Below are 288358 nucleotides of genomic sequence, written 5' to 3' on the forward strand. Positions count from 1 at the left end.
TTGTGAATATTATCATTTTATAGGTTCTTTGATTTTTTCCCCTTTTTATATAGTAAATATTATCTCCTAAAATCAATTATCTGGCTGAATGATTAAAACAAGGGAGAAGGAAAAAGAAAAAAAGTTCCTAAAGTAATCTCTCTTGGCAACTGAGGAGGATATGTTTATCTAGACACAAACTTCTGACAATATAATCTTGTTGAATATGATTGCTGAGAATTTCAGTGAAATATATCTCATCAGTGAGTTGTTTTCTCTGAAATTAGGGGCATTTTGGTTAAGGAGTGCCCCAACCCCCTATGAGCTCATTGTAGTTTCCTGTTTCTGACACAATATATATTAATGACACTCTGGGCACTAAAGTAGAAGTACCTGGCCCAGCCGGTGGACCTCAGTGGTTGAGCGTTGACCTATGAACCAGGAGGTCACAGTTTGATTCCTGGTCCGAGCACATGCCTGGGTTTCGGCCTCGATCCCTAAGGAGGGTCATGCAGGAAGCAGCCAATCAATGTTTCTACCTCTCCCTCTCCCTTCTTCTCTGAAATCAATGAAAATATTTTTTTATAAAAGAATTACTTGAAGATTTACCAAGGAGTATTGATGACTTTTTGAAAATATATAATCAGGAAAATACATTATTACAATTTCCAGCAACTTCAAAAACATTACCAGTTTGAAAAAGTGAAAAATCAGAAGAGAAACGGATTTTGAAGAGATTTTTGCAATAGCAAAAATGTAGTTAAATTTAGTTATAACTGATTTGGGGCATGAAGAGACAAAATATACACTTTTCTCCTATAGATTTTCCCTAAAACTAGAAGAAGAAAAAGACACCAATGTCGCTGTTTACACAGACTTTGTGGAGACTCAGAAACAAGACTAGAGATCAAGATAAAGGCAGGAAATGGAGCCACTGCAATTAGCAATGTGGTCACTTTCAAGTCCCTTCTCAAAACCATGTGCTCAAAAAAAAAAAAAAAAAAAAACACCAAAAACATGTGATCTTTCAATAAGGAGTTCTTCTGTCAAATTTTTAAAGCAACAATATAATTCTAGTACTAACTGTCACTGTGTAGGGAGTGTTTAGTGTATGTCAGACATTGTGCTAAGCACTTATAAGTATTCTATCAGTTCAAATAATCTCGGGAAGTAGGTGCCATTATTATCCCTATTTTAGAGAAAAGAGATTAAGTAATTAACAGAGAAGAGATTAAGTCTTTTGCCTAGTTACACAGTGAAGTAAAACCAGGATTCAAATTCAAGCCAAATGGCTCCAAAGTCCATACTCATAACCCTATTTTATATCCGGAAAAAAGAATGATGTATTCCAGAGCTGATGTGTGACAAATAATATGAAGAATACTTCACAATGTTACAAGTTACAATAATTATAGTTCATAAATGATGAACTATAGAACATAATGATGGTCACATATACAATGGTGGTCCCATCCTATCTAGTAAAAGAGAAACATGCAAATTGACTGTACCTCTGCTATGCCCACAAGCCATGCCCACCAGCCAATCAGGATCAAGTATGCAAATTAACCCAATCAAGATGGTGGTTAATTTGCATATCCAGGCACAGAGCGAAGACTGAAGACAGGGTAGAAGGAAGCCAAGCGCTGCAGAAGGGAGCGAAGCTGCAGAGAAGCAAGCAGGGAGGCGGCGAAGAAAGGGAAGCAGGCAGGGCTGCGGAGAAGGGAGGGAAGCAGGAGGGGCGGCAGAGAAGGCCACAGGAAGCCCTATTCTTGCAGGAATCTTCCTGCAACGGGCCTCTAGTAAAATTATAATGACCTGAAAAATTAGTGATGCTGTAATGTCATAACACAACGCATTACTCACATGTTTGTGGTGATGCTGGTGTAAGCAAACCCACTGTGCTGCCAGTTGTATAAAAGTGTAGGACATACAATTATGTTCAGTACATAATACTTGATAATAAATTATTATGTTACTATGTATTTACTATAATATACCTTCTATCATTATTTTAGAGTATACTCTTTCCACTTACATTAAAAAGTTTGCTGTAAAGCAGCATACCATGTTATAGCGGCAGCAACCTCATACATCCCGTGTTTCCAATATCTCCTGATTGCATCATTTTCTCTTGTGCTTGATTTCATCTCGTGTTGTTTTGCATAGTGACATGCTATCCAGGTTGTAGTCTAGGAGCAATAGGCTCCGTATAGCCTAGGTGTGTAGGAGACTGCACCATCTAGGTTTGTGTAAATCTACTCTATGATGTTTGCATGATGAAATAGCCTAATGACATATTTCTCAGAATGTATCCTCATCATAAAGAGGCACATGGCTGTAATTATATTAAAACTCTGCTTAGAATAATTATTTTCCCCTTTGATATTTCTGATAATACATTTTCTAGCAGATTGGTAAATAGGGCAGTAAAGGGATGTCCAGATCTGAGAGTTCTAGTTTTTCTTCTCCATATGTACCTGTTTCTTCCATGAATTTAAGAAATCTGGCTTCTGGCATCTAGGTTTAAAATATCAAGCTTACTGTTTCAGACTGGCTATTTTTAAAATCGTGTCTAAACACGGAAAACCAAGGTGCTGCCTTTCCAAATTTCCTGTCTTGTTTTTGTTCATTATAAGTTTCTATTAAATAAGAAAACTATAAAATTGGAAGGTTGTGGTAGGCAGACTAAGGCCTACCCACCCCACCACCACCCCCCAAAGATGTTCTTGTCCTGATGATATCCAGAGCAGTGAGCCTAGGGTTTTTTTTTCCCCAGGTCGTGTCTCCGGACGCCAAAGAATGAGCTACGCGGACCAGAAGATTTAAGTGAAGAGTGAAAAATGTATTACAAGCAGATTCAGACTCCCCTCACGGTGAGGGGGCTGCACAATAATGGGCTGCCCCCCACCCCTCAAGCCTTGTAGTCCAGGGGTATATATTTACTACAAGCCTGCTTCTATATCTATCCGCGCCGTCACCTGATTGATTCCCTCAATTATTCTTGCCCAGCAACGAACTTGAACTTTGCCTGTTTCTATGTGCTCCTACACATTTTGACTGCAGGCCCTCCCCTGTTTTCCCATGCCTCCTGCTTTGAGTCCAGAAACATTTTATAATTTCTGCGGTTGGTTCCTGTGGTTAGGCTGGCTCAAACTGCCTTGTCTGCCCCCTGCCTATGTTCCACCTGCCTTTGTTTTCCCCTGGACCCCTGCCCTATCTGCCTGCTTTTCAAGTTAACCCTCTCACTAATCTTCAGAACCCATGATTATGTGACCTTACATGGTAAAAGGTACTTTGCAGCCCTAGATGGTTAGGCTCAGTGGATAGAGCATCGGTCTGCAGACTGAAGGGTCCCGAGTTTGATTCCAGTCAAGGGCACATGCCAGGGTTGTGGGCTCAATCTCCAGTAGTGGGAGAGCAGGAGGAAGCCAATTAATGATTCTCATCATTGATGTTTCTATCTCCCTCTCCATTCCTCTCTGAAATCAATAAAACATTTTTTTTAAAGGTACTTTACCCCTCATTCACTGCTGGTGGGAATGTAGACTGGTACAGCCACTATAGAAAACAGTGTGGTTACTCCTCAAAAAATTAAGAATAGAGCTACCATATGACCCAGCAATCCCTCTCTTGGGTATATACCCAAAAACTAGAAAACATGAATAAGCTCTCAGGTACAAATACATGAGTAAATTGAGTCACCAGCAAAATGAGCTTGTTATACTTTACTGGCTCCATAATAAGGTTTTCTCTTAAATGTCACCTAGCATCCTATCTAATAAAAGGGTAATATGCAAATTAACCATCACTCTGTCACAAAGATGGCGGCGCCCAGTCTTCTAAGCCCTGCTGGAGTACCCCAGTCCCGGTGGGGGGCGGCCCCTGAGAGCGGGCAGTGTGAGCAGCCTGGCGGAATGCTTGCTTCGTCGCCACGGTGATGAGGCAAGCATTCCACCCAGGTCATGGATGGGCCTCTGGCCAGGCCGGGGCGCGGAACGCTTGTGTCATTGCCCCAGCAACAAGGCAAGAGTTCCACACCCGGCCGCAGATGGGCCTCTGGGCAGCAGGCACAGAGCAGCCAGGCCCCGCAGAGAGCTACTGGTGCACGGATTCGTGTGCAGGGCTACTAGTTATAAAATAAACATGATGCTGTGTATCTACTTAAAATAGTACACACTGACTTTGGTGTGAGATTAATTTCACTCAGAATTTCAACAATGAATGTAGTAAGCACAAGGGTAGAATGGAATTTTTAATAATCTATATGCATACTAGTAAGAGGCTAAGTGACCGACTGTACGTCCAATCGGCTGGCCGGTACATATGATGGGCACTGGTAATCCTTCCTATATATAAAAAGGTAATATGCAAATCAACCAAACGGCAGAATGACCAGTTGCTATGATGCACACTGACCACCAGGGGGTCAACGCAGCTCTTGCTCAACGCAGGAGCTGTCCCCTGGTAGTCAGTGCACTCCCATAGGGGGAGCGCTGCTCAGCCACAAGTCAGGCTAACGGCTGGTGAGCGCAGCGGCCCGCCTCTGCAGCGGCAGCACTAAGGGTCTGACTGTGGCCTAAGCTGTCAGTTGGACATCTCTCAAGGGCTCCCGGACTGCGAAAGAGCACAGGCCAGGCTGAGGGATCTCCCTCCCCCTCCCCAATGTACAAATGTTGTGCACCTGGCCTCTAGTTTAAAAATAAACACTTATTTATCAATCATTGTTGTTGTTTTTTTCAATATATTTTATTGATTTTTTAAAGAGAGGGAGGGAGAGGGATAGAGAGTTAGAAACATTGATGAGAGAGAAACATCTACTGGGGATGTGCCCACAACCGAGGTACATGCCCTTAACCGGAATCAAACCTGGGACCCTTCAGTCCACCGGCTGACATTCTATCCACTGAGCTAAACCGGATAGGGCCAGTCACTGTTCTTATCAATGTTTTTATATCATGTTTTTGTTGTTTTTATATCATGTCTTTGTTGTTGTTATGTTGTCATTTATTAATCAATTTAGCAATCATTGTTTTCATCAATGTTGTTTTTATATCATGTTTTTGTTATTTTTATATCATTTCTTTGTTGTTTTTATATCATCTTGTTATTGTTTATTTATTAATCAATTTATATATTTTCATATACCTTTTACTAATTTTCTTTCATCTGACACTTCCATTATAGAGAAAGAGCAATAGCAATATTAAAATATTTTGTATTTCAACTTTATAATACTATATTATATATACTATTTTGACATGTAATTTTTTGCAGTAACGTAATTAACGCATGAATCTTTCTTCTAATTAATTTCCTTTCAATGTGCACAAATCTGTGTACCGGGCCACTAGTGTGTTATATAAAGCAACTCAGTAAAAGTAGTATCCTGGAAGCCTGACCTCATTTAACATGACCAGAGCATGGCTGTCCAATTATATTCCCCTCTACAAAGGCAGATGTTCTATAAACGGGGCAGGGGTGGGTGGTACAGTGTTTAACCACTGAATCATCATCCTGGTGTAAACTATGCTAATGGAGAGAGATATTGCCTGAACATAACCAAAAGCTACAGATAAACTTCCTAAGTCCTAATAAACATAATGGTGCCTTCTCAGGCAGTAATGAACAGTGCCTATAACAGGATGGTTAATTTTATGTGTCAGCTTGGCTAGGTTATGGTACCCTAGCAATTTGGTCAAACGCCCGTCTAGATGTTGCTGTGAAGGCATTTTTTTAGATGTGATTAACATTTAAATCAGTAAACTTTGAGTAAAGGAGATTAATCTCTAGATTGTGGGTTGGCCTCATCTAATCAATTGAAGACTTTAAGAGCAAAGCCTAAGGTTTCCCAAAGGAAAAACAATTCTGCCTTCAGATTGCAAAACTCTTATGTGAATTTCCAGCCTCCACCTACCCCCCCCACCGCCCCCGATAAATTTCAGACTTACCAACTCCTACAGTCATGAGCCAATTTCTTAAAATCAATCTCTCTCCATATGCACATATATGTATATGTATACACACATACACACACATCCTATTGGTTTTGTTTCTCTGGAGAACCCTAACAGAATGGTAGCTACTTACTTATGAGACTGAATGTACAAATAGACAATGGATAGACAATTTATATAGAACTTTGACCCACAATCTACAGCAACTTCCCCAGAAAACTAACTCCCACATCTGATAGGGGACCTATAATCTGATAAGATAGAGCACCTGAATTAATCTGAAAAATAATCACATTATTTTAAATCTTAGAACACATATACGTATGTGAATAGGAGGTTAAGTTTTTAAGTTTCTTTTACAAGGGCTGTGCGAAGAGATTAGGGAGGTGACTCAGCTGTGAATCCAGCAAGCAGAACCGATAAGCATGGTTAGACCAACCCACCAGGAGTCAGTCAAAATATCTCATCGCCTGATGATTAAGGACAATAGCTGATGTCTGGGGACCTCCAGGACTGCATGTAGCTAGCTGCATTCTGTTCCCAGCCTCACCCTACCCCTTCCCCTTTATAATCCTGTCCCCTGCACCATGCTGTAAGACAGGATTTGAATGTGTGTAAGCACCCTGTCTTCTTAGTTGCCTGGCCTTCTCGACAAATGCCTTATGTGATTCAACCCTGCCTTCGTTATTGGACAGTGACAGGCAGCCCGAGCCCAACCAGGGGTTTCCCGGAAACACATCTACAAACAACAACCCAGGAAGCCAGCCTTGCTGAAAATCTATTTCTATCTCTAGTGACAATCCAGGAAGCTAAACAATCACTTCTATAACAATCAGCCCCAAATGGCCAGGGCTTGATTAATAATTGACAGCTTCCCTAATTTTTGCCCCTGCTTTTGAATAAGGATAAACTCGAGAAAGCCAAATGTGTACCCCTGCCCAATCACGTAGGATGTTCCACTTCAAATTAGCTCGCCAACAGCTTCCCAAACGCCAGCAGAACTCCGGATCAGGGCATAACTGAAGCCTTCCCTTTTGTACACTCTAAAGCCTTTCCACTCCTGTCTGCTTTGGTGTTTTTAGTCTTTTATTTTTTTTTTATTTCTAACAGTGAGTTAATGTTATCTATCTGACAATTTTAAATATGGAAGTTAGTTTCTCATCCATCCATATCAATATTAAAAATTTCTACAATTCCTCATGTTCTGCTTGCCTTTGAGTCTCTGACAAAACAAAAGTAACAGTAGCTGACTCCCTTGCAAACTCAGAATAAATAAACAGTCTTTGCTTTTCTTATTTGGCTGAGTCTTTGTTTATTTCCGCAGCCCTAAGGTCCCGAGAAGGCAAGAAATCAGGCCTGCCGGAAACCATAGTGAGATATGAATGGCCTCAAATGCTGCTGCCTATAGACCGAATTTCCAGACTATACAGAATGTGGGCAATACATAAGAATGTGTATTACTATGAATTCCCCTCCTATGCAGCACTATTATTAATCAAGTTCAATACTGTACGCTTTTTTTTAACACTAAAACAAATGGCGGTAGCAAATAAATGACTGAAAGCTTTTAGCATAAAAATAATTTTAAAAATCTAATTATTTGACTTATGACTTATTGACAATAACTTGTTATGCATTTCAACTATAAAAGATTCTGTTTTACACATTTCTTCCTTTAGCCTCACAAACCTACTGTTTCAGATAAAAATCTAAAAAAGTATTATTTCTGTCTATAAAAATGGCTTTTGGGGGAAAAACCAAGATGGCGGCATAAGGTAAACACCTAACTGTTGCCTACCACAACAATTTTGAAACTACAACTGGAAAACAGAGCGCACACCGTCCAGAACCACCGGAAAGCTGGCAGAGTGGAAAACCTACAACTAGAGAAAAAAAGAGAGGGGGACGCTGAGCCTCAGGAGCTGTGGAGGTGCGGAGATCCGTGAGCGCGGAAAGGGCGGGCGGCTGAATACGCGGCAGGCTTGCTCACAGCGCACGGAGAGGGAGGGCAGCAGACGCTGCGTGGCTAGCTTTCTCATTTGGGAGAAAAACAAAACCTCCCGACTGCACTGAAATCCAGCTGCGGTCGGGGAGAAACTGGTCTGTTTGGCAGCGGGCGAGGCTCGAAAGCTGCCTTCTCTCAGAGGCGCACAGCCATTGATTAGGGCACGGAGAAACCGACCTTCTTAGGGCAGCGCGGACGGAAACCAAGTTTGTCTGCGCCATTCTGAGACTCCGCCCCATCCAAGCTGAGCACAGCCCTCCCAGTGACTGGATTTCTCCTTCGGGAGAAAAACAAAACCTCCGGTCTGCACTGAAATCCAGCCCCAGCTGGGGAGAAACTGGTCTGTTAGGCAGTGGGAGAGGCTCGAAAGCTGCCTTCTCTCAGAGGCGCGCAGCCATTAATTCGGGCACGGAGAAACCGCCCCTCTTAGGGCGGAGCAGATGGGAAACCAAAGCTTGTCTGCGCCACCCTGAGACGCAGCCCCATCCAAGCTGAGCACAGAAGCTCTCCCAGCGGAGACACTGCTGATCCTCACAGCCAACTGGCTTGGAGATCAATTCCCGCCAGTGATACCAACAATCCCAACCATTCTGAACTCGTTTATGGGGACACGCCGGGGACCCAGACGCCTACGGGACTCTCGGCCATCGGTCGGAGAGTGAGAGTGACTTTTCTGTCGGTGTGGACGACACCAGATTTCAACCACTCTCATAAGGGACACATTCAAGAGGCAGACTCAGTGAGCACCAAAGCCCTACTGTGTCTCCAGCACAGCAATTCTTCCGTTATAGACACAGCAGGCCCTCACAACCAATTGGACCGGAGGTCAATTCCTCCCAGTGTACCAACAGCAATCAGGGCTTTTAACTACACCAAGACTTTCCACTCAGCCCACAAAGGGGAGTACCAAGAGCGACCACCTAGGGTGATTGGGGAAGCTGAGCTACCGGCCCCTATAGGTCACCGACCACACAAAGCCACTCCATCAACACAGGGAGGCAGCAAAATGTGGAGACATCGAAGTATGTCACAAGTAGGAGAGATAGATGAAAGCAAACTAATGGACGACACAGTGTTTAGAACCATATTTATAAGGTTACTCAAGAATCTTCTAAAAACCGCTGAGAAACTTGAAGAGACCTTCAAGGACCTAAATGAGAATACCAAAAAAATGGAAAAGGACCAGTCAGAAATTATGCATACACTGTCTGAAATAAAGAATATACAGAGTAGACCACCACACCCGAAGAGTCAAACCAAAGATCTGGAATATGAGGAAGAAAAAAACACCCAACCAGAGAGGCAGAAAGAAAGAAGAATCCAAAAGTGTGAGGATAGCATAAGGAGCCTCCGGGATGGCTTTAAGCGTACCAATATCCTAATTTTTGGGGTGCCAGAAGAGAGAGAGCAAGATACTGAAAGCCTATTTGAAGAAATAATGACAGAAAACTTTCCCCACCTGGTGAAAGAAATAGACTTACAAGTTCAGGAAGCACACAGAACCCCAAACAAGAGGAATCCAAAGAGGACCACACCAAGACACATCATAATTAAAATTCCAAGGGCAAAAGACAAAGAGAGAATCTTACAAGCAGCAAGAGAAAAACAGTTAGTTACCTACAAGGGAGCACCCATACGACTGTCAGCTGATTTCTCAACAGAAACTATGCAGGCCAGATGGGAATGGCAAGAAATATTCAAAGTGATGAATAGCAAGAACCTACAACCAAGACTACTCTACCCAGCAAAGTTATCATTCAGAATTGAAGGGCAGATAAAGAGCTTCACAAATAAAAAAAAGCTAAAGGAGTTCATCACCACCAAACCAGTATTATATGAAATGCTGAAAGGTATTCTTTAAAAAGAGGAAAAAGAAGAAAAAAGTAAAGATAAAAATTATGAACAACAAATACATATCTATCAACAAGTGATTCTAAAAATCAAGTGAATTCAAAATCTAAGGAACAGAATAAACTGGTGAACATAATAGAATCAGAGGCATAGAATGGGAGTGGATTGATAATTCTCAGGGGAAAAGGGGTGTCTGTGTCGGGGGTATGGGAAGAGACTGGACAAAAATCATACACCTATGGATAAGGACAACGGGGGGGAGGGAACTGGGTGATGGGGAGATATGGGGGGAAAAAAGGAGAAACAATTGTAATAATCTGAACAATAAAGATTTATTTAAAAAAATGGCTTTTGACCTTCTATGGATAGAATTTGTAACTAATCTGCAAACACTACAATTTGGGTATGATAGTTCTGCAATTGAATTGGTAAAAATTAACATAAGAGCTAAGAACTCATAGGGCTCAGGAATCCAAGTTAATTCCACATAATACAGAAACATCACAATGGAATGGATTTGATAATTAGATTTATTTTTTAAAAAATAGTAAACACCATCTTAAATCAGTAGACTTTCACAGTAGACTTTACAGGCATGTGATTTTTGGCTTATGGTAATTAAGTGTAAACCATTGTTTTAAGTGCTGTTTTCAACGATATGAAAAATCACACTTGATTTAAAAACATTCATTTAATAATTTAAGTTCTTCAGAAAACATCAAAAGTGAATTATCACTATATTGTAAACATGATCAATATAATTCTTAAGCTATGAAAAAAAAGAGAATAATCCCAAAAAGCAACACAAATTTCACCTCCTTCAAAGGCAAATGTATGCCAAAATTAACAAAAAGATATTAACAGAATTGACCTGTCAATGACAATAAGGGAAAGAGGAAACTGTGGAAAACAGGGATGATCCCTGGAAGATTACAGTTGTGTGAAAGATAATGAGGTGCCTTAAAATTTTCACTTGAAAATCTATGAAAGTTCATTAATGGTCCATTTGATCATTCAGAATATTTGATTTCTCAGGAAGCAACTTCTAATAGCAGTTCTGGTATGCTAGGTTCAACGTGCATTTGGACGGTGCTGTAAAAACAGTGCACAAGAAAAACAGGTTATTAAATATGCTGGCAATGACTTCACATCCCCTAAGGACTCTTTTCTGAATACTACCATCTTTTAAATCTGCACTTTGACTACGTTCTATGCACATTTATACACCCTGTTTATTGTAGGAAGAGAAAAACCTTTAAGCATTCATAGCAAGGCCTCTCTTTATAAACCTGAGCCCCAGCCCCAAGGTTAAGCACCACTTTCATGCACACACCCCCACAAACACTAAAGTAATAAAACTTACTGCTTCCTTCAAAGCTTGATCTAAATCTCCCAGTAGGTCTTCTTTATCCTCTAAGCCCACAGAGAGTCGAATCAGCGTGTCACTAATTCCAAGGGCATCTCTGTGGTCCTTAGGCACTGATGCATGGGTCATAATTGCCCTGGAAGGAAGAATGAGCAAATTTTTAAAAAATGTATATTTTTATTGATTTCAGAGAGGAAGGGAGAAAGAGATAGAAACATCAATGAGAGAGAAACATTCATCAGCTGCCTCCTAGCATCCCCCGGCCCCCTACTGGGGATCGAGCCTGCAACCCAGGCATGTGCCTGGACTGGGAATTGAACCATAACACCCCTGGTTCGTAGGTCAATGCTCAACCACTAAGCCACAATGGCCGGGCCCAGAGTGAGCATATTTTTTACTACTATATTATATCAATGGAGGCATATTCTGAATCATAAATTGCAATTATCTTCTAATTTCTTCTACTCTAAATATCAAATTCTTCACACGCTTATAATTTTTTATAGGCAAAAAAAAAAAATGGAATTGTTAATATTATCTTTTCTAGTCACTTAAGTGAAATCCAAACTCTTTTTTATCAATTTATAGCATCAGTAAGGTACACTCAATCCAGACACTGAAGGTGCCAGTCAAGCACCCCATACAGTAGGGAAAGACACAGCCTCTACCTTGCCTGAATGAGACCTTGGCCAGAAATCATATGCCATGACCAACCAGCTGAACTTACAAGAGGCCTCTGGGACCAAGAGCCAATCAGAATTAATTTCTTCTGGATCAATGAATCAATCCAGAATTGGACCTTCTGAGACAGATCTGGAAAAGGCAACCCAGGATCACTAGGAACAGCCAGTGTGCATTAGGAATTCTGGCACATAACCCAGTGTAAAGGCAAAGCACCTACTATGGGTTAGGCATTATAGTCAGAGTTAGGAAACTAAGAAGAATGAGATATTTTCTTTACCCTAGATAACAAAGCAGGAGCTAAAGACTATGACAATTCACAAAACGGAATAGTCAACACGAATCCGTATGAAAACAAGGACTGCCAGAGCTCAGAGGAGGGAGATCTCTGTGGGCTGAGGCATCACAGAGGGGCTTATAGTCTTTCTGAACTCTAACACTCACATTGCCACCAACACTCGGCCTTTCCCCGAACACTGCCAGTAAAATCAATGCCTAAGCTGCTTTCTCCTACCTCACTTCAGGCCCATGGAAAGAAAATCTCAGTCATGGTCAAAGTAAATGGATATCTTCTTTCACTACTCTAAGTTTTACATGTAAACATCCTCCTTAAGATGTTCTGCCTTTTCAGGCTCTTAATTCCTTAACAGAGCGTGCACAGGTAGAAATAAGAACTTAGACCTCTGAGACCAATAGACGTGGGTATGAATCTCAGCCCCTCCACATACTGGCTGTGTGGGCTTGTAAAACTTACCTGTCCTCAGAGTCCATTTCCTTATCTGAAATAATAGTAGCTATCACTTATTGTATGCTCCTCATAAAACAGGTACTCTAGGTCATTTATGTGCATTAATTTAATTTTAATGGATAAAAATTGGATATAACATCCATCTCAAAAGTGTGTCACAGTCCTTAGTGGAAGGAACATATAAAAGCACTTACATGTACCTGGGATGTATTTGCAATATAGTAATGTAGTAAAAGCCTGATAAAAAAATAATCTGTAAGAGTAGTTAGCATTTACTGAGCACTTAATATGAACCAAGGCATTAGCTGAGGCATTATTTCCCCCCATGTTCTCACAACAACCCTAAGAGCGGGGCACAGTATTATCCACATTTTACAATGGAGAAAACTGTGGTTGAGAGAGGATAAGCAATTTTTTTAAGGTCACAAAATTAATACATGTTTTCAGGCTGGGAGACCAACCCAGTGCACACTGGCTCTGCTTCCTCTCTCCCCTCCCTCCCTTATTGCAATGCTGCACTAGTTGCAGCCAAGTTGGGAGACACCGAAGGAGGATGATAGAACAGGCAAGCTCTGACCTAAATTCACTCCTCTACAGGCAGCAGGGTTATGGCCTAGCAGGAGCGTCTGAGGGCCAAGCAACTTTAAACCAAGTCCCTAAACAAATCAGGAGAGGTTTAAGACTCGCCTTAAAGTAATACACATTTCATTACTATGAAAAATAACCCAATTTCATATGCTGAGTGTGCCCTCTTGTGCATCCAGACTTAACAGGCACTTCCTTGAAAGACTAACAAAACCTCTAAGTGTTATCTTAATTATTTGAATCATTTTGGGGGACATCATTTCTTCTTTTTAACTTTGTGAAATTGCCTAACTCTACTCAGAAACTGTAAACTATGATGAGAGAGCAGAAAATGTGCCCAAATTTCGGTAATCTCTAATACCCCCTCAGTACAATGCTTCCAGAACATAGTTATTCCAGAAATGTTTATGGAAATTAAAACACACAAGCAGTTGAAAATTATTAGGTAATGTTGTTGATTGACCACCGCAATAATTACAACATATGGTCATAGTAACATACAATGAAGTCAGGATATAATTCAGGAATGCTTGGTGGGACGGGTAATCAATAAATGATAATCATTATTTCAAATATTAAGCCCATTATATGGATAAAAATATTGAACCTTAAAGGTTAAGTAATTGGTAGAATTGGCATCAACTCCAGATCCAGGCTGCTTTTACCTCCCCTCATTGCAAAGCCTTAAGAGTTAAGTTCCTGCCAAAACTGGTTTGGCTTAATGGATAGAGCGTCGGCCTGCGGACTGAAAGGTCCCAGGTTCGATTCCGGTCAAGGGCATGTAACTTGGTTGCGGGCACATCCCCAGTAGGGGGCGTGCAGGAGGCAGCTGATCGATGTTTCTCTCTCATCGATGTTTCTAGCTCTCTATCCCTCTCCCTTCCTCTCTGTAAAAAATCAATAAAATATATTAAAAAAAAAAAAAAGAGTTAAGTTCCTAACATATTCCCATGTGACATCTGAGGGATCAGCAAAACTTCCTGAATCTTTGTTTCCTTGTCTGTAAAATAAGGTGCTACATTCCCTCCCCGCCCCACACAGGCACCTATCTCCTAAACTCCAAGGGGCCCCAAGAGACTTGTAACCAGGAGAGCAATGGGCAGTAGCAGCTCGTCCCAGGCTAACCCCCTGTCCCTGTCCCCAGGGCCCCTTTTCTCTGACTTCCCAGGGAGCCAAAGAAGCCCAACCTAGGCTCTCCTGTTGCTTCTCCTATGCCCTTCCTTGTTTCACTGTCCTACGTGTTTTTGCTGCAGTCAATAAATTCTTGCTTGCTTTTCTACAATGTCCTTGATTGAAATCTTTTCTTAGATATTCGATGGTAGCTAGCTGGGCCCTCTCCTGACAATCAGGGCGTTGGAGGTGTTTCATCAGAGACACATTCCCCATTTCCCAAGGAGCCTTGAAATCAGCCCTTCTAGGACAAAATCTCCATCTCCCTTCCAGGGCGGAGTGGGATGGAACAAGTCCTGGGCCAAAGGCGGAAAGCCCAACATACAATCTCTGCTGGAATGTCCTTCAGACAGAACAGGCGTGGAGATAAATTCCAGAGAACACTGATAAGTAGCCTCCATGAGATTTCATCAGTCTCCATTCTATTGAGTTAGAATCCATTCTGATTAAATAGTACCATGCTCTTCTGATCATTAAATATCTTGAATTATTTCTGGTTTCATCATATTTCTTTATCAAATGATCATTAAAACTGACATCAAAGTTAAAATACTATGAAAGAGAAAAACATACTTACGGAAGCTCAGCAAGACTCTCATATCCTCCCAAGCTCTCAGCCAGAGTAAATAACTATAGCAAAGAAAATATTAATTTAGAGCTTCCACCAAAATAAAAATACGAATATCTACAAGTAAATGTTTTTAATTAAATGGCCCTGGGACAGAGGATGGGAAATAGTGATTATGAATAAACGATAATTGGCCAAGAAAGTCAGAGAAAAAAATGAGAATAGGATCCATAACAATGATTTCATTAATGAGACATATTATGTATAAACTTTTGCAACATTAAAAGTTGATAAATCTCCTATACCTCCCTAATTAATCTGAGCTCTAAAACCTCAGAATTACTACATTTGAGACCTAGCTCTGTGGTTATGTTAGGGGCACAAAGAATATTGGAGACTAGTTGTGGTTATGGGAAATATTAATCATGCTCTGTTAACCATGATTGCCTTGTTCTGGTTAAAGAAAGGACAGTCTACTCTGGCTGGGAGCTGTATGCCCCCTGGGACCTGGGAGTCAACCTTGGACCTGGCAGTCAACCTTGGAATGCAGTCCATTCTCATTCAAGACCTGCCTATTATCATGGAAGGATTAACAACCTTGTTGCCCAAACAATGGAGTCCCATCCCTCATTGCCTACTTTCCCATTCCTGTAATCCCTACTTCCCCATGTAATCCTGGTCCTACCCTATATAAGCAGTTGGTTTATGGGGGGCTGCAGAGCAGATTTTTGTGTATAATTCAACCCTTTCTCTGCTTAATTGGCTCAAGTAGTGACAGGCAGTGTGGACCCATTGATTGTCTGGTTACAGTTATCCATTAAAGAAAAATATCTAAATGTTTAAGCACTTATTTGTTAGTATGTATCATTTATTAAATTAATACATCCATTAAACTGCCCCCTGTAATAGAAGAAAAAGTAAATCAGTTTTGGTATTTAGTGTTATAGTAGCAAAGAACTTTATAAATATTTTAAAAATTACTCTCACAGCCATATTAAATTAAATACACACTACTATTTTTCTGATTTCAGAGATGGACCAGTAGGGCTTTGACGAATCTGGTAGCACCCTACTCTTTATACCGATAGTATTTAAAACTCAGTCTACTGCGTGAGGTTGACCAACGAAAGCTTAGTGTGTGGTTATGTAGGACTCTCCGTGGGCCCCTGAGAACTTCCTGCCACTGTGCAATTAGACAAAGGCCTCCCTTCCCTCACTCCAGGCAGATGCAGCCTGGGAGGCCACAGGTTTGGAAAGCCATTCTTGGGCTGGGTTCCAGCATAGGCTCGGGCATTGTACTAACAGCACCTTACTTTGAGGTCTCAACATAATATTTCATTTGGAAAAGGGGTTTACTTTTAAATAAACTTGAAAACCTATGCGCTAGACCATCCTGTCTCTCTCAAACTGATGGCAGTCTCTGGAGAGCTAAATAAATACACATATTCAGATATCTGCTACCACACCAAAGCCATTTTCTAACCCGATGCATTTCATGATAAAGAGGTTTGTAGGTGTGATCTGCAGGTACAAAACATTCATCTGAGTTGAATGGAAGTGAGAGATAATAAACTGCCGTAAGAAGGCCTTACCTCTAGAATTTAATAACCTGTTTTGAAAGCTTACCTTCAGGTTCTTGAGGAAAGCCTCAGCGTGCTGAAGAACGCCCTTAATATAAAAGGTGATCATCCCCGGGCAACCTGTGCACTGACGCTTTGCCAGCTCATGCTGAGGATGAGAGGGCAGCCCTGTAATAAAGTCTTATTTTAGAGTCAAACAAATAATTTCAAAACAAAACAAAAAAAATCAGTTTGCTCAAGTAAACTACAAATAAGCCTAATCATGAGCTGTACCCGATGGTCTCAGCTGGCTGCTTGTTCTGGCCCCTGTCTTTCTCTCTCTGGCTTCCTTTCTATCTCTTTTCTTTGCTCTCGCCACACCAGCTTTCTTTACACCAGAAGTACCACACTCTATTTTCATCTCAGTGAGAGGGTTCATTTGAAACACAGACAGATAGGACAGGGGTCCAGTGGAAAGCAAAGGCAGGTGGAACATAGGCAGTGGTAGACACGGCAGTTTGAGCCAGCCTCACCACAAGAACCAACCAAGCAGAAATTATAAAATGTTTCTGGACTCAAAGCGGGAGGCATGGGAAAACAGGGGAGGGCCTATAACAATAAGGTGAACTGACGTATAGAAACAGAGCAAGTTCAGCATAGGGACAGAGAAAGAACACGTAGAAACAGGGAAAGTTCAGGTCCGTTGCTGGGCAAGAACAACTGAGGAAATCAATCAGGTGACGACTCGGATAGATATAGAAGCAGGCTTGTAGCAAATATATACCCCCGGACTACAAGGCTTGAGGGGGGGCAGCCCATTATTGGGCACCCCACTCCCCGTGAGGGGAGTCTGAATCTGCTTGTAATACATTTTCCACACTTTTGCTTAAATCACTCACCGTTCTGGTTATCATTAGAACCTTTGCCTGGAACATTCTCTACACTGACTGCCCTACCCCTTGTTAATTACGTCCTTCTGTATTGTCCTGCTTAATATTTGTCTTATTCACCAACCTAGTTCTGTCATAGACAGTTAGACAAACATGAGCAGAGCAAGGACGATGGGCCAGGTACACAAGGTCACCAGGGCGGAAAGCCCGGGGTGGGTGCAAAAATTAATTGCAGGGTGGGTCATCATCCCAGGATGACCTTTCCTCCCTAGCATATCGCTGGTCAAGCGGTTTGGATCCCCTGACCTTTAGTCCCTGCAGATAACATCTAGGCCTCAGCTGTATGTCAGCTCCCGGCCCAGAAAAACAGCAAAACCAGACAAGCAACACCAAGGCTGACCTCACGGCCGGCTGCATTGGATAATGACCCCCTGCCCTGGCGCTGACCAGCCAATCAGTGGAGAACCTGACCCTGAAAGGACACACCTGCAGAGCTGCTGAATATTCTATTGAGATCTTCCCCTAAAATCTCCATCCTTAACACCCTGAAGACAGAGGACCCAGCTCGCTCTCCTACCGGGAGCATGCCCAGGCCTTTTCCCTTCCCCTCCCAACTCGCGTCACCTTTAACTTCCTCACCCCCAAGCTCCAAGGGCCCTCCCTTCCTTTGCCTCTATAACTTGTTTCTTCAGCCCATTTCTTCTATGAATTACTTCTACCTCTGTAATCTTCTAAATAAATGTTCTCTTATAGTTTGAGTCTTGGCTCCGAATTCTTTCCTAGCCTGAACTCAAGTACCAAGGTTGCTGAACCCAGGTCCAGTCTGACCCACCAGTCTCACATGGTGCCTGTCTCCGGGCTTCCAAACAGTTCCATAAGAAATCCTTTTCTTTTGTTGATAATTGGATTCCAGTTGCTAGTACAAAGCTTGGTCCTTAGTTGGCAATTAATATTTATTGAATGAACCTGAAATGCCTTGTCCAAGCCTTTTTAACAAATGCTACCCATCCTTCAGTTCACAGCCCCAAACATTTCTCCCTTCCTTCATTCAAAATGTACACCTCTTGCCGAAACCGGTTTGGCTCAGTGGATAGAGCGTCGGCCTGCAGACTCAAGGGTCCCAGGTTCGATTCCGGTCAAGGGCATGTACCTTGGTTGCGGGCACATCCCCAGTAGTGGGTGTGCAAGAGGCAGCTGATCGATGTTTCTCTCTCATCAATGTTTCTAACTCTCTATCCCTCTCTCTTCCTCTCTGTAAAAAATCAATAAAATATATATTTTTAAAAATGTACACCTCTTTATGTAGGGTACATATAGGGCATTTACTAGCATAGATACAGGATGAGGCAAAAGTAGGTTTACAGTGACTCTACGAAAAATAATATAATAATTAATAAATAATAATATAAGAATAAATTCTGTGTTTCATGTACTCATGACTATAAACCTACTTTTGCCCACCTTGTATTTTTGCCTTGGCTTATTAAAGTTCTTTGAGGGTAGAAATCAGACTTAATTCTCCTGTACACCTAAGAATACATGGCTAGATACCTCTAAGAGTTTAAAATAGTTATTTACTTAAGACCACCACAATTCAAACCATTGGCAAAATAGATTCAAACAGTAACATGTATGTCTGCTAACTCCACATGAGCATTTCTTCAGGTTGTTAGATGTGAAGGAATTAAAAAAGGAAGAGAACTTTAGGGGGTTTTGATGGGTGTAAGTAATAGAGATGTATCAAGTTCCAACCTAAATCTGAAAAAAGTTAGAGCTAATGGCCCAGCCAGTGTGGCTCAGTGACCAGCATCGACCCATGACCCAGGAGGTCACAGTTTGATTCCCAGTCAGGACACTTGATCCCCAGTAGAGGGCTTGCAGGAGGTAACTAGTCAATGATTCTCTCTCATCATTGATGTTTCTCCTTCTCCCTTCCTCTCTGAAATCAATAAAAATATATTAAATTTAAAAAATAATAACAACAACAATAGCTGTCCGGTATAAATGAATCAAAATTGTACCTTTTTTTTTTTTTTTTTTTTTTTGTCAGATTGGCAAAAAGTAGAATATTTTTTTTTGGGTGCTCTGCAGAATTTTAGTAATTAGTTTATATGTGCCATGAGATTTAAAAGGTTGAAAATTGCTGCTCTAATGCATATGATTAATTTCTTTTTTTAATGTTTTTATTTTTTATTTCAGAGAGGAAGGGAGAGGAAGAGATAGATAGAAACATCAATGATGAGAGACAATCATTGATCATCAGCTGCCTCCTACATGCCCCACACTGGAGATTGAGTGTGCCCTGACTGGGATGTGCCCTGACCCGGAAATCGAACCATGACCTCCTGGTTCATAGGTCGTCGCTCAACTACTGAGCCACCCGGCTGGGCAAGACTAATTTCTTAACATCCAAGCATCCACTAGGCAACACAAGGCCATAGATCATGTCTATCTTCTTTACCACCAGAACCACCACAGAGCTGACACCCAGCAGCATTTAATAATTAATGAACAACATGAAAATATATGAAAGCACCTAACTTACAAATAAATGTTACATACACAGGATGCTTAGGATAAGCCTTACAATCCCAAGAATATGTGCTTAGAAATCAGACTAACCTACCAGGATAAATAACCTTTTCCACCAAAGGATGTGATTCCAGAAACTGAGCAACTGCCATTCCATTTTCAAAATGCTTCTGCATTCGGACTTGTAGTGTCTTCAGACCTCGATTGCAGAGGTAACAGTCAAAAGGAGAGGGGACTGCCCCAATTGCTGCAAAACAAACATATCCTGGGTTAGTGTTGAAGGTTGGTAGGAACGCCCAACATTTTCTGACCCCTCTTTCTCATGATAAGTGTCTCTGAGAAGCTAGTTACAAAACCCATTGCTTGAGTTTTAGGGGGTGAGAGGAAGGGGAATTAATATCTCAAATCAGAAGCGTGAGAATGGAGCATAATTTATGCTTAGAGGAATGGGCTTTAAAATGAGAGGGAAAAGGAATATCCTGAAAATTATGTACAAACACAGCAACTTTTCGAATATGAACATAAACAGTCCTTTCTATGATCTTAATAAAATGGCATACTGCACAGAGCTGAGCCTTTTATTTCTTTGAAAAAGTATTACAACATATAGAGAAAAAAGCAGTTCAGCTCCTGTTATTACTGAATGTTCTACGGTTAGTCGATTTAGCTTTTGTCTAAAGCAGCCTATGACTTTACATGCCTCCAGGATAAGGACCACACTCTGACTTTTTACAAATGAAACTTATCAAGCAATAAGTTTTAGTTCCCTCCTCAGAGCCCCCTTTTGTTATTTCAATATGTACTTCCTAGAAGGGCATTTGTAACCCTAATTATGTTTGTATCTTATGTGTTTGTCAAACTGTAATAATTAATCAATGTCTCTTAAAAATAACTCCTATCTATCCTGGGATAACTAAACAATCTAACCAGGAAGTGATATGTAGACAGACATCTGATGAAAATTATGTTTATATCTTATGTGCTATTTAATATTCACCACCATTTCAGATATAAAAAGTATAAGAAAGCCATCATACCAAATGTTGGTGTGAAAAGAAAAAATATCCATTAAGTCTTAAAAACTAAAAATCCACTTGAGCTTTAACCACATTTGATCAAAATTAACATGGATTTGAAAAATAACACAACTCATCCTGTGTGTCATGCTGTAAAGCCCCATTATGCTATAACTAAATCTTTATAACCCCATTTTTCTACTTTCCTCTAAATACCCAATTTTTTTTCTGATTTCTTTCTAAATTAATAGAATGCTATCACTTTACGACATTTAGTGGAAATACAAAGATTAAATGTAGCCTCTCTGAGACCATAAAATAATCCAGATATTTTTAATACTCACAATTCTGCAGGAATCGGAGCTTATCATGGAGGCTCTCAGAATTAACAGACACTAAGCCCATTACAACATCGCTGTGGCCTAAGACAAAACAAACACTGTTAAGTTAAAAACAACATGTTTTTACTTCAATTTATAATTTCTAAAATGTGACTTTCACTTGAGAGAAATCTGGAAAAAAGCCTTCTAGAATAAGTTTAAATAAACTTTATTTTATAATAGCAAAAGTCATACTCAAAATAATGAAATAAAAATCATATAGAAAGTAAATGTTTCTTTTAAAGCTGTAAGCAGGATGAAAGTATAATCTTTTATAGTAAATTTTAATCCTCTGCTCATAAATCATGAGCATAGTTAGGTCTGTTATAAATGAAATCTTATACTTAAAGTGTAATTTTTTTACTTGCTACATGAGTCATAGAGAAAACCTAAATAACAGCGGAAGAAAAGGGATCAAAAGTGTCAAAAATAGCCCTACACTATTTTCATCAATTCATGGAAAAGAACTTTCAAAGTGTAGATTCTGCATGTCTTACCATTCATATATTTTGTTGCTGAATACATACAAATATCAGCTCCCAGAGCCAAAGGTCGCTGAAAAGAAAAAAGGTTTTTATTTTAAATAAGAGATCACTTGAAAATATGTTTCACTACTTGACTATTTGTTATTGTAACAACCATTCCTATTCTAACTTTTCAAAAATATATACATCTTAAAATTTTCCAGGATCCCTGATATTGTTCCCTTTCTTACCCCCCCCCCCCCCCCCGCAAATAAAAATACAAAGAATTGGACCCAATAGTCAATCCAAAGGCACATTTTTTTATTTTTTATTTTTTAGAAATAGCAGGTAAACTCAGGCCCACAGGTCTCTGAACCTGTTTCTCTAGGGCAGTTGCTGACTGGCTCCTAAATTTATGACTTACAGCAGAAATGCTGGCATTCTTATGATTCAGTAAACACAAAAGATAACTAACAAACATCCAGCAAGTAATCTCTTGGATTTTTAATCATTAAAACCTGACAATATATGCTGTGCTTATTCACTTGGTTTGCCACGATCTTGACTCTTAATTACTCTTTTATTATACTAGTTTTGCCAAGTTTAAATCACTTATAAAGAAACTTGTTTGCACCCAGCAGCGTGGCTCAGCAGTTGAGCATCGACCTATGAACCAGGAGGTCATGGTTCAATTCCCAGCCTGGACACATGCCTGGGTTGCAGGCTCGATCCCCCAATGTGGGGGGTGCAGGAGGCAGCCGATCAATGATTCTCTCTCAGCATTGATGTTTCTATCTCTCTCCCTCTTCTTTCCTCTCTGAAGTCAATAAAAATATATTTTAAAAATAATAAATAAATAAACAAATTAATAAATGTCACTTCCTCAGAGGTTTGCTTTCCATGACAAGGCAATCTAAAGTTGCACCCAGTCACCTTTAAAAAAGAAAAAAACATTTGTTTGGATTGTTTCCCTCACCTGTCCTGCAAGTTAATTCTCTAGTCTTAAGATGTCTTTGATATAATCAACATATTCATTAAACAATATACTATCAACATCTTTCCATTTATGTTTTCTTTAAAACGAAGAGAGTGTGTGTGTGTGTGTGTGTGTTTCAACCTCACTAGCTGTTTAGACTTTGGAAGGTATTAATGTTGGGGGCTATATATGTTTCATAAACAGGTTTTGTGTGTGTTTTTTAATCCTCACCCGAAGATATGTTTTTACTAATTTTTTTTTTTTTTAAGAGAGAGAGAAACATCAATATGTGAGAGAAACATTGATGGGCTGCCTCCCATGTGGGCCTCGGCCGGGAATTGAACCCACAACACCTAGGTGTAAGGGGACAATGCTCAAACCTACTTGCCTACCCAGCCAGGCCTCATAATCAGGTTTTAAGTAAGATACCGCTCTAAGCACTGTCTGCATAGCTGCTTGCTCATCTCTCAAACTAGGTGATGTCTAAGGTCTCCTCCAGGACTAACATTCTGTAAACTCTATGGTCAACAGAAAAATCCAGTAACTAACATCTGTTGATTGCATCATGTGCCAAGAATCATGTTAAACATTTTATGTAACCCAGTGAAACACTGTGCAAAATATTTCACCTAACTCAGTAAAATAAGGACTGTAAGACTCTAATTGTACCAATGAGGAAAAAGGACTAAGAAATACTAGTAAAATAGATCACTCAGAATAAAAAACTGGTAGAGCCAGGACTCCCACCCGGCCTACCTGAATCAAAGGGCTCTACTCTGAAACTTTATGCCGGTAAATCTGTCATTGTGCCTTTTCTGAGACTTACAGAAGATCCAGAAGACAAAAGGCAGGCAAGAAAGAGAATGTATTCAGTTTTCATGAGGATAAACAGTGAGAGGACCTTTTCAGAGGATTTGCTTTGTGGAATCAATACATGTGGTTGCCTAGGAACACTGTGATTGATTAATTCAACTGGAATGCATCCAGATTGAAATGAAGCATTTCATCCCTGTCATGAGCAATGTGATATGGGCTTCAGGAAGGTAGAAAAACTGGACTATATTAGTGACGGTAATAGGAGAAAGAGGGCGAAGCCTGATGAGTAACCTGGACAGGCCCAGGCTAAAACAATATGCAGGACTCACTGTGACTCAGCCAGATCACTCCTAGGCTGTATTAACTGGACTAGTGTAAGTGGTAGATGAGTAAGGAATTGGGATAAAGAATCTAAGAATGAAATCACCTGGGATGCCCTAGCCTGTTTTTCTCAGTGGTTAGAGCGTCGGCCTGTGGACTCAAGGGTCCGGGTTCGATTACTGGTCAAGGGCACATGCCCAGGGTTGCGGGCTCGATCCCCAGTAGGGGGCGTACAGGAGGCAGCCGATCCATGATTCTCATCATTGATGTTTCTATCTCTCCCTCTCCCTTCTTCTCTCCGAATTCAATAAAAATATATATTAAAAAAAAAAAAAAAGGAAAGAAAATCACCTGTGACAAATAGATAATGCCAGGAGATTTTCACTTAGAAACAGACTGCCTTAGTAGGTTTTCTGTTACGAGATGTTAAAGGAAACAACTAAAGATACAGTCAACCCTCTATATCCGTCGTCTGTATCCATGGATTCAACCAACCATGGATGGAAAACATTTGAAAAATAAAGTTATACCATTGCTGACTCTGGTACTATGTAGTTAGGCCTAAAATGGTTGTGTCTGGACTGAACATGCACAGCCTTTTTTTCCTTGTCATTATTCACTAAGCAAAACAGTAGTAACAACTACTTATATAGCATTTACAGCAAGCATGTCAAACTCGCGGCCGGCAGGCCACATGCCTCGTTGATTTACAGAGTATTATTAGGTATTTTAAATGACCCAGAGATGAATTGAAGTACACAAGAGGAAATGCATGGGTTATATACAACTACTATGCCATTTTATATAAGGAGCTTGAGCATCTGTGGATTTTGGTATCTACAGGGGTTCTTAGGACCAATCCTTTGGGTACTGAGGGACCATCATATATCATGAAGGTAAGTGGCCCATGAAGCTATCTGAATGCATTTAGCCGGGAAGAGTGTTTCAGGAAAGGAAAATAAAAGCATAGTAATGCTTTCTGAATAAAACGAAGGATAGTGGAGAACAGGCTTATGCAAATTTCCAGGGAGTCAGCCAGTCACATGAAGGCAGAAGCTTGGCCCAACTTCAGGGACCCAGAATAGAAGGGGGGAAACGGGAACAATTGAGCTTGTAAACACGTGCCTAATTGAAGAGCTGAAGAAAAGGAGCTGGGGTTTCTGGAACTCTGCATAATAAAGAAGCACTACAGAAGTGTAATAAGAATGGACTACAGGGTGCAGGCAGGAAAGATAGAGCAGGGAGAAGGTAACTCCTAATAAGGAAAGGAAACAAAGTTAGGTTACTTAGAGAAAAGAGAGGGAGAAAGGAGTGAGGGTGGGGGGCAGACAACTACTCAACTACAGAGATCCCAAGATGATCTACCAAAAGGAGCCAAACGGAACAGAAAAAAAGAATCTGGAAAAAAAAAAAAGAGAGAGAGAGAGAAAAAGGAAAGAAATGAAGGATAAATGGGAAAGTTTTGGGGTGGAGATGTATGTAGAGGGGTGGGTAGGTAGGAAAAAAAAAAAGATGGTTTAAAAGGAGCACTCTAAATATTTACAGCTACAATGTGAAACAAAGTAGAAATTCATAATACAAATAAGGTTAAGATATAAAGGGTTATGCATAATCTATGGGTGCTAAGGGAAGAGAAGCTAGGAGGAAGGAAGAGAAATGAAGAACTAATACGTGACATACATCGAGATGTCACCGAGTACAGCTTTTCTTTTCTTTTTATTTGGAAGGATGGTCAAATAAAAACGTATTAGGGACGACTGAAAAATAATGTTACTAACTTGTAAGCAGCACATAAATATGCAAGTCCCTACTATGTGCAAGGCCCTGACAGATACAATCATAAAATAAGGTTACATCTTTGGAGAGTTTACACATCCTATAAAAACCTAAAAGCTAATTAAGACAACATTTAAAACACACAAAGTCCCATATACAAGATATTAACCTGAGGAAAGAAAAGGCCTTGTTTACATTAAAATAATTTTCAAACTCATAGTTATTGATTAGACAAATTATTATAGTTGGGCCTTTTCTACCATTAGTTAGTATCTTTTCAACCCAATTACAGGTGTCCCTCTAGTCCACTAATCAAACCAAAACATTTATTTGCATTTACCTGGAAATACGCCGACATAAAAGTGTTATCCACGACCAAAATAATGTCTCCATGTTTATGGACAGTATGTGCACAGGCTTCAATGTCAATCATCTTCAAGCGAGGGTTTGTGGGAGTTTCAATCCAAACAAGCTAAAACAATTCAGTAAATGACAATAGTTTATCAAAAACACTGTACAGACATACATCCCATATATTTTAACCATCTGGGAGGCTATATCAGAAGAGCCTGGATGATGAAGTTGAAAGGTTCAAATCTGAATCCTAGCCCTCATAAATTTCTGAGAGGTCATAGCTAAGTAACTTGCTCCTTGTACCCCTCAAATTCTTCATCTGTATCATGGGCCTGGTAATAATTACCTAATAAGAGTTGTTGTAAAAATCAAATGAGATAATATACATATAAGCAGAAAAGTACTCAAGGTAATTATTGTAATTATTTAAAAAAGAGGATGTATTCCAAAGACATAATTCAGTGTCTGGAAATTTTGTTCTTAAGGATAACATAGATTGTCTAAAGTTACATCCTAGAATTTTCATTAAAGAGAACTATCTCTATGATAAAAAAAATAAAAATCCTTAATGTCAATAATTCCAGATGCACTAGAAATTATAAATTAAGAACCCAGGACTTGAAGAGCATGGGTTTTAGAGTGAGAAGAAAGCAACACACACACACACACGCACGCACACAACAGAAAACTGGGCTACAGCTCTGTGGGGACCACACAGCTCTGACAAGTTCACTTAAGAAAGAGACCATATCATATACATATCTGTATATTCCAAAATCTAGTACAATTCAGGTACACAGTTGATGCCTGATAGTTATTTAAGACCAAAGAAAAAAATTCTATTTGTTAAACAAGGTGCCGCTGTATTGAATGACATTATCTACTGATTTCTTTTTAAGAGTTAACATTTCTTTTTTTATTACTTATATAAATGGATAAAAACTCTTGAGTTTTATCATAAGAAAGATAAGGTAATTAAGTAATATATATGCTATGAGAATTGATTTTAAAGAATCTATAAAAATTATTCCCTAGTTAGAATTTATTATTCCACTCATTATAAAAATGAAAGTAAAAATAAGTAAACAAATACAAAGTAGGTTTACCTGCAAACAAATTTACTTCAAATGATGAGGCAAATATTTCAGGGGCAGAGGGGGAAATGTATTGATTCAAGTCAGTAAAGAGACAGTACATAAATTCTGTTGACAAGAATTAATATACTCACAATTTGCTTTCTTTCCTTAAAAAGACTCAGACTAGCTATTTTAATAACTATCTTTTCTCCCAAGCAAGATTTTAAAAAAAATTTCCTTTGAAAATAAACCTTAATCACTCAAAGTTCACGCTGGTGTTATCTTCAAAGTATTTGTGTGAGAAAATAGTTTCATTTTTTAGCATTCACTGCAACATAACCTTGGGTACAATTCAAACCTTTTAATCAGTAACAAAAAGTTGGAAGGGGTTGACTTATAAAAGACACTGGTCCTTCTTTTACCCATGCAGAATTTAAATGAGGTCCCAAGAAAGAACAGCACATATGCCATTCACTTCGGCACAAAACACCTTCCGGTGGCGTACAAGCTTCCCAGGATGGAGGCTAAAGATTGCTAGTGGCCCATTCTCTACTTCTATTATTCCGCCGAAGTATCCCTTGGAACCCTTAAAAAGCCACTTTGCTTAGAATTTGGGGGGCCTGACAAGCTTCCTTTTCTGTAACCCAATTTCTGTGATGACTTCTGTTACCAATACTAGCTTGGTAATGCAGTTAGTAATTGTGTGCTTTTGCTAACAAATTTTTTAATACTTATCATGTTCTGGGAATTGTGCTAAGCGTTTCATAAGCCTTATCTCATTTAATTCACACAACAAACTTTCTATAAAGCAGGTACAATTATCCCCATTTTGCAAATGAAGACATTGAGACTTTAGTTAAATAATATAACAACTATGATACAGAATTAGAATTTGGATCCCACTTCATAATTTATGTACCTAATCATTATGCTGTAATACAGGCGTCCTCAAACTACGGCCCACAGGCCACATGCGGGTGTCTTTGCCGTTTTGTTTTTTTACTTCAAAATAAGATATGTGCAGTGTGCATAGGAATTTGTTCATAGTTTTTTTTAAACTATAGTCCGGCCCTCCAACGGTGTGAGGGACAGTGAACTGGCACCTTGTTTAAAAAGTTTGAGGACCCCTGCTGTAATACCTAGGAGACACCAGACCTATCTTATTCTTGTTGATGGCTTCCAATGGCTTCTAATAAAATTTGTAATTCAGATTTATGTCCCCTCGTAAACAAAAATGATGAAAACAAAACATCACAGGGAAAAAAGCCAAACAAAACTGAATTACCTTGGTTTCTGGTGTAATGGCCTCCTCTAGTAATTTAATTTTGGAACAATCAACAAAAGAAATCTTTAATCCAAATTCAGATGCTACCCGCCTGAAGTACCTGTTTGTACCTGAAGCAGAAGAGAATCAGATAAAATGGAAAGGACACTGTATTAAGAAATGTTCATTCCTTATCTGTATAATCACTTTAAAAACATAAGGAAGCATCAATTGCCAAGAAAAATACAACTAAGAGCAATTCTACTTTGGTTAAACAATTTGGCTATTGTGTATTGTAAAGAATATAAGGCTTGGATTTTTTTTTTTTTTTTAAGCTAGAGAGTCAAATAAAACATACTTGGTATCCACACCAAGTGGCATGTAGAAAATGTTTCTCAAAACACACAATCTCTATTCTTCAAACATTAAGGAGCATGCTCTCCAAAACATCAGTGTCTTTTTAGACAATTTCTTCCTAGTACTCAAATCTAAAGTAAGTGAACCAATCTTGGCAACATTGTTAATATAATTCAGGACCCACTTTATTATCTTTAAATACCAGTTGACACAACACGAATGCAAGAGATCACCTACCTCCATATACATCATCCATACAAATAATTTGGTCTCCTGATTTTAAGAGATGGGTGATAGTCATAGTGGCTGCTAAACCTGAAGCAAAGGCCAAACCTAAAATAAAAACCAAGTTAGAGTAAACCAAAAAGTCAGACTAATAGGTTAAAAACACCTACAGTATTAACGTCATGTCCCTCTATGCTGATAGGACGGTCATCACCAATGAGTCTCGAGAAGTCCCATGATGAGTATCATTACAGAATACCCCTTTTCATTTCAAAGATAAAATATCTATGTAATTAAAAATATATAAATCTGCTTTAAGTAGGTAACATTTCTCTGAAACACTTCAAGGAAATAATTCCTTTTATAGAATTCTGAGATAAAAGGCCAATTGCCAATTAAATTACAGTTTGAAAATATCACGCTCTAAAGAAATTTCAAACTTGAGGAATAGAGCGAAGCTATGATTCATTAACTATAGGGATATACACAGTGGTCAGCAAACTCATTAGTCAACAGAGCCAAATATCCACAGTACAACGATTGAAATTTCTTTTGAGAGCCAAATTTTTTAAACTTAAACTTCTAACGCCACTTCTTCAAAATAGACTCGCCCAGGCCGTGGTATTTTGTGGAAGAGCCACACTCAAGGGGCCAAAGAGCCACATGTGGCTCATGAGCCGCCGTTTGCCGACCACGGTACTAGTATAACTGAGCAAATTTAACAAAACTCAAAATCACACCTGAGACCTGTCTGATAAATTTAATAAATTTTACTTTAATTTTTGTAATGTAAATCTCTCTTAGACAAATATGATCTTATGTTGAACAAACATAGTAAAATAAAAAACAACTGGCATTGTGCACATTCAACACTATAAAAGAAAATATCCTGACAAAATATCAATAGATCATCTTGATGATTAAAAAAAAAAAAAAATCACTGTGACTGGTAGAAGGGACAATCCAATTAACTTTTCAAAAAAAAAAAATCTCCTCACAAAAGTGTAGGTTAGGATTACAGTTTTCTACTGCAAAAATTCATATAGATGGCTAAACTTCAAAGTGCAATTAAAAACAATCATGTGCCGAAACCGGTTTGGCTCAGTGGATAGAGCGTCGGCCTGCGGACTGAAAGGTCCCAGGTTCGATTCCGGTCAAGGGCATGTACCTTGGTTGCGGGCACATCCCCAGTAGGGGATGTGCAAGAGGCAGCTGATCGATGTTTCTCTCTCATCGATGTTTCTAACTCTCTATCCCTCTCTCTTCCTCTCTGTAAAAAATCAATAAAATATATTAAAAAAACAAAAACAAAAAAAAAACAACCATGTTTTCTGGATCCCACTTGAAAAGTGTTTGACAAAAACTCATTTATTTCCTGCAGAAAATAATGCTCCCCACATAGTACTAAATTTCAGCAGTTTTGTGTTTAATTTCATCCAAAATAAAACCAACCCCCTCCCCAAAATCCCAAACAAATCCAATAATTCACATTATTCTTTCTCATTCCCACACTCTTGCTGTGAGAAAACTCCTAAGACTTTTGTATTGATTCACTATTTTCCCCTCATTTAGCATCATTTGCATAAATAATACAAAGATACTTAGTAGCAATCCACTCCCTTATGAAAATAAACACAGGATTCAAGAGCTAATTTCTAATCTCTGAGAGCACATTATCAGTGGTGCCTGCTAGTGCAAATGCTGCTATTCGCAGGCACAAGTAATCAGGTGAATGAACCAGAATATAAGAAAGCTTATATTCTCTTAGGTAGTCTTATAAAACTTAGTTAATTTTTATCTATTTATATTGACAGCTTCAGATAAAGAGTATCTACATGAATACCAAACGGAAAATTCTGCCATTTTGTCTCGATTCATGTTTATGCTTACCTAATAATCATATATATGCACAGTCTACCAGCTGTGGGACCTTGGGTAAAAAATTCAATGTTTCAGTAAAATAACAGTGTTGAACTAGCTAATCCTTATTTCATCCCAGTTCTACACTCTGTGCTTCTGTGATCTTCTCTGTGCATGTAAGAATAGACTCCAGACCTCACAAACTTGGGATTGGAAATCACTTACTGTACTTGGCTCCATCCAATGCCGCCACTGCCTTCTCCAAGCAATTCCTGGTTGGGTTTCCAGAACGGCTATATTCAAAACCCTGAAGAAAAGAAGTCAGAAATCTAAGTTCATGACCACAGTCATAACTAGACAACTCCACAACTGTGAGTTCCTCCTACTGTAATAAAGTTTTATTTATTTATGGCATGTCTTGCCATAGAAAGGGTAACAGGGTAGTGGTACGAAGAGGCTCTGAAGTCAGCCAAACTGGATTAGAATTCTGTACCTACCACTTATGAGCTACATGCCAACAGGCAAATTACTTATCATTCCCCACAGTCGATCTCAATATCCATAAATGGGAATAAACTACAGGCATCTAGTTCATGAAATTGTTGTGATGATAAAATGAGGTAATATATAAGTCCTCTCCATACCAACTACTAGAAAACTGATTGTATTATTAGCATTATTATGATGTTAGACTTATCTTTGCCCATTAACCTGGGGACATCAAGAAAAGGGAATCACCTAAGCTAAGAGTAAACCTAATTCTAACATGTATTTCATTTCCTAAGAAGAGAATGATGCAAGTTCTGTTTAGCTTCCAACAGGAAGCTATGAACAGATTCTACAAATGTTCAAGGATCAGATCCTAGCTCTACAAAAGTGATTCAAAAAAGGGAGAGTAATTCTTGGCAAAGCAGCTCCACACAATACGTTTTAAAATTTTGTATTATTTTATGTGTATGGCACCATACTAAATGCGTTCATCCAGTCATTTTATTTAATCCTTGTGCTCTGCTTTGAGGAAAGTAAAGCCAAGTATTATAGGGAGTGTCACAACCAGAATTCAAACCCGGGATTTAAATGAAAGTCCCTATAATTTCCTACCCGCCCCTCCCCCCAAAACCCTCCTCCTATAGCACATAAAGACAGCCACTCTTTACACCTTTGCTTCTGATTCAGGAGCTCCCAGTATTAGTTATAAGTATATATTTTAATTTGTTTTGTTGCTTTGTTTCCTTGTTTTTGACAAACGGTATAGACATATTTTATAGGACTCCAGCTACTCTCATCTCTTCCCAGCATCACCTAATTGATGTGACCTGCAGCTGTACTTACCAGACAGAAAAAAACTGTTTGTGTTCATGTGGCAATTGCCACAGGAAGGTACCCCATGTTTCCATATTCACTGCAGAGATTTAACTTTGGGGGGGTGGGGAGAAGCCTATTTTCGAAGCATTTCCTACCCCCTGACCCATTCAATAGCTTTCCAAATGGAACTGAAGAATTAGATGCTTCTCATTCAGCCCCTCAAATTCTCTTTAGGCCCTTAACTGATTTTTTAAACGTATAAAGTGGAGTTTGTGGGTTTTACCATCCCTGCTGGCTCTCTGAAAACATTTAATTATTAATATCATAGCTACATGGTTAACTTTTGTGAAGAAGCTCTGGCAGCCACACGTTCACAAAAACTCTGCATCAGGCACAAACCACATGCTGGAAGACAGGTTGTGTGTACACATACTGATTCCAAAATACAGCAGCTAGAAGTATCCTAAGCCAATTGTAGAAATGTCCTTAGAATTCTACCTGACAAAACAAAGGGTTAAATCTAAAAGAATTTTCTTCAACTTACTATAGCATAACACAGTAAAGAGGTTTTTGAAGTTTAACCAAGGTTTAGGACCTACCAAGTCCATTTAACTAACTTTTTTCTGAACCTCAGAAACTTTTAAGTACTCCAAGATCCATCAAGTATTCTACCAAAAGGGAAAAGGCTACGTGGTTAGCAAAGAGGCCGCTCTCATAAACCTTACATGTCACTTATCAATGACTCTGGGTCAGTTCCTTTTCTCTAAAAAGTGTATAATATCTGTCCTGCCCCCTGATCTGATTGTTTTGAGGATCCAATGAAAAAAGTGTAAATGTGAGCATCATGAAATACCAAACTACTGAGCAATTATAATGTACCATATAGCTTAACCTACATATCAACAACGTATGTGGTAGGTACTATTAACCCACTTACGCAGAATCAACCTGAGGCTTGAATATGTTAAGTAACTTTGCTCAAGGTCACCCAGATCAGAAGAGGTGGTGTCAGAATCCAAACCTAGGTCCTCTGACAACATGATTTATGCTTTTAATCACTAAACCACACTGCTTAAATGATGCAATGAGTTACATTATTGCTAGCATTATTGGAGTAGAGCACAATGTAGCCGAATGCCTAAAAGTGGGGTTCCAGAACAGGGCTGGAATTCCAGCTCCAAACTTATTAGCCCTGTGGCCTTGGACTAGTCATTTGTCCCTAAATCTCAGGTTGTGGTTGTTGTTTTTAATGAGAAAAGTGAGAACTTAGTTCAGGCTACGGCAGTTGTCAGAATTACCTGAAACAATACATGTAATACACATAACACATGTAATTATGTATCTAGCATATAGTAAGTTACTCAATAACTATTAACAATTGAATACAGCTACTGGAAATGATCTTGATTCTGAGTTATAAAACCCTTAAATTTTTTTTTAGTCGACTCATTATATCTTTATAATTGTTGCTGCTAAAAGTAATTCAAGGAAGTTACGATCCTCAGTATTGAACTGCACGTTTACCAGAATCACATGAATTTAAGGCCAAATCTAGATGGCAAGTTGGACAAACTGTTCCTTCTAGTCTTGCTTATCAAAAGAAATGTGATCACTGGACCATCCAATACAAACCTTTATTGCAAGGAGGATTACAGGTGTAGCAAACATCCTTCCCGGCTGCCTTCCAGATGTATAAGTCATTGTATAAATCACTTGGGTGCCTTTTAAACTTGCAAGCCACCTCTCTTTTCCCGCCCAACCCTGGACCGCCCCAGCCAGACCCAGCTCACCGAGTGCTTGCCGGGAGCCCCCTGCTTGAACGTGGTGGACAAGGAGATGGGGGTCACTACAGCCCGAGAGCTCCATTGCTCCGGTTCCTGGCCCACATGGATGGCCTGCGTGGCGAAGTGCTGGAAGTGAGGCAGGAAACCGTGTGGGGAGACGTCTTTTTTCTGCATGTTGAGCTGCGAAGGAAGGAGAGAGGAAAAGGGCGAGGAAGATAAAACTAGGAAGCTGGTGCGGGAGGGCTTGAGAGAGCCCTAGAAGAACCAGGCACAAGGGAGCTACTAGGAAGCCAGCGACCAGCAGCCCGCACACAAAAGCCCGACTCGGCAACCCTGGGCTGGCGGAGACTTAAGTAGCCTGGGAGGGTTTGCACTGCCCGGGGGGCGGAGCCAGCACCACCCAATGAGCGAAAACCCCGACGCGGTCCCCGCTCCTCATTGGTTGGCAGTGGAGGCGTTGCCTGGAGCGTCGCCGGGCCCGGCCTTCCCGGTTCAGGCGGTGGTTTGCAGAGTCTGAGTTTCCACGTGGTGCTTGGCCCCGCGGGCGCAATTTCCGAGTCCGGGCTCCGGAGGAAGCGGCCTTGCTAGTTCCTGCGAGATGCCCGGGCGGTTTGTATGACCTCGGGCCAGAGGTACGCGGGAGACTTGGAAAAAGACTGGTTTGGTGTTGAAACCAAGTAACCTGTAAACAGGCCACTTAAATAGCCTCCTCTCACTGCAGCCCTTTGCCCTCGACCTTCCGCACTCCCTCCTCCCCGCCCCCTGCACCCTTTGTCCTGAGGGTGGTGCTGACAGACGCAAGCGACCAAGTGGAGATTCCTTACAAAAAACGCGGTCCAAGCTGCCACATGTGTAGCTTGGATTCTCATTATCCGAAGGCAGCTGCCCTTTAAGGTACTCTAAATAAATTCCGTAATGACCCAGTACTTGCCATGATTGAAACAGGAGTGAAGGTCATATCTTTTTTTTTTTTTTAATATATTTTATTGATTTTTTACAGAGAGGAAGGGAGAGGGATAGAGAGTTAGAAACATCGATGGGAGAGAAACATCGACCAGCTGCCTCCTGCAAACCCCCTACTGGGGATGTGCCCGCAACCAAGGTACATGCCCTTGACCGGAATCGAGCCTGGGACCCTTGAGTCTGCAGGCCTTCGCTCTAAGAAGGTCATATCTTTCTTAAGTGATAGCAAGCGATTGTAGTGAGGGTCTCCAAGCAGAACTCTGGCAGCCACCTAACAGCTATTGAAGTACCCAGAAAAACTCTTCCGAGTGAAAAAAGATAAGTCTGGCTTTAAACAACTTATTGGAGCCTCAAATCCTTAGCAAAAAAAAAATGCTTTCATTATCCCATAATTGACAGCAACATTCTCGTAGGAAAAAGGCAACAGTCCCATGGCATTGTTTACCACTCACCCGCACCCAGGGACCTACTCTCTCACAAGGATCACTCCTTTAAAACAAACTACAAAAATCTTCTTGTTCCCTAAAATCTTCCTGTTTTAAGTAGACTTGTCCTGTTTACTACTGTGACTATTTTCTAGGACTAGGGAACTTAGGAATATTTCTGATCCTGCAAAGTCTTAGCTACAGATTTGGAACTTTCTTAAGCCAATTAAGAAAGAGGAGAATCCAAAATAAACAGCTCTCAACTTATCTCAAGAGTTATGTATAACTGTACACGGGCATGTTTATCTGGTGTGATGCTTAGGTACCAGGAAGGTCTAAAACACTCCTAATGAGTTTACCTCCTAATATTTGTGGACAAACTGAGTTGCATAAATATGGATGTTTTATTTAGTGTTATTGTAATCAAGGATTCTTTAAAATATGGCACCAATATAAATACTCTACATTAAGCCTGTTTTACTCTCATAAATTGAGGAACCTTTATTAGATGGTAGCTTAATATTATGTATCTAGGATTTCTAGGACTCAGCCATTTTACTTGTAGGGATTTATCCTTCAGATGTATTCCTACATGTAAGTAAAGGTGAGCAAGGATGTTCTTTATACCTATTTTTGCCGTATTTTTTTTAATAGCAAGAGAATGGAAAATAGCTTAAGTATACCCATCTATAGGAGACAGGTCAGTCAGTCTGCAGAATGACCGAGAAGCAGGAAGAGATTTATCTGAGCTAGTATGTTGTGATCTCTAATTTCTGAGACTTCAAAGCAATTGGAAGCAATGTATATGTTATTCATCCACTTTTTTGAGAATAGATACAGTACCATGTTGCATTCATTTCAGACAGATATATGTGGATTAATATGCATAAAAATTCCTGTGATAGTAGAGACCATGAACCTACAGTAGAAAAGTAATTTTGTTTATGTTTCATTTGCTTTCATGTTCAAGTCGTATACCATGGGCATATATTACTAGAAACAGGAACTTTTATAAAAAATTTGACAGAGTAATTTTTTGTGTTTTGACTCTAATATAATTTTATGATGGTTAAAATTTTCATTTTTCTAGCTATTTGTTTTTGTTGTATTATACAAAAGTATCAGATTGTAAATAAAACAAAGCTGCTTCTTTACCACAGATTGAGATGTACAGTCAGAGATTCACTATGGAGATGGAAGTAAAGGGTCTAGTATAATGTCTGTTGTGTAGCAAGCAACTGATAAATGGTTATTGTTATGAACACCAGTCTTGTAATTTCTCAGTTCCTATGATAATAGAAGTAATTCCTCCTTTGGATTGCTTAAAATATAACCCCATTGGTTATATTGACCTGGTAATTGGTTAACCGTGTCCAGGCCTATAAATCCCTGTTTCTTTGAATAGCCAGTCTTAAGGCACAATAAATTAGAATCACTGACTTAATAGCAATATATTTCACTTTTCTGATTGATTACACTTTGAATTGAAGAATATGTTGTTGATAATGTATGTGTCGTTAAGTGGTTAGAACATCAGCTTGTGCACCAGAGTCATGGGTTCGATTCCCGGTCAAAGGCACATACCTGAGTTGCAGGTCCAATCCCTGCCCCCATTTTTGGTGAGTGTGGGAGGCAACCAATTGATGTTTTTCTGTCACGCCTATGTTAGTGAGGATTGCAAAATAAATAAGTAATTAAAAATATGTGTGTAAGAAATACATTTTGTTACTCTTCAGTGCTTAATGAACAGTATGTATTTGAGTAAAAAGAGTATTATAATTGAAGTAGAACAAAGAAAAATTTTAGGGCAGTGAAAATAGTCTGTATGGTGCTATAATAATGGGTAGATGTCATACATTTGTACAAACCCATAGAATGTAAAACAGCAAGAGTAAACCTAATGTAAACTGTGAGATTTGGGTAAATGTAATATGTCAATGCAGGTTCACCAGTTGTAGCAGATGAATGATGTTGATCGTGGGGGAGGCTATGCCTGTGTGGGGTCAGGAGAAATAAGGGAAATCTCTGTACCTTCCTCTTAATTTTGTGGTGAACTTAAAACTTCTCTTTAAAAAGTCTTTAAATAAAAAGTGACATAAGCCCTGACTGGTTTGGCTCAGTGGATAGAGTGTTGGGCCTCGGACTGAAGGGTCTCGGGTTTGATTCTGGTCAAGGGCATGTACCTTGTTTTCAGGCTCGACCCCCAATTGGGAGCATGCAGGAGGCAGCTCATCAATGTTTCTCTCTCACAGATGTTTCTGACTCTCTGTCCCTTCCCCTTCCTCTCTGTAAAATATCAATAAAAAATATCTTTAAAAAAAGTGACGTAAAATGTCTTAAATGAGAAAAAATATTGTTAACTTTTGCTGCATTTGAGATTTATATGGTTATTTGATAATATTGTTTAAGAACTACTAGGTGTTAAGGCAATCCTGTATATTGCATCCTATATAATAGAGCTAATATGCAAATGGTCATCACACCCTCATGACATCATACCATAACAATGGCTCAGACACTCAACACTGGGGAGAGAGGAATGGGGACCAGCCAGGCACAAATGAGCTCGTGAGAGAGGAATGGGGACCAGCCAGGCTGCAGCCCGGGAGAAGGACAAGCTGCCTGCCCCGCAGTCCCAGGTGCCTGTGGCTGCGCCTGTACCTACAGCCCAGGAAAGGGACAAGCCGCCTGCCCCATGGTCCTGGGCACCAGCACCTGCGGCTGCGGCCTGGGCGAAGCCGCAGCCCATGGTCCCCTGCAGCTGCGGCTGGCCCGGACGAAGCCAGCCCGGGTCCTGGGTGCCTATGGCCAGCCAGAGGGAGGGAAGCCCGGGTCCCAGGTGCCTGCGACTGGTTGGAGGAGGGTATCCTGGGTCCTGGGTGTAGGGCAAGACAGAGGCAGTTAGGGGCGATTAGGCAGGCAGGCAGAGGTGGTTAGGGGCGATCAGGCAGGCAGGCAGAGGGGTTAGGGGCGATCAGGCAGGCAAGCAGGCTAGTGGTTAGGAGCCAGTGGTCCCAGATTGCGAGAGGCAGTCGGACATCCCCCAAGTGGTCCCGGATTGGAGAGGGTACAGGCTGGACTGAGGAAACCGCCCCCCCCCCGCCCCGCCCATGCATGAATTTCGTGCACCAGACCTCTACTAAGAATATAATTTATACTATGATTTTTAAAAAGGCAGGATTTATTACTAGAAATGACAAAGACCAATTATTACTTTTTGAATTGTGTTTTATTATTAGATAAACTAGAGGCCTGGTGCATGAGATTCGTGCATGGGTGGAGTCCCTAGGCCTGGCCAGCGATCAAAGCGCAAGCATCTAGCATGGAAGGGCTGGTCCCAGCTGACTTCTGGGCCCTGGCAGCATCTGGGCTCCTGGGCCCCCACACTCCCCCCTCTGCCTGAGTCACGGAGCCTGAGTCCCCACGCAGAGATGGGGTGAGTGCGACCAGATACCGCAGGCCGGGGCTCAGCGTGGGCCTCTGGGCCGCCCAGTGGTGCCACATGGAAGCCAGGGGGGTAGCGCACTCTTTTCTGGCCGGCCTTGCACGAACCCATGGGGAGCCTGACTAGTCCCTGCGGTACTGGCGGCTGCGGCCTGGCTCACCCGGAAGAGGCTGAGCTGGTGTGGGGCGGGCTCCTCGCGGGCACCTGGTACCTGAGCGTGGGGGCTTCCCTGGCACACAAGCCCTGGCATCCCAGGGGAGGGTAGCAGGGGGAGTGAGAGTGAGCTCAGTGGACACCCTGCATTCTCACCGCTCCTCTGTTCCCGTCACCCCCGCCCCCAGGTAGCTGGCAAGAGGTTGTAGCCCCCCACCCGGGTGCCGCATCACTGGCGGCACCTGCCATGTTCTACATCGCCCTCTGGTGGTCAGCGTACGTCATAGCAAGCGGTCAAACAACCCCCTGAGGGGACAATTTGCATATTAGGCTTTTATTATATAGAATGTGTGCAACTATTTTCTTATGTTGAAGACTTTAAAAGTTTAAAACATCAGAGCAAGTAATCAATATTAAAAAAAATTTTTCAGCCCTGGCTGGGTGGGTCCGTTGGTTGGAGCTGATGTCATCCTGTACACCCAAAGCTTGGGGGTTCGATTCCTGGTCAGGTCACGCGGGTTCGATCCCTGTGCATGTGCGTGGGCACACATGCAGAAGGATGGTTTAAAAAATATAACAAATATTTAACTGGTAGATTTTATTCATTAGTAATAGTCCTAATTCCTACTTCCTGAGATGAAACATTGCTTTTTATATTACGATACCAGTATATAGATACCACAGAATACTGCCCAACATGTTAAAATAAGGGAAATAAGAAGTTATTTGAAAGTTAAAATTTGAAATGATCACATAATGAATCTGAGTAGATTTGTGCAAAGTCATAAAGAAGCATAATAACTTCTTGGTTCAGACATCACAATAACATGGATTGTTTTAATATATCTGAAGAAAAAAGTAACAAGTAAATGCATATAAAATTGGGGATGGAGGGGTGTGAATCATCCAGGAACGCAAAGAAAAAGGCGTCACAGAGGCGTAAGTTGGCCCTGGCCATCTGAGCATGGTGTGTTGGTGAGGAGGGGCTGGTGCTCCTCAGGTCTTATGAGTCTCCATCTGCCTCACAGACAGAAATTGTGCTCCTGTGGAACAGGGCACATCAGGCTCTCAAAACACAACGTCACTAAACATTAGAATCAAATAACTGACTGGTCTCATTCTGATTCCATGCTCACCAGGCAGCCTTCTGCTTATTTGGCTTTTATGCAATTTGTCTGCAGGGAGGTGGGCTGATGACTAATTCTAGTCCACTTGATCATTCATTTCAGATTGGAATTCTGATATATTAGTCTTTTATCCTTGGCTTTCTTAAATCCATCCCTGGAAAATGGACTCACTCTCAGAGAGCTGACAAAATTAGATTTATTTGTCAGACTGAGGACCAGCTTACAGACTACAGTAAATCCATTATAGTGAGTGACAGTATAGAAGGATCTTGACTGTCTGCCAACTTGCTTCAAACAATAGCTGTTTTGCTTTCTCTGAGCCAAATGTTCGTAACAGTCTTGGAACCACAGTGGTTTAGATTTCAGCAACAGGGGGCCCTCAATAATCATATGATCGCTTGACTTATTTTCCTAATCTTGATACTGCCTCAGAATGACCCAGGTAATAGTATTTTGGAAATTACAAAAGTAGAATGTGAAGATAAGAATTACCTGAGAGCTGGAAATGGAAAATTTGAGAAGTGGAAATAAATAGAGAGAGTGCAATTGGAGTAAAGATGGCATCCTCATGATACGTGTTCCACATACTGTTTTTCCCTGTGCCAACTGCTCCAGCCTCAACTATTTCCCAGTGTCTTCATTTTCTTCTATTAATGAGAGTAAGAAAATGCTAAGAAGCAAGGACATTTGATTTTATACTTTAGCTATATTAATTCTAAATAACACAAATGATTGTAGGATAAATAAGGCTGCCAGATAAAATACAAGATTACCAATTAAATATAAATTTCAGATAACAAACACAATATTTTTTTTAGTATAATTATGTCACAAGTATTGAATGGATATTTGCAATACTTGCAATATTGTCTCATATAATATTTGGGACATACTTATATGAAAAACTGTTTAATCTGCTGAGGGTTGCCAAATGGGAGAGGGTTTGAGGGCTGAGTGAAAAAGGTGAAGGGATTAAGAAGTACAAATTGAGCCTGGCGAGTGTGGCTCAGTGGTTGAGCATCGACATATGAACTGCATGCATGAATGGGAAATGGGAGACAGAGACACAATAGTTTGAAGACTCTTCCAAGCGATAGTAGCCTGAACTCAAATATGGCCAATGCAAAATAGAGAGATAATCTTAGAGCTATATCAGAGTTAGAAAGGTCAAGATTTGGCAACTGAATGTGAGGCCAAGGGACAGGAAGGAGTTAAGAATAATGAAAGTGATGCCGAAACCGGTTTGGCTCAGTGGATAGAGCGTTGGCCTGCGGACTCAAGGGTCCCAGGTTCGATTCCGGTCAAGGGCATGTACCATGGTTGTGGGCACATCCCCAGTAGGGGATGTGCAAGAGGCGGCTGATCGATGTTTCTAACTCTCTATCCCTCTCTCTTCCTCTCTGTAAAAAATCAATAAAATATATTAAAAAAAAAAAAAGAATAATGAAAGTGATATACAAGTTTGGCCACTGGGGTTGCTGATGGAGATTAAGTTCCATATTGCACATGTTGAGTACTGACCCTTATCCATCCATTCCATTTAATCTCTTACATATCTACCTATTGTGATTTAACCTCTTCTTTCACTGAAAAACCCATTCATCTCTGTGTTGTATATTTTGTCCCGAGCCTCTGTTGGTGATCTAAAAATAATTTCTTCTGTAAATGTTGCACTTTATTTTTTCCCTTTCATCCCATATTGACATGTGCTCTCACTCCGCTCCTGGCACCTTCCCTCCCTCCTTCTCTCGCCCTAAGTCTGTGTTTCTTCTGTCTCAGAGGAATTGCTTCCTTCTGGTACTTCCACTGCTATTGGTTCTGGGTTTCCTAGGCAACCTCTGTCTCTCTGATTTTCTCTGCTTGCTTATTAGAAATCTGACTAAATCTATAATAACCACTGATCAAAAATAGTAGAAGGAAAGTGACCAGCATTGACTCTGAGAAAAGAAGTGTGCAGATTTAGGGGAAACAGAAAAACATGGAGACGAAGGGAGAAGGATGTAAAAGGTGTAAAGAAGGTATTGATTTACATGATTTGTTATTTTCATTTGTCAGTGTACTGGTAGTAGTGTTGTCAGTGGATGCTCAAGGTGATAATTTCATTAGGCAGGCAGCTGAATCATCTATCCTCCTTCTATTCTCCAAGGCCTGGCTCAACCAATATGGAGGGTAGGAAATCATATTCTAGATTATTGTGAAAATATGAAATACAAACCTTCAGGGAAGAAGAAAAAAATATGGAGACTAAACTTGCTCTAATGTTTACATTAGGAATATATCAGAATACAATTTAGGAGGAGTAAGATTAGTAACTACCAATCTTAATTTTAGGTCCAGTGACACATTTATAAAATGTAATCAGTGAGATTTTATTATTTTGTATAGTACATTCTATATTTTATACTGTGATACTATCACGTTTATTACATGAAGACACTAGGGTGGAGAATAGGTGCTTTGCTTCTTTAAAGCTAATTAGATACAAATATTTCTGCTAAAATTCAGAAATATTCATTGTTAAAACCAGGCTTAACCCTCTAGTTGTTATTGGGTATTAGTGAATAGTAAGGCATTTAACAAAATCCTCATTAGAAAAAGTTGAAAGACACACTTATCTGAAGGGACTTCTTTTGGCTATTCAAGGCAAATAGATCATTATTTGGATTCTTACTCCAGGAGGGAAGTTAATAAGCACAGTCTATAGGACCAGTAAATTCAATAATTGAGTTACATAGTTGAGTTGTTGGATTGAATTCTATATTGGTAACATTTGGGTAAAAAGTAAATATATTGCTTGACAGTGAAGTTATTTATTCATTACACATTAATATAATTGAAAATACAACATATTTAATCATGTTGAGTCTAAGACACTGTGATAATGTGTTTTTGTTTGTTTTTTACCAAGTAAAATTTCATTTTAGGTCTCTGGGTGCAGTACTTTTCCTGACTTTTCTTGTGTTTGTTTCCCTATCACCCTCATTCTCATCATGAAATCATTTTGCAGTTTGGATGGCTTGGCCCCATACCACCCCACTCAGAAATGGGTGCTCACTGGGCAAAGCTGATCAAGGTAAACTCTGTCACAGGAATTTGTTTAGACATCCTAGGCCTGAGCCAATCAACACTGTCCTGGACACAAGGTTTGGAGAGGGTCCTCTTATCCATGTCAAGCACCTGACTTGTGTGGTCACTGGTCCTCCTTCCAGATCTGAGGGAGGACGCACGTGGCCCCTGTTCCTGCTGGCGGCCGTCTGTGTCCCTGAGGGAAGATGGCCTTCAGGGGACACTCGAAACGGGGAGGCTCCCTGAGAGTCACGGAGACACATGTGGTTTGGAGGCGGTCACCCTTGAAAACATATCTCTTCACGTTTCTGTTATAGAAGTCAATAAATCCCCTTAATTTAGGCCAGTTTCAAATGAATTTACTGTTGTTGGTAAATGAAAAAAATCCAAAATTATATACCTCCTCTTGGGCCTTACACAAGCATCCAAGAGAGTAGTAGTCAACTTCAGTGTAGTCAGATTGGGATTACCTAAATTTATTTAGGATTTTGTGTCTTAGTTCATAGTTAAGGCTAGTTTGAATATAAAAGTCTAGACAATATAGACCCAAAGTATCTTTGTATATTGCAGATACTTTGGGGTTTTATGTTCTAACTAGAGGCCCAGTGCATGATTTAATCATGCACCTGGTGCACCAGCGGGCTGGCTGTCCGCCGGTGCACCAGGCCTTCCGAAAGCCTCTGGCGCAGCCATGACATAGACGCTGAGCTCGCAGCGCCAGTGGCGCCGGGAGCTCAGCGTCCTGCTGGCCCAATCAGCTACCCCGGCCACCCTGAGTCCTGCCCCCTGCGCCTCCTGCTGGCCCAATCGTGGGCGTAGCGGAGTGATGGTAATTTACATATTACCATTTTATTATGTAGGATGTTTGATTAATTCTATGACTTTATTATTACTATTAAGCACTATGTCACTATCTGCAAGGTACTGAGCATACAGCAGTGATAAACATAGTTCCAATACTTAAAGAGCTCAAAGGACTAGTTAGGGAAGCAGACAAGAATATCAAAGAGGGATGCAAAAGTTAAATGGGAAATGAGAAAGAAGGCAAAGGAGGGGCACCTTACTCAGAATGATGGGGTGTTGGATAGGAGAGAAGGGCAGGGAAGGGCAGGGAAGGGCAGGTGTCATTCAGGACTCCTAAGAAGGAGTTACCAACTTTTGTTTGGATCTCTCTGGCAGTATGGTGAAGCCTAGGGACCCATTTTCAGAACAATGTTTTTAAATGCATACAATACTTTGGATTAACAAAGGAAACAGTGTATTTAAAAGCTATTGAAATATTTTTTAAAAAACAAATTTGTGACTTAGTAATATATGTGCTTCTTGATTAACTCATTGAACAACAAGATCTAGTGGTGGGCATAATTATTAACATAATTTTGAGGTAGCAATGAATGTGAATGATATTTTGGGTTACCTGCAGCAACTGTAATGTGATACGGAAATACCTGTGGTTTCTTCTGGTTGCAAAAGCATAGGTATTGCTAATACTATGTGGTTTGTGGCCTACATTTATAATAGGATGTGCTGAATTATTATTTAGAGGTTTAGTTTGATGTAATTTCCTGGATCCCTGAATTCTATACCAAGTTTTAAAAAATACCTGGTGTTAAGGAGAGATAAAATTTGAACACGTTTTAGACAGACTGAAGGAGGTATCTGGGTGAATGAAATAGAAGTGAGTTTGGGACATATGGAACAGCATGTACAAAGGTATGGAGGAGGCATGAGAAAAGGTCAGGGACTGTCAGCAGATTGCATTGGTTAGGATAAAGAATGAATTTCACATTGTGGTAGGAGGTGAAGCTGAAAAGACTGGCAAAATCTCATATCTTTACGATATGGGTTGATTGTACATTATGGTGATTAAATGTGCTCCTGTGTTTACTATGTTTAAAATCCTTTGAAAACTCTATATTGCCTAGGGTGGGGGGTCCAGAATGAGTCAGGTGAAGATGTGCCTCTGTGGTAAGCAGAATGTCTTGAGCTAAAGGCAACTTTAACTTCAGGCTCAAGAGAAACTTCTGCCCATCTCCCTTAATTACATAGGAGAATTTAAATTAGAGACCTTGCCCATTAGAGACAACTTTTTTTTGATCTATCTATAGGGCAAGGCAAACGTCTTTTTACTAGAAGTCAAATTTTCTTACCATCCTGCAATGATCCTTTGAAGCCTCAAGGAACCTTACTTCATCCCTAGCTCAGGATGTCTTTTGTACTTTAATCACCCTTTCTGTCTCTGAAACTCTCATGGCTGTGGGGTCTCTGACTCTTGTATGCGAAGTTCCCATACATATGTAGGTATTACGTATGGTTATTTTCTCTTGCTAATCTGTCTCATGTCTATTTAGGGCAGCCAGAAGAACCTTGAAGGGAGAGGAAAGTTTGTTCCTCCTCCCACTAACATACATGGTTGCTATTTGTAATCTAGCCCAGCTTTTCTTTTTTGTCTTATTTACCATCACTTTTCCTGCCACCACATACTGTACTCCAATGATTCTTAATATCATGCTATATTTATATACCCTATTCTCTTTACCTCTACTCATCAGCTGAATGGTCACTTTCTGTGCCTCAGCTGTAAAATGGGGACAATAAGTACCCCAAAGACTTGTTGTGGGGATTAAATCAAATAGTTACTGAAACTTGCTTGGCACAATGCCTGACACATGGAGAGCTCTCCATAAGTGATAGCTATTATTACCTATAATATCTTTTCCCCTTGCCCAATTAGCCAGCTCCTATATATTCTTTAAAACATAGCCTGAACATTATCTTCTGAAAGATTTCCTGATCACTTGACTTTCATTTCCTCCAGATATAATGAATAATTCTCTCTTCGCCTAACCGGTTTGGCTCAGTGGATAGAGCATCAGCCTGCAGACTGAGGGATCCCAGGTTCGATTCCAGTCAAGGGCATCATGTACCTTTGTTGCGGGCACATCCCCGGTAGGAGGTGTGCAGGAGGCAGCTGATTGATGTTTCTCTCTCATCGATGTTTCTAACTCTCTATCCTTCTTCCTTCCTCTCTGTAAAAAAAATCAATAAAATATATTAAAAAAAATAATTCTCTCTTCTATATTGTATCAGGATCTCATATAGTTTAATTTCAATTTTTGTATTTTTCACAATGTATTACAATCTTACATTTCTATATTATTTTCCCTTTTATATTGTGGAACTCTTAAAAGGGCTGAATATATTTATGATGTCTATAGTGTTTAATTTTATTGGGAGGCCCCTTAGTAGTTTCCACACCTGTCCATGAGGGGCAGCCACTAATAAGGTACTTTTAAATTCTGGATTCAGTGATACTTTATGGAAATAATGGTAGATAGACAACTTGGTTCATGCTCTCAAAATCTCTCATTACCTGAATTACTTCATGCTTCTTCAAAATTTTATTATATTTATAATTAATAAAATGTAATACTTTCTCTTTATAAAAAGAAATTCAAGCAATGCAGGGAATACGTGATTTAACAATTCCATCTTCCAGAAATACTCACTGTTCACCCTGTGTGATGTATATATTGTCTAGACTTTTATATTCAAACTAGAGGCCCAATGCATGAAATTCATGCAAGAGTAGGCCTTCCTTTCCCTGGCTGCCAGCACCGGCTTCCCTCTGGCATCCGGGACCCGGACTGGCTTCCTTCCGGCCCCGGCTTTGTCCAGAAGGACATCCAGTCTAACTAGCATATTACCCCTTTATTATTATAGGTATTAACGCATTATTATTTTTTATTTATGCATTCTTCTGTTTCCCTCTTTCTAGAGAAGCCCCTTGTAATCTATTCTGAATACATACTTTTCTAAAGTATGAGTGAGTGGCTTTTCTAAAAGGCAAAACTCATCATGCTACTCCCCTGTTTAACATCCCTAAAAGCTATCCATTTCTTTTAGGATAAAGTCTAAACATTTAAGATGACATAGGGAGACCTACATGATCTGACCCTTTCTTATTTCTCTAGCTCTGGAATCATACTTGACTGTGTTGCATTCTAGCACTGAGACACTGGACAAGTTTTTTCAACTGTCAAATGAAGATTAAAAATGATACTTATCACAAGGAGATAATACATAAAGTGCCAAACATACTGCCTGGTTTAGAGTTAACAATAAGTATTGGCTATTGTGGAAGAACCAAATGTTCTTGTATATATGAATGTGTTCAATCTCTCTTGCTTTCTGAGTAGGGTTCTTTGAAGTGCTGATTGGGTAATGCTTAAACATAATTGGAACAACATCCATTCCCCCCACCAAAATTTAAAAAAAATAAAAAAAGGAAGAAGGGAAGAAAGAGATTGATTTGAATAGATATGAAAGAAGATGGGAGGTGTAAACCTGAGTGTTGGGGGAGGAGGAAGAGAGGCTAGTTCCCACAGAGGTTTATTTTAGTTTTTTTTTTTTTTTTGGGGGGGGGGGTGTCCGGGGTGAGAGGGGGGAGGGGTAGTAGGGAGGAGGTGGTGATAAAAATTAAGGGAAGAGATTTGAGAGAAGCAGTTGTCAGAGTGAGTGAGACTTTGGAGAGATAAACAGGTAAGGTCTTTAGGGCATTTTGCTAACTTCCCTCCACTCCAGTGCCCATAGATTTAGTCATTTTGTCAGGCTTTATGGATGTCAGACTTAAAAGTTCTTTTAGAATTTTACGCTGGGCCGAGATTGGTCCTGAACTAGTCCAGTGATTCCAGTTACACAATTATGTTTGCCAATCTCCAGCCTCCACTATCCACACTTAGACTCTGACGCCTGCCCGAAATTGATTCATCAACAAATATTTGAGTGACCTACCTCTCCCCTTCTGCTGAATGGCCTGTTTTCCAAGGTCAGCCCCTAACCTCTTCAATAGTGACTTTTCTGACACTCCAACTCTACAATGTGCTGCTTCTTTGGGCGTGTGTGTGTGTGTGTGTGTGTGTGTGTGTCCAACCTAACTCCCCGCATCCGCTTCATTCCTCGTGCAGTTCAAGACAGAACCCAATGTGCTCGACTCTCTTTCTTCCTCTACCGAGCTCCTTCCCGCCAGGGGTGGCATTTTAGAAATGTACCAGCTCAGTGCACGGCACGCAGTAGATGCTTAGTAAATGTTTAGTGAATGAGTGTCCTGTGCATCTCCATGACATCACATCCTGTGTGCAGGGGCGTCAGCCTGCGCTCCGCGGGAAGCCTGGAGGTCGGAGGGTTTACGTCCTGGTTGACAAGATGCATCAGAACCTCCGCGAGAAGTGCGGCCACCGGGAGCGACGGGTCTTCTAATTCAGCAAGTCCAGCTCGAGGCAGAAGCGCGGCGCCCAGCAGGTGCCGCCGCCCCGCCGCCCTCTCCGGCCACAGACAGCGCGGGGGCGGGAGCGCGCCGCTCACCTGTCGCGGTGTTTCCTTTCTCTCCCCCCGCCCCCCTCCCCCCACCCCTTCCCGGGGGAGCTCTCGCGAGAGAAGCCAGAGGAAGATGGCCGTGCCCTGTTTTTCGGGCTGAGACCGCGGTGGCATTGGCCGCGACGGGGGCCGGGATCGTGGTGTCGTGGGTCCCTGAGCACTAGCTCCCCCCAGCGAGCGCGCGCCCTCTCGTACCCAGCCGAGGGCCGGCTCCTCTTCCCGCGGGAGATGCGTCCGTCCGGGGCGCGGGGGCTCTCGGCGAGTTCCTGCTGCGCTGGCGGCTCCCGGCCGCCGCTCTGAGCGCCTCGTGCCGCCGCAGCGCCGACTCCGCCGCCGGCGGTGAGGCCCCCGGACCTCCTCTCCGCCCCTGGCGGCGATGACCGGAGAGAAGATCCGCTCTCTGCGGAGGGACCACAAGCCGAGCAAAGAAGAGGGGGACCTGCTGGAGCCTGGGGATGAGGAAGCGGCGGCTGCCCTCGGCGGCACCTTCACCGGAGGCAGGGTCGGCGGCGGCGGCGGCGGCGGCAAGGGCGGCAGAGCCTGTCACAAGATCTTCAGTAACCATCACCACCGGCTCCCGCTGAAGACAGCCCCGGCCGCCTCCACGGCTCCCGGCGCGCCGGCTCTGCCGCTGCACAATTCCTCCGGCACCGCCGCCTCCCCGTCCCAGACTCTTCTAACGGGCACCCACCCCGTGGCTGTCGCCGCCGACGGAGGCATCTCCCCCGCACACTACCCCGTGCACGAGTGCGTCTTCAAGGGGGACGTGAGGAGGCTGTCCTCTCTCATCCGCACGCACAATATCGGGCAGAAAGATAATCACGGTGAGGAGTGCTCGCCCCTCCACCTTCTCCCTCCCCGAGCCCAGGGTGTGCCTCCCCGGGCCTCTGCCACCCTAGGCTCTCCTCCCGCAGACCCTTCTGGCCTTGGCTCGCCACCCGGGCCAGATGCCCGTAGATCGTGACGGGTTCAGTGATAGCCTGCCCAGTGGTCCGGGGATTGGTTCTTGTGGGTGCAAAGGAATGTTTTCCTCCTCTGCCCACTTCAAAGTTTCCTGCCAGGAGCCGTTTTGTTTGTCTTTTGAGACCGGCCTTCAGTGTGTGTTGATGCTTGATGCTAAGACATTTTTGGGTGCCTCTCATCCATCCTGGCTTTCTTCCCTCGTTTATGGAATTATGTTTTCTTTTCTTTCCTCTCCCACCTTGGGGGTCTTGATGTTGGATTCAGATATTGCCCACCTACCTTCATCACCTAGGTACAGATGCCAACTTGATTGCAACTGGTTGTGATTGGTACCTGCCAGGTGGTGGCTTCTCTGTTGTTGTTGTTTTTAATGCTTTTAGGAAAATTTGATACAAAGTGTCTTGATTTTTGCATTTAAGATGGAATATAAAGTGCTTTGATTTTTGAAAGCCACACAGTTTAAATTTGTTGACATCTGATACCGAGAGTAAGTAAAGTGACTTCTGAGTAGGTAACATTTTGCTGGAGTGGAGTTTTGAATTTTTTGCTTGTTTTAGATAGGCAATTGCTCATATTAATATTTCATCTTGATGACTGTGACTAAAAATAGTACTGTGGTTTTTCATAGTAACTTCATCACAGCCTATATGACAGAATGTAGAATCATTTGTTATTCAAGGACTTTATTTCTACTTTTTGCCTTACCTTAACTCATCAGCTGATTTTTTTATTCTTTTTTCTTTAGTTCTAAAAACAATGGGATTGAGTTGACCTCTAGTCAACAGTAAATTAATGAAAACGAATGTAAACATTGATGTTTTCAACATTTCATAGGCCATTTAAACTGGGTAGTTGGCAAATAATGTTGATAGCTTTGTTTTTAACTGACCATGACTATTGCATACATTCAGTTAGAACACACTGAACTCTGTGCTCAAAATAATATAACACATTGATGAAATACTTGCCTGTGGAATAAGCTCCCTTAATTCCATTGGACTCTAAGGCTTCTTATCTAAAATTAGGGCAGAAATTGAGGTGAAGTAAGATTTCTGTTGGTTGTATAATTTTCTAACAATTGCTCTTCTATTCTGAATTTAGTGATGTTATAATAATACCACTACTTGTCATTTATCATAAATCAAATCCCCCCAAAAGTTCCTGAAAACTGCACCCAGTTTTTCATTCCTACATTTATTTATTTTATTATTGTTGCAACAAGTATAATTTTGTTTGTTGATGGTAATTATATTTTAACTTTTTGGGAAAGAATGTTTAGTGGGAAAAATGTTGTAGTTATTAGTTCTGGTTATTGGTCAATTACTAAGAGGTTTCTCATATTTGGTCTTCATAGTAGCTACGTTTTACTTTATGGTCATTGTCATTGAAAGAAAGATCCCTGAAAACATAAAAGATTCCTTCTGAGAGTTAATTCCTTTTCAAATAAGAGCTAGATGAATATGGCTAGGTAGGACAGTATGGTATGTTAGAACTGATTTTCTTGATTGATCACAAATAGTACTGAATTGCAGGATTATTAGGCTTCCATATTCTATAATGCAACCTTTAGAAGTTGGTTTGTTAAAATATAACTTCTGTTCAAAGTAATGGGAATCCTAAATACTCCTAAGTTCTTGTCCTTAGCCCACTGAAATTCACTTTTTAAATTGCCTTGATATACCAAAGGTTTGCGTTGTATTTAGCTACCATTATTTTGTTGATATTTCTGATGAATGTAACCAGTGGCTCACATACCTGTGGAAAGTGTAATTGTTTTTTCCCCTTCAATATGTATTCTCATGTCTTGCAGTAGAGTTTCCTAGGAAGACTAGTTTGTATTTAATGTGCTACTTGTTTAATCCTTTTTTTCTCTGTAGCTGCATTATTTCCCCATTATATTTTGTTATTTATACGCTTCGTTTTTAGTAACCTGGATACTTTATTTAGATTTTTAGAATATTTTTCCTTTCACATTACAAAAGATAAATGCTTTTTATGTCACCCAAACAGAAACAAGCTATGTATTATATTTGGATTGTTGTAACATGATAAGTGCATAGCAGAATCATATACTCATACCAGTGCATAGCAGAGCCATACAATCATACCACACCATATCACATAGTTTTATATTCACTGTAGAGATTCCTTCCACAACATTATGATAGTGGTCATCATCATAGATACAATTTATTGAGTGTTTCAGCACTGTACTGAGTGTTTATACACATTACCAGATTTAATTCTCACAATTACTTTGCAAAGCAGATAGTTTTATCCTTATTTTAAAGGAAGGTTTTCTAAAGTTGCATACTTAGGATAAGTTGCAAAAATGAGAAGTGAACTCCAAAGCTCATGATCAACCTCTTTGTAAATATTTCTGTTGATCAGGACCCACTATATTGCAAAGAAGTTAATTCTAATGTGTATGTGGCAGTTTATAGCCAAGTGCTTTAATATATATTTTCCCATTTAGTGGTTATAGTAGACTTGTAGAGAGATTTTGCCACTGGAGAGCTCTCATAGTTTTTCACAGAGCCCAAATCTCTTGCTTGTTCTGTATCTTTTTTATTTAAATGGGCTACCTGGTTCACTTGATAGTCATTTAGATATTTGACAAGAGCTATCATGTTCTCCTTATCTTCAGGTAAACATTCCTAACTTCTGTATCCATTCTTCATATAACATCATTTATAAAGTTCTTAGAATGGTCCCTGAAACATAGTACATACTAAGTGTGTGTTAATAAGTGAAAATCTTAAACATCTTCTTTCAGTGAAACTCTGGTTTTTAAATTCTTCCTTCTTTATTGTTGAATTGAATAGGAACAAGGAAAAATAGAGCTTTTTCTTTTGTGGTAAAATGTTGGTTGAATATGAATTGCTTTTTTTGAGCCATCAATTATTATTATTATTATTATTATTTTAATATATTTTATTGATTTTTTTACAGAGAGGAAGGGAGAGGGATAGAGAGCTAGAAACATCAATGAGAGAGAAACATCGATCAGCTGCATCTTGCACACCTCCTACTGGGGATGTGCCCGCAACCAAGGTACATGCCCTTTACTGGAATCGACCCTGGGACCTTTCAGTCCGCAGGCCGATGCTCTATCCACTGAGCCAAACCAGTTAGGGTGCCATCACTTATTTTGAAGTCTACTGTATTTGGATCCAAACAAATCTCTTGAAATTTAAGTTAAATCATGTATATACCATGTTCAAATATACCAAGCGATTGTGACTCATTGTATGTTTAGTAACAACTGTTTTTGGAGTGGATAAAAAGATCCATTACATTACATGTACACAGATTTATTAAACTTTATATCCTTGTTCTATCTTTTCTCTTTAGCATAGAATTAAAGTTTAAGTATAAATAAGCTTTTTTTTTTACATTTACTATTAAGATTTTCCTGAATCACTTTTAGCTAATGGTAGTTAAACAAACCATCATGTTTTTACCTCTTCACCTTTAGAATTGAGAATGTTTGTGAAGCATATCGAAGACTTTTTTTTTTTTACACCAAGCAACCTATATGGCTGCTGCTTTTTGGATCTCGAAGACTTTCTTGATTTTGAGTGCACTTCCTATTTGTTAAACATGTAATTTTATTTATTTTTCTTAATTTACTTACATATCCTTAGAAGTTAAGCACCTTCTCTTGGCCATTAGTCAGAAGCTTTTAGGTGTCAGAAAGATGAAAGTCATTGATATGTAAATTGCTCACACCAGTCTTTTCTAGATTGTGAACAATTTCTGATCTATTCTGAGAGATTTGGCAGTTTCTACTGCCTTTAATTACATTGCCTGGCATGTGACAAGCCATCCTCTCTATATACAGTTAATTTTTATTTTTACTGAGTTGTAGTGTAATCTTGAAGTGATTGTAGATTTCAAATTTAAGTTAAAATTCAATTTAGAGTTTCTAAATGCAGGTAACTCATTGAAATGATAAGGAAATAATTAACATGTGTTATATCTCTGCCTGGTAGCCGACAGATGTCTTCAATAAGGGATTTTGAAACATTTTAATTTTGAAAGATTAAAAATATATGTTTGAGAATTGAGGCAATAGGATAATCTGTTTGGTGTTTGTAAGTTTTTTTCAATTCTATTATTTATTCTCTAGAAATCTTTAAATTCCCTTTTGATATTATTTTGCCACTAAAATCTTTATGATAGGTGATGCAAGAGAATAATGCATAATATGTCTATATGAGAAGAAATGACTATAAAGTTAAACTGCATGGCAAAAAAAAAAATAAAAGTCTTGAACTAAGCCTCAAGTGAACAATTTTAGCCAGGAGGATTATAATGATGGCACATCTTTAAAAAAGAACACTGGTAGTTGTATATCTGTTCTCGTGTTTTTGTTGTTTTTTAAATATTTTTATTGATTTCAGAGAGGAAGGGAGAGGGAGAGAGAGAGAGAAACATCAATGATGAGAGAGAATCATTGATCAGCTACTTCCTGCACGCCCCCTACTGGAGATCGAGCCTGCAACCCAGGCATTTGCCAATGATTTTTGGATCTAATGCTCTATCCACTGAGCCAAACCAGCTAGGGCTCTCCTCGCATTTTGTAGTCTTTTCTGAACTTTGTTTTTGAAAGGCAGACCTTGTTTTCCCTTAGAATGGTTCTGGAGGCCCAAGATAATCCATTCAAGTGTTATATACTGTTGCTGGGGACAAGGGTGATAAGGTGGTGAAACCTGTAACTCTGCTGATCTATTGGGTTGATTCAGTTGATCATTTTTTTGTTTGTTTGTTAATCCTCACTTGAGGCTATTTTTCCATTGATTTCTAGAGAGAGTGGAAGGGAGGGGGAAAGACAGAGAGAGAGAAACATTAATGGGAGAGAGGAACATAGATTAGTTGCCTCCTGCACACACCCGACCAGGGCTGGGGATTGAGCCTGCAACTGAGGAATGTGCCCTTGAACCCTTCAGTCCATAGGCCGACACTTTAACTTAACCACTGAGCTAAACCAGCTAGGGCCAGTTGATCTTAATGACTATGTGAATATGACTTTCCATCTTTCACCTCTTCCCCCATGTGCATCTCCAACAGAGTAGGACTGTCCATGGGTTAAATTTTTTATTTTTATTTTAAATAAATCTTTATTTTTCAGATTATTACAGGTGTTCCTCTCCCCACCCCCCCATAGCTCCCCTCCACCTGATTCCCCACCCCACCCCATGCCCTTACCCCCCGCCACTGTCTTCATTCATAGGTGTAAGATTTTTGTCCAATCTCTTCCCGAACCCCTCACACCCCTTTTCCTCTGAGAATTGTCAGTCCACTCCCTTTCTATGCCCCTGATTCTATTATATTCATCAGTCCATTCTGTTCATCAGATTTTTTATTCACTTGATTTTTAGATTCACTTGTTGGTAGGTATGCATTTGTTGTCATTTTGTTGTTCATAATTTTTATCTTTACCTTTTTCTTCTTCTTTCTCTTCTTAAAGAATACCCTTCAGCATTTCATATAATCCTGGTTTGGTGGTGATGAACTCCTTTAGCTTTTTCTTGTCTGTGAAGCTCTTTATATAACCCTCAATTCTGAATGATAGCCTAGCTGGGTAGAGTAATCTTGGGACCTTTCAGTCCTCTGTTCATCACTTTGAATATTTCTTGCCACTCCCTTCTGGCCTGCATAGTTTCTGTTGAGAAATCAGCTGACAGTCGTATGGGTGCTCCCTTGTAGATAACTAACTGTCTTTCTCTTGCTGCTTTCAAGATTCTCTCTTTGTCTTTTGCCCTTGGCATTTTAATTATGATGTGTCTTGGTGTGGTCCTCATTGGATTCCGCTTGTTTGGGGTTCTCTGCGCTTCCTGGACTTGTAAGTCTATTTCTTTCACCAGGTAGGGAAAGTTTTCTGTCATTATTTCTTCCAATAGGTTTTCAATATTTTGCTCTCTCTCTTCTTCTGGCACCCCAACAATTCGGATGTTGGTATGCTTAAAGTTGTCCCAGAGGCTCCTTACACTATCTTCATATTTTTGGATTCTTTTTTCTTTTTGTTTTTCTGTTTGGGTGTTTTTTGTTTCCTCATATTTCAGATCTTTGGTTTGATTCTTGGGGTCTTGTGATCTACAGTTGAATTTCTGTATATTCTTTATTTCAGACAGTGTATGCTTAATTTCTGACTGGTCCTTTTCCATTTTTTTTGGCATTCTCATTAAGGTCCTTGAAGGTCTCACTAAGCTCCTCGGAAGTCTCATCAAGTTTCTCGGCGGTTTTTAGAAGATTCTTGAGTAACCTTATAAATGTGGTTTTGAACTCTATGTCCAGTAGTTTGCTTTCCTCCATTTCTTTCATTTGTGACATGTTTCTTTGTCTCCATATTTTGGCTGCTTCCCTGTGTTGATGGAGTGGCTTTGTGTGGTAGGTGATCTATAGGGGCCAGTGGCTCAGCCTCCCCAATCACCTGAGGTGGATGCTCTTGGTGTACCCCTTTGTAGGCTGAGTGCACAGTCTTGGTGTAGTTAAGCCTTGATTGCTGTTGGTACACTGGGAGGAATTGACCTCCAGGCCAATTGGCTGTGAGGACCCGCTGTGTCTATAATGGAAGAACTGCTGCACTGGAGACACCCTTATGGGGCAGGACTTGTTTCAGTGGGTCTTTGGTGCTCACTGAGTCTGCCTCTTGAATGTGTCACTTATGGATGTGAGGAGTTGAAATCTGGTGTCATCTCACACTGACCCCTAGGTACACTGGCTCCTGGATCTCCAATGGGGTGCAGGTCCGCTACTATCTGAGGCCACCCAGCAGGAGCTACAGCGAGAACTACAGTTTTCTCCTCTTTGCTTGGGGTTTGGAGGTTTGGAGGTGTCTGACCAGAGCTGCAGTTTGTTAGGTTAAGCTGCGATAGGGCAGGCCATTCATATGCAAAAGCTGCTGCTTGGAGCTTGAGTAGGTTTGTAGATTGTGTGGGGCGGGGTCTCAGTGAGTCACTAGGCTAGGGCGTGGCAAACAGCGATGGCTGCCAGTTAGCCGTCTCTGCGGCTCTGAGTTTCCAAGTCCCCGCATCTCGCGTCCCAGCGCAGTAAACAATGATTCCTGCACGCAGCTCTCCAAGCAAGCCAGCCACACTTTCTGACCCGATGGCAGACAGTCCAGCTTCTGCCCGTAGGAGTTTGGGTCCCCAGCGTCTCCCCAGAAACTGGAGTTCAGAGTAATTGGGAGCTTATCTCCCTTTGGGTTGAAAGAAGCAGCGCACCCAGACACCTGCTGCCAGCCCGATTTGCGTGCCTCCGTACCTCAGCTTTTCAGCGCTTAGGCACGTCTCAATGCTCTTTCTCTTTCCTTCTAGTGTAGAACTTCCACTCAACCAGCTTTCCCGTGGTTCTGGGTGATAAGACGTTTTGTTTTTTAGTTGTAGTTTTGAAATTGTTGTGCGAGGCAGCAGTTTAGGTGTTTACCTATGCTGCCATCTTGGTTGCTCCCCCCTGGGTTAAGTTTTTGAGATTTAGACTTCACTTGATATTTTATCTGATACTTGGATTTATACTGCCTGTCAGTCTGCTATGAGGTTAGATTCATTTGACTCCTGTAAGTCATCTGTAGTTTGCTACTGGTGCATTTAGATTCTTGGTGGTAGATATCTATCAGGCATGTTAATGCATGCTTTCTCTTACTCACCACTGTACTGAATTTTATAAAAGCATATGTGCAATCTTGCATATCCTCTCATGTTTATATAATGTTGGGTTGGCTTTCTTGTGGAGACCTGCTTTGTCCGGGGGCGAAATGTTTTTTGGAGAGTAAAAACCGATTTTAACACTATGCTAATGGTTCTTGATCATTTTTTTTCTTCTCTTTGTTCATTTATTACTTCGTGTAACATGTATACTGAGCTCACAATGTGTGATAAACAATGTTTTAGGTCTGGTTTACAGCAGTGAACTAAACAAAGTCCTGGTCTCCTGCTTACATTTTAAAAGGGGAAAGGTAAATAATTAACTGACAAACCAATACATATATGGTAACTAGAAGCCCGGTGCACGAAATTCGTGCACGGCGGGGGTTGTCCCTCAGCCCAGCCTGTACCCTCTCCAATCTGGGACTCCTGGAGGGATGTCCGACTGCCCGTTTAGGCCCGATACTGGTGGGATCGGGCCTAAACGGGCAGTCGGACATCCCTCTCACAATCCAGGACTGCTGGCTCCCAACTGCTTGCCTGCCTGCCTTCCTGATTGCCCCTAACCGCTTCTGCCTGCCAGCCTGATCACCCCCTAACCACTCCGCTGCCAGCCTGGTTGATGCTTAACTGCTCCCCTGCCAGCCTGTTTGCCCCCAACTTCCCTCCTCTGCCGGCCTGGTCACCCCTAACTGCCCTCTCCTGCAGGGTTGATCACCTCCAACTGCCCTCCCTTGCAAGCCTGGTCCCTCTCAACTGCCCTCCCTTGCAAGCCTGGTCCCTCTCAACTGCCCTCCCTTGCAGACCGGGTGCCTCCCAACTGCCCTCTCCTGCTGGCCATCTTGTAGTGGCCATCTTGTGTCCACATGGGGGCAGGATCTTTGACCACATGGGGGCAGCTATATTGTGTGTTGCAGTGATGATCAATCTGTATATTACTCTTTTATTAGACAAGATAGAGGCCTGGTGCACGGGTGGGGGCCAGCTGGTTTGCCCTGAAGGGTGTCCCGGATCAGGGTGGGGTTCCCTTGGGGCGTGGGGCGGCCTGAGAGAGGGGCCTGTGGTGGTTTGCAGGTCGGCCACACCCCCTGGCAACCCAAGCAGAGGCCCTGGTATCTGGGATTTATTTTCCTTCTACAATTGAAACTTTGTAGCCTGGAGCGGAGCCAAGCCTGCTGCTCCATCCGGGGCGGCAGCCATTTCTGTGGCAGTTAATTCACCTTCTACAATTGAAACTTTGTAGCCTTAAGCGGGTGAGCCCGGCCAGGGTGTGCGGAAAGCTTTGCTTCCCCTGTTGCCGGGGGCAACCCTGGCCTGCTCTCTCTAGCTCGATTCTGCCGCCATTTGTTTGAATTTGTTTACCTTCTATAATTGAAACTTTGTAGCTTGAGTGGAGGCTTAGGCCTGCAACGGCTATGGAAAGCTTGGCTTGCTGTTACCTGGGAAACCTAGCTCTCTGTGGCTGTAGCCATCTTGGTTTGGGTTAATTTGCATACTCGCCCTGATTGGCTGGTGGGCGTGGCTTGGATTGTGGGTGTGGCTTATGTAGCGGAGTGATGGTTAATTTGCATATTACCATTTTATTAGAGAGGATGATAAATATAGAGTAAAATAAAGCAGGATGAAGTGTGTAGAGAGGATGAGGGGAGGTAGTAATTATTTCATTGAAGTCAGGTTCCTAGAAGACATAAATGATAAAATAAATTTAGGCAGTTAGCTAAAGAAAGTTAGAGAGCACATATCTGGCAGAACAGAGTTTCAGGCAGATGCAAAGAAAGTACCCTGTTTAAGGAATAGGAAGGCCAGTGTGGTTGGGACAAGGGGTAGAGTGGTAAAGAGAGGACATTTGAGAGGTGACAGGGAGGAACTTTTGTAGACCATTGTTAAAGATTTGGGCTTTTATCTGAGCAACATAGGAAGCAATTCGAGGATTTTGAACAGAGGAGTAACATTGATTTTAAAAGGCTCACTCTGGCTGCTCTCTGAAGCAAAAACTAGGGGACACAAGGGTCAATTTATCATGCTATTTTAATAAGGAAGGGTAGCTATGGAAATATTGAGAAGGGAGGAGTTGAAGATGGGTTGGATATATGCTCATCTATGAGTATATAGTATAATACCATTTATGAGAGAAAATACAAAAATTCTCCCTTATTGCTTGCTTGGATGGGACTTGAAGGTGTCTGTAGAAGCTAGAGCTATGTTGGTTCTAGTACTTGCAATTTCCTGCTTTGCTTCCTAGATAGGGAGCACATCAAGTCAAAACAATTTTTGTAATAATACACAGTCATAGCTTGCCTTTCTCACTGTGCTGACATTTTTGCTCATGGTATAAAAGCAGTGGTGAATAAATATTTGCAACCTTAACATGAATCAAGGCACCAAAACTGCCAATAGACATTGTATTATTCACTGCCATGTACTTGCAGTTTTAATTTAAAAAGCCATTTTTCTTAATGTCTTTGATGAAGTAGAAATGATTCATTTTATTGTCTTAATATCAAGTACATATCTTTTTTATATATTTTTGACATAATATGGATTATGCATGATGTTGTTCTGCATACTGAAGAGAAAATAGGAGAAAACAGTTCTGCAGTTTTTTGAGTTGTAAGCCACTAACTTTTGTCATGGAACCCCATTTTTACTTGGAAAAAAAAAAGCCAGTTTACAAATTATGGTTATTCCAATTTGGATATTTGGCATACATATTCTGGAAATTGAATGAAGTGAGCCTGTGACTTCAAGGAAAACAATTGACAGTATTGCCAATGGAAAAAAAATCAAACTTTGAAATGAAAATTAGTATTTGGAAAAAGTTTCATTCTAAGTTTGATAGTTTCCCGATATTTAAAGACTGTACTACTCAGATTGGTGATATTACCAAATGTGATTTTTTTTGATTTTGTATAGTGAAATGAGTTAACATTTAGAAGATCTGTGTAACTCGGTCAACAATATTTTTCAGATGATCAAAAATCATGTATCAGTAAAAGATCTATTCGTTCATTTTTTGTTTGTTTTGAAAAATTTGATTATTTTTTCAGAAAAAAATTATATAAACATGGGTTTATTGTCCTTTTAAAATTAATAAGTAAAAATGTAAAACATTAAATTTAATTTCTAATATGGTAAAAGTTGATAGATTTCTAAAAGACTTTTGGCATCTTCAATAATTCTTAACCTTTTGCACTCGGATGTCGAGTGTGACTTGACATGGTTAGCATCAGTAGCAGCTTGAGAAAAAAGCAAGCGAGTGCAAAGGGTTAAGAGTATAAAAGGGTCTAGAAAAAAAAGGGTCTAGCGACCAAAATCTTTTAAAACTGTTAGTGTAGTAAAAGGAATAAGGATCTTAGTGTCATGACTCCCACAATTTCTAGATACGTAATTTTAGAAAATTGCTTAACTGTTATTAGCTTTATTTTTCTTACCTGTGAAGTAATATTTGTCTCACAGGGTATGGAGCAAATTAAATAAGATAATGTTTAAAGTATATAACATTGCATATAAAGTATATAGCATTGCATTGGGCAAATATAATAGATGAGCCAGAAATGCTAGCCATCCTATCTAATAAAGAGGTAATATGCAAATTGACCATCACTCCAACACACAAGATGGCCGCCCCCATGTGGACACAAGATGGCTGCCACAGGATGGCTGGCAGTTGTGGGTGATTAGGCCAGCAGGGGAGGGCAGTTGGGAGGGACCAGGCCTGCAGGGGAGGGCAGTTGGGAGGGACCAGGCCTGCAAGGAAGGGCAGTTGGGGGCGACCAGGCCTACAGGGGAGGGCAGTTGGGGGGAACCAGGCCTGCAGGGGAGGGCAGTTGGGGGCAACCAGGCAGGCAGGGGAGGGCAGTTAGGGGTGACCAGGCTGGCAAGGGAGGGCAGTTGGGAGCGACCAGACCTGCAGGGGAGGACAGTTAGGGGCGACCAGGCCAGCAGGGGAGGGCAGTTAGGGGCGACCAGGTTGGCAGGGGAGGACAGTTAGGGGCGACCAGGCCGGCAGGGGAGGGCAGTTAGGCATCAATCAGGCTGGCAGGAGAGTGGTTAGGGGGTGATCAGGCTGGCAGGCAGGCAGGCAGGCAAGTGGTTGGGAGCCAGCAGTTCTGGATTGATCCCTCGAGGGGTCCCAGATTGGAGGGGGTGCAGGCTGGGCTGTAGGACACCCCCCCCCCCCCGCAACCTGGTGCACGAATTTTGTGCACCGGGCCTCTAGTTTAGTTAATAATTTGCATACTTTCATACTATAATAGTCTTAATGTTACTGGAGTGTTTTACTCATTTGATAAAACAGTTCAATTTTGTTTACCAAGTTAGAACCAAGGCATCCAATTTCAGATTTAAAAATTTCATTGTGCCAAAACCGGTTTGGCTCAGTGGATAGAGCGTCAGCCTGCGGACTGAAAGGTCCCAGGTTCGATTCCGGTCAAGGGCATGTACCTTGGTTGCGGGCACATCCCCAGTAGGGGGTGTGCAGGAGGCAGCTGATCAATGTTTCTCTCTCATCGATGTTTCTAACTCTATCTCTCTCCCTTCCTCTCTGTAAAAAATCAATAAAATATATATTTAAAAAAATAATAAAAAATAAAATAAAAATCAATAAAAACATTTAAAAAAATTTCATTGTGAAAACTTCACAGAGAAGGTTATTTTAAGTTTGATTTTCTTTGTGTAACAAGCTTAAGCAGCAGATAGAGGACTTAAAAGCGGAATAATAAATGAAGGTGACTAGAACATTTGAGCCCTTATTTCATGATACATTTGGTCAGTAAAGTAAATGGCGGTGTTGGTTGGCTAGGTGAAGATGATGTTGATGATCATTTGCATTTAAAATATTGAAATCACAGCGTGATATTTGGCATCCTTAATTGTAGTATGTATTTCTGATTATGTTCTTAACTGTAAATTGAGAGAGATTGGATTATTGAACTCCGTCATTTCTGGTTCATGAATATTTTGGAAATGTGATTGATTTGGATTTGAAATGAGAAGTTTCATTTGTAACTTCAGTAGATATTTAAATTTTTAACTTTATATCTAGATGTTCTTGGGTGGTTTAAGGAAACAGAGTAATTATCTAGGTACATCTTTCTTTAGCTACCCAGTTACCCTCCTGGTCAGTAACTGGTGTTATTTTCTTTTCCAGTTACCATTTAGAGCATGTTATTTATTTATTTTTCCTTTAAGATAGAGAAATGAAGAAAGGTAACTGTTACTGCCTTTTCTACAAGTAGGACAAAAATGAATATTCATAAATTTGTATATTTGACCTCTAGACTTCTTGGAGTTCCAGGTTTTGTAATTTTTCAACTTGGGAATCTCATGGATATATTAAAATATACTTGTCCAAAATGGAGTTATCATTTTCACCTCACACCTGGCCATGCAGTCTTTTAGTAAATCACATTAACTATCCAGTTGCTTAAACTTCAGTCATTGGGATTATTCTTTTTCTCACCCCATTCTCCTACCCATACACATCAATCAACGAGTTATTTCATTTATTTATTTTTTAATATATTTCTTTATTGATTTCAGAGAGGAAGGGAGGAGAGAGAGATATAGAAACATCAATGATGAGAGAGAATCATTGATTACCTCCCACACGCCCCCTACTGGGGATCGAGCCCGAAACCCAGGCATGTGCCCTTGGCCGGAATTGAACCCAGGACCCTTCAGTTCGCAGGCCGACGCTCTATCCACTGAGCCAAGCCAGCTAGGGCAACAAGTTATTTTAAATCAGTCTATTTTCTGTCTCCATTGCCACCACTTGAGACCAACCAATTTTTATTATCTTTTCCCTGGAATACTGCACCAGACTTATAACTAGTTTCCCTATGCCTCTCCTCTGTTCTATCCTCTATATGGTAACAAATATAATCTTAAAATTTATTTGTATCAGGTCATGTCCCTGCTCAAGATCCTTTAATGTCTTCTCCACTTAAAAGTATGTTCGTATTTCTTATCATAGTTACAGAGCTCTGCGTGGATTTGGCTGTTGCCTACTTCTCTTATATTATCTTGTACAAAAATCTTTTTTTCTATGTTCTGGCCTTGTTTTCTTTCAGTTCCTTGAGTATTCCAGGTTACTCTGGCCTCTGGAATGCTTTTCTTTTCATTCTTTGATTTCTTAGTTTCTACTTATCTTTTAGATCTCATTTAATTGATTTTTAGATAGGAAAGGAGAGAGAAACATTGATGAGAGAGTAAAACATCAGTTAGCTGCCTCCTGCACGCCCCTTACTAGGGATCAAGCCTGAAACCCGAGCATGTGGCCTGTCCTGGGCCACAGAATACTTTTTCATTGGACTTGTTTTTATTCTTACTCATATAAATATTTCTAACATTATGACATAGCATTTTGAAAAGATAGCTAGCTCACCCTAAAGGGTATCATGTCACATCTTGGAGGGATTGAAGTTTGTCTTTGGAAAATAGCTTATACCAGTGACTTTTGGTAGTCATGTCTTTTCTGGGTCATGCTTCAATGTTTGCTTATTAACAGTTATATCATAGTGGTTTCTCTATTCAACTAGGTTAAGTTCTGAGGTGTGAAAACTGGGGATTATATTGCCTAATCACTTTTATGTGCTTGTTTATGTTTTTAATTAAGAAAACAACGTGTAGACAAGGTGATTTAAAAGATCTGCTTTATAAGGCTATTCCTAGATGCCATAAAAGTTTGTACTTTGTAAGGCTATTCCTAGAAAACCATAATGTGAATTGTATTCCAAAGTCTGCCATTAAAAATAAATTTTTTTTGTTTCTAATGACTAAGATGAAGATATTTACTATAACCCAGCTTGTTTTTTGGTAAAATTTCTTTTTTTAAAAAAAAATATTTTATTGATTTTTTACAGAGAGGAAGAGAGAGGGATAGAGAGTTAGAAACATCGATGAGAGAGAAACACCGATCAGCTGCCTCTTGCACAACCCCTACTGGGGATGTGCACGCAACCAAGGTACATGCCCTTGACTGGAATCGAACCTGGGACCCTCCAGTCCGCAGACCGATGCTCTATCCACCCAGCCAAACCGGTTTTGGCGGTAAAATTTCTTATAGATACAATTTAAATTTAGTGAATTTATTTGTGCCTTGTAAATTTTACATGAAATACAATCTTGCTCTCTTTGACATTTTCTTCTGGCTTTATTCAGCAAGAGGTGTGTGTGTGTGTGTGTGTGTGTATTTTAATTATCTTGGCACGTTTTGTTTAGCTATGAGATTAGGGTAGATCATATGCAGATTTCTTAGAAAATGTAATCAAGTTTTTTTTATCCTGTATATGATTTCTTCAATCATATGTAGTTTTATTAGAAAAAAATTGTTCATGTAGCAACTTCTATAAAAATGCTAATATCTGAAAATTAATACACATAAACTTTAATTAGTAACTTTATTTTAAAACGTTACTATAGTTTTGATTTCTTCTATAATCAAGAAGTTTTTAGGCTGTATGATTTGGGAAATCATTTTGAAATTAAATTAGTCATTCTATAACATCAACTCTAGGATATAGTCCGAACTCTATAGCATAGCCTACAGGTTCTCATTGATTTGTCTTTTGCTATTATTTCCCATTTCATTATTTGCTATTCTCCTACAAGCTCTTTACTCACACTAATTATAAACTTTTTTGTGTATTTCCCAAAACTGTTCTTGCATTTGAATGGAAGACTAGTCAGTGTTGCTTTCTTTTCCTACAAATTTCTAATCCCTTCTTCAAGACTTTTTTCACTGTGGTCTATCTTGAATATTTAAGTCTCTCTGCACAGGCAAAATTAGGTGCTCTGCCCTGTGTTCCATTATCATGCTACACTCCCTTCTATTCTACTAAATAATATAACAATGATTTACTTTCATATTAGTTTCTAATAGAATTTTGACAACTTGAGGATGGGATTGGATCTTATTGATATTTATCTCCAAGAATGAGTTTATAGTAAGTATTTAAGTTGTTTGCTGAATGAGCAAAGAATAATATGACAGATAAATTAGCAGCAAAGGAAGCTCTTACTCTGTTTAGAGAAGAAATCCCTAAAGCAAAATGGGTATTTTTTGGAGAGAGGTGGGGGTGGGTTGGCAAATGGAAGAGGAGTTGGCTGTATTATGTTTGGAAACCTTAGCATCTTCTGACTTTGAATTTGCCATATAAACAAGATCATTTGCAATCACATTTACTTTGCTTAAAATCTGTCAGGAAATTTGTGAAGGAGATGAAACTACTTTTAAATACACACTTTCTTATGTTTTTATACTAATTTAACTTTTTATTTTATTTTAGGAAACACTCCTTTACATCTTGCTGTGATGTTAGGAAATAAAGGTTAGTAAATATTTTCTTTTTTTTATGTTTAACTTCACTAATGTATAGTCAGTTTTAAATTTTCCATGTGAATTTTGTCTTTTTAGATTTAAAAAATTAACCTGATTATTTTATTTGCTAATTGAGCTTAGGATTCAGTATATGAAAAATAAATATTTTCCCATAGTGAAAATCTTATATTAACCTTTATGCCTTGTGAAATTATGTGTTTTTGTTCTTACTCGGTTATTTTGTCAAGCAAGTATTTATAATTTCAGGAGACTCTTACTTTCATATATTAAGGTTTATTCATTATTGTAATACCTTTAATATTCAAAGAGTTTTATAATCTTTAATGTGGACTTTTATATTAAAAACTCCTAAGTCTAACCTTTTGTATATGATTGTAAAAATTTAATGCTTGTTTATTTTTTAATTAAGAAAACAACGTGTAGACAAGGTGATTTAAAAGATCTGCTTTAAATATACTCATTCTTTTTTTTAAACAGACTTATTAATTTTTAAGATTTTTTTCTGATCTAGATGTATCATTATGAATAACTGTTATTATTATACTAGAGGCCCAGTACATGAATTCATGCATGGGTGGGGTCCGGCCGGGCCTGTCGGGAGGAGGAGATGGCAGGAGGTTGGCCTGCCGGCCTGCCCCAATTGGGGCCTGATCAGGGCTGGGCTGGCAGGGGGGGGAGGGGTCATGGGAGATTGGCTGGCAGGCCCTGCCCCCAAATGGGGTGGGGGGCTGATCGAGGGCGGAACTGGCTGGAGGGGAGGGGCCATAGGCCGATTGGTTGGGGGGCCATTCGGGGGTCAGTGGCCTGGAGGAGGGGCCATGGATGGTTGGCCAGCTGGCCCTGCCCCTGATCGGAGTGGAGGGGCCAATCGGGGGCAGAGCTGGCTCGGGGGAGAGGCCATGGGAATGGGGTGGGGGGGGACCATTGGGGGGTGGCCAGGGGGAGGGGTTGCAGGCAGTTGGCTGGCCAGCCCTTTCCCTGATTGTGGTGGGGGGTGCCGATCTGGGGTGGGGAAGGGTGGGGAGGGGCTGCAGGAGGTTGGTTGGCCGGCCCCACCCCTGATCGGGCTGGTTCACTGGTCACAGTGGGTGTCATAGCGACTGGTTGATATGGTCATTATGGTCGTTGTGGCGTTCTGGTCACTGGCTCTTTATATATATACTAGAGGCCCAGTGCACGAAATTCGTGCACGGGGAGGGGGGTGTGTCCCTTGGCCCAGCCTGCACCCTCTCCAATCTGGGACCCCTCGAGGGATGTCCAACTGCCCGTTTAGGCCTGATCCCGGTAGAACATCCCTCTCACAATCCAGGACTGCTGGCTCCCAACTGCTCGCCTGCCTGCCTTCCTTGATTGCCCCTAACCGCTTCTGCCTGCCAGCCTGATCACCCCCTAACCACTCCCTTGCCAGCCTGATTGATGCCTAACTGCTCCTCTGCCAGCCTGATTGCCTCTAACTGGCCTCCCCTGCAGGCCTGGTCCCCCCCAACTGCCCTCCCTTGCAGGTATGTGTTTCCCCCAACTGTCTTTCCCTGCAGGCCCGGTCGCCCCCAACTTCCCTCCTCTGCCGGCCTGGTCACCCCTAACTGCCCTCCCCTGCAGGCTTGATCGCCCCCAACTGCTCTCGCTTGCAGGCCTGGTCCCTCCCAACTACCCTCCCCTGCTGGCCTGATCACGCACAACTGCCCTCCCTTGCAGGCCTGGTCCCCCCCCAACTGCCCTCCCCTGCAGGCCTGGTCCCCCCCAACTGCCCTCCCCTGCAGGCCTGGGTCCCCCCCCCCCCCCAACTGCTCTTCTCTGCAGGCCTGGTCGCCCCCAACTTCCCTTCTCTGCCATCCTGGTCACCCCTAACTGCCCTCCCCTGCAGGCTTGATCACCCCCAACTGCCCTCCCTTGCAGGCCTGGTCCCTCCCAACTGCCCTCCCCTACTGGTCTGATTGCCCACAACTGACTTCCCTTGCAGGTCTGGTCCCTCCCAACTGCCCTCCCCTGCTGGCCATCTTGTGTCCACATGGGGGCAGCCATCTTTGACCACATGGGGGCCGCCATCTTGTGTGTTGGAGTGACGGTCAATTTGCATATTACTCTTTTATTACGTAGGATAGTGTAATGTAGTTGGTATAAACATTTGATCTCAATAGGTGCTGATCCCAGGGGTGTTACTAGAACTTGCTTTGTTGAAAAAAAAACACACACAATTCTTTTGCTAGTTTGGTTTTTAAGTTCATATGCTTCAATGAAGCATATGATATGCAGGGTAACTTAATTTTGATTTTAAATTGGTATAAATTGGTGACTCAAATCTTTATTTTTTTTATTTAGTTACGCTGCTTTTTTTTTCTTCCTGGAAGTAACAGAATAACTTGAATAACTTCTAAGTAAAAAGATTCATGAAGAGGCTACATATTTTAGAAACTCAAATATGGGGACTGGCTACATCTCAGGAAAAGCATTACCAAGACAGTTTGAGGGATCATTCATTCTCCTTCCTTCCTTCTTACCTTCCTTCCTTTCTCCCTCCCTCCTTACCTCTCTTCCTTCATCCATCCATCTATTTGTCATCGGCTTATTTCTTGTGGTATACCTAGTATATGCTGATATATACATATACTTAGAGGCCTGTTGCACAAAGAGATTTGTGCAATAGGCCTTCCTTCCCTTGGCTTCCAGCACCGGTTTTCCTCTGGCACCTGGGACCCAGTCTGCCATCTTCGTCTTCGGTGCAGACTCCGGGCAGAGTCTGCAGTCTTCGTCTTCACTGTGGCCAGAGTGCCGCTCCTGTAGTTGCCTTCGCCCTCCGTCCTCCCTCTCATAGCAGGCGTCCTGCCCCACCCGGCCACTCCGCACCTTGAGCAGCTGCCATCTTTCTCCTAATTTGCATATTCCCTCCTGATTGGCTGGTGGGTGTAGCGGAGTGATGGTTAATTTGCATGTTTCTCTTTTATTAGTGTAGATGTGTATGTGTATGTATATATAAGTGTGTGTGTGTATGTATATAATAATCTGTTTTCCTGATTTATTTTTCAATGTTTACGGAAATTGAACATGACCTAAAATAACTGTTCTAGAATACAAAATAATCATGACTTTCTGGTTTCAGTGTTCACCACTAAATAGTTTAGTTTCTTTCTTTTTTTTTTTTTTCAGTTTAGTTTCTTAGGTACCTGAATTTGTGAGCAAAATATTTGATGGGTTTTGTTCATCTCAAGCCAAGCCACGGTGATGAATGACTGGCATGCTCATCCTATCTAATAAAGAGGGATTATGCTAACTGACCGCCATGCCCTCAAAGATGGTGGTGCCCACAGCCAATAAGGAATGAATATGCTAATTGACTGCCATGCCCTCAAAGATGGCAGTGCCCACAGCCACAAGATGGCGGCACCCAGTCCCCTCAGCCCCACCTGGGTGCCTGCCTCTGGAGTCTCCCAGTCCCCTCAGCCCCCCAGCCTCCCAGGGCCGGCCCGAGGTACAGGCAAGCCTCGGATGGCAGCTGCCCAGGGCCAGCCTGAGGCATAGGCAAGCCTCGGCTGCCGGCTGCCCAGCCGCCCAGGGCCGGCCCGAGCTGCAGGCAAGCCTCAGATGGCAGCTGCCCAGTCGACACCCGAGGCGCAGGCAAGCCTTGGATGGCAGCTGCCCAGGGCCAGCCCGAGGCACAGGCAAGCCTCAGATGGTGGCTGTCCAGCCACCCAGGGCCACCCGAGGCTCAGGTAACCATGGCCAGCTGAGGCTTGTGCTGCCGGCAGTGACAACAGCAGAGGTGTGATGGGGGCGTCGCCTTCTCCTGATCGCCGGATCACCTCCTGCCCCTGAGGGCTCCCAGACTGTGAGAGGGGGCAGGCCAGGCTGAGGGACCCCCCCTCCAGTGCATGAATTTTCATATACTGGGCCTCTAGTGACTTATAATTGGGATACGTATTTACTTTTGTGAAATCAGCTCCATCTACCTAGATTGGGATGAGAGTTGGGGGTGGGAGAGGGAATCAGAAATACAAGGAAGAATGTTTAGCAGGTATGTGGGTAGGGAAGGCCATGAGAGTCATCTCTAGTATAGCAACATTGGTAAACATGTATCAGATGTAGTTGGCTAAATTTGACCAATAAACACTTGCACTTTTTTCCAAAGGGTATTGGAACAGAACTTTAAAAAATAACAAATATGTTCACCATTTACAATATGCTAGATGCTCTTTTTTAGTGCTTTACACATATTTACTTGTTTAACATAAGAACCATATGAGGAAGATACTATTATTATCCCCATTTTACAGATTAAAAAAAACTTAGCTCTGAGAAGTTAAGCAACTTTTCCAGAGTAAAGTTGCAGAATTTTATTGAATATGGAGTATCAGGCTCTAGAGCTTAGATTCCTATTATGCTGAACTGCCTTGATCTCTTTTTACTGAGAACCATTAAAAAAACATATGATCTATATCAAAGTTAGCTAATATCATGTCTTCCTCCAGTTTTCATGGCAGACATAGTTAATTAGATGCCAAGACTGATTACTGTTCTAAATTTCGTACTTTAATACTAAGTATGGATTTACCAGAATTGGAATGTGAGATGAAGCATATTTACCATCCCAGATCTAAGTGTTCTAATGTTAGGTGGAGGTATTGTTATGCTTCATCATCCTCTCTAATAAAATGGTAATATGCAAATTAACCAGCACTCCGCTACATAAGCCACGCCCACCAGCCAAGTCACGCCCACCAGCCAATCAGGGCGAGTATGCAAATTAACCCCAATCCAAGATGGCTACAGCCACAGAGAGCAAGGTTTCCCAGGTAACAGAGCAAGCCAAGCTTTCCATAGCTGTTGCAGGCCTAAGCCTCCACTCAAGCTACAAAGTTTCAATTATAGAAGGTAAACAAATTCAAACAAATGGCGGCAGAATGGAGCTCGAGAGAGCAGGCCAGGGTTGCTGCCGGCAACAGGGGAAGCAAAGCTTTCCGCACACCCTGGCCGGGCCCACCCGCTTAAGGCTACAAAGTTTCAATTGTAGAAGGTGAATTAACTGCCACAGAAATGGCTGCCGGAGCCCCAGGCTTGGCTCCTCTCCAGGCTACAAAGTTTCAATTGTAGAAGGAAAATAAATTCCAGATACCAGGGCCTCCACTTGGGTTGCCAGGGGGCGTGGCTGGCCTGCAAACCACCACAGGCCCCTCTCTCAGGCCGCCCCACGCCCCAAGGGAACCCCCACCCTTATCTGTGATACCCTTCAGGGCAAACCAGCTGGCCGCCACCCGTGCACCAGGACTCTATCCTATCTAATAAAAGAATAATATACAGATTGATCATCACTGCAACACACAATATAGCTGCCCCCATGTGGTCAAAGATCCTGCCCCCATGTGGACACAAGATGGCCACTACAAGATGGCCAGCAGGAGAGGGCAGTTGGGAGGCACCCGGCCTGCAAGGGAGGGCAGTTGTGAGGGACCAGGCCTGCAAGGGAGGGCAGTTGAGAGGGACCAGGCTTGCAAGGGAGGGCAGTTGGAGGTGATCAACCCTGCAGGAGAGGGCAGTTAGGGGTGACCAGGCTGGCAGAGGAGGGAAGTTGGGGGCAAACAGGCTGGCAGGGGAGCAGTTAAGCATCAACCAGGCTGGCAGCGGAGTGGTTAGGGGGTGATCAGGCTGGCAGGCAGGAGCGGTTAGGGGCAATCAGGAAGGCAGGCAGGCAAGCAGTTGGGAGCCAGCAGTCCTGGATTGTGAGAGGGATGTCCGACTGCCCGTTTAGGCCCGATCCTAATGGGATCGGGCCTAAACGGGCAGTCGGACATCCCTCCAGGAGTCCCAGATTGGAGAGGGTACAAGCTGGGCTGAAGGAGAACCCCCTGCCGTGCACGAATTTCGTGCACCGGGCTTCTAGTAGGTTTCTATCAGCCTGTACAAACTGTATTTCAGAGAACATTGGTTTACTGGGATATTGCTAAGTATTTTGAGGAAAATAGTGTCTCCAGGTCTTATCAGTTTGGAAGATAGTGGATTAATAAGTATTAAGCAGTTTTCTTTATTATGGACCTTCTTAGAACTTTGATATGCATTGTGACTCTCTGGGTTGTTGGGGAAAGTGTTGGTTTGGAGTCATTGTTCCTTATAGTTATTTGATGTTTGCTCTTTTTCCTAAGTATCTTGAGACACTAGAATTCTGTGAAAGGTATTTTGGGAAACTGATGAGTCAAGATCTGCAAATAATGTTGGTATTTGCTCTTTCTGAGTCCTTTTCAGTAATATACTGATGAATTTACATTTGTCCATTTATATTTTTCCACCCTTTGTTTTTAATCCTCACCCAAGGATATTTTTTCCATCCATTTTTAGAGAGAGTAAAAGGGAGAGGGAGAGATAGAGAGAAATACTGATGTGAAAGAGACACATCGATAGGTTGCCTCCCGCATGCCCCCAACCTAGGGTTGGGAGCCTGCAACCGAGGTACATACCCTTGACCAGAATTGAGTCCAAATCGAGCCTGGGACCCTTCATTCTGCAGGCTGACACTCTATCCATTGAGCCAAACTGGCTAGGGCTATTTTTCCACTTTTATACTCTTTTTTTTTTTTTTTTTTTTACTTTTTAAAAAAATTATGGCCTTTAATATTTTTTGATATTTGGTTGCACAAGAGTCAAATAAAAATGTGTAATAGAAGTTAAAACATCTACCTTGTACTTAATTCTGTTCTCTTTATCTTCTTCTTTGGAGATAGACTGTACCTTTTGTGATTTCTTTGTTGAGGGGCACTTTCTGTTTGTATACTTCTTTGTAAGCACAGTATAAATTCCTAGTTCATTCAAATTATATTTATTGATTGAGTTAAAGAGAGGACGATCATATGACTTTTACACTTTTATTTATTTCTCTCGCTCATCTTAACGTACTGAATAACCTTATTTTTTCACCGTTGAAGTCTGATTTTTCTGAATTTCTGGGTCCATTGATCATGTTGGCCATGTTGGCAGGAAAGATTTTGAACTATGGATTTTAATTAAAATGGATTATACTTAAGGAAGATTTAAGGAATCTTCAGGAGATGAAATAGAAAACTAATCTTTAATTCTTATACTTTTTGTTAGATATCAGAGATGTATTCTTCAGGCCCGTTGCTGCAACTTTTAATTCATTCTCAGTCTTTTTTGGATATGCAATTTAAAAATTTCCCCCGAGATAATTCTAGGATTATTCTAACTTTCATAAGGGTCTCTCTGGATGTTTGTTTTGTTTCCAACTGTCCTACTTATCCCATCTACTCTTTTTATATTTTATCACCTTTATAGTTTTTGCTTATTTATATGTGATTACTGTTTCTCATGATTTCATTTTGTCCACATTACTTAAGTTTTAACTTCTTTGTGCCACATTCATGTACTCTTTAAGCCTTTGTGCCTGGTTGATAACTATCTTGTTTTCTTATTATCATTTTTAAAATACAGAGAGAAGACTGATTCTTTTTTTTTTTTAATGTATGAGAATTTCATAGATCATTGGCATATCTATGGTTATATGACTTTTCCTTAGTTGCTCATTTCTATGTCAGTTGAGTTATGCTTGGTGAGTAAAGGGCACCAATTCAGCAGTTCTGTGGTATATTAGAAAACATAGTTGATATAGGTATATAACATATAAATCATACTAATCCTATACCTTAGTTTACACAATTGGGATATTTGCTTTAGACACTGTTGTGCATCTTGCTTATTATTATTTTTAAATTAAAAATTTTTTCTTTAATGATTTTTAAGTTATTAATACATGCTTATTGAAACAATTGAAATAATACAGAACAAAGATGTACAGGGGTGGGCAAAAGTAGATTTATAACCTAATGTATGTCCTTACACACCTTCCTACTTATAACACAGAGGCATAGTTTACTTTTTCTGAAGTTAAATCACTACATACAGTACTTTGCCATGCTTTTCTTTTCACTCAAATGTTTATCATGAAATACTTTTACTAGTCTGTAGATATCTATTCATGTTTGTGTTTCCCTAACTGCTTTGTATGTGCACAAATATATACACATTTATATAAAACCCTATGTTAGGTTTCTTGAGGAGAGGGTCCATTTTATTTATTTAATAGTGGCCTGGTGCATGAAATTTATGCACATTAAAAGGGAATTAATTAACCCTTTGCACTCGCTTGCTTTTTTCTCGATTCCTTTATTCTACTCGGGATTTAATTTTTTAAATACCCCAGATTTTACAAAGCGCGGCAGTAGAATAAAAAACTGGAGTTTCTTTTCATACAAACTTATTTATTTGGATTTTTTTATATTTCAAATTATTGATACATTCAAAGAGTATAAAAAGAGCTGCTACCGATGCTAACTGTGTCGAGTCATCCTAGTGCAAAAGGTTAAAGGAAATATTTTAATATTGCTATTTGCCCCTTCTCTATAATAGAAGTGTCAGAGATGAAAGAAAATTAGTAAAATGTATATGAAAATCTCCCTTCTGTCAGAGTCTGGGGCACACTGCGGGACCCAGAGTCAAGTCCTCGCCCACCCGCACGCGCCTCAAAATCGCGCGAGACCCAGACCCGGCCAGCCCCACCCCCATTAAACCCCGCCAAGCAGGGGGTGCAGCCTCAGGTCGCCTGTCAAGCCCTGCCGGGTGGGGGTCGTGGCCTCAGGTACCCCATTGCAGCCTCAGGTCCCGTGGACTCCAGTCCCTTGGCCCAGCACCGGGGCGGGGGGGGGGCGCGGCCTCAGGTCCCCCATCAAGCCCTGCCAGGCGGGGGGTGGGGGTGTGTGTAGCCTCAGGTCCCTAGTAAAGCCCTGCCGGGCGGGGAGCACAGCCTCAGGTCCCATGGCCCTGGGGCGGGGTGTGTGGCCTCAGGTCCCCCAGCCCTGGCGCCAGGACATGAGGGCGTGACAACCATTTGCATATTAGTTCTTTATTATATAGGATTTATTTTTAAAAATTCTTTTTATCTAGTCTATCATTTTCTCTCTTTACTAACCCCCTCCTCCCAATTAACATGGTGAGCCATGTTAACCTGCTGGATATTATTCTATACTTTTTTCCATGCTTACTATTATATACAAATTATATAAAAACTAGAGGCCCAGTGCATGAAATTTGTGCACGGGTGTGTGTGTCCCTCAGCCCAGCTTGCACCCTCTCCAATCTGGGACCCCTCTCACAATCCAGGACTACTGGCTCCCAACTGCTCACCTGCCTGCCTTCCTGTTTGCCCCTAACTGCTTCTGTCTGCCAGCCTGATCACCCCCTAACCACTCACCTACCAGCCTGATTGATGCCTAACTGCTCCCCTGCCAGCCTGATTGCCCCTAACTGCCCTCCCCTGCAGGCCTGGGTCCCCCCCATCTGCCCTTTCCTGCAGGCCCGGTTGTCCTCAACTTCCCTCCTCTCCCGGCCTGGTCACCCCTAACTTTCCTCTCCTGCAGGCTTGATTGCCCCCAACTGCCCTCCCTTGCAGGCCTGGTCCCTCCCAACTGCCCTCCCCTGCTGGCCATCTTGTGGCGGCCATCTTGTGTCCACATGGGGGCAGTCATCTTTTGTGATAGAGTGATGGTCAATTTGCATATTATTCTTTTATTAGATATGATTAGATAGGATAGAGGCCTGGTACATGGGTGGGGGCTGGCTGGTTTGCCCTGAAGGGTGTCCTGGATCAGTGTGGGGGTTCCCTTGGGGCATGGGGCGGCCTGGGTGAGGAGCCTGTGGTGGTTTGCAGGCCGGCCATGCCCCTTGGCGACCCAAGTGGAGGCCCTGGTATCTGGGATTTATTTATCTTCTATAATTGAAACTTTGTAGCCTTGAGCGGAGGCCAGGGCAAGCCACGGCTACGGGAAGCTTGGCTTCCTTCATCACCGGGGGCAACTCAAGCCTCCTGCTCTCTCTAGCTCCGTGGCTGCCGCCATTTTTGTTGGGATTTATTTATCTTCTATAATTGAAACTTTGTAGCCTTCAGTGGAGGCCAGGGCCAGCCAGAGCGGGTTGGAAGCTTGGCTTCCTCCGTTGCTGGGGAAACCCAAGCCTCCTGCTCACTCCGTGGCCGCAGCCATCTTGATTGAGTTAATTTGCATACTCGCTCTTGATTGGCTTGTGGGCATAGTGGAGGTACAGTCAATTTGCATGTTTCTCTTTTATTAGTGTAGATATGTGTGTATGTGTCTAAACACACATTCATGTATGTAATTTTTTAGTTATTCCTTTTTAAAAATTGGGATCATAATATAGTTCTGCATTTTCATTTAGCAGTACAATGGATATTCCACATTGAGATAGCTTAAATTTATTCCTTTAAAATCATTTTTACATTCCTTTTTTTAACAGTTTATTATGAAAACTTTCAAATATATGTGAAAGATTATCACAATGAACATTGAAATAATCTCCATCTAGGTTCAGTAATTGTTAATATTTTATCATATTTACATTATCTTTATCTTTATCTTAGCAGTTTATATGTATTACTGTTGCTATACCATTTAAAAATTAGATGTAGACATAATAACATTTTACCACCAACTACTTTAGCATGCATCTCTAAGTCATTTTCCTTCATAGCCATGATATTGTTATCACACCTAAGAAAATTAATATTATTGTAATATCTGATATCTAATTTAGATTTGATTTTTTTTCAGTTGAAAATGTTTTTTATAGATGTTTTATATCAAACCAAGACACATTCAAGGCTTACTCATTGCATTTGGTTGATAGGTCTCTTTATCTTAATCTAGAAAACTTTGCCCAGCTTTTTCTTGCTCCCATGTACCTGTTAGAAGTCTTGCCCAAGCTAATTTGTAGAATGTCCCCCCATCTCAGATTTACCTGACTATTTTCTCATGATATTATTTAACTTTTTCTTTGTTTTCAGTCTCTCCTGTAAATTGAAAATGAACTATAGAGGCTTAATTAGATTCAGGTTAAACATTTCTGGGAAGCATGCTGCATAGGTGATGATGAACTTTTTTTTTTTTTTTCTTTTCTTTTTTCTTTTGGGTCAGGAGAGGGGCCTGGGAAGTGGAGCGGGTTTGGGCAGATGAGGGGAAGGAGCCAGGAGAAGGGGCACTGGGGCTCTGGGAAGGGGCCCAGGGAGCTCTATGAACTTTATTATATAGTATCACTTTGGGATACACATAATGTCTAGTATCTTACTATTAATGCCACTAAGTTTGTTCACTTGTTTAAGAGTTGAAATAAATAATGAGCTTTTCATTTGATATTACAATCTTTTTTGTTTGATGTAAATTACTCTTGAGGTTCTTGGGTTATCTTTCAGAGTAGAAAACATTTTCAAAATACTCTTGAGAACAATTATTAAGAAACATAATTCTTCCATTGTAGAGAGATCCAATTTATTTTTAGAATGGATACTTCGTGAATCTGAAATAACCTGGTTAAGATACATAGAAATTATTATTATTTAAAAAATTTTTTTTATTGATTTCAAAGAGGAAATGAGAGGGAGAGAGAGATAGAAATATCAATGATGAGAGAATCATTGAATGGCTGCCTCCTGCACTCTCCCCACTAGGGATTGAACCCACAACCTGGCCATGTACCCTGACCAGAAATGGAACTGTGACCTCCTGGTTCACAGGTTGATGCTCAACCACTGAGGCACACTGACTGGGTGATACATAGGAATTAAATATTTAATTATCCATTGTGCAGTATATATTTTATAGATTTGTTTTCTATTAATTTGGTTTCTTGAATTTTTACATGAGTTTTATATTGAGCTTCTAAAAATTACATGATGTTTGATATTATTACCACTTTATGTTTCAGAATGTGCCCATTTACTTTTGGCTCACAATGCTCCAGTAAAAGTGAAAAATGCTCAGGGATGGAGCCCACTGGCGGAAGCCATCAGCTATGGAGATAGACAGATGAGTAAGCAATATAAATTACTGTTGTTATATAGTCTAAAAATATGAAGTGATGCATTTGAAATATTTTTCATTTAGCATAACATTCCATGCTCTGAAAAGTGTGTAGTTATTTATAAGCTTATATATGGATTATTAGGAACTTGAACATTGGATGATACATAAAAATAATTGAGGAATTATGTTTAAAAGTATGTTTTTTTTCTCTTTTTACAGCATTCTGCCCTATTCTTTGTTGTTGTTTCTTTATGTCATTTTTTTATTTTTTAATCTTCACCTGATGATATTTTTTTCCATTGGTTTTCAGAGAGTAGAAGGGAAGGGGAAGAGAGAGAGAAATAGAGGAGGGAGAGGAACATCGATGGGAGAGAGACACATCAATTGGTTGCCTCCTGCACACACCCCAACCAGGGCAAGGATTTTACCTGCAAGTGAGGTATGTGCTCTTGACCGGGAATTGAACCCAAGACCCTTCAATGCATGGGCTGATGTTCTAACCATTGGGAAACTCCGGCCACAGCTTTATATAATTTAGATTGAAGGACTTTTTAAAAACATTGAGAAAAAATAAAAATAAAAACATTGAGACTTGATTGTCCTTTCTGACAACTGCTTAATTTTTTGAAGATTGAAAATAATCGGTGTATTAATATCAGTTATTTATCTGCTTTAATTACTAAAATCAAGTAACAAGTGTGTCTGTTTTAGTCTTTAGAGAATTTCCAAAAAATGACAGATATATTTTTCACAATTTATATACTGTTCAGTTATACCACTCTCCCTCCTCCTACGCCTATTTTTTTTTTTTTCTTTTGAGTTTCATATACAGGTCTTATTTTTGTCAAACACATCTCAATAGTTGAAAATTTTATAAAATTTTGAATGGTAATATTGAATGGTGATACTATCTTTTATACTTTGAGGCTGAAAATAATCACTTCAGTCTAGCTTTGTAGAAGGAACTATAAAAAAATTAGTAGTTTTACTTAAAAAAAAAGCATAACATTGGACACTCCTGAGTTGTTACTTGGTTTTAATTTTATTTTTGATGGTAAGTTTTGGTCTCTTATGGGTTTTATCTTATGTTTTAGCTTTACAAGTAATCCATATATTATATTTGTGGAGTTTCTGAACACCTTGGAAAACTTTTAATGATGAAGTTAGATTTGGGCTTAAGATTTAATGTGAGATAAAATTGTGATATTTTAACAACTATACTAGTATGTATATGTATATGTATATGTATATGTATATGTATATGTATATGTAAGTTATTCATTGAGAGTTGTCCTTTCTGGACAAACATCAGGAGACCCTTATGAGAGCAAGAAACTGTACTAACCCTAGAATTATTTTAGGGAAAAGATAAAAATATACAGCTCTAAGAAAGTGAGAATAAATTAAAAGTTGTAGCAGTTGGTCTGAATAAACTTTCTCCAATATATTTAAAAAATTTTTTATTGATTTTTTTTTTTTAGAGAGAGGGGAAGGGAGAAAGAGAGAAAGAAATATCGATTTGTTGTTCTACTTATTTATGCATTAATTGATTGATTCTTGTATGTGCCTTGACTGGGGATCAAACCCACACCTTGGTGTATCAGGATGACACTCTAACCAACTGAGTTACCCAGAAAGGGTTCTGATATTTCTAAATGATTAGCAGAGTGGAAAGGAAACCAGGTGGGCTCCTGGATTTCTGACCCACCTTGAGACTTAAGTGACTTTCAAGGATTCTCTTATTTAGCATTAGTGAATATTTATTGAGTCCTTACTATAAAGCATGTGTATATAGTAAGATGTAGAGAATCAAGACATGGTTTCTACTCTTTAGTAATTCATAATCTATGGGGAAGGCCAGTAAACAGAGTTTTCTAAGAAAATAAATTATTGAACCTAACCAGTTTGGCTCATTGGATAGAGCGTCGGCCTGCGGACTGAAAGGTCCCAGGTTTGATTCCGGTCAAGGGCATGTACCTTGGTTGCGGGCACATCCCCAGTAGGAGGTGTGCAGGAGGAGGCAGCTGATTGATGTTTCTCTCTCATCAGTGTTTCTAACTCTCTATCCTTCTCCCTTCTTCTCTGTAAAAAAATTAATAAAATATATTTTTTAAAAAAGAAAATAAGGCCGAGACCGGTTTGGCTCAGTGGATAGAGCGTCGGCCTGCGGACTCAAAGGTCCCGGGTTCGATTCCGGTCAAGAGCATGTACCTTGGTTGCGGGCACATCCCCAGTGGGGGGTGTGCAGGAGGCAGCTGATCGATGTTTCTCTCTCATTGATGTTTCTAGCTCTCTATCCCTCTCTCTTCCTCTCTGTAAAAAATCAATAAAATATATTTAAAAAAAAGAAAAAAAAAGAAAAAAAAAAGAAAATAAGTTATTGGATATATAGTAATAAATTTTAATGTAAAAATTGAGGCACATTGTAGTTAAGAATGTTATAAAATTGATTTCTGTACAGTGATATTTTAAAAAATATTTTTATTGATTTCAGAGAGGAAGGCAGGGGGAGAGAGAGATCAATGATGAGAGAATCATTTATTGGCTGCCTCCTGCATGCCCCCAACTGGGGATGGAGCCAGCAAGGAGCCCAAGAAGACTTCAAAGCAGGGTTTGAGATTATTAGATAAAACCTAAGACTTTTTAATTGAGTGGGAGACAATAGATTTTTAGAAAAATAATCTTTAGATCAAATGTGGCAATCTTGTCTTAAAGAAGAGATACTGTGTTTAGAGAAGTTAGGGATAGATTAGAAAGATAATTAAATGAAAGAATTGACAATGGTTGATTATATCCTGGGTAGTGATAGAAGGATTATGAGTAATTCCAAGATGTCTATCATGTATTAATGGTGATCTCATTGATTAATTAATGTATAGAATATAGAAGGAAGAGCAATATGAGATTTAAATAATTAGGTGTTAAGCTTGGTGAATTTGAGTTATGTGTGGCATACCCAGGGAGAACTCTCCAAGTAAGAAGTGGGAAATAATTAGACTGGAGTGTAGAAGGAAGTGGAAGGCAGAAGGTACAGATTTAAGAAATACTTGGAGCAATAGAGCATAGTTCTAGAAGCTGTAGGAACAATAAATGGAAAACTTGAAAAATACTGGGAGAAGAAGGCAAGAGAAAGTTAAATTGTAGTTTATTGGAGTATGAATTCATTTGAGTATGAATTCTATCTATTACCATTTGAGTATGACTTTTAAAATACGGAAGTGCAAATACTGAAACCCCAAAAACATAGTGGTAATTTTGTATAATTACATCCTGAATGTTTCTGCTTCCATAAGAAAGTTTGAGTTGATGTGATTTTCTTTTTAATGTGAAGTCTCATAGAACAAGAATCTCTTTTTGCATATATTACTGTGCTATATAGTATTGTTACTACCTTTTTAATAATGTTTGGTAATTTTTACATCATTTTGTATTATTTATTGAATGCCTTCAGTCAGTTGCAATATGTTCAGTTGATGAAAATATATGGCTTCCACTTTATATTAAGAAGATACCTTTTCAGGCTAGGAATTGAATTCTTTTTATTTTTTACATTCAACAGAGGCCCATTTCAATTTGAAGGCAAGAGTGGTTGAATAAAGATTTATTAAAATATTTGAGCTTATAGTGAGGAAGAAAAGCTACTACATTTGGGTAATGCATCTCTGATATTAGAGTTAAATTATAACAAACATGAAGGTTAACCAGATTCATACAAATTTGAATCTGTAAGGAATCTTAATGATTATCTAGGTCCGTGGTCAGCAAACTGTGGCTCGCGAGTCACATGCGGCTCTTTGGCCCCTTGAGTGTGGCTCTTCCACAAAATACCAAGGCCTGGGTGATTCTGTTTTGAAGAAGTGGCATTAGAAGAAGTTTAAAAAGTTTGGCTCTCAAAAGAAATTTCAATCGTTGTCCTGTTGATATTTGACTCTGTTGACTAATGAGTTTGCTGACCACTGATCTAGGTCATTGGTTCCCAATTATTTGGATTTCACAGACCAGAAAAAATTTATTTGAGGATTGATGCAGAATAGCTAACATTTTTATTTTAGTGTATAAGAACTTTAAAAAATAAAAAAAAGATAACTTCACCCAGCCTGCGTGTCTCAGTGGTTGAGTGACCTATGAACCAGGAGGTCAAGGTTCGATTCCTGGTCAAGGGCACATGCCAGGTTTGCGGGCTCGATCCCAAGTAGGGGGCGTGCAGGAGGCAGGTGATCAATGATTCTCTCTCATCATTGATGTCTCTCTCTCTCTCCCCCTCTTTCTTCTTCTCAAATCAATAAAAATATATTTAAAAAAAGATAACTGCTTTCTTCTGTGATCATTTTATTAAGAAAAAGACATTTTTAAAGCTAAAAATAGTAGCAAGAATAGTTCTTGAATTAAGTAATATGTAATTTATAAATTAAAACCATCCTAGTTTCCAATTTTTTCATTTTGCTGCATATCACTGGAAACTTGAACAATTGGTCACTGAAATGTAGACTTGTATTTGGGAATTATTGACCTAGGTCACAGAGCTAGTTGGTTTATTTTTGCTTTTGAGTTTTTCACTGTGTTAAAAATATATGTAACACAGCTAGTTTATAAATGAGATAAGGTCTCATGTTCTTTGGCTTCTAGATCTCAGCCTCTTTTACTGGTCTTTAAGATCTTTAGTAATTTAAACATTATTCTTTGCTTTTTGGCTTTTAAAATATATTGGAATTATTGTTAGATCTATGGTTAAAAGTAAGAATAAATTTTACTGTTCTTCAGAATTCTTCCTTGGCCTTTTCCTAATTTGGCCTATGTGGACAAAACAAATCTGGTTCAGTCTTTCACTGTCATTCTTCTTTCTGTTTCTTTCAGTTTTTTTGTGTGTTGTTTTTTTTTAAATCCTCACCCGAGGATATTTTTCCATTGTTTTTTAGAGAGTGGAAGGGAGGGAGAGAGACAGAGAGAGAGAGAGAGAAACATCGATGTTAGAAAGACACATTGATTGGTTGAATCCCACAGGCTCCTGACCAGGGCTGGGAAAAGCCTGCAACCAAGGCACATGCCCTTGACCAGAATCAAACCCAGGACCCTTCAGTCTGTGGGCCAATGCTTCCATCTACTGCGCCAAACCAGCTAGGACCTTCTCTTTTTTTAACCTTCTGTTTTTGTGTGTATTCCACATAGGCTTGAAATAGTTTATAAGACTGCATATTGTAAAATGGAAAAAAATAGTATTTTTACATAGCCTATCTAATAAAGAGGGAATATGCTAATTGATGGTCACACCATCACAAAGATGGCAGCACCCACAGCCAATAAGGAGGGAATATGCTAATTGACTGCCATGCCCTCAAAGATGGAAGCGCCCTCAGCCACAAGATGGTGGCGCCCAGTCCCCTCAGCCCTGATGGGGTGGCAGGCACGTGGCACAGCCAGGCCCGCCCCAGGCGGGTCCGGCCGCTCCATGCACCTGCCTCTGGAGTCCCTCAGTCCCCTCAGGCCCCCAGCCACCCAGGGCTGGCCCAAGATGCAGGCAAGCCTCAGATGGCAGCTGCCCAGATGCCCAGGGCCGGCCCGAGGCCCAGGCAAGCCTTGGATGGTGGCTGCCCAACCGCCCAGGGCTGCCCAAGGCTCAGGTAACCAGAGCCGGCCGAGGCTTGCGCTGCCAGCAGTGGCAGTAGCAGAGGTGTGATGGGGGCGGCATCTTCCCCTGATCGCTGGGTTGCCTCCCGCCCCTGAGGGCTCCCGGACTGTGAGAGGGGCAGGCCGGGCTGAGGGATCCCTCCTTCAGAGCATGAATTTTCATGCACCGGGCTTCTAGTATATCTGTATATGTATATGAAAAAATATGTCAGGACTAGGAAGAGAAATCACGTATTGATGTATATATTTTTTAATCTCGATTTACATTTTTCCTTCTTCTTATTTTGCTAGCCTTAATTCATTTAAGTCTAGTGTTTTCCCTTATTTCAGTAAATGTTAGCGATTAACTGATTTTTGCTAGTCAACCTTAGACCATCATTCTAATAGATAAAAATCATATTTACTTAATTGTAGGCACAGTAATAAGCAATTTATATTGAGGCTTAACAGTAACTATATAGTAGATTTTATTTTATTCTTATTTGACAAATGAAAAAAAAGAAACAAGTTTGGGAAAATTTTATAACTTGTCCAAATTTATACACAGCTAATAAGTAGTAAAGCTGGGGTTTGCACTTTAATGCAGTGTTTACATTTGAATCTCTTAACTATTGAGAAAATACTAAGGAGGTCTTCAGGTTTTATTAGATTCAGAAGTTATTGTTAAAGATAGAATATGATTCATTTCTGTATTTTTTTCTGTATTACTATTATGTTAAAATACAACCTCTACTGAAAATTAGAACAGATATACAGTACCTGGAAATAGTTGTAGATACTTATGTTTTTAGAAAAGTGGTATCCAATGGGATTTTTGATTTTTGAGATCTGCTAACTTTGAGATCGTTTAGATCAGTATTACAACAGGACGTTGCATTATCTGATTGAGATTGGTAAATCTTGGCTCAGTCAGGTAAATTCATACAGATAATTTAAAACTAGGAAAACTAGTGTGAATAATAATAGCCTTACTAAACTTATTTACTAACCATATCTCTCAATATATCTGTATAAAAGTCAGTGAAATAAAATTGTATTTGTGAAATAATATTTTTTAGTATGGTGAAATCTATTTTAAATTAAAAAATTTTTTAAATTTAAATTTTAGTTACTGCTCTTTTAAGGAAGCTTAAACAGCAATCCAGGGAAAGTGTTGAAGAAAAACGACCTCGATTATTAAAAGCCCTGAAAGAGGTAGGCTATATTTCTTTGCTGATTTTGTATTCAAAGAATAATTGTAAGTGTGATTTTAAGCATTTTTTAAAATACAGTCTAATTTCTCACTAATTATTAAGGGTCAAGAAATGGTAAAAATCCTGCTTAAGTTAAACAATAATAACATAACAAAATACTCTGATTATGATGTAAAAATGTACTCTTATGGGAAGCACCATTCACTTTGAACTAGGAAAGTAAATAAAGAATTATTGCTTTCTTAGATGAGAGCTCTAAGAAAAAAGAGCTGGGTCATAGTTAGTGGCAATAATTTTTCTTTGTCCTTGGGATTAGAAGATTTCTAAGAGCTGCAGCCCCTGCTCCTAGTAGGAGCAGTTCGCATTTTCCTTACATAATTCTTTTTGTGTCCTCCTCTTGATGGTAAGAGCTGGGGGTGCTGGCACAGAAAGAGAGGCTTATTTTCTGATATTTTCTTCTGGATTTTTGATGCCTAAAAGAAATGTGGAAGAAAGATGACGATTATGTCTTTTCTTAGGTATGCCTTTTTTTTTTTGAGCTCTGAAGATACAATTTTTTTTTTTTTTTTAGAATATTTGATTATAATAGTTTCTTTAACAGTTATAGTCTTTGGGTGTTTAGTTTTTAATTTGTGAAATAAAATTTTGCTCTATAGTTCTCATATGGTAACATATTATTTCAGATTTAATAAACCTTTGTGTTATTACTTTGCAGAGATAAAAGTTTCTATTGTAATGGGTTGTTTTTTTAGACCATTATGAGGCTATATAAATAATCATTTTGGAAATCATTTTTTATAACTTCTGAAGTTATTAACTATTTTTACAATAGTACTTACTGTTATTTTAGTTATGCTGAGAAAAGGAATATTTATGCAAATTTAAATGTCTATCAGTTTCAGATATTTTCCTATGTAATTAAAATGTTACAAAATTTATAGTGGTGCATATTTTCCTTTGTAGATAAATGTGTGCTATTGTAATGTTTTATTTTAAATAATGGACATTTTCTTTTTCTCTAAACTTTGAAATTTTCTATTTTTGTCTATAGACCTTAAATGATAACAGATTTTTAAAAAGCAAAATGTTAAGTAGATAATAACAGCTATTAACTAAGGTGCATTCAGTAATTATTCTTATTTCATTTTCTAGCTAGGTGACTTTTATCTAGAACTTCACTGGGATTTTCAAAGCTGGGGTAAGAGTGTGCTGTATTTTACTATAAAGTATGTACACACGCAGAATTGCAAATGTAAAAATAACTATTGTATATATTTGTTAACATAACAAATTTGATACTTGCCCCAGGATAATTAATATTTTCCATTATGTTGGATGTAATAAACTGAAGTGGTTGTTTGTAAAGCACTGAAGTGGTATTTCATTATCTCAACCTGATTAGCAACTTTTAAAATTTTTACTTTAAAATTAAAAATGTCTTACATTTTTAAACAATGAAATGCAGGTTTAAATATTAAGTACTTTAAGGAATGTTCAGAGGAAGAGAGTACAATTATGAGATTATTAGATTACTGAATTAAAGGAAGTTTGATATAGTACTTGGATCCCTGAATGTACAGAATTTGGTTAACATTTGATTTTGGATATTTTATCAACTTTCAATCATTTTTGCCACTTTTCCTATATACTTTTGGGCTACTGTCTTTTTCCATTTTAAATATATTTTGATTGATTTCAGAGAGAAAGGGAGAGGAAGAGAGAGACTGAAACATCAATGATGAGAGAGAATCATTGATTGGCTGCCTCCTGCACGCCCCGTACTGGGGATCAAACCCGCAATCCGGCTTGTACCCTTGACTGGAATTGGGACCCTTCAGTCTGCAGGCTGATGCTCTATTCACTGAGCCAGACGGCTAGGGCTATAGCCACTGTCTTAACATACTGTTTGGTTGCACACTGTTTCTATTATTTATGAAAGACCTTAATTCCAAGATATTTTGCAGTCATTTATTTTACCTTAGTAAGTTTTTCTTTTCCCCTTTGTTGAAATAGGAAGCTTGTTCCTAGTGACCTTTACTAACTAAACAACTGCCAAAACAACTAAATTTTGTTTAAAAATCTTAAACAAATGTAATGTATATATATGAACTTACATTTTTTAAAGCATCTGAATTAATTTTATGATATAAAGATATATGAATGCTCTATAATACCCCCAAAATAACTGTAAAAATAAATCATAAAATAATTATAAAAGTAAATCAGATATTGACAAATGTGGAAATCACTGTTAACGTTTCATACTAATGCTTCAAAGTCTTTTTTTAATGTTTACAAATGTGTGAGTGTGGGCACACAAATATATGTTTAGCATTCTTTTTTTTTAAATATATTTTTATTGATTTCAGAGAGGAAGGGAGAGGGAGAGAGAGATAGAAATATCAATGATGAGAAAGAATTATTGATTGGTGGCTTCCTGCACACCCCCCACTGGGGGTATGCAGCCCACAACCTGGGCATGTACCCCAACCCGAATGGAACCGTGACCTCCTGGTTCATAGGTAAATGCGCGACCACTGAGCCACATCAGCTGGGCCTGAGCATTCTTTTTTTAATGGGAATCATACTACTTGTATGATTATGCAATTTGTCATTTTTATTTAATATGTCACAGGCATCCTACCATATTAGTTCATGAGAAAGTACTTCATTTATTTTAACAGCTGCATAATACTTTACAGCATGGATGATTAAGGTTTTCCTAATGTTTTAAATCTCTAAATGTAAAGTTTTAATTACTAAATAAAATTAGTTGTTTTCAAAATTGTTACAACTCTACCTGATCGGGCTAGTTTTGGCTTCATCAAAATCACACATGATTTTGTTATTCTGATAGGCCTACCTTGCCTTTATGCTTTATATATCATTCAGAAGCCCTGGTGTACTAGACCACTGACAGGAAAAGAGGTTTGTAGTGGCTTTGAATAATAAAAGAGCTCCAAGTCAAATTGGTCTAAAGTCAAAATACATTTTTTTTACTCTGTTTTTTATCATTTTATTGAGAGCCCATCTTCCTTGTGATCTTAAACTAAGGGTGTCCCTTGAGTATAGTGTTCTTTAACTGATTCTCTTAGTAATATTAGTGGTTTAAATTCTAAAATAGTCCATTTATCTTGCTGTGCAAAATGTTTTAAAATATTTTGAAAGTGACAGTTCAATTATATGAAGAAATAAAAATGGATGTAATCACTCCTGAAAGTGTTCATACATCTATAGTTACAAACACATTATAAATGTTGCATAATCAAGTTCATGATGCAACCCCTGAGGTACTTGTTGAAAGTATCGGTTTTTTTGAGAACTTGACTTTAACACAAAAACGTCAGCACATCTGTTCATTGCTGATAAAGGATTTTTCTGATTTTGTGTCAAACCTAGCTCCTGATGGTTAGATGTCATATGTAATTCTAAAAACTAAAACTCATTGGCTAGATTTAGCTTAGACACTTTGGATTTAAAAACACTGGATCATTTTTATTATTAGATTCAGTTATCAAATTTTATTCTAGAGTTTAGGCATGTTTCTTCTCCTTGTCAAAACCCCTAAAAAAAAAAAAAAGGCAACCCAGAATGAAGGGGGAATCTAAGAAATATTGAGATCCCAGGATTAAGTTTAATTTAGAGGAAGTGGAGCATGCAAACTCTACTGTTTCCTATGCTGTCATATTCAGTGTTTGACTGAAAATAGCCTCAGACTTGGTTAAAGTGGGGATAATAATTGCCCCATCTTTCACAAAATTTTTGTTTTGTTGTGAATGAAATGTAATTATGTTTTTGAAGGAAGCCCTGTATATATTGTAAAATGTTAAATAATTTACAGTATCATAATCACTACTTCAAAATTAGGATTATGCATATAACATGTTTCAACAGAAAAACTGATAATTTAAAAAGTTTCTTTATCTCATTATCTACAGAATATCCATTCTACCCTATATATTTGGGGTTGTTATTTGCCTATTATGAATGAAAAACATTAGGCTTAGAGATGCTAATTAAAATCAGGAAGTAAGTGATAGCAAAACCAAAATTTAAATTTAGAGACTCTTCATTTTTCAGTTCAGTGAATTATGCTACCTTTGGAATGGCATGTTAGACTCTCATATTATACTGAGCTAACTTAAAATACAGAGTTTAATTGTTTAGTTTACATGGGAATGAAAAAAATCATCACAGAATTGGGAAAATATAAATTGCTCTATTTTTAGAATTCATTTCATAGGAGAAATCTTTTTTGTTGATACTATTCCCTCTTTCCTTTTGTTTTGTAGCTTTTTTGCCACTCTCCCAAATCCCCAAGCTTTTTTCATATCCTGATTTTTTATTTTACATAAACATATTTAATATCTTTAAATGCTCTTCAGATACATTATCATTATTTTCAATCACTACAAGTATATTCCATCATTTTTCTTGTTTTATATTTAAGTGACTTTCTTATTTTCTGCGTTAGATTATTTTCTTGAGATTTATTTATGAAATAATACTTGAAATTGTGCCTATGAAAAATTACTTCTAAGCGTTTTATTTTCTTTGCATTCATTTCTGCCTCTTCTGATTTTTCTAAATTTTGTTTTTGTAGGTTTCCATACTATTTCAAAAGATGTAGTAGGTTAGGTTAAATTAATTTCGAATGCTATCTTCTGATCATTTTGTTCATGCTACACCAAATACTTGACAGGAAAACTGGATCTCAATTAATGAGCATGAAAGAAGAGCTTTGGCCATTTACATAAATTTATGCTACTATTGCTTTTCTCAACTTCTGTTGTTTCATATAAGGGATTTTTTTTTTTTAATCAGAAAATGATTTCTTATATACTTTGACTAGGCTAACTGTTAGTTGGTATTCCATTCTCTTTGGGCAGTAAACTTTTCTTATTTTTGTATAGTAAAATGTCTAGAAAACAGTCTTCATTGCTGGAAATAATTTTAGATTCAGTAACCTCACGATTTTAAAAAGACATAGATATATTAAGTGTACCTTTAGTGTTTAGAAAATATTGATACTTCTGAAAAAGCTAACTAAAAAACTAGTCTTTAATTTTCTCTGAAGTTTTTGTTTCTTTCTAACACAGGTTGACTTAGCACCCATTTTAAACACTGAATTTAAAAAAATATACCTGTACCCCAGCTGGTGTGGCTCAGTGGTTCAGTGTCGATCCAGGAACCGAGAGGTCAGGGTTCGATTCCCATTCAGGGCACATGCCTGGGTTGTGGGCTTGATCCCCAGTAGGGGGTGTGCAAGAGGCAGCCGATCAATGATGTTTCTCATCCATGTTTCTAGCTCTATCCCTCTCCCTTCCTCTCTCTCTTAAATATATATATACATATATATATATATATATATATATATATATATATATATATACACACACACACACACACACACACATATATATATATACACATACATATATGTGTAAGATATCTATCTGTCTGTCTATCTATATATATACATGCACACGTACTCACATACACATCTGATATGATATTACTTTCAGGAATTTTTACCTTCACATTTTTTTCTTTATTGGTATGTGGTAGTTTATTATAACCTGTTACACAGATTTATTCATCCATACAATAACTCCTATTTCCCCAAAGTATGGCAGATAATAACTAATAAAAAGCTATCAAAAGATAGCTGTGATATGAATGTGAGCAACATGGAATATAGACATCTATAAATACAGTATGATTCCATTTTATAGATTTTGAAACTGAGGTTCTGTGTGCTTAAGTAACCAAGGTCACATATGGGATTCAAACTCAAATTCAATTATTTAGATTTAAAAATGACTTTTTCTGTTATACACATTACTTTGTTCCCTATCTATCTATCTATCTATCTATCTATCTATCTATCTATCTATTAGAAGCCCGGTGCATGAAAATTCGTGCACTCGGAGGGTGGTCCCTCAGCCCGGCCTGTGCCCTCTAGCAGTCCAGGAGCCCTCAGGGAATATCCAACTGGTGGGGAGCAGGCCTAAGCTGCAGTCTGGCCTCCCTCTGTGAGAGGTGACTGGCAGGCAATCGGGACGGCACAGGTGGCCCTGCCCCCCATTGCACCACTGCTGCCAGTGGCCGCCCTCTGTGGGAAGCGACCCGGGGATGGTGAGTGGCCGGCCCCGCCCCGAATCACCCCACCACTGCTGCCGCCACCCTCACCCCCACCCCATTGCCATCCCCTCCCTCTGCCCACTGGCATGCACCTTGGCTGGCCTGGAGACACCTGCTCGCCAGTCCTGACCCCCCCCCCCCCCCCCCCCGCCCACCAGTCTTTCTGCCATTTGGTTGATTTGCATATTATGCTTTTTATTATATAGGATTTATTTATTTATTTTAAAATATATTTTTATTGATTTCAGAGAGGAAGGGAGAGGGAGAAAGATAGAAACATCAGTGATGAAAGTGAATCATTGATTGGCTGCCTCCTGCATGCATCCCACTGGGGATCGAGCCTGCAACCCAGGCATGTTCCCTGACAGAGCGTCAAACTGTGACCTTCTGGTTTATAGGTCAGTGTTCAACCACTGAGCCACACCAGCTGGGCTATTTTCTACTATTTAATCACATTATATTTAAAGGATCAAATAGGATTCAGGTCCATCCAGTTACCCATTCAGGAGGGTTTAGTTACCAGAGGGCATAGTTTTCTCGTCTATAATAATATCCTACAATATGTAACCATGAGGAACATTTTATCAACTCTGCTACTGGTGGTGGGCAGGGGTGAAAACAGCAAATACAATTAAATAATAGATACTTGAATTTGCTCAAAATTGCTTTACATATTACTTTAAGTGGGAAAATACTATTTTAAAAGAAATTATTATAATTTTGATTAATTCCTAAAATGTTCACATTATTCTTCTAATTAATTTTTACCTCTTCTTTTTAAAAAATACAGTGCCTTTACTTTCCCGAATTCTGCCTTCCGATGCATGTAAAATATATAAACAAGGTATCAATATCAGGTAAGGTGATTTGATTTTTTTTCCTGAGTAATAGAAAATTGAGATTTAGAGGAAGCTTTCCCCCCGCCCCTGTAGTAATAGCTTACATTAGGATGTAGTATTTTATAACTTAAACATGCTGTAATAAAGTCACAACATTTTATCTCATTTGAGACATACTATATACAGATAACCAAAGGTATCAACTCTTGACTAAAACAAAGGTATTATTCTTATTCAACTACAGAATATCTAGAAGGCAAACAGTGAAGAACATGATGTAATACTAAGAAGATTTAAGATGGTCATCTCCTTGATCCTGGCTTTTTAAGGAATAAGGGACACATAAGTAGAAGACCTAACTCTTGTCCTTCTTTCCCTACTCTTATACCCTTCTGTTCCCAATGTACCCATCCATGAATCCATTCATCTGTTCAATCATTTATCTATTCTAGTGAACTCTTTAAGACTAAATTTAATATTCTTCTGTTTCTTTTTAAAACTTAAGATTGATGATTGGATCCTGTGGAAAATATTTATTTTACTCATTTCAGAATTTTACTTTTATCATTCCTTATATCTTTAGCTTTATATTAATGTAGGTATATTTGTAAATTAAGTATATGGAAGTTATATATAATGCTAGTGAATATGCCAACTTATGTATATACATGTATATTAGTATATTTATAAATTATATATACATATATATAATATTACATATATATCTTTATACATATCCAGAATATTAATTTGGATATGTAAGTGATTAGAACTGGAAATGTCTTAAAATATTATTTCATGTAAACTGTTTGTTTTATAGATGAGAAAGTGAAGTGATTTTTACAGGAGCACTTTGCAAATTAGTATCTGAGCCAGGACCTCCAACTTCCTGTCAGTTCCTACCATGTCACAAGGCAGAAATTTTAAAAAACCAACTGTATAAAATTCATTATGTAATATGTTGAATTCTAGTGGAAGAGATAACCTTTAGTTGGAAGTAAGTTCTAGGGTAATTATTCTCAAGCAGTAGAATTAGATTAAAGTAGAAGTTTCTGGATTTTTGTTTTTTAAAAAAATAACCTCTTCAGAAGTTTCTAATTATGAAAGGCTCATGCACATTAAGTTCATGGTAATTATAGAAACCTTGGAAATTACAGAAGAATATACAAAAGAAACTAGGAAAGGATTTGATAATGATGTAGGTTTAATTCAGCAGCCCATTGTTAATAGTATATTATGGATTCATAAAAAATGGTTCATCAATTTAAAAATGTTTAATATAGGCACTTGCCAAAGGTAGTAGATAATTTGGGAGAATAGTATTTTCTTCCATGTGCTATACTTAAAAAAAATGTTAGTTTTAGTTTTGTTTGATTTTTAGAAATAGCAAAAAAAAGGAGGCACTTTCTCTTTAAAAAAATTATATCACATTTATATATGTGACTTTTGGCAGTAAATTTTATTATGAATATTACATAATAAATATAGATAATAAAACCACAAAATGGTTAAAATGGAGACATGAGAATAGGAGCCTGAGGGAGAATCATTGTTATAGAAATGTAGGATAAGAGGAAGCTACTTTAATGTAGTAAGACACTCAGACCTAGGGTTTACCAGCAGCTGAGGATGAAGGAGAAATGTGATAGGTTCTAAAGCTCTAATTTCTAAACAAAGTTTACCACATTAATGGAAAGGCTGGATTTTAGGAAGTTTGGCAAAGTTTTTTTGCATATATGACAAGAATTAACTTCTAAAAAATATGTTAACATTAAATAAAAACTTTCAAATTTAAATTTCAAAAGACTATTAGTTTTTTAAAACATCACTTCAAATGAAGCTGAATTTTAACTATATCAAAGAAATCTTTAAAGTTTACTCATACCTCATAACAGGCATCTGATCATGTAAAATATCTTCTTTTGTGTCAAGGAGAGATGAAATACTTTAGTAGAAATAGGAAAGTGTGAGCAGCTTTATTGTTGTGAATACTAAAACATTTTCACTTAATTTTAATAATTTGAGGTGATCTGTACCCACTGACTGAAATGATCATTGCAAACTGCCCTATTTCATGCTTTTCCTGTCTCGAGAGAAGGCTCTATTTCCTTTTTCAGTGCTATTTGGCATTTTTCAAGTTTTTATCTCAAAAAGTATTTTCTGTTTAAATCTTTGCATTTATATAAAGAATTTTTTGTTCTTCATGCCATTACATATCAAAAATTAATATTTAGGTTCATAGGCTTAAAGCAAAGGAGTAGTTAATACATTAAAATATCATAAATTTTATCATGAGGCATGTGTGATATTTACTAGGCAATATAATATGTCAGGGATATTGCAGAAGATGTATTAGATAGTCTTATTTCAATTGCAAATTATAAAAGTACAGATGAAATAAAAATTGACTGTTACTGGTCTTAGGTGTGACTACCTCTAGGAGCTTAAATATCACCATGTAAATCTGTCTCTGCCTCTCTTTGTATCTCTTTTCTCACTATTTTTACCCTTACCCCTTGCAACTCACTACCACTCTCATCCAGGATGGGCAAGAATGGAATGGAGACAGAGAATGTTCTGGCCACCTACCCTTTTTAAAAAGTTTTTTTTTTTTTTTTTTATGTAGGGGATAGAGTTTCCTGGTAGCTGAAGCTTAGAGTCCAAATAGGGCACTTACATAAATTGATCTTTCTCTTTTTGATACTATCAGTAGTCCACACCTTATAAAGGGAAGGGATAAGCCCCTTCAACTAGCATTATTTTCTCTTATGCCATATGTACAAGCAACAACACGACATGTTTAGCAGTACAAGCACTAGTAGTGCAATAGCAAGCAGGCCACTGGCAGCAGACCAGAAGCCAGAATTCAGTTATAAAGCAGCAGACAGGGTTCATCCCTACAGGAGTTGGTGACTTGCTTTTTTTATTGCTTCTTGATTTCATTCTGAGGGAATATGTGTATTTATATGGCTCAGAAAAGAGCTCCTTGCAATCACACTTTTCTGTTTGGTCTGGTTCATCCGTGTTACCTGGTAAAATTATTAATAGGACCACTTTCACTTTTTTTTTAAAAAAAGTTTTTATTGATTTGAGAGAGAGAGGGAGAGAAACATTGATCTGCTGCCTCCTGCACACCCCCTACTGGGGATTGAGCCCACAACCTGGGCATGTGCCCTGACCGGGAATCAATCCAGTGACCTTGATGCAAGGACGACACCCAACCGAGTCACACCAGCCAGGTCTCACTTTTACTTTTAAAAATAACCCGAGTTATTCTTTTGATGCAGTATGTGAGATGTTTCATTTCTCAGCCTTTTTGTGTAGGGAAACCAAGAATGCCCATTCACTTTGCCTTGTCCAGGGTGAAAACTGAAAAGCCTACAAAATAATGAATTCTTATAATTGCATTAGAACTCAGTAGCCAGAGTGGATCTTTCACAGAGACTTAAAGATGTTTCCTTGGGCATGATCATCATCATGTAACAAATGTGTCAACCCATTTCTTAGATTAAGGACTGTGTTTTGAGTAGCTAGTCAGAGAGGTCCTGATGTGATCTATAAAGTCTTCAAAGATTGAAGGACTTTAGGGTACTTGGGAACTTTTCCATTCCAGTACTCTCCCTAATTTCAGCAAGTAGTGATTTGTGAAATTTGAGACAAACTCATTGGGATAGACTGTGTCAGGTCTTGGTTACCAAAGAACACAATAAATACACTGAAGTGAATCTATGAGCTTTTGACATAGGAATGATCCATAAGATTTTCAAGCTGTGGAGATGTTGGAAAAGAGAATGCTAATTGAATCTGGGAAGTCAAACAGAAAGGCTAACAGATTTTGGAATAAGTTATGTGGGTTACCAAGTGGAAGGATGAAGCAAGTTTTGGTACCTGATAGTTAGGGATAAGGCATAGATGTAGAGCAAAAGGCTAAGAATGTCGTACATCCATTGCTTTTACAACCCTCTTAATTGCTCTGCTGAGTCAGTAACATGGTCTTAAAGGAATCAGAATGTTAGGTCTGCTTTCTTTTTCTGTCCTGAAGTTGTTATTTTTATGGAGTTGTTACAGTAAGGGAAATGGTAGGGAACAAAGGCACAATACTTCAGCAATGGGGAAACAATCTTTATTAGAGTATATATTCAGAAAAATGAAATACAAGTAAAATGGAATATATTTAAATATTCTTTTGGTGTGTTTTTTTAAAATAAGATATTTTAAATTTAGTTTTTTCTCTCTAAATTTGACTTTGCAATATGGTATTAGCATCTTGGTTTGAGTTTAGAAGGAAAAAGTTTGGTTTAATTATTATGGACTGTTATTGAAATTTATTTGTCAGAATTTCTCATCTACATATCTTTCACAGGCTTGACACTACTCTCATAGACTTTACTGACATGAAGTGCCAACGAGGGGATTTAAGCTTCATTTTCAATGGGGATGCAGCACCCTCTGAATCTTTTGTAGTATTAGACAATGAACAAAAAGTTTATCAGCGAATACACCATGAGGTGAGCATTCTTCTAAATGGTTCTTAAAAAATGACTTTGTATGGAACCAAGTGTCAGCCTAATTGTTTCAAAGGGCTTAAGGTATAATTGGGATTGATCCTAAAGCTTTTATTTTCTTACTACTAGTTTTTTAGTTTTATTTTATTTTATATGTTATCATCTGGTTTTCATCTTGACCAAACCAGTGCGTCTGTTTGCTCATAATTCACTGATGATCTGCTAGTTATGTGAACTCCATTTTCTCTTAGTTCTCCTATGTTGAACCTGTGCTGCCCCTTTCACCATTTATTATCTTACAACCTTAGCTTCTTTTAAAATGTTACTGACCATCCCTATCTCTTTATCTGTACTTTGATTCTCTGTGTGTGCTCTTATTTTCCTCACTCTTTGACTGCCTTTCTTTTATCATTTTCTTCTTAAAGTACAAAATTATCTTCCTTTCATCACATCAGAAATCCATGTTGTTATTGCCTACCCAACCAGCATTGAAAACTATATGCACCATTATCCTCATCCTTTATTCCATGAATTCCCCTTTCCCTGCTTTTAGAGATGCCGGAAAGACAAAGCTTTTCTAGTATCTCTATCATTGATAGTACTACAAAATTTTCTTAGTCAACATTTTGTTTCGTCACTTTTTAAATTTTGTTGTTATTTTTCCCCACTTCATTTCCGCATATTGTCATTCACCACATCTTATAGTTCCTTCCTCAACATCTCTTAGATTAGAACTTCCTACTACCATATCTGTTGATGAGATCTTAGTTACCTTGTATGTGTACTATTGAAAAGTAGTGTCTTAACTGGCACTGAGCAATGAAGATTTAGATTGGAAGAGGAGAAGGTATTCCTTGTGGAGCACAGGGTGAGTAAAGTCAGGGAAGTGGGAATAAGAATGGTCTTTTGGGGAAACAGAAAAGAGATCTGAGTAGAGTGAAGTTTTCTCTTATTGAGTATGTGAACATGGTTTATGGCAGGTCTTAAAAGCCAGAAAGATAACTTAGGATTTGCTGTAGTTAGTAACAGAGTCATAGATTCTTAAATTATTGATATGATCTAAAAGTAATTTAAGTGAATTAATCTTATGTATTTCTTTCACTTTCCCTCCCTTCCTTTTTTAAACATTTATCAAGGACCTAGTAAATGCTAGACAATTCTAGGTGCTATGGATAGTGGATCTTTATTAATAGTGTATATCTTTACTATTATATATAGTATTATGTTAAGCATTAATTGCTAGCATATTGGAACTATTATTTAAGTACTTAAATTAAAAAGTATTTATCATTAAATTTTTAACCTATCAAAGTAAATACTTTTATTATCTTCATTTTACACATGAGAAAATTGAGGCTTACAGATATTAAATAACATCTTCAAGATCACATAGCTGATATGCAGAATGGATTGGAAAAGGAAGAGATTGGAGGCAGGGAAGTTATTGTTACACAGTTGAGAGGTGACAAGGTTCTTAACTAGGATGGTGTAGTGAATAATTAAGAAAGAAATTATGACTTACAATTCCAAGAATGAAATAATAGGACTTGCTAATAGATTGAGTGAGTTAAGAATTAGAAAGATTTAAGGGTGAGTGTAGTGATTCTGTCTTGAGGAGTGGAATGACGCTTTCCACTGATAAAATTGGGTTATTTGGAAAAGGAAATATGTTTGGGGTTTTGGATAATGCTCATTTTGAGTCCATTGCTAAACCCAGCACACTTGTTTCAACTTTCTTTTTATTAGACTTCTCTGAAGTATTTGCTATTATTGATAACTCAGTTCTTAAAATTTTCATTTCCGTATGAATTGACCTTAGTCTGTTGTTCTTTTCTCTCCATCTTATTCTTCTTTCCCTGTTCCCTACTCACCTCTTTAATCTTGATTTGCCTCTGATGTGGTTCTCATTTTTACAAACTGGCAGAATAATCTCTTCTATTCTCACAAAGTATATATTGGATCCCAGATAAATCTTCTGAGTGGAGACCTATCTACTCAAATGGGATATTATGTATGTCTCTAAGATAACTTCAAAATTTAGTTTGTCTAAAGCTAAACTCATTATTTTCCCTCCAAACCTGCCTCCCTCCCCCCCACCCCCCATTTTCCTTCTTTTGGTGAATGACATCATTTTCTATTCATCCAGATAACTGGGAGTTATTTTTGACATATTTTCTTATACTCCATGTTTTCTAATTAGAGATTATGTGTAGTCATTTCTGTCTCCCTGTGTCTAATAAATATCCTTTTTTTTATTCATAGTGTTAATGCCTTAATTTAGATATTCATTATCTTTCAACTGGACTATCACAAGTCTTATAAATGATCTTCCTGGCCCCCTTCTGTTCTGCTTCTAAATTATCTCACATATTGGAGATAGATTGAACATTGAAAACAAATTTATGAAACCTGCCTTCTTTAAAGACATTTTAAAGTTTCCTATTCCTAAAGAGTGAAATCCACATTCCTTAGCATGACATGGTTCCTTCTGTGACCTGGCTTTTCCAGCCTTTTTCTTACTTTGCTGTCTTAGATACAGTAGTACTTATCTCTTTGCAATTTTTTAGACATGCCAGGCTATTTAGCATTCATTTTATTTTTCACATTGTTTCCACTTCCTGGAATGTCCTTCTTCTTGCACTCTCATACCTAAGGGGCACTACTTAGTGTCACTTCCTCCCCTGCCAGGTGGCCATTGTATTCTTTATGCTTTCACTGAATATGGTATCAAAGACCCTCTTCTGCTATTTGTTTATGTGGCTTTCTTCCTTTGTGGGGTTAAGCTTCTCAAGGTTATGGGGTTCATTTAGTTGTAGTCTCTGGTACCTAATACAGCATCAGTACATTCTAGGCCAGAGTTTGGGAACCTTTCTGTAAAGGTACAGATAATACATATTTTAGATATTTAGATATATTTGCATGCCATATGGTCTCTGTCACAACTACTCAACTCTGCTGTGATTAGTATAAAAGCAGCCAGAGATATTATGTACATGAATGATTATAGGTATATTCCCATAAAACTTTATGAAAAATGTAGTGGATTGGATTTGGCCTGCTGGCCATAGTTTGCTGACCTTTCTTATAGATTCAGATATTTAATAAATAATTTGACCTATTGCATATTAAATGAGAATAGCATAGCTAACTAGGCAGAGGTAAGTGGAAATATGGTACTGAAAAGGAAACTAAAGATTAAGGCTAGTAGTATAAACATTAGCTGATATTATAGTATTGATGAAGTCACCAAAGGACTGGTATTTAAGGTATGTATATGTGTGTATTTTATGCCTAAAAATTACAGATAAGCTGTGTTTTGAGCAATAATCCTTAAGAAGGAAATACTTGTTTATTCTAATGTGCATATTATATAAGTAATACCTGTTCAATAAATGTTTGTTGAATGGTTATAACTAATAGGGTTTTTTTCAATGATGTGATGATCAGTCTATGATTTATAGAAGAGTTATGTTCTAAAAGTTTCTTTAAAAATAGGGTGTTTGAAATGCAAGGCAAATTTCTTCACAGTCTTATATGTACTGTTGTTCTCAAGCTAATACACAGAATCCTAATTGATTGTAATATATTTGAAAGATAATGTCTGACAGTTCTGTATAACCTATGTCAGCCCAAAATTTTCTTTAGAAAATTGTGTTCTAAATTAGTTTGGGTTACCAGAAATACATTTGTACCTTAGCATTAATGTCAAGAGTTTCCATTCCTCACTTGTAAGGGTGAAAGAAATGGTACTATCCCAGTCCCAAGGTATTGCTGTTTTTTCTATAGACGACAGATTAAGAAGTGGACTATATCTGGGTGAAAGTTCAGTGGTGAAAAATAGAAAATGGGCCCCTTGATAATCTATTTATAATAATAAAAGCGTAATATGCTAATTAGACTGGACTGCCGAATGACCTTCTGGACATCCTTCTGGATGACCTTCCAGACGAAGCTGGGGCTATGAGGGCTGAGGCAAGCCGCCATGGCTGCAAGAGCCAAGTCCTTTGCACGAATTTCGTGCATCGGGCCTCTAGTATAGAAATAAAGAGGTGTGGGAAATCAAGCCTCTAGCCATTGTAAACTTCATGCACAGTTCTTATTCTCCAGTGAGCTCTCTAGGTTCTGCCTTTATCCTTTCTTTTTTTTTTTTTTCCTACTTAAGACTCTTTGGTCCTAAGTATCAGTGACTCTCTCTTGGCCTGTAAAGATAGAATCTCATCTTATACCTGCTCACTTACCTTTCTGTACCTGATTTCTTAATTTTCTGTTCCTGAAGCAAGCACAAAGCTTTCTTTTTTTTCTCATCCTCTCTAATAAAATGGTAATATGCAAATTAACCATCACTCCGCTACATAAGCCACGCCCACCAGCCAAGCCACGCCCACCAGCCAATCAGGGCGAGTATGCAAATTAACCCCAATCCAAGATGGCTATAGCCACAGTGAGCAAGGTTTCCCAGGTAACAGAGGAAGCCAAGCTTTCCATAGCCGTTGCAGGCCTAAGCCTCCACTCAAGCTACAAAGTTTCAATTATAGAAGGTAAACAAATTCAAACAAATGGCGGCAGAATGGAGCTTGAGAGAGCAGGCCACGGTTGCCGGCGGCAACAGGGGAAGCAAAGCTTTCCGCACACCCTGGCCGGGCTCACCCGCTTAAGGCTACAAAGTTTCAATTGTAGAAGGTGAATTAACTGCCACAGAAATGGCTGCCGGAGCCCCAGGCTTGGCTCCGCTCCAGGCTACAAAGTTTCAATTGTAGAAGGAAAATAAATTCCAAATACCAGGGCCTCCCCTTGGGTTGCCAGGGGGCGTGGCCGGCCTGCAAACCACCACAGGCCCCTCGCTCAGGCCGCCCCACACCCCAAGGGAACCCCCACCCTTATCTGTGACCCCCTTCAGGGCAAACCAGCTGGCCCCCCACCCGTGCACCAGGCCTCTATCCTATCTAATAAAAGAGTAATATACAGATTGGTCATCACTGCAACACACAATATAGCTGCCCCCATGTGGACACAAGATGGCCACCACAAGATGGCCAGCAGGAGAGGGCAGTTGGGAGGCACCCGGCCTGCAATGGAGAGCAGTTGGAGGTGATCAACCCTGCAGGAGAGGGCAGTTAGGGGTGACCAGGCTGGCAGAGGAGGGAAGTTGGGGGCAAACAGGCTGGCAGGGGAGCAGTTAAGCATCAACCAGGCTGGCAGCAGAGTGGATAGGGGATGATCAGGCTGGCAGGCAGAAGCGGTTAGGGGCAATCAGGAAGGCAGGCAGGCAAGCAGTTGGGAGCCAGCAGTCCTGGATTGTGAGAGGGATGTCCGACTGCCCTCCAGCAGTCCCAGACTGGAGAGGGTACAGGCTGGGCTGAGGGACAACCCCCTGCCGTGCACGAATTTCGTGCACCGGGCTTCTAGTTTAAAAAATAATTATTGATCACATATTATGTGCCAACACTGGAGAATATGCAGAGAATAAAACCTGAAGAAAGGCTACTTATCAAGTTTAGAAATCATAGGTTGATATGAATGGATTTCTCTCCCCCCCGCCCCCCAAGAAATACAGAGCAGGTCCCTTCTGGACTGCTTTTCTTTCTTCTTTCCCTTCCTTCAGCCCGCCCCCCCCCACCCCTTTTTCCTTCCACTTAAGAACTATTGAGAAAGAGAGTCTCAAATGATAGTGGTGGGTCTTTAGATTAAAAAGAACTAAAGTAAGATTCATCTATGTTGAAAGAAAATGAAACCTTCATATGGACATTTTGTCTCACACCTGTCAACTTAATTCTTTAAGTAATCTTTTAAAATTGCCCTACATACTGTATGTTTCTGTAATGGGTAATCTAGTATTGTTTCAACTACATTATCTATAACAGTGTAAGAGTACTGTATTTCATGTATCTTGTATTTATAGATTCATAAGTCATAATTCTAACTTACTTAGATATATATAGTTTAAAATTCTGTAATTGTTTTTAGAATAAGTAGCATTTCACATTTTTTAGAATTTGTTTCCTTTTTAGAAATTCATAACATTTTGTTATTTTCATATGTCATGCTAATAACCTTTGAAAACCTAGGTTCTAATATTTAACTTTTACCCCCACCCCAGGAATCAGAGATGGAAACAGAAGAGGAGGTTGACATTTTAATGAGTAGTGATATTTACTCTGCAACTCTATCAACCAAATCAATTTCTTTCACACGTGCCCAAACAGGATGGCTTTTTCGGGAAGATAAAACAGTATGTACAAATCTAGATTTTTCAACTTTAAAGATTGTTTAGTATTTAATGTGGCCAAAATGAGGTGATGGAAATGCAAGAAGAAGTAGCTTACTGAATTGTCTTCAAATAGTTTATTCTCTCCACCTTGCGACCACATAGGGAATTATAATGGTTGGTTACAGAATTGGAACATATTCTTAGAAAAGCCATGAGAGAAAGTTTAGCCCATTGAATTCCATGTTGGGAAAGATTCTTTTTGTCAGCTGTCTTGTCCTCACATGTTTCCATTATATTTCTAATGCTTTATTCCTTAGGAAGACCACAAAGAGGGATACACTTTTGAATTCATTTTCCTGGATATTTTTTCTTTCTACTCTTAGACTTCTAAACTATTTACTTATCTAATATTCGTTTCTCAGTATTCCATATATATGACTAAAATGAAATATGCTTACATTTTTATAATACTGTCATTAAATTAAATTTCATTGAAGGTTTCTCTTTAGTAAATTGTAAATTTTTCCCGTAATTACCATTTCATCTGTCAAGAAGAGGTTATGTAAGAATGCTCAAGCCCTAGCTGGGTAGCTCAGTTGGTTAGAGTATCATCCTGATGCAACAAGGTTACAGATTTTTGATCCCCGGTCCAAGCACATACCAGAAGGAACCGGTGAATGCAGAAGTTAGTGGAACAACAATTGATGTTTCTTTCTCTCCCTCCTCCCCCTTCCTTTCATTCTCTAAAGCAATCAATAAAGAAAAAGTTTTTTAAAAGATGTTTGAAATATTCTCATACTTTATTTTTATTTCAGGAAGGGAGAGGGAGCGAGAGAGAGAAACATCAATGATGAGAGAGAATCATTGATTGGCTGCCTCCTGCATGCCCCCCACTGGGGGTCAAGCCCACAACCCTGGCATGTGCCCTTGACCATAATTGAACCCGGGACCCTTCGATCCACAGGCCAACACCCTATCCACTGAGCCAAACCAGCTAGGGCTCTCAGACATTTTTTAAATTAAACACATGAAGAAGCACTTCATAAAAATTTAAAGTCAAGAATAAGTAATCAGCCCTAACCGGTTTGGCTCAGTGGATAGAGCATCCACCTGCGGACTGAAAGGTCCCAGGTTCGATTCTAGTCAAGGGCATGTACCTTGGTTGCGGGCACATCCCCAGTAGGAGGTGTGCAGGAGGCAGCTGATCGATGTTTCTCTCTCATCGATGTTTCTAACTCTATCTCTCTCCCTTCCTCCCTGTAAAAAATCAATAAAATAATTTTTAAAAAAAAAAGAAAGAAAAAAGAATAAGTAATCAGATCAGCTAAGGGCCATACTTACTCCTTTTAAAAATTATTTTCATCTTATATTACACTAGAGGCCCGATGCACGAAATTCATGCAAGAGTAGGCCTTCCTTTCCCCAGCTGCCAGCACCGGCCTCCCTCTGGCACCCAGGACCCAGTTTTCCCTCCAGCACCTGAGACCTGGGTGCCGGAGGGAAGCCAGTGCCGGCAGCTGGGGGAAGGAAGGCCTACTCTTGCACGAATTTCGTGCCTTGGGCCTCTAGTAGATGTATAAGTAGATATTTAGAGAGAGAGAAAGGGGGGGAGGTAGGGAGAGATTGATTTATTTTAAGGAATTGGCTCATGTGAATGTAGGAACTGGCAAGTCTGAAATCTGTAGAGCAGTGCAGCAGGCTGGAAATTCAGGGAAGAGTTGATATGGTCTTGATTCTAAAATCTGCAGGCTGGAATCTCAGGCAGGGTTTCTATGTTGTAGTCTTGAGACAGAATTGCTTTTCCTTTGGGAAAGAGGCTTTGCTCTTAAGGCCTGCAATTGATTGGATGAGGCCTACCTACATTATGGAGGGTAATTTGCTATATTCCAAGTCTACTGATTTAAGTGTTAATCACTTCTAAAAAATACCTTCACTGAAACATCTAGACTGGTGTTTGATCAAAAGATTGAGCACCATAGTCTTGCCAAATTGGTGTAAAATTAACCACCACACAACCTTACATACAAAGTGAAATGTACCCCTTGGCTACTACTCACAATCCCAGAGCACCTTGCAGAAGGTTATCCATTTATATATCCTTCAGACCTTTTTATATGCTTTCCATAAATATGTATTTACAGTAATCTGTAGCTTTAGTTGTTGATACTTATTTTTTCATAAAGTGTTATACCTATTTTTTGCAACTGTTTTTTTCCTCTTTAGTATGTCTTAGATGCTTTTTCTTATTAGTAGTGCTGTTTCATTCTTTTTAACAAATGCATAGTATTTCATAATCCTATGTAGTTTATTTACCCAGGCTCTTTTTTTTGGACATTTAAATGAGTGGACACACATTTTGTCCAGTTTTCTGCCATTATGAATGATGTTGCATTCTTTTACATTCCTTTGCAGTATCTGTTATAGATAGCAAGAAATAAAATGGCTGAATTATAGAGACTATTCACTTAAAATTTTTACTGTTCTGATGGTTTACTTTTAATAAATACTTTTTATTATGAGATTTCAAAAACTGATAATTATCACCTGAGTATCTCACAGCCACAGAAAAAAATCCTCACTGTAGATCTAGGCTCATCAGCTTTCCTCTCTAAGCTTATTTGGCAACAAATAGCATATAGGATTCCCAGTTGTGAGCTCCTACACTGCAATCCATTTGTTGGCTTAAGTCTTATTTATTTGTACTCTGTTCTTCTGGACAGCATTAGAAGGATCACTTCAAGAGAAGATAAAAATTGAAGCTGCTGTTCATCTAGTGCTACTGCTAAGCAGCTCAAAGCTCTTGAACAGCGTCTAGGTGATCTTCTTAAATCTTTGACAGGTAAGGAGGGAGTCAGTAATGCTTATAGTTCCCATTTTGTAGGTAGAAACAAGTGCAGAATGCTTTGCTTTCTGGTGACTGGTAAAAGAGCCACCAAAAGCAAGGTGGACATGGAAACAACTCTAAACACATAGTTTTGGAATGCCAGAAAACAGTAGTAAGAAGGAGACCAAGTGATTTGCATGCAGGTAGAACTGGGAAGCTTGCTTTCCATCATGTTTTTTGAAGTAAAACATTTGAAACTCTGACCTCCTCTTGGGTCTGAGTTAAAAGGGTAATGTTTGATGTTGAAGGAAATAACAACTCTTCTTCATGTCCCTTATACCTCTTATTTACCATTTCTAATGTAAACAGTTGTATTGGTGAGCTGGACTGCTCTGTTCTCTCTTTGTTGAAAATAGTAAGCAAATGTAACTTGAGGTTTGATCCTGTTAGAGAATAGAGTATTGGAACAGGTAATTAATTCTAGTTGTCCTAGAGATTTCTATGTGACTTAGACTATTTCTTTTTATTCCACTTTCTTTTCTATCTATAAAATGGGAACAGTAATTATCCCTGACCCCTCCTTGATACTTATGATGTTTGACTTTAACTAAATAAAGTTTTCAGATAGCTTTGTGCTACTTGGGAGTAGATTCTAAAGGAATACTATGTGGTATTTTTATTTAAATTTAACTCATTTTCAGATTAACTGCCATACATAGGTGTGTTTTAAATTTTTCTTTACAAATTTGAAATGTGTAATCCTATATAATAAAAGGCTAATATGCAAATCCACTGAACGGTGGAACGACCGGTCGCCATGATGCTTACTGGCCACCAGGGGGCAGACGCTCAACGCAGGAGCTGCCCCCTGGTGGTCAGTGTGCTCACTAGAAGCCGGGCTCATGGCTGGCCTGACAAGCACAGCAGCAGTGGCAGGAGCCTCTGACCCCTCCACAGCAGCACTAAGGATATCCTAAGCCGTCAATCGGACATCCCCCGGGAGCTCCTGGACTGAGAGAGGGCGCAGGCCGGTCTGAGGGGACCCCCTCCCCCAATCCCCAAGTGCACAAATCTCGTGCACTGGACTTCTATTTTAATATATTTTTTAGCTTAATAGAATGCATAAGATAATTCGATAATTTCAAGTACCAAAGGACTATTTATGTATGCCTTAATGTTACATATTTATGGAAAAACATGTATATGTATGTTACTTTGAAAGTTTCTTGTTGCAAACATAATCTTTTTATTATGTTGAAATATTTGATTTTGTTTTAGGAAAGAGTAGGAAACTTTTTGGCAGACTTTTATTTGGTGAATGGACTTGTTTTAGAATCAAGAAAAAGAAGAGAACATCTCAGTGAAGAAGATATTCTTCGAAATAAGGCCATTATGGAGAGTCTTAGTAAAGGTGGAAACATAATGGAACAAAATTTTGAGGTATAATTTTCACTTCTAATTTATAATTTTGTAAGGAGAGAGGGGATAGACTTTATTCCTGGCATTTAGTGAGTTTATATAAGTACACTCGTGGGTTTTGTTTACTATATACAATACAGCTTTTGGGTTTTTTTATATTGCCTTTAGTGATATTTTTGTGTGTGTGAGTCTGTTCTTGGTCTCTGAGACTTCACTAACAAATAGATTAAATCATTTTATAAGCATGAAACCCAGTATTAATTTTTAATCCATGTTCCTTTGCATATATTCTTTTTCCTATTTCATTAATTGAAATCATCGACTGCTTTGAAGGCCGAAGTAAAGGTCCACTTACTTTATAAAATCATTTCTAGCCTATAACTTCCCATAGTATGCCAGGTTCCAACTAAGTCATGGTAATACTGTGTGTGTGTGTGAGTGTGTGTGTGTGTGTGCGCATGTGTGTGTTCGCGTGCGTGTGTGCCAGGAAAGTATTTTAACGTTCACAAAGTGCATGTATTGAGTGAATCAGCCATGTAGTTCAATTAAATAAGTACAGGATGTAAAATGCTTGAGAATCCCCATTCAATGTTAAAATTGTGATTGTGCTAGTTTAGTGTGATCTATTTCCTTCCCACCAGATCCTCTCTCTACTCCTTAGGTTTCTTTTGGCTTTGGGATAGAGTTGAGCTTTACCAGACTTCATTTTTCAGAAGCCCACCTGGTATTTACTGATATCTTGATAAGTAGGAGATGCAGGACATGATATGCTCAGGAAATAGAAATAAATTGAGAGAGAAAATGCTGAGCTCAATTTTGGAACTGCTTCTCTCACCCATTGTTGACCAGACAAAAAGGTCATTTCTTTGGACTTATATTGGGATTTACATTTTATTTAGTTATTTTTGATAATTTTGTTGTGGTGTTTATTGCTACTTTTGTTTAACTTTGGCAGCAAACCATTTTGGGATGAATATATGGGGGGAAAAACTATGTAGAATAGCATTTCATGGACCATTTGCCGATTGTCTCCGATTGTCTGATTTATCTGTATTTAAACCTGCAGCATACAACTTAATTTTCTTTGTAACTTGATGTACTTGAATTATTAAAGGGGTCTGCAGATGGCATTTTAATAAGTTATAGTTTTACACATTGAAATTAAGATATAGTTTAATTTCAGATGGCCACATAATAGAACAAAGTAATATGAATTAAGTTAAATAATCAAGGTTTTGACTTCTGAGCAGAAATAAAACACTTTCTATGTGAATCATAGCCCCTTGAACTTTACAGTTTTTGATGAATATTTAAATCAACTTGTCAATTTCTATGAAAGATAAAACAATTGCTGGGATTTTGATTAGTATGGTGTTGGACTTTTGATAGGGAAGAACTGATTAATTATATTTGAGAATCCTTTTGGAGTTCAGTTATAAATAGAAGAAATTTAAAGACAATATTAATTCTATTATATTCATCTATACATATAATTTGATTTGTTTGAATCTGGTATGGTGCAGGATGAAAGAACATCAAAACAGAATTGGTATTTAATTATAAAAATGATAAAAATAGCTCTTGTTTTTTTCCCCTCCCACACACAGAATTTACAAACACAGGGAAAGCAGCATGGAATTGATACCAGTTTAATTATATTCCACAGTGGGCATTAAAGGAGAAAAGAAATACTTGTATGCGTTTCATAGATAGTTCTGGGAATACAGTTCTTTGAAACAGAAATAATAAGCTTTCAGGAAATGTACATATAAATTAACATGCACAGTTAAAAAATAGGTGGTCAAAAGAATAAAGGGAGGAACCTATCAAATTCAAGAGACAATTCCATTGTAATGGGGAATTGTATTTAAAATCTTAATAAAGTTTTAAAAAACATATATACCAGTATTGAAATTAATGGCCGCTTGGTCACAACTGGAAATATAAAAATGAATTGAGTGTGAAAATCACTATGTGTTACGTCAACTTGCAAGTCACATAAACACAGGTTAGTTACTCAAATGTATGTACTTTAGTGATTATTATAACAAAACATTTTATTGGCGAATAACAAAGGATTCTCTAGTGGCCTAATCTGAATTAAGTGCCATAAATTTAAATTCAGCTTCTACAAGTTAAAAAGTGATTTTATATGCACCTCAATGAGTTTTCTTTTTTATTTATGTTGGTTTAAAACATTGGAGTTTGTTTTTTTTCCACATTCACATAACTTTTATTATAATATATTGTTATAGTTGTCCTATTGATACAAGATGAATAGAACATAGACTTGTCCTCCAGGGCTCAGAGACTCCAGTGGAAGATGGTGTGAAGGGAATGCCCAGTGCGCCAAAATAACTCTGGCCTTGTTAACATGGGCACTGTGCTGAGTATTTTCATCTCTTTTAATTATTACAGTTATTTAATGAGATGAGTGTCATTGCTCCACTTTATAGAAAGGAAAATGAGGTTTAAAGAAATTAATCTCTGAAGTCAACAGAGTTAGAAGTAGCAAAGATCAGTTCTTGGCTCTAAGTATATTGCTTCTCTATAGTGACCCAAATGCATATTTAGCAGACCAAGGTGTAAGTTTTAAAATCTGACATGACCTTTTATCAGTGTTGATCAAATAAGTGGTCTGTGTTTGACTTTCATACAATCTGAGCCCCAATCCCCTAATCTGAATTTATTATCCATAGAAGATTGCTCTTTTTTCTAGCTCCTGTACTATTCAATTTTTTTGTAAGCTCATTTGGTGTTTAATAATATATTTTGTATTTCTGATTAACTGTTCATATATGGATTTTTCTTTGAATTGTAAACTCCTTGAAGTCATGGTTAGTTTTTATACTTCATATTCACTTTTTAGCATAATGCCAAGAACATTTTAGATTATTAAAACATTGAATTGAATGGATTTTATTACTTTGGTAACTTCTCTTCTTATTTGAGATTTAGAAAAAAATTGGTAGAGCTTAAATCACCATGGAACTATCTTGGAAGTAAACTCTTAAAGAATTATATTGAAGAGATTAAACAGTTTAGTAGTTTAAATAGCTTATTTTATTTAAAATAAGTAGCTTAAAATAGCTTTATTTTATATTTTTAAAAATGTCATTTCCCCCCTCCCTTCCTCTGTGTCTCCCTCTCTGTCTGTCTTTCACTCTGTGTGTTTGTCTTTTTCTCTCTCCCTGTCTCTCTGCCTCTTTCTTTCTTTTTTTTTTTTTTTGGTAGCCGGTTCGAAGACAGTCCCTTACCCCTCCTCCTCAGAACACTATTACATGGGAAGAATATATATCTGCTGAAAATGGAAAGTAAGTGTTTTTTCTTTTATTTTGTTTATTTTGGATTCTTTGGTTTTTAAACAGAATAATTTGTAAAAACAGAAATAATGACCAGAGATGGATGACCGGTGTATAAGGCCATTCACTATTTCTCTACTTTTTTTTTTTCAAGCTCCTCCATCTCTGATCATTATTTCTGTGTGTTAGCCTATGCCAGGCTATTTCTCACCATCCTTACATAAGAAATTTACTTAATATTTTATTACTAATACTTACTGGAGTACCTAGCACATAGTTTGTATTCAGCAAATATTTGTTGAGTAAAAAAATGATGTAAGACAACTATTTTGAATGAATCAATAAATAAGTTTTTTTTCTGGCCGGCCATGTAAAGTATAATCCTTCACAGAAAATAGTATTTTTCTTTGGCAGAGAATAAAATATTGCCTACCCTCATGTTTAGGAAGAAGTTGCAATGATTATTATTTTTTGTATTGAAAGGTTTATTATACTTTTCTAACTTTTCCAAAATGTTTCCATTGTACAGTATTCTGTAGTGAATGTAGAATTCTTTATTCTTCACATCATTTCTTATTGGTCATGCTGAGAACTGTAGACAATAACAGAGATTGAATTGAATAAGTGATTTTAAAGATACACAAGTGATACAGCTTTTGTGTGGTTTGCTTTGTTCCTAAAAGTGCTTATTAAATTATATCAATGTGAGATTTGGTCATTTTTCTGAACTTTTATACTTCGTTATCCTTGTCTTATTGCTTATACATGTCTCATTTTCTTTTATCAGAATTTTAATTTATTTCTATGCTCAGAGTAAGAAAATTTGAAATATTAAGTGTCATTGGAAAAGGACAGATTCTTCTTAAGAAGATGATAAGACATGGAAAAAGTTTACTAATATATATATTTTTCTATTTTAGAGCTCCTCATCTTGGTAGAGAACTGGTGTGCAAAGAGAATAAGAAAACATTTAAAGCCACAATAGCCATGAGCCAGGAATTTCCCTTGGGAATTCAGTCGTAAGTTAGTTACTAACTATACAAAGAAGCTACTAAACCCTAAAGACTGTAATAATATTTGTATCTGAGTGGTTCATTTGAGGCCTTTAACATGCAAAAGCAAATAGTCATTGCTTTGATAGTGTGTGCACCCTTCTCTAAATTTCTTAGTTCACAAAATAGTAATATTTTTATTATTTTAACCAGATAAATGTTTGTATAGTTTTTTTATTATAAAAATAATACATAAATACATACATTTTTGTTTTGTATTTTTTAAAAATATATTTTTATTAATTTCAGAGAGGGAGAGGGAGAAATAGAAACATTAATGATGAGAGAGAATCATCGATTAGCTGCCTCCTGCACACCCCAGGATTGAGCCCTCAACCCAGGCAAGTGCCCTTGACCGGAATCGAACCTGGGACCCTTCAGTCTACAGGCCGATGGTCTATCCACTAACTAAACTGGCTAGGGCAATATATACGTTTTATTTAATAATCTAACAGAATGGAGTTTATAGAATAAAAATGATAGTTTACTTTCATCTTAGTAATTGTTAATAGATGATAACTGCTATATTTTTATCTAGGATTGTCTATGTTTTTGCATTTTTATAAAAATGGCATAGTCTACATTTTGTTCTGTGAGTTCTTTTTTCATTTAAAAAGTGAATGTATCTTGCAATTCTTAGAGTAATTACTTTTTAGTGTCTCTTTCTCTTCTTGTTATTTTGCAGTATTGATTTATTGTCATTTGTTTTATCATTCCCCTGCTGATAAATATTTTGACTGTAGTTTGTCACTATTATAAACAACTAGAAGCCCGATGCACGAAGATTCGTGTTAGAATGGGTTTTTCTTTCCCTGGCTGCCGGCACTGCCTTTCCACTCCGGCCCAGCCTCTTTCCGCTCAGGCCCCGGAGCCGCCTCTTTCCGTTCCGGGAGCCACCTCTTTCTGCTCTGGGAGCTGCCTCTTTCCACTCCAGCTCCGCCTTCCCACGCTGTCCCGAGGCCCTGAGAGACCGGAGGTGGGGCAGAATGCCTGCGTCATCGCCATGGGGACGACACAAGCATCCCGCCTGTCCCTGTCACTCGACGCCTGCATATGCAAATTAACCACCATCTTTGTTGGGTTAATTTGCATATCACTCCTGATTGGCTGGTGGCGTAGCAGAGGCATGGTCAATTTACATGTTTGTCTATTATTAGGTAAGATACTGCAGTAGACATCTCTCAAACTGTACTCAGCAGATGCTCATAAAAAAATTTAGAGTACTCTTTAAGGTGCTGGGTGGGATGTTGTCTGATTCATGAATCAATTAAAGACTATAGATCTTTTTTTATATATATATATATTTTATTGATTTTTTACAGAGAGGAAGGGAGAGGGATATAGAGTTAGAAACATCAATGAGAAACATAGATCAGCTGCCTCCTGCACACCCCCCACTGGGGATGTGCCCGCAACCAAGGTACATGCCCTTGACCGGAATCGAACCTGGGACCCTTGAGTCCGCAGGCCGATGCTCTATCCACTGAGCCAAACCAGTTCCAGCAGACTATAGATCTTTTTAAAAAATTCAGTTAGCAGACTGAAGCCCTAGGCTATTTTCCTTTCATAATTCCTTCCCCTATCACTCTGGCCTAATACAGTAAAAGAAATCATCATAGAATAGAGCAAGACCTACATTTTTCTACAGTCTATATATGTCTCATACCCCCCAATAGCCTAACTTGAGAAAAGAAGATAGAATGTGCTATACAGCCCTCAACCTATAGATCAGCGATGGAGATAAATAGTAACCATAGAATATGGGAAGGGAGTTATTCATACATACATATCTGTATTATTATCATACTAGAAGCCCGATGCATGAAAATCCATGCACTGGATGGGGGGGTCCCTTAGCCCGGCCTGCCCCTCTCACAGTCCGGGAGCCCTCGGGCGGGAGGCGACCCGGCAATCAGGGGAAGGCGACGCCCCCATCACATCTCTGCTGCTGCCACTGCTGGCAGCTTAAGCCTCGGCCGGCCCTGGTTACCTGCACCTCGGGTGGCCCTGGGTGGCGGGGGCGCTGAGGGGACTGGGGGACTCTGGAGGCAGGCGCGTGGAGCAGCTGGACCTGCCTGGAGGTGGGCCCGGCTGTGCTACACGCCTGCCGCCCCAGCAGGACTGAGGGGACTGGGCGCCGCCATTTTTGAGGGCATGGCAGTCAATTAGCATTTTCCCTCCTTACTGGCTGTGGGTGCCACCATCTTTGTGAAGGCGTGATGGCCAATTAGCATATTCCCTCTTTATTAGATAAGGTATTGGACCCAGCTGACTAAAAGATGCACCAATAATTTTAATTTAAAATTCATTATAATATATTTTTTTTACTTTTTTAAAATTTATTTTTATTGTTTGAGAGTATTATAATTGTCTCCCATATCATCCCCACCCCTGCTTCCCCCCCCTCAGACTGGCTCCTGCCTTCACTGCACTATAGTTTGTGTCCATGGGCTGTGCATATCTATCTGTATAAAAAGCCAGCGACCATAATGCCGGAATGACTGGTACGACCGGTCACTGTGACACCCACTATGGCCAGCGAACTGGCCCAAATGGGGTGGGGCTGGCTGGCCCACCTTTGATCGGGGTGGGAGAGTTCGATCAGGGGCAGGCCGCTGGCCAAACGCCCCCCCCCCCAGTCAGCCCTCCCCCCTCATCTGCCTGCCCTACCACGATAGGCTCGCAGCCCCTCCCCCCGGCCGGCCCTGCCACTGATTGCACCCCCACACCAATAGGGGGCCCAGGCCGCCAACCTCCTGTGGCCCCTCTCCCCAGCCGCCCCGCCCCTAATCACACTCCACCCCAATAGGGGGCAGGGCCGGCTGGCCAACATCCCACAGTTCTCCCCCCAGCCGGCCCCAACCCCTATGGGCCCCCACCACCCTAATCAGCCTGCAGCCCCTCTCCCAGCTGACCCCGCCCCTGATTGCCACCCCCACCCCAATAGGGGATGGGGCCATCCGGCCAACCTCCTACAGCTCTGCCCCCCCACCCAGCCCCACCCCAGATCGGCCCCCCACCCCAATCAGGGACAGGGCCGGCCAGCCAACCACCCATGGCCCCTCCCCCAGGCTGCTGGCCCCCGATCGGCATCACCCACCCACGGGGACCACGGGGAGGGACCAACTGGCCCACCGCCCACAGCCCCTTCCCTCAATCAGCCCCCAACCCCAATTGGGTGTGGGGCCTACTGGCCAATCACCCGTGGCCCCTCCCCTCAGCTGGCCCAGCCCTGATTGGGCCCCGGTCAGGACTGGCCGGCCAGCCAGCTTCTCACCATCTCCTCTCGACCGGCCCAGTCCCAGTCTGCCCCAATTGGGGCCAGGCTGGCCGGACCCCACTTGTGCACAAATTCGTGCACTGGGCCTCTAGTATATATATAAAAGCCTAAGCGACCGTCCAACCGTTTGACCATCTGACCGGTAGCTATGATGCACAATGACCACCAGGGGGCAGACGCTCAGTGCAGGAGCTGCTGAGCTGCAGTGACTTGGCAGCTGCAGTTCTCGGGTGACACATCTGAAACCAGAGAGGAGGGAACCTGTTTTCAGGGTGCGTCACCTGAGAACCACCCTCTCACAATCCGGAACCACTGGGAGGATGTCGGAGAGCCAGTTTTGGCCCGATCCCCATAGGCCAGGCTGAGGGACCCACCTGCTGGAGGGACCCTGCTCACTCCGTAGATGTCCTTCAAGGCGCGGCACCGCCCCAGCTGCGGCCAGCCGGGGAGGGACCACGGGAGGTTCGCTCCAGAGTATGTGTGGCCCATCTAGCCCAATCCTGTCCACTCCTGCCCCACTGGCCACCTTCTAATTAATTTCATTTCAATGTGCACGAATCTGTGCACCGGATCACTAGTATTCATATAAGTTACTTGGTTAATCTCTTTCTGCTACCCCTTTCCTCTACCCTCTGAGATCTCTCAGTCTGATGCATGCTTCCATGTCTCTGGACCTTTTTTGTTTGTCAGTTTATTTTGTTCATTAGATTCCACATATGAGTGAGATCATGTGATACTTGTCTTTCTCTGACTGGCTTATTTTGTTTAGCATAATAATCTCCAGGCCCATACTTGCTGTCTCAAAGGATAAGAGATCCTTTTTTATAGCTGGGTAGTGTTCTATTGTATAAATGTACCATAGCTTTTCTATCCACTCATCTACTGATGGGCACTTGAGCTGTTTCCAGATCTTAGCTATTGTAAATAAATAATGCTGTTAAGAACACAGGGGTGCAAATACTCTTTCTGATGTTTTCTGATTCTTAGGATATATTCCCAGAAGTGGGATTGCTGGGTTCAACAGCAATTCCACTTTTATTTTTCAAGGAAATGCTATACGGTTTCCATAGTGGGCACACCATTCTGCATTCAAACTAAAAAGCTTCTGCACAGCAAAATAAACTATCCTCAAAATGCAAATGGAACCCACTGTATGGGAGAACATACTCCCCAATGATATATCAGAAAAGGGGTTAATTTCCAAAACATAAACTATGCATACAACTCAACAAAAGGAAGATAAACAATCCAATTAAAAAATGGGCAAAGGACCTAGAGATGGCCAAGGGACATATGAAAATATGCTCAAAGTCACTGATCATCAGAGAGATGCAAATAAAAATATGTATCAGTTTTATATTCTAATTAAGAAGAAAAATGTGGTTAATTATAGGATTAATTATCAGCTTTAGGAGTTATTCCAATTTCAGAGATGTTAATATGTGAAAAAATGGGTATATTAGAACTTATAAATGTGGCATTTGTAACAATGTCCTCTGAAAAAAAGTTGAAAAGGAACATAACATATAAAAGCCAGACAAATAATCCATTCTAGAATAAAACATAGGTTAAAGAAAGAAAATTTTTTGTAAATGCTATAGAAAACCATTAAAACAATGAAATGAATAACCTAGATCACTCTAGATGAGATGACAATAGAATGAAATCAAAAGAAGATTGTAATGCTAATGAAATAAATTAAGCACTAAATATCACTATTGCAAAGCAGATACTTTAGAAACAATAACGAACAGAATAGATGTGGCAAAAAATTAAGTTTTGTTAGCTCATAGTGAATGCAGTAAAAGAATAGGTTAAAGTAATTAGAGAAGTAATATTTATGGGAGACAGAGATGGTTCAACACAAGTATTCTTAGTGTTCCACTGATATACAGACCTTCCAAAATGTAACCAAAATACCATCCTATCTAATAAAAGGGTAATATGCAAATTAACCATCACCCCGTCACAAAGATGGTGGCGCCCATAGCTACAAGATGGCAGGGCCCAGTCCTCTCAGCCCCGCTGGAGTCCCCAGTCCAAGGGGGGTGGCCGTTGAGAGCGGGCAGCGTGAGCGGCCTGGCGGAACGCTTGCTTCATCGCCGTGGAAAACTATATCTGTAGTATAACATTAGGGTCCAAGAAAATTTGATAAAAGAATGATTATTAGATTAGTAACAATAATTATCCTGATGAAACTATTTGACTTGGACTTTAATAAAGAAGTTTAATGGCCCTAGCCGGTGTGGCTCAGTTGGTTGAGCATCTGGTGCACCAAAATGTTGCCAGTTCGATTCTTGGTCAGGGGACATACCCGGGTTGTGGGCTCGATCCCCAGTATGGATCGTGCAGGAAGCAGCCATTCGATGGTCTCTTTTATGTTGATGTTTCTGTCTCTTCCTCTCCTTCCCCTCTCTCTGAAGTCTAATGGCATTCAGGCAGAAAGAGGCTAAAATACAGCCTGGCCTTACATTTTTTCACATCTTAGCATTTCTGAAGCAAAGGAAGTATGATCTGATAATATATCTAGCTAAGATGTCATTTAAATATAAAGGCAATTTAAAAAGACAGAAGAATTCAAGAAATATAGCAGCCATGGGCCCTTTTTGGAAGAAAAATAAAACTACTTGAAAATAAAAGCCATAAATCTCAGAGGAAAGGTGGGAAAGGGTGGGTGGGTAGCAGAGATCAACCGAAGAATTTGTATGCATATATGCATAACCAGTGGACATAGACAGTAGGGTGCTGAAGGCCTGGGGTGAGGGGCAGGAGTGGGCTAGAAGGGGTCAATGGGGGAAAAAAGGGGCATATGTAATACTTTCAACAATAAAGATTCAATTAAAAAGTAAAATCCATCAAACCAAAAACATGAAAGGAAGAAGCTTCAGTATAATGACTAGTGCAATACTGAATGCTAAGAGACATTATGAAATTGTAGTTCAGAGGGGAAGAAATATAAACTGAAATGTTATGCCAGCCAAATTTCCTTTAAGTATGCAAAAAATAACACTAATTTATCAAATTTGCAAGAAATGAAGGGATACTAAGCACATACTAGTAAAAACACTTCACACACAAAAAATTAGCAGTGGGATTTAAACACGTAAGTAGTGAAGCGATTTAAAGAATTCAGGAATGTATAAACTTCAGGAAGAAGAAGCCTTGAATCCATTTATGTATGGACCTAAAATCAAACAACTGGAAATTATGCTTGCACTGTAACATGTAAAAGTTATAAACTCTGACACGGTAAAAACAATAATAAAAATAAAAAATTCAAGAGGAAGGAGGTATCATTTCCTTATCCTTAAGTTTGAAGCTTGTGGTTATAAAACAACATAAGGACACAAAGAAATCCATTTTAAAAATGAAAACTTTTTTTCTTTTTTCGTTTCTCAGAATATTGAATGTTTTGGAAGTGATAGCTCCCTTCAAGCACTTTAACAAACTTAGAGAATTTGTTCAAATGAAGCTTCCTCCAGGCTTTCCTGTAAAACTAGGTAAGAGAAAAATTGCTTATAATTTCTGTCTACTAGAAATGTGGTATTGTTTACTAACATTTAGTAAAAATATGCTTTGAAGGAAAATGGATTTCTAAGTTTTGCTAAAAATTTTTAAAGTTTTTATGTAATTACATGCTTTGATAGTTATCCTTTGTCAAATATATAAAATGCCTGATGGTAGTTCTAATTCTACTAGGTTTCTTTCTTTTCTTTTTATAAAAAATATATTTTTGTTGGTTTTAGAGAGGACGGGAGAGGGAGAGAGAGAGCTAGAAACATCAATGATGAGAGAGAATCATTGATCGGCTGCCTCCTGCATGCCCCACACTGGGATTTGAGTCTGCAACCTGTTATGTACCTTGACCGGGAATTGAACTGTGATCTCCTGATTTGTAGGTTGATGCTCAATCACTGAGTCATGCTGGTTGGGCTTAATTCTACTTCATTTAAATTAAATATATGGGATATGCAAATATTTCTTACAAGAGGGTGTGGGTGAATTTATGATGTACTTTGATAATGTGTTTAAAGTGAAATAGGAAGACAGTTTCTGAACAGTGGGAATGTTTCTGTAGTCACTATTTACAGATAAACTAATAATCATATATTCTATTTTCAAATATTTATTTTTTCGTAATCCTCACCCAAGGATATTTTTCCATTGATTATTCTTAGAGAGAATGGAAGGGAGGGGGAAGACAGAGAGAAACATCGATGTAGGAGAGACATCGATTGGTTGCTTCCAGCACATGCCCTGACCGGGCCGGGGATGGAGCCTGCAACTGAGGCATGTGCCCTTTACTGGAATCAAACCCAGGACCCTTCAGTCCACGGGCCGATGCCCTATCCACTGAGCCAAACCGGCTAGGGTTATTTTCAAATATTTAAACTTAATTTTATCTTAATAATCTTTAAGAACAGTAAAATCTCATATTTATCTTCTTAACTACATCAGAAAACTGTGAACAAGAGACTTAGAAAGTTTCTCTAGGAGTTTAGGCTTGTATTTAGCATTAATTTAAGCTTCAGGAGAAGTTTAACTACCTTCTCTACTGACTTTAGGCTTTGTTCTGGAGAGTCTTCAGTACCATCCATCAATTCAGACATCAAATGTTTAATCAGTGCTTGTTACTTGCCAGATGCTTTTCTAGGGTGAGAGACAGTAAAAGTTCCTGCCCTCTAGGTGTTTACATTCTAGTGGGAGAGAAAAATAAACAAATAGTGAATATAACCTTGATATAATTCCTCAGATCTACTTATCTTGCTTCATTCAATATTACTGAAACCACTCTTTACTCTGCTTATTATTGATATTCATATTATTATGTTAAATGTAGTGGATACTTTTCTGTTGCTCTTTTAAAATCTCTCCAAGATTTAACTATTTTTGTGGAGTCCTTGTCCCAATGAATGATAGTTTTTCTTCAAATTTCCTCTGACGTCTTTGATAGCATTCTGTTTTGGTTTTCTGCTAGCGTCTCTGGCTACTCCCCTTTTACTCTTGTAATGCTACATTTCATGTTCTAAAACTTAAGCCAAAACATGTTACTACTCTGCTATCTCTGTCTCCCAACCAGAATGTAATCTCTGTAAATGCATCATGTTTTTCTCTTATGTACAGTTGCATATTCAATAACTAAAACTTTCTCTGAAAGATAGTAAATATTTAGGCTTTTTGGGCTATACATATAGTTTCTATCACAACTGCCCAACTTGTTAGAGAATGAAAGCAGCCATAGAACGTAAATGAATAGCATCCTATGTTCCAAAAAAACTTCATTGGCACTGAAGTTTGAATTTCATGTAATTTTATCGGCACAAATATTTTTACTTTCTTTTTATTTTTAACCATTTAAAAATAGAAAATCGTTTTTTAGCTCACAAGCCTTACAAAAAGAGGCGAGGCGATGGGCTTTACTTTGCTGATGCCTGGAATTAGATAGAACAGCATCTGCACATAGTAGGCACAAGTGAATGATTTTTCCCCTCAGAAATAACTGGAAACTGTGTAATCCTTATGTTGAGTTCTTTAGGTAATCTTTATGTTAATTATGTTTAATTAAGTTTTTTGTTTGTTTGTTTGTTTTGTTAATCCTCACCCAAGGATGTTTTTTTCCATTGCTTTTTAGAGAGTAGGAAGGGAGAGAGACACCAATGTGAGAGAGGTGCATTGATTGGTTGTCTCCCTCAGATGCCCCGACCAGGGCCTGGGATCAAACTGCAACCCAGGTACATGCCCTTGACTGGGAATTGAACCCACGACCTTTCAGTCTGTGGGCCAACAATCGCTAACCACTGAGGAACACTGGCTAGGGCTCATGTATTTTGTTTTAGGATCAAAATAAATTAGCTAAGAGTCTGAATTATATATATATATATATATATATATATATATATATATATATATATATATACTATAATTTGAAGAAAAGATATCAGATTGCAAAAATTACAAATATAGCTAGCTGTCCCTTTACCTGAAGGGGGAAAAAACAAGATTGGTGGAATCTGGCATATGTAAGATTGGGAAGCAATTGAAACTTGAGTTTTTTTATTCTTCTGTGTCTTTCTCTTCTGTGTCTTAGATATAAGGTGAGCCCCCAAAATCAGGGGTCCTGGTAAAACACAAAGCACACTCGGGAGCCAGGCAGCAAGGCAAATATCTCTATTCCTGCAGGAGGGTGCGCATTCACATGGTCTGGGAGCACATGCACACTGGGTGGCGGTCTGCTCGGGCTCTCATGCCTGGCACACGTCATCTGTTCCTCATTCTTGATTGGAAGAGCTTAGGCTCACACTCTTGCGCGATTGGCTAATTTAAAGGAAGGGGTTGACCTTTGCTGTTTCAAAATGGCAGCCCCTCACGGGAGCCAAAATGGCAGCTGCCAAAACTCTCTTCTTTGACAGAAAAGATTGTTTATTCTCACATAACCAATAACTAAATCCTTCCCCAAAACATCATACTCAGTAATAAACATATATTAGGTCGGATTGGACTGGTGCTTGAATAATGTTTCTTTTTTTAATTTAAGGAGTCTGGATATGTCTAATAGTATTTTTAGTCTACTAGAGGCTCTGTGTACGAATTCTTGTACGGTTGGGGTCCCTCGGCCTGGCTGGTGATTGGGGCTGATCAGGGCCGTCTCGCTCAGTCCGGGGGGTGGGGAGGGACCATGGGAGGTGGGTTGGCTGGCCGGCTGGGGGGAGGGACCGCAGGAGAGGGGGAACTGCGGGAGGTTGGCTGGCCGGCTTGGGGGTAGGGGGGAGGAACTGTGGGAGGTTGGCTGGCCAGCCAGAGGAGGTTGGCTGTGGAAGTGCACTGACCACCAGTGGAAGCTCCTGCATTGAGCGTCTGCCCCCTGGTGGTCAGTGCGCATCATAGCGACTGTTCGTAATGGTCGCTTAGGCTTTTATATATATAGATAAGTAGATTAACATTTCATTTTACAGTATTATCATTGACTATTCTCTCTAGATATACCTGTGTTTCCTACGATCACAGCCACTGTGACTTTTCAGGAGTTCCGATATGATGAGTTTGACGGCTCCATCTTTACTATACCTGATGACTACAAGGAAGACCCGAGCCGTTTTCCTGATCTCTAATGACGCAAGCATGACTCCATCTCACCAAGGAAAGCAAGAGGATGCAGAGACCCCACCGGGAGGTGAAGGAGGAGGGACAGACTCTTTCAGTGAAGAAAAGGGAATTTTGTGGAACTGACACATCAGTGATATGACATAATGAAATGGGCCTCTAATAAGTTTCCTGATGTGCCATTTTCAGTCTTTTTAAATATATACATATTATAGTGTAATAGTTTGACACCTTAATGACCCTAAGTACTTCTTATGTAAAACAGCTATGAGTGCTGTGATTTGTTTTTAAAAATTTTTACACTTCTTGTTGAAATATATATGCATATATATCTATATCTATATCTATAGTTATATCTAAAACACTCCTGGACCAGTAACATAAATTAAATGTCTTAAGAGATATGAAGCCCTTTACAGTTGTCATCTTATATTCAAGGTGACATTTATAAATATTCCTTCCAACTTTGTTTTCATAAAATGTAAACTATGTAACTTTATGTATAGTTCAGTAATTTGAATGTTTGTTCAATATGATGAACTAGAAAGGAATGCAGTTTTCTGTAGATGAATGAACCAAATGGTAACCATTAAACAATTGCATTTATATGTTGCAATACATTTCAGAAGGAGCATTCACTCTGCAGGGAATAAGGTACCTCCTTTAGCACCTTAGTGCAATTCATTGTGGTGCTATTTGTTTTTACCTGAATTCTTTCTTCAGTGGTAAATGTTTGTTACTAATCTTCCTTTCATAGAACCTCTATTTTTTTTCTAAACTTGAGTTTTAAAGCCTTTTTTGTGTTCATAATAGGATATAACTAGCATGCTTAAGGATAGTCCTCTTCCAAATCTCAGCACTTTAAAAATATTCCAAAATTTTAAACTTGCTTCCTAATAACTGCACATCATTCTGATTATTTTGTTTGTTTTTAGTGTTCATGTCAGTTTTAAACAACTCACATTTTGGACTCCCTACATATTTAATGCTTTCAAAGTAAGGTAAAAACATTTTATATGCTAACAGAATATATTTGTTATAAGTTAAATTCCAAAAATGTACACAAGATTGATAATTCCTACTGTTTATTTTTTTAAGTCACAAGAAAATATTTATTGGTTTTAATTATCTTCAAAGTGTTAAAAAATCATGCATTACTCATTTTCGCACTTAAAATTTTTCATGTTTATTCCAAGATGGTTTGATGGTCCAAGAATGAAAATAAATTAGGGAGAATAAGGTATAACAGACATAATATGTTATGTTGTATTTAAGAAATTAGCTAAAGAAATGCTTTTTAAATGTATCCTGATAAATGTGTGAGAATGCATCTGTCAGGTTTTTTAGAGTGACCAGTAATTTAAACATTTTCAAGAATTTTAAATAATTTGAATGAGTTTAAAAACCTTTATTGAAAAGATGAGTATTTACAAATCCAAAGCATCACTCATAAGAAAAATTTTATAATAAACATCTTTAAAGCTGCATCTTTCATGCTGATAACATAATTGAATATGTTGACACTTTATTAAATACATTTTATAATAAAGAAAAATAATCATAGTTAAAAATTCAAAGGCCAATTACTACCTGATGTGGGTCTGTTGAATTTTGTGGAAAGAGTTGGAAACCCAGACTAGGTTTATTAAATACAAGTTGATCCCAGTTATTTTGGGAATCCTTATAGATCAAGTGACTTAGAAATTGAATTACCTTGTCAGTAACTTGTGAGGTTTGAGACACTGAATGGTAGTTATCACTGTTGCTTTTAGGCTCCCTTTCTCTTTGGGAATGTTATATTTTCAGGACTATACTATAGATTTTTCACAAGTACAGACAATATAGTGGGGGGAAAACATGGAAAATTGCAACTTGGAACTTACCAATTTCCTAAAAGCTGTGAGTATTTTGCTGGGGTACACTGGAGGTAGGAAGACTACTGAAAACTTTTGCACTTGGATTTTGTTTTTAACTCAACTTTTTCTTTCATAAAGGTTAGTAGAAAAAGATGATCCATTCCAAATGTCTTTTATTTGATCATAAAGGATAAGCAAATGTCAGTATCTTATAATGGTGAAAACAAGGAGTTATTAATGCAAATAAACTTTTCACATTAAACTTTTCAAAATGTGCCTTTTGATCCAGTTAATGAATGAAGCTATATTCTGTGTTTCAAGTAACTAAATCAAAACACCATATATTTTAATAATCTCACATGAAAATCTAGATTTTGTAGTGTAGGTCCATAAAATTCTGTCTTCTATTTGTGATTGAAGAAAATTAAAACTTGGGGGCCTATGAAATGGTCACCTTAAATAGCTATTTTGAAGAGCTCAATATTCCTGCCACCAGTGTAGTATCAAAAGAAGGTATGATTCTTGTCTTAAAGAAAGTAATTTCTGAGAATTTGCTTCATAGAGAATTGACAGATTTCATAAAAAGGAAGCATAAAGCAGATGCTCTGATTATTGTGAACCTAGGAACATATGATGATCTGGAAATTAACACATTTCAGAGAAGCTAATAGCTGACAGAAGCTGAAAAACAATTTTGTTTCTGCTTTGAATTGGTATTGAACCCCACTCACACTAATAGAAATGAGTTTTTATATTGTTATTCATGTACAGTTTATAATTCACACCTTGCAGGAGGGTAGTGAATAATGATCTTTAGTGACCCCTTCTTATTTTTCACTATGTCTACAGAATTGATCCTGCTTCAAGGGGACAAAAAAGGTCTGGACTAAATGTTTTCATATTGACCTAAGGATTGCTTCCTTTTGCTCATTTATGTTCCTTTTATTTGCAAACTAGAGGCCTGGTGCACGAAATTCGTGCACAGGTATGGTCCCTAGGCCTGGCCGGTGATTAGGGCAGATCTTGACCTTCCAGCTGCTGGCTGGGGCCTTCCTTCATTCCTCGCTGCCCCCTGGTGGTTAGCGTACGTCATAGTGAGCAATCAAACTTCTGGTCTCCTGACAATTTGCACATTAAGCTTTTATATATATAGATAGCATGAGTAAGAAAGTTGCAGTAGAACACTAGGTGAATTTGAACACTAGGTGAATTTGAAGTCCTGTCTTTATTTTTATTTATTTATTTTTGAAGTCCTGCCTTTAAAATTGAGTGAGAGAATTTTTGATTAGTATGGAACACAATATGCCTCTGCTGTTAAATCCAGCAAGAGGTATCTTAACCATGTTTTCTAAAATTAAGAAAACGCATCCTTACCAAAGTTTTTATATTTGGAAACTGTAAACTTTCAGACAACTGACAGTGAATCTTGCCCCAGAGACAAAAGGACAGAGGAGATATTACACTACTTGTGAAATACAAAATTAAACTTGGTAAAAGCCTATCGGTTATGTAGTATGAATTAGCAAAAACTACTTTTGCAAAGCATTTTATGTCAGAAATCTGGGGCAGTAGTATCTTAGATTGTCATCTAAATATGTCATCTCAAGTATTTTTGCATTTTTGATCTTTACTATCTAGTGATGAACTTCTAAAATTATTATCTTATTTCAGTATAGTACTTTTATTCATAATGGCACCTATGATACAGTTACAATTTCACTTTTGCCACAGCACCTGCAAATACCTAAGCAAAATCTAAGGATTTTAAAGAAAGGTACTTGGCAAGCATTTCTGAATTTGATCGTCTGCAGATGAAAATAACTTGCCTAAAGTAAAAAATGTTGTGTAATAAAAAACAACAAAAACCCCCCACCACTTACTTACCTGTACCTCCCATAGCATTCTTGGTCACTAAAGGCTGACAATGACTAGCTGGGATGCTTTAATGAAAATGGGTGGTGTAAGAGTTTTGGAGAGCAGAAGTGAAGCAGAAATTTTGTAGCTTATCTGCTGGCCCCTTTGGGATGAGGTAGAGCGGGGCCTGCAGTTACTTTACCTTCTCCTTCAGCTTCTCAGACTTATGGGCCAGATATGTGTGTTTAGCTTCATGATGCAGAATCCTGGCTTCTGCCATGCCACCCAGGTCAGAAGCAGTGAGACATGAGTTTTAGCCCATTCTTATGGGTTCCAGCTTGTGCTTGTGGTTCTAACTTACTCTTCTCTCTAATTATCCATCTTCCCTTCTCAACTTCCTGCAGGCTTCAACGGCCAGCATCATACAAAGCCCATAAACAGATTTGAAACTGGTTAACCAGCTCCCATAATTAAGGTCAAATCCCTGTAACAAATCTTTTTGTTCTCCTTAGGATGCTGACTGGTAAAAAAAATGTTAAATCTACATGCTTGTCTTCTAAAACAATATTTAACCTTTTGCACTCGGATGTCGAGTGTGACTCGACACGGTTAGCATTAGAATAAAGGAATCGAGAAAAAAGCAAGCGAGTGCAAAGGGTTAAGTAAGCAAATTTTAACATTTCATTTTTGTGACCTTTAACCTTCAATTTCTTTTTTTTTTCCAACATTTTTTTTTTCATTTTTTAAAATTATGGTATTATATGTGTACATATCTTACCATTGCCCCCGCCCACCCCACTCCCATACATCCCCTCACCACCCAATGTTATGCATCTGTTGGTTATTCTTATATGCATGCATATAAGTCCTTCTGTTGATCTCTTATCTCCCCCACCTCTCCCTAACCTTCCCACTGTAGTTTGACAGTCTGATTGATGCTTTACTGCCTATCTTTTTGTTCATCAGTTTATAATGTTTTTTATTATCCACAAATGAGTGAGATCATGTGGTATTTTCTTTCATTGACTGGCTTATTTCACTTAGCATAATGTTCTCCAATTCCATCCAGGTTGCTGCAAATGGTAAGAATTCCTTCTTTTTTATGGCAGCATAGTATTCCATTGTGTAGATGTACCATAGTTTTCTGATTCAGTCATCTGCTGACGGGCACCTAGGCTGTTTCCAAATCTTAGCTATTGTAAATTGTGCTGCTATGAACATGGGGGTGCATATATCCTTTCTGATTGGTGTTTCTAGTTTCTTAGGATATATTCCTAGGAGTGGCATTACTGGGTCAAATGGGAGTTCCATTTTCAGTTTTATTTTGTTTGTTTGTATTTTATTAAAAAATATATTTTATTGATTTTTTACAGAGAGGAAGAGAGAGGGATAGAGAGGTAGAAACATCGATCAGCTGCCTCTTGCACACCCCCTACTGGGGATGTCCCCGCAACCAAGGTACATGCCCTTGACCGGAATCGAACCTGGGACCCTTGAGTCCGCAGGCCGACGCTCTATCCACTGAGCCAAACCGGTTTCGGCTCCATTTTCAGTTTTTTGAGGAAACTCCATATTGTTCTCCACAGTGGCTGCACCAGTCTGCATTCCCACCAGCAGTGCATGAGTGTTCCTTTTTCTCCGCATCCTCGCCAACATTTGTTGTTTGTTGATTTGTTGATGATAGCCATTCTGACAGGTGTGAGATGGTACCGCATTGTCGTTTTGATTTGCATCTCTCGGATAATTAGTGACTTTGAGCTTGTTTTCATGTGTCTCTTGGCCTTCCTTCTGTCTTCTTTCAAAAAGATTCTATTTAGGTCCGTTGCCCATTTTTTTATTGGATCATTTATCTTCCTTTTATTAAGTTGTATAAGCTGCCTGTAGATGTTGATTAAACCTTTATCAGTGATAACATTTGCAAATATGTTCTCCCATACGGTGGGCTTTCTTGTTGTTTTGTTGATGGTTTCTTTTGCTGTAAAAAAGCTTTTTATTTTGATGTAGTCCCATTTGTTTATTTTCTCTTTAGCTTCCATTGCCCTAGGGCAGTGGTCGGCAAACCATGGCTCGCGAGCCACATGTGGCTCTTTGGCCCCTTGAGTGTGGCTCTTCCACAAAATACCACGGCCTGGGCGAGTCTATTTTGAAGAAGTGGCGTTAGAAGAACTTTAAGTTTAAAAAATTTGGCTCTCAAAAGAAATTTCAATCATTGATATTTGGCTCTGTTGACTAATGAGTTTGCCAACCACTGGCCTAGGGGCAGTATCAGTGAAGAAGTTCTTTCGGACTATGTCTGAGATTTTGCTGCCTGTGGATTCCTCTAGCATTTTTATGGTTTCCCATCTTATGTTTAAGTCCTTAATCCATTTTGAGTTTATTTTTGTGTATGGTGTAAGTTGGTGATCTAGTTTCATTTTTTTGCATGTATCTGTCCAATTTTCCCAACACCATTTATTGAAGAGACTGTCTTGACTCCATTGTATGTTCATGCCTCCTTTGTCAAATATTGAGCATAGTGGTTTGGGTCGATATCTGGATTCTCTATTCTATTCCATTGATCTATATGTCTGTTCTTATGCCAATACCAGGCTGTTTTGAGAACAGTGGCATTGTAATACAGCTTGAAATCTGGTATTGAGACCCCTCCTACCTTATTCTTCTTTCTCAGGATTGCTGTTCGGGGTCTTTTTTTATTCCAGATGCATTTTTGGAGAGTTCTTTCTACGTCTGTGAAATATGCCGTTGGTATTTTAATGGGGAGTGCATTGAATCTATAGATTGCTTTGGATAGTATGGACATTTTAATGATGTTAATTCTACCAATCCATGAACATGGTACATTCTCCCATCTGTTTAAGTCTTCCTCTATCTCTTTTTTTCAGTGTCCTGTAGTTTTCTGCGTATAGGTCTTTCACCTCCTTGGTTAAGTTTATTCCTAGATATCTTAATTTTTTTGGTGCGGTGGTAAATGGGGTTGCTTTTTTAGTCTCTCTTTCTGTAAATTCACTATTGGTGTATAGAAATGCCATAGATTTCTTGGCCTTAATTTTGTATCCTGCTACATTGCCGAATTCATTTATTAAGTCTGTTAGTTTTTTGATGGAGTCTTTGGGTTTTTTATGTACAATATCATGTCATCTGCAACTAAGGACAGCTTTACTTCTTCTTTTCCAATTTGGATGCCTTTTATTTCTTCTTGTCTAATTGCAATGGCTGATACTTCCAGTACTATGTCAAACGGGAGTGGTGAGAGTGGGCATTCTTGTCTTGTTCCTGTTCTTAGGGGAAATGGTTTTAGTTTTTGCCCATTAAGTATGCTGTTAGCTGTGGGTTTATCATATATAGCTTTTATTATGTTGAGGTATGATCCTTCTATTCCCACCTTGTTGAGAGTTTTTTTATAAAGAAAGGGTGTTGGATTTTGACAAATGCTTTTTCTGCATCAATTGATAAGACTGTGATTTTTATCACACAATTTGTTTATGTGATGTATCACATTTATTGATTTGCGGATATTGTACCATCCTTGCATTCCTGGGGTAAATCCTAATTGGTCATGGTGTATGATCTTTTTGATGTACTGCTGGATCCGATTTGCTAGAATTTTGTTGAGGATTTTGGCATCTATGTTCATGAGGGATATTGGCCTGTAATTCTTACATTGTGTTGTCTTTATCTGGTTTTGGTATTAGGGTGATGCTGGCTTCATAGAAGGAGCTTGGAAGTGTTCCTTCCTCTTGAATTTTTTGGAATAGTCTGAGGAGGATAGGTTTTAGTTCTTCCTTGAATGTTTGGTAAAACTCTCCTGTGAAGCCATCTGGTCCCAGGCTTTTGTTTGCTGGAAGCTTTTTGATGACTGCTTCAATTTCTTCCATAGTTACTGGGTTTTTGAGCTGTTTCGATTCTTCCTGATTGAGTTTTAGAAGGTTATATTTTTCTAGGAATATGTCCATTTCCTCCAGGTTGTCCAGTTTGTTGGAATAGAGTTGTTTGTAGTATTTTTTAAAACAATCCTTTGTATTTCGGCGGGATCTGTTATTTCACCTCTTTCATTTCTGATTTTGTTTATTTGGGTCCTCTCTCTCTGCTTCTTGATGAGCCTGGCTAGAGGTTCATCAACCTTCAATTTCTTATGCACAAATCATCATACTTTATTTAGCTAACTAGCTTTTTTTAAAAAGACATGTTACTAATTTTAGTATCACTAATTTACTGACTGTGCACTGGAGAAATAACCTTTAGAAAGTGACATTTTGAAAAGAATGAGAACATGTCACTTTCCCAATTATTTTTTTTGTATAAGAGAACATTCATTTGGTAAATCATAGGTAGGAAAATTTCTAGAAGTGGGCTTAGGAAACAAGTTATGGAGGTAAAGAAAAGCCCATGGAACTTGGAAGTGAGGAAGCTAATGGTAAAGTGTGGGGGGCAGGGAAGAGGAAGGAGATGGGAAAGGCATGGGCGTGCTCCCGGGAAGGAGAGCACCTTTCCTATGTTTGTAAGGACATCATTTAAAAAATGTTTGGCCTGCCTGGTGTGATTCAGTGGTTGAGCATCGACCTATGAACCAAGAGATCAAGGTTTGATTCCCAGTCAGGGCACATGCCCGGGTTGTAGGCTCGATCCCCAGTAGGGGGTGTGCAGGAGGAAGCTGACCAATGATTATCATTGATATTTCTGTCTTTCCCTCTCTGAAATGAATAAAAATACATAAAATAAAATATGTTCATTATTCTGTGAATTCTTATATTGTTAATAAGTATATATATATTTTAAAAGTAAGTGTACTCTTAAGAATGTTCCCACAGATGAATTTAGTATCGTTCACATGTATTTTGCTAAAGAAAAATTTTTAATATATATTTTATTTATTTTTTACAGGGAGAAAGGGAGAGGGAGAGTCAGAAACATCAATGAGAAACATAGATCAGCTGCCTCCTGCACACTCCCTACTGGGTATGTGCCCTCAACCAAGGCACATGCCCTTGACTGGAATCAAACCTGGGACCCTTGAGTCGGTAGGCCGATCCACTGAGCCAAACAGGTTAGGGCAAGAATTTTAAAAAAATATATTTTTATTGTTTTCAGAGAGGGGGAGGAGAGAGAGAAACATTGATTGGCTGCCTTCTGCATGCTACTGGAGATTGAGCCTGCAATGGGGCATGTGCCCTTGATCAGACTCGAACCCCACACTCCTATGCTTTATCCGAGCCAAACCCGCTAGGGCTGCTAAAGAATTTCTAAATTTCACATACAATGAAAATGGCAACAAAATTAAAACCTAGTAAAATAGACTAATAAATCCACAACTCCAGAATTAGTCTCCTTTAGAAAGGACCTATGCTAATAAAGCCTTAGGAACAGACTTTCTGGATGCAAGTCCCAGTAGTTTCCATAACATCCATATTTAACCAAAGTAAACACAACTTAAGTACTGATTGATGGCCCTGAGGCACTTAATCTAGAACTCCACCGCAGAAAGTGGTATTGTTTGCTAGAGGAAAAGTTGGTTTGTACATTTTCTGTGATACCCACACCAGAACTTTACTCAGTTGTAAGATGCAACTTGAAGTAAAATTAGTTTGTACTGTTCTAGTACAAGCCGTTTGTTCTTTCCCTAAGTGTCTAACATTTATTGCCCCAGGCAACACAAACCTGCATCTCCCCCAATTATCAACTACATTGCAAGACAGGTTATCAATCTCGTATCACAATTAGGAAATTGCAAGTAAAAGATACAGGTCTCCCCAGCTGTAAATGAAACCAAAACTCATGACTAGACTCATATAGCCACTACCCCTCATTCACTCCTGAAGAATTTAAGCAAATAAATAGGACAAACATTTTTTCTAACAAAACCACTTTTATTTTTTAATCATTTACTACTAAATACAGAACAAAACTCAAGTGTGGAGGCAGTCAGTATTCACTTGATTTCAACTATCTGTGTTAAAGGCTTGTGTCCCTGTGCAACCCTATCATTGTGCATAAAATGTTCACTGAAAAATAACCTAGGTATGGGTTCCCTTCAATGCATTTTACATCAGTGGCACTATTTTATAGCCCAAAACTTCTTAATCCCTTTTGAAAAGTTAAGTATATTTGTATTCAGAGATTACAAGTGAGGAAATAGACTAATAGGTTTAACCAGGTGAAACTGCCAGTATTTTACTTGTTTTGATTTACAAAAATGGCAGTCATATGGTTCAACCATTACCTACCAAGAAAGTTTTTGTAGGTTTAAGTAAATGTCACTTGTGTTGAACTGTTTTAAAATGACTATTAGGGCCATTACCAGAACTTCTTAACTATAGACAAAATTCCTTTTGATAAAATCTTTAAAAAGTTACTTACTATAAACTGTAAAAACAATGCTGCTTTTCTATATGGCATTTCAATTTTAAAAGTTAAAAAAATTATCAGACTTGGATAAGAGCTATACTTCCAAGTCTCATTTCCCCCTTAATCCCAGCCACTCTAACACTACTCATTTCATAAATGAATAAATATAATATTTAGTATTGTACAGTAGATACATACCATTGAGTTGCTATACTATTCCAGCAAAGGCAAACATTTCACTGAAAATATAAATTTAGTAGATATAGGAGGGATCATTTGTTTATCCTAGTTTTACTCAACCCAATCCCTACACCCAAAATGAGAAATTTACACTAAGAAATACTGTTTTAGATAGAAATTAAAGCAACTTTAACAATTCTGATGGTAATTAATCACTGCAGTGATAGGATTGTATAGTAAATATGTAGATTGTAGGGGAAAGGACTTGATTTGTAAAATGAATGAGGTAAATGTCATACATTCAACAGCTTGTAAATAAATACAAATACGGTTTTACAGGAACATGAACATAGGTTTAAGGGTTTTATTATCAAAGTCTTGTAAAACAATTTCAGAAACTGTACATCAACATGGCACAGACTGTAGCCTACTTTTGTTTTTACTGCACAAAAGTGAAGCTGGAAACTCCTGTAACTAAGAAAACAGTTGCCTAAACTACTTTGCATTTAACATGGAATCACTGTGAGCATAAGATTACTACTGCAGTAAGAGTAACAAAAATTTATTGGTTTTATACAACTTGAGATCAAATAAAAAGTACATTATCAAGTACATTTGTCTCACTTTAAAAGCATATGGTCAATTTAAAATGCACTACCCCTTTTCCAACACTTAGATTAAAACAAATTAATGAAAGTGAAAAATTGAAAATTAGGACGAGATAACTCTTTTACAGATGGACTCAGGATAGGCAGATAGCTTTCAATGATATAGGTGTGGAATAAATTATTTCAGGGAAAAAAATTCCCGAACACCTTATGAAAAAGTATACAACTCTACTTCAAAATATGCTATTTACTCACTGCCAAAGACAGTTTCATTTGAAATCTTGTTTCTGTAATTAAAGCCTAAGCAGCCATCAAAAAAGGTTAGTGCATATATAACCTTTCAGTTAAACAAAAGCCACAAAATTTCAGCCACAAGGCTTAGAGGATTATCTATTTCAAATGCTTATTTCCAGATGTATCTATAAGAATGTTAATTTGTCATATGAACAAACAAGACCATAAGTAGATCCATCATGTTGGAAGATTTTAATGACAATGAGGATATTCCTGCCACAATTAACATGCAATCAGTGCATTCCCTACATGGCTCTATTACGGCAATGAATCAAATTCTAGAAATACTATAAGTGAACTTACTTAATAAAGGAGATTATACAACATAAACAACCCATGCCTGCTGTAGATGCATGCAGCTTTTCACTGTTATGAAGCAGCGCCAGAATAGTCAAGCTGCTTGGTTTCTCAATCAGATTTCACCACATCAAGAATTGGTTACCCACATAGCATTTTCTAAAAACTTTTGGATGTAAATAGTATCAATATCAGGAGCTTTATAACCATTTATAGCTCAGAGCTGTATACATCTAAGGTCTGAGATGAACAAATACAGCATGAAGAAATCACACAAAGGAATGACACTGATGCATGTATACAGGTGGATTCTCATGGAGGCCATATTCAGTCACTCATATCCATGTCTTCTTCATGATGATCATCACCATTCACTTTGGATTCTCTCAGGGGATCACCAGTTCCCTTTTCCACAGAACATTCTTTTGTTTTGGGGGAAACTGGTTCTGTTGGTTTCTTCTCCTCTTTTTTCTCTTTCTCGCTGTCATACCCCTGTTCCTCTTCATCATAATCCCGTGTAACCTGCTTTGCCAAGGAGAATAATAAAAGTAAATGTCTTCACAGAAAAATCACTTCTTTTAAGTACTAGTACCACCTAAAATACCAAAATAAATTAGTTTTGTAAACATACTTTTACATCTTTATCACTCTCAGATTTTCTTTCCCGATCCTTTTCTTTATCTTTACTTTTCTTCTTCTTGCTTGTTGATCGTTCTCGTTCATCTCTGCCTCTTTCTTTGTCTTTATCTTTCTTCTTCTCCTTTTTATGCCTAGGATAACAGTAAAATGTTCTCAAAGAAAAAAAAGATGCTTTAAAGGATACGCTTGAGAATTTTTACCCATAAGTATAGCAATAAGTTTTAACTTTGTTTAGATGCTAAGCTTGACCCAAGTTCACATGATATAAAGAGGATACAGGGCCCTGGCCGGGTAGCTCAGTTGGTTAGAGCATCGTCCTGATACACCACTAAGGTTGCAGGTTTGATCTCTTGTCAGGGCACAACCGGGGTGGGGAACCTTTTTTCTGCCAAGGGCCATTTGGATTTTTATAACATCAATTCCTGGGCCATATAAAATTTATCAACTTAAAAATTAGCCTGGTATATTTGGTCAAACATTTAATTAACTCACCCCTAATGCCTTGACAGGGCCAGACCAGAATTTAGTGGGCCCCGCCATCTGGACGTTTCCCACCCCTGGACATACAAGAAGCAACTAATGAATACATAAATAAGTGGAATAACAAATTGATGTTTCTCTCTATTAAATTAATTTAAAAAATAAAGACTAGCCCAGCCAGTGTGGCACAGTGGTTGAGTGTCGAACTATGAACCAGGAGAGGTCAAGGTTCGATTCCCGGTCAGGACGTATGCCCGGGTTGCAGGTTCAATCCTCAGTGTGCGGTGTGCAAGAGGCAGCTAATCAATGATTCTCTCACATCACTGATGTTTCTATATCTCTCTCCCCCTTCTTATCTGTAATCAATAAAAATATATTTAAAAAAATATACAGCAAATCTCCATTTTCAAAACATTGGACACAAGCCATGCTCAGTAATAGAAGAAAACTAATTTGGTTACAGGCATAAAATGCTCAATCCTTAACAGTGTTTATTATAACAGTCTCAAGTCATAAAAGAAAAATAAAAGCACATTCATAAGCATTTTATGGGAAATAAAGTTCTGAAAATTAGAAAGAGTATACCTAAATCATTAGCATTCTTACCTCCTAGGGGACGGTGAGCGAGACAATTTTCTTTTCGGAGACCTGGGCTTTTTAGGAGATCTTGTGCCACTCCTGCTTCGTCGACGTCGTCTCTCTCTAGGACCACAAATGTACAAACTAGACTTTAAAATACAGACACATCATAGCAGATATGTCTACGACGGAGCTCCATTAGGAACTCACAGCATTTTCAAATACAGTTTTGAGCTGAAGAATCAAATGAGTAATAATAAATCACAATTCTTTTCCAAACTATATGCCTTTCCTTTAATGCTCTCAAGAAAACCCTAATTTCCAGCAATTCTTAAAAAAACTACATTATCATAACATCAGATTTGTTAAACTCAAGGAAAGATTAACAATCAGTTTTTGATTCATATATCAGTGTCCAGAAGAGGTATAGGATCATATGTTGTAATAAAAATATTACTTTTAAATTCACTGGGTAAAATTCAGAGAACTAGAGTTAATGTTAACATAGGAGCAAATTGATTCCCTATACTCCAGCAAACCATGCCCCCCACACTGATTTGAGCAATCATTGTTTAAGAAATATAGCCTTTTCCCTCTCTTTAAAACAGGGTGTGGAACCTTTTTTCTGCCAAGGGCCATTTGGATATTTGCAACATCATTTGTGGGCCATACAAAATTATCAACTTAAAGATTAGCCTGCTGTTGCACAGTTGGTTGAGCAACGTCCGTGCACTAAAAGGTTGCTGGTTTGATTCCCGGTCAGAGCACATGCACAGGTTGCAGGCTCAATCCCTGGTTTGGGGGGAGTGGTTGCAGGAGGCAGCCAATCAATGTTCTGCTCTCACATAGTTTTTCTCTCTCTCTGTCCCCTCCTCGCTCTTGGTGAGATGTTCCCCACCTCTGGTTTAAAGTGTGGCTTAAAAAAAATAAATTCTGCTGGTTACTATTCTCAAAAGTTATTAGGACTTGTGAGATTACAATTTAGGCACAAAATAAAAATAAAACCCCATAATTTCAGTTGTCTAGCATCTATAAAAGCTTTAGAAAAAAAACAAAAAACAAAACTCAACCAAACAAAATATTACCTTTACAGCCCTGTGTGGCACCTCCCCCCCTTTCTCCCCTACAGTCCTGGAAACATTATACACAACTTTTCATTCATCAAACATTAAAATATTATCAACGTGATCCAATAATTAAGCAGTGTAAAGTGCTTATGAATAAGTACTTAAATAAAGGAAAAGGCAAAAACAACAACAAAAAGAAAAAAAAAGCCACTAGTTAGCAAGGTAAGAAAAATACATGCGGCACACCCCATCTTTCCCTAAGACCTAGTTTGGCATTTTCTTAAATACTTACACCTGGTTTCATTTTCTGTTTTAAATAGTTGGCTCTCCGTATCTGCAGGCTTTACATCCAAAGATGCCAGAGGGCTAACTGTATGCATTATTCTATGGCATTTAATAAAGGGAGTGTCCCCCCAAAATGTATACACATATTTTGAATAATTATAAAGGCAGTGTTTATAAAATACATTTCATTTTCAAAAAAGTGTGCACACATCTTTTGGGGACACCCTGTATAAGGGACTTGAGCTTCTTGGATTTTGGTTCCTGCAGGGGGTCCTGGTGTATTTACCTTTTCTGAAAATACTCCTCACTCTGAGAAGAAACCCCTTTAGGTATCACACCCCAACCATTAATCTACTTTTTGTCTTTATAGGTTTATCTATTCTGGACACTTCTTGTCCATGGAATCCTACAATTTACAGTTCTTTGTGACTGACTTCTTTCATCTAAGTTGTCTAGTCTCATCCATATGGTAACATGTATCAGTACTTTATTCCTTTTCATTGCTGGATAATTCATTGTATAGCTATACCATTTTGTTCACACGTTAGTTAATGAACATTTGGGTTGACTTTTTGGTTATTATGAAAAATAATACTGCTATGAAAATTAGTGTACAAAGTTTTGGATGTAGTATTTTCACTTCTTTTGGGTATATACTTAGAAGTGAAAATACTGTGTCAAAACTCTTAATTTTTTAAGGTATTACCAACTGTTTTCCAAAGCAGTTGCACCATTTTATATTCATGCCAGCAACACACAGAGTCCCAGGTTCTCCACATACTTGCCAACACTAGTTACCATCTGTCTTTTTTTCTAATAACCATCCTACTGTGTGTGGTTTTGATTTGCATTTCCCTGATAGACTAATATATATCTTTTCATGTTTATCAGACACTTGCATATATTCTTTGGAGAAATGTCAATTCAGAGTTTTTGGCCATTTTTTAATTGGGTTGTTTTTCTACAATTGAATTGTAACAGTTCTTTATATATTCTAGTTACAAGTCCCTTTTCAAATATATAATTAGTTACTTTCTAGCACTCTGGGTTGTCTTTAAGTTTTGACAGTATTCTTTGAAACACAAAAGTTTTTAATTTTGATGACCTCCAAAATTGACATTTATCTTTTGTTATTTGTACTTTTGATGTCATATCTAGAAAACCATTGCCAAATTCAAGGTCAGGAAGATTTACTTGTGTTTTTTTCTAAGAGATTTTTAGTTTTAGGTTTTACATTTAGGTCATGCATTCATTTTGAATTAATTTTTTTATATAGAGTGACCCTCCTAGCATTTAATAATCAATATAAGAAAACAACCACTATTGCAAAATGTGTAAACTAGATTGGAAGAAAATGGAGTTACTAAGTACGGCCAGCCCTTACTAATCTATACTAATAAAAGGGTAATATGCTAATTAGATGGGACATCTTCCCGACGTCCTTCTGGACAAAGCCACGGTGGCAGGGGCCAAGGCAGAGGTGGTTAGTGGCGATCAGGTCAGCAGGGTGGAGCAGTCAGAGGGTGATCAGGCCGGCAGGAGAGGGCAGTTAGGGGCATCAGGCTGGCAGGCAGAGGTGGTTAGGGGTGATCAGGCAGGCAGGCAGGAAAGCAGTTAGGGCCCAGCGGTCCCGGATTGCGAGAGGGATCCTGGATTGGAGAGGGTGCACAAATTTTGTGCACCAGGCCTCTAGTTTCATATAAATACCAAAGTTTATATACCAGTGCGAAAAACATATTCCCGTGGAGTAAAGTTAGCAACAATTAATTTTCACACTATGGCAGAATTACAAGTCTAAGAATGATACAAATTAGAACTTGACTGCTTGCTTTTATTTTATCAACGAAACCCTACATATAGGGGGAAAAACTCTTTTGACTATTAACGTGGACATTTAAAGAATGACTATGTAATAAAAATAAATTTAATGTAGTAATTCAAATCTGGATACAAAATGCACGTAGCAAACATAAAAAATGACCTCCGTTGAACTCCATATTATGTCAAATACACTCTACACCAGCTGTCGCCAACTGATGGTCCGCGGGCCACTGGTGGTCCATGTTGTCCAAAAGGTTGGCAATCGCTGCTCTACACAAAGCATGTCAAACTCATCGCGAGTTTGACATGCTTGCTCTAAACCATAAATAGTAAGTAAAAAGATCTTTAGGTTATTTTTCACAAGTTACCTCTAAAATTTGTTAACACTAAAGTATGTACAGAGGTGGGCAAAAGAAGGTTTATAATTCATACGGAAAACAACACAATAAGTAATAATACGAGAATAAACTTTTCTGTACTCACAACTGTAAACCTACTTTTGCCCACCCCTGTATGTACTAGAAAACATGCAATGTTCACAATCTATTGATATCCTTGCAAAGAGTTTTAAGAAATGCCAAGAATTTATAATGCCTTACCTGCTTGCACTTCTGGACCGTCTGGCTGTGCTGTAACTTTTTGGTGGTGTTTTGGAACGTTTCTTTTCTTTGTCTTCTTTCTTTTTGTCTCTAATAAATGAACATAATTTATGAATGCATTAATAAGTTTCAGCTAGTAAAAACTTATACAATGCATCAAATAAACACAAAAGCACAGTGAGATCTAATCCCATTTTAAAAATATAAATGTTATTTTGATACTGTATATAGAAATATAATTTGAATGGTATTACTTGTCATTAAAAATTTTTAAGGAAAAAATCCTATTTTTCTGGTATTCTACAGAAAACTTCTCTCCAATAGAGAGCATTGACTATAGTGAGAAAATGATAAAGGATGTTGGCCAGTTTCTTGATTGGCACAAACACCAATCCTATCCAATAAAAGAGTAATAAGCAAATTGACTGTCACTCCAACACACAAGATGGCTGCTCCCATGTGGTCAAAGATGGCTGCCACAAGATGGCCAGCAGGGGAGGGCAGTTGGGAGAGACCAGGCCTGCAAGGGAGGGCAGTTGTGGGCAATCAGGCCTGCAGGGGAGGGCAGTTGGGGGGGACCCAGGCCTGCAGGGGAGAATAGTTAGGGGTGACCAGGCTGGCAGAGGACGGAAGTTGGAGGCGACCAGGCCTGCAGGGAAGGGGAGTTGGGGGGGACCAGACCAGCAGGGGAGAGTAGTTAGGGGTGATGAGGCTGACAGGGGAGGGCAGTTAGGGGTGACTGGGTTGGTAGGGGAGGGCAGTTGGGGGGGACCAGGCCGGCAGGGGAGGGCAGTTATGGGTGACCAGGCTGGCAGGGGAGCAGTTAGGCATAAATCAGGTTGGCAGGAGAGTGGTTAGGGGGTGATCAGGCTGGCAGGCAGAAGCGGTTAGGGGCAATCAGGAAGGCAGGCAGGCGAGCAGTTGGGAGCCAGCAGTCCTGAATTGTGAGGGATGTCCAACTGCCCGTTTAGGCCCGATCCCACCGGGCAGTCGGACATCCCTCGAGGGGTCCCAGATTGGAGAGGGTGCAGGCTGGGCTGAGGGACCCCCCTCCCCCCATGCACGAATTTCGTGCACCGGGCCTCTAGTAGTTTAATAATTGTCTCTAGGCTCTTCAACAGTCCTTTTTCTCTCAAGTGATTTGTTTCCCAATCCACCATTGCTCTATGTCCTCTGTCAGGCCAAAGCTCATTATAATGCACTATCAAAATTATTAGCATTCTTCCAAAGCACACACAAGTTAACTAACCTCTTTCATGGACCTAGCCAACTGTCTACCTTTGTTTCTGCTGCTAACTATTCTGGACTACTTGGTGCCACTAGAAAAAATATTGCATCATAATCAATTGGTACTGTAACCATACCAACTTTAAGTCTTTTAACAGACTGTTATAAATTGACTTTTATTTATAACAATCTGCAGCATGTTTAAAAATATATATATTTTATTGATTTTGTACAGAGAAGGAGAGGGAGAAGGATAGTTAGAAACATCGATCAGCTGCCTCCTACATACCTCCTACTGGGGATGTGCCCGAAACCAAGGTACATGCCCTTGATCAGAATCGAACCTGGGACCTTTCAGTCCGCAGGCCGATGCTCTATCCACTGAGCCAAACCGGTTAGGGCTGAGCATGTTTTGTAAAGGATGCTTTGTTATTATTTCTTTAAAACAGTTTCTCTATTACTTGTGCTCAGTCTTCTCCTTCTAGCATCCCTATGATACAAATGTTTTGTTTCACGGTGTCCCAAAGTTTCCTTAAACTATCCTCCTGATCTTCAATTTTTTCCTTTTGCTGCTCTAATTGGTTTTTTTTCCTACCTTGTATTTCAAGTCACTGATTCTATCTTCTTCCCCACTTAATCTACTTTTGAATCCTTCCAGTGTATTCTTTATGTCAGATATTAATCTTCATTTCCAACTGATTCTTATTTATGGTTTCTATTTCCTGTTTCATTTCTAAGTTCTGGAAATCCTAAGTTCCTTGATCATCTTTATAACCATTACTTTGAACTCTGTATCTGGTAAATTGCTTGCCTCCTTTTCACTTAGCTTTCTTTCTGGAGTTTCCCCCTTTTATTTGTGTGTTATCTCCCCATTTTTGCTGTCCCTTTGTATTTGTTTCTATGTATTAGATCAAATTGCTATGCCTTCCAGTCTTTATGGGATGGTCTTATGTAGTAAGTGTTTTGTGGGACTCATTGGTGCAGTCTCTCAGATCTCTTGAGTTGGGGAGCAGGGGGGAGCCTAGGAATGCCCCTTGTGTAATTTGGGATTTCCTATTATAATTGGGTCTTGAATTTTGTTGTCCCATTCGTGGGAAGAATCTCCTCTCAGGATGGGTGAATGTGAGGCTCACTCCCATCCACCTTGTGTGTGTTGTGCAGGTGTGCATCTGATCACAAACAGTCTTGGACAACAGGTCTCCTACCAGGAAAAGGTCTTTGCTTCTAAGCTAACAGCTTGCCTGAGATCAACTGAGAACATGTATTCCCCGTGAGATTTGCTACAGAAATACACCCCCCCCTTAAATCACCATTTTCCCCAAGACTATGGACAAAGGGATCAATAATATATTTGTTAACTGAGAAATCCCTTACATCCATAAACAAACATATACATTTATTCTTAACTACTCCATAATTTTAGAGATTAAAGTGTCTCTTGTTGCTCTAAGCTGATTCTCCCATTCCCCTCTCCTTGGTCACTCTGTTCCGTCAGTTACTCCCTCTCTTCATTCAAGTTATTTTTATTTTGTTAATCCTCACCAGAGGATATTTTTCCATTGATTTTTAGAGAGTGGAAGGGAGGGGGGAATACAGAGAGAGAGAGAAACATAGATGCTAGTCACACTGTTTGGTTGCCTCCCATACATGCCCTGACCAGGGCCAGGTATCAAGCCTGCAACCGAGGTATGTGCCCTTGACTGGAATCGGACCCAGGATCCTTCAGGGTATATGTGGGAGGAAGCTTGTTTGACTAAATTAAGAAATGACCCACCCTGTAAAACACAACTAAAAGCCTTGTTACAGTCTCAAACAGTCAGCAAAACTATCCCAGAATTTATGTTCCCAGTTGTTACATGTTTACCAAGAATAAATTTTGTTGGTCCCCTGCTGTCCTTTTTAAAAAGTTACATAATTAAGTGCATAAATGGGCAAAGAAGTATAAAGAACTGCTTCTAGAAAAATAAGGCAAATATTTTAGAATGAGATGGACAGTTGCTAAAAAAAGTGTTGTGAAACAATGTGTAACAACTATACAAAGAAAAAAAAATTGGCATTTTTCAAGTGACAGAATTCTCTTGCCACTTTAAAGGTGGTTAAGAAGAAAATAATAATTTTGTATATGTTACTCAAGACTAGCATGCTAATTTAAAGTTTTACTTTAAATGAAAAAGACTGATTATTGAACACACATTTAAGTCAAAATGTTTGCCTTTTATTAAAAAAATTGTGTATTTTTATTGATTTCAGAGAGATAGGGAAAGGGAAAGATAGAAACATCAATGATGAGAGAATCATCAATCAGCTGCCTCCTGCAAGCACCCCACTGGGGCTCAAACCTGCAATCTAAAGGGGCCCTGACCAAGAATCCAATCTCCTGGTTCATGGATCAACACTGAATCACTGAGCCATACGGGCAGGGCAATATATTTGCTTTTTAATAAATCCTCACTTCAGTTCTCTACTGGTACCAAATCATGGGATAAGAGACTACTGGTACCAAATCATGGGATAAGAGACTCTCTAAATACGGCATAGAGTCAATCTTAATATGTAGCATATATTTATTGATTTCAGAGAAGAAGAGAAAGGGAGAGATAGAAACATCAATGATGAGAGAGAATTGTTTCTCAGCTGCCTCCTGCAACCCCTATTGTGGATTGAGCCCCCAACCTCGCATGTGTTCTGACCAGGAGTTGAACCTTGACCTCCTGGTTCATAGGTCAATGCTCAACCACTGAGTCACAGCGGCCAGGCATTAATAAATATTTTTAAGTGTCGATGATGAGATATGTAAACATGAATTAAAGCATGGTTGTCTGTCATAAACTCTTTGGCATATCACAAGGAATGGCTGGTAGCACTACATCCATAGTGGTGGTTGAATGGATAGGAGGAAATAAAGGAAGGTGGTAGGACAGCTAAAAATTTCTACTACACAACAATCTTACCTAGATCTTCAGCTATAAATAGAAATCTGAAGTTTACAAAGGAAACAAGAGAAACAAATGCTAATCTCACCAAACTTTAAATAGTTTCTCCCCCTTCTATTGCTATTTCCCAATACCATCGCTTTTGTCATTAAGTAGCACAGTATTTGGGGTCTTAGGAACTCTAAAATTTGTCTTCCTACCCAATGTTAACAGTCTACTATACCTGTTTTTGGATGTGCTCCTTGACCTTCTACCTCTCTCTCTGGAATGAGATCTTCTCCGTCTGGGACTTTTGGATCGTCGCCTACTCCTTGACTTAGAATGTGACCTCCTCCTAGATCTGCTTCTTGACCGCCTAATTAAAGAAAGCCAATACATCATATAATAAACATTTTTATTACCTTAGAAATATGAATACCATTTGTTCAACCGATCAAACTAGTCCTATGTCCATTGAAACTACAACAGCAAACTTAAAAATACTGCTAGAGCATGAAAAAAAAAAAATCTGAATGATTTGCATTGCCTTCCTCCTATCCCTGAATGTTTTTGGGTTTTAAAGTAGCAATCATCTATTTTAGCCCATACCTTTTCTCCATTTATACATGTGTGAACACTTATTTACACACTCTGCTAACAGGATTGGTTACTTAGAGACGGTTTAACCAGTAGCTGCAAGGTGAAGAGTCAGTAAATTAAGAAGGATGTGGCATATAGAACTTATCTTTGTACAACTGAATAACAAAAGCAATGTATCTAACCTGTGTCTGGAAGAAGAAGGAGTCCTCCTCCTCCTAGAACGTGATCTTGACCTTGAGTGCCTTCGTTTTTCTTCTTTTTTATCTGGATTTATAAGAAAATAAATCTGGATTTTAAAACCATCAAATAGATTAATCCCATTCAGGAATTAATGTAATCCCATTTAGGAATTGTGTAAGAATTTATCTTAATTTTTAGCATTTACATAAATTCCTTAAATGTTACAAGTAATCATTTTACAATAAAAATGTTGAAGCTTATTAAAGTGACACAAATTATCCAGGGTTTTGACAGATCCAAATTAGACTTCTGATTTTCGGCTAGCAAAATTAATAATTTCATTTTCTAGACTCAGGAGCCTGTCAAGTGTTGTCCATAAAATAATCTATGAAAAGAGTTATCTTTTTCACCCTTTATTCTTTAAAGGTTTATAAACAAGAAGTCCCTTTTCCACTCCTAGGTATTACTTTCCCAAATTTAACTACATTTCACTGAGATTAATATATTAACCCTTTGGTCCATGGACAAACATTCTAACCACTGAGCAAAAACAGCCATGGCCTCATAATCTGTCTCTCCTCTTCCTCACTAATGTTCAATTGTGTAAGTAGAAGAAATAGATCTGGAATGATTTGTCCAATTTCCTAGTTTTTAAATAACATATAATAAGAGAAATAAAGCCATTACACTTATGAACAATCATCTCAGTGAGAATGAATCCTCTTTCACATTCAGAGTCTTTTATTAATAGAATTCAAATTATTGTAATGTCATTATTAATTTAAAAAACATTGGAGAAAAAAATCATCCAGAAACCACTTTTAGTCATTTTGGTTATAAGTTTTCACTGAACACAATTACAGCATGGTGTTCTAGCTTTGGAGTCAGTGATCCAGTTGTGTACTGAAAATTACAGCTCCTATTTGACATGTCACCTTGGGATAATATTTTGTTAAATGAGATAACACACATAAAGCACTTAGTATTAATTCATCCAATACTGTACTTATTTTCCAAATGCTACATCTACTAAAAAAATCTTCCTACTTACTAAGAAATAACAGTGAAAAATAAAACATTATTTAATGGGGGAACCAAAGATCGAAACATAGGCCAACAGTAGGATAACCATTCATTCCATCTCAAAAAGATAATCTGCAAAAAAATGAGGTCTGCTTTTCTTTAAACAAACAGCATCATCAGAAGCATCATCTCTTGGTCAAATAAAAGACTAAAATCAATTGGGCTATCCCCACATAACAACCATAAACGATAAAGAACAATCCCAAACTATAAATTAAAAACAAAACAAAACAAAAATCACACCAATTATTAGATAATCCTAGGTTCTACTAACATTTTGGAATGGATCATTTGAAGCAGGGGTGGTGCCTGTCCTGTATGCTGAAGGATGTTTAGCAGTATCCCTGACCCTCTGCCCACGAGATACATTTGGTACCAGCACAATAACTAAGTGTCTCTAAATATTTCCAAGTATGTCTGGGTGTCAACTCCAACTCCCGCCCCGCCCCCTAATGAAATCACTCTACTAAAAATGATCTTTTATCAGAATTTGAAAAAATTAAAAAATGACTAGAGTATTAAGTCAAAAAATGTTCAAACTAATGCACTAATCATATTTGTAAACAATCATGTAGTTTAATATTCAACACAAGTGCATAAACATATTTTACCTGGTTCTATGGCAGCAGATATTAGGGACTGTGCTTCTCGTACTCTCTTCATGGCTTCCTCTATTTCTTTACTAGAGGTATCTGATTTCAGACTTGGTGAAACAAGACCAGCAGCTACATGATTCAACCTGAAACAGAACCAAGAATTGAGATAGGAAATATTTTAAAATGCACAATAGCATTTCAAATAAACATATGTTTCATAACATTTTAGTAAGCCATTCCTTGGGAAAAAAGGGGAGGATTCCATTTTTTTTTTGGTAAAACCATAGATAGTATAAGTATCCTTTTGAATATTTAAATGCCACCTGCATTTTAAAGACTCAGGATATCTGCAATAAGGAAAATGTCTACTTAAATTCATCAAATTTCCATACACATTTTGAGAAATGCTAGTACTGGAAATATGCTAATGCTAAAGATTTTTGAATAATGAAACTTTTCTTCATATGACCTAAAAACTTTCTACGTCATAATTCTGTTGGGGAAGAGCATTTTAAGTTTGTGGAAGAAATGGGGCAGAGGCTGATGGCATACCAAAGTTACTCATGAAATTCCTGATCGGAAAGGCTAAAGATGCACTTTTAAGGGTTTATGTATGTGAGAAAAAAAAGACACAAAATTTAGGACAGTAATCATTTGTGGGGAGAGTGGGAAATGTAAATAAAAATGGGTATGCAAGGAATTTCAACTTTATTGATATTTCATTTTATAAGCTGGGTGACAAGTACCCACTTGGATTTTTTTCTCGTTTTTTTTTTTTTTTTAAAAAAAAGCCCACAAACTAATACACTGAAATAATCCTATCTTCCCTTTTCCCATACTCTTCCACTTATTGATAGTAACTTCCACCAAGGAGAAAAATCATTCAATTCAAATTTAACATACCAACAAATTACCAATGAAAGTAACTATGACTTTGTTACATGTATACCAAGTAGGAAATAGAAAAGTGACAGCAGGAAGAGTACTTTTCAAAGCACCTAAAAGATGTTGGCCATTATTATGGTGATATATGCCAGTCCTTGGCTCTAGGATTGTGATTCCCTCATTTCTGTCTCCCAACTACTATTCATCCCCTAGAGCTTAGCTTCTCTGATCTTCAAACTAAGTTCTTGTAATAAGTTCTCTCCATAGCACCACTGTACTTCATCTAGTTGGATCCACATGCTTTAAATAACATCTCGCATCCAAACTAGTGTATAAATGCTATAAAGATACAACTTTATAGTAGGTATTCAATATATATTTTAAATGAATGAATTAAAAATAATGTTTAGCTCTTTTCCCATTATTTTGGTATAAGTTATTTAAAAAAACTCCAAATTACACTAAGACAAAATCCTCTTTTTTTCTTTTTTTTAAAAAATATATTCTATTGATTTTTTTACAGAGAGGAAGGGAGAGGGACAGAGAGCTAGAAACATCGATCAGCTGCCTCCCGCACACTCCCCACTGGGCACGTGCTCATAACCAAGGTACATGCCCCTGACCAGAATCGAACCTGGGACCCCTGAGTCCGCAGGCCAATGCTCTATCCACTGAGCCAAACCAGTTAGGGCCAAAATCCTCTTCTAGATGGACTCACCACTGGATTTTTCTCCCTGTTTCTAGAAAACTGAATTACATATTACATGCCTTGAGACAACTTTCTTTTTAGCTTATCAAAAAATAACTGTTGTCTAGACATTCAATACTATATGCATATCATCAATGGAAACACAGAAAAAAAATCCTTACTTGGGATCAACAGTACTCATAAGCTTCAGCAGCTGATCTGCAGCAAGAGACTAAAAAAAAAAAAAAAACCAAAATATAACAACAGTGAGAATACGTAAAACAATAACGATTTCCTTTTATTTTTTCAGGATGTTGAAATGTCCTAGGAGATCCTGGCAAACCTACAAAAAGTAACATACCAGGCACATCAATGACCAACAAAATTACAATGCCAGCCAAATGTCATAGTAGGTTTTCTAGTAGTCACATTGAAAAAATAAAACAAAAAACGGATGACATTAGTGACTATAGTATTGATTGGATACTCAAAAGTGCTTTATCCAAGTTAAATAACCTAGAGGCCTGGTGCATGGAATTTGTACACTGGGGGTGGGGTTGGGGTGGGTGGGGAGTGTCCCCTCAGCCTGGCCTGCACCCTCTCACAATCCGGGAGCCCTCAGGGGATGTCTGACTGACCTGGAGGTGGGAGAGGCTCCCGCCACCACTGCTGCGCTCGCCAGCTTCTGGCCGAGTGGAACTCCCCCTGTGGGAGCACACTTGACCACCAGGGGGCAACTCCTGCATTGAGCATCTGTCTCCTGGTGGTCAGTGCGTGTCATAGCAACCAGTTGTTCTGCTGCTGGATCAAAATCAGGTCTCCCGAGGGGTCCCAGATTATGAGAGGGACCCAACTGGTGCACTATCGCAGCCAGGGAGGGACACGGGAGGTTGGCCAGCTGGGGAGGGACCGGTCGGAGCATAATAAAAGCCTAATATGCTAAGTGTCCGGTTGTCCAGTTGGTCGTTCAACCAATCAAAGTGTAATATGCTAATGATATGCTAAGGCTGCTCAACCGCTCACTATAATGTGCACTGACCACCAGGGAGCAGATGCTATGACCAGTAGGTTAGCTTGTTGCTGGGGTCCGGCTGATTGGGACTGAGCGAGACAGGCCAGACACGCTCTGGAGCCCTCCCGTGGCCCCTCCCCAGGTGGCCAACCTCCCATATCCCTCCCTGGGCCTGGCCTGTGCCCTCTCATAATCTGGGACTCCTCGGGGGATGTTGGGAGAGCTGGTTTTGGCCCAATCCTGCAGGCCAGGCTGAGGGGACTCCACTGGTGCATGAATTCGTGCACCGGGCCTCTAGGGAAGATTATAAAACTGAACCATCTAGTTTTTATAGAACTAGAGGCCTAGTGCACAAAATTCATGCACTCATAGGGTCCCTAGTGGCTGCTGGCCAGGGCTTTCCTCCCTTCCCCCGGCCGCCTGCAGTAGCTGCTGGCCAGGGCCTCCCTCTGTTCCCCTGGCCAGCCCCACCCCCTGGTTGAACTCTGGGAAGAACTCAGGTGGAGGGGACAATTTGCATACTACACTTTTATTATGCAGGATTACCTTCTGCTTATTTAAGACTTTATGAGGGAAAGTAATGCTTAAAAGAAACAAGTAAAACACAACTCAAAGTACTTGGCCAATATAATCAAAATATTTCCACAAAGGATGTCCAAAAAAGTTCAAATCACAATGAGAGAAAACAGAATTTCCAAGTGAGCTAATGACAAAAAAAAAAAAAAAAAAAAAAAAAAAAAAGAAGACCCCAGAATATATTGAGGATGTGTTAAATTTCTGTGAAACTACTCTCTACTTTGAACTATATAAAATGAAAAATTTTTCCTGGCCAGGTGGCTTAATTGGTTGGAGTATTATTGTGTATACCAAAAAAAGTTGCAGGTTCAATTTCTGGTGAGGGCACATAACCTAGGTTGCAGGCTGGATGCCTGATTAGGGTGTGCACAAGAGGCAACTGAGTGATGTTTCTCTCTCTCTAAAAGTCAGTAACAAAAAATCCTTGGATGAGGACTAAAAAAATAAAATAAAATATATAAAGTAAAATTCTTTAATGGGTTAATAGGCTAATAATGCAGTGACCTTTTAACAAGACTATATGAGAAAAAAATACTACACCATAGCAATTAGTTATCGTCCGCTTTTGAAATGCCCAGTAGTTATAAGTAAAATAAAGTATTTAATTATAAGAATGAGCTCAAAGTTGAAGGGTATTAAATTATACCTGAGAGTTCAAGTTTGCTCCAGGAAGCCCAAGTGCAGCAAGGGCAGGATCAAGAGTAGGAGCTCCCAAAGCAGCCAATGGAACAGCGCCAATCTGTGAAATTAAACATTTTATTTATCTAAAATTTCATTTCTGTTCCTTATAGTGTGTGTGTGTGTGTGTGTGTGTGTGTGTGTGTTGGGGTGGGGGGGAGGAGGGAGGTCATCACCTTATTTTCTCCTCTAAAGGGCAAAGAACTAAGTTTAAGTCCACAGGCTATGTGATCTCTGTAACAACTACTTGACTTTACCATTATAGCTTGAAAACAGGCATACACAATAAACAAATAGGCATAGTTTGCCTACCTCTGGCTTCATTTGCCACCTGTCATTATAGCACATTTATCCCTACAATCAGAATTTAGGGGGAAAAAGTCAATATATTCTTGTGCCAATCATAAATATTTGTTTCTTAGCTCCAAATCCAGTTCTTTTGCCCTGTTTTGTGATATTTAAGGCAGCATTTCCCCATTGGCAGATGGAATCTTAAAAGCTTTATCTATTGGGGGATAAAGAACTGGAATGACATTGTGAAATGGATTTCTCTTCCTGGTTCCTATGTCCCCTTTTTGACTGTTACTGTAGCACCATATGAAATACCCAGTGGCCTTCACCTCTCAGAAAGTTTCAGAGCCATCTTCTTGGGCAGCTACCTAACAAGTTCTGTGGCATGCTGGGAAACTTCTCTAATATCCACCCCTTTCAAAGGAGATCTTAATCTTATGCCCAGAGGGTTGCAAAGCCCTCTCATCTAAATGTGTTTTTCCCCCTTGTATTCTTTCTTCCTCAGCCCTAAAAGTAACAGTTGCTTCCTATATCTGCAACTTATGTATTCTTAGAGTTCCCTTAGTAAGGTCCAGTTACAAGTTACTAATTCCTTATACTAAACTCTCACAGTTCAAATTATTGTGTGATTGTGTCTCCTTTCCAATATAATTCTGATTAATAATTTAAGATACAAACCACACAAAATCCTATAGCTTTGCAGGCAGTTGACCTCTCTATAAAAGTTCTCCTAGCTTCAATTCATTTTTAATAAATATGTTTCCAAATTTTCTGTGATTTAACTATTTACTAAGTACAATTAAAAAACTGTGTTAATACTATTACATAAGCTAATTCAGCTTTTTCACAATTTTATACATCAAAGGTGTCTACAAATTTCTCAGGTCCACATTTTATATGTGACAATCAAAGTCATACTCATAAAAGCTGGGAATTCCTGATCTCATTCTCCTTCTATAATACCATATTAGTTCACTTAACAGTTAACTAAACTATTTAGACAGGGAAAATGATTTAATAAAAGGAATGCTGTTATAAAGTTCTAGTTGAGGCTCTATCATTTGCTTTATCTGTGAAACCACTGACCAGTTAGTCTTTCTGAGTTGTTTCAATACATAACATTTAAAGAACCTTTTGCCTACTGATATGCTTTTATATTGCCAGGTAAATTTACCTCCAACTTGAATATTTTATTTCCCATATCAAATACATATCCACAAATATATTTTTATTTCAAGACATCAACTTAATTAAAAGACCCAGGTAAGAGCAAAAGATCAGAAAGCATTGGCAAAGAAGTCTGAAATTCACCTTTATTTTCTTTCCTGGTCAAAGCAAACATATTAAGTTTGTTCAACAGAAGTCTTATGCTCCACGAAATTTTTTTCATATTACTGAGTTATTCTGAGTCAGTGGCAAAACCAATATAACAGATATTCTTAAAATGCAAACTTCTAAGAATTCTCTTTAGGATTTATGATTGCAATAGCCTTTAATATAACACGATATCATTCTGTGAACTAGAATTACAATACTTAAAAAACTAATACCTGGGTAAGTGGGTTAGGAGTAGGCAGGAGTCCACCACCAGGCAGAAGACCTGCCACTGCATTAGCTGGTGCCAACAGAGACAAAGCCTTAGTCTCATCAGGAATAACTCCTGCAGAGAAACATCCTTGCATTAGAACACACCCTTTTGCAAGACAGAAAACACACAAAAACACCCAGAAAATGTCTCCCTGAAACACCACCTGAGTTTGTTGAAAGTACTTATGTTCGCTAAAATATAAAGCTTGATTTCTATTATTATTTATCATTAATTTTATGTCAGAATGAAACTTCAATGTGTGAAAATTTGTTTCCTTTTTTCTCTACAAATGGTTAAGTTTCTAGAGTAAAAAAAAAATAGCACAATACACACTACTTTTTTGTTAACACTGCCAAGATTTCATCACCTGTACTCGATTTTTAAGTCATGAACCAAACGTAAGCAAGCACAGTCGGTTCTCCAGGGGTGTGCTCTCAACTTTCAAAAGCTGTTTTATGAACAACGACTCGTGTCGGCTGCTTCACTATAAAGCACACAGAAAAATCAAGATACACAAGACAAAAAAAGTTTGATTTAGGGGTTAATAATATGGTACAGTTACTATGATTTTCTTTTACACCTACCATACAAATTTTGTAAAAATTCAGAGAAGGAAAGTATGTAAAGGAAATATTCTGTTGGAATCAAGTGTAGGGCTTTTGCTGACTCATGAAAATGAATGTTTCTGAAGGTCTCTGAATACACACTGGATGTGTGTGGGGGAGTAGAAAGAGAGAGAGAGAGAGAGAATGGGTAAAACAACATGGCACATTCCTTACCTGTACAGTAAAATGCTTTATATTCCAGCATGTGCCATGCTAACCATACCAAAAAATGCTGCTATACAGTGTGAGTTCAAAAGCTAACATAAGCAAACTCCTAAAGTCGAAAACAACATGTATATCTGTTTTTAAAGCCTAATCTGTGTATTCAGATAACATCTAAGGGTCCTAAGACAAATATTTATGTACACAATTTAAATTCTATCCAACAGCAAAAGCCCTATACAGATGGATTAATCTGTTAATGTGCCCAAGCCCCCAAAATGAGAGTTCAATAATACAATTAAACTATATATTTGCAAATACCAGTAGTATTTCTGTAATACATATTAAGAAACTGCATCTCATCATAAAACATACAATATGTACAGGGCACTTAAGAGAAACTGGATAAGCTGCAGAAGAAAACTGTTGGGTGGTATTTTCAGCAGGGCCTGGTATATAGTTCAGGCTGAACCAGGGAAAAGAACTGTAAAACACAACAACAAAAAAGAAAAACCACTGTTAAATAAAGGTAATGGTTCCTTCCACCTATACTGAGAAGTGCCGATAATATAAACAAATGTATACTACACAGCACTGTTATCTTGCTTGTGTCAGAGCTGTCATCAATTTAGATACCCAGAGTTATGGAGGGGGGGAGGGAGAAGATCATTTAGATATAGGGCATTAATGCATCAATATTAACAAACCTACAAAGATTATTGGGATAATCTTGCATGCAAAATTATGTCTCAAGAGGATAATATTAAATATCAACATCTTATTCAAATTAGTGCATTTGCAACATTTCTGGCAAACTACAATCCTCTTGAATTTATTGTGAGACACCTGATAGAAGATCTGCATCCATTAAAAAAAAAAGTCATGCATCTGATCCTCTGATTAAAAAAAGACTATTTAAAAATAAAACTACAATTTAAAAATAGCAATGAGGCCCCTCACCAGTTAATTTTCATGCGTCAAGAGTATTTTTTTTACTGCTGCTTTGATAGAACCATGAAATACTGCATGAATGTGTAGAAATGAAAGAAAAAGAAACAGACAAAAGAAACAAACATTAACCAAGGAACCTAAATAACCCCCAAATCCATTACTATTAAGAGTTCCTTCCAAATCCAGCTACCTCAGTTTTACCAATTAAGACTATTCCTTACCGTATACTTTGTGTCTATTGTTCTAAAATATGATCAAGAAGCAACACCAAAGTGTCAAAGCTAAAATTAGGGTGAGTGGTGACAAAGGGATTGAGTACATCAGTTATTTAGTGGAGATAACATTAATACAGCATACCATACCATTATTAAATACACTAAAAATAGATTCCAGAACTAAGTATTTTGGTAATTCTACACACTCCTAAATATTTCACTTTTGAAACAGATTCAGAAAAATTACCAGAGTCTAAAAGTATTTATAAAAGCCAATTATACGATGATATACTGTATTATGTCCAGGGCTTGGGAACTATGATATAAAACTTAGCCAATAAGAATTCTTTAAATTTAAAGGCTAATGTTTTGCACATTACTCACATGATTTGACCCTTGTTCCAAAAACTATCATCTATATTTTACTTTTTCTAAATTTGAATTCTGTAAATTTTCTTTTGGTGGTAAGTCTTATCCTACAACAGGCAAACTGATATAAAAAGAATTGCTTAATCAAAACACACTAAATCAAATGTTTATCAGCATATATATTTTAAAACCTTTAAATTGGTCCACACACTTTAATAGCATAGTGATAGATGTACTATTATATAGATGCCTTTACCCCATCTATGAATGCAACTTAATTTCTTTAGAAAACCAGAGGCAATTTGTTTAAGTTTTAAGGACTAGACATTTCACAACTTTTACAAGGTATGGTGTAAATGTTCACATTGGTACTCAAGGATCTGAGATAGCATCTAAAGTAAACAATCAAGATTCTGTTTCCACTGACCAGTACATTAAGGAAAGGGGAAAGCATTAAATCCTGGTCAGAAATAACTTAATGCTGTAAATTAACTTAAAAACCCATAATTAACTTAATTAAAATCCAATAATTTTATATTTATTTCTTTGATCAAAATTTATAGATAACAAAAAAGCAAATAAAGTAGCAGTACATTGGGAACAAACTAATTATAAAATATGGCTTAGAAAATTTACAAAATGGAATTAAAATAGTGCTGTCTTGTCACAGTGGCTTTTTTAAGATCCCCAAACCCTGCTCATTATTTCTGTCAAGTTACTTTAACCGCCTAAAATGTAAAAAGAAAAGAAAATGTAGTTAACAAATGGTTACACCAGGAAAACACTTGGGGGACTTGAGTGCTTGCTGGCCTTTAGTTAATGTCTAGAATCCCCTGTAGCTGCAGAGGACCCACTGTTTTTCAGTCATCAGGAAGAGTTTTGCATTTGCCTTCTCCACTACAAAAATCACACACACAAATAACAGAGAGAAGAATTTATTATTTAGAGATATTCTAGAAAATATAGCAAGAATGAACAAGAAAATCTGGCAATAAAAACAAAACACCCAGTGCCCATCTGGCACCTAGGCTATAGGAAATCTTGAATATTCATACAAACCAAAATCATTGCAACCCTTGGTATACTGGAATTCAATATGGGATCTTTTTGTAAAGTTGTCAGTGAGGAAGCACTAAAAAAATAAAGCCCAGTCCTTTACTCAAAACAGAAATAACATCATGCATTTATTTGAAGGTCCCTGTGTAAATGTGCATGGAATGAACCATTCACCTTCAGGACTTTTTCATAAAACTCAATGTTACATTAACTAAGTAAATGGATCTTAAGGAATTACAATTAGGGACATGGTTTTAAAGAACTTAAAAATGTTTTAAAATAATGGAATGGTTAAATATCTTATAAAAACAGATCCAATTTCTAATTTTTAGAATTAAAATCTTAAGTAAAAATATGGACCACAGTATAACAAGGGTTTCAAATTGTTAATAGCTTAGATTTTTAACATGCTACTAACACTCACTCTAAAACTATACTGAGGTAGATGGTCATCATTGGATGCCCACATAGGTAGGTAAACAAAGCACAAACCTTCTGCATATGGTACGACTATCAATGCTCTGTCAACGAATACAGTGTTTGTCAGATGCTGTGCCACAACTGCTGAGTCTGGATCATGGAATTTAACAAAGCAGACACGGGATGAGACTGGCAAAGGTGAATCACTGAAAAACAAACAAATTGCATAAAAGTAGAGGAAAAGAATATCAACTAAAACATTTATGTATGAGTCATAAACCCACTCCTGCATTTTATAAGCAAAATAGGCATATATTAGTAATTGCACATATATTAGTTAATTTAAAAAAAATGACATCACACATAAAGAACTATCCACTAAACTCATGTAGAGTAAATTGCACGTGTGCAATCATTGTTTAACCTTATAGTTTACCAAGTTAAAAACAGTTTGAAACTCAAGTGTCAGAGGTTGAGCAGACCACAAAAATGTCAACACTTGAAGTAAAATAATACCAATACCAGTTATTTTTAAATACAGGTAGAAAGTAGTCTTGGCTTAGAAAACTTTTCAGAGCAAAAAATATACACAATTTGCCAATTCATGAACAAAAGAATATTGTGGAAAGTATATCTATTTGACAATCGAGTTTTCTTTTCCTGCCTACTTAATAAAATGCCCTGTCCTCTTTGATCTATAGTATCAGAGAGAGAGAAAATTTTAAGCATACATGGTGACAGTACTCCAGCCTTTAGTATTACTAGTATGGGAAATTTCAATAAGCAAAGGAGTCACTCCCCTCAGCAAATTGCTTTCTTAGATAAAACAAAAATAAGTGCTAATGTACAAGTTATGGCAGACTATAAGGTAAGATAAATTAAAGAGTGCAGATTTTGTTTTGTTTTAAATATAGGGTGGTTCAAGTTTCTGCCACAAAACTTTCTATGAAAGGGAAAGATTAAATATGGGCAGAAGTTGCTCCCTAATCCCAAACCAAAAGTTATTTTAAAACCAATGCCCTAAGGCAGCAGTAATCACATCATCCTGATCATACATTAGAATCTTCTGTGGAGAAAAAAATACCCTGGCTCTCTACTCAACAGCAATTAAATTTCTTATGAAGTACTAAGTGTTTCCTCCTTCTCTCCTTCTTTATTTTAATTCTGACAATTTTTATATGCACCCAGGGTAAAGAACCTCTGCTTTATTATAGTAAGCCAATTACATTTTAAGACTCAATGAAAAGGAAAATCCTGTAGTATCTTTGAATATTAGAACGAGGCTTATTGTTAATCTTAATAAACTAGATTTCCAAGTGTACACAAAAACATTTACATCAGATATGGTTAAGATAGGTATTGCAGAGATAAGTATTTGCTGACCCCCCTCCCCCAATTTGTGCACTAACATGAAAATAAAAACTCATTACTTAAAACAAAGGCTAACATAAAGCTGTATAACCCAAGAATTCAAACCTGTTAGAATCTGCAAGTTTATGAAAGGCATTGCCCTTAGATACTAAGCATAGATTCTAATCTAAGTTCAAAGCAAAGTTGACAATATATCCATTCACATAGAATTTAAGCCACCTTGTCATAGAAGCTTACTGTTAAATGTTTTTGAAAGGCTACAATGTTTTTTAATGTAGACATACTGTTTTTCTAATGTGTAGGACCACTGGTGGAAAATTTAATAATGTTACATCCAGAGTAGTGGAAAGAATACAATTCCAGCAGTTTTAGTACTAAAGCTATATATAGCAATTTGTATTTCTTTTCTGATATCCGTATTTTTAACCATTAAATTAAAGAGCTCTTTAAATGCTATAGTTAGATAAGGAAGAGAACTTAGTTTACCTTAAATTTTTTTAAAGGTAAAGTAGCATGTAAGTTACTTATATGATGATTAAAGTATGTTTTTGGTCATTGAAATACTTATATAATGAATTTAAGTTAACTACAGTGTTACAGTAGCCTTTAGTTACTGCATACTTTTGACATATATATGCTTTGCTGGGATCATTGCCCTATCAACATTCCAGTTATATTTTCCATTATGAAATCCCACTAAAACCAAACATATGAAGAATACCTACTATGTGTAAAAGAGTGATTCCACTCACAAGTTGCTAGGCTAAACCAAAAAAATCATGATCAAGTTATAAAGGACAATCACAACACTGAAGTTTCAATACAGGGTCTATCACTGGTAGAGTGGCTTGGGTGTAAAAAACTACCTACATGAATTACAGTTCACTCATCTGTGAAATACGGCTAAATACATTCCCTCTCTAGATTTATAAGAGCAGAGTAAGATAAAATTAGAAAGCATCTAGCATACAAGTTATTTAATTGCCAACATGCATTTTAGGAACTAGAATTATAGTAACCATTTTTTTTTTTTTAAAAAGAGAATAAATGGGAGGAACAATGACAGATACTTTCAATGGCTATAGGGCTATCATAGTGGAGAGAGGGTTAGAATATCTGTTGTGAAGATAGGCAATTTTATCACTGGGTGAAATTATAAGCCAGAAATTTTTGGCTTAAAAGAACAAGGAAGTAGATGGATTCAAGAATAAAACAAAGGGAGAATCCTTCTTGAGGAGGTTGCCACTGAAATGTTTGGCATGATTCAGATCCCAAGGTCCCCCCTCTCTCCCCGAATAGGCAGAGGCTCAGTCATATGTGTACTTTAAAACATGCCAACTCCCAGTCTCCCAAATTATTGATGACCCCAACCAATGGCCTCATATTCTAGAAGAGGGAGAATTAAATGAAACCTGTTGATGATTGGTGCCATAGAGAAAAACAAAGCAGTTAAATTGAATAAAGACGAAGCAGGTGTGCTATATTTTTATACAGGGTGATCAGGAAACAGATTAGGTGGCATCTGAGCAACAAAAGGCAATAAACATGTCATGGTCATATCTAGGAGAAAAGAGTTCCAGGTAGGTATGAATGCCTTTGGGTGGAGGGGGATGTACACCCTAAAAAAAAAAACACAACAAAAAACACACACACCATGTGCAAATGTGTTTATAACAGTTATAATTTTATGTAATATGAGCCAATTAAGCAGATTCTAAGAGCAAAGTTTTGACATAATGAACCCTTTTGGATTACTACTAAGACTCCATAGCACATCGTCACCAGGAAACTACTGAAAACTGTAGCAAGCTTAAAGAAATTGTCTATCAATATTTCCAAATTGTGCAGGTCAGATGAGCTATTGGGATGTAAGATTAGCAACAAAAGTAGACAACTACATAAGTACTATTCAATTTAGGGAAGCCACTAAGATATATAGCATTTACTACATTGTAACTACATTTTCAGAAGAGAAAACAGTCTGTATGTGGGAACACATTATGAGGGAGTCAAAGAGACTCCATCTAAGATACTGACCATGGAATGGGTAAAAGATAAACCAGAAAGCTGCTTACACCTCCCTTTATCATCTTTTTAATAAATGAATTATAAAAAGAGCATCTTCAAAATAAATAAAACCAAGGTCAGCAACTATTAACAAAATTCTTAATAACTTGTGGGACTGGAAAGAATTATTTCGTAAATAAATCCAGTATCTCAAATACTTTGAACATAATCAAATGTGTCACTCATTTTCTGCCATTTACTGTTTATTAATTTTACTAACAACTTGAGGAATATGTTGTGAGAAAAACTGAGTAACAGGAAAACATCTATTTCTGTATGTTCATATTATGAAAGCTATTTGTCCTTCATTAGCAAAGCAAATTGAGTTTCTATTCAAGATTATTACAAATACCTGTTCCTGGAACTGTACACTTCATGCAAATAATTCTAAAATCTCTCTCATGTATATTCCCCTAAATATTAAAAATACAACAATTTGAAAACACTAAGGACCTGAAAATATTTTAAATAGAAAGTGATGAAATATGGTAACACCTAACAAATACCACAGTATGGTCAACTTGTATTATTTTGGTGTACAGAGTACATAGAGTAATGATTTATCACATCCAACAAAACAGCAGATTCCTATTTCCTGTTTAGAACTTAAGTGAAATCATAAAACTAAGTGGGATGGGAGAATATACTGAAAGTAACATTTGAATTTTCACCCTTCCGAAAGAGTGCAGACTCTTTTATTCCAAATGTTTGTTTTAATAATTATTACATCTTATCTAGCGTCATAGCTTCTTTACTTTTCTTTACAATCCACTCATATAATACTTTTGCAATAAAAATAATGTGAGACAACAGGATAAAAAAAGCGCCACACACTCTAAATTAAAAATTTAGAACTGTAAAACATAACTATATATGTTATTTAAATAAAGAAAAAAGTCTAGCTTTCAGCTATAACCCATTTTTTTTTGTCATTAAAAGTATGTACTCAGGTTCACGGAATTTACTGCTGTGAAAGAGTATTAATAGATTAACTCTATGTATTCAGTGGGCCAGAATCCCGGAACAGCAATTTCTAGCAATAAGTGAACGACCACCTACAAAGTTCAATAATAAACTTATACAGGAATGGGCAATTCTGTTACTTTCCAAAGAACTCAAAGAAACAACTTAAAAAAATTAATCAAAACACATAAAATGCAGTTATCATGCTTTAATTGCTCAAAGAACGACGCTGTTGGCACAATTTAAGGGGGCGGGGGTTTGAGATTAAGAGCCAGGGTCTCCTAGTCCCCCAAACCCTGGCCCTGCTTCTGCAGTAGGCCCAATATGCAGTTCTTTCGTAGGTAATGCAAAGCCAGCTCAACTAAAGCTACCCGGCCCCCGGAGCATCGACAAGGGCCTAGGAAATGGTGTGGTTAGGCCCGGGCTGGGAGGAGTTAGCAAAAACGGTGATGGTGGACGATACTCACTCCGGCGGGAAGAGGCGCAGTTCGTCGATCTTGCCTAGGAAACCGAAGAGGGTCCGCATCTGCTCAGAGCTAGCGCTCGGGGAGACATTAGTCACCTGGATTACCTCGGTGCCTCCGCCGCCGCCGCCGCCGCCTCCGCCACCCGGCCCGCCGCTGGGGCCCGGGCCCGCAGTGCTGGGGACGACGGTAGTGTTGCTCATGGCGCTGCTCGCTCCTGCTTTAACACATCAAACACACAACAAACAGTGAGAGGGAAGGGAAAGAGGAACCGTTTGCCGGAGAGGAGACGGGAGGGTGTCCTCTGTTACAGCCGCTGCTGCTGCCTCCGCCGCCGTTTCTCCGCCCCACCGCTCGCCGGGGGGAGGGAAGAGCGCGCGAGTTCGAGCCCACGAGAAAACAAACGGCCTCGCCTCTAACCACCTCAATTCGGGCCCGACTTCCCCACAATGCCCTGCGGCGCACGGGCGTCACCGTCGGCTCCGCCCCGCGCAGGCGCAGCAAGCCTCGCTCGCAGCCAGGAGGTCGCGAGAGGCTCCGTGGTCTACTGAAAGACGTCATCTCTTTTCGTTCCGCTCCCCCCTCCTTTTTTAAAAAGAAAAGTGGAATTTTTTAAAGGCAATATTCACTCCCCTGCAAAATAAATATGCACACTTTAGTAACTATTCTTGTTAAAAATGCCCACGATATTTCTATATACAGATATTTCAACTACAGATCTGGAGTTAACTAATGAAATTTCCACCCTACCTACCAAGATTTTCCTTTCCACCAATATAAAATTTTCTGCATCTTGGTAACATTAATAATTTGCTTGGTCAGTAAACCTTCAAAAATATGTATTTTAATGCTACACTTATTAGTGCTTTATAAGCTAATTTTATTTCACCAGGTTGACTAAGAGCACATTGTGCTGTACCTAAATATATTTAAGTATAAGATCTGAAAACTACAGAAAAAACTTTTACATGCATATTTTTGCTTAATAGTTTTTGAAGCTTTTGACTATAAAAGGATCCTTGCATAATTTTTAAACCACATCTAAATTATTTTCCTTTCATCTAGTGTTATTTAATGACTAGAAGTTCCCCAAACCTGACAAAATATTTCATTTCACTGTGTCTTTATACAAGTTATTAATGACCTCCCTCATTTTATCTAACTGCCATCTTTCGTAGGGTTTTCTTCCCTCACTGCCACAACTTCTGCAAGCAGTTAGGCCTTCCTCTTCTCTGCTTAACAACAAGGGATACCTTTACCTTGTTATATTGACATGCACCCCTCTGCCCCCCAGCAAAGCTGTGAATTTTCTGGGTCAGTTTAGAACCTAGCACAATGTCTGTCACACAGTCAATACCTAATACATATGTTGAACACATGCCTTACTAAAGAGCCATTTATTCTATGACAATCCTATATAATAAAAGGTCTATATCATAGACCGAATGGTGGAACCAAACAACCAGTTGCTATGAAGTGCACTGACCACCAGGAGGCACGTGCAGAACATGGCGGGCATCGGCAGCAGGCGCCAGAGCACAGAACATGGCAGGCGCTGCCTATGGTGGGATGGTGGAGCAAGTGAGTGGGGCACCAGACCAAGGCAGGGTGCCCATCGCTGTCATTGGGGCAAGCCTCTGGCGATTACTGAAAATTCATTGCTCCCACGCGGCGGAGGGAGGGGCCGGGTGGGGCACGGAGAATGGGCTGAGACCTGTCCCTGTGCCCACAGCAGCCTCGCAGCCCACAGTTCCTTTCAAGGTGCACGGATTCATGCACTGGGCCCCTAGCTGTTAAATAATTTACCTGATCCTGAATATTTTTGGAGGTTAACACCTGAGGCTTTATGGAATATTTCCATTAGTAAATACCTGTATGAAATAATGCAGTCAAGAGTATAATTTGTGAGAGATCAGAACATAAAGTTATTGAGATTTGATGTAGAGCCAGCTGGCCTAGTTTACTTACTAGCTAAGTTATTTCTACTAGCTCTTATACAAAACAGGATGGGTTGGTGAATGTAAGCCTCAGCAAAATTACAAATTACAACTAAATCTATGTCAGTCACAAATGCGTATCTCTGAATATAAAAATGTAATTTATCATTTTGAAAATGACATATTTAACTGCCAACTATGGATTCTTAAGAGTTTGATAAAAATAATTTGTGTATCATGCCCAGCCGGTATGCCTCAGTGGTTGAGTGTCAAACTATGAATCAGTTGGTCATGGTTCCATTCCAGGTCAGGATACATGCCTGGTTTGTGGGCTCAATCCCCAGTAGGAGACCTGCTGGATGGCAGTCGATCAATGATTCTTTCTCATCATTGATGTTTCTCTCCCTCTCTGAAATCAATAAAAATATATTTTTTAAAAAGATCTCATATATGAAAGAATGAAACTAGACTCCTATATTACACTACTCACAAAAAGTAACTAGAAATGTTAAAGACCTGAAACCATAAAACTCCTAGAAAGAACATAGGAAAAAAGCCCCTTGATATTGGACTTGGCAATGATTTTTTTGATGGGACACCGAAAGCACAAACAATAAAATAAAAATAAACACATGGGACTACATCAAACTAAAAAGCTTCTGCACAGCAAAGGAAACCATCACCAAAATGAAAAGACAACCTATGGAATGGGAAAAGATATCTGCAAAAACTATATATCTGAAAAGAAGTTAATATCTAAAATATATAGGGAAGTCATCTAACAGGAAAAAACAAATACAGTAATCCAATTAAAAACAGGCAAAGGATCTGAATAGACATTTGTCTAAAGAAGATATATGAATAGCCAATAGGTACACATAAAGATCCCCAGCATCCCTAATCTTTAGGGAAATACAAATCAAAACCATAATGAGGTATCGCCTTTTGCCTGTTGGAATGGCTAGCACCAAAAAGACCCATGATATATGCTGGTGAGGATGTGGAGAAAGATGAACCCTTGTGTACAACTGGTGGGACTGTAAATTGGTATAGACACTATGGGAAATAATATGCAGGCTCCTCAAAAAATTCAAAATAGAATTGACATATAACCCAACAATCCCACTTCTGGGAATATATCCAAAGGAAATGAAACACTATGTTTGAAGAGATATCTGCACCCCATGTTCACAGCAGCATTGTTTGTAATAGCTCAGACATAGAAACAGCCAAGTGTCCATGGATGAATGTACACACACACACACACACACACACACACACACAAATATTATTCAGCAATAAAAAAGTAAATCCTGTCATTTGCAAAAACACGGATGGACCTTGGGGCATTATGCTAAATGAATTATGTCAGACAAAGAAAGACAAATACTACATGACATCACAATAGAATCTAAAACAAACAAACAAAATAACTCATAGAAAAAGAGATAGGATTAGTAATTACCAGAAAGTGTGGAAGGTGGTAGTTGACAGGTACAAACTTCCAGATATAAAATAAGTACTAGGGATATAGTATACAACATGATGACATTACTTAACACTGCTGTGTGGTATGTATGAAAATTATTAAAAAAGTAGATCCCAAGAGTTCTCATCACAATGAAAAAACTCTTTTTCATTATTTCTATATGAGATGGATGTTAACTAAACTTATTTAATCATTTCAAGTCAAACCTTTATGCTGTACACAATAAACTTACACAGTGCTATAATTCAGTTATCCTATGTAATAAAAAGCTAATATGCTAATTAGACCAGACAGTGTAACAACCTTCCAGAAGACCTTCCAGAACGAACAGTGGGTGGGGGCAGGGCTGTGGGGCGGCGAGGGCCAAGCCCCTTGCACGAATTCTGTGCATCGGGCTTCTCATATGCCTCTAGTATCTCAATAAAACAACAACAAAAGAAAACCACTTGTAGCAAAGACATTTCTAAGAAAAAAACACACACCATATATTTAGAAAGAAGTTCTCCAATTTAAAAACAGAATAGGCACAGATATCACCCTACCCACTGGATAACAAGTTCTCAGTTGCCTAAGTTGCCACCTCTGTTGTTAAATATCTTCTTACCCACTAATGGAAAAGATGGTGGAGTCCTTCAAATTGACACAATTTTGTATATCTGCAAAAGCAACAGGTCTTTTATAAAATTAGTTGCTAAGTAGATGTTTTCCTCTAACAAATACACTTTATGAGGACAGGAAAGACAATGTATTAATATTTGTGTTTCTAATACCCAACAATATTATATTGGAATTCAACATTTGACAAAAACTTACTGAATATCATCTATGTGCTGGGAACTTTACAAATGCTTCACATAATCTGTTAAACAAAGGCTGGGTGAAAGAAGACAGGAATACATTTGTTTGATTTACAGGGAAATTTGATTGAGATACATTCTCAAAGTATTTGGCTATAGACAGCAATAAGAAAAACCTAGGGCCAAAACCGGTTTGGCTCAGTGGATAGAGCGTCGGTCTGCGGACTGAAGGGTCCTGGGTTCGATTCCGGTCAAGGGCATGTACCTTGGTTGCGGGCCCATCCCCAGTGGGGGGTGTGCAGGAGGCAGCTGAACGATTGTTTCTCACTCTCTCTCCCTCTCCCTTCCTCTCTGTAAAAAATCAATAAAATATATTAAAAAAAAAAAAAAAGAAAAACCTAGGAAATAAATTACTACTGACAAATCTGTAACTTTAAAAAAATTTATCTGCAGATCTATTTTAATTTGTATCTGTAATTCTACATATTAGATCACTGTATTTCCATTCTAATTCCCAGTTCTATAAATTAGATAATTCTACAAATATGAATATCTATTTTAAAATCAAAGTTGTAAATCTCATGCTCCCCTTTCTACTGCTCTATCTAAATGAAAGGGAGAGACTAAAGCAGACGTCCTCAAACTACGGCCCATGGGCCACATGCGGGTGTTTTTGCCGTTTTGTTTTTTTACTTCAAAATAAGATATGTGCAGTGTGCATAAGGAATTTGTTCATAGTTTTTTTTAAACTATAGTCCGGCCCTCCAACGGTCTGAGGGACAGTGAACTGGCCCCCTGTTTAAAAATTTTGAGGACCACTGGACTAAAGAATGAGTTAGCACTAGGGGACAATGACAGATGGATGGATGGACACACACATCAAGACATAATAAAAGTCTAAGTTTATTTCCAAATACTTGCTTCGTATTGTTCAACTTAATAACAGTAGGGATTCTAGACCTACATTTTAAAATTGACAGCACAGGGTCTGTGAGCACTTTAAAATTATAGGCAAAAATCTGTATGTGCCCATTTTTCAAAGCTTTATTTTTATGATTAACATAAAGAAAAAAAGTAGTTTGAGCATTAAGATACTGCTATATCCATATGCACAGTATTCTCAGCTATAATGCTCATGCTTGGAAAATCAGTCAATTTATTTGTATAGATATTTGGCTTTTTTGTTGTTGTTATTCCTCATCCGAGGATATTTTTCCATTGATTTTTAGAGAGATTGGAAGACGGGGAGAGAAAGAGAGAAACATCAATGTGAGAGAGAGACATCGATTGGTTGCCTCCCACATGTGCCCTGATGGGGGCTGGGGATCAAGCCTACAACCAAGGTACAGGCCCTTTACTGGAACCAAACCCATGACCCTTCAGTCCGTGGGCCGAAGCTCTATCCACTGAGCCAAACCGACTAGAGCCAGATATTTGACTTTTTGTCTGAATGGGGTAAACAGAAATATTTGGATGGGGAAACTCCAGGTACTGATTACTCTATGCTATGTGAGATTCGTTTGGAGTCTCAATTGACAAAAGGCTTCACAATCTTAAAAAATCTTAAAAAAAAAATCCAGTGTTATATGTATCTTTAAGTGTTTTAACATTTCAAGCATTTTAACATTAAATACTTTTTCCGAACCAAGGAATTAAACATTTGCACCATTTGAACTCCTTTTCCCCCTTATGCTATAAAATTTAGTTTCTCTTCATGAAAGAAAATTATTTCTAGAGTCTTATAAAACTGGTAAAAAACAAAAGTATATTCAACTCAGTAACAAGCGAATGTATATTAACTGAATGCTTTTAAAATGCCTGTTAATCCTCGCAACATATAAAGGCACTACAAGTCATTAAGAATGTAGGCCTACACATTAAAAAGAAGAAATCACCATTTGCAACAGCATGGATTGATGTAGAAGGTATTATGCTAAATGAAATAAGTCAGTCAGAGAAAGAGAAATACCATATGATTTCCCTTATATGTGGAACATAAAGAACAATATAAACGAACAACAAAAAATTCCCCAACAGAAATAGCCTAGTGGTTTGGCTCAGTGGATACAGTGTTGGCCTGTGGACTAAAGGGTTCCAGGTTCTATTCCAGTCAAGGGCACATGCCTGGGGGTTGTGGGCTCAATCCCTAGTAGGAGGCCTGCAGAAGGCAGCTGATCAATGATTCTCTCTCATCATTGGTGTTTCTATCTCTCCCTCGCCCTTCCTCTCTGAAATCAATAAAAATATATATTAAAAAACAAACAAAAAAACCCCAAAGAATAGTTAACACTTCTAGATAAAGGATTAAAATACAACAACATACTGTGGTCATGGTCTAAACACAGCTTGAAAAAAACAACAACACAACAACACAGAAATAGACTCACAGATACAGAGAATAGACTGATGGAATCTATCACCAATTAGGTTAATTGTGACCTCTGGCTCATTACTTTATGGTTCAATTTCCTTCTCTGAAATAATGCTTACCTCACTGGGTTGTTGTGAGGTTGAAGTGAGAATACTAATGCAAATGATTAGTAAAGCTAAACATTAACTACTCTACAAGTGATAGGTTACCTCCACTGGGTTCCATTTTATACCATTCCTTTAGGCTAGTACCTTGGACTAATGCTACTTTATCATTCACATGAAAAATATGAATCAGAAGAGTGAACATATATACAGAAGTTTCTTATTTTAGATCCCACATTTTAACATGGTTTCTTTTTGTGGCATAGTAAAAATTTATTATAAAGTAATAAATGCAAAATGTTAAATAGTGCATATCTATGTGAGTGTAACAAAGTATAAGTCTCCCATTTCACTCTCCTATACATGTTGTCAGCTACTATAACTACTGCCTATAATTAGCTATGTGAGCTCCAATTCCCTTATGTGAGAAATGATAAAGTTTCCAAGATTTGAAATATTATGGATATGAAGCACCTACCACAGTGCCCAGCACACAGGCACTCAACAAATGGTATGTACCATTACAGGAAAATGTGTTCAACTATCTCATCTTTTCAATGAATGAATAATAACAATAATACTTTTGTCTTACTTAGTGAATTATTGTCAACTGTGAAAATACTTTGCAGACTGTTAAGTGGTAGTGAACATGAAATACACTATTCTTATATGCCCTCTCTCCTTCAAGAAACTGTTGTAACAGAAACATGACACCAACAGATTTCAAGTTTTCATATTCATTTTGATCCTAAAGCAGCATTTTACCAATTAGTTGCATGCATAGATAGATGGATGACAAAACACAAATGTTTTATGGAAAACTCTTTCTAGGAAGGATTCAATTACTTTCTACATTTTCAGAGCAAGAGTATTATTCTTATTTTCAAAAGACACAACTATAGATATGTTTCACTAATCTATACTAATAAAAGCATTATATGCTAATTAGACCGGGCAGTTGAAAGACCTTCTGGATGAAGCCGCTGCAGTGGGGGTCGAGGCAGAGGCAGTTAGGAGCGATCAGGCAGGCAGGTGAACAGTTAGGGGCAATCAGGCAGGCAGGTAAGCAGTTAGGGGTGATGAGGCAGGCAGGCAGAGTGGTTAGGGGTGATGAGGCAGGCAGCCAGAGTGGTTAGGGGCGATGAGGCAGGCAGGCAGAGTGGTTAGGGGCGATGAGGCAGGCAGGCAGAGTGGTTGGGGCGATGAGGCAGGCAGGCAGGCGAGTGGTTAGGGGCCAGCGGTCCCAGATTGTGAGAGAGATGTCTGAGGGGTACCAGATTGTGAGAAGGTGCAGGCCGGGCTGAGGGGACCCTCCCGTGTCCCCGCCCCCCCCGCACGAATTTCGTCCACTGGGCCTCTAGTCTTAAATAAAAGTACTGTGACATGGGTCAGAGCAATAGACTAGGAAATAACCAAAAGCACAGATTAAAAAAAAAAAGGAAAATATTACTAAGTATATGAAACAATATGAATTCCTGACATGCACTAATGCTAAAAGCTATGCTTCTTTCCTCTATTTGCCACCCTCGTCACTTGAAACTATGAAGTTAGTTTCAAGCCACAATTTGCTCAAACTGAAGTCTAAAGCATGTAGAGACATTGATCAAATAATTATTTTGAAGGAGGGAAGAGATAGTGGAAAGGTCACTTCCTAGGAAATGAGAAGTTAAAAGGAAAGCAAAAAGGTTAGCATCTCTAAAATGAAAAAAGTCAAAGCTATATTAACTGTAGATAAATTTAGTGATGAGTGCAAAACACATATCTCTTGAAATATGAAGAGTAAAGCTGGGTTCACAGATTTGCTGGGTTCGCAGATTTGCATTGTAGGCCAAGTATTTAAATGTTCACTAGTATTTCAACACGCCAAAGACGGTATCTTTCAAATTTAATTGTGATATTTTAAAGGATTAAGAAAAATTGATGTAGAAAAAAATTGGTTAAACTGGAATTTATATCAGTTGTATTTGTGAGTATAAATATTCCAACTCAAAATTTGAGTATCAATTTTTTAAATAAAAATCTGATTGTGATTATCAATAGCTATCAAATTATCCACATTTCCCATCCTTATCAACTTAAGTTGACAATAAAAATAATCTCAGGGACCATAGCTTGTCTTCGTAAGACAGTTGAGGAGCTTTCCTCATATAGAACAATACATGCCATGTCAAACATTTTAAAAAAATGTTTTTATTGATTTATTTTTTAGAGGAAAAGAGGGGGGAGGGAGGGAGGAAGGGAGGAAGAGAGGGAGGGACAGGGAGAGGGAGAGGGAAAGGGAGAGGGAGAGGGGTGGGGGGAGAGAGAGAGAGAGAGAGAGAGAGAGAGGGAGAGAGAGAGAGAGAAAGAAAGAGAGAGAGAGAGAGAGAGAGAAATGTTGATGTGAGAGAGAAACATGAGAAACATGATCCGTTGCCTCCTGCACAACCCTTACTGGGGATTGAGCCCAAAATCCAGGCATGTGCCCAGACCAAGAATCCAATGGTGACCTTTCAGTTCATGGGACAAAGCTCAACCAACTGAGCCACTCCAGGGGGCAATGGCACTCTCTTTCAGAAGTACTGAGCAAATGAGGTTGCAAGCTGAATCCAATAGGACAAAGCTATTGGCAGGGGATGATATAAAGTCAAATTCTAATTTAGTGGATTTTAATTAAACTAATTTTTAAACAGATTTATTTGGTAGTGGGTTTGTATGTGTTTAAAACAAAGACAAAATGCTACTCTGAAGTACCTTCTAGGGTTTGGTGACCTAATTTTCTCTCTGTATTACTTTACCATTTTAAAGCGAACAAACTCATAAAACCTATATAATTAATATTAAAATTAAGACTTTAGGTCACAGAACAAATTAATCTTGAAAAATGAGCAAGAAAACAGCTATTAAGTTTAGGAGTAAGAATCACTGGAATAATGGGAAACATTTTCAGCTGATTTGAGAAAAAACAATAAATGATACCATAATGTTTTTATTTAATGACATGAGTGCTTCACAACCACCCTGATTTTAGCTTGTTTTTTTTTTTAATAGAAACAAACAAAAAAAGAAAACTGAAAGTAATTAGAATTAAAAGAAAAATATTTTAAAGTAGTTTTTCCACTTTTATTCATGTGAAAAACACTAGCATGTAAAAATCTTTTTATAAAAGGAAAGTGGAAATATTTTCCTAAAGCTGGTGGACTAAAATTCTTTTGTGTTGGAAGTAGAGAGAATTATATCACTCAACATTTGAATCAAATATTAAACCTCCTAGAGTAAGATCACTACTTTATGACTCAAAAACAAGAAAGAGAAGCACTGGAAACAAAAAATGCACAAATGAATAACCTAAAATACAATGCACTGTCTCCATAAAAAAATAAAAATTGCCACAAACAACTCCAATAGCAACAAAATACAAATCAAAGCCACATTTGAAACGATGATTACAAATGCAAAATATATATGCTTTCAAAGAAATAATACAGCATTTTTTGCTACTTTTAAAAGTTGGCAGTTATGGAGCTGAATGGAAAACAAATGTAGTAATGTTCATAAGAGTAACCCAACCATGTTTGAAAATGTCATTAAATTTTAATGGCGGAGATAAGCTACTCTTACTTTGATAATAGTCTTATTTTCCCTTATGAAACAAAACATTTTTTTCGGCCAATGTAATTCTTAGGCTCAATATATTTTTGGTTTCTTCACTTTCTTTTTTTAATTTAGCAAATAAGTTAGAAGAGTGAAACCTCCCATTACTTTAAAAAAAATGAGTAAGTTATAGCTGGACAAATTTTGTTGCAAAAGGTAGCTATGCAGGAATCTCCAGCCCCTGTAAAGGAGATATATACATATTATTTTAATAATCCGTTTTTTTAAAAAAACTAGTACTTTAACTTATGAATATTTTTCAACAAATATGTTCATGTTGAAAAAAGGCTGAGTTTTAAAAAATTTGCAATGCATTCTTCCTAAATTGATAGAACATGTAATTTTCCAAATTGCGCGAGGAAATAATTTTCACCCATTTGCACTTGCTTCACAGATACAATACTAGTGGTACTGTGAATACATACTACTACAATTTTTACATGTCACTTTATATCTATAGTTGTTTACTAAAAATGTAAGTCACTTGGATTTTTCACAAGTACTTTTCCATTAAATAGGCTGTGCTTCTCTTAAACAAAATGCAACAATGTGCTCTGGCAGGGTAGCTCAGTTGGTTAGTGTCATCCAGATAAGCCAAGGTTGCGGTTCAATCCCCGATCAGAGCAAATTAAACACCAATAATGAAATATTTAACTTCAGGTAGAAGCACAATAAATGAACAAATTATACCTTGCATGTTATTTAAAGCAATGTTGAAGAACTTATTGTAGGGGGAGGGGTGGCTATTGTAAAATTTGATACATGAGCAATTCATCCTTTAAAGGTAGGTTAAATCCTACAAAAGAGAAAAAGGGTTTTCTCTAATAAATAAATGTCTCCTAAAACATATTTGAAGGGTTCCTTAAAATGGGTCCAGACTAAAAAGCAAGTTGAAAATGATGAAATAAAAGCCACTAGCCAAATAATAATGATTAACAAGGAAGGTTTAGGAAAGAGATCTAGGTTCAAATTCCTGGCTGTAGAACTTATAGAAACTTGTGATCTTAGGTCAATTTCTTAATCACTTTTAGCATAAATTTCTTCATCTGCAAAATTGGTCATTGTACTAAATAAGAGATAGCAAAAAGAGGTATTATTAGCACTGAACCTGGCACTTAGTAAAGGCTTAATATTAATAATGTGGCTATAATCAAATTGTCAAGACAAACAGGAGGGAAGGGAGATCTCATTAGTGACCTTGCATAATCTGCTATGGTTCTTGCTTTAAAACCCATTTTAAAAAATTGATTTTATAAAGAGAGGGATAAGAGAGAGAAAAATAGCCATGATGAGAGAGACATCAAGCCTGACTCCTGCAGGCCCCCTACTGGGGGTCAAGCCCACAACCTGGGCATGTGCTCTGACCTGAATTGAACCCACAACCTCCCGAGTTCATGGGTCCACACTCAACCACTGTGCCACATTGGATGGGCAAAACCCACTCTTCTCTTGCTTGGTAGTATAACTACTGTTACTTTTCTGCTGTTCACTGTTAGTGTACAGGACTCTACAGAACTAAAAAGAAAAAAGCGAGAGGGAGTTAAAAACTGAATATGAGAAGTAGCAAGAAGCAGGATTCAGGCAAAACTGTTTGTGCTGCAGATTTTGTCATTCTACCTTTCAAATATCCCACCGATCTCCCGCCGAGCTGATGGGGGCTTAGGAGGACATTTCCCGGTATATGCTTTTAAAAACCAAACCACTTCAGGCAAAATAAAAGTCTAAAGGTCTTACTTATTTGTTTAATTAATAAAGTTGTACATTTCAGACAGAAACTAACTTTCCAGGAAAACCGACTTAACTGAACAAAATTGTCCTTTGCCCGGCAGGCGTGGCTGAGCGACGACCTACTATGAACCCGGAGCTCACGGTTTGATTCCTGGTCAGGGCACATGCCCGGGTGGCGGGCTCGATCCCTAGGGACGGCGTGCAGGCGGCCGCCGACCAACGATTCTCTCTCAACTTTGATGTTTCTATCTCTCTCTCCCTCTCCCTTCCTCTCTGCAATCAATAAAAATATATTTTTTTTAAATCCTTTTCTATTCTGGATTGGAGTCCCTTTCTTCACTAAGCGCTCAATATTTAAAATGTTAGCTTCACTTATTTTAAAAATCAAATGAGATACAAATTATTATTTCTAAATTAAGTTTTAAAAAGTGAGCTTTAAAAGAGGTAAAGTAAATTGCCTAAAGCCACATGGCTTGTAAGATACAGAAGCAGCTGGGATTCGAACTCGTATCTCTGGGCTTCCAAAGTCCAAGCTGTTTTCGCTATAGTAAAGCTTGTGCCTCCACTTGATGCCCTGGAAAACATTTATGAAGCTTTCCCCCCCCACTCTTTTCCCTGTTGCCAAACACTTCCATCTCACACTACTTCCTATGCTGGGCTAAGAACTCCATACAACGACAGGCCAGGTACACCAATCCTAGGAATCGGAGTAATAGTCCAGAAGAACAGAAATCAGCTTTATTTTCTACGCCGGGCGGAGATCTGGCGCCACCGCCAGCAGCGCGACCAACGCAGGCTAGGGTCCAGCGAGGCTGCAGACCGCGCCCAGGTCTCAAGTTTTAGTCCAGGCCCACGTTCAGTTCAGGCCAGAAGAAGGAAGCAGAAAAGGTTATTTTTTTCCCGCCACCCGGGCCACGGCGGGGGCACAGAGGAGGAGGATGGCATCGCGGTAACATTGCACACAATCAACCCTCAAGTCCTTCCTCAGCCGCTTACACACACTTACTTGAGCGAAGTAATTCCAAGAGACCAGGCTGGCACCGGCAGCGGGAAGGGCTCCTCTGTCCTCCAGCTCCAGTCACGGGCAGTGACGTCATCTCGGCCGCGCCGCCAAAGAGCGAAGGCCCCGCGCCGGGGCCACGAGCCCCGCGCACAGAGCGCGCGCGCGCGCCCGGGAGGGCGGGGCCGGAGGCGGCGCCGCCTTTGAGCGTCACGCGCAGGGCGCTCGGCTTCTGGACTCGGGGGTTGAGACATGTCGCGCCTGAAAGGAGTCGCGGAGCGGGATCCCCGAGCGGGTTTCCGAGCTGAAAGGAGAGACGGCGGTGCCTCGGTACCCCAGGGGCTGTTAAAGGCGGCGAGGAAGAGCGGCCAGTTAAACCTGTCCGGGCGGAACCTCAGTGAAGGTAAGGTCCGGGGTGCGACCCGATCTGCGTCCTGTCAGAAAGCCCTTGTTCCAGGCAACCTCCCTTTCCTCTGGCTTGGCTTTGGCCACCTTTGCCTCACGCTTCTGGCCAGGACCCCCCTGGCTTTAATTGAGGTACTCCTCATCACACTCTCATTGGCTCGGTCAGCCCGGTTCGGTTCCGACTTTCTCTTCAGGAATGGACCCTGATGGGAATGGGCCAAAATTTAAACGGGACGCCTTCCGGGATTCCCGGGATTCCCACAGTCTATGAGATCAACAACCTAACGTGTGACTAAATTAGCTATCAAATGATGGGCAAATACTTTGTTTCTTTGGCCCTCATTTCCCTCATTTTAATTTGATCTAAAATTCTGTACACTATCAGCTCCTTTGTGAACTTTCTGAATGCCACTGTTCCCTGACAAGACACTTTTCTTTGTGCACCTCAGCATTCCTAAAATACAAGGAATAATGAGCATATTTCCCAAGTTGCGGGTCAGGATAGATGCCATACAGAGTGAATTTGGGGCCATCCTGAGAAACCTGATAAAAGCTCAAGTACAAATTTGGATACCTTGTGTGAATAATCAATAGCCAGATGCCCTTCTGACTCTCTGGAAGGTAGTGGGAAGTGGGGAGTGAGACAATATATCATCCTTCCCGTAATGTTTTCCTCTAATTATAGTCAGGTTTTAGGCTATCTGGTATTAAAACTTTACATTTTCCTTCTAATGATTGCTTTTTTGTGTATGCCATGCATGTGTAGAGTAGACCAAGAAATCCTGCTGAATGAATGAAAGGGTATATGACATAAAATCTCTGCTTTACCCGACAAAGCTTTTAATCTATGGGAATATAAGTATTTTAAAACGACATGCATATACACTTGGTTTTCCCAAAGCTTGAAAAAATTTCCTTTATACCTGACAGGCTCACTCCTTTGCTTCCTGTAAGACTCTGTTCAGAGGTCCCAGGTCAGAGAGGCAATGGGGAGTGCCACATACTTATTTAATTGTATACTCTCTGTGTTTCTTCCAGATGTTGTACTAGGTAAGTACCCAGGAAGCAAAGTGACACTTAGAACAATTCATAGTCACATAAGCACTTTAACATGAGCTTTATTCAAATTTATTTATTAAGAACCAGAGGCCTGGTGCACAAAATTCGTGCACTGGTACGGTCCCTAGGCCTGGGTGGTGATCGAAGCACGAGCGTCTGGCGTGAAAGGGCAGGTCCCAGCTGACCTCTGGGCCCTCGGGGCCCCCGTGCGTCCCCCTCCGTGTCGTGGCGCCCGAGTCCCCACACAGAGATGTGGTGAGCTCAGCCAGACGCCATGGGCCAGGGTACAGCGTGGGCCTCTGGACCCAGCGGTATCACACGGAAGCTGGGCGGGCAGCGCGCTCTCTCCCAGACAGCCTCGCAGACCGGCTCCTGCGCGAACCCATGGGGAGCCCAACTGGCCCCTGTAGTCCCGGTGGCTGTGGCCCGCTCACCCAGAAACGGCTGCGTGGGTGCGGGGTAGGCTCCTTGTGGGCACCCGGCACCTGAGCGCAGGGGCTTCCCTGGCACGCGAGCCCTGGAGTCCAGTGGGAGGGTAGCAGGGGGAGTGAGAGTGAGCTTGGTGGACACCCCGCATCTCACCGCACCTCCGTCCCCGTCACCCCCACCCCAGGTAGCCAGCAAGAGGTCGCAGTGCGTTGCTGACGCCCACCATGTTCCGCGCTGCCCTCTGGTGGTTAGCACACGTCATAGCGAGTGGTTGAACTCCCTGTCTCTCAGTCGAATGACCACCCAAGGGGACAATTTGCATATTAGGCTTTTATTTTATAGGATTATATAGGATTGCATTTGTTAAATAATAAATTTTTGTTATTATACTCCAAGTCTTTTCTCCTTCATATATACACACGCATATATGTGGATATTTGTTTAAGACACACACACACACACACACACACGCATAAGGTTACTTTAATATATTACATTGTCTGGATTTTAAAAATTGGCATCTTTTTTTATTTCAAGTTAATGTTATTGGGGTATCATTTACAAACAGTGTGTGCACCCATTTTAAGTGTATAGTTTGATGAGTTTTGGCAGATGTATAATTGTGTAACCACTACCACAATCAAGTTATAGAACATTTCCAACACTTGACAGTTCTCTTATGCCCCTTTGCTGTCAATCTAACCCAGTGCTCCACACAAATAGAGATTAGCCTCTTCCAGAATTTCATTTAAATGGAATTTTACATTTCTGATTTTTTTTGTTTTAGACTTCTTTTGCTTAGTATACTGTTTTTTTGTTTTGTTTATTTTGTTTTTTGAGACTCATCCTTTTTATTTTTAAAATAGAGGCCCGGTGCACGAATCTGTGCACTGGTCGTGCACCGGTGGGGTCCCTTGGCCTGGCCTCCCGGGATCGGCTAAAGAAACCAGCAGTCCTACATCCCCCGAGGGATGTAGTGGTTTGCAAAGTGGCAGGTAGCCCGGGAGGAGCCCGAGCCGGCCCCGGGCGCCATTCCTGCTCATCCTGGCCCTGCTGTGCTGCCACCACTGCTCAGTAAGCTCACTGCCGCTCCACTGTGGTCTCTGTGCACCTGTCTTAGGGTGATACCGGCGCGCCCATGACTGAGAAGTGGCCACAGGATTGCTCCCAGTCAGTCCCGATGTGGTTCCTGGTCCCGGTCCGGATGGGGGAGGGGCGTGCAGGGGGAGTGTCTGCAGGAGAGGCTCCTGCCGCCACAGCTGCGCTCACCAGCCATGAGCCCAGCATCTGGCGCCTGTTGGTCAGCTGAGCGGCACTCTTTCTGTGGGAGCACACTGACCACCAGGGGGCAGCTCCTGCATTGAGTGTCTGCCCCCTGGTGGTCACTGCCTATCATAGCTACTGGTCGAAGGGTCAACCAGTCACTTTGGCTTTTTTAGATAGGTAATCATCCATTCACTTATTGAAAGACATTTGAGTTTTTTCTAGTTTTGGGCTATTATGAATAAAATTGCCATGAACTTTCAAGTCCAGTCTTTGTGTGGACATATGTTATCATTTCTGTTGAATATGTCAGATAAATTAGCAGCTACCAAAATCAGGTATACCTTCCAACTCACTGAGAGGCAAGACTATATAGCTTTGCCAAGGTTTAAATCCCATCTCTGGTGTTTACTAGCTGTATAATGCTGGGTAAATTCTAATTATCTCTGTGTCCCATTTTTCTCATCTATGAAACTAGAAGAGTATTAGCACCTACCTCACAGAGTTGTTATGAGGTTTAAATGAGTTAGTATGTTAGAAAATTGCCTGTTATTTGTACATCTTATCTATTATTATTATTATTGTTAGCTATTATTGTTAATACCAATGCTTTCTCAGACTTAATACACACTTCTGTTATGAAATTGATAACATTACCTTATAAATACTGATTTTCATGCCTTCTGTTACTCTGTTAGCTTAATGGTAGAATCCCTTCTTTCTCCCCATTAGGTGCTATGTAGATTGCGTGTATAGTAAATATAGTTGAATAAAGATAAAAGTGAGGTGTAATAGGTAAAATACATATCATATTGCTGTTTTTTAAAAGGATACATTTTATTGATTCTTTTACAGAAAGGAAGGGAGAAGGATAGAGAGTTAGAAACATCAATGAGAGAGAAACATCAATCAGCTGCCTCCTGTACACCCCCCCCCCCCCCCCCCCACTGGGGATGTGCTCGCAACCAAGGTACATGCCCTTGACCGGAATCGAACCTGGGACCCTTCAGTCCACAGGCCGACGCTCTATCCACTGAGCCAAACTGGTTAGGGCTCACATATTGTTTTTTAATAAAATCAACTTTTACTCTAACCTAGTTACAAGTCATTGTTATTTGACTTATTTGAATTATTTTTTTCTTTTATTTAAATGTTTCAGCAATTGCTTTTCAGTAGGTAAACTGAATAGCTGTTATAAAAGTATGTCACTTAGAATCTAACTGCTTGTTTTATGTCCTTCTTTTGGGTCTGGTTGTGTTGGAAATAGTGCCTCAGTGTGTCTGGAGAATAAATGTGGATATCCCTGAGGAAGCTAATCAGAATCTTTCATTCAGTGCTACTGAGCGATGGTGGGAACAGACGGATTTGACCAAATTAATAATATCCAACAATAAACTTCAGTCACTCACAGATGACCTCCGACTCCTACCTGCACTCACTGTTCTTGATGTAAGTTGACTGATTATAAATATGGGTCATTAGGTAAAGAGACTCTAATTCTAAATTTAGGCTTTGATGAGCAGAAAACCCATTTCACTTGGTAAAACACAAGGAAGAATAACAAATTATCATTAGACATAACATAATGGTTAGGAGTGTAGAGTCAGAACATCACACTTCAAATTTTGGCTCTGCCACTTGATAGCTGTGTAAACTTGGGAAAGTTACCTCTTTGTGTCTCATTTTCCACATCTGTAAACTAGGACTGATACTACTACCTAATTGTAAACATTGTTTTACAAACAGAATTGGTATTTAACAAGTGGTTGCTGCTACTCATATTTTTCTATTGCTATAATTTTCAATATTATTATTCTGGACATTAAAACAAATACAGTTGACTCTTTAAAAATGCAGGGATTAGGGACTCCAGGCTCTGCACAGTTGAAAATCCATGTATGACTTTTGACTCCCCAGAACCTTAATTACTAATAGCCTACTGTTGACCAGAATCCTTACCGATAATGTAAACAGTAGATTAACATATGTTGATCACGTTATATGTATTACATACCATATAAGTTAAGCCAGAGAAAAGAAAATGTTATTAAGAAAATCATAAGGAAGAGAAAATACATTTACAGTACTTGAAAAAAATCTGTGTATACGTGAAACCGTACAATTCAAACCCATGTTGTTTAAGGATCAACTGCACTTAAGATTAAATTTTTTTATATAACTTTCAACATTGACTTCAATTATTGAACTTAAATTTTTGTGTGTTTATTTAGGGACTATGTTTTAGTCTCTAGTTGCCATGTCATGTGATAAAGCGTGAATAGTTTATTTCACAATCTATATACTTCTGATGTCCTTAACTTAGGAACATCGACTCTCTTCCAATTCATACATGAAAAGTTGGATCTAGTCAGATTTCTAGTTTTTGGGTTTTTTTATTTGTAAAATGAATGGATTGGCTTAGGTTCCTGGTACCTTGGAAACAATACGATTCTTTGAAACCATGAGAGAAGTCCCTCACCCACTTCTCATTTATTTTTATATATGTTGACATAAATCTTGCCATCAGAGGACTATTGTTAGTTTCTAACCCTCCCATCTCTCATTTGAGATTGAAATTCCACTCAGGTGAAGTTTTTTTTTAAATTATTATATTTAATAGTGATGATGTAACTTCATGATATCTGAACAGCAGTTTGATCAATTTCAAACTCCTTTTCCTCTTCTATACACAGAACAAATTTCCAATACTCAACTCGATGCTATTGAATTAGAAGAACGGGATTATTGTTGAAGAATTTTGTACAATGACAAAGCTAATATATGGTTAATTATAAGATTAAGATATTGACTCTCTTAATAACTTTTAGATACATGACAATCAGCTGACATCACTTCCTTCTGCTATAAGAGAATTAGAAAATCTTCAGAAACTTAATGTCAGGTAAAATTTAAACTTATTTTTTAAAAGAATACTTATACTTTATTTTTCCATCCTCTATGCCCTCTTCCAACACCCCCATGCAATCACTACACTGTTGTCCATGTCCATGAGTTCTCTCTCTTTCTTTTCTTTTTTGCTCAATCCCCTCTCTGCCTCCCCCCCCCCCCCCCCCCCCACCAGCGCTCTCTACCTGATATTCTTTAAAATGTTTTTTCTAGCCCTAGCCAGCTTGGCTTAGTGGATAGAATGTTGGCCTGCGGACTGAATGGTCCCAGGTTCGATTCAGGTCAAGGACACATGCCTGGGTTTTGGGCTCGATCCCCAGTAGAAGGCGTACGGGAGGCAGCCAATTGGTGATTCTCATTATTGCTGTTTCTCCCTCTCCCTTCCTCTCTGAAATCAATAAAGATATATTAAAAAAATGTTTTTTCTAACACTTTAAAGTATTTTTTTTATTACCTTAGAAAGTGGTTAAAGCAGAATAAGAATGTGTTTTAATTCTCAGGTTATTTTTATTTTTTGTTTTAGAATTGTCTACATACTTTCTGGTTTTACAGATTCAAGGCCAGTTGATTTTTTAAAAATACTTTTGTTTTGCCCTGGCTTGGTGGCTCAGTTTGTTGGCATGTCATCCTGTACACCAAAAAGGTTGGGGGTTCAATTCCTGGTCAGGGCACATTACTAGGTTTTGGGTTCAATCCCTTCTGGGGCTTGTGGGAGGCAACCGATAGATGTTTCTCTCTCTCTCTCTCTCTGTATCTCTCTCTCCTTTCTTCTTTCTCTAAAAATCAATAAAACATATCTTCTGGTGAGAATTAAAAAATTTGTTTTATGAAACAATTTTATGTGGTTATTTTAGAAAACCTCTTTGTTCATATCTGAAGTTTTAAGTTATTTTGATATAAAAATATCTAAATGTTAAGCAATAGGAATAAACTGAAAACAGTTCTTTTATTAATGATGAAAAATTTGATGGTTTTGATATTAGTGGTTGTTAATGTTTTCTGGGGACTCCTAGGGTTCTGTGGATATGCTTCTGGTACTCATTGATGAAGTTATGTTAACTGGTTTGAGGAAAAACAGTACCTCAAACAACAGTCCTCATCTGGTGAAAACCTTAAAATCACCATAAATCAACAAAATTATCTGTACACAAAAAAGGTGCTAATTGTTTAGAACTGTATTAGAACTTCCCCTTACAAGTCAAGGCATGGGTGTGGCTTGCAAAAGCAAGACTAGGTTGGATTGAGAGGAAGAGGTGAGGGAGAATAGAGTGCATGTGGCTTTACTTTTAGCTTCCGAGTATGAACATTAGGATGGAGGAAATAAATGATTAAAAGAAATGGAGGAAGTATATAGCTAGAATTACTCTGCTCAACTAGATCCCCATCAAATATATAAAGATTTTGATTACATAACCAACAGTAGTAACCAGTTTTTGACAGTTTTTAGTGGTTCTTATTTTAGAACACATCTTTTGGCATTTTCATTTCAACTAGTTCTATTTTAATATAACTTAAGGTTATTGTTAGTTACCCTATTATACATTTCTCCATTATCTGTTGAATAATTGTATGTGGCATGAAAAGAGAGTGGAATTCCCATGTGAATAGTTGAGGTAAATCTGGGAACAACCTAAGTCATCTCTTAATTATCCGGGAGTGTGTCATCCTCGATGACTTGGGACTTCTCTTAAACCAGTAAGCTAAATATCTCTATAGAAGGACTGAGCTGAATGTTAAAACTAGGTACAAAGAAGAGTGGAGTTTTATATTACATTCAAATGGACATGCCAGGTCCTCAGACAGAAACAGCTATTTTTGTCTTTGGTGATAACTTTAAAACATAACCCATATGTTTTTTTTCTGCTATAGACTCATATAAGATGTGCTGCATTGTAGTGTGTGTGTGCACATCTTTGTAAAAATTCTGAAACTCAGGTGCAATATAAAATTGTAAGAATCCAGTGTATCCTTTCACACTATATGTAAAATTAAGAGTTGATTATAAGGCAGCAATCAAAAGTTCACAAATTATTTGGTTAAAAATCTTTTCTTTGTTGTTTTCCATTGAAACCCTCAATTTGATTACTTTAGGATATGAAGCTTGGTAACTTTAATATTAGTAAACATATTTCATGTTTTTAATGAGTATGTAGTTGGTCAGCATAAAAAAACTTTTATAAATATTTAATAAGTTGTCAGCTGATGATTCAGCATTTATTTTATTAATAGCCATAACAAACTGAAGATACTCCCTGAAGAAATTACAAATCTCAGAAACCTGAAGGGCCTGTATCTCCAGCATAATGAACTAACTTCTATACCAGAGGGATTTGAACAACTGTTCAATTTAGAAGATTTGGTAAGTTGTGATTTTCCAATTTTTGTATAATTTGGGAATGATCACATTTTTCATTAGGCTGAGACTCTTTATGTATGATTAAAATCATGAGGAAATGGGCAACTGATTATATGATTAGGTTACCAGAAAGTATGCATTTCGGTTAGATCGTTAAATTAGTAATTGTAAATTTGTTTTTCTTGTTTTCGTATGAAATCTCCTTAGTTTTAATTTAGGAATAGAGTTTGGGAAAGGGGTGATGAGAATCACTTTGTTATTTAGAGGCTTTTATAGCTTAACAAATTAGAGCATATACCAATTCCCTTTTCTATACCAATTCCACTTCCTCCTTTATAGACTTTGTAGCCTTCCTGTCCTCTGATTACCCAGGTAATCCCTTAAGGCCTGCCTTTTTGCTCTATTTTTTTAAAATGGCAACATAATCTGGCAAAATTTTTATTACATCTCTGTCACATCTTAATAAGAAGAGATAACTGTAAAGCAATAGAAATATTATTTTAATCATATTACTAAGTATTATAGAAACAATGGGCACTTTGTTTTGTGCTTTACATATGGCAAGGTAGATAGTTTTATCCCCTACTATAGATAAGAAACTAGGCTTATAAAAAGAAGCAACTTATTGGAAGTCATTCAACTAATAAGTAAGGAATTCAGGATTTTAATATAAGCCAGTTTGACTCCAAAGTATATTTTTCCCCCCACTTTACCACTGAAGGAATAACATTCCACTGTAAGGTATCCCATCAGAAAGACTTTAGCTATATTAGATCAGATGTTCTAATAATCTCTACTCCACATAGTAATTTAGTATTATATTTTCCCTCTTACATGTTTGGAAAACTAATTTATGTCATTTTAGCCTCAAAGTTTATTTCTTAAGGGAAAATTACTTCTTTTTTTTTTCTGTAAAAACATCCTTCTTGATATATCCCATTATCTCCTCTAGTGTTTGAAATCAAAATACACACTCTCTTCAACCATTCCTTCAGTATCTCTGTCAATCTGGTTAGATTGGAAATAAGGTTTGGAAAGTTAGGTAGATAAAGTGAATGGCAAAGGAGAGATTTTCTTAGGAATTTAATGGAAAAAGGGAGCAATTGAATTTTTTTTAAGAGTCTATAGCAGAAAAAAAACACCTGATAAACTACAGCAATTCCCAGTTATTTCTTTGAATAGGTTCCTGGATTACAGGTAGCATAATGAAAGGATGTTTCAATGAGAATTGTGTTAAGGATTCAGTATCAAATAAACCATAATGTGAGCAACAATATATTAAAACATTAAAAGTATAAGTATCTGTAATAATTTACACTGGTACTATTTCTTAGGTAAAAACTAACTTTGTATAATGGTACTTAATAAATATTTACTGAAGAATTGGCAGTATAAATATCTATTTAGACATTAATTAAATTTTAGATCTAATTTAATTATTAACTACAATAATTAAATGTTTAACATTTTTAGTAATTTGTTGATTTGAGTTATTTAAAATGAATTTGTGTAGAATTAATATATTTTCTTTAGCAGGAACTTTTATTTTAAGCTTTTTATTTGGAATAATTTTAGATTTATCTACATATATAAAAGGTTAAGTGACTGACTGACCGTCCATCCGACCGACCCGGTACATAAGACGTGCACTAGCGGTTTAAAAATAAACGTTGACTCGGGCATGCTCAATACATATAAAGCTCTCGCTGATGCCATTCGCATGCGTGTTTTAATTTTATAATACTATATATACTATTTTGACATGTAATGTTTTGCAGCAACGTAATTACTGTACGAATCTTTCTTCTAATTAATTTCCTTTCAATGTGCACGAATCTGTGCACTGGGCCACTAGTAGAAATATAAAGAGAGTAGAGTTCCTGTATTCCCTTCACCCAGATTTCCTTAATGTTAGCATAATACATAACCATAGGACATTTGTAAAAAGTAAGAAATTAATATTGGTACAACATTACTACTAAACTATAGCTTTTATTAAGATTTTTCCAGTTTTTCCACTAATGTTCTTCTTTCTGTTCCAGGATCCAATCCAGAATACTACATTGCATTTAGTGTCAGTAACTTTTAATATTATACAATATTCATTTATTAGTAATCTGTTAATTCTTAGAATTTAGAGTATTGGAGTTGTAGATTATTGTGTTGTATGTTATAGATTACGATGATATGTTATTTTCTATTGTTTACAATAGTATTTTAAAAAATGTTGATCTAGCATTTTTACCTTTTTGTATCTTCTTGATTTACTTAGAGTTACAGAATACAATTGTTTAATTTTAGACTAATTGAAAGTCTTCAGAGAGCATTTCCTTTAAGTTATTTTTTTCTATTCATTGTTACTATTGGCCCTACCTAACAGTTTCCTGATAGCTAATGGATTACTTACACAGAATTCAAATATCATAAGAAGAATTATTTGTTTTATAACATTGTCTTTTAAAGGGAGTTTCAAAAAGCAAGTTCTTGTGTAACCGTTTAAAGGTAAAAAAGAAACAATGACTAAAAGAAACATTGTGGTATAAAGATTAATTAGGCAAGCTTGAATGAATGAATACTGTAGTAGTGTAGTGGATTTCTAGACTTAGTCAAAGCAGACTTAGTGAGGTCAGCAGAAAATCAAGAGGGAATATTTTTTCATCGAAAATTAAAATGGCCATATTTTCAGCTTTAGTTTCCTTTTTTCCCCCCAAGAATATTTCTTTCTTGCAAAGTTATATTTCATTTCGTATTACAGTTTACCCATAGTTTGCCCTATTTATCACAGGCAGTCAATAAATATTTGATAAACAAGTGGATTTTTCGTATTGAAAATAGGATACATAGTAGAGCATGACTTACTTTTTATAAACTGTTTCTGAAGTCAGAATTTATTCTGATTTCTCTCTGCTACATTATTGGGTATGTAGTGGGCCCACAGAATATTGAGGTAATGACTGATTATTTGTGAAACTCAGTGAAGGAGAGTTAAAAAATAGCCTCAGAAATATATATATATATATATGTTTAAATAATGTTTCAATCCTTGCATAATTCTGGAATACCCTTTAGGGATAATTTATTTATTTTTATTGTTCATTCATTCATTCTGTCTTTCTCTTTTTAAAGGATCTTTCAAATAATTGTCTTAAAACTGTTCCTGCTAGATTTTCTTCTCTATCCAGTCTGGTGCGACTCAATCTTTCCAGTAATCAACTGAAGAATTTACCAGCAGAAATAAGTGGAATGAAAAGTAAATCTCAGTTTTAAAAAAATACATATATTTGAAGTTGGTGAAACTTACTTTTATCAAAATAAATTTTAATACAGATACTTGCAGAAAAGTAAAATAATAGATTTTATGGTGGTAAATGCAAACAATAGCAACTAGTCAGATTTTCTCCAGGCCATTATTATATATTAACTTCCTCAACAACACCAAAAAGATACTTTGGCATATAAAAAAAAAAAAGGAAAAGAAAATATGATGATAAATTGTGATAAAATTTTATATTTGAGAAATTGACTAAGGTTTTGAGCTGTGCTATATTTTCATTCTTTCATTCAATATTCACTAGGAGGTTATTTGCTTCTCATAGGTGTTCCTATCTATGACATATGGTTATATCATCGCTGTGGCTTCCTTGTGGTTCAAATTAATAATGACAAGAGATAGTCTAGTTTTGCCTAAATTATGAATCCTTTTTTTTAAAAAAGTTAAAATTTAGTGCTTCTATTACAGTTTTCCACTGAGCCATCATATTTTTTTTTTAATATATTTTACTGATTTTTTACAGAGAGGAAGAGAGAGGGATAGAGAGTTAGAAACATCGATGAGAGAGAAACATCGATCAGCTGCCTCTTGCACACCCCCTACTGGGGATGTGCCCGCAACCAAGGTACATGCCCTCGACCGGAATCGAACCTGGGACCCTTGAGTCCGCAGGCCGACGCTCTATCCACTGAGCCAAACTGGTCTCGGCAACTGAGCCATCATATTGAAAGTATTATAGAACTAACTAGAGGCCTGGTGCACAAAATTCGTGCACAGAGGGGTGTGTCCCTCAGCCCAGCCTGCACCCTCTTCAATCCGGGATCCCTCTCACAATCCTGAACTGCTAGCTCTCAACTGCTCGCCTGCCTGCCTTCCTGATTGCCCCTAACCGCTTCTGCCTGCCAGCCTGATCACCCCCTAACCACTCCCCTGCCAACCTGATTGATGCCTAACTGCTCCCCTGCCAGCCTGATTGCCCCTAACTGCCCTCCCCTGCAGGCCTGGTCACCCCTAACTGCCCTCCCCTGCAGGCCTGGTCAACCCCAACTGCTCTCCCCTGCAGGCCTGGGTTCCCCCCCCCCCAACTGCCTTTCCCTGAAGTCCCGGTCGCCCCCAACTTCCCTCCTCTGCTTGCCTCGTCACCCCTAACTGCCCTCCCCTGCAGGCTTGATTGCCCCCAACTGCCCTCCCTTGCAGGCCTGGTCCCTCCCAACTGCCCTCCCCTGCTGGCCATCTTGTGGTGGCCATCTTGTGTCCACATGGGGGCAGCCATCTTTGACTACATGGGGGCAGCCATCTTGTGTGATGGTCAATTTGCATATTATTCTTTTATTAGATAGGATTGACAGGCTTACAGTACAGGAAAAAATGTTGTAAAATGTATATAGCTTATTCAAACTAGAGGGTTGAGAGTGAATTATGGAAAATTGTGGCTATTATAAGTGGAAGAATCTGTATTATGGATTAGGGCAGTGGTCGGCAAACCACGGCTCGCGAGCCACATGCGGCTCTTTGGCCCCTTGAGTGTTCTAACGCCACTTCTTCAAAATAGACGCACCCAGGCCGAAAACCGACTTCTGTGCATGGGCCACGAAGTTTCAATCGCGTTGTACGTGCGGGCCCGCACGTGGTATTTTGTGGAAGAGCCACAATCAAGGGGCCAAAAAGCCGCATGTGGCTCGCGAGCCGTGGTTTGCCGACCACTGGCTTAGGGAGAAAACTGCATTTTGAAGTTTAAGTGAAAGAAGACCTTTACTTTTTTCAGTTTTGTTTTCTGTTCTGTTTTTTAAGAAAGAGACCCAGGAGGTAAGAGAGAGATGTTGCAAGTAAGAAATTCTTGTCAAGAGTGTAAGTTAGCTAAGATGTGAGAGAAAGCATGTACTTTTAAAAAAAAAATAGAAGAAGAAAGGATGGAAAAGAGACAAAGGCAGTATGTATGGAAGAAGAATAAGAGGGAATACATAAAAATCCAAGGCTTTTTGACAGTCAATTTCCCTATTTTAAATACTGATATTTCTAAGCTACTGATATCCATTTATACATATAGTATGCATGCATCGTTATATACCTATCTTAAGCTGTTTCTTTTTAAAGATATATAACTATGGAGGAAAATAATCTCATAATGTATAATTTAAACAGAATGGGGCAAAAAAGGTTTAGAGTTGTGAGTATACAAAATAGTTTATTCTTATATTATTTACTAGAGGTCCGGTGCATGAAATTCGTGCACAGGGGTGTGTGTCCCTCAGCCCAGCCTGCACCCTCTACAATCTGGGATCCCTCTCACAATCTAGGTCTGCTGGCTCCCAACCGCTTGCCTGCCTGCCTTCCTGATTGCCCCTAACCGCTTCTGCTTGCCAGCCTGATCACCCCCTAACCACTCCCCTGCCAGCCCTATTGATGCCTAACTGCTCCCTGCCGGCCCGATTGCCCCTAACTGCCCTCCCTTGCCAGCCTGGTCGCCCCTAACTGCCCTCCCCTGCTGGCCTGGTTGCCCCAACTACTCTCCCCTGCAGGTCTGGTTGCCCCTAACTGTCCTCCCCTGCAGGCCTGGTTCTCCCCAACTGCCCTCCCCTGCAGGCCTGGTTCCACCCCCAACCCCTACTGTTCTCCCCTGAAAGCCTGGTTGCCCCAACTGCCCTCCTCTGCTGGCCCAGGCACCCCTAACTGCCTTCCCCTGCAGGCCTGATTGCCCCAAACTGCCCTCCCTTTCAGGCCTGGTCCCTCCCAACTGCCCTCCCCTGCTGACCTGATCGCCCACAACAGCCCTCCCCTGCCAGCCATCATGTGGCGACCATCTTGTGTCCACATGGGGGAAGCCATCTTGTGTGTTGGAGTGATGGTCAATTTGCATATTACCTCTTTATTATATAGAATTATTGTATTTTGTATAGGAACAACTGTAAACCTACTTTTGCCCCACCGTGTACATTTTAGAGTACTTTTAACAGAGTACCAAAGTTTTTAAAAATGTTATAATGATGACATGGACTATTATAAAACATTAATTTTAATAGCAATTCTCTTATAATTAAATGAAAAAAATCTTAGTTCATATTTATTTAATTCAGTGGCATTCTAGGATTCTTGATTATTATAAAAGTATACAGCAGCACAGATACATAAGTTCTCATGATTACGTATACATTTTTTGAATGTACATAAAATTATAGACCAATATTTTTTCTCTATTAAAATAATTTTTTGCTAAATATGTATTACAGGATTAAAGCATTTGGATTGTAATTCAAATCTGTTGGAATCTATACCTTCTGAATTGGCTGGCATGGAATCACTAGAATTGCTTTATTTGCGGAGGAATAAATTACGTTTTTTACCAGAATTTCCTTCTTGTAAATTACTAAAGGTACTATTTAGTTGATTATTGTGTAACTATATATTTTTCAAAAGTTATTTATGAAAATGAAATTTTTAATCTTGCTTTACATTGGAAATATGTGTTAGTTGTAAGTGCTACGTTTTCAACTATGTTAATAGTTTTTGGAATTTTAATTTTTAAAAAAAATATATTTTATTGATTTTTCACAGAGAGGAACGGAGAGAGACAGAGAGTCAGAAACAGAGAGAGAAACATCGATCAGCTGCCTCCTGCACACCCCCCACTGGGGATGCGCCCGCAACCAACGTACGTGCCCTTGACCAGAATCGAACCTGGGACCTTTCAGTCTGCAGGCTGACGCTCTCTATCCACTGAGCCAAACTGGTTTCGGCAGTTTTTGGAATTTTAATGTGGCTAAATGCATTTATGGTATTAGTAATATATATATTTTTAAAAAGAAATAACTTAAAAATAGAAATTTGTTCATTTTACCTGATGATTAGTTTATACCTGGAGAAGTAGTAGATGATGAGGCTAACATGGTAAGTTGGGACCATATTGTAGGAGACCTGGAATACCAGTATATGTACCTTTTTCTGTAAGTTGCCACCTCTCACGTTTACCTGATCATAATCAGATCTGTCTAAAATTAATTACTTTTGCTTATAAGTATTTAGCATTAACATTATCTTCTAAATTTGCCATGCTTTGCTTCCTTTTATGTATACTTTTTATGCATTAGTGTTAAAAATAATTCTCTTAATACATGATGCTAATAGTGTTAAAAGATACTGTTAATGAGAAATCATATAATAATTATCATTGAAAGTGTAGAATAACAAACATAACAAGATAAATAACTTTTTAACTTATACTGATTTGTTTTAAAACTTTAATCTTTTGCCCTGGCCGCTGTTCTTCAGTGGGTGGAGCATTGGTCCATGTACCACAGGGTCTCGGGTTCAATTACCAATCCAGGGCATGTACCTGCGTTGCAGGGCATTCCCTGGCCATGTTCCCTGGCCCAAGTCGAGGCGTGTTCAGGAGGCAGCCAATTGATGTGTTGTTGCTCCCTCTTCCTCCCCACCCTCCCCCTCCCCTCCTCCTTCCCTTCCCGTTCTCCCCCTCAAAAAATACACAAAAAACTTTAATCTTTCATCAGTATAGTTCTTGGATTTGTATTTTTATTCTATAAATGTAATTATTAAATCATTTCTCCTCTTTGGTTTTGTAAACTTTGAACTTTGTACCAGGTTAGACCTTTAATTATTTGTAAATTACTAGAAAAATTTTGAAAATTTTCTTATTGTCATTTTTCTTTAGCTGTAAGATAGCTTAATTGTAATTGAAAATTTAAACACTTCAATGATTAGGAAGTTATGTTTTTTCTATGTGCTTTTCAATGATTTGAAATTAAGATTTCAATTTTATTTTCATTATGTAGTATAACATTGATTACAGAAATATACATGATTGATCTTTGGTTTTGTAGGAATTACATTTAGGTGAAAACCAAATTGAAATGTTAGGGGCAGAACATCTTAGGCATCTGAATTCTATCCTTGTGCTAGACCTCCGGGATAACAAGTTAAAATCTGTTCCAGATGAAATTACACTACTACAATCATTGGAAAGGCTTGACCTAAGCAACAATGATATTAGCAGGTAAGTTTAAATATCGAGTGAATAAGAAATCATATTTGTATTTGGTTATAATTCATAAGTTAAAATATTTATAAAAAGTACATAAAATTTTTTTTCTAAATTAAATAAATATTTTCTGTGCAGGTATCAGGTACAGACCTACAAAGAGTAATTAGATTTTGTCCTTTACAGCAAGCTTAATATGCTAATAGAATGAGATTCATCTACAAGCTACTCTGACCTACTAGAATGTAAACTCTCAGAAGGCTGCATTTTTATCTGTTTTGTTCACTGCTCTAACTTCTAGATCAGTGTCTGGATATATAGCAGATGCCTAGTAAATATTTGTTGAATTTGTTAAATGACTGTAAAGCCATGGGAGAGATATAAAATGCTTGGGGACTTGAAGGAGCTATAGGAATTACAAGTTATTGAGAGGTATCAGGGTAGACTTTGTGGAAGAAGTAATATTTTTAGATGATCTTTAGGACTGGGACTAGGGTGAAGCAAGTTAATTGTCTAGACTAGAGCACAAATTTAAGAATGTACTCACTTTCATGGTCTTGCTTCATTCTAGTCCCACCATGTGACCTTTAAAGGATGATCACGATTTTCAAGTGCACATGTAAGCTGGTCAGAATGAATCACTTGGCTGGAGGAAACTGTATAAACAAAGCTTGCAAAGTTCAGAAAATTATAGGGATGTATTCAGAGAACAGTAAAGAGTCAAACTGAACTGGTGAATAGGATGCAAGTAGGCAGATTATGAGAATTTAGGACTTAAGAGATAAGTCGAGGCCATGTGGAAGAGGTTCTTCAAATCCCTGTGAAGTGTCAGTTTTCATTAGTTAAGAGGTGGAGAGCTATTGAAAGATTTAAGAAAAGAACTAAATTTATTGTAACTTATTAGAAAATAAATTGGTGATAATGGGTAAGATACTTTGGATAAGAGTGGTTTTGTAGGTGGGAAATCTAAGTAAACTCTATTAGATCAATCTAATAATGTTTAGCATTAAGGAGCACTTTCTACTCTATCCAATTCACTGTATTGACAGCTTTGTAGATTTCCAGTTCACTCTATTGACATCATGTGTTGGAGATGGGGAGGAGGGGGGTAGTGAGCAAAGAATCATAAAATGTTATAAAACTATAATATGGTTATAGTTAGTTGTGAGTACATGAAACATAGTTTATTCTTGTATTATTATTTAATAATTATTGTATTATTTTCCATTTGAACATCTGTAAACCTACTTTTGCCCCTATTGTATTTAGAGATAGAATTATTTCTACAGATACAAAAATATGACTCAGACTTACCTGGAATCATATACCAGTTAGATATCTGAGGTTTTGTGTTTGGATGTCAAAAACAAGTTTTGCTGCTTATAGAAGGTGAAAGGTTAGGCAAGGCAGATTTTCTTCTCTGTGTATATTTTAATGAGTGTTTCAAAAAATCAAAGTTGTTTTCACAATGTACATACAGTCATATGTACATTGGCCATAGATTTGAATGCTTGGAAAGCAACACTTTTCACTTCTACTTATGACAGAATTAATAAGTGGCCTAGATATCCCTTAAAGTGCTTACTGTACAACTAGTGAATGAAATAATCTCTTGCCTCATAGATATTGATATGTAAGTTTTTCCTCATGGCAGTTTTATTTTGGCTACTGCAAAAAAGCAATGGAAAGCAAATATTTAAAACAAAAACTATGATATATAATATTAAATAAATAAAGTAGTTGGTAGAAATATTTATGATATATATGTTCCTCTTTTTTCCAGAACTCTGGATATTGAGAGAGAGAGAGAGAGAGAGAGAGAGAGAGAGAGAGAGAGAGCGAGCGCGCAGCGTATGGCTTTTGTGATTCATTCATGTGATTGTGTGTATCAGCAGTTCATATTCATTATAATGGAGTGTTAATCCATTATATAGCTATACCACAATTTATTCTTCTCTTCACTAGTTAGTTGATGGGCATTTGAATTATTTTCAGTTTATTGGCTATTGTGAACATTCATGTAAAAGTCTCTGTAAGGACATTATTTTCATTTCTCCTGGGTAAATCTGTAGGAATGGGATTGCTTAGTTGTATGGTAAGTGTAAGACTTTGCTTTTCAGAGTGGTTGTACTAATTTAAATGCTCACCACAAACATAAGATAATTTCAGTTTATAATATTTCGGTTAAATGCATATGTATCTTTTCCCCTGAGAATTCTTTAAGGGCAATAATCTTGATATCCTACACCAATGCCTATTTATTTAATTGTAGTTGCTTAGTTTTGAGATTGGATATCCAATCTCAGCAGGTTATCTTTTTGTGTGACAAAGATAAAAATGACTTTTCTTATTGAGTGAAAATATGAATTGGGCTATTAAAATTAATTTTTTTCTTTTTGTCTTTTTTTATTTAAAAAGAAATTTATTTGCTTTAAGGGCAGAATCAAAATATTTAGTATCAGTGAGGATAACTATTTTGAATCACTGATTCAGTCAAGTTCATATTTTGACCATTTACTTTTAGCACTGGATACAATTTAGTGAATGTTTTATAGCTCACATTTCTTTTTTAGCAATCACAATATGATAATTTCAAACAAATCTGTTTTTTCTTTTACGTGTACAGCTACCCCAAAGGGAAATATTGTAGGTCTATATTACTTGGGTTTTCTTTGACACTTACTTATATGTTGTTAGTTTTATAATCAACTATTTGGTTGAATTATTCTTACCCTTAATGTTTTCCCTGAAATCAGTTTAATCTTTTGTAGTTTGCCCTATTCATTGGGAAAACTTCATTTGAAATTCTTGGCACTAGAAGGAAATCCTATGAGAACCATTCGAAGAGAAATTATAAATGTAAGCATATTTGGAAATCAGTTTTTAAATTTGAAAATTATACATATGTGTTGATGTATAAAACTTTTAAGATGTCTTAGTGAATATGTGCCTTTCCACCTTTTCAGAAAGGAACCCAAGAAGTCTTAAAATATCTACGAAGCAAGATTAAAGGTACTTTTCAATTTTCTTCTGTATTAGAAGGATGATATGAAAGGTAGTAAAGTACTAATAGTACAGTATTTGGGGTATAAATAATTAGAGGGAATGGTTCCTGCCAGGTATGGTTGCAATAATCAATCCATATAGGTCATAAGTATGTTGAAGTTATAAAAATATTCTTAAATCCGCAATAATAATGTTCTGTCTTTAATCTGATGATTTGTGTGTTACAGTATACCAGTTAGAAAATGTAACAAAGCAAAAACTTCTATCGTATAATATATAGGTTTTATCTATATTTATCTATCTATCTATATACTCATATACATATATATGCTTATTTATGTAGTATAATGTAGGGGTTTTATATACATGGTATAATCTATAACAATAAAAGCATAATATGCAAATTGACCGAATGACCGAACAGCAAGAACAACCATCCGGATGACCTTCCAGACAACCACACTATGACACATACTGGCGCCAGGCCAGCCAAGTCGGGTGCAATGCAATTGGTCAGAGGGCCCCTCCATTTCCCTATTATCGCCCCTCAGAGGGAGGCCCAGGCCACCCTCTGTGGGGCAATTGATGGGGGGCTCAACGATCAATTGCCCCAAAGAGGGACGCCCAGGCTACCCAACTGGCAGCACTGTGTGCAGCGATTGATCGCCCCGCAGTGGGAGTCCCAGGCCAGGCAAGTGATTGCACCCCACACCTGTCACCAGCAGAGGGAGGCGACCTGTGGCAGGGGAGGGGCAGGCAGCGCCGCACAAATGGCAAGCAGTGGCAGTGGCGGGGGCTGGGCCAGCTGCTGGCAGCCAGGGGAAGGAAAGCCCCGATAGGCCCTTATCACTGGCTAGGCCTAGGGACCCTACCTGAGTGGTCCCGGATTACGAGAGGGTGCAGGCGGGCTGAGGGACACCAACCCCCCCCCCCACGCCCCCCCGTGCATGAATTTCGTGCACCGGGCCTCTAGTATATAATAATATATATGGGTATAAATAATATTGACTAGGAAGTATATTAGCAAGTATTTGAATATCTTTTGCCTTAGCTAAGTTCTGACAACAAATAAATACAAAACACATTTTTCAGGGTATGTTTATTTAGCACGAACAAAGGAGAAAATGATACTATAAATTTAATTCTTAATGCTTCACTAAAATTGTGATATATTCCAAATTTTTATTTATTGTATGTCATAGTGGCATACATTGGAGCATTAAGATTTAAACAAAAACATTAGTTGTATGAGTGTATTGCTGCAGATACCACTAAACCACTCCAAAACTTATTGGCTAAATATAGCAGCTGTTAATTTAGTTCAGAACTCTGCACAACTTAGCCTAGCACCATATGGCTAGTGAGTATATGTTATATAAATAATTGTATACTTCAGTATATTCCATTTTCTGCCTTGCCCTTTAAACAAATTATTAAAATCATATTCTAAGACTTATTTCCTGCCAAAGAGTTTCCTTTCTTCTCCAGGTATGCTTTCTCTTCCAGAAAAATTTATTTATTCTGATATGAACCAAGTCATTTCAGAATAATCAGAATTTTTTTAAGACTTAATTTTTTTAAATATATTTTTTTTATTGATTTCAGAGAAGAAGGGAGAGGGAGAGAGAGATAGAAACATCAATGATGAGAGAGAATCATTGGCCGACTGCCTCCTGCACGCCCTCTACTGGGGATTAAGTCCGCAACCCAGACATGTGCTCTAACCTGGAATCTAACCGTGACCTCCTGGTTCATAGGTCAGTGCTCAACCACTGAGACACACCGGCTGGCTTAAGACTTAATTTTTTTAAAGAATAGTTTAAGGCCCTGGCTGGTTTGGCTCAGTGGATAGAGTAGCCACACTAGTATTGTGTTGATGACTTTTGCATGTATGTTTATGGGAGATATTGCTTTCTAGTTGCTTTATAATATCTTTGTCAGTTATTAGGGTAATGATGGCCTCATAAAATGAGTTATGAAGTATTCCCTCTGCTTTTATCCTCTGAAATTGGTATAATTTCTTCCTTAAATGTTTGATAGAATTTACCACTGAACCTATCTAGACCTGGTGCTTTCTGTTTTGGAAGATTATTATTGATTCAGTTTCTTTACTAGATATGGCCTTTTGGGTTTTCTGTATCTTTCTGTGTGAGTTTAGCAGACTGTATCTTTTAAGGTATTGGTCTATTTTATCCAGATTATCAAATTTGTGGGCATAGAGTTGTTCTTATTATTCCTTTATTATTCACTTCATGTCCATGAGATCTGTAGTGATGTCCCAACTTTCATTTCTGATATTAGTAATTAGTGTCCTGTCTCTTCCTTTCTTAGTTAGTCTGGCTTAGAGGCATATCAATTTTATTGATCCTTTCAAAGAATCAGCTTTTGTTTTCATTGATTTTTCTCTATTGATTTTCTGTTTTCAATTTTTTAAATTTCTGCTTGAATTCTTAGTCTATCTTTTTACTTTGGATTTAATTTGCTCTTTTTTTAATTTCCTAAGGTGGAAATTTAGATTATTGATTTTGGATCTATATTTTCTAGTATATGCATTCAGTACTATAAATTTACCTCTAACCACTCCTTTCACTTCATCCAACAAATTTTGTTGAGTTGTATTTTCATTTTCAAGTCGTTCAAATATTTAAAAATTTCTCTTTAGATTTCTTCTTTGAACCATGTGTTATTTAGAAATGTGTTGTTTCTCCACATAATTTGGAATTTTCCAGTTGTCTTTCTGGTACAGATTTCTAGTTTAAATATCTAAAAGCAGATATTGATGATTTCTATTCTTTTAAATTTACATATTTAGAAGTTTCATTGTAAACATATGTTTTCATTTCTCTTGTGTTTATATCCAGGTAGAATTTCAAGGTCATATGGTAACTTTATGTTTAGTCATTTGAAGAACTGCCAAACTATTTTACAAAAAAATCACACCATTTTTTATTCTTATCAACATTGTATGAGGGTTTTGATTCTTCCACATCTTCACCAACACACTTTTTTTTCTGACTTTCAGATTCTAGACATCCTAGTGGGTGTGAAGTATCTCACTGTAGATTTGATTTGCATTTCCCTGATTACTAATGATTTGAGTACCTTTTCATGTACTTATTGGCCATTATACATTTTTGGAGAAACATCTATTCAGATCCTTAGCCCAGTTTTTAATTAGATTATTTATCTATTTATTATTGAATTGTATTAGTTTTTTATATAATCCATATATATAAAAGCCTAAGTGACTGAATGACCAGTTGACCAGTAACTATGACGCTCACTGACCACCAGGGGGCAGATGCTCAACCCAAGAGCTGCCCCCTGGTGGTCAGTATGCTCCCACAGTGGGAGCGCCACTCAGCTGACCGAGGAGCGCCAGACACCAGGCTCACAGCTGGTAAGTGCAGCTGTGGCAGTGTGAGCCTCTCCCGCCTCCGCAGCAGTGCTACCACGTAGCAGCGGCAGCAGGTGCAGTGGTGCCAGGATGAGCGGGAGCAGCGTGGCGCCCGGTCCCGGCTCGGGCTCCTCCCTAGCCATCTGCCGCTTCGCGCACTACTACATCCCCCAAGGGGTCCCGGATTGTGAGAGGGTGCAGGCCAGACTGAGGGGTCCCACCAGTGCATGAACCTGCGCACTGGGCCTCTAGTCTGGTTATAAGTATCTTGTCAGATATCTGATTTGCAAATATTTTCTAGCTCTGTATGTGTTGTCTTTTCATTTTCTTGATGTCCTTCGAAACACAAAAGTCTTTTTGAATTTTGATGAAGTTATTTTATCTGTTTTCTCTTTATTTGCTTATGCTTTTGGTTTCATATTTAAAAATCCTTTGCAGAATCTTATTTTATTAAGATTTGCCACTATATTTTCTTCTAAGTTTTGTACTTTTGCTCTTACATTTATGCTTCATTTATCTCTTCTTCTGAAGAATTCTCTTGTTCTTTCATTTGGGGATTTTTTTTTGTATCCTTATTTTGGCTGTCTGTTTGAGTTTGTGACTATGTATTAGGTAGATCCTCTATGCCTCTCAATCTTTAGTGCAGGACAGTGTCAAAGGCTTTATGACTAGTTAGATCAGACAAAGACTCAAAGCCTCCAGAGACTGCCTTTGCCTACAGATTCTGACTTGAATGGTCCAAGGCAGTCGACATCGGGTGTGAAGAGAATTTTTGTCAACAGGGTGGGGCAGTTGCTTCTGCCTGGAGGCTAATTGTTATTTTTAATCTCTTAAGTGGCCTCAGGGCAAGGTGTTTTCCAATAGGGTGGGTCAACTGTCTCCCCCCCCCCAGGCAAGGCAAATGTCTGTGTGGGAAAGATGCATGAGGAAATGACTCAGCACAAGAATCTGGGGGTATCTGCCTTCTGAGCTCTAACCCCAATCCTGGCTTTGCTCACACAGCTCCAGTCCACTCTGTCCTTCCTCTACCAGAGCACAAGGTGGGTGGCTCCACAGGGAATGCTCTTACATTTATGTCTTTGATCTATATTGAATAATTTTTAAAATGTGGTGTGACATGGGTTCAATTTCTTTTTTTTTTTTTTTGCATGTGGCTATCCAGTTTCCCTGTTTCATTTGTTGGAAAGGCTATTCTTTTCAATAAGATCTTTCCTTCCTTGTTGAAAATCAGTTGACCGTAAATGTAGGGTGCATTCTGGCCTCTCATTTTTATTCCACTGATCTCCATGTCTCTTCTGTGCCAGGACCACACTGTCTTGATTACCATTGCTTTGTAGTAAGTTTTGTAATCAGGAAATGTAAGTCCTCCTACTTTATTCTTTTTCTCAGGCTTGTTTAGGCTCTTCTGGGTTTCTTGCAATTCCATACGAATTTTACAATCAACTTAATTTCTACAAAGAACTCAGCTGGGATTCTGTTAGAGGATTGCATCGAATTTGGAAATATTGCCAAGGCAGTGTTAAATGTCTCTGGAGATTAGTGAGAGGGGTGATTTGTGTGTGAATGTGTGAGTACACAGACATGTTAGGAAATATTTATTGAAAATAGCCCAGCTCAGTAGTTGAGCATCAATCTGTGAACCAGGAGGTCATGGTTCAATTCCCAGTCAGGGCACATGCCTGGGTTGCAGGCTTGATCCCCAGTGTAGGGTGTGCAGGAGGCAGCTGATCAATGATACTCTCTCATCATTGATGTTTCTATCTCTCTCTCCCTCTCCCTCCTTCTCTTAAATCAATTTAAAAAAGAAGAAGAAGAAGAAGAAAGCAAGAAAATAGTCTTACATTTGCTAACAAAAAAAATCTTAATGTAAGTAATATATTAAAAGTTTCCTGGATTAGACAAATTGCCAGATTTTAAATGATTGAGGATAATCAGCTTCATTGTATTCTAAAATGAAAAGATAGGCATATGCCTATTTGGTAGACATTTGTGGGAAATAATTTTTTTTTTTTTGCTGTTGTTTTTAATATATTTCTTCTAATGGACTATATTATTTTGCTTAAGAGGAAGGATTCCTTGTTGTTTCTTCTGAGACATTTTAGTTATTCTTTTTAAAAATATATATATTTTATTGATTTTTTTTTTTACAGAGAGGAAGGGAGAAGGATAGAGAGTTAGAAACATTGATGAGAGAGAAACATCTATCAGCTGCCTCCTGCACACCTCCTACTGGGGATGTGCCCGCAACCAAGGTACATGCCCTTGACCGGAATCGAACCTGGGACCTTTCAGTCTGCAGGCTGACGCTCTATCCACTGAGCCAAACCGGTTAGGGCAATTTAGTTATTCTTAAAGGTTCTTTCCTACTTCTGAGTTTCCTTACGGTAGATTTATTAATAGATTTTGAAGCCATATTATAGTGACTTTATTTTCTATTAATTAAATATTAAATTCAAACTCAGATTTGAGTTATTGGAGATAAAGCATACGACTAAGATATTCTCACCAATTACATAAAGAAATCATATATATAATTTTATGTATTTTCTTAATTTTCAAAAATGACTTTATACTATATATATTGGTTTCATATAACATTTCCTCCCCCAGATGATGGACCTAGCCAAAGTGACTCTGTTATTGAGACTGCCATGACACTACCAAGTGAATCAAGAGTCAATGTACATGCCATCATCACATTAAAAATATTAGACTATAGGTATGTAATTCATTTTTTTAAACGTAACAAAACATAGGAAATTTTCAGAAATAAATCTTTTGAAAAACTGCATTAGTATGCTTGACTTAGAATAATAGCAATTGTAAAAGCAGTGATGAGATAGAAGCATATTAAAAGTTCAATGAACTTAAATGCCCTTTTCTTAGGTGGTTTGTATATATTATGCTAGAGATGAATCAATGGTTATTGATAGTAAAATGTTTATAATAAAGAACCTTTTGGTATTATGAAAAATAAAAGGGTGACAGTATTGGTTAGTAATAAAATTTTCTGACTCCAGCATCTAGAGAGGATTTTTATACTGGTATAAGGTAGGGGAAGGGTGAGGGAGGTGTGTTTATGTTGGTAAATTAGAAATAAATGTAATTTAGTTAATGAACACCCCAAGCAGGCAAAGCTTGAGAGGTTGTATTGTGTTAATATATCTGAATGAGAATAAAATGATATCATAGTAACAATGTGCTCTGGTAGCACATATATTCAATCTGAAACAGTTACAATGTTGGTATGTAAACTGAGACAAAGCTTTAAAATTTTTATATATATGGAAGTGCATTCGATTGGAGAATGAAGATAACTTATGCAAAGTTTGGGAGTGGTTGTCAAATGTTCTATCAGTACTGAAGCAACAATGATAAAAATAACCAATATTATCAAAGCTCTTGCAATGATTGGCTCGGTAACGTAATGAAAATACAGAATTACACCAATTCATTAACACAGCCAGCTTCAATATCTTGCCTCTTTTCCTCAATGTGTCAGTAGGAACCACCTTCTCAGTAGTCAGTATCCTCCAAAATACATCTATACAGTAATAGTAATACAGTTTTATTTGAGATAATCACTCCTACTTTTTAAAGACACACATATCACAAAAGCATAATAAATACAACACTTAGACTACACATCTTAGATTACTCAGATTCTGAATTTATTGTAATTTGTTTTCCTCAGAGACTTTAATTGGAAAAGAGTATACCATTTAAGATACAAATTAATTCCCAATTTTAAGTTATAAATGCCTTCAACTAAATTTTTTAAAATAGCATGAATCTTCAAAGTTTGATTACCATAAATCAGTTTCTGATGACTTGAGCATTGCTGATTGAAAAGATAAAAATGCTACATCTGCCCAGCAGAAAATGGGGCCCTTAGCAGAAAAAGTAGAAGGCATAATACGTATGAAATTTAGGCTGTCTTTTTTCCTATCTGTATTACAATAACTTTCTTACACAGTTCTCCTATACTGCACACATTATATTGCTTTCTTGTACATACAGTCATTCAGTGGCTATTCTATCGAGGATGCTTTTAAGTGGATGATGTATTAAGCATTAAAAATTGTAAAAGAAGAACATAAAGATAATGGCTAATTATAACATCAACAAATGGTTAAATGTCAGCAGTCTATAGTTTCATTTAAGATTAAACTTACATTTTATTAAAAATCTTACTGAAAATTTTAATTTTATTGAAAAGGAAATTTATATTTACATTTGTAAAAGATCTGTCATAAATAACAATTAATAACTCTTTATATTATAATTTAAAAAAACTGAGGTTCAGGGAAGGTGAATAATAAAGCTCCTTAATGGTAGAACCAGGAATTGTTTATTCTAAGGCCACTACCCTGTCTACCTTGTCACATGCTAAAGGAGAGATAAATTGGTTTAGGTTATGAGAACACTAGTTTAGTACAATATTGAACATTTAAGAATGACTCTTATCTTGCAGTTAAATATATACCTAAAGAAAGTTGACAGATAGCCTGTATTAAGGGATTTTTAAAAAGGGGCAAAAACAGTTTTTAAAATTACATATTTAGTTCTACTCTGAGGTAGAGGAATCCATTTACTGAATTACTAGCTATTTACTGTATGACTTCTAGACATTAGACTCTGAAGATATATCTCTGTTTTTATTAACATTGAGTATATGAATGCTCAGAAGGTACATTGTGTTGTGACACAGTATGTTGTCTGAATTCCTGACAGTTAACATTTTGTGGGTTGGCAGGTTTTTGTGGCATTCTTTACAGAACTAAATTACCAACTACCTTAAAAAATTGTCTTATAAAATCTTCAAAGTTCTTTAAAAGTGAAAAATAATAATCATATTTTTCTGGACTTCTCAAAGTTAAACATTTTTCATTTAGTGATAAACAAACAACCTTGATTCCTGATGAAGTGTTTGATGCAGTAAAAAGCAATATTATCACTTCTATTAACTTCAGTAAGAATCAGCTATGTGAAATTCCAAAAAGGTAAGAACTGTTCATGATGCCATTTCTATTAAGTTTTTACTCATTCTTTGTTGCAAAAATATTTATTTTTTATAGTTTTTAAATTTGAAAGTATATATAAAATTTCTTGCATTAATAATACTTGAGGGATTTAGCAAAATTTATTTAAGTATTTCCTGAGACACTTTTACTGTTTGTTATGAGAGGTGTATATATGTAGATTTTTCCCTAAAACTTTGTTTCTTTTTTTACTTTTTAAACTTGGAGACTAGATATCAGAATTATTAAAAGTATTAAATTACTTTTTCCCAAATAATGAAAAATACATGAGGAAGTTTTAAGAGACTATCCAAAGCCAGGTTCATGTAGATTAATAGGAATTTTCATTTGGGGCTTTATATTAGTGGATTGTCAATCCACTGAATTTTTCCACTGATAGCAAAAATAAAATTGACTGAATCCTGTTAATATTTTTCTCCCAAAAAAGGATTCCTTACTTCCAAATATTAGAAGTCTTTCTCATTATATTTTGTTTAAAACATCATTTTTGATGTAAATTATAGCAGAATTTTAGGTTTTGAGAAAAAATTAGTTTAACGTTGAACTTTTACAAATGAATGTTCTCTTGCAATTAACTATATACCCAAAGAAAGGTGACAGATAACTTTGCAATTAAGACAACAGTATGGGAGGCAGGATTGGGCAATGTTAAAGAACTGGGACAATATAGTTGATTGCTTATATCTATATCCCAGATCTACCAGCTGTGTGGCTTTGGACAGGTTAACTAGCTGCTCTTACTGGTAGTTTTCTCACCTGTGAAGTAGAGATAATAATTTATTATTACCTACTAGAGGCCTGGTGCACGGATTCATGCACCACGGGTCCCTCGGCTTGGCCTGCGGGGATTGGGCCGAAACCGGCTCTCTGACATCTCCCGAGGGGTCCAGGATTGCGAGAGGGCACAGACCGGGCTGAGGGACCCCACTGGTGCATGATAGGGGTTGGGGGGGACCTCAGAGGGCTCCAGGGCATGTCTAGCCCGTCTCGCCCAGTCCTGACCGGCCGAACCTCAGCAGCAAGCGAACCTACCGGTCAGAGCATCTGCCCCCTGGTGGTCAGTGCGTATCATAGCAACTGGTCAAACGGTCAGACACTTAGCATATTAGGCTTTTTTAAAAAATATTTTTTTATTGATTTTTTTTTTTTTTTACAGAGAGGAAGGGAGAGGGATAGAGAGTTAGAAACATCGATGAGAGAGAAACATCAGCTGCCTCCTACACACTCCCTACTGGGTATGTGCCCGCAACCAAGGTACATGCCCTTGAATTGAACCTGGGACCCTTGAGTCCGCAGGCCGACACTCTATCCATTGAGCCAAACCGGTTGGGGCGCATATTAGGCTTTTATATATATAGATATTAATAGCTATTTATAAGAATCAAATGGCATAATCCACATAAAGCATTTAACCAGTGCTTAGCATGTAGCAAGTACTTAAGAACTTTTTAAAAAAGACAAAAAAGTTATGTATTTGGAAAATAGAATGACTTGCATCTGATTGCAAAAAAAATTTTTTCTATTTTTAAAATTTTTAAAAAGTCCAACAAACTATAACTTACTTTACAGAGCATAGTTTGGGATTGTAAATCTTGAAAGATGATAACTAAGAGTTTCCACTGAATAGGGAGATTTAGTTCATTTCCTCATTCTCTCTTACTTTAAGGGCTCAGAAGATATTTGATAGAGTAGTTAAGCATTGATATTTGCTGTCAGATAGGATAAGATTGTCTTGGGATCCTGGTTCAAACAAGCTAATTGGGAAAAATGATGAAAGGAGTTAAAAGACTTTACCTTATTGCTTATTTCCTTATTTTATCTCACAATCTGGTTATGCAAAACAATGTTATTCTGTTACCACAGTTATTTTATCACTAGAGGCTCGTTGCACGATATTTGTGCAAAAATAGGCCTTTCTTCCCCTGGCTTCATTCCTAGCCGCCCGGTAGCTGGCAAGTCCCAGCTCCCGGCCTGCCTGGAGCTGGCAAGTCCTTGCTTCTGTGTGGAGCACGGCTCCAGTAGTTCCCTCTGCCCCTCTTCCCCTCTTAGGAGGCATCATGCCCCTCCCGGCCCTCTCTGCGCCTGCATATGCAAATTAACCTCCATCTTTGTTGGGTTAATTTGCATACTCACTCTGATTGGCTATGGGCATAGCAGAGTGCTGGTTAATTTGCATGTTTCTCTTTTATTAGGTAAGATAATTTTCACTGTTTAGAAGGCCAAAGAAGAAATACAGTGAAGACATACCTTGCTGCAGAGAGTTTCTGAACCACTTTCTCTCTTTCTTAAATTTTTATTTCACATGTTACAGTTTTCACCATATTATTATCTGATTGTAAAAATAATATTTATTCATAAAATTTCATACTAAATGAAGGGAGAGATTGCTAATAGTTCCATCACTGATTTATTAACTAATGGCATATTTTATTTCAAGCTATTCCCCATTTATAATTATACGAGGGGCCCAATGCACGAAATTTGTGCAAGTGGCTTGGCCCCCACTGCCACAGTGGCAACCTCGGGCCCACCCCCCGCCACAGCGGCCAGGGGCCTCTGCCTCGGCCCCTGCCTGCCGTGGCTGCCGCCTCTGCCTTGGACCCCGCCACTGCGGCTTCTTCCAGAAGGTCGTCTGGAAGGACGTCCAGAAGGACATCTGGTCTAATTAGCATATTACGTTTTTATTATTATAGATTACAATTTGTATCTTGTCTGATTTATTTTTTTAAATAATTTACTATGTTGTAAACAGTACTTTAAAAATAGATCCAGCCCTAGCCGGTTTGGCTCAGTGGATAGAGCATTGGCCTGCGACTGAAAGGTCCCAGGTTCGATTCCGGTCTAGGGCACGTGCCCGTGTTGTGGGCTTGATCCCCAGTAGGGGTCGTGTAGGAAGCAGCCAGTAAGTGATTCTCTCTCATCATTGAAATTTCTATCTCTCTCTACCTTTCCCTTCCTCTCTGAAATCAATAAAAATACATTAAAAAATAAAAATAAAATAAAAATAAATGCAGAGTCCTAGCCATTTTGGCTCAGTGGATAGAACCTCGTTCAGCTCGAGGACTGAAGGTGCGGGTTCAGTTCCATTCAAGGGCATGTACCTGGGTTTCAATCTCGATCCCAACCTGGGTTGGAGCACATGCAGGATGCAGCCAATCTATCAGTGTTTCTCTCTGTCTCTCCCCCTCCCTTCCACTTTCTTTAAAAGTCAATGGAAAAATACCTTTGGGTGAGGATTAACAACAACATAGATCCATGGAAGCATGGAATGAACTGACAAATATCAGAGGGAAAGTGGGGAGTGGAAGGGGCGGCATGAGGAGATTAATGAAAGAGTTTATATGCATATATGCATAACCCATGGACACAGAATATAGTGTATTAGTCCTCATGGGGGTGGGTAGGTGCAGGGTAGAGGGGGTCATTGGGAGGGAAAAGGGGACATATGTTATATTTTCAACAATAGAGATTAAATACAGAAAAATTTATCTATATATTATAAAGTTGATTATGGCAATAAATAAAATATTTCTTTGGGCCAGATTTCTAGATGACTTATTAAATCGAAGAGTATGTCTCTCTGTAAATTTCCAAACTCATTGTTACCTTTCATTGTATTTTCTTTAGCACAATATTTGATATTCTTTTTTTCTTGCTAATATAGACAAAAATGACTTATAGTCAATAGTTTAATTCATTTCTTGGCTAACCATATATAGCATTTCATGTTTTTATAGTTAAACTAGAGGCCCAGTGCACAGATTCATGCACCAATGGGCCTGGCCTATGCCCTCTTGAAATCTGGGACCCCTCAGGGGATGTCAGAGAGCCGGGTTCAGCCCGACCCCCTCAGGCCAGGTTGAGGGACCCCACCGATGCACCAATCTGTGCACCAGGCCTCTAGTATGCATATAAAATCTTTGGTTAATCTCTTCCCCTCTTCCCCCCTCCCCCCTTCCCTCTGAGAGTCATCAGTCTGTTCCATGTTTCCATGCCTGTGGTTTCTGCTCCTGCATTGAGCGTCTGCCCCCTGGTAGTCAGTGCGCATCATAGCTACTGGTTGGTCGGACAGTAGGACAGTTGCTTAGACTTTTATATATATAGACTAGAGGCCCAGTGCACGAAATTCGTGCACGGAGGGGGGTTGTCCCTCAGCCCAGCCTGTACCCTCGCCAATATGGGACCCCTCAAGGGATGTCCGACTGCCCATCGGACATCCCTCTCACAATCCAGGACTGCTGGCTCCCAACTGCTTGCCTGCCTGCCTTCCTGATTGCCCCTAACCGCTTCTGCCTGCCAGCCTGATCACCCCCTAACCACTCTGCTGCCAGCCTGTTTTCCCCCAACTTCCCTCCTCTGCCGGCCTGGTCACCCCTAACTGCCCTCTCCTGCAGGGTTGATCACCTCCAACTGCCCTCCCTTGCAGGCCGGGTGCCTCCCAACTGCCCTCTCCTGCTGGCCATCTTGTGGTGGCCATCTTGTGTCCACATGGGGGCAGGATCTTTGACCACATGGGGGCAGCGATATTGTGTGTTGCAGTGATGATCAATCTGCATATTACTCTTTTATTAGATAGGATAGAGGCCTGGTACAGGGGTGGGGGCCAGCTGATTTGCCCTGAAGGGCGTCTGGAATCAGGTGGGGGTTCCCTTGGGGTGTGGGGCAGCCTGAGCGAGGGGCCTGTGGTGGTTTGAAGGCTGGCCACGCCCCCTGGCAACCCAAGCAGAGGCCCTGGTATCTGGAATTTATTTTCCTTCTACAATTGAAACTTTGTAGCCTGGAGCGGAGCCAAGCCTGGGACTCCCTCCGAGGCCGGAAGCCATTTGTGTTGGGGTTATAATTGAAACTTTGTTGCCTTAAGCGGGTGGGCCCGGCCAGGGTGTGCAGAAAGCTTTGCTTCCCCTGTTGCCGGCGACAACCCTGGCCTGCTCTCTCAAGCTCCATTCTGCCGCCATTTGTTTACCTTCTATAATTGAAACTTTGTAGCTTGAGTGGAGGCTTAGGCCTGGCCAGGGCAGGTGGAAAGCTTGGCTTCCTCTGTTACCTAGGAAACCTTGCTCTCTGTGGCTGTAGCCATCTTGGTTCGGGTTAATTTGCATACTCGCTCTGATTGGATGGTGGGCGTGGCTTGTGGGCGTGGCTTGTGGGTGTGTCAGAGGTATGGTCAATTTGCATATTTGTCTATTATTAGATAGGAATATAGATTAATAGCATACTTTTAAACTACTTAGCTTGATTAGGCTTACTTAGAAATGTTCAGTTCTTCCTTTTTAAGTCTTTGACTTAAGTTGCTTAGTAGTGACACTTATCAAACCTAGGAATTAACTTAATTTTTCTTGCAGTCATGATTAAATGTAATGATAGGATAACAAATACTATACTATACTTATAAAATGTGGACATATAATATTTAAAAAACATTTTGAAATACCCAGATGGTGTTATATAATGCACTCTAAAAAGAAAACTGTGGTATAGAATATGTGGCTAACTATTTATTTTATGGATTCAAATCATTACCAAATTGCCTAGATTTGACTTTTCTTCTTTGTCCATAATTGGTTTAAATATAAAATAAAGGGTCTGTTAAACTTCATCATACATTTAAGGGTAAGTAGAAATTCCGGGACAGATAATATTAAGGCTGTTTTTAAAAACGATTTTTATCAGTTACACATCCAAGCTGATTAAAATTTTTATGAGGAAAGTAAAATTTACAGCTTAATTAGCAGAAATAATACAGGATTTTTTTCCCCTCTATGGTCTTCTTATAGTTTGAGTGCTAACATTTAAAAATTATTTTTGTTTCAGGATTATAGAACTGAAGGAAATGGTTTCTGATGTCAATCTCAGTTTTAATAAGCTTTCCTTTATATCTTTGGAATTATGTATGCTTCAGAAATTGAGTTTTTTAGATCTCAGGTATGTATTGATACTATTCTTCACTTTTTCCATTATAACTTGTCTTTGAGTTTTGCCTAACTTTTGCCCTGTCCCTCATATTTTCCTAAGTAAGTCTGGAAATTGGTCTTTAGTTTATTAATAATATTTTAGGATAACTCTAAAATATAGCATTTAGGAAATATTTTAATCATTTATCTGTCATTGGTAGGCAATTTACAAGTTAGGTTACATGACAAAATTATTTTAGATATTGGAAAATATTAACATATTTTTTAGATTCTTGCTTATGCAAAATTACAAATAACATGTGGAAAGTATTTGCTTCACATGGTTTCTTTTTTGGAAGTAAATAACATTAAACTGTTACTCCTATACTGGCATACCAGCTAGCTGGCATGGCTTCTCTCTCTCTTTCTCTCTCTTTTTAAAAAAATGTATTTTTATTGATTTCACAGAGGAAGAGAAAGGAAGAGAGAGATAGACACATCAGTGATGAGAGAGAATCATTGACCATCTGCTTCCTGCACGCCCTCTACTAGGGATCAACCCACAACCTGGGCATGTGCCCTTGACTGGAATCGAACTGGGGACCCTTTAGTCTGCAGGCTGATGCTGTATCCACTGAACCAAACCAGCTAGGGCTAGCATGGCTTCTCTTAAAAAGAAACTATTTGGTTCCAAAATATTATATTACACATACATGCCAGAAATAATGAAAAGGAACACTATGAGTGGCAACAAAAAGAAAAGAAACTAAGGTTCTGCAGATGTAGTAGGAAGTTTAATTTAATTGTGTTCAAAGTTGACATGACAGGATCAGAAGTATCACAGTTCTCTGAAGGTAATAATATATGTCTCTGGGCTAGATAACCATTTATTTGCATGAGCTTTAAAACTATATGTCTACTACCTAGGCTTCCTACTGCTCATATATTGTTACTAGGAGTGTTTTTTAGTTTAAGTCTAGCTCTTCTTGTTCTCAAACAGTAGTCAAATAACAATAAATTAAGTTATATCTGTTTTTTACTTATGGGATTAAAGCAAATCTACTTTACTCTGCTCCTACTAAATGTAGATTAGTTTCTATTTTCAGGTGGCAGCATTTGCAAAACAGTGTAAATCTTATTAACAGAGTAAAGAGGGTGAATTCATGTCCACATTGCTGTTGTATTTATTTCTTTTTGTCCATTCTTCAGTGGTGTATGTATGTATGAATGCCTTTTTCTGGAACCATATCTGGAGGTTTCTAATTAAGTGATTAAAATATGCTTTTATGTCTAATATCAGGTATAAGACTTTTTGGGAAAAGGATAGAAATGAACAGTAGGTTATATTCATTACAACTTAATAAAGACAATAACTGGAGAAAAGAAAAAACAGGTTGAACTGTAACTATTACGCTTGACTTCTGAATGTAAAGAAATAATTTAGAGGAAATTATTCAATTGCAATAAGTAGCCATCAGGTTGGATATAATTTTTTCACAGATATTTTCTATTTTAGGTATATAGCCTCTATAATCCTACCTTTTTGTTAACCTTCCATCTAACATTGTTTCCAGATCCTTTCAGCAGTAAATGAGATTCTGCCATGGTTCATCATAAGATCTAAAAAAAAAAAAAAATGCACTGTGCAAGTTTAAATTCTAAACTTAGAGTAGAAATGGACTTGTATAATACCTATGTAGTAGAGAGTTCCACATTTCTAAATTTGTAGACTCTCTCTAATTTCCTGTGTCAATTTTTAAATATAATATTTAAAAAATTTTTCAGTAGAATTTCATGTCTGTATGCAAGATATCTGTGCATTAACACCAATCACATATCTGTAGTATCAAAGAGTGTGGTATTTACAGGCATGGTCTAAAGGGCCCTGATCCGGAGAAGTATTGCTGAACTCAGTTTGAAGGAGATAAGGGGTTAGTTAACAGTGTTTGTCCTGTTAATTGTTAAAGAGTTGATTATATTATTAATGGGATGCATATTGGTATTAGAATTTATAATCAAATCAGTAATCAAATACTTGAGGTAGCCACTGATTTAGCATTCTCAGGACTCAGTCTTAAGCAGATCAGATCGAACATTGATAAGCAGAGCTGTGTATTTTTTGTGTGTGATCAATACTTTAATTATAAATTGAAGCTGAACAAAATTTTTTTGTAAATCATCTTTTTCTTCCTAATTTAGAAACAATTTTTTAAATTCTTTGCCTGAAGAAATGGAATCGTTGATAAGACTACAGACAATCAATCTTTCCTTTAATAGGTAAGAGACAGAACAGACAAATCTGTGACTAACGATTATTCTATGGAACATTTGTAGGTTTAATCAGAGAATACAACTAAAAGAGCAAACAAAAAAGGCCCTATATTTTTACTTCATTTAAATATCCAGGTTTATTTTCACTTAGTTCTACTTAGAATTTAAAGTGTTGTTGCTTTCTTAGAATTTTCACCACTGATATGTAGTAGATTTTTGTTCCTTTTAATCATTTTAATAATTATAATTGCAATAATGGAAGCATTGTGCACAGACAAAGGTGTTTCCTGAGATTACCTGAAGATAAAGGAGTAGCATTGAAACTAAGACTTAGGAAAAATAGGCAGACATTTGCCAGATACACAGGGGTAAGGTACCCCAGGTAGAGCAAGTAGCATGTGTGAAGCACACAGATATGAGAACATGATTTGTTTGGGGCACTTCAAGAAGTTTAATATGGCTCTGACCATAAAGTATGGAGCTAGAGGAGTGGAGGTAACAAATGAAGTTGGGCTTTTTATCCCAAATGAAACTTAGATTTAATTCTTTAAACACTATAAAACTACTGCTAATTATTAAGAACTAGAGGCACAGTGCATGAATTTGTGCAACAGAAGGGTCCCTCAGCCTGGCCTACAGGATTGGGCTGAAACCAACTCTCCGACATCCCCCAAGGGGTCCCGGATTGCGAGAGAGTGCAGGCCAGGCCAAGGGACTCCACCGGTGCACGATTGGGGCAGGGGAGGGGCACGGGAGGTTGGCCAGCTGGGGAGGGACCGCAGGAGGGCTCCAGGATGTGTTTACCCCATCTCGCTCAGTCCTGATCAGCCGGACCCCAGCAGCAAGCTAACCTACTTGGTCAGAGCGTCTGCCCCCTGGTGGTCAGTGCACGTCATAGCGACTGGTCGACCAGTCAACTATCTGCCCTCTGGTGGTTAGTGCACATCATAGTGACTGGTCGACCGGTCAACTGCTTCTGGTGGTCAGTACACGTCATAGTGAGCAGTATTACACTTTGATTGGCTGAATGGATGACCGGACGACCGGACACTTAGCATATTAAGCTTTTATTATATAGGATAGCTAATACTTATTGGGAGCTTATTATCTTCTGACACTGGACTAAATATTTTTACATGTAATTCTCATTTAATTCTCACAAAAGGCTGACGTGGTAGGTTCTGTTATGTGCATTTAAAAAATTGAGGATATATGGGAATAGAGAGATCATACCTCAACATAATAAAAGCCTTATATGACAAACCCACAGCTAACATCATACTCAGTGGGCACAAACTAAAACCATTTCACCTAAGAACAGGAACGAGACAGGGATGCCCACTTTCACCACTCCTGTCCAACATAGTTCTGGAAGTGCTAGCCATAGCAATTAGACAAGAAGAAGAAATGAAAGGTATCCAAATTGAAAAAGAAGATGTAAAACTGTCATTATTTGCAGATGACATGATACTGTACATAGAAAACCCTAAAGACTCCATCAAAAAATTATTAGACTTAATAAATGAATTCGGCAATGTAGCAGGATACAAAATTAAGGCCAAGAAATCTATGGCATTTTTATACATCAGTAGTATAAAAATTTTTTTACAGAAAGAGAGACTAAAAATGCAATCCCATTTACCATCGCACCAAAAAAATTAAGATACCTAGGAATAAACTTAACTAAGGAGGTAAAAGACCTGTACTTGGAAAACTACAGGACACTGAAAAAAAGAGCTAGAAGAAGACATAAACAGATGGAAGAACATACCGTGTTCATGGATTGGTAGAATCAACATCATTAAAATGTCCATACTACCCAAAGCAATCTATAGATTCAATACACTCCCCATTAAAATACCAACAGCATATTTCACAGACCTAGAATGAATTCTCCAAAAATTCATCTGAAATAAAAAAAGACCCTGAATAGCTCAGCAATCCTGAGAAAGAAGAACAAAGTAGGTGGGATCTCAATACCAGATATCAAGCTGTATTACAAAAACACTGTTCTCAAAACTGCCTAATACTGGCACATGAACAGACATATAGATCAATGGAATAGAATAGAGAACCCAGAAATCGACCCAAACCACTATGCTCAATTAATATTTGACAAAGGAGATAAGAACATACAATGGATTCAAGACAGTCTCTTCAGTAAATGGTGTTGGGAAAATTGGGCAGATACATGCAAAAAGAATGAAACTAGACCACCAACTTACACCATACACAAAAATAAACTCAAAATGGATAAAGGACTTAAACATAAGATGGGAAAACATAAAAATGTTAGAGGACTTCACAGGCAGCAAAATCTCAGACATATGCCAAAGTAATATCTCCACTGATACAGCTCCTAGGGCAATGGAAACTAAAGAGAAAATAAACAAATGGGACTACATCAAAATAAAAAGCTTCTGTACAGCAAAATAGACCATCAACAAAACAACAAGAAAGCCCACTGTGTGGGAGAACATATTTGCCAATGTTATCACTGATAAGGGTTTAATCTCCAGCATTTACAGGGAACTCATACAACTTAACAAAAGGAAGATAACCCAATCAAAAAATGGGCAATAGATCTAAATAGATACTTTTCAAAAGAGGACATAAGGCCAAGAGACATATGAAAACATGCTCAAAGTCACTAATTATCCGAGATGCAAATCAAAACGATAATGCGGTACCATCTCACACCTGTCAGAATGGCAATCATCAATAAATCAACAAATGACAAGTGCTGGCGAGGATGTGGAGAAAAAAGAACCCTCCTGCACTGCTGGTGGGAATGCAGACTGGTGCAGCCACTGTGGAGAACAGTATGGAGTTTCCTCAAAAAACTAAAGATGGAACTCCCATTTGACCCAGTAATCCCACTTCTAGGAATATATTTCAAGAAACTAGAAACACCAATCAGAAAGGATATATGAACCCTATGTTCATAGCAGCACAATTCACCATAGCTAAGATTTGGAAACAGCCCAAATGCCCATCAGCAGATGAGTAGATTAGAAAACTATGGTACATCTACACAATGGAATACTACACTGCGCTAAAAAAGAAAAAATTTTTACCATTTGCATCAGCATGGATGGAACTGGAGAGCATTATGCTAAGCAGAATAAGCCAGTCACAGAAAGATAAATATCACATGATCTCACTCATTTGTGGAATACAATGAACAACATAAACTGATGAACAAAAACAGATCCAGAGACAGAGAAGCATTGATCAGACTGTCAAACCTCAGAGGGAAGGTAGGGGAAGGTGGGGGTAAGGGGGAGAGATCAACCAAAGGACTTGTATGCATGCATATAATAAGCCTAACCAATGGACACAGACACCAGGGGGGTGAGGGCATTAGTTGGGGGGTGAGGAGGGCCAATGTGGGGATAAGGACACATGTAATACTTTAAAAAAAAAAATGAGGATTAGGAGCTAACTCACCTAACATTCACAGAGATAGTAATTGATAGAGCTGGCATATGAAACCAGGTGGTTTGACTTCAGAAGTTGGGCTCTTAACAATGTCATATTGCTTTCTATGATGAAAGTTAATTTTGGTAACAATTTAAATGTTAATAGCTAACATTTACTATATTTCAGCTACTCTCTGAAGGTCTTCAGATATATTCATTCAATCCTGATAATCTTATATAATAAAAGGCTAATATGCAAATTGTCCCTTCCACCAGGAGTTCGACCATGGGGTGGGGCCAGCCCACCAACTGTCTGCAGCCCCTACCCCCGGCCAGCCCCGCCCCTGATCTGCCCCCCCACTCCCCCCTATAGGGGGTGCGTCCCCTCCCCCCAGCTGGCCCAGCCTGATCCACCCCTATTGGGGCGGGCTGGCCAGAACCCACCTGTGCACAAATTCGTGCACCGGGCCTCTAGTAAGTATATAAGTTTCATACTATTATTATTATTCATTGACATAGTTATGTTAAAATGCTTCCTGTTTAAATTTTTATTCTGTCTGCTCCATTATGTTTGCTTTCTCATGGGTAAGTTATACTACTGTTGTCATTATTTTAAAACTAGAGGCCCGGTGCATGAAATTCATGCACGAGGGGGGATGCCCCTCAGGCCAGCCTGCAACCTCTCCAATCTGGGACCCCTCGAGGGATGTCCGACTGCCCGTTTGGGCCCGATCCTAATGGGATCGGGCCCAAACGGGCAGTCGGACATCCCTCTCACAATCCAGGACTGCTGGCTTCCAACTGCTCGCCTGCCCGTCTTCCTGATTGTCCCTAACCGCTTCTGCCTGCCAGCCTGATCACCCCCTAACCACTCCTCTGCCAGCCTGATTGATGCCTAACTGCTCCCCTGCCAGCGTGTTTGCCCCTAACTGCCCTCCCCTGCAGGCCTGGGTCCCACCCAACTGCCCTTCCCTGCAGGCCCAGTCACCCCCAACTTCCCTCCTCTGCTGGCCTGGTCGCCCCTAACTGCCCTCTCCTACAGGCTTGATTGCCCCCAACTGCCCTCCCTTGCAGGCCTGGTCCCTCCCAACTGCCCTCCCCTGCTGGCCATCTTGTGCCGGCCATCTTGTGTCCACATGGGGGCAGGATCTTTGACTACATGGGAGCAGCCATCTTGTGTGTTGGAGTGATGGTCAATCTGCATATTACTCTTTTATTAGATAGGATAGAGGCCTGTTGCATGGGTGGGCGCCAGCTGGTTTGCCCTGAAGGGTGTCCCAGATCAGGGTGGGGGTTCCCTTGGGGTGTGGGGCGGCCTGGGTGAAGGGCCTGTGGTGGTTTGCAGGCCGGCCATGCCCCCTGGCAATCCAAGCGGAGGCCCTGGTATTTGGAATTGATTTACCTTCTACAATTGAAACTTTGTAGCCTGGAGCGGAGCCAAGCCTGCTGCTCGCTCCATGGCTGGCAGCCATTTCTTTTGGGGTTTGTGTATCTTCTATAATTGAAACTTTGTAGCCTGGAGTGGAGGCCTAGGCCAGCCAGGGCTGCAGAAGCTTTGCTTCCTCCATTGCCGGGGGCAACCCTTGCCTCCTGCTCTTTCCAGCTCAGTGGCTGCCTCCATTTCTATTTGGATTTGTTTACCTTCTATAATTGAAACTTTGTAGCCTTGAGTGGAGGCTTAGTCCGGCAATGGCAGGAGGAAAGCTTGGCTTCCTTTGTTACCGAGGAAACCCAAGCCTCCCTCCTGCTCTCTGTGGTTGTAGCCATCTTGGTTGGGTTTATTTGCATATTTGCTCCTGATTGGCTGGTGGGCGTGGCTGGTGGGCATGGCTTGTGGGTGTAGCTGAGTTAGGGTCAATTTGCATATTACTCTTTTATTAGATAGGATAAAATGTATGCCCTTCTTAGATCTCTTAATTTTTATTTGTGAATTGAATTATAATTTCTCTCTTGAATTGTCTGTTATCAGTTGCATTGTCAAGTAATGTCTTTGGAGAAGTGCCAAAAGTTAACCCTAACTTCTGTGTTAACAGTTGAGCCATGTCATTTTTTTTTCCCTTTAAAGTGTGCAATTATTGATTTATAGTATATTCACAGATATGGATACCATCATTACAACCAATATTTTTATTGCCTTAAGAAGAAACTCTTGTACACTTTAGCTGCCACCCTCTTATATCTCCTTCTGCCCCTTCTCAGTACTAAGCAACAATTAATCTACTTTCTGTGTTTAGATTTGTCTATTCCAGACATTTTATATAAATAGAACTATATGTGGTCTTCTGTGACTGCTTTGTTTCCCATAGCATAATGTCTTAAGATTCATTCAAATTGTAGCATGCATTGGTAATTCATTTCTTTTTATTGCAGAGTAACATTTTTTATATGGATGTACCACATTTTGTTTATTTACCCATCAGTTGATGGATATTTGCATTGTTTTCAACTTTTTGGTTCTTATTGTTAATGATGCTATAGACATTTATGAACAAGCTTTTGAATGGACATATTTTTTCACTTCTCTTGCATATATACCTGGGAGTAGAATTGCTGGGTTATATGGTAACTCTGTGCTTAACTGTTGGAGGAACTGCCAGACTCTTCCAAGGTGGCAGCACCATTTACAGTCCCACCAGCAATGTATGATTTCTCCACATCCTCTGATTTCTCCCCATCTCTACCAATTCTTATTTGATTTTTTTTATTTTAGCTATCTAATCTTATTTGACTTTTTAAAAAATATATTTTATTGATTTCAGAGAGAAAGGGAAAGGGACAGAGAGATAGAAGCATCAATGATGAGAGAGAATCTTAATCAGCTGCCTCCTACACACCCCCCACTGGGGATCAAGCCTGAAATCCAAGCATGTGCCCAGACCCAGAATTGAACCGTGACCTTCTGGTTCATAGGTCAGTGCTCAACCACTGAGCTACATTGGCTGGGCTAAAGTGGTATCTTTTTGAAGTTTTGATTCACATTCCTATGATTTCTAATGATGCCAAACATCTTTTCATGTCCTTATTGGTTATGCTATATAATAAAAGCCTAATATGCTAAGTGTCTGGTTGTCCAGTCATCGGTTTAACCAATCAAAGTGTAATATGCTAATGATATGCTAAGGCCGCTCAACTGATTGCTATGACATGCACTGACCACCAGGAGGCAGACAGTTGACCAGTCGACCAGTCGCTATGACTTGCACTGACCACCAGGGGGTATACGCTCCGACCGGTAGGTTAACTTGCTGCTGGGGTCCGGCTAATCAGGACTGAGTGAGACGGGCCAGACACACCCTGGAGCCCTCCTGCAGTCCTTACCCTGCTGGCTAATCTCCTGTGTCCCTCCCCAGTCCCAATTGTGCACCAGTGGGGTCCCTTGGCCTGCCCTGCGCCCTCTCATAATCCAGGACCCCTTGGGGGATGTCAGAGAGCCGGTTTTGGCCTGATCCCACAGGCCAGGCCAAGGGACCCCACTGGTGCACGAATTTGTGCACCGGGCCTCTAGTTTGTATATATTCTTTATAGACTTGCCTATTCAGATCTTTTCTCCAATTGTCAGTTGGGTTTTCTTTTTATTATTGAGTTGTAAGTGTTCTTTATATATTTTAGATACAAATCCCTTATTGGATATATGACTTACAATATTTTCTTCTATTTTGTGGGTTATTTTTCATTTTCCTAATGGTGTCCTTTGAAGCACAAAGGTTTTAATTTTGGTGAGGTCATTTATTTACCTTCTGTTGTTTGTGCTTTTGGTGTTATATCTAAGAATCCATTGTCAAATCTAAGGTCATAAAGACTTAATCCCTGTTTTCTTTAGAATTTTATAGTCTTAGCCCTTACATTTAGGTCTTTAATCCATTTAGAGTTAATTTTTGTATATGATGAGAGGTAAGGGTACAACTTGTCTTTTTGCATGTGAGCCATGCCTTTTCATGGGTTGGTGGGAAAGAAGAAGAGGAGGGACTACTTGGAGGCAGTTCGGTTGGTCTGTACTCCTAGGTATTGACTCCTAGTCCTCTGGAAATACAGAGCTGCCTTGAGTTTACCCTTTACTATTGCATTTTTTTTATATCGAGACAGCAAAGGAAGGGCAATGGAGGGAAGTGAAAGGCCACAGCTGTAAAGTTCTATAGCCCATCCTTATCTTTTCTAGTCCATTTTATGAGATGCAGTTTGTCTCACACTATCCTAGCCTCTGTCCCCCAAGAGACATTCGAGGATTTTGTATTAATTGTTCTGAGAGCCATTAGTTTTCTTATCTCTTTTGTGGCATCTTCAGCCTTGCTTTGGAAGAGGAAGCTGACAGCCTATGCTAGTTTGTCATCTTTTCAAGAACCAAAAATGCACTCATTTTTGAAACTTCAGTCAAAGCAAAATAGGAACCTTAAATTCTTACTTAATATTGGCAGTGATTCTGTTTCATAATAAAAGTGAACTAAGGAAGAATACCTACACAGAGACATTTTATGTAAAGAATCTCAGGAAGATTTCCTTGTCTCCTGAATGTGAAGAGGAAAACATTGGAGAATTTACTCTAAACTTTTGTTTGATTTTATACAATAAAAGAAACTGTTCCAAATCTCTCCACTTAACATATATTTCAAGGTTTCCAAAATTAGTTCATTTTCTTTATTTTCTGGGTAAATTTGAACATAGGACTTGAACCAAATATAAAATAACTTACACTAAAGAAAACTTTATCTCAAGATATGAAACTTAAGATTGTTGTTTGAAGGAATGATTTTGCCTCTGATTCCAATATATTTATGTGTGCTGTTCATCTTTAAATAGGTTCAAAATACTACCTGAAGTTCTGTATCGCATCTCCACACTTGAAACAATTTTAATTAGTAACAATCAGGTTGGATCTGTGAACCCTGAAAAATTGAAGATAATGGAGAATCTGGTCACATTGGACCTTCAAAATAATGACCTCCTACAAATTCCACCAGAGCTCGGTAATTGTGTGAACTTAAGGTAACTACTTCATTCTACTAAGATTTTCCATTTATTTGATTGCTTTGTTGAAGTGTCCGGGCTTTTTGTTTGTTTGTTCTGTTGCGGTACTCTACCAGGAAAGTTGAAATAAAATTGTAATGTCCTGTTAAAAATAATAGGCAGCAAACCCAGAATCCCAATTCTGTTTTCCAGATTTTACCAAATTTATTTTTTAAGCTTTGTTTATGTGGTATTATATATGTGTAGATAAAGTAATTGATTGTTTCTAGTGATACTTTTCTCATCACTCAGTGTAACCTGAAACGAATGTGTAAAATGTTAGGGGAGTAAATTTAGCTGTGCATATGGGGTTTTTCAAAATCTGAGTACAGATTATCACCATTTATTTCAAATGGTCTTCCTCACTCTCTGTGTTCGCTGTCACCTTAGTCTTCAATGCTTTTACCCTGCTTTTATCAATAATCGACCTAAATATCATATTTGAAAACCTTCCTTATTCTCCAGGCAGAATTAGTCACTTCTCTAATTTTCTATCCTGCTTTGTTTAGACTAATTTATACCATTTCTTTGTCCTCCTTTAGAAAAGAGTTGTTCCAGTGCCTGGAACATAGAAAGCACCCAATAATGCTTGTTAAGTGACTATACAGGGAGTTGGAGATGTCAACAGAAAGCTAAGTAGTGAAGCAGAATGTGTCAGAAGTAATATAATTATTGAAAACTGAACATGATGGTTTGACATATTTTACTTTGCTCGGGCAGTGCTGGCATCTGCTCTGGTAGCCCTTATTAGTGCATTATAGGAGGCACGTACAGTTGATTCTCCTTCCTGTAAGCAGTTGTATTCTATAAAGTCTCTGTAAATACCAAATTAGTGAATCCTGAACTGTTACTCCTAGGGGAAGTACAAGAGGTAGGTTCTTTTGAACCTCTGGTCATGACATTTTCAATCAGTACATTACCCCTTTTTTAATGTGTTTGTATTAAGACACCTTATTTAATATTGTTAATTTATTAACATTGAACTATGCCCAAACAGCTCTATAATACATGCCTGAATGAAGCTTACTTAATATGTATTTTTTCTGTAAGGCACATGGCAGCCTTCTTTTAAGAAAACTAGAGAGTACTTTAGCACTATACTTGCAGGCCACTTTAAACAGTAAATAAGGACAAAAATGAAAAAAGATGCCACATGATATAGACCAGGGATAGGACCCTTGTTTACAGAATGAGAGCTGAAACAAGAAGGCAGTGTCACATGCTCAACTTCAGCGGAGAACGTGCCCATCCAACATCTCAAATTTTTTGCTGTTCTATGTGTGTCAAAAAATGGCTTTCAGAGTGTCAGCTGCATTGATTTTTGGGTTGCAAATAAGTTTTAGTGAGTAGGCAAATTAGCAAATACTGAGGATTGGCTGTAATTAACTTATTTTTCTATAAATTAAGAAAGTCAGTCTTTAAAAGAATTCCCAAGGCACATAGAAGTATTTGAAGATTTAATTTAGATCTCGTGTATATAATGTGGTGTGATTCCTTTGACTTTTATTTACATAAACACTCAAGTTATTAAAAATTAATATAAAAGTTTCTTTATCTCATAAGTTTAAGGTATTTCATTAATTATTAAAGAAATCAATTAACAAGCCCTTAAATCTTAAATTGGAACCTCATTTAAGAACATGTAAATAGATTTTTATGTGTGTATCTGATCAAGCTGGGGAGAGGGCAGACGTGTCAATGTTTCCCAGGGCGGAGGGGGATATTTTGGTTACATTTTAGACATGAGTACTTGTATGCTCATTCTATACTTGTGTGAATACAGGGTGGGGCAAAAGTAGTTTTAAGGTTGTTTGTATGGAAAGTAATGCAATAATCCTACCTAATGAAAGCGTAATATGCAAATTGACCGCACCTGCGCTATATACAAGCCACGCCCACCAGCCAATCAGGGTGAGTATGCAAATTAGCCCAAGATGGCGGTTAATTTGCATATCAAGACAGCGTAGAAAGAAGCCAAGCCTGCAGAAGGGAGCGAAACTGCAGAGAAGCGAGCAAGCGGGGCGACGGAGAAGGAAGGGAAGCAGGGAGGGCGGGGAGAAGGCAGGAAAACAGGCGGGCCGGGGGAGAAGGGAGGAAAGCAGGCGGGGCCAGGGGGAGAGGGAAGGAAAGCAGGGGGGCGGGGGAGAAGGGAGGAAAGCAGGTGGGGCAGCGACCGCAGCAGGAAGCCCTATTGTAGGAATCTTCCTGCAACAGGCCACTAGTTAATAATAATAATACAGGAATAAAATGTGTTTCACGTACTCACAACTGTAAACATACCCTGTATAATTAAACCTTTTAGTATGTGGTCATTATAAGATTGAGAAAAAGGATGGGTTAAATGATGGTTCAGATGACAACTCCTCTCTATAATAGCTGTGGGATCTTGGACAAGTCTTTCTTACCTCCCTGAACTTGTATTTCCTTATCTCTAAAAGAGGAATATTAATGGGGCCTACATTATAGGTTGTTAAGATAACTGAGTGAGTCAGTGAATTTAAATTACTTAGCAGAGTACCTTCCACGTAAGTAATGTTAATGTTGTCTTGGTTATTGTTGTAGTTATAATTCCAACTGTTTAAATGGTTAGATTTGAAAGAGACAAATAAAAAATCTACACAAATCTTATTCATAATATTATAAATGAAATTAGAAGAAAAGCTTTCCAAATGGACAGTGTTAAAGTTCTTATTTCTCTCTTTTGCTTAGAACATTACTACTAGATGGAAATCCATTCCGTGTTCCGCGAGCAGCCATATTAATGAAAGGAACAGCCGCTATTCTGGAATATTTGAGAGACCGAATTCCTACATAAATTGGAGTTGTTTTATAATCTTGGTCATGCTAATTCTTATAATTCTTACATTGATGACGAATGTTTTTCTAAGGTGTTGTGTACATTTGTAACGGTGATAACAGTGTTCTGAGTGTTTTGCATAAGATTTATCCTACTCATTTTCATCCCATTATAACAGAAAACAGTTTCTTCAAAAGTGAATTTTTATTTAATGAAGTTTAGTATTTTTATAATGACAAAGTGCTTTTGTAGAAGTTGGTTTTTCTTCCATTTCTGTTTTTGTTACATACCATGTGACCAATTGACTTGAGTATGACCATCCAGTTTCTTTCGTTTAATATAAAATTGACTTGAATTTTATTCAATGTTGTTCTTTGACATTTAAAAATAAGACTTCATTACTGATAGGACTTTTGTGATGTGGTTGGTCTCAATATAAGTTTTACATTAACATGCACTGTATTGTTTTTGTTTTAATCTAGTTGAAATGTCTTTAGCCTTTTCCCCATGTTTTAGGAAATCATGTCACAGAAATGCTACACAAGATATAGTTATAGTTGGAGAAAATAGTAAGTCTTGTTATAATTACTCTCACCATTTTGAATTTAAAAGTTGACAAGGTTTTTTAAAATGATGTTTTAGTATTAAGCTTCCATAAAATAATCTGGTACTTCTAGATGCAAGAAATTTAAAGAGATTGGATCTGCATATTTTTCCTTCAGAGTGTTAGCAGTTTAAAAGTACTTTTTTTTTTTTTAATATTGAAGACCTTATTTTATTCTATAGATATTAGAAACAGGACATTACCAATAATGTATACTGCATAGAAATCTTGAAATGTGCTTTGTTTAAATACTTACTAATCAAGTATTTGTATACATCTATTCTGTTGGTGCGTTCTAATCCAGCCTTGTATATTTTTTTCCCAGGGCCTTAATTTTAAAATTTGTTTGTAATCTTCATAAGATTAAACTTGTAATCAGGCAGTAATTTTCTAAAAGGGAAGTTGTTATAGGTGAACTTCATTTAATAAATATCAAATATAAACATTTTTATTTACATCAGAAATATCAGAAGTAGGCTAGGCTGATCAGTCATTATAAAACTTACCATATGATTCCATTAAATAGTCAATCAATAGAATGTATATTAACTTACATAGATAGATGGGTGGATAGATAGGTAGGTAGGTAAGTAGGTAGATAGATAGATAGCTTTTGTATGATCAAGGCATGCTTATATGAAAAAGTTGCTACTAAAGATAAATAGTACATGTTCATAATAAAAGTTACATTTTCAAATGTTAATTACAATGTTTGTGTTTTTGGTTTAAAATAAACATGCTTTTTTCATACTATAACTTTGGTTGAATAAGAAAAATCTGCTTTGACATTAAACAAAAGACACTTTACAATAAGGTGACATTTTATTATTTATACAATAAGGAGACTTTTATGTTATTCAAAACACTTTTTAAATACTGAAAAAAGTTGAGTACACCAAAGCCGAAAAATGGCTCTGCTATACACTGCACAGCATTATTTTAGTCCCTGTAATTTTATCTGTACAGAAAGCATCTTCAAAATGCATTCTAATCACATTGTACACCTTTGCCGATTAGTGTCAATACATAAAATAAAACTGCAGAATACAGCTTGCATTTGCAAATTAACTGACCAAGTAATTTCACTGATTCAGTAAATTTAAAATAGATTCATAGGACTTATTTGCACATAAAATGAAAGCAGTTTTCAAGGTTGTTATGGTCTCACACTGCAAAAAAAAACCCCATTAAGTACATTCACAGTCTATGTTAATAAAGTAGTAAATGTCTTCATTCAGTTTTATTTACATCAATCTGTAGTTCAACTAGAAAGTACTGTTAATTGTGGTACTGTAGTTCTTTTAACACATACAAAAATGACAATTTTTATATATAATTTAAGCTCAAAATCACAATTATCTCAAAATATTAATTACAATACAGCCATTTCAATTAAACATGTTGTGATTTTTTTTATAAAATGGTAAAATTTTTTATTAAAGTAAGCAATTAGTTTTGAATTGGCTAGAGTTCACCCATGTAAAAAACCTTAAATGTTAAGAGGTGTTTCCTGCCCCCTCCCACTCGAATTTGTATACAGCCACCTAGGCTAGCAAAGAGACAGAAAAGGCCCCAATTTATAAAGATTAAGCCTCTTTTGCTATACTGCTGTGGCTTGTTTCTTCCATAAAAGCTTTACAAGGGGAATGTCAATAAACTATGCAGTGAAATGCATGCATTAATATACAGTGTTTATGTAAAATGTTAGTATTTACTAGTGCACGTTAAAATGTTCACAAAGACTGCAAAAGAAGTCATAAATAAAGAAGCACTTATAAAGATCTATCAACTGAAAATTGTAAGCTTGAAAACTACTTGATAATACAATGGAATTTCTGTGAAAACAAATCCCACTTCAAGGTCTTTCTCTGGCTAAAGGATCTCCAGTTACTTGGCCTTAAGATGTCACTGTTGCACTGCACATATGGTAGTGAAATCAGTTGTCAAAAAGAATATGAGTCTAGAGATTGTCTTAATTTTGCTAAAGTACTGGCCTAATGTTGCATCACTGTGTAGGAATTTTTCTTAAACTTACAGAAGAGTGAAATATTTCACTACCCGAATTATATGACCTCAAATGAAAATTTGTGTGTGTACATGTGTTTAGCATATGGAAAAATACTACTATAAGGAGGTGGAATTAGTACTTACTTATATAGTAATAAAAAGATTATGCCCCCAAAATAACTAAGGTCAAAAGTAATCAATTATCAAATAGTTTAGGAATGAAAGAATATTTTTCACGGCTATATAAACAAATTCAGACACCCTAAAACACTTTTACTTACAATTCTTTCAATTAAAAACCTATCACTATCTTTGTTTAGAATTGCTGCTGTTAATATTTCTTCTCTGAATAGAAAGAGACCATAGTTCATATTATGGTTTACTGTTATACAACTGGGGGGGGGGTGTAGTGGGGAGGGGTACCCTTGCATGGCTATAAAACGGGAAAAATTAAAGTACTTGCAAACTACTTTTGCAAGGTTATTTAAGATGGTCTTTGAAATTTACAAATAGAATTCAATAAATTTGCCTCTGAATTTCAAATAGGAAAAAATTTATTCTTCATATGAAGACAATGTCATGTTAAGCTTCCTTTAGTCTATTCTGTACACTGAGTACAAAGAGAAACTTGATTAGCTCTTGGGACAAAAATATCTGGTTTATCTATCAATTATTTTTCTCTTCATTCCAAACAGAAAATAATAAGGCTTTTCCAGGAGAAAAAATGTAGTTGAGGATGTTAAAGGAAAATGCCCAAACATTATAAAGCAGTATTAAAACATTTATTGCATTCCATTGACACTAGGTGTCATCAAAGCTAAAACCAAATTTCCTAGAGTAAAACTTAGCATACGACATTCATTACAGCCCTGAACGGGTGCCTTTTCCACATTCAAGACCAATAAGGCTCCTCTGAGTGGAAAGACTCTACAAATATTGAAAATAAAATTTATTTCAGCACCACATTGTGAAAATAAATTACCATCCCAACAAATATGAGAACTGCTTTGTGTTCTATCTGCCTGAGAGTTTCATCTTGGTTTTCCTATAGACTTTCAAAAAATTACGTAAGATTTCCTAAGAGAGGTTCTTTAGTAGAGTGCTGGGGAAGGGGAAGAGGGATGGAAAGATACAAAGAAATATAAGGTGATTTCTTTTGTCCATCAAATGCTTTCCTTAATTTAGCTATCATAAAGATTACTTGACCTGAATACTTGGGCATTATTTAACCTCATTACCTGTGCAAAACAAATGCACAAAGAAAAACACCTATGTACGTGTGTCTCTGCAGAGACACAAAACCTGAGTCACAATAAAAAGTTTTTAATATAAGAAATCTCTTAATGTAGGAAAATAACATTTAAAGGGCCAAAAATATCTTTGTACAATATAATTAGCTAACTAAAACTTCAATGTGCTTAAGTATCACATATTTTATAAGACCTAACAAAAAAGGAATAATTTACATTTGATAATTTTCTTAACTATAACTGATACCCCCATTTTAATTTCTAACATCTATGTTCATTCCCTTGAATTCATTAACTTTTCCAAAAAATAAAAGCATATTTAAATATGAGAACTGTTTAATTTCTGATGAACAGTTTTTACTTTTTTCTAAATATTGAGGACATAGGAGATTTGGGGTTGCTAGGCATATAACAATGCCAAACCAAAATAGAACTCTAAAATTCAAAACAAAATATATATTTTGAAGGAAAACATTACTTGGAAAATTATATTGTAGATAGAGTTGGGCCAAAGTCTGCATGAAGCTATTCTCTTATGTGTAGGCTCCCTTTCTGCAGATAGTTCTCTCTTAAAAAAAATCCCTTTTCTCTATGCACAATTTCCTCAGCTTTCAGTGGGTTTCTGACCTTTTCCATACTTGAACCCTGAATTCTCCCAACTGAATGAAGCTCCCTTGCTCACATCCAACCACCAGTTACAATGTCCTTTCTACTCCTCTACATCTTTGTTAGCTCTTCCTCACCTCAGTAGCTGAGTTCTCTGTGATGACTCCTTGGCTTCCCCTCATGGGCCACTTAACTACTCAGTAGGAGGAAATCTGTTTATTTGTCCCCACTGTGTTATCATTGGACACTTTAAGGCTCGATTCAGGACATACTTATTCCCTGGGCTGCATCCATCCCAGATGCAATCTGGGAGTAGTTTATAGGAAAATGAGTGTGAGTTGCTCCACACTGCCCCCAACTGGCCATTGTCAGCTGGGACATTGCATTGATTATGCATTTATGTCAATTAAGTCACTTATACCTAGAAGAGGAATCCTGAACCAAAAGATTCAATCCTTGCATTTGTAAGTGAACAGTTGTACCAATAGGGATTCTGGACAGTATCTTTGAATGCTGTCTTTTGGGTCAGTGGGGCTGGTTTGGGGATACGGTGGTAAATGCACTCGGTAGGGTGAGAGATTAAAGGCATTAGCCTAGTGAACTAATGTCTTTTGCCTTTTTGTAATGACACTTGCCTGAGGATCACGAGAAGGATTCTGTAATGTGCAGAAGGCTAAAAGCAGAGTCACACTTTCTCTGCCAACAGACTAGTTACCATGGGAACCAATGCAGAAAAATGAAAATATGACAAGAAGCTGAGGATTAAATGTGGAGAAAATTGATAGGGAGTTGGTTTCTACACGGCAATTTGAACATTTGGGATTTAAAGAACAGGCCGTTCCTCATGTGACCAGACAAATGACAATGAATAAAATGACTTGCCGGTCGCTGGTCCTGGCAGCTGAGATGTGAGGGATACAGAGAGGAAGCAGTAAGCATGCAGTAGGTTGGATAAGGGGAACTCTATAAAATCCAGTTCCATTCCTGGGAAGGCTGAACACCAGTTCAAAGGGTAAATTAGCCATGCGGTCCAAAGGTGCCCTTTGAAAGGCATATCCATCTTCCCTGGATAAACCAAAGCCTGCTGTAATTCTCACCCTTCCAGGCCAGCGCACACTACTTGACAAAAGTATTGCACATCTAATCTAGTATTGCTTGAAACATCTTCCTAAGTATTAAAACAAAAAATACCACTTCTAAATCTGCAGCCATCCCCTGCCCCAACAAGGCAGCTACTGCAGTGACCTAGAATTTAGTTTTTCATTAAGGAAAGAATCCCACTTCACCTGATACAAGTCCTCCCTGTGGACACCCCTCTGTCATTCTAACAAACCAGACTCCAGGATTCCAGGACAATCTATAACAAGGGCTTGGTTTCAGCCCAGTCTGAGAAAGTCGACCTACGTTACGCATTGTACGTCCAGAGGCTCAGGGGAGACCACATCTGTCCTGTCCCCTAAGCTTCCCCAAAAGCTGTTTTCTGAGATCCTATGATTAATGCCTCATTCCTATGACTTCAGCCTTTGGTCCACATTGAAATGCAATTGCCCTGAGGAGATAAGGGAAGGTCACACTGTAGATGACCTGCTTCGACCCTTCCTTTGATCTAATTTTCAAGTAGTAGTGATACCCTTCACCCGACCCACCCTCCCCACACACAGAAATTAAAGACTGGAAACAACAGCACCCAGGAAGCAGGAGGCAAGCCATTGTTAGAGAGTTGTCTTTAGGATACATCTAACTATAAATGGTCTAAATAAAACTTGCCCTTTGTGCAGTGCTAGGTCCACTGGACACAGGTTTCACCACACATGCTCATTTCTAGCTCACTAATGACAGGCTGTTCTATTTGTCAGAATTCCTTTGACCATCTCAACAATAAGTTCTTGAAATGCCCAAAGCCCATGAATTTCTGTTTTCCCAAGAGAGCTTACAGAGTCCTAAAATCCAACAAAGTCTGAATTTTCTCCCACTTGCAGAGTTTGAAGGCAAACTTGATAATAAACAGAGATCTGAGTACAGTGATTTTGCTTATGCTAAAATAATTTCTTCATCAGTATTCCAGTGAATTTCAGAATTTGAGAATTCTAGGGCAGGTTTTTGCAGGTAGGAAGCATGAGAATAACCTGATGCAGGACTAGTCTTGAAAGCTACACAAAGCCATGGCGTTACTCTAACAGGTAAGCAGATCTCTTTCTGAGACAGGCAAATAGACTCTAAGAGGGTCTTCACAAACCGCTCTACCTTTGGAGTTGACATGGTAAGTAAGAGAGTGCCTTTGTTCATTTCTGATACGGTCTCTAAAGTCAGGCAGCAGAGGTGTGGAGGACTTCCTGGTCCGGATTAAATGAAGATTTCTGTGACTTGGTCCTGGTTCTCTCACTGGTAAATCATTCATTGGACACGCTTGAGCTCCTCCAGGCTGAAAGGCCACCTGACACTACTGTATTTAATAGTTTCACCACAGCTGCTCATTCTTCAGATGAGAAGATAAAAACATGTTGTAATAAAGCACATAACGTCTTGAGAGTTTAAATTCGACTCCAAATTTTTTAACCAACTTGACCTTTTCTCCTTATTTTCTTTGAGGTTGTATAAATGATTCCCTGCTATATGTTCCTTAAATGGTTACTGACTTTTACATATTTGTTCATAGTTTTCTTTAGTTTATCATACAGGTGAGTATATAGTCCGCACAAGAACCAATCTTGTCAATATTAGGACAGGCATTGCTTTCAACCACAAGTATTTGAAATAAAAAAAAAAAAAGCTGACTTATCTGTAAAACGATTGTGTCTATCTCACGGGCATCTGATGAATAAGTCTGCAGATCGAATGGACAGCGTGATGACTGTGGTTATAATATTGTATTGAACACTGGAAATTTGCCAAAAGAATAGATTTCAGATGCTCTCAACACACACACACACACACACACACACACACACACACACACACGGCAAGCCTGTGAGATGGGACATTAACTAGCTTGACTATAATAATCATTTTACTATGTCTATGTATACTTTAAGTATATGCAATTTTTTAAAATTAAAAAAACACACACACCCAAAATAAGAAAACAAGGGCATCACACTCCATGGCTTATATTTCTGAATTAAGATGATGTGTTAAATAAGCAAATAGTTCAATTTAATTGTGGGGGGGAAAAAGATGGCTTTTTAATGTTGGCCATTGAATAAATGTACATAGATAGTGGGTGTTTTTCACTCTTTATCTCCAGCAATATGACCAGAGTAGTACTTTAAGGTCAGGAGCCCTGTGATTAAGTATTTAAGAAGCACAATCTCATGTTCAAATGTAAGCATGCTACACAATCTGCTACATATAGCTTTAATAAACACACTTTCGAAGTTGATGCACAAAGACACAATTGCTCCAAGGTACAATCCACCACTTCATCACCAAATGGCAGCCAATTTTCCAGACCACGGTTGAACTCATATAATTTTGAATCCACTATTTAGGAAATCCTCAATTTTAACCTCTAAGAGCAAACACAATCCCTGGATTTGCTGGCTATAAAAACCTATCTGCCATTCCTTTTGCCAATGTTATCTCTGAGGAGGCTCTTCCGTCAGAGTAACTTGTGGGAATTTAGATGGCTGCCAGGTCTCAGTGCTTAGCTCCATTGCCAGGGCAGCTCAGATCCTCAGCGTTGGAGGCTCTTCGAGGGGGTCTGGGGGCTGGATCACATGCTGTTCCAGCTGTCCATCTGACACGGCTGCGACTTGTCTGTATGTTCTGGGCACTCTTTCGTTTTTTACTTCCTAGGAAATTTGGTCATAGGTGCTGGTCAAGTTGCACTTCTTACTAAATTCTAATGGGGCCTATTCTGTTCTTAAAACACGAAGCATCCCCCGAATGGTGTGGTGATTGCTAACAGGAAAGAGAGCCACCTTTTCCTTGCATGTATGTGCATGATGAGTATTTAGAACATGCAAACCCGCCAGAACCATGCACATTTTTCTTAGATGTTTAAAACAAATACGAATTGTTTTAAAGCAGAGATTTTAAGAGAAACTGTGTTCAAGGGGAAGAGTAGCCTTTGTCATCCAGCCTCAGGGCCCTCCCTCCGGGAGGGAGGAGTTGCCCCTGACTCCTGCTACCCCTCTCTCTGACTTTGACTCCGAAGAGGCAACCGCTTGGAAGGACAAAGTCCAATTTCAGTGGAAACTGAGAACTTAACTAACGAAGTGACTACGGCTCCCTGATATGGTTCATTCAAGATGAGACTGCAGTTATTTACATCCTCACTGTCACCTGAGACTTTCTAGAAAAGAACACATAAGAGAAATGGGAGCCTACCTTCCTAAGGGAACAGAAAAGATTCCTCATCCACATCATAAAACAATAAAGCTGAAAGGAAGCACTTGCCGTTTTATTAGACTGGGAGAGAAAGCGATACGGTTCTGTTCTCTATTCTTCCCTCCTATTTTGTCCCTGCACAGTAGCATTTATTAGACTTCTTATGTGTCTATCCCGCTATGAGACTGTGTTTCTTAAGGGGAGGGACCATGGCTTTTTATATTTATATTTCTAACTGCCCTCAAAATCCTTTGTTCATTAACATTTGTTGATTAAATAGCATGTACAGCAAGAAAAAGAAATGAATTATTCTAGTCACTGATATATGTGTTTTTTAAGAATAAACACATAGATGGCTAGAAGGCAAATCTTAGGATGATGCAGAGGAAGACTTAGGAGAGAATTAGTTAAATACCTCTTTGGATAGTTGGGTCTATCCAAACTTACATACAACAATGAATACTCTATGAGTATGTATCGTGGAAGGTGTAGGTGAACATGCTGCTATTATGGAAAGTTAAAAAAGAAAAGAAAAGCTCAGCTGGCGTGGCTCAGTGGTTGAGGGTCAACCTATGAACCAGGAGGTCATGGTTCCATTCCCGGTCAGGGCACACGCCTGGGTTGCAGGCTCGATCCCTGGTTGGGGGGCATATAGGAGGAAGCTGGCCAATGATTTTCTCTCATCATTGATGTTTCTATCTCACTTTCCCTCTCCCTTCCTCTCTCTGAAATCAACAATATATTTTAAAAAACAAAAGAAGACATTGTCCCTTACCTTTGAGTAGTTTGTGAAGATTTATGTCTCTAGGCCACATTGCTAATGATTATTTTTGATAAATATGTGAAACATAAAAAACAAGTTCCTGATTGTGTGTGTGTGTGTGTGAGAGAGAGAGAGAGAGAGAGAGAGAGAGAGAGAGAGCGCATTGAGTTAGAATTTCTCTAGGAAATGGTCATAAATATAGATCTTGATAGCAACATTCATGGTTTTATAAACTATGTATCACAAGCAAAAAAATAAAATAAAGAACATATCAGAATGATGACTTGCTAGAGAATCTGTTTGATCTTAATGAGACTGTGATTCTAACAAGTACAAAACACTTATTGTTAAGTTGAACGACACCACAAGTATGGCTGAAGAGTTATGTTCAAGGACTGGTTACCAAAGATGGATAGTTTAAAACAAACATAAGGAAGACAAGGAAAGTCAGGAACAGTTTGTATAGTGATAACGTAGAGGAAAAATAAAATTTGGAGATCATACACGCCCAGTACCTACTACCTCTTCCTTTCCAGGTGCATTCTGGCTAACGGGCACCAAGGAAAGTAAGTGGAGTCTCCAGTACGACTGTCACTCACTTCCTACTCTGCAGGGAGGTGACAGGTGCACACTCAGCATCCTGGTGGGAGTGGGGAGGAGTGCAGAGTGCTTCAAAGAGCTCCAGGCATTTTAAGTAACAGTTTCTCACTGCTTGCTTCTCTTCCCTCAGCTGCTGAGGGCCCCCCTCTCCCACCCAACGTTGGTGAGCTTCCTTCGTTGTCCCTAAAAGCAGAGCTTCCCAACCTCTGCATTATGGCACAGGGAGAAAATGATCATATTTGTTCTGCATAATGGGGTACGGGTGGGTAAAACAGACAAGGCCTCTTCCGGCCCCAAGTGAAAGCAAGAAGCCACAAGCCCCCATGCTCTTAGGGAATCAATAGCTCAGCACTTAGGGGCCTATGCTAGCGGCTGGGTAGGAAGTACTGTCCTATAGATTGCTCCCAGGAACACAAAATTAACATTCTCTCTATATTACAAAAAAATTTAAAAAATACTTTAGGTAATAGTTGATACCGAAAACCTAGAGATGCCACCAGCAGCAACAAAACAAAAACACAATGGGAGTCTATAAATAACTTTCAAGCCAGTTTTTAAAAATCAGTATCAGTACAAATTCTTGCTAATTTCCCTTCTAATGCTTACTTCCAGACTCTACAGCGAAACCTATGATGAAAAGCTAATGGGAGTTTGAGAAGGGATGCAAAAAAAGATGAAACAGGAAACAAGGCAAATGAAAGAGCCAAGAGCTGTGTTCAAAAGAACGGAACGGCGGTGGACCCCTGCTGCACCCGTTTTAAAACGTGTGGCCTCATTGCATACAATTTCGACTTGTTCATTCTGCTGAGTGAAGTAAGCCGGCCACAGAAAGGTAAGTATCACATGATCTCATATGTGGGCTCTAAACGAACAAAATAGATCCAGAGACACAGAAGCATGGAACAGCCTGGAATCTCAGCGGGAAGGTGGGGGTGTGAGTGGGTGGGGAGAGATTAACTGGGGAATTTATATGCGTAACCCATGGACACAGACAATAGGGTGGTGAAGGCCTGGGAGGGGTGGGTGCAGGGTGGAGGGTGTCAATGGGGGAGAAAAGGGAAACATCTGAAATACTTTAAACAATAAATTAATTTTTTTTGTTTTGTTTTGTTCAGGAGACATTTATCTCCCCTGAAAAGAGAGGAAGTGCACTTGTTAGGCAAACCCAAGACTGTGCACTAACATCGCCAGTTTGAGGTCATAAAGACGTTAGAAAACAACCACCAAAGAAGGTTGAACTGATTTTGCTAAGAAAGCCCACACTGTACTAGTGGCTGGGGATCAGGTGGCCTGAAGGAAACTGTTTCCTCTGGAGGAAAAGGCCAGAGGATTTCAATAGTTTCGCAAAGACTTGGGGAAAGAACACCTTGTTCTCTCTGCTTTTGCTTGAGGTTGGAAGAAAAAAAGATTAAGTGGTTGGCAGAGAAGCACCAGAAACCTTCAGATAAGTAGGGCTTTGATGGAATCTGCAAAGGCGAGGCCAAAACAAGGGTGCTGGCTGAAGGAAGCTGTGAGGGTGAGGATATAATTAGCTTAGAAGAAGTAAACAGAAACTTTCGGCTTTTAAATGAATAACCCAGTTATTAGTGGCCCGGAAGTTCCAAATATCTAAGAATCAAAACAGCTTGAGGCCACGTCACCAAAGCTGCCAGAGGCTCTGTGCCTCCCACGCCCAGGCGTTCTTACTGAGAAGGGGCTGCAAACTGCCCCTTGGATCTGATGATCACTTTATGGCACAGACTGTATTTTGAAGTACATTCCTATGTACTTTATAATAAGATAAAATCTGATTATAATATTTGGTACTTTCTTGTACACATATATAAAATGAAAAATTAGTAGTTTATACTGGATGCCTAGTTACTGCCAGATCTCACCTCGAAATAAAGCTATACAGACATTTTCAGATTGGACTAGTTTTAGAATATTAGGAAGGCTTTGCTAAGCAAACTTTAATTCCTGATGTTTAAATTTTGGAGGGCTCGTTTAAAATATATATTTTAAATAAGTTGAAGCAAATATCTTATTTTGGAATGAACATATGTGAAGGAAGCTTAGTTAAAACAGTGGCAGATAGGCCCAAAATATTTGGAAAGCACAAGAATGTTGGAGAACTATTAAATTGGCAGGTGTAATAATTAAACTGAACAATTAGGAACAACAAACTTTAAAGCACATATTCACCTGAGGCTTAGAGAGAAAGCAGATTCTTTCTATGATTGAGTTCTGGGAGTGGTTGATGCACAACCTGAGAGGTTTAATAAACAAAGTATAGAAACTGCTGCCAGGCCGGTGTGGCTCAGTGGTTGAGCATCGACCTATGAACTGGAAGGTCACAGTTTGATTCCTCGTCAGGGCACATGCCTGCCTGCGGGCTCCATCCCTGATGTGGGGCATGCAGGAGGCAGTCGATCAATGATTCTCTCATCACTGATATTTCTACCTCTCTCTCCCTCTCTGAAATCAATAAAAATATATTAAAAAACAAAATAAAAAATCTCTCTCATCATTGATGTTTATCTCTCTCACTCTCTGAAATTAAAAAAAAACAACACCTGCTTAAAGTAAGCTAACAGCTCTTAAATATTTCTTCTTATAGTGTTCAAATTTAGAGCATTGTTTCAAATGAATTCTCTCACTAGAATATGGAAAGGGGTGTTAATATATTTCTTAACAGCTACATTAGTACAACAGGTATAAAAATGGACTGTCCAGAGTGTGGTCAACCAAGCTAGAGAATTGCCAAGACTCAGGTATAAAATATAGCTATAACGTCGCCATCTAGTGGCGCCTATTCCTAACTGCGGACATCTTCCTAAATCTACAAGAAGACTGTATTTGTCGGACTTGAACCCAGTAATTTAAACAGAGGGTCTTATTGGGATAAGACATATGGTTTGTTGCTTTATAAAAGTGTTTTAGTGAGGGGGAGTGATAGCATCTCTGGAGGTATTTAAAAATAGCATTAATTCTTCCTTGAAGGTAGACAGATGAATCAGATCTCCTCAAGGTCCTTTTCTGTCTTATGATAGAACCATGATTTTTCTCATTTCCCCACAGAACTTTTATCCACACTATACTGTTTTTTTAAAAATATATATATTTTTTATTGATTTCAGAGAGGAAGGGAGAGGGAGAGTCTGATTTCCCTCTGTTCCACTTTATCTATCTTTTATGTCTTTTCTGATGGCTTTCTCATTCTTACTCCATTAATTACTTATTACCTTCTCTCCTTCCTCCAGTACTCATGTCTATTATTCATGATCCTAAAATATCTCTATATATAAAAGGCTAAGCAACCATCCAACCATCTGACTATCCCACTGGCCAGTAGGTATGATGCGCACTGACCACCAGGGGGCAGACACTCAACACAGGAGCTGCCGAGCTACAGTGACTTGGCAGCAGTGGTTTTCGGGTGATGCACCCCAGAACCAGAGAGGAGGGAGTCTGATTCCTCGTGGGGCCATGCAATTCCACCTTTGGCCATGGGTTATGTTGTTGCTGGGGCACTGTGGGCCCTGAATCTGGTTTACTGCCAAGCTGTGGTGACTGCAGATGCCCTTGGAGGCATGGCGCTGCCCCAGGTGTGGCCGGCTGGGGAGGGACCGTGGGAGGTTGGCTCCAGGGCGTGTCTGGTCTATCTCATCCAGTCCTGCCCCACCGGCCACCTTCTAACTAATTTCCTTTCAATGTGCACGAATCCGTGCACCGGGCCACTAGTTCTTAAAAAAATTAAAAGTACTCTTAACAACAACAAAAAAAAAGAAAGAAAAAAAGTACTCTTACTATTCTAAAATACTTTGCCCCTTTACTACACTAAAATAATGTTTCCCTTTCAATTAATATTTTACTTTTCATTTTTACTTCATTTCTGTTCAAACAGACATTGACATTCTTTTCCTCATATAAATATATAGACACTGGGCTATAGGACCAAAGTGTAGGCCTCTGGAGAGCTATAGGCACCATAACTGTAAAAGAAAATGATAATGGAAGATTCATGAAAAGAAGCCAAAATTACAAAGTCTCTTCATACAAAGAAATTAGAAGGCAGAAGCAGATGAAGTAATTTGTATTATTGGTATAAGCAAAATAGCATATGAAAAATGGATTTGTTGGGGAATATTTCATTGACTTCTGTAATCAACTTGCTATGAAACATGAATAGAAAAATATGGGAAATATTTTTGAGAGAATGCTAAGGAAGAAATGCTTTATCTGCAAGAAAATCAAGATCCTATGTGGTAATATAGGAACTGAGATTAGGAGCTTACCAACCTAGGGCTCTCCCCACTTAGACATTTTTTCTTTTCAAGGATTCCTTTTTTTCCCCCCCTTACAAGGGAGGTATTTAATGAAGCCAATGCTTATGGCAGTATAAGTAGTGTTTTTTCAACTTGGAAATCAACAGGCCAGATTCTGACCTCTATAAAAGTTTGGGAGGGGGCATGTGGTTTTTATCGAGATAACCCAGATTTCCCGTGGTTTATCTAAATAGTTAATCATTTTAATTCTATAGCTTTTGCAGTGGCCTGAGAATTTTGGCTGGAGTATATGACAGTTTCACTTTAGGGATGCAGGAGGTGGAATCTGTCCATGAAATGATGCCAAAATGCAATGTGTAAACATTGTCATGCTGAACTATGGCCAAAGGCCTGTGCTCAGATTTTTCATTTTTCTAGAACAGGCAGCGCAAAGCAGCAGATGTATCCATTTTAGAGCTAAAATAGGGTTGGGGACTCCCTCTTCCCAACTACCTTTCCCTATCCCTATCCCTATCCCTATCCCTATCCCTATCCTTATCCCTATCCCTATCCCTATCCCTATCCCTATCCCTACCCCTATCCCTATCCTTATCCCTATCCCTATCCCTATCCCTATCCCTATCCCTATCCCTATCCCTATCCCTATCACTATCCCTATCCCTATTCCTACCCCTATCTCTATCCCTACTCCTTTACTGTTCCCCACACCTCCAAATTTTAAACAATAGTCTGGGTAAAGGAATCTACTAAGTCACAAAGTACAGGTAGAACAACATTAAAAATGAGTCTCAAACCAGATCAAACCATCTACTTGTGTTTCCTGAGTTCCCAGAGTCACTTCACCTGTCTAGACCTTGGGCCTCTGGTAAAATGAGGGAGCAGGGCTGGTTATCTCTAAGACCCTGGCAAGACCAAAACCATGGCTCTGTCAGTTCAACCTCACACGTTCTTTTCTCTGCTGACATATAGACACATGACTTCTTCTAAGAAGGGAAATAAAACCCAAGCAAATCAGAAGGATAGATACGATGTGCTTCAATTAAATGAATGAAAGACACTTATTAAAATTTTTTGGATAGTGTTAAGGTCCTTAGGACACATTAAAGGGAAATGAAACACAACAGCTGAAACAGCACAAAGAGCCTAACAGGTCCCTTAATCTTACCTGGAAGAAAGTTCTCTTTCTTAGTTTCATGGCGGTGATGTTCAAGCTGGACCCTGAAGGCTGCATATAGATTTGATAATTTATAGTGGGAAGGGGGAAAGGAAGACATTCCAGTGGGGGACCTGCATGGGCAAAGGCTGAGGTTGAAAAGCACAGGGAGTACTCAGGGGAAGGTAAGGATTTCCAGGTCTCTAAAACAGAGTGTGCATAGAGTGAAGGAAAAAACAACAACACTCAAGCAATTCCTATGTTCAGAGGATCAAACTTTCCTTGGAAGACGAAACAGAGGTCAATGATATGTGGATATGTGAGACCAACCTCATGCCAACAGTATTTTCATGGGATGGGCTGAACAGCATGCAGTGAAAATGTTCTTCACCCCACGGAAAGAAGCGAAGCAAATGAACATGAAATGCAACCGCCTCAATGACTATTCAACTCATTCATCTCTGAGTACGTCATTCTAATATTGGATCTCATGGACTCCCATGCGCCCTGATAGTCTATAAGAGGCCTTGGTCATAGGAGAAACCCTACAGGGACCCTCAGCATAGACAAATCCCTCCAGTCAAACACCCCAGGCCTTTTAAAGTGCTGACTTCTATCTCTTTTTCCCCATCATGTCAGGGGCATAAAGACATGGTGCTAGGCCAGGGCAAGGGACATCTTCATTATATTCTCTTTTCTTTATGACAAACTGACAAAATTCTCTTCCAGAGATTCAAGGGAGTCTGGCTGCTATTTACCTCGCCCAGTAAAAGTATCCACTAGCCTACCAGATGTTGCCCAAATCCCAGCAAACAATCATAATGGCCTCCCAAAGGCCGTAAGACCAGGTAGGGAGACTTATCTGTACCTTCAAATGGATCACCCATGCTCTACCCAAAAAGAGATTTGATTAAAGAGGCTGCTTCCTTTTGCAACACATGAGTAGGGGGCTGGGACAAAGGGACTCACCACATGTCTTGTACCATCTTTGATCTGGAAATTCTCTCATCTCTCCACTTGATTATGAGATTCTGAGCAGAGGAGACCATGTAATATCCCTTGAAGTGCCTGGTATATAGTTGATGCTCAACAAATATTTATAAACTTCGCATTTAATGTTTTTGTTATATTCTTCAATAAAATATCCCCAGCTGTTTTGAATTTATGAATGACATACCTTATGCATCTGAGACTCAGCTATGGTAATTGCTTTCCTGTGGAGGAAATATGCAGTTGCTGATGAAAGTAAAAGTCTCTGTACTAAGATATTTTACTCTAGGAATAGAGATGCCTGACTGTAGGCTGCTTACTCATCACGTTATTGTAAAGAAGGAAAAAGCCGGCACAGATAATATAATTACATATAATACAACAGTGATAGTTTTAAGAAAAAAATGTACTTTCAAAACTAGAGAAAGATAGGTTGATTCATTTAATTTTTTCCCCTTAATACCCATTCCTACATACATTGAAAATGATGCTAGCTTAAGGAATGTTTTTTTTAGGAGGAAAAAATTATGCTAGGTTTGAAAATCACACCTATGGAAATTTGATCCATGGTCTTGTCTTTGGGTCAGGCTTACATTGGTTCCAACCCCGGACTCATTAGGGTCACAGGATTTCAGTGCTTTCTACATAAACATTGCACGAATTTTAGAACCTTCCACTGTTTGAGGTGCTTCTATTAACAAAATCAGGCCAAAAAAACCCCCAAACAAAACAAAACCAACAACACCACACGTGTTTTGCAGGCAGGATCATGTGGAGAAGTACTGGTGCAACTGATCCTTCTCATCTGTGCCCGCCTTGCAGCCCAGTTAGTGACCACTGGGTTTTCACAGCGTGAGCTGACTGCCCGACAGCCGAATCCAACTGGGTAAACACCAGGTGAAGTGAATGCTTCTAAAGTTGGAACCAGTGAATTATTTCCCCTCTCTTAATTCCCATAGAACTGCTCTCATGTAGTTAAAAGCCTAGGGATTCAATATTCATCGATTTTAATTTTTTTTTTTAACCAAATCTTAGAGTGGACTTTTCCCTTCATTTATCAGAAATCTCTGAATCCTCCAAAGCGGAAGTTGTGCAATGTATACCCTCAACCAGGAAAGTTTTCCCAAGCCATTCTGTTGCAGTCAGTGTCCAAGTGGAGTAAGAATGGAACCTGTCCCAATACCAATCAGGCAGGAGGAGACTAAGAGAAGGTCTTTGGGAAGGTAAAGGGCAACATTTTAAAACCGGAAGTGGAAACCAAGTTCTATTCAGGCGTTGCCACCCTCACCCTTGTGCACAAGCTTTGTTTGCTGTTGTCAGAGACATGACATGCTCTCTGCCTTGGTTAATGGTTCTATTCCAGGTTCCGGGATCACCCAAGAACGTCTTTCCCAAACTGGAAGCTGGAACCATCATCATCCGCTGATACTCAAGGGTCTCCGAACAGGTGGGACTCTAAGGGGGCCTCTTATCCTGTGTCAGCAGGATAGAAGCAGCCGCTCTCGGCCTGTGGAACATCCCCGGAGTTGGAGGGATGACCTACAGCACCACCAGCAGCAATGAAGAGAGGTCAGTTTGACACACGAGAGACAGAAGTGCCCCAGAAGGTTCAGCATATAACTAGAGAACTTGGTTGCATCTGCCTTACTTTTGTATAGCGGGGTGTTCTGGAAAATACATTCCCTGAATAGTTTAGACCAAATGGAGCTCAAAGGGTGCATAGGAGAGCTGACACCTAGGATCTCCTATAACACGAACCCACATGCTTCCAATAGTGCCCGTCTATTTTCCCACGCCCGTTCTCTGTTTTCTTGCTATGACGTATACTTGGGGGATGGTCTTGCTGAGATTGGGGAAATATTCTGGGCCAACGCAGGCTGCTTTTCTTAATAAAAGGCAGTTATATTGCAAAGGAGAAAAGTACATGCCCGTGATCTCAAATATGAAGATTTCCCTCTAATTCTTGAATGATCAGATAACTAGAACCATCAAACACATCACCAACCCAGTGTTTGAACATTTTATTGAGCCTCAGAGAGATCTGGCATTTCTGCGACTGAAACTCTGCTGGAACCTCAACCCTGCTTTTCTTGATGCTAGTAAAGGACCCATCTTCTTAACTTACTGGATTTAATTACCTGCATAACTTTGACTGACCCAGTGTTTCAACAAACCTGCTGTTTGGTCAGTATATCAGGAATCCGTGAAACAGGTTTTCTGAATGAAAATGCCAAAGAAAGACCTTTAGGGTGTAGTCCTATCCTAACGGGGCTTTTTTATCTGGTGATGCTGTACTGTCGCCTCAGGATAAGAGTGTATTCATCGGAATAGACATCTTGATCTGTGTGCCAATGAGGGCAGAGATTGACTGAAGACAGCATTAACAGCCAATGGAAAGATGATTTGGCAAACACTATGTTTTTTTTAAGCTTTATATTGTGGTGGGGATACTAAATACATTTTATCTTTAGAAGTAAAATGTTTTTCTGGCTTCCCTCATTAATCATTTTGGTCAATTCAGATACTTTTCACTTAACATTTGAATATATAAATCTAATTTCTGACAGTGCCCTCGGTGGTCCCGGATCTGTCTCTAGCTTCAACAGTGGACGGAACAGACCCAGGGACACCCCTTCTTCCAACCTCCGGCCACTTTCCAGCCTCTTATCCAGTCACCACCTTCAGAACCACCTCCGGGACCAGGCAACGCACCTTAACTCTCATTGCCGAACAGCCATGAGCTCCCAAACTTGTCAGAATTATCCCACCGAGGTGGAGGCTGCGGTCACCCAGCTGGCCAACCTGCCTCTGCGGGCCCCCCACACCTACCTCTCTCTGGGCTTCTATTTCGACCCTGAGGATGTGGCTCTCGAGGGCGGGGGCCACTTCTTCCGCGAGTTGGGGGAGAAGAAGTGCGAGGGCGCTGAGCATCTCTTAAAGATGCAAAACCCGCGCCATGGCCGCATTCTCTTCCTGGCCGTGCTGAGCCTCCCCAAGGTGAGTGGGATGGGACTCAGGATGCCATGGAAGCCGCCCTGGCCTCGGAGAGGAACCTGAACCAGGCCCCTGTGGAGCTGCAGGCCCTGGGTTCCACCCGCACAGACCTTAATCTCTGTGACTTCCGGGAGAACCACTTCCTGGATGAGGAGGTGAAACTGATCAAGAAGATGGGCAAGCCCTGGCCAGTTTGGCTCAGTGGATGGCGCATTGGCCTGGGTTGTGGGCTTGATCCCCAGTAGGGAGTGTACAGGAGGCAGCGGATCGATGACTCTCTTATCATTGATGTTTCTATCTCTCTCTCCCTCTCCTTTCCTCTCTGAAATCAATAAAATACATACATATATATATATGATGGGCGACACCTGACTCACCTCCACAGGCTGCCGGCCCCCAGGCTGGGCTGGGCGAGTATCTCTTCGAAAGGCTCACCCTCAAGCATGACTAGGAGCCTTTGGAGCCCAGAGGCCTTTGAGGGGCCCCTCTGCATCCCTCTGGGGTCTGGCTTTTGCCTGAACCTCTCCCTGAAACTAGTCGCCATTCTTTTAACCACCCTGAAGCTCTCTCCCATCCATTGGACCAAATGAAACAAAGTTTTTGCAGCAATCAATCAATCAATCAATCTAATTTCTCTAGTGTGTTTTTTCTCCCTCTGAATATTCTCTTTTTAGTTCTTCAGGTAAAAGATATTTCAGCCCTAGTTTAAATAAGCAAATATATTAGTGATATGTGTGTAATCATCTTCGAGATTAAAAATAATTTTTATTTTTAATGAAAACAAGATTTGTCACCCCCTCTTTAAAACTACTGTCCAAGGTGGTACTCCCAGGTCAGGCCCAGAAACAACCGGAATTGTCTGAAGGCTACATAATCACAGTTCTAATGAACGGGGCCACATATATTTTTTAGGTTTCAGCAGTAAAATAGCATGATGCAAAGATTTGATGATTCCTTCTCAAAAGCACACTTATATTTTGAAATTATTATGTTTGTTTAGGGGACATGTGTTGTTCGGAAGGTTCGAATTATGGCAAGACAGCTTTTGCAACAATGTATTAGAAGCCATATGAATAGTTTTAAAAACCATCCAGTAACGCCTATTTGACTTGCAAAATCTGCAGCACTTCTACTAATAATTCTCAGTGCTTGTTCTTTTCACCTCTGATCTTTCTCATTCCCCTCCATTGTGTCTTACAGATTGGTCCACCCGATATAGACAGCTTCCTCAGCAGGAAGATTCCAATAAAAATCAAAGACCAAGAGGTAGAGTCTCTTGGAGCCATCACCAATGCCACCCTTTTCTTGTTGCTGATTTTCCCTTTTTTAAAGGCACATCTTTAACTATATATATATTTGGTTTTGGTTTTCATGAACGTAAACCAGATTCTTATTTCAGGCAGCAAAACCAGTTATTCCGAAAAAAGCCAATACGAAAAAAAAATCAATGTATTATTTGGTCACCTGTGGAATCAATTAGCTCCCCCTCTCCCCTGCCCTTAAGTGCTTAGTGGTTTTTTATCCAGTCAACCTTAAACAGTGGTGGGCAAACTCATTAGTCAACAGAGCCAAATACCAACAGTACAACGATTGAAATTTCTTTTGAGAGCCAAATTTTTTAAACTTAAACTTCTTCTAACGTTACTTCTTCAAAATAGACACGCCCAGGCCGTGGTATTTTGTGGAAGAGCCACACTCAAGGGGCCAAAGAGCCGCATGTGGCCCGCGAGCCACGGTTTGCCGACCACGGACCTAAAACGATGCCTCTTTTCATCATTACCTGCCTTTTCTCGGTCTGCAGCACGGCAGTGCAATTGACCATGAGGCGCTTTGGAATCGGAGTTCTTTTCCAGTTGGTCTGGGCTCCCTCTCCTCTTCCCCTCCTTCCTGAACTGCAGAGCATCGGCCAAGACACTGCGGTCACGTCAGGAGGGGCAGAGGGCTTGCTAGGATCGTGGTCCTCTCAGCTTTGTGCCTTAGAAGCACCTCCTGAAGCCTGGGGTTGGTGTGGAGACCTGACCGAAGGGAAAAGACTTGGGAGGGCCTACGTCTGGCTCTTCTCCCACCTCTGCCATAAAAGATTCAACAAAACTGACGGGATGGTTTGAGCTGCTTCATTGCCACCAAACTACACCCTTGAGTTTGTTTTTTCTTTACGTGATCTCCTGAGGCCAGTGAGGGCCTCTATCTTGATTAATGATGATTATCCTCTAACAGCAGCTGGATAAGGTGGCTTGGTGCAAGTTTTTGACAAAGAAAATTAGGCTCTGAAAAACATGTCTCATCAGAAACTGTAAGTATATTAAAATGCATTTAAAAGTTACTTCTGGGAAACATATTAAATAGGTCAATCATTTAATCATTTGTTAAATGTCAAACTCTATAAAATCATGGTATAATGTCACCCTGACATAAAGCAACATCAAAATTAGTGCATCATCTATAAAGTGAAGTATCATTTGCCTTTAAGTGACAAATTCTACTGCCAAAAAATACCATTATACTTCTAATAAGTGACATTCATTTTAATAGACCCTACAAAAATACAATATTTTCAATGTCCCCATAAAACATTTAACTTACAAATATTATTCTCAGAGCTTCAGTGACATCAATATGGGATACTACTGTGAAAATCCTAATAGAGGACTTGAAATACTAGTGTGTAAAGTAAATTTATTATATATATTAAAAAGAGCTATATGGAAATATGAGAGAGAATTCATACAATCAACTTTGGGAAATTATTCTAAAATTCCAAATTAATATTTTAATCAAATTAATGATAAATATATAAAAGAAATGTGTTTAAAGGATTAGAAAATGAATTTATTTTTTATTGAGGAAAACAGTTCTAATGTAAAAATAACTAAGTCCATATGAACTATGCTTGTCTTTTTCTCCAGTGAGACAAAATTCAGGATTTTATATACTTTGAAACTTTTTTGAAACAAAAGTATTTTCTCTATTTCTGCCCACAAAAACAGGCATCAAAATGAATACTACAGGTAGACTATTGCTCTGAGAAATTATATTTGAAGTTTCATATTTAAATACCAAAGTTTTTAAATCTCCCACATTAACTTTCTAACAGCAGTCTTTCTTAATGATAAATTTTATCAATCCCCCAAACTCATTTCAAAGTATTTAAAAGTAGCAAATTAGAGAAAGCAACACACAAATAAATTCCACATTTACAAGTAAAGAAATCACAAGGGCTACAGTTTATAATCAATATAAACTTGAAAGAAATAAAGCAATACCTTTCCTGCCACCCATCATCCACTGCTTAAATTTGTGGTGAAAAGATTTACCTATAATGACCTTTAGTCTGTGTTTTAACTCTGCAGGTTCTGTAATTAGCTAAAGGCATCGAATAAATTAGTTCGTCCTAGTTTTATTCAGGTCCCAGAGATAAATGGCTAATTTATGAAATATTTCACTCTGTTTTATGAGAATTTAGCAAATGAATATGGAACCAAATATAAACACTTTATACCATATGTACAGTTACTTTCATAAGGCATTATCATGTAATTTTTATTGAAAAAGAGTCAATATAGTAAAGTCTTATTTTAAGATATATTTTCTTTCTCAATCCGAGATGTTTAGTTTATGAAAATATTGTTTTGCTCTATATTCTTTTTTTGTGTGTATATGCCAACATACACCTTGTGCTAGAAATATTTTATGGGAATTACAATTCTTCATATTTGTATTTTCTATATAAAGGCAGATACAACATTGAGGCAGTGTTTCTGATGGAGAGCAGAATTTGTAAAGAGCTTGTGTGTGCTTCCGTGCTTCCGAAATCATATGAAATCCACTTTGAGAAGAAACTTATTTGGTTAAAAACAAACAAACAAACAAACCAACAACAAAAAAAACTGCACCAATGCACAGCCCGAGGCTGATAATTAAAACTAATACATAACTGCATGAACATCGTATTTATATAGTTAACATTTGTAAGGATGATCAGTGCTAACATATAGTATTATACATTTGGCACTAATGTTTGCCATTGGTCCAGCAATTGGCAAAATTTGTCTCTATGTATAAATTTATTTTTGAACATTAGGTCTGGCTAGACGTTATCTTCACTATTTATAAAAAATATTCAGACAGTAAGCTCACGTTGAATAACTAGGTCTACTGTGTTCTGGAAACTCTTCAGTAGCAATACAGCTTTTTCATGTTCCATATGTACAAAACTATGTCCATTTGCCTGTAAATATGCAAATAAAACAGGGCAATCAATGCAAGATAGTGGTTTATCACTTTATCACAGTTTCCAATCATAAGAGTCAAGGGAGTATTGAGCAACCAAAAGTTATCAGTTTAAAAATTCACCATAGAATTGCAATTGTGGAAACAACTAATTAATTTCACCCAGCTTCAATTCTATTAATTCAACAAATGTTTTTCAAGTACCTAGCATGTTCTACCTAGGACCGGCCCAGTATAGTCTCAGCCACTGTGCCAATTGCAGAAACGCACCGGTGAAGAACAGACATTCTTGAGCTACGGCACGAGTTCAGTTTTGTTGTTCTGATTTGTTTTGTTTTTTCAGGAACTTAGTTGAGATGGTTCTGAAGTGCCCACAGGACCGCTGCCTTCTTGTTATAAATCACTGATACAAACCCATCTGCATGGTCAAATATTTCAGTCATGCAGGACATGACAAATCTTATTTTGACTCACTTGAAAGTTCTTAGCTGGTACATTTTTATATTAAAGAGATCATTTTTACTCCCCCCATTGTTAAATGCAGGTATATCCTGGCTCTACAACAGTGGCTCTCAATCCCATCCAGATTGCTAAGAGATCTGTCCCTTAGGAATAAGGCACACTGACGTTAGTGACAGTGGACATGCCCACCATTCTTCTAGTCACGAAGCCTCAGTCTATGCAATCAAAATTCATTTTAAGCACAACTGGCTTAAGGTTACATTTTCAGGATTCAAACGTGCTATTGTTCGATATTTATTTCACAAAATGGATGTGTTTCTCTGTAGTGAGTGCTCAGGGGTCTTTGGTTTTCCTCTACATTAAATTGCAGATTTTCTTGATTGGAATTAATTTTATTATTAATAGAGAGAGAAATGGATCCCATAAAGCTTTGCTGTCATGAAGGCCAAAATAAGAGACAACCTTAAGGAAACGTGGAGACTGAATGACTGACAGCTATGTAATGTTCTCCTGCAGTCTGAGACTCAGCCCATCTGGAAGAGCCATCCCAGTTGGCTGCTTGGCAAAGTGCAAGGAATAGAGCCAGTTAATTGGTTGGTTTTTCCCCCCCCAATTTTCAGTTGACTGACACTAATTTGGGGCACCCATTGCATTTGTGATTCTACATTTTTATGCTTCCTTAAAATATGATTAATTTAATTTCAAATAACCACTCATTTAAGGTGTTTCACACCTTTGGGTTTTTTGAATTTAAAACAGCAGCACACCTCTAGGAATACCGTGTAATCTTTATAACTTAGGTGAAAGTTGTCTGCTTAATTTATCACTAGTTCATTAAAATTGGTTGGTTAATGACATGATAAAGAAGGCCCTAAAATATTGATTTTTTAAAAAACCATAGTACATCTCTGAATAAGGAAAATACTGGGAAACAAAAATGTAAACTCATGGAAAAATATGTACACATTTATTTTAAATTAAAGAATCTCTCTCTTTCTCTCTCTGTATATTATTTAATCACATTTACTTAATGCTCTCAGAGTTGGCACTGGCTGTTTCTGTGGCAGGTAGCTGAGAAGAATTTGTGTGTGTCGACAGCCCAAATTTCTTGCTTTAATTTATGGTAAAAACCAGACAACTGGGTTTCATTTGATGTTATTTGATCAGATGGTGAAGTGGAATAGAGAATAGCATACGGTCCATTCCGCTTTTTACTCTCCTGTTTCTGACATCAGGAAAGTAGCAAACTTGGGTGAAATGTAGTATGTTTATCCCACTGTTCTTTTGAAGGTTATACTAACTACTTTAATGCCTTTAATTTGACCAAAATTTAAATACCTTAATTTAAAATTTAACTAATGGAATTCTTGAATGTCAAATCTTAAAAATAACTCGAGTTGTGAGTGCTCAGATTTCTCTAGCTGCAGACTAAAAAACTAGAATTGCAATGAACTCAAATTCACTGAGAACTTTCAGGGACTTGTTCAAAAGTTAAATATTTCATTGTCTGGGGAGAAGGAATGTTCTAGTATTTGGAGCCCATGAATGGTATATTGTCTATTATCAGATCTGATCATGATTTTAGAAACTATTGTCACAAAATAATAGGGCATAAGTGGTGCGAAACTCAGATAGCCAATTGATCCTAGTTTCTAGTTTTGAATGATACTTTTATTAAAAGATCTTTGAAGTAGGATGGTCTACATCCACCATCTTGATTTTTTTTTTCCAGTAAAAAATGTCTGTTATATGTTGACTGCACCCAAGGCGTTGTGCCAGGCACTGGGGATAGAAAGTAAGGTAGCTGAAACAGGAGGCTCCCATCAGACATGACCCCCCAGAAGGGGAAATAGCCATGGACATAACTAAAAATAATGCAGAAAATACTTTGCATGTAGTAAGCACTCAGCAAATGTATGCTGAATTGAATTAGCATCAGAAGAGATAAAGAATTAGCGTCGTTCAGAAGAAGGAAGAGAAGAGGGACAATGTCCAAGAAAGCTGTTTCTCTGAGGAACTCAACAAAAGCGTTTCTTGGTACTCACACCTGGCAAGTGTGATTAGCAAGAGATCACAAGTCCTTGTCTAGTCTCAAGCCTGGAGTCTCCTCAGCCATGGGCAGAATGGTTGGCCATTTCAAGTGAATTCTGCAACAGTCCATGCAGGGAGAAGAGTTGATTCATGTACGTAATCATTTTTGTGAGAATTAAAAAATAAAAATACCTATGAATTTAGACGACTTTAGCATAAGAAGCAACCATAAAAATAAGCTAATGTGTACATAAGGCTAACTCATAGATCTTTTCTTCCAAAGGAAGAGAGAAAGCCCAATATGTAAAACATTTAAACAGACCTTTCTGGATAGAGAGACTGAAAGCATGAGAGAGCCAGGGAGAGAGGTGAGAGTTGGAGTGGGGATTATGCCCATAGACCAGTTTGCTTGCCAATACCTTCCAACCCCATGGTTTTTATTATTATTTCTCTCTGAAATAATAAGACTACTATTGCTTTCAGTAATTTGAACTGACATTTCATTGATTATGATAAAATAATGAACATTTTTCTACTTAAAATTATTACTATAGAGCCTCCTAACATAATTATGGTCTTTTACAGTGGTTGCAAGGCCGTAATTTAGATTCCTATCAGGTTTAATTGAACTTATTTAAAAAATAATAGTGGAAATAATATTTAGTCCTAAATTAGAATCTACAGAAATGCAGAATTTCTTATTCTCACAGTTTTTACTCTAGCTTAATTGAGTTTTTGGAGCCATTTGTGAGCCTTCTTTCTCAAAAGTAGAATATCTGCTGGGGCAGTGCCAGGAGACTTGAGAGGAAATAGATTAAAAAGGAGAAAGCTTTTAGGGTAGAATCTACAAATTTGGCAGCTGATCAAACAAAGGAATAAGAAACAAACAGGAATCAAATCGTGATGGCCTTAACAGAAAATGGACACCCTGTTGGAACAGCAAAGCTTGGCTGGGAAGACAATGGAGTTTGTGGTGCGGGGGATGCATGCAAGGGAAATGTTGATCATTGTTTAGAAAGAAGAGATTGGAATTCAGGAAGGAGGTCCGAGTGGCAGCATTAGCAAAGAGGTAAGGTTGTATTGCAGCTTGGTATTACCCACACGAAAGGCTGAGAGATGGATCAGAAAATAAGTTTAAAGGGAGCGTGTGAGTGAAGGGAGATCTGACTAGGGGAGCAGGATATGGCTGCAGGCAGCTTTGGACAGGTAGAGCAGAAGGGAAAGCTAGTGTTTGCTGTCTGTGGACCTGGGCATCCAGGAAAGTCCGTCTGCAATGAGGGAGGGAAAGGTGACACAGGTCCTAAAGGATGGGGATGCGTAGGGGGACCAGTGCACCGAGGGGAGGGAACAGGAAACCTGGTTCCCAAGAAATGCAGGCAGGAGGAGAGCAGGGGAGAGTCATCCTGAAGGGGAGTATGGGAGAGTGCTCGTAAGATCGCAGGAAATCCTAGAGAATCACGTACTTGCTAGTGGCCCCAGTTAAGCCTAACTTTGTGCAGCACAGAGGAAAGAACAGGGAAAAGACACAGCCAGGCTAACTCTGGCCGTGAATCCGCGTTTGTTTCCAATGAACCAGGCTTCAAGACGTTCAGAACCACAGTTCAGTTTCCGAGTCAAGGCTAGGGAGGCCCTCTGTATAACTTAGCTTTTAATATAAAATTAAAGCCTCAGCTTTCAGTCTTCATGCTGTATAAGTACAAATGAGAATTGGAAACACAAGCAGGGAGCTGATTTCCCAGAAGAAATAAGCGGACTGATAAATTAGATCACCGAGTCAAACAAACATTAGGACTCTATCTGTAATTCCAGTCGCCCTAAATGTTTTGGATCTAAACCAGAGCTTTGGTGAACCTCAAGAGGCCGGCTTCAAAGACCACAACTAGCGACTGCCTGGGAATGGCTTCAAAATAACAGAAGGAGTCTGGGAGATCAGAAGGCGTGTCATTCTGGAAAGTTATTAAATATCAAATGAACTAATATATGTCAAATGCACAGGACACCCTATACCTGCTCAATCAATAAATGTTAGCTTCTACTATTAATGTTACTTCACTATTCCTTTCCTGAAATTGAGAAATATGATTTTCATTAAACCTTGAGAAGAGAAGGACAAAATGCCAGGGGGAAGAGCTTTTGTTTCTTTGTTTAGTTAAGCCTAACTTTTTAAAAAGAGGAAAATGTAAAGATCAGAGAGGTTACGTGAAAGATCCAAGCTCACACAGCTAATGGCTTTGTGGGAACTTACATCGCAGAGGTCAACGATCTTTCCTCTTGACACAATTTGTTTCACTGAGTGTTGTGAGGTTGTAGCAAATGTATTAGGTTCATTAAATAAATTCCTTTTTAGTATGAATTCACTATCTCTTGCTATGGAACATTATGTTAGGCCTCAGGCCAAGGCGGGCAATGCCAGAGGGAGTTTGAAGAGGGGTTTGAATGGAAGGAGATAATCTCAGTTCCAGGGAACCATTTTCCATTCAGAGAAAGTGAATTTATATTGTTTGTTGAAGTGAATATGGCTATCTGGCTTACATCTCCAGCAGTTCACACAGGGAATCAAGCAATCATCTCACTGCATCTGTGCAGGGCTTTTCCAATTAACACGGAGACCAGAAGAATCACAATATTTCAGCCAGTAAGGTTTTGTTGTTGTTTCATGTGTGTGAATAGAAGAGCTGAAGAAATAAAGGCTGGTACTAGGCAATATTAACTGCAGAGTATATGTTCAATGATGCTTTGGAAAAAATGCATATATTTCACATTTATGCATTTTATATTTTTATTATTATTTTTAAAAATCCTCACTTGAGGCTATTTTTCCATTTATTTATAGAGAGAGTGGAAGAGAGAAAAAGAGAGAAATATCGATGTGAGAGAAACACATCGATTAGTTGCCTTCTGCACGAGCCTCAACCAGGGCCCGGGCGGGGGAGGAGCCTGCAACTGAGGTACATGCTCTTGACCAGAATCGAACCCAGGATCCTTCAGTCCATAGGCTGATGCTCTATCCACTGAGCCAAACAGCCTAGGGCCATTTGATATTTTGAATATATATATTATATTAATGCAAAAGATGAGTTGAGGAATACATGCTAAATTAATAAAATTTTAAAATATATTGCCACATTTAACTACATATATGTTTTATGTAAACACAGTCTACCATAGAGTATAATAGAATGTGTGCAATTTTAAGGAAATTGCAAGTAATGAACAATGAGAAATAAATGAATAGCTTATTAAGTCAAGATGAACTTAATAAGAAAACAATCCAGGAAAGAAAATATATTCTGAGAATGTTATCCTTTGAGGACATGTAATTAATGGGTTTCTGGCTTTAGCTGGTTTGAAAATGTAAAGGAATATTTTACTATGATCTTCGTTATTTATAGAAGATGTCTTTCCTTATTTTAATTCCACTTGACATCTGTGCCACACATGCCTTTTTAATCACTCTTTTCCATGATTTAGACATGAAAAGATTAGGGGTTAATGAAAATAATATTTATTATTCCAACAAAAAGTGGAACTTTGCAATTACAGCTCCAGTTTACTGTAAAACACACTTGTTTCTGGATTGCATCCTCCTGGTCCTTCCTGGATTTATCTTTGATTTCCTTCTGGTAAATGTTTTGTTAAGTGAATAAATTATGGAGTTTTATTTATACTGCAGATATTCTCCAGAGTCCAGATGATGCTGTAACTCTCCTAGGAATTCTGCCGTATCCTTATTATTCAAAGTTTCAAACTTAAAAATGAGTCTCTGAGAAAGCTTGGCTACAGCGTTGGTGAGGTTATCCAATAAGAACAGCATGACTCTTTTTAGAATCCAAAAAAGATACATAGACTAGATTAGACACATGGACATGTGATTTTTGTTTGATTTAAACTCACACTCAAGGGACAAACATTTAAAGGGCCAGTGCACATGTATTTTGTACGTTAGATATACATTAATGCATTACAAACTTGCACTTCGTATGCCTAAAGCTCTTGAGATGAGGAACAACTGAAAATACAGAGCTATCAGGGCAAGCTTTCATGTTGTCAAATCCTGACAGCCTGGCATTATCAGAAACAGTGGGAATCTTAGATAATTATGTTTCACATTAACTACCTGGAATTAATTCCCACTTCAGAATTTTAATCTGTTAGAATATTCTCCTTAAATATTAGGATATATTTAGGGCTGAGTATACTGCATAATCAATACTACAATGATTCTATGCCAAGTCATTAAATTTTTTTACTTTCTATAAGATATCTGAACTACCGGACTTAAAGTCTTAGAGCGTTCACATGAAAAATTTATATTGCACTTTTTATAGTGCACTTTTTAAAAATGAGAAAGTTTGAAGTCTTTAGTGGCTTTTACTGTAGCATTAAAAATCTTCATAGAATAAAACACAGATAAGAATTTTTCTTCTGTCTTCAGTGCACACATGTACTGTGGCTTGAATGTTTTATGAATTAAGGCTCAAAAAAGACAAGTTAGAATAGACTCAACTGAAGACTGCGAATTATTTATGTAGTAATGCAGATATAGAACTGATAATAAATAAAGATATTTACTTGGTTATCTGTTCTGATTTTAGAATATCTACTTTCTTCTTATCAAATGTGTTGACTGAACATCTCTAAGAAATGAATTCCCTACCTTGGTTTGCAAAGCAATTTTCTGAAGAGCTACACTTTATTCCTTTTACTTCTGCCAAGAAAAGAATAACTGTAAAAATCAGCGTCTCATTTTCAGAGGGCTCTTTGTAGCCAGATTGCTGTCTGTTTTGGTGAAAAGCGAGGTCTTAAAAGAAGACAGAGTAGGAGTTCATTTCATTAAATGTTTGATAGTCAGCTCTTTCTCTCTCTTCCTCCTTCGTTTTCCGCTCTGTGTAATTTTGGGCTTGTCTACCTTCTGGACTAGGCTGTGTAGAGGCAGGGACTTTGTTACAGCCCCCATTACATTGTTCACATGGACATTCAGTGTATATTTTCCAAATAAATAAATAAATAAATAGAAAATGTGACGACTATGATGCCATCAGTAAAATTTGCTACAGTAGCATCAGGCATTTGTAATTGCAGAAGTTCAAATAAGTTATTTAACCTCTGCCAACAATATATATCTTGCAGGTTTGTTGCATGATATAAATGAGATCGTATAGGTATTTAATTAATATTATTTTAATTTCAGCCAAATTATGGAAGTTAGAGCCAGCCTAATGAACCTAATTTGTTTTTATCAATTTTCATGTTTTACTTAATATCCATGTTATTGTTTTGATTTGCAAAAAGTTCCATATTTCTCAATTTTTAAAAAAGTAATCAATGCTGAACTTTATAGATTAGAATAAAATAAAATAATAAAGATATGCAGTGAAACTCTGGCATATAAAATCATATACATTATTTAAACTTATTTTTGGTTGTCTTCTAATGGAACTGTATTTTTAAAAAATCCTGCTCCTCAAATGTATTATATCATTACTAGAGGCCTGGTGCACAAAATTCATGCATGGGGTGTGTGTCCCTCAGCCCAGCCTGCACCCTCTACAATCTGGGACCCCTCGAGGGATGTCTGACAGCCTGTTTAGGCCCGATCCCGGTAGGATTGGGCCTAAACGGGCAGTCGGACATCCCTCTCACAATCCAGGACTGCTGGCTTCCAACTGCTTGCCTGCCTGCCTTCCTGATTGCCCCTAACCGCTTCTGCCTGCCAGCCTGATCACCCCTAACCACTCCCCTACCAGCCTGATTGATGCCTGACTGCTCCTCTGCCAGTCTGATTGCTCCTAACTGCCCTCACCTGCAGGCTTGGTCACCCCTAACTGCCCTCCCCTGAAGGCCTGGTCACTCTAACTGCCCTCCCCTGCTGGCCTGATCCCCCCTAATTGCCCTTCCCTACAGGCCCGGTTGCCCGCAACTTCCCTCCTCTGCCAGCCTGGTCACCACGAACTGCCCTCCCCTGCAGACTTGATCGCCCCCAACTGCCCTCCCTTGCAGGTCTGGTCCCTCCCAACTGCCCTCCCCTGCTGGTCTGATCACCGCCAACTGCCCTCCCTTGCAGGCCTGGTCCTTCCCAACTGCCCTCCCCTGCTGGCCATCTTGTGGCAGCCATCTTGTGTCCACATGGGGGCAGCCATCTTGTGTTGGAGTGATGGTCAATTTGCATATTACTCTTTTATTAGATAGGATCGGCAATAATTTCTCTGAACACTAAGAGTCAAATGATCCCTGCACACCCCTCACCCCCACATGCCAGGGTCCCCTTACACACTTGCCTCCCAACCTTTCTGTTATTTTTAACTTTTAACCAGCAAATAAGATCAAATATAGAAAAGTGTTAACTTATTTGGCCTTGTTGGGGAATGCTTTAGTGACATTCCCAAATATCTTAAGTTTATTCTTTAAGGGTCTCACACTTCATTTTAACCATAACAAAAATTTCTCACCCTTTACTTTTTATAGCTTTTGGGAGGAGAACTTTTATTTATTTATCTTTTTAAAATATATTTTTATTGATTTCAGAGAGGAAGGGAGAGTGAGTGAGAGATAGAAACATTAGTGATGAGAATCATTAATCAGTGCCTCCGGCATGCCTCCCCATTAGGGATCAATACTGCAACCTAGGCATGTGCCCTGACTGGGAATTGAACCATGACCTCCTAGTTCATAGATCGACCCTCAACCACTGAGCCATGCCAGCTGGGCCTAATAACATTTTTTATGACCTATGTGCTTTCACTTGTTCTCTCTCACTCTTCTATTATTCAACTGCACAGAAAGTGAGGCTATAAGGGTCAACTCTCCTAGCACAGTGCTCTTTCCTTTTGCCATGCTGTCCTAAAGCAACATGACTTACTTACCACAGGAAGTCATTTGAATATGCTCATTACTTATAGTGTCTATTCTGGGAAGATGAATAGTAAAATGGCAGAAAAATCATGTGAATATGTTTTATTAACCCAAAATGTTTTAACTAACACTGTCCCTTAAGGCACATATTTTCATGTAATTTAAGTAACTTTCTCATAAAATCAGAGCAGAATAAGAAGAAATTAATGGGTAAAAAGAGTTATATAAAAAGAGATAACTCCTATTTAATAAGTAATGAGTTTAGGGGAGATTTGGGAAAGGTCTATTTATTTTGCTATTCATATCTCTTCTGTTATTTGCTATCAGTTTAGACAAAACTCACTAAGGGGGCTCATTCATTGCTTTTTGTTTTTTTCCCCCCTCTTTTACCTTAATTTTCCAGGTTGTACATTGTCATTAAAGCTTGTAAATAAATTTGCTCCAGTGAGGACATGTTCTACGATTTTGTAAATGACAGATAACTCACTGATATATACCCATTCTTTTTCAGTGTTCTTTAAACTAAGAGCCAATCTATATAATAAAAGCCCAGCGACCGTTACGGCGGAATGACCAGAACAACCAGTCACTATGATGCACACTGACCACCTGGGGGCAGATGCTCAATGCAGGAGCTGCCCCCTGGTGGTCATTGTGCTCCCACAGTGGGAGTGCTGTTCAGCTAGAAGCTGGGCTCACTGCTGGAAAGCACAGTGCCGGTGGTGGGAACCTCTCCCGCCTCTGTGGCAGTGCTAAGGCCAAGTGGAAAGGAGCGAGCAGGTGGGTGGTAAGGAACAAGCGAGGGGTCCCAGATTGTGAGAGGGTACAGGCCGTGCTGAGGGCCCCCTACCCGCATGAATTTCGTGCATTGGGCCTCTAGTAATATTATGAATAGAAAAAATATAACTCTCCCTCTTAGCAGCTGATTTTGACATTTATTTCAGTTTAGAATTAGTCATTCTTATTTCTTTCAGAAAATATAATTGGCCACTTGTGCTTTTCAACTGATATGACTGAAACTCTAACTGTAGTACTTTATTTGAATTAAGGTCTATGTGCATTTTTCTTTTACTGAATGGAATTTGAATTTATTGTACTAGATGCAAATGAGTTCTATAGCAAAAATAAAAATCTTACATCCTCGATAGTCATTTGTGAAGAGAAGAGACATCCTGATGCAGCTCTTCTGCAGTATTTTTGGCTTTCAACTGATTTGGCTAATAATTCCTTCCTACTTCTTGCTTTAGGACTGCATTCCTCTGACCACTTTGCTGTGGTTGTATACTGCTTAGGAACTAGAAGTACTTAACTTCCATGTCCACACATATAACTCTTCTAGAATTTTATAGCCATAAAAGTGGATTCTAACCCTACAGCTAGACACTAACTTAATTCTCATTTCCCTTCTGCAGTATATCTCAGTATCTCTATCTCTGTCTCTATCTCTATCTCTGACTCTGTGTCTCTATCTATCTCTGTCTCTATCTGTATTTATAGATAAATATAACATATTTATTTCCATTTGTATATATTCCTTTTCTGAATTTGGAGAGAAAATTACTTCTTTTGCTACTTGTCATGGATGAAGGCAATTCCCCAACTTGTCTCAAGCTATTGAAAGCTACTCTAGCCTGGCTGGTGTGGCTAGGTGGTTCCGCATCAACCTATGAACCAGGAAGTCACAGTTGGATTCCTGGTCAGGGCACATGCCTGGGTTGCGGGATCAATCCCCAATAGGGGGCTTGCAGGAGGCAGCCGACCAGTGATTCTTTCTCATCATTGATGTTTTTATTTGTCTCTCCCTCTTCCCTCCTCTCTCTGAATTCAATAAAAATATATTAAAAAAATTAAAAATAAAAGAAAGCTACTCTAATTGGTCAGAGATCTGAGGTTCACCAGCCACATTTTTTTTAACCTCTAAGATTCAAAATTATTTCTCTGAGATTCAATAGAGAAGAAAACTAGCCATTTCCTCTGCTAGACGAACAGCAGCGTTCACCGAGTGTTATAGAGTTATGTTGTTAGTTTATTCGTGGCCATTTTTCATGGAAAGTGATAAAATTATTAAACAGTTAAATTTTTGAGCTGGAGGGACATCAGATATTTCAGTCATAGTTCACTTTGCACATAATGAATGCGAGTCTCATGGACATGATATAAAATGCTGAAGATTAATGGTCTAGTTAGGAGACCCAAAAGTATAGAACTTTCAGGACAAAGCAGTAAAGAAAATTTTTAGAATATTGTATGTATCTTTTTGCTTTCCATGTTTCAGCTCAAAAGACCAGCTTCTGGTCTGCTCCTCCACCTGCCTGGAGTAAACGTGGCCCTGCTGGACGGCATCTCTGCTGTGAGACTGCCGCAGGTTCGAGCAGCCCTTAGTCTTTACAGAGAAATTTCACTTTTGAAAAATTGACTTTTCATAATCTTGACAGTTAAAAGTATTTCCGAGAATAAAATGTCCAGGCAATTGCACACACACACAGGGTTATATGGGGGTTTTCCTTTTGTAGGGCCTTCTGAGAGAGGTCAGTAACGAGAAGACAGAAGATTCCTCAGAGCTGAGTTGAGTGGGGCCTTTGCATTTTTGCAACTGTGTTTGCAAAGCCAGTATGACTAGAAGGTTCCTTTCTCACCTAACCTGTCTTTACAGTGTCCTTAAGTCTTCAGTAAATTATGTCGAACTATTTCATAATTGTTCCAAATGGTCAAATATCTGCAATGTCAAATAATTCCATGTAGTTATATAGCAGGAAATTTCTGGGGTCAAAAGTAAAAAAAACGAATCTTAAATAGATGATACTTAAGAGCCTTTCCATGTGATGTAGGAAATGATTAAGCACCTTGTATATGGGAAGAAGGGCAAATAAAGCAAAATGGATGAGGTTATATCAAGCATTTACTTAAGTGTTTACTGGACTGACCTTTTGTGATATGCAGAGCTTTAAGTTAGAGCATCTTTTTCCATCACACAATAAATTTTAAAAAGTCACCTTATATACAGCCACTCTCAACTCTCCCTACTCATCCAGTTGAGTAGGGAGAGTAGAGAGATAAAACCATGTGTTTCACAGATTCAAATAGTAACCATGTGTTTCACAGACTCAGATAGTAAGTTTACTGTTAAGAAATTAAATGTGGACCATCTAAAGATCTCCCTCATCTAAAGTCACATACATATCCTATTTGGGTACTTCATTTCTCTTAACATATAAATTGATAACTATGCATAGATTATGTATCAACTTTCTTACATTACTGAACAAAATCATGCATGGAACAAAAGTGTGCAGAACAGCTACCAGGTGTTGGGTACTTGGATATAGGATTCTATCAGACTAAATTGGCTTCTGACCTATCTCTCAACCCAAAACAATAAAGGAAAATAAGAAATCTAAGGAGTCATTTAATTCAATGACTTGAATCATGTAATTCAAGTCAGTAAACTTAATTACAGGGTTACATATTTGTTTCAATGTTGGCATTTTAATGCATTGCTTTTTGTCTGTCTTACCTGAAGGATCTTATCGCCTGGCTGCAGCAGGTTGGATGCTGGTCCATCAGGCTGAACCCTAGTAACAAAGATACCCTATAAGTCAGAAGTAACAGAGGTTAGGATTCTATGATCAAGAACTAGGTCTACTAAAAAAACTTCTCATTCATATAAAATACAGTGAAAAAATATTAAAAACAGTTTATACATGTAAACTTCAAAGATTATTACAGTATTTTAAGTAAGTCACCACTCTCCAAGTCAACTTTAGGAAAAACAACATCTTTACTTGCACAAAAGACGTTCATTTTGTTTTTAAAGTGTACTTCTGAGTTATAAATTAATTTCATTGCACATTCTTAATTTCTTTCTCAAATCATTTGAAATATGGTACTAACCATATTTTGTACAGCTAAAATTGTCTTGAGTTATTCTGCATTGGAAATGTCTCTCATTTGATATATTGTAAATTCAATGTGCACTTCAAAAACCTTACTACTATTATATATAAGTACTGGCTTATCTTAATGAATGTTACTTTGTATGTTATTGAGATTATTAAATATAAAATGCATATGAACAAATTAAACATAAGAAAACTTCAACATGCATATAAAATATAAAGTGTATGTTTACATAGTTACAAAACTTCTATATTAATTTAGTTTATAAAAAAGTCAAATTAACATTTAAAAAAATCTTTATTGCTGAAAGTATTACATATGTCTCCTCTTTTACCCCTTCTAGCCTGCCCCCATCCCCCACCTCAGGCCTTCACCACACTATTGTTTGTGTCCATGGGTTATCAAATTAAAGTTTTTGATCATATATATAAAACAAAAACATTCACATGCTAGGCCTTGACTGATTGCTAGTGTTATAGAGATGTACAGAATATAGTTTTGCCTTCAGTGAGCTCACAATATAGTGGAAGAAAAGTCAAGAAAACCACCAATTACAAAACAGTGCAAGTGTTGTGACAGAAGTACAATAAATTATCAAAGATGTTACACCTAACTTATCCTCAGTGTTTTGGGGCTTCTGAAAGGAGGACATACCTGGCAGCTGAATCATGGAGGACAAATAAAATGCATCCACAAGGATAAGGGGAGGAAGGGTATTCCAGATTGCAGGGATACCACGAAGGATAAAGTGCCTGATACATTAAGAAACTGCAAATAGTTCTATTATGACTGGCATGGTGGAAGGGTGCCAGTGCATGGGGTTGGGAGCGTGGGAGAGAATCAAGCTACAAAGCACATTGGAGCCAAATGAAGATGGACCTTTATTAGTGTGGGGAGCTACTGAACTATTTTAAGCATGATAGTGACAAGATCTGAAGAATGAACTGATGAATGGACAAACAAAAGGTATACATCAAGCATGTCAAACTTGCGAACCACAGCGAATATTTTTGCGGCCCAGCCAATATAACGGTATGTAAGAAACATTTTAATAAAAATTTCATAACTTAATTTTTACAATATCCTGTTATACATAATTATTAATAATGAACTACAACTTTGCTAATGACTGATTACTATAATCGTGCTGCATTTATTTGCCTTACATGTTTTATGTGCAGGCTCACTGTTTCTCTCCACTAATACTGGCAGCGAATATTTTAGCAGCCAATTGCCACATCGTTAGTCTTGGACTGACTTGTTTGTTGTGTGCAACTGGAAATATTTCACTTTTGAAGAACAAGAAAAATAGGTTTATTTGCATCATGCTTATTAATTTGTGCAGTTATTCAGTGTCTGGCAAGTTAATGTTCAAGAAAAATATTAATTTTTATTAAAATGTTCTATTATTTTATGCTAACAATTACTCATTTATTTCAGCCCTTTGTATTCAGCATGTCTCTATTGAAACAAACCTACGTTTCTATGAAAATGGAAGCTTTTGTTTTTTTGCGGCCCACATAAACTTAAACCTTGTTTATTTGGCCCAAGTTAGCCTTTGAGTTTGACATGCTTGCTATACACCTATTCAGTGGAATATTATTTGTCAGTAGAAAGGAAGTATGTTCTGGCAATATGGATAAACCTCAGAAACATGCTAAGTGAGAGAAGCTGGTCACTAAAGGCCACTTATTATGATTCCACTTATATGAAATGTTAAGAATAGGCAGATGCATAGAAAAGGAAAGCAGATTTGAGTTTTCCAAGGGCTGGGGAGCAGGGGACTTGGGAGTGACAAGGTGTACAGAGTTTTTGTTGAGTAATAAAAATGTTCTGAAATCAGATAGCAGTAATGGTTGTACAATTCTTTGAATATGCTAAAAACCACTTAATTGTATATTTCAAAAGAATGAACTGTATGGCATGTGAATTAGACCTCAATATAACTGTTGTTGTTTTTTAAATTCTTAAGAACTATTAATCAAATAGAAAACGATATTTTAATATCCTTGCCTATTATTTAGAAAATCATCTCATTTGCTGATCCATAAACCTAATGACTCTCACTTAAACCCATTGCAGTTGAGTATGTGTGTATGTAAATGATTTAACAAACTTCTACATGTGTCTTCATTTAGGATTTCAGATCTTTAGGAAATGTACTCATTTAAGGCTTTCGAATGATTTTTATCTTTCTGATTTTAATCTTTTTTCCTTCATATCTACATATATAAAAGCCTAAGTGACCATTACAATGGAACGACCAGTCACTATGACATGCACTGACACCAAGGTGCAGTCACTCAATGCAGGAGCTGCCCCCAGCCCACAGGCCCCAATCGCCGATGGGGCCTGCTGGCCAACCTCCTGGTCCCTCCCCCTGGCCAGCAGGCCTTGATCACCTGATTGGGGCTGGGCCCCCAGGCTGGGATGGGGAACTGGGGGTGGGTGGTGGTGGATTCGGGCAGTGAGGGAAGAAGGAGGAGGGAGGCGGGGAACCTGATCAGCCCTGATCGCTGGCCGGGTCTAGGGACCCCACCCATGCAGGTATTTCGTGCACTGGGCCTCTAGTTTAAGATGAATCTACAGATTGGCATCAAAACCCCTAGAAAACTACATAACTTTAAATCTATTAATTCAACTTCTAGAACTTATCTTGAGGAAATAACTGGACAAATATGCAACATACATTTATAATATGTTCATCATAGTAGTATTTATAACAATAAAGTTACAAACCACACCTAAATGTCTAATAACAGGGGATTGATGATAAATCCATATAATAGAATAATATGTGGTCATTAAAAATGAAGTCCTAGATGGCACGAACAGAAGTACACTAGTGCTCAGTGAAACAAGCAGTGTAAATCACTATGTGGGGGATGATACTACAGGGTGGGGCAAAAGAGGTTTACAGTTGTGAGTATATGAAAGTTTATTCTTTGTTGTTTTCCATACAAACAACTGTAAACCTATCTTTGCCCCACCCTGTATGTTGGCTGAAATATGTTTATATGTATTTTTGTGTGGGAAAATATCTGCAAAGGTAGACTCTTAAACATTAATAGTGGCTGTAGTGGGAGACATCTTTGGGGGTGGGGATTTTTTTCTGCCTGCCACATAGTATAAGAAGCAGATAAGAGCATAACTCTGCAGTCAGACTGTCTGTGTTCATCATTTATAAATAGGTGACCTTTGGCAAGTTAATTAACTTTTGTGTACCCCCCGTTAGTAAAATGGGTATAATAATGGTATGTCTCACTCATTAGATTGAATATATACAAAATACTTAGAACAGTGGCTAGCACTTAAGGTAGGGTCAATAAATATTATTATAATATTGGGAGTCTGGAGTTTGAACTATAATCCAAGGTCTTTTATCCAGCAAAGCCCACATTGAGAGTGTATGATCTCCAGCTACACCATGTTTATTGCCAGGAAATTTCTCTTTGCTCTCAAGCTGGAGAACATTGAAAGCCCAATGTTTGTTATTGTCCCCTTGCACTAACAACAGATGAGAGGATTTGCATCTCTTGTTTAGGAAAGGGGGTGTGAAGAGGGTGATAAGTTCCTCCTCTCCCAGCTCATCTTGATTTTCTAGTGCTGACTCTTGGGGGTAGTGACTCCAACTAGAGGGCTTTCTGCAGGTTCCTGGTAATTTTCAGGGCTACCTCCTTTGGTAGCTCCAAGTCAGGAGCATCAGCTCTCTCTCTTTTTTTTTAAAAAAAAATATTTTTATTGATTTCAGAGAGGAAGGAAGAGGGAGAGAGAGATTGAAACATCAGTGATGAGAGAGAATCATTGAACGGCTTCCTCCTGCTGCCCCCTATTGGCAATTGAGTCTGCAATCAGAGCATGTGCTTTGACCTGGAATTCAATCCACCACATTTTAAAAAAAAGTATGTTTTTATTGATTTTTAGAGAGAGAAGAAGGGAGAGGGAGAGGGAGAGGGAGAGAGAGAGAGAGAGAGAGAGAGAGAGAGAGAGAGAAACATTGATGAGAGAGAAACATCAACATCGACCACCTGCCTTCTGCATGATTCCCCATAGGAGGATCCAGACTGCAACAGGGCATGTGCCCTGACTGGGAATCTACCGGGGACATTTTGGTGCATGGGGCGATGCTCAACAAACTGAGCCACACCGGCCAGGGCAGGAGCATCAGCTCTTTTTAGTAATGGCTTCTAGAATCTAATTAATGGCTTAGACTTTTGATTCCAATAATTATAGGCTGTTGTTGTTCCTTGTGATTAAGCCCCTAGGCCAGTGGTCGGCAAACTCATTAGTCAACAGAGCCAAATATCAACAGTACAACGACTGAAATTTCTTTTGAGAGCCAAATTTTTTAAACTTAAACTTCTTCTAACGCCACTTCTTCAAAATAGACTCGCCCAGGCCGTGGTATTTTGTGGAAGAGCCACACTCAAGGGGCCAAAGAGCCGCATGTGGCTCGCAAGCCGCAGTTTGCTGACCACGGCCTAGGGTATCACTGAGTGTGTTTTTCTAGTGTCTTGTACCTCAGGACCAGCACTCAGGTTCCTCAGTGGCTTGACAACTCTAGGCTTTCCCTCAGCACCCCCTCTAGAGGGCATCTCACAGCAGAGCAGCAGGACCAGCGCTGCAGTTCTTCCTCAGTCTGGAGGTCTGAGCTCTCTCCTCAGACACCAACATCTGGCTGTGCTTGAGCCAGACAGAGACCCATGGAACCAAAGTTAATCTAGAGAGGGCTGTCTGCATGCTACGAATAGGCATGACCTAATGCCATGTCATATTTCTTCCCCATTTTTAAGCTAGTCTTCATGCAAGTCATAAATGGTTTTTCCAAAGGTACCGGCAATGCAGTTTTACAAAGTTTTACTTTCCACAAGTTATTTTGAAAAAGGGTGCATGTGAGAGGTTTTTCAGGGTGTTAAGGTCTGACCTTGTCTTACTGGCTTCCTAGCCTATACGCCGCTGCACGTCAACTTTCAAGTGCTCAGAAAGTGAGTCTACTAGGCCAACATTTAACATGCGAACGTTAGAGGAGAAACTTTATATGGCTTTTTAATGATGAAGGTGAATGACTGTGACAGTCTCAGCTACTGTAAATGGAGATACCAAAATAGAACTTGTCTTAAGGGAACTGCAACTGCAGTTTATGAAATATGCTTTTCTTTAAAATTCTGAAAAATCTTGGCTTTAGCTGATGCTAAGAAATTGGTTTCGAGGAAGGCCATATCTCAAGTGAAAATGGTATTCCTTGTTTTTTGTTGCTGTTAATCCTCACCCGAGGATATTTTTTTCATTTATTTTTAGAGAGAGTGGAAATGAGGGGGAGAGACAGAGAAACATCAATGTGAGAGAGACACATCGATTGGTTGCCTCATGCATGCACCCGACCAGGGCTGGGATAGAGCCTGCAAACGAGGTAAGTGCCTTTGTCCAAAATCGAACCCAAGACCCTTCAGTCTGTGGCCAACGCTGTAACCACTGAACAACTGACCAGAGTAAAAAATTGCATACTATTACAATTATTGTTCAAAACACATTGGTTAAATATTATATAGTATTTTCATATAATTATGAAAGTTCCAAGTGTTTCTGGAAGAAAAACTGACTCACGAAAATAACAAACCACAGACACAGTTGTTTCTGAGGGGAAACTTTTTTTGCCAAAAATGTGGCAAAAAATATTTTTTTTTCATGAATCAAGTAAAGTTAATATGAAAATATGTTGTGGTTTATACAAGTAGCACCACATATACACAATAGACTATTTACTTAGTCCTTGTGATTATTAGGAGACTCTACGCATCAAGGATAAAGGTATTATTAATAGTTTTCTGATCCATGGATCAAAAGTGTGATGACAAAATAATTTAAGATTAATTGCTGAGTGTCAAATCGTAGGCTTAGAACAATTTGCCACGGGGGAAAAACTGAAGAATTTATATGCAGAAGAGATGTGTCTTAGGGCCATTAGAAACTAAAAGACAGGGGCGGGGGAGGGAGGGAGAGAAAGAAGGAAGGAAAATGGGGAGAAATAAATAGGGCCATTGGCAGCTGAATGTGCTGCTTCGACATATGACTGAACTTTAGCTGACAAAACAGTGAAATGTAAGCTTTATAACAGATGAACACAAAGGAGAATTGCTTTAGAAACCGAGCAAATTTGAGCCCCAAAAGATAGATATACAAATAAAAATTCTCAGGCTGACCAAAGTCCTCTAAACATTTCACAAAAATCTTATGCATAGATGTTTAAAGGAATTCCAAACTCTCACACATTTTTAAGTAACGTAAATATCAAAATACTTTGTTGCATTGGTAAGATATTTATTAATAATGCATTGGAGCAATAAGAAGACGAATAAAACCCATAAAAATTACTATGTGATTACAAATATCTTAGTGGCAATATAATGCAGATAATCCTAACAGAAGAAATACATGTTGTTTGCTCTCTAGACTTGCACCATACTTTTAGGTCATTGCAAAGGTTTATTTACTAGGGAAATGAGCATTATTTTTTAAAGATACTATTCTTTTGATTTGTTAAAAGCATTAGAAAAGTAAGCAATTTATTCCCCTTTATCTGAGATTCCTGTTAAAATGAGAATTTGACTAATAGATTTTTTTTTTTTTTTTTGTAGTTTGAGGCTGATCATCATGGGTTGTTATCTTTAGGGGAATTTGAAGGTAAAAGTTAAAATTGTGTTTGGTTACTTTATAATTTGTTTTATTAGTAGCTCCAGTAATCCAAATATGATCTAACAGTTAACCATCTCTGGGATGTCTGTCTATTGCTTTCTGTTTATTTTTTGGTGAAATTCTCTCGAGTTTTAAAAAAAGTTTCTTTCATTTGATTTTTATATTTTCTTTTAAAAGTAAATGATCACACTTCTTCACAAACTGTATTTCCAGATTTCTTGCCTTTGAAAAAAATAAAAGAAATATTCTTTAAAGCCTGTGTTTAATATGAGACATCAACGGGTGGGGAATATTTGGATTGCTGAGTTTTATACAGTTTTCTGATTCTGTCAGAGCCCCTAATAACTGTCCTCCTCAGCTTCACATGCAACCTAAAATAGTAAAAACCATTAAAAACAGGAGTGGGCAACTGTAGGTGGCTTCTCCTCCCTAGCTATTCCTAAAATAGTACCAGTAATCAGCTTTTTGATTATCATCCTTTAGGCTTCCTCAAAGCTCTTTCTATTGTATAATTTTTTGACACTATCTCCACCATTTAAAAATAATGAATTGAAAAATTCAGTAAAATCTTTTTTTGTCACTTGTGCTAAAATAAGGTTTTAAAGTGAAAAATAGTTTTTAAAAAAATTTTTTAAATTTATCTTAATTTTTCCATCACCTTTATCCCCTCCATGCCATCTACCACCTCCAACCCTACTCCTCCATCCCCGAAATCACCCCACTGTTGTCCATATCCATGAGTTCTCTCTTTTGCTTTTTTTTTTTTTAAATATGGAACGCTTCACGAATTTGCGTGTCATCCTTGCGCAGGGGCCATGCTAATCTTCTCTGTATCGTTCCAATTTTAGTATATGTGCTGCCGAAGCGAGCACTCTCTTTTGCTTTTTTGCTCAATCTCTCCACCCCGCCAGCCTCCCCGCTCCCAAGCTGTCTGCTCTCTATTTATGAGTCTGTCTCTATTTTGCCTAGTAGTTCAGTTTGTTTTGTTGTAAACTATATTCAGTCAAATTAAGATTATTTTAGATTTAATGTGGTTTTATTTAATGGCTAACATATTGTACCTTATACAATAATCCTAAACAGTTATTATTTACTTACTGTTTAATCTAACTTTGGACTTATCTTTATATATATATATAATCTGGCTATCTACCCTATACACCACTAGGCATAAACCTATTTTTATATACATACGTGTTTGTGTGTATATGCTTTTTTTTTTTAACAATAACTCATTTTAAATTGTAATCTACTAGTGTAACTTCGCAGCATAGTTCTAGGACCTTCAGGTAAACTTGGTGTCCAAGTCTTTCCTGGAAATCTATTCTCATCTGATTGTGCCTCTTCCTCAACTTATTCAAATGATACTAGGGAGGGTTTAAGTTTGAATTTACAGAATTTAAGAGTTCTCACGATTTCTTTACACACCCAAAAGAGAAAAATGACACAAGAAAAGTGTTTTGCAGCTACTTGGATTTCTTTTTTACTTGTCTTAGATTCCTCCTATCAGTTTTTATGTTGCTTTTGTTTTTTTCATCGAAGGGTGTTCACTCCAAACTCCCCTGCTCCTTCTGATAAATGTCTAATCTTATATAATAAAGAGGTAATATGCAAATTAACCCTCACACCCTCACAAGATGGCTGCCTATGACAGGTCAGCAGGGGGGTTAGTGAGGGACGACCAAACGACTGAATAAGCAGGCTGCGTGGAGCGACCAGGTTGGTGGGGGGGCCATGAGGGGTGACCAGACTGGCAGGGGCGTTAGTGAGGGATGATTAAACAACTGAACAGCAGGCTGCATGGGGCAACCAGGCCAGTGGGGGGGCCGTGAGGGTTGACCAGCCCAGCAGGTGGGACAGTTGGGGTGACCAGGCCAGCAGGGGGTCATTTGGGAGTGGCCAGGCTGGCAGGGGGGGCAGTTAGGGGCAACCAGGCTGGCAGAGAGGGGCAGTTGGGGACGACCCAGCCAGCGGGGGGTGGGGAGCAGTAAGAGGCAACCAGGCCAGTGGGAGGGGCAGTTAGGGGCAACCAGGCTGGCGGAGGGGGGGTAGTTGGGGGCAATTAGGCTGATGGGGGGCAGTGAGGGGCAACTAGGCTGGCAGAAAGGCATTTAGGGGCAACCAGGCTGGCAGGGGGGCAGTTAGGGGCAACCAGGCTGGCAGAGGGGGGCAGTTGGGGGTGACCAGGCAGGCAGGGGGAGCAGTAAGGGGTGACCAGGCTGGAGGGGGGGCAGTTAGGAGCAACCAGGCCAGCAGAGAGGGGGCAATTAGGGGCGACCAGGCAGGCAGGCAGGCAGGTGAGTGATTAGGAGTCAGTGGTCCAAGATTGTGAGAGGGATATCCAACTGCCGGCCTGGGATTGGGCCTAAACAAGCAGTGGGACATCCCCAGAGGGGTCCCAGATTGGAGAGGGTGCAGGCTGGGCTGAAGGGACCCTCCCATGCATGAATTTCATGCATCGGGCCTCTAGTCCTATATAATTAAAGCCTAATATGCTAAGTGTCTGATCATCCAATCAAAGCATAATATGCTAATGATATGCTAAGGCTGCTCAACTACTCGCTATGACGTGCACTGACCACCAGGGAGCAGGCAGTCAACAGTTGACCAGTTGTTATAATGTGCACTGACCATCAGGGGGCAGACGGTCCGACAGGTAGATTAGCTTGCTGCTGGGGTCTGACCAATCGGGACTGAACGAGAAAGACCAGGCACGCCCTGGAGCCCTCCTGTGGTCCCTCCCCAGCTGGCCAACCTCCCACGTCCCTCCCCAGCCCGGATCATGCACCCAGTGGGGTACCTCAGCCTGGCCTGTGCCCTCTCGCAATCTAGGATCCCTGGGGGGATGTCGGAGAGCCGGTTTCGGCCCAACGGTGAACGACTGGTCACTATGACGCGCACTGACCACGGGGCAGACACTCAATGCAGGAGCTGCCCCCTGGTGGTCAGTGTGCTCCCACAGGGGAAGCGCTGCTCAGCCAGAAGCGGGGCTCATGGCTGGTGAGCGCAGCGGAGATGGCAGGAGCCTCTCCTGCCTCTGCAGCAGCGCTAAGGATGTCCGACTGCCAGCTTAGGCCCACTCCCTATGGGGAGTGGGCCTAAGCTGGCAGTTGGACATCTCCTGAGGGCTCTCAGACTGTGAGAGGGCACAGGCTGGGCTGAGGGACGCCCCCCGCCCCCCGAGTGCACAAATTTCGTGCACCGGGCCTTTAGTTTTTAAAATAATTTCCTTTAGTTAAAAAAGAACAAAGGATTTGGTTCAGTTAGTGATTACTATCTCTTAGAGAGACTTGGACTCTGTAGAATATAGCAGTCTTTTTTTTTTTTTAAAGAAAAAAGTTTAATCAGAAAAATTACAAGGATTTAAAAGCAAATTTATTTATTTATTAATTAAATTCTCACCCAAGGATATTTTTCCATTGGTTTTTAGAGAGAGTGGAATGGTGGGGCAGAGACAGGAAGAGAGAAACATTGATGTGAGAGAGACACATGGATTGGTTGCCTCCTGTACAAGCCTCGACCAGGGCTGGGGATTGAGCCCAAAACTGAAGTACATGCCCTTGACCGGAATCAAAACTGGAACTCTTCAGTCTGAGGGCTGACACTGTATTCACTGAGCCAAACCAGCTAGGGCTAAACGCAGATTTAAATGGGTCTCATTACAAAAAAAATTCTAACATAGTCTCACTGAAGCATCCTTTGCTTTGGTGATCCCTCTGTTTCATGCCATTGTTGAAAGCTCTCAGGCTCAAGGGCAGTACTTCTCATAGATAGAAGCAAATCAGAATCTCTGGTACTAAAGTAATTTAGTCTGAAAAATGGAAAAAAAATCTATTGTTTTGATAATACTGTTACGGACACTTTTGGTGACCTGCCAGATTCCCTTTATCAGACTGGTGCTCTCATCTTGCAGGTGCTGCCCACAGCTCACATTGGACACTTCTCTTGAAAATTACCCTCAGCCTGGAGTCTCCTTGTTGGGAAATGCTTGGCAGGTTGCACCCTCCTGGCTGGGAGTGGCTTGCAGCCAATGGCTGATTGATATCAGGGTACAAAACGTGAGAAGATGCTGTAGTACCATCATGCTCAAGAGCACCTGGTATGATCAAGCTTCCACTCAACCTACATCTTGGCTTAGTTTCTTCCTCTCTCCTATCTTACTTCCCTCAGTCCCTTAGAGATTTCAATGGACAGCCATTTCAGTTAACCACTTGCACACACTCACACACAAAATCCCCATTTAGGGAAACTAACTTTAGACAAATACAAACTATAAAAAGTAAAGCTCTGCAGTATCATCTTGCCTAGTAGAAATATCTTGCCTACCAGTGATTTTTGGAAGCCAGAGTCAGGAGATAAAATGCATTTCCCCCCTCCCCTAACATAGAACAACTTTGGGGGCAGAATGGGAAAAAAGTGGATGGTATTGCTATTACATATATATTATTGAGATACATCTTAAATGTTATCTGGGTAAATTAAAAAAGTTAAAAATTATTGCCACAGGCAGACACCTAGCAGCTAATACTTCTTTTCTTTTTCTTTTTTAAAAATAAATACATTTTTATTGATTTCAGAGAGGAAGGGAGAGGGAAAGAGAGAGAGAAGCATCAACGATGAGAGAGAATCATTGATGGGCTGTCTCCTGCAAGCCCCCTACAGGGGACTGAGCCCACAACCCGGGCATGTGCCCTTGACTGGAATCAAACCCAGGATCCTTCAGTCTGCAGGCCAATGCTCTATCCACTGAGCCAAACCAGCTAGGGCAGCTATTACTTCTTATTTATCTTTTTGTTTAGTTTAGTTCTATTAATTTGGGGTTTCCCAAGAATCCTAGTTGGTTATAACATTTTCAAGCAAGAAACTAGAAATACCATGAAGTCCCTGACATGCCACTTAAAACATGTGGTAGTGCCTGACCTATGAAATAGGAGGTCACGTTTGATTTCCTATCAGGGCATTTGCTCCAGTTGCAAGCTTGATGACCAGTAGGAAGCATGCAGGAGGCAGCTGGTCAATGATTCTCTATCACCATTGATGTTTCTATCTCTCCCTTCCTCTCTGAGATCAATAAATATATATTTAAAAAAATACAAACATGTGGAAGCAACTTTTTAAATGGAATATGAAGATTTTGCACACTTCCAAAAGATTTATTTGACTCTCAGGAATTAACTTTCTCTCATTGGTGTACCTGTCAATTCTTGTTAATTATTACTAACTTTAAATCTTTCACATTTTGGTTGAGAAATGTCTGACATTTTTTCAATGAATATCAACAAACTTTAAAAAAAGTCTCTCAATCCTTTCCCATGCTATTTTCTGTCTGCTTGTTTTGCTTATTTTGTTCCATGCTAAATGGCTAAGCTGACACAGCAAACAGAACACAGATAATTATATAACTCCAGCAATTAACTATTATAGAGAGCTATGTCTTGGGCTGTAATTTTATTGAAAAATATTTTACTAATTGTTACAAATTATCACAAAGTAATAGCAATTTCAATGCTAGTGATTTTCTAAATATACTAGAGGCCCGTTGCACGGATTCATGCACTGGTGGGGTCTCTTGGCCTGGCCTGTTCCCTTTTGCAATCTGGGACCCCTCAGGGGATGTTGGAGAGCCAGTTTTGGCCCGATCCCTGCAGGGCAGGCCGAGGGACCCCACTGGTTCATGAATCTATGTACCAGGCCTCTAGTATGCAAATAAGATCTTTGGTTAATCTCTTCACACCCTCCCCACTTCCCTCTGAGATTCATCAGTCTGTTCCATGTTTCCATGCCTGTGGTTTCTGCTCCTGTGTTGAGCATCTGCCCCCCTGGTGGTCAGTATGTGTCATAGCTATCGGCTGGTTGGCCAGTCGCTTAGGCTTTTATATATATAGATTGCTGAATGAAAATGTCCCAGTAAATGGTTTTTAAAATGGTATTTTTTAATCACCTTATTTTTTCATATGAATGCTCCAGTGATATTATCCTAAAGAACCATGACTGTGTTGTTGTATTTTATTATATTCGTTCATAAGCTGAAATCCATATCTTCTTTATATTATAATGTCTAGACACCACCATTTCCAATTGGCTAAAGCAGCGGTCACCAACTCTTTAGAACTCACAGACCACCAGTAGTCATTGGACTACAGGTTGACAATTGCTGCTCCAAAGGTTTCCTTAAACCAGTGGTCACCAACCTTTTGGACCTCACGGACCACCAGTGGTCCGAGGACCACTGGTTCGTGACTGCTGGGCTAACGCCCACTGCCATGACTTTTAAAAGAGCTTCCTGTAAGAATCCTATTAAGAGGAGACTGTGAAGACTACATTTCTCTCAGTGTTTCTGAATAGAAGACTCAGGATGTTTTTTCTCAACATATAAGGCAAAGACGGAATAGGCAAAAAAACAGTTTTTATTTTTTAAAAATCTCACTTTTACTGTCCTCAAACAACTAAGTGGTATTGTGAACCTCAAATTGCAATGCAATTAAGATGCAGCTGAAATAATCAATTGTGTTGTAAAATAATTTTTCTTGATATTTATTTAAAAAAATTCAGCGCCAAAACCGGTTTGGCTCAGTGGATAGAGCGTCGGTCTGCGGACTCAAGGGTCCCAGGTTTGATTCCGGTCAAGGGCATGTATCTTGGTTGCGGGCACATCCCCAGTAGGGGGTGTGCAGGAGGCAGCTGATCGATGTTTCTCTCTCATCGATGTTTCTAACTCTCTATCCCTCTCTCGTCCTCTCTGTAAAACATCAATAAAATATATTAAAAAAAATAAAATAAAAAAATAAAAAAATTCAGTTTTACATATCAAAAAACATCAACTTCAGTCCCTTCCTAAATTTAGTCCAAAATGCAGTATATAAACAGTATTATATTTATCCCTTGATCCTGAATGTTACTTTCGTATAAAGAATAGGCTCTACAAATTACGTTGTATTATGTAATCACTTGAAGTAGAATTAAGGATGGGGCAGACGTATAACATATCATAAAATGAATTTATATATGTCTATATATACATATATATAAAATAAATCATATTTGTCTAATAGTGGCACAAAATGAAGAAAATGTGTTTTATGGAGTTTAATATTTATGTAGTAAATATAAATCATGTGTAGAGTTCTAGATAAAAGTGTTTGCTAATCTTGATTTTTATACCCATGGAGAATACATGACAGGAAATAGACATATGGTATGTCTATTTTCATAAGAATATCTTTTGCAACCTTTTGTTTATGATTCATCCAATGTCATGAGTCTGAACAAACCTGGAAAATTATTCTTGTGCATTTTCGAACTTGCCACTGCCAAGGATGCCTCTGGGCATTGCTATCCCCAAATAAAGGTATCAAAAAAATGCTTTGATTTTGTACCTCTAATCCTTCTTCTCTTCTTAACGTAATTATTCTATATAATAAAACCATAAAATGCAAATTGACCGAACAGCGGAATGATTGGCAGAACAACCAGTCGCTATGATGCACACTGACCACCAGGGGACAGGGGCCAGCCAGCAGGTGGCATCAGAACACCAGTCAATGTGGGTGCCAGCGGGGTCTCCAATTTCCCCGTCTGCTAGTTGCCCCACAGATGGCCCTGATCGCTGGCCAGGCCTAGGGACCCTACCCTATATTGGGAATAGTCTCTTAGATTTAAAAAGTAAAACCTGGCAAGGCTACTCTAACACTGAAAAAAACAGGATGATGCAGTGATGACATGCAGGGACTCTGGCTTGCACATTTTTTGCTCAGCCCTGATTCTGACACTTATAACTGTGTGACAAAGCCAATTACTTAACTTCTCTCTACTTCAGTTTTTCCACCCATAAGATGGGGAAAATGGTACTACTGCCTCAGAAGGTCATGTTATGCACTACTTTTTATAATCAGGGCAAAAAAATGTAGCTGCCTTTCACCTGTATGAAAAGTATGGTCACTGGTGCATGCAGCGTTCCAGATTGTGAAAGGGATGTCTGACTGCCAGTTTAGGCCCAACATCCCCCGAGGGGTCCCGGATTGTGAGAGGATGCAGGCCGAGCTGAGGGCCCCCTACCTCCCCCGTGCACGAATTCCGTGTACCAGGCCTCTAGTAAAATTATAACATAATTTTATTTGATGAAATATGCATTTCTGGAGACACAGAAAAATATCCTATTTTTTTTTTTAGGGGTTGGATGTAAAGAACAGGGACTTAAATCCTTTGCTGGCCTTTTTGGCATCTGGATTCACTCTTTTAGAAGTTATGTCGAATAAGATATTCCAGAATATTTATTTACTGGTTTATTGGTGATTATATTTTATGTTTGCCATGCCTCCAGGATTCTTCCTTGGCTTGGAATTTTACTTGTACCATAGGCAAATTAAGACCTAAAAAGGAGCCTGAATTTGTTTCTTCTATTATTTCTGCATCTATATGTAGATTGCCCAAATCAGTGGAAGTACAGGTTGGCTCTCTAAGCATCTTCTGGGTATGAGTGTTTATGATCACACTGGAGAATAAGTGATTCTTTGACCCCAATGCCCAAGTATATATATTTCCTGCTGTCAAGTGTTTCAGGATATCCATAATATAGCTTTCACTTTGATCCTATGACTAGATAACTGTTCATGAACTGTTCAGTGCTATACATTTAGAGTATATGGAGGAAGGGGGGGGGCTTTGAGTTTTCTTTAATATATCTAAACTCTAGGAGCATAGTCCTACCTCCTCAAATGAGGCAAGGAGGGCTATCAGTCCCTGAATGAAGAACTATGTGAATACCTCATTAAAAATTCATTAATTTGCAGAGTCTTGAGCTGCTTTATGTTGTTTCTAACAGCTTCCAATTAACCAATACAACATGAAAATTGTATTGGTAAATTACTGGCATTTTGCAATCATGAACTATTATTTTATGAACGTTTAAATACAGCAAATATTATTGTGATTTGTTCCATTGGCATAATCACCACTGTAATGATACCTTAGTCCAAAAGTTTTATAATTCCTTAGCAATCCACTGTGTACAGTATGCTTCCAATTACCTAGAGAATACATGCTGACTTCCAAGGACTTGTTGAAGCAAATATCTAGACTACAACTAATTAGAGGATTCTGTAATACTTTTAATATTAGGATATCACGTTAGTCTCAACTCAATAGGGTGTAAATTTGTCATGGTTCTTCTGTTAAGTGGCATTTGCATCATAGTGCTTATTAAGAGAAAAGGATTTGGAGTCAGATCAATTTGGGTTCAAATCTTGTCTGCCACAGATCAGCTAAATGATCTTGCACAACTTAATTAACCCCTCTGGGCCTCAGAAAAAGGGGGAATAATAACACTCAACTAACACAAGTTGCTATGAAGATCAGATAACTTCATGTATATGAAGAACCTAATACAGTAGACACTTAATAAAAGATTATTATTTTTATTACTTTTATTGCTAACATCATATTTGTTGGATCAAAGTCTTTCACCACTCTTTAGTAGCTTGCTATCTCGACAGCAATGCTTCTCCATAATAATGAACCTGACCATGGCTTCCATCCACTTTAGTGGGAGGGCAGAGGCAAGCATTAGGGAGGGCTAGTTTTAATCAGTTTTCTCTTTCCAAGTCAAAATAATGAATTCCATGATGATTGAATTGGGTTGTTCAACTACTAAACATTGTTTTGACAATGATATGAACCACAGGACTAATTGTGCTTCATCCATTTAACCAGAGGAGACAATAATTGACTAGTACTACTTTGGGTTCTTTAAGAGAAGTTAGGTTTGCAAGATCAGATGCTGTTCTAAGCTCTCAGTCTGGCTCAAAACAGTGCCTGTATAGTCTTAATCCTGAATTCTCCCTAAAGCCTCAGTTAACTTTTGGGCTGTCCCAAAGGTTTTTCTGCAAGAATCTTAATGCTACCACAGAATATAAATTGGGACTTCTGTCAGATCGAACAACACAGCTCACGTTTGCTGTAATCCCACACGCCCCGCCTTTCGGGATGACAACTTCATGCTTTCCTTATTTGGCTGTATGCCGGGTAGTCATTTGTGTGCTATCTCACAATGACCATTGGCATTTGGCTGAAACACTGGTTTCCATCAATCATAATGTAGAGAATGGAACAAATCTATTTGGTTACATTAGTAGAGAAAGTCCTAATGTCTCTAAGAAATTCAGATATCATGGATACTTAGAATTTTGAGTGGCACTACAAAACATTCAAACATTCATGAACAGTAAGTAAAATAACATAGTTGCTTCTGAGGATATTTCTAATCCATGACTTGTTTATTGGAAGGGAGTATGGTTCATATTAAATTTAAGCTTTTGCATGACTGGGACTTCTTACAAAGGATCCACCTCCAACTCAGGTAGTATCTGTTGAATTTAAACATCTGTTTAATTTGCTTCTCTCATCCCCAGCTGTAAAATAGCCAACTCCTGAAAAAAAAAAAAGTTTTTTTTTTTTTTTTTTTTCAGAGAGGTATTTTTAAAGTTCATTTTCTTACTGCTTGGTACATTCTTCTTCTTCTTCTTCTTCTTTTTTTTTAATGTTTCTACTGATTTTAGAGAGAGAGAGTAAGGGAGAGGGAGAGAAAGAAAAATCAATGTGTGAGAGAGACATTGATTATTTGCCTCCACCTTGACCGGGGATCAAACCCTCAATCCAGGTATTTGCCCTGACGGGGAATTGAGCCAACTGAACCACACTGGCCAGGGCAATCCTCTGAACACTTTTAAGTAAGTATCTACTATGTGTTTGGCATGACACCAAAGTAGTCAATAAATTAAGAGCAGTTTTGAGAGTCTTCTGTTGGTTTGAACTTTTAATTACCAATTTTGCAATAATAGAGATTCACTTTTCAGATTGTGAAGTGTTTTAGAGAGTAATCAGGAAAAGCAAAGTGCTTTTGAGGGAAAATATTTCAATGGACACATTATACAATTCAACTCTATATCTGCTACATTTAACTAAAAGAGCAAATTATAAAATGATTGAAATAGTTCTGTCTCACTAGAGCCATCAAAATGTTACAAATGAGAGATTAAAGTAATAGTTATAAAGTGTTCAGATTCCTCAGAGTGGAAGAATTACAGGCGGTTATTTGAAAGCCTCGCATCTACTATCTCCTTCAGTTGAAAATAACAGTAGAAAAGGAATAGCATTTAGACCTCTTGACAATTTAGCAATCTGTTCACCCTTAATTTAAAAATATTTATTACCTTGTGACTTCTAATGCTGTAGTGAAAAGATGTTTATGCTGGTGTGAAAGGAAGAGAAAAACATGTCTTTTGAATTTCAACTATCTTCAGAATGATAAGGTTATTAACTTTTCATTGAAAGAATTTATGGAGGACATGTAAAACCAAAGATCGAAGGAGAGGTTAAGAAGAGAAAGAGAATTATTTGAGGCTTTTAAAAATACTGTCATATGTTTCTAATAATTTTGAACTTTCATATTTTTTATCTTAAGATATATATATTTTAAAAAATATTTTTATTGTTGATAGTATTGCAGATATCTCCCATTCTCCCCTTTTTCCTCTTTCTCCTAGACCCTATCCACCCCCTTTAAGGTATATTAATAATTTGTTAAAATTCAGTAAACAAGTGGTCCTACTAAACCATGAATATTTAAAATCTATCAAGTGGATGGTTTTCCTCAACAGCATTTCAAAATAAAAATGCTCATGCACAGACTTTTATAACTGATATTTCCCTAAATATATAGGGCTGCCTCATACACATTCTTATACATAAACTAGAGGCCCAGTGCACGGATTTGTGCAACAGTGGGATCCCTCGGCCTGGCCTGCGCCCTCTCACAATCCAGGACCAGGGGATGTTGGATAGCTGGTTTCGGCCCAATCCTGCAGGCCCGATCCATACAGGAGGGAGCCCAATCCTGTGCGTTGAGCATCTGTCCCCTGGTGGTCAGTGTGCGTCATAGCAACTGGCCCACCGGTCATTCAGTCGTTTGGTCGCTTAGGCTTTTATATATATACTAGCGTTCCCGTTGCAGGAAAAATCCTGCAATAGGGTTTCCTGCTGCACTCTACCCCACCCTGCCTGCTCTCCTCCCTTGTCCCCCGCCCTGTGATCTCCACCAGCCCCCCTGCTTTTCTAACTTCTCCGCCAGCCTGCTCTCCTTCCTTCTTCCCTGGCCCCGCCTCCGCTCCTCCCTTCCCCCCGGCCCGCCTTCTCCGCCAGCCGCTCTCCTCCCTTCTCCCCTGGCCCCACCTCCGCTCCTCCCTTCTCCCCCAGCCCCGCCTCCGCTCCTCCCTTCTCCCCCGGCCCGCCTTCTCCGCCAGCCGCTCTCCTCCCTTCTCCCCTGGCCCTGCCTCCGCTCCTCCCTTCTCCCCCAGCCCCGCCTCTGCTCCTCCCTTCTCCCCCAGCCCCGCCTCCGCTCCTCCCTTCTCCCCTGGCCCCGCCTCCGCTCCTCCCTTCTCCTCCCCCCGGCTTGCTTGCTTCTCTGCAGCTTTGCTCCCTTCTGCAGCTCTTGGCTTCTTTCTAAGCTGTCGCGATATGCAAATTAGCCGCCATCTTTGTTGGGATAATTTGCATATTCCTCCTGATTGGTTGGTGGGCGTGGCTTGGCTGGTGGGCGTGGCTTGGGTGTAGCGAAGGTGCGGTCAATTTGCATATTTGTCTATTATTAGATTAGATACTAGAGGCCCAGTGCATGAAAATTCATGCACCGGGGGCGGGAGGGTCCCCTCAGCCTGGCCTGCACCCTCTTGCAGTCCAGAACCCCTTGGGGGATGTCCACCTGCCGGCTTAGGCCCACTCCCCGAGGGATCGGGCCTAAGCTGGCAGTCAGACATCTCTTTGGCAGCCTGGGAGCCCTTGGGGGATGTCCAACTGATGGCTTAGGCCAGCTCTCTGTGGGGAGCTGGCCTAAGCCACAGTTGGACATCCTTAGTGCTGCCGAGGAGGTGGGAGAGGCTCCCACCACCGCCGCTGTGCTCGCAGCTATCAGCCTGGCTTCTGGCTGAGCAACACTCCCCCTGTGGGAGTGCACTGACCACCAGGGGGCAGCTCCTGCGTTGAGCATCTGCCCTCTGGTGGTCAGTGTGCATGATAGCGACGGGTCGTTTGGTTGTTCCACCATTAGGGTCAATTTTCATATTATCCTTTTATTATATAGGATAGACTAGAGGCCCGGTACATGGGTAAGGTCTGGCTGGCCCACCCCGATTGGGGCTGATTGGGCCGGGCTGGCCAGGGGGAGGGGCTGTGGGCAGTTGGCAGGCCAGTCCCACCTCTTATTGGAGTGTGGAGGGTCGAATGGAGGTGGAGCTGGCTGGGGAGAGGGGCCCCAAACAGTTGGCCAGCAGGCCCCGCCCCTGATTGGGGTGGGAGGGGCTGATTGGGGGTGGGGCCGGCCAGGGGGAGGGGCTGTGAGAAACAGCTAGGGGGAGGGGCCATGGGCAGTTGAGCTCCCGGTCAAACTCCCCATCAAGGGGACAGTTTGCATATTAGCCTTTTATTATATAGAATAGCTGCTCCAACCAGCTGAACAAAGGAGCTCCCATTTATGGCCACTGAGGATTTCCTTCCAGTCTCTTCCATTCTAATGTGTATAGTGTCTTCCTTTTGGTTCAACCTCTTCCTCCCTCTCTTTTTTTCCCTCCAGAAAGGAAAGGAAGAAGGACAGAAAGAATGGTAGGGCTGGGCCAGTATGGCTCAGTAGTTGAGCATTGACCCATAAACCAGGAGGTGATGGTTTGATTCCTGGTCAGGGCATATGCCTGGGTTGCAGACTCGATCCCCATTGAGGGGCGTGCAGGAGGCAGCCAATCAATGATTCTCTCTCATCATAGATGTTTCTATCTCTCTCTTCCTCTCATCTTCCTCCCTGAAATCAATTAAAAAATATTTAAAAAAGAATGGTAGGAAGCAAGATTGGGAAGAAGTCGAGGAAAATAAGGGATTAAGGGCCCTGTTTAAGGCTACAGAAATTTCCAGAGTAAGGACATCAGAGATTTTTCAGAAGCAGGTCTTATGATCAGAAATTGATGTGTGGGTTATTTTTTTTTTTTTTTTAATGGTGAGTAGAAAGGATCTGCACTAGGTTGCAACTTATAAGTAGATAGAGAGCTGTGGAGGTTGTATTCATATCTAATTTCTGGCTTTCTTCATCACCCTAAAGTTTTCTCATGCCACTTAATGCAATTAAATTTGATTAGGTCAAAAGCAAATAGTTTCAATTATCATCCTCTCTAATAAAACGGTAATATGCAAATTAACCATCACTCCGCTACATAAGCCCCACCCACCAGCCAAGCCCCGCCCACCAGCCAATCAGGGCGAGTATGCAAATTAACCCCAATCCAAGATGGCTACAGCCACAGTGAGCAAGGTTTCCCAGGTAACAGAGGAAGCCAAGCTTTCCATAGCCGTTGCAGGCCTAAGCCTCCACTCAAGCTACAAAGTTTCAATTATAGAAGGTAAACAAATTCAAACAAATGGTGGCAAAATGGAGCTTGAGAGAGCAGGCCACGGTTGCCGGCGGCAACAGGGGAAGCAAAGCTTTCCGCACGCCCTGTCCGGGCTCACCCGCTTAAGGCTACAAAGTTTCAATTGTAGAAGGTGAATTAACTGCCACAGAAATGGCTGCCAGAGCCCCAGGCTTGGCTCCGCTCCAGGCTACAAAGTTTCAATTGTAGAAGGAAAATAAATTCCAAATACCAGGGCCTCCCCTTGGGTTGCCAGAGGGCGTGGCCGGCCTGCAAACCACCACAAGCCCCTCGCTCAGGCCGCCCCACACTCCAAGGGAACCCCCACCCTTATCTGTGACCCCCTTCAGGGCAAACCAGCTGGCCCCCACCCGTGCACCAGGCCTCTATCCTATCTCATAAAAGAGTAATATACAGATTGATCATCACTGCAACACACAATATAGCTGCCCCCATGTGGACACAAGATGGCTACCACAAGATGGCCAGCAGGAGAGGGCAGTTGGGAGGCACCCGGCCTGCAAGGGAGGGCAGTTGAGAGGGACCAGGCCTGCAAGGGAGGGCAGTTGAGAGGGACCAGGCTTGCAAGGGAGGGCAGTTGGAGGTGATCAACCCTGCAGGAGAGGGCAGTTAGGGGTGACCAGGCTGGCAGAGGAGGGAAGTTGGGGGCAAACAGGCTGGCAGGGGAGCAGTTAAGCATCAACCAGGCTGGCAGCAGAGTGGTTAGGGGGTGATCAGGCTGGCAGGCAGAAGCGGTTAGGGGCAATCAGGAAGGCAGGCAGGCAAGCAGTTGGGAGCCAGCAGTCCTGGATTGTGAGAGGGATGTCCGACTGCCCGTTTAGGCCCGATCCTGGTGGGATCGGGCCTAAACAGGCAGTTGGACATCCCTCCAGCAGTCCCAGATTGGAGAGGGTACAGGCTGGGCTGAGGGACAACCCCCTGCCGTGCACGAATTTCGTGCACCGGGCTTCTAGTCAAATTATAATTACTAATCGATTCAAAGTTGAGAGTATTAAACAATGATGGTAGCAGGACAGGTTATGTGGCTTAGGATAAACATTTTAAAATAAAAAGTCAGGTGGTCCACCATGGGATCAGACAGGCCAGATGTGAGCATGGGCTGCATGTCAGATGTTCAGGCAATGATTGAGGTTATAATTGGGGGAGGTAGCCAAACTTTACCTATGGTTTGACAAACAGGGGTAAGCACCAAAGGAGGACCAGATTCCTCGGCCATGGCTAATTTTGATTTTCTCACAGAATTTTTATTTTTTGTGGTTTAAAGTCCTATGATTCTATTAGTGAAATACTTTACAAACATGATGAATTAAAGAGATGTCAGTCAACTGGCCCTGGCATTGAATCATAATTTAATTATTCTGTTCCTACAAGAAAACATCTTCCTAAATAAGTGGTCTACAAATAACATTTGGACACAACTTATTAGAAATTGCCTGAATAACTTTCTTTATAAATATATACAATTGTGAACAAAACAAAAGGCAAAACAAGTTTCCTTTCAAAGAGAATGCTTAAATTTATTTATTTTTATTCTTAGGATTTGTCAAGCACTGCAGTGAATACTTTTTCCCAGGACTGAAATTCTAATTGGCTTTATAGTCAGCTAGCTTATTAAAGCACAGTAAAAATCTTAACATTTGTTCCAACCTTTTTTTTCCCTGCAGTAAAAGACTGTTTTTCTAATTAAAATTGTCCATAAGAAATTCACTTCTTACCTTGTCAGAAGGTTTAAATGGATTTCCTTGTCCGCTAATTCCACCACTGATGCTAAATCCAAGGCCAGGATTCTTTTCTATTCTCACACAAAACTATGTAAAAAAGATATAAAAAGGTAATCAAATGCATATAAAAACCAAATATCTTCAAATAACTGCATCCCAGTAGGAAAAATTCACATTTCACTTAAGTTCTCAGTGATAGTTTATGTTAACTTGGTACATAAGACAGTATCAACTCTGACAAAATAGTATGTAGTGCTTCTATAGGCATCAGTTATAAATGAAACTAGCTTGAAATTACCTGGCAAGCAGACATTAGTAAGTATTTATTCATTACTGTGTGCAAGACTAAATTTTGATTAGCAGATTTAAAAGTTAAAAGCCTTATAACAAAAAGATTGTAAATTATTTAAATTATCTAATTTAAATGCACACATAGTCTAACTAATTTGAAAGGATGTATAAATAAGTTAAAGAAAATTTGTAAATGTAGAGTTAGGGGAAAATATGGCTCTTTAAATAAGTTGCTACTACTTCCTAGGTGAGTCGTACAATTCATCTCCTTGGTAGAGAATTCCTTTGTTTCGAAACAGCGGGACTTTTAGCTTGAGAAAGGGGAAAACTTTTGGCCATAACTTGAGTTTGGGTTAAACAAAGGAAAAATGAAATACTCAGTAAAAAGAGTTTTAGATTTAGCAGCAGTTTCTGGCAAAGCAGTTAGGGGTCTTGGAGGAAGAGAACACTGAAAAAGAAAGAGGTCAAGAATATGAAGAAACAATTTGTGACAGGAATAGTCAAGAAATATTTAGGACTGGAGGGCTAATAGTTTAGTATTCTGTGCTATATTACCTTCCCCAATCCAAAACCATCAATGACGGTCTGTTAAACACAAGATCCTTGTGCTTTATAGAGCTCTGGGCAAATGATGGTGTTGGGAGCAGGTCCACCTTGAGATAAGACTGTAGTAAGAATGATAGTCACGATAAGAATTGATACAAAGAATGTAGATCAAGAATTCCATTGGAGGGAAATGAGTACCAGGAATGATCTAGAAAAACTACTGTATAACAAACTTAGGAATTCTTGCTGATCGTGGGTTGGAGATGTGTGTGTGGTCTGTAATGAAAATGCTAGTTTTCTATGTGTAATGTGATGGGGGTCCCCAGATGACTGAAAGACAGAACCCAGAGTTAGCATAAACTTTGGTTGGGTAAAGAAAGAAAACGCCTTTATTTATTTATTTATTTGTTTGTTTGTTTGTTTAAAGTATTACATGTGTCTTTTACCCCCCCCCCAATTGACCCCCCAGCCACTCCCACCCCTGAGGGCAAGCCCCCACCGCCACAGTGTCTGTGTTCATTGGTTATGCTAATATGCGTGCACACAAGTCCTTTGGTTGATCTCTACCTTCCCCCCCCCCTCCCCGCCCCTTGTCTCTGGATCTATTTTTGTTAATCAGTTTATGTTGATCATTATGAGTGAGGTCATGTGATATTTATCTTTCTCTGACTGGCTTATTTCGCTTAGCATAATGCTCCAGTTTCATACATGCTGTTGCAAATGATAAAAGTTCCTTCTTTTTTATAGCAGTATAGTATTCCATTGTGTAGATGTACCACAGTTTTTTAATCCACTCATCTGCTGATGGACACCTAGGCTGTTTCCAAATGTTAGCTATGGTAAATTATGCTGCTATGAACATAGGGGTGCATATGTCCTTTCTGATTGGTTTTTCTGGTTTCTTGGGATATAGTCCTAGAAGTGGGATTACTGGGTCAAATGGGAGTTCCATTTTTAACTTTTTGAGGAAACTCCATACTGTTAAGAAAACTCTTTCTTAAAGATGATTGGAAATGTTTACTTTCTTAAGTAGCTTCATGTTTTCCCCAGCAATCTTGCATAGCCTATTAATTTGCTTATGGGCAAATGCAAATGCCCCAGATGCTCTCTATATTTTTATTTTTGAGGTATCTTTACTCGCTAACTCTTAGATGGTTCAAGACAAATTTGAGCCTTAGTCCTGACTTAATCAGCACGTTGTGAGTCTTTAGAAGCTAGGTCAATTAGGCTTGGCCATTTAATGGAACTACTCTGAATTCACTATCATATTTCATAATAATGAGTAGAACATTTAAGTATTACACAGTTCACTTGCAACACAAAGGCAAAAACTATCTGCTAATGTAACTTTTATGGTAGATTCAGTAATGAATCGTTTCTAAATTATGAGAAACTGCAATTGCCAGAAGTACTCTCCAAGATTTTTATTTTACAGAAATGTTTAATTACAACTTTTCCTTGAATTGAGCTAGATTTCTTAAAACTGGTTATCATGCTGTGATAGAAAATACAGTTTATAGCAGTTTTGTATTTATAAGGCTCGCAGTCTGTGAATATGAACATATGATAACTTGATGCAGCTCCAAGGAATATTTTAGCTTTATTCAATATACCAGTTTACCCTGTAGTCCTTTTTGGGTTGTTATTGGTTAACTACAGGCCTGGTGCATGAAATTTGTGTGGGGGCGGTGGGGGGGGGGGTCCCTCAGCCTGGCCTGTGCCCTCTTGTAGTCCGGGACACCTCGGGGGATGTCCGACTGCCGGCTTGTGGCTGGATGGCCTTCTGCAGCTGCATGCACTTGAGCTTCAGTAGCTGCTGCACGTGCACGGGCTGGGCCATCACGGTCTGTCCTGTGGACACCATCGAGTGGGTGAGTCAAGTGCGGAGGCAGGCTCTGAGTTCCCTGCACTTCCCTGAGTCACTGAGTTGTTCAGACTGACTGCCTTCTACAGAGAACGGCATTGGGATCAGGCCTTAGCCGGCAGTCGGACATCCCTCTTGCAGTCCCGGACCCCTTGGAGGATGTAGCAGTGCACCAAGTGGCAGGCGGCCAGGGAGGAGCCCGAATAGGGGCCAGGTGCCATGCCGCTCACGCTCATTCCGGCCTGCTGCACCTGCTGCCACCTCTCAGTAGTGCTGCCACGGAGTCGGGAGAGGCTCCTGCCATGGCAGCTGTGCTCACCAGCCAGGAACCTGGCTTCTGGCTGAGCGCACTGACCACCAGGGGGCAGCTCCTGCATTGAGCATCTGCCCCCTGGTGGTCAGTGCACATCACAGCGACCAATTGTTCTGGTCGTTCCGCCATAACGGTCGCTTAAGCTTTTATTACTAGTATATAGATTAGAAATGAGAAGAACGGAACTTACATGATTTAAATATATTATCTTTGTGTTTTCCCATATTTCTGTGCATTTCTAATTAAATTATTTAAGATTTAGGTTATTTCTTTCTGATACAAAAATTTTATATTGCACAATGTAATATATAGAATGTATATTTCCCCAGGCCACTAAAAAACCTGAAAGGAAACATATGCAACATATTTATTTATAAAGTAAATTGTTGCGAATACTTCCTAGTCCTTCTCCTGCAAGGTAGTGACTATATCCATTTTATATTATTGTCAATCTGGAAGGCACTAAAAATCTAAAGGAAACAAATTTCACATGTGCCAAGTAGATGAAGAACTGCCTCAATATATTTTTTAATATTAGAAATAATAAAGATGACACTGTGATTTTATAAATGTGACAACCATAAATTCTTATCTGAAGCTAGACTACCCTTGGGTATATTGTGGTATGGCTAATAGGTTGTGTTGTGACTGTTGTGTCCCATAAAACATGTCAGAGAGAGTATTCATCTCACATATAGAGTTCCACCTGCCTGGTAAGGCCCAAAGGGGTCATGAAAAGATGAGAGAATATCTCACAGCCAAGAAACAGTCAGAAACTAAATAGAATTACCAAAGAGGAAATGCAGTGTTCTAGCAAAAAGTCAGATCTAGGAGGCTAATAAATAGCTTATTTAGTGAGGATCAGCATTTCAATTTCTTATTAAGATATGGAAAACAATGAATGAAGATATAAGCAGCAGCCCGGCAGTCAGTGGTGCATTTGTTTCTTTCAGAGTCTGTTTTCATCATGTGACTTCACTTGAAACTTCTGGTCTGTGCCACAGTAGGCAGTATCTTAGGTCATGCACTAATTTATTTTATTTTTAAATATATTTTTTATTAAATTTATAGAGGAAGGCAGAGGGAGAGAGAGAGATAGAAACATCAATGATGAGAGAGAATCATTGATTGGCTGCCTCCTGCATGCCCCCAAGTGGGGATCCAGCCTGAAACCCTGTCTGGGAATCGAACCGTGATCACCTTGTTCATAGGTCAATGCTCAACCACTGGGCAACACTGGCTGGGTTTGTTGCTAACTTAATAGGAAGGTTTGGACAAAGAATTTGGGCTTTGGGTTAGATAAACCTGGGTTAAAATTACAGCTTGACCAGTTATATTTATCACAAGTTACTTGTTTTCTCTGTACCCTGGATTATTCATCTGTAAAAAGAAAATGAGATTATTGTGAGGATTAAATGAAATAGTATGTATAAGCAGCTATAGAATTGTTGGGGTCTGGTGCAAAATGTAAATGTGCGGCTCTTTGTTCAAAGATTATTAAGAATTAAGAGTTGGAGATAGCAGAGCATTAAACCAAGTGTGGGGCTCTTCTAAGACAGAGAACAGAGTTGAGGTTATAATATTTGTGAGGGAGAAGATATGAGCAATTTTTAACCTTCTAGATGTCTTTAATAAAACATAATTTAAAACTTCATTAACTTTTTAGAATCTCTGGAGAATTAAAAGCCTCACATCATTACCTCATTAAAGGCACCTGTCTGATATATTTTCCCTTAAATCAAACACTTGGCCTAGATCAAAGCAGGATAGAGAAAAAATTATTTTTAAAAATATCTATAATTCGGAGAATGATTAATACATAATCTCAGCTTCAAGAGGGTATTAAGAAATAGAGGATCTGTCTAGACCATTGGGATCCAAATAATAAATGGCTCTTAACAACAGAAAGGGAAAAACTAGAAGATGAAGATAATCTTATCTGATACATTCAGAAAATAAGGTGGATAATATGTGAAGCTTTGAGTTAATAATAAAGTGAAACCTTTATATACCATATTAAAGATTTAGTGAAGTCAGTGGACAAAGTCAGCTTTGCCTAATTATCTGAATTATCAAAAAAGATACACTAATTTTATATGAACATTAAGATCTTAATGTCTTACTTTTTAAGCTAAATGTAACTCAATAGGTGACATCTTATTCAGTTTTCTGGTCCTAAGGAAGGAAACAGGTCCTTATAATGGAAAAGCAAATTCTACTTTTAGATAGGTCAGAAGAGCAGCATTTTTTGTGTGTGTGTGTGTGTGTGCGCTACATGGCATTTATCAATATCTTTTGGAGCATTTCAGAAATGTTTCCCTTCTAACTGTTGTTTATAATGTTCTTCATAGCAAACTTTATCTCTGTACTATTCAACAATCAGAAGATAGGACTTTTATAAATACGATGCCACAAATAGAGAGGAATATAGTTTATGTTTCACACAGTCAATTTCACCAGAGGCCTTGGTAACCACACCTAGTCCACTGAAGCTCTTTGTAAGGTCCCAAAGCTGTGCTGTAGAGTTAAATTGGAGTGGGGAGTGGGGAGGGGGGCGTGTAGGATAAATCAGAAAAACTGTTCCGATCCATCAACTTGTCCTTATGTAAAATGGGCATTTTACCAACCATCCATTCTTATAGGTTGGTGTCCTTAACCACTAAAAATAATGATAAAATAGAGTGTTGCACTCTACTCAACATGGTGGCAGCATTAATGTGTCCCAGACTACATTAACGAGGGAAGACAAACCATAGATTCATTGGGATTTCCTGGACATTTCCTGAAAATACATCAATTGTGAAATCTCTTCTCACCTGCTCTGGATAGCCATCCATACTCCTTTGCCCTTTAGTTTGAATTAAGCACCGTCCAGGCTGAGGTCCCCGGGTGGCCTGTGAAGAGGGGATCTGAATAGGCAATGGTGACTGGAACTGCTGGATGGTCACTTTGTTTATATTTCCCTCATATGGCTGCTGCTCCCGGCTACGATGCTGAAGGCTTTGGGACCCCATCAAGGTCTGGATATGGCTGCCTGCCTGTGGAGAAGATAATCTGTCAGATGACGATTCGTGGTGTTGAAAGGATGTGATTAAAGTAGAAAACACGTACAGACATCTTTTTGGTAAAGTGGCGTCATTTGGGCTTGCGGCCATGGCTGGAAAAGATAATGAAAAGACAGCAAGGGGCCGCTTACTATGGTTTGTGAAGATGTTAATATTGGAATGTATTGTTAAATACATTCGCAGTCAGCTGGTGGTTTGCCAAAGTTTATTTTAACTCCCATTTTAAGGGAACAAAATTCAGTCCAAGAAAAAGAAGTCACTACTTAAAAATAAAATCAAGTTCCATATGGCATTTTGTTTTGAAATATACCAGGGAGAGAGATGTAATATATGGAACCTTTATGCCACAAGTGCTTAGTGAGATTGCTTACATGAGTATAGTCAATATTTATTCATTTTCTGCATTTTAAAATCAAGAGTATTTCTTAAAGAAAACTAAAAAATAAAAATTTGTGTTTTGACATTCAAAAAATAAATAAAATGAAATCAACAGTATGGTTTTGGGAATCTTTAAGTTACATTAAAAATTAATCATGAGATAAATTCCTGTGAGTATCGATAGTCTGTGGAGGCACTAGATCTGGAAGGGTCTTTAGAGTGAGCTCTGTAAAGGAGATCACCTCATGTTGAGCTTTCAGAGATTCGTCAGTACCTCTAATTAAAATGATAATTTCTTAGTTCTTAAAGGCAGTTATGGAGGCCAGAGCGCATGCTCACTCTGATCTCCCATCTTTGAATGATACGCTGCGAATCCCTGCTCCTTTGTTCACTCCTATTTTCTCACCTTCTTTCTAGCATCAGATCCTTAGTCATTCTACCTGGTATTTTTTCCTACCAAGCAATCAGATCTGTTTGTGAGCTGGTAGTCTAGAATATGCCTTTTAATATCAGGTAGGGCTTAACATGGAAGTCTAACATGGGAAGTGAAAGCTTATCATGGATACTTTTGAGCATATGTATTAGTATAGTGCTGTGGTTGGTACTTCACTCATCATTATGGAAGGATCTGAGGGTTCACTTCACAAATTCATTTTCTTTTTTGTTGATCTTTTAGGGGTGGGTAATTTGGAACTCAAAAATGAATTTCACCTTAGAATTCATTAGCTAAGAAAGCCTGTGAATTTGCCTACCCAATCAAGATTTTGATTACTATGAAAAGGTCAGGTTGGAGGAATAAAAGAATAATTTTAAGCAAGTAGTCAATGAAAAGATTAATTTTAATTTTTAAGAGACATCAGGAAATGACACTGATCATGGAAAATCATCTGAAGGAGATGAAAGGCATATTTCTTGATTCCAAACAAGAGGTAATTGAGTGAAGAAAATACTCAAAAGTTATTATTTGGCCATATGTAGAGCAAAGGAAATAACCATTTGATTATACTTTTTAGGTGTTTGACTGGTTGTCTTGGTATCATGTACAGTTTTCTATATTGAAAAACAGCAAAGATATTTAGTATGAGAATCTTGAGGAAAAAGATGCAAAAAAAGAGTTTCAGGCTATTCCAGCATAGTGAAAAACAGCAATCCAGCACTGCCCGACACAATTAACCAGCGACCACAACACTATAATGCCAACACAACTGAGATAACCATGTAGAGGGCAAATGTGTATTTCTTGATGGAATCTATTCCCTTTTCAGCCATTCTAGAAGACTGAACACCCCTCTGGTCAAGTTTTTCCTTATTGCAAATTGAATCTCTCTTACCTCTGTGGAATTTCACATTCTTTTGTCTGGGAGGAGAGAAAAGCCATGATAAACACAGTATCATATTGTGAGCTGCTAAGTCACTGGCATGCTGAGTTAGAGAAAAGTATTTCCTGGAGTTTGAGGAGCTGGGAGTATAGGCTGGCTAAGGCTGACTGGCCTGGCTTCTGAACAGTCCATTGGTTTTACATTTATACCTGCTTCTCACCTCCACTGGCATACTATTCATGGATCCTCAGTCAGTGCTTGAGTCAGTGGACACACAGGAAGTGATCACGTAGACAAAGCATTTTTAACACCCAGAAAAACTTAGAGAGACACAGCATATAGCTAGAGTTCCAAAACGTGTAATCTGCCTGAGAAAATCAATAATGACTGCTTAACAATCACTTCATTGATTAGAATATTCTGGTAGTGGTCTATCCATGGGTGCAAAATTAATTCTATAGATTATAGAACTGTAATAGCCTTTAGATTTCTTTTTCTTTTTGGTTTATTTTTTCCTTCTGATGGGACAGTTTGAGCTCAGAATTTTGTTTTGATTTGGAATTTGAAGGCAAGCACCATATCCTACTTGCCATCTTTAATGACTGGCATATAATAAATAAAAGCTGTCATCAAACACTAGGTGCCAAGCAATGTGCTAAAACTTACATGTATTATCTCCTTTCATCCTTGTAACAGCACTAGAGATAATTATTGTTATCCAATTTTACTGAGGAGAAAACTAAGGCTTGGAGAGGTTAAGTAACTTTCCCAAGTCATCTGCCAACCGGTAAGCTGGCAGGACCAGGATCTGAACAAAGGCTGTCTATGACTATCATAGTGAATTGAAAAGGAGTCATGCAAAGGGACAGAAGGATCAGGTTGTTGAGGATGAATATATTAAAATCTTTAGCAGCTCTTTAATTTGCCAAAGGGCCATTCCTACTTATTGATTTAGGTCTATCACCTATTTTAGATCCTATGTATGGGACTTAGAGCTTTATAGTTAAGCAAATAGGCTGATGCTCTGTGGCATTTAGCAATCTTTCTATGATTATGAAGTGACAGAGCTCATGTTCTTGTATGGCTTGGCAAAATATAACACGGGCTTGGAGGAAACATCTGTAACGATTCTGTTTGCATCAGCAGCGATTATTTTTTCAGTCTGTATTTGGGATATATGCTGCAGAGAAAGGGAATGACAGCTATAGAAAGCAAAGAATTAACACTAACTTTTGTGTGAGTTAAACAGACACACAGGACACAAGATATCTCAAAGAACAATTACGGTGTGGAGGGACTGTGATGAGGAAGTTTTTCTGACTGGCACGAAGGCTTAAGAAAGGTAATAAGGGTGCTCACGGTGAAGTACAAAGGACTGATGAAAACGCAGAAAATGTCAGAGATGGCATTTATTCAGGCAGAGGGGTTAGCTATGAGAACACTGACTCATACTGAAGGGGAGTTTGAACAAAAAGGTTTCTGTAAAGCCTGTGCTACACATTTTGA

The 288358-nt window shown here is 38.9% G+C and overlaps 5 protein-coding genes across 15 annotated transcripts in view; 2 read left to right on the forward strand and 3 right to left on the reverse strand.

The window, feature by feature from the left end:
- Positions 1 to 10273: 10273 nt before the first annotated feature.
- On the reverse strand, positions 10274 to 34197 carry CTH (cystathionine gamma-lyase). Its single transcript, XM_079776182.1, has 12 exons — positions 33872 to 34197; positions 31002 to 31083; positions 28929 to 29024; positions 28356 to 28465; positions 25981 to 26112; positions 21785 to 21842; positions 21252 to 21329; positions 19986 to 20138; positions 16537 to 16658; positions 14920 to 14972; positions 11156 to 11294; positions 10274 to 10884 (listed from the first exon to the last, which is right to left on the reverse strand). The coding sequence occupies exons 1-12, from the start codon at positions 34037 to 34039 to the stop codon at positions 10864 to 10866; spliced, it is 1212 nt and encodes a 403-aa protein (XP_079632308.1). The 5' UTR covers positions 34040 to 34197; the 3' UTR covers positions 10274 to 10863.
- A 14270-nt stretch (positions 34198 to 48467) lies between these two features.
- ANKRD13C (ankyrin repeat domain 13C) lies at positions 48468 to 127047 on the forward strand. Its single transcript, XM_079777111.1, has 13 exons — positions 48468 to 49244; positions 65321 to 65362; positions 77143 to 77247; positions 83974 to 84059; positions 85211 to 85256; positions 90993 to 91059; positions 95405 to 95549; positions 101644 to 101775; positions 105857 to 106018; positions 109232 to 109311; positions 110220 to 110318; positions 117031 to 117131; positions 120610 to 127047. The coding sequence occupies exons 1-13, from the start codon at positions 48797 to 48799 to the stop codon at positions 120738 to 120740; spliced, it is 1644 nt and encodes a 547-aa protein (XP_079633237.1). The 5' UTR covers positions 48468 to 48796; the 3' UTR covers positions 120741 to 127047.
- Positions 127048 to 130284: 3237 nt separating this feature from the next.
- Positions 130285 to 171739, reverse strand: SRSF11 (serine and arginine rich splicing factor 11). Of its 8 annotated transcripts, none has more exons than XM_079777113.1 (13): positions 171658 to 171739; positions 158596 to 158812; positions 153800 to 153933; positions 149912 to 150021; positions 148039 to 148131; positions 145987 to 146036; positions 144247 to 144374; positions 142555 to 142636; positions 142017 to 142148; positions 137634 to 137723; positions 133889 to 134005; positions 132795 to 132954; positions 130285 to 132685 (listed from the first exon to the last, which is right to left on the reverse strand). In XM_079777113.1, the coding sequence occupies exons 2-13, from the start codon at positions 158793 to 158795 to the stop codon at positions 132491 to 132493; spliced, it is 1491 nt and encodes a 496-aa protein (XP_079633239.1). In that variant the 5' UTR covers positions 158796 to 158812; positions 171658 to 171739; the 3' UTR covers positions 130285 to 132490. The 8 variants fall into 8 exon arrangements, with proteins under 8 accessions (XP_079633239.1, XP_079633238.1, XP_079633241.1 ...); XM_079777112.1 differs by having other exon boundaries at positions 130285 to 132688; XM_079777115.1 differs by having other exon boundaries at positions 132795 to 132933; positions 171658 to 171738.
- Positions 171740 to 171854: 115 nt separating this feature from the next.
- On the forward strand, positions 171855 to 222054 carry LRRC40 (leucine rich repeat containing 40). Of its 4 annotated transcripts, XM_079776033.1 has the most exons (16): positions 171855 to 172054; positions 176075 to 176256; positions 177636 to 177709; positions 179944 to 180073; positions 182113 to 182144; positions 183235 to 183320; positions 186569 to 186711; positions 188177 to 188349; positions 191091 to 191193; positions 191301 to 191346; positions 197348 to 197456; positions 199633 to 199740; positions 205591 to 205701; positions 207870 to 207947; positions 216158 to 216343; positions 219074 to 222054. In XM_079776033.1, exons 1-16 carry the CDS (start codon positions 171904 to 171906, stop codon positions 219177 to 219179), a joined length of 1818 nt encoding a protein of 605 aa, XP_079632159.1. In that variant the 5' UTR covers positions 171855 to 171903; the 3' UTR covers positions 219180 to 222054. The 4 variants fall into 4 exon arrangements, with proteins under 4 accessions (XP_079632159.1, XP_079632158.1, XP_079632160.1 ...); XM_079776032.1 differs by lacking the exon at positions 182113 to 182144 and having other exon boundaries at positions 183197 to 183320; XM_079776034.1 differs by lacking the exon at positions 182113 to 182144 and having other exon boundaries at positions 183197 to 183320; positions 191106 to 191193; positions 219074 to 222053.
- A 20791-nt stretch (positions 222055 to 242845) lies between these two features.
- The window catches only part of LRRC7 (leucine rich repeat containing 7), a gene marked incomplete at its 3' end in the record, with an annotated part of 1171300 nt that continues 1125787 nt past the window's right edge, over positions 242846 to 288358 (reverse strand). Inside the window, exons 33-36 of the mRNA XM_079777586.1 lie at positions 284907 to 285128; positions 279071 to 279163; positions 255815 to 255889; positions 242846 to 242953 (exon numbers count right to left, since the gene is read on the reverse strand). Of these exons, the coding sequence (XP_079633712.1) occupies positions 242846 to 242953; positions 255815 to 255889; positions 279071 to 279163; positions 284907 to 285128 (498 nt within the window). The remainder of the gene's footprint in view (positions 242954 to 255814; positions 255890 to 279070; positions 279164 to 284906; positions 285129 to 288358) is intronic.

The sequence above is a fragment of the Cnephaeus nilssonii genome (assembly GCF_951640355.1).
Source record: "Cnephaeus nilssonii genome assembly, chromosome: 7".
NCBI lineage: Eukaryota > Metazoa > Chordata > Mammalia > Chiroptera > Vespertilionidae > Cnephaeus > Cnephaeus nilssonii.

Coding starts and splice junctions, on each gene's coding strand:
- ANKRD13C (XM_079777111.1), top strand. CDS start 48,797: ATGACCGGAGAGAAGATCCGCTCTCTGCGGAGGGACCACAAGCCGAGC. Junction 65,363..77,142: donor TGTGATGTTAGGAAATAAAG/GTTAGTAAATAT, acceptor TTTATGTTTCAG/AATGTGCCCATTTACTTTTG. Junction 110,319..117,030: donor TTTCCCTTGGGAATTCAGTC/GTAAGTTAGTTA, acceptor TTCGTTTCTCAG/AATATTGAATGTTTTGGAAG.
- SRSF11 (XM_079777112.1), bottom strand. CDS start 158,795: ATGAGCAACACTACCGTCGTCCCCAGCACTGCGGGCCCGGGCCCCAGC. Junction 148,132..149,911: donor CTCCTAACCCACTTACCCAG/GTATTAGTTTTT, acceptor TTAATTTCACAG/ATTGGCGCTGTTCCATTGGC. Junction 142,637..144,246: donor ATCTGCTGCCATAGAACCAG/GTAAAATATGTT, acceptor TTATAAATCCAG/ATAAAAAAGAAGAAAAACGA.
- CTH (XM_079776182.1), bottom strand. CDS start 34,039: ATGCAGAAAAAAGACGTCTCCCCACACGGTTTCCTGCCTCACTTCCAG. Junction 29,025..31,001: donor ATTGGATGGAGCCAAGTACA/GTAAGTGATTTC, acceptor TTTTTATTTTAG/GTTTGGCCTTTGCTTCAGGT. Junction 20,139..21,251: donor GCTCCGATTCCTGCAGAATT/GTGAGTATTAAA, acceptor TTTGTTTTGCAG/CAATTGGGGCAGTCCCCTCT.
- LRRC40 (XM_079776032.1), top strand. CDS start 171,904: ATGTCGCGCCTGAAAGGAGTCGCGGAGCGGGATCCCCGAGCGGGTTTC. Junction 176,257..177,635: donor CTGCACTCACTGTTCTTGAT/GTAAGTTGACTG, acceptor AATAACTTTTAG/ATACATGACAATCAGCTGAC. Junction 199,741..205,590: donor CTATGTGAAATTCCAAAAAG/GTAAGAACTGTT, acceptor TTTTTGTTTCAG/GATTATAGAACTGAAGGAAA.